We start from the raw sequence: 211,721 nt of genomic DNA on the forward strand, positions 1-211,721 counted from the left end.
TTGTTATAGTGACAAGGACACTACCAGAAAGCCTTGGGGAGTGTTATCGATGTTGATAGTCCTTTACCGGATGGATATACGGTACGTTCCGGTACCAAGCCCGACCATTTCGGGAACGATTTGGTATGACCACATGCGCCCTTCTAGGCCATACTACCCTCCCATTCCCTAGATCCGTGAGGAGTTCGGGGTCGCCAGAGCTTCGACTGTTAATGAAACAGAATTCGCCACGAATAGGTGAGGTGACAATTGGGTTGGAGAAGTTATGTATATATTGCGCTGGCAACCCCTTGAATCTATAATCTATCATCGTTATCGAAAATGAAATTACAACAACGTCTACTTTATAAATTTTATCTTGTGGATATATATAAAAATAAATTTGCTTTGCGTTAGTCTCGCTAAAACTCAAAATCAGCTTGACCAATTCTTACAATTTTGTTGGGTTCGTTCGTTATGGCTAAAGGAAGGTACAATATTTTCTTTTTTTTAATTAGGCGATACCAAGTCTCAAAAAAAATTTTTATTCGCTTTATTTCTTCAATTATTTGAAGAGCGTATCCAATATATATTATAAGGATTCCATTTATGAGTGTGGATGCAGTGGGAGCGGGAGGGGAAGTGAAAGTGAGAGAGTGAGTAGAAGTGAAAACGGGAATGAGAGATGGAATTGAAGTGGGAAAGAAATAAATGGAATAAGGTATGTGCAAGAATAAAAGGGAAATTGAGGATAAAGCAGACGAGAAAGCTATAGAGCAAGAAGAGAGATATTTCTTCTACATATGTATGCCTTGTTCAGGCCAGGACATGCATGGAATGTCTGAACAAGCAGCTCATCGACTGCTGAACAGAGCTTAGATTTAGAGATTTTTTCTTTTTCTTTTTTTGGAATAAATTCGAATAATTTTGAGACTATTTCACGACCATTAAGGGACTACCTTCGGATAATTTTGGGATGGCTTTCGGAATTACTTCGGGACTGTTTCGAAATTTTTTCGAAGCCGTTTGGAGGCTCTCAAATAATGAAATCGGAAGCATTTAATTCAGAACTGCTTTCACGAAATTTCACATCTATCAACGGATAATTTTGAGTTTGTTTGTGGAACTATATTTATAATATTTCGGAAATATTTATACATAACTAAAGATAGATATTGCGACATCCAAAAAACTTTCACATTCAAAATTTAAAATATGTGCTTTTCATCGAGTTTTGTCTGGAAAAATAGGGAGTTTTCTCGAAAGTTACAAAATAATTTCGAAATCATTTTCGGGACTAATTATTTTTTGGACCAAGCCTAGAACATTTCAGCACTTTCCGATTTCTGATTTTTTTTTCAAAGTTTCAAGACCATTTTGCTACAGTTTATCTGGTCATTTTAAAGGATCAATTCTGGGCTGCTGCCTATTATTTTGGGATTATTTTCTGAACAATTTTGGTCTACTTTAATATAACTTTCGAATCTATGGATCATTTTCTGTATATCACCGGATTATCATTTCAAGATCATTTTTGGACTGTTCAAGATTACTTTCTGGCTCTTCGGGAACTGTTTTAAGGGTCATAGCGGGGCTAGCTGATAAAGATTTTATGTTTATAATATTCTGGAAAACACAAAAACCACGATATTTCAGTAAATGAAGTATCCACAATAACCAAAGTGCTCATAAATAAAACAGAGCTAGATTAGCCTTCTATGTGTCATATATTTTATCTTTTTTTCTGTGACCTGAAAATGAGATATAATGATACTCGTAGTGTTTTTTAAAACGTTTGAACACCTGACTGATCTGTGCGTACGAGACAGCATTCGGAGGGAGTTACTGCCGGCATCATACAATGTCTGTTGCAATTGCTGTTCAACGGAGACGGGTATTCAGTCAAGTAAAGCGAATAGAGAGGTTTAAGGGAGATCAATTTTTGTAAAGTTAAACAGAAGATGGTTTTATTATGTTATTATTCTTACATAATTACACACTTCCAACACATGTGAAGTACATCAACCCTTATCTGCAGTTGAATCACGCGATGTCTCAACTCAACCAACAATCTTAATACTCTTAATGACCTCTCATTTGCGCTAATTCAGCTACGAATCACGCTAACCACCATACAAATGAAAACACAATAAAAGCTCTGCCAAGGAAGGCCCAAAAAGGACAAAAATTACTTCGGATTAATTCGTTTAAGTCCTTTGCAGAACTTTTGTTCTTTTGTTGTATAAACATACAAAATAAATCAGGCCCATAAATATTGAGCGAGTGGGTGGAAAATGAATATGAAAATACAGGGGATGTTTAAAAGTTCTTTGAAAGGATAAACGCCTACAACGCCTTGTACGTGAAATATTGTTATGTGAGAATGCCGAATTGATGTAGCCAACGCATTTGACGTTTCGTCAAACCAACTTCCTTCTCAACTACCTTGTTTTTTCGTCAGTTTTTCATAAACCAAAAGGCAACGAAATTGAGATAATTGGCTTTCATACACTCCGAGGAAGAACCAGTTTGATGAGAAAAGCCGCATTGAAATAGTAAGAAAAAACTCTGCTAGGAGGATCATTTTTTGGATCGAATGCAAAAAAAATACCGTTCCGGAAAGTGTTTGAGGTAAGGTGTTTCAGTGCCATGACCACGAGAATTAAAACCCTAAAAATACAGAGGTGTAGTAAGATTCTATCCAAACATGGCCAATTTACCTCAGTTGCGATTAATTGATCGAGTTGCTTTATAGGTTATATTTGGATGTGTTATAGTTATTACGGTAGGGGGAAGCTCGCATGGACAAAATAAAGGCTAGTTGCGATATCACAAAAGAAAGTGTCATATATAGTATGTATCTCATCCTCGGCATCCATAATTGACACAATTTTCGCATAAAAGTAATAGATAGGGCGGCGTCAATTTGCGCCATTTTTCGAGCTACTAATTTTTCGACAACCAATGGTTAGTTACGCGTTGTTCTGACGAAGACGCTGATACATGCACTGTCCGGTGTACTAACACCCAAGTTTGGTAAACCTCACGTTACACTGTACATGCCACCAGACCTAAGCTCCAAACATTGCATGCCGCTTGACTAACACATCACAAAATCTGCGAAATATTCTTGGCAAGAGTCTCCAGCTCATACCGGCCACCATCTTCAGTAGTAAAAAGCAACCGAGGCCTTCTTGTCATATCCTTCACATTTGGTAGCTAGAACAATTTTTTGTCTAAAGTGCTTCCTATACGTATGTATCCACCTACCAGAAAGTATCAGTTACCAGGTACAACTCTACAAAACATCGCACATGGTGTCCAAAAACCAACCACTGACTGGGATTGCCGAACCATCAGCGCAGGTGCGTAGCAGCCACTGCTTTCAAGCTCCTGCTAAGGCTCGTTTACTAACAGAAAAGGGATACAGACGCACGTTTCTCGCACTGTTCGCTTTGTCGTAAAAAATCTTGTAAATGAACATAATGGGAGCCCCCTCGACCTATAAGGCAAAAAGGGATTTTTCCAAAGCCCAAGGCATGACATTTTTAAAATCCCCCTTGATGTCAATCAAATTATTTGTACTCTATGCATCAATCGATTTGTTTCATAATCTAAAAGAGAGCGATTCGCTTAATTTAATCTTAAAACCCCTGACGATTGTTGTTCCGTATGTAAAGATCTATCAGGCATTCCAGATTTGTATCGAAACTTCCAGACGTTGATTGTTCTGAAATCCATAAGTTATTCGTGAGAGCTCTTACTGACCTTGGGAAAAAACTTGTTCAGTTGCAGACTATTCTGATTAATTAATCTAAATATGAATACCTCAGACTCGAGCGTTGCTGTTGTGTGGGTACCCGGTCTGCATCTGCATAGCATCAGTTCGAAGGCATTTTCCGCAAGAAATTTGCATAGATTCAGAATATGGGAAGAAATTTATAGGGAGAGAAACTTTCATGTAAACTGAGTAAAATTTCATTTACGTTATTATTATTTTATACCGAACCGAAATTTTAAAGCTAAAACTCATGTACTAGTCTTCTAGCTTTGAAAATGTGAAAACGCTCAACAAATCCTCGCCTAATAAAAGCGAACGTGTGACCCCAAAATACAATTGCGCATATCACTAATGAGCCACAAAACCAAAATCAGGACACCTCATCACGCTGACACTAGATGCAAGTAAATAACAGAAACCCTTTAATTAAAAAAATATATGTACTAAATTTTAGAAAGTTGCCTTCATAAAGGTAATAAGTAGCACAAGTCAAGTGAATTTACAAATTAAATAAATAAATGAATGCCACACGTGCACAAGAACACAAATGCAATGAAGGGATTGAAGAGATTGAAAGACAGACAAATCGACAGAATTACTATAGGCTTTGCTCAGCAGTGAAAAGTTCAACAGATGGGACTGAACCAACAGAGACTCGTGCTCATTTTGAGGCGACAATGATATTTAAGAGCAAAGATGATTACTATAGTGATAATGAAGTTAACTAATGAAAATTAACAAAAAAACAGACTTAACTCATTCACTCATTTGTATTTCTTTGCGGGCTGCCATGCATTGAAAATGCTACCACACAAAGATAGTTTCGACGAGTGCAGCAGTGCCTTCTTTACTCGCACACTCAAAACCACTCCAAATGTCTTCTCTGCACTCCAATTCGTAGTACTAGACTTCACTGCACTATACCTTGTGGCCACACTAAAAACTCACACATACACATTGTGACTGAGTGACTGATTGAGTGCCAAAACAAAGGGAGAGAGGAAGCAAAAAACTGTTGTTAATACAGTAAAGCACCGAAAAAAACTAAAAGGAGATAAATAATGCAAAACCAAAAAATTAAAAATGTCGACAGACCACACCAACCGACACTTGCTTTGCAACCACCACCGTCGGCACCCTGCTCTGCTCAATGACACGTTGAGTGGAATGAAGCGTATTGGAGTGAAGTATTTCAGACTCGCCGCTAAGTTTGATGAGTGAAAAATTAAAAAAAAACGCTGGAGAGGGTGCGAACCAGAAAGAGGGTGTAATGATGAAAAAAGTACTAAATAGTGAATGCGAATAAGTAAACAAAAATATGTATATCGACCAGCTGACAGACAATAGACTTGATGGATATTAGAATGGCTTGGTTTATAAGAAGCAAATTTTTTTTCCAATATCGCTTCTTCCTGCTTTACTACATACATTGCAAAGAAAAATAGAGAAAAAAGGCATGAATATTTACCATGTATTAGTGAGGTTTGATTATCGGCTTGTTATCGTCGAGTCATTGATTTTAAATCTAAGTATTTCCTAAAAATCCATTCAGTCGTCGTTAATATATCAATAACATGCCGATAACAAATTGATAAAACTTCGATGAAAATGTGTTATATATCGATAGAAAACCGATAAGTCCTTAGTAACAAACCAAAAGGTTTTCGATAAGACATCAGTAACACGTCGATAACAAACTGAAAACACGCGGTAAATTTCCGATAATAGATGAATAGCTTTTTGCATGTCGTCACCTTTTCGATAAATTATCGATAGCTTTTTGTAAACCTTTGTTGTCGCTAGCAAATTTATAACACTTTCATAAGATCTGGATACGAATTTATTACTACGGTACCAAATTCATAGCACTCCGAATACAAATGGATAACTTTTCGATAAAAGGTCTATACATTTTTGATAACACATCGAAAGCTTTTCGATACAAAATCGATGAATTTACGATGGTAAATCTATAAATTTCGTCGACGAGAAATCATCGTTCATTCGCATAACATGGCCTAGCCAGCGCAGCCGCTGCTTTTTAATTCGCTGGACTATGTTGATGTTTTCGTATAGCTCGTACAGCTCATCATTAAATCTTCTTCGGTACTCGCCAGCGCCAACGCGTAGAGGTCCATACATCTTTCGAAGAACTTTTCTCTCGAACACTCCCAAAGCCGCTTCATCTGCTGTTGTCATGTTCCATGCTTCTGCCCTATATAGCAGGACGGGTACGATAAGTGACTTGTAGAGTATGATTTTCTTTCGCCGAGAGAGAACTTTACTTTTCAATTGCCTACCTACTCCAAAGTAGCATTTATTGGCAACATTGATTCTTCGCTGGATTCCAGTGCTGATGTTGTTGCTAGTGTTGATGCTGGTTCCCAAATAAACGAAGTCTTTTACTATTTCGAAATTATGGCTGCCAACAGTAGCGTGGTTGCCAAGGCGCGTATGCGCTGACTCTTTGCTCGATGACAGCAGGTACTTAGTTTTGTCCTCATTCGCCATCAAACCCACCTTTACCGCTTCTTTTTCCAGTTTGGAGTAAGCAGAACTAACAGCGGGGGTGTTTAGGCCGATAATATCAATGTCATCAGCATATGCCAGTAATTGCACACTTTTATAGTATATTGTTCCAGTGCGGTTAAGTTCTGCAGCTATGGATGGCGGTGATGTCAGATTTTGCTTTGACGAGGACATCCACCACCTGGGCATCTGCACCTATCCCATTCAGAGAGCGGAAGTTCCAGGTGCATGCCCTCAATTCATTGTCCTTCAAACGTTTGCCATGGTCGTCATCAATAGAGAGTGTATTTATCCGAGGCTTGTTGTTATATTTCATTGGAGTATGGTTTTACGTGGCGGCTGCCATGCCCAGCGCACAACCCGCTCAGCGGGGGTGAAAATATTACTTGTACGTTTATATAGCAAGCCGCTCGCTCCCAGACAGACGTCCGCTTGCAGCCGCACCTAGGGGTGTACAGACGCTGCCGATGACATCTCCCCCGGCTAGCCCTTAAACCGATTACGTCAGAGTGGCCTAGCCAAGTTGTCGCCTTCTCACATTAGCTCACCGCTAAACGGATGTTTAGCGGCTACCCAGAGGATACTTGGCCGCAAGCGACCGGCAGTAGTGAGCTGCTTGAACCGCATGCAAAAGAATCGCTCTGGCCATTCCCAGGTGAATGGCGGTCAGAAGCTTTCCCCACTTTCATGGACTCCTACACACGGCTCCACCCTCCAACCTTTGTTATCCATATAAAATTTATAATACTTTGATAACAAATTGATAACTTATCTATTCCCCCGTTACGAGATTAAAAAACTTCCGAATAATCTTTGCTTCTGTTACCGGTGCGAATCACTGAACTATCAAATAAATAAACTGCAATATTCCGTATACAAAAATGTTCATTACTCACCATTACAATGGTGTCAAAACTGCACAGTTCAATATATTCGCGCTGCTCTCATTTTTCTACAAATTTGCGGACCTTCATATTTTAATGCCTACTAATACCTAATACTATTGTCATACCCCTCCCGCGGCACATTTAAACAAAAGGTGGTGAATATGGGTGTTATGTTCAACTCTTGGGCAAAGTCACATCTAAAATTTAGAAAAAGTTATTTCAATTAAAAAGCAGTTTTCTAATCGGGGTCGCCCCTTGGAAGTGATTTGGCAAACACTCCGAGTGTATTTCTGCCTTGCACATACCGTTCGAAATCGTCATAAAATATGGGACCTACATGTCAATTTGTAAGAAGAATTAAAAAGAGCACGACGCAGATTGGAAGAGAAGCTCGACCTAGATCTCCTCGCAGGTAAATCGCGCCATATGTTTATTATTTTTTTTTTTTTTACTTATTTATTTGGGTCTTTAAACTTATTTATGTGAATTGCAATGCACCTTCCAAATCGGGCAGGAAATGGAATTGAATATATAGCAGAAATGTTAAGAACAGCATCGCTAAAAGTATCACCCACCCTAATGCATTATATCTAGATAGGTGTTTGTGAGGGTATGCAAAATGACGAACACGCAAAATAATTGTCCAGCGAAAGACCGGCAAGCAAATATCTGTCCATGTTTTACTATCAACTGGTTGTAACACACTTTCAATGTAACCCTGCCTGGGCTAATTTTCAGGCTAATACTTAAATAAGTAGCCACGGCAAGTACGGAATGTTTAAATATTTTTATTCTAGTTTTAATTTAAATAATTGTTTGTCTTAAAAGTACCACCGGATCTTTTGCAAAACATTTAATGGCATACTTGAAATCGTCGATATAAACTGGTTAGCTAAATTGAGCTAGACGGTCAATAGAGCGCAAATATGTACCACACCTTACGGGGTAAATTTACTCCGTCCTCTTGTTAAACACTTGAAGGTTTCTAGATTTATTCCCCTCTCGGGATCTGAAAGCTCTGTCGTTGGAGCCTTTGGCTAGCATACCAAAGGCAGCGCTACCACATGAAGTTGTCTGTTTCGCTGGCCCCGTTACGAACAATTTTGCAGGAAATGCTTCTTCAGCTTCTCATTACGCTCTTTTACAGGGGCACTTCTCTCTCGATATAGAGATGGTGTTCAGACATTTTTAGGAGACTTCTCGCCGCAGTTGATAGCATCTGTTTATTTATAGATTAGCAAAATATACAGACCCTAATCCATCCATTAATTTGGAGCCATAGGCTTGGCGATCACTCACTTTCCAGGTGTAATACGCAGAAAAGAACGCAATGCTGATGTCAATAAAGTTGTCATTGCTTATCTTTTATACCCAGCTGTACTTGTACACAGGGTATTCTAACTTTGACTGGATAACGGTTGGTTGTATAGGTATATTTTAATCTAGATATATATAGACTTATATATATCAAAATTATCAGTATCGAAAAAAAGTTTGATTAAGCCATGTCCTTCCGACCGTCTGTCCGTCGGTTAACACGATAACTTGCGCAAGGGACTGATCTGGAGCCGGAATAGATTGGTGTAGAAAATGAGCGAAATCGAACGAAGCACGCCCACTTTTTCAATATAGAAAATTTAGAAAAATTAAAAAATGGCATAATTCAAAAACGAAGAATACCGCTAAACTAATGAAATGTGGTAAGTGTATTGGTTTTATGACGCAAAACTTAATTCTAAAAAGTTTCGAAATGTGGACGTGGCACCACCCACATTTAGAAGAAGAAAATTTGGAAGTTTAGCAAGCCATAAAATTCAAGCCGTTAAAGCTATTACAGTGAAATTTGGCAGAGACATTAACTTACCAAATAATATAGACTGAGCGAATATAATCAAAATCGACTAAAGACCACGCCCACTTTTCCTAAAGGTCTAACCTCATCTTAGTTAGTTTCCCGTGTACAGCTGGGTATGTAATGTTAGGTTTCACCCGAACTTAGAGTTTCTTACTTGTTATTAATCATAAATACTTGTTTTGGACAGTCCCCGTAAGACAGACACTTAAAAAATATTCGTGGTATTTCACGATTTTCTCTATATTCGTGGCCACCCTATCAACGGCTTGCCTTCCGTGTGAACCTGATGTACGGTTTTGTTCATATTATACCTTATACTCACATCCATAAATCTAGTATAGTCATTTTAGCTCAAATAACGGGGAATTTTTAGATGACTCGAGCCGTTGTGGTTAAGTAAGTTGCAACCCTAAAAGGTTGTTCTAAAAATTCTTTAATATTCCCACCTGCTATTCACAACACAGCAACGAATCTCATCTAAACCTGGCAATGTCAACTTGGTTACAGTTTTTACTGCCCTTACAATTTTGGCATCTTTCAACCATGCTAAAACTACTGAGCTCCGTCTTTGTAGTGTAGATGTACTAGCCGTAAAATATTAAGTAGCACCACAAAGTAAAAAAGGATCTCCCTTAACCTTGCAGTTTCGCTGTAGCATTCTATGTACACTCAGAAATTTCTCCATGAAACTGTCTTCTCTTTGGGTTGTCAGAAGGCTTTTAAAAGCTTTTCCCTTCAGCACCTTTTTAGTGGGTGTATGTCCTGCATATAATGTGTTTCCAAATGACACCAACCATCTTTTTAGTTGCAATGTGGAACAAAAGACTGTAACAATCATATCTCTTCTTAACTTTCCCTAGAATTTCGATAGAGGATATTGATAACAGTTTGTGAGTGATCGCACCTATATGATCACTACTGCAAAAGAAGGTGATAGGCTTATATTTCAACACCAGATTATTTAAAGACTCAGAACTATGCAATTAGAGAAAATGTATTGAGATGCAACTATTGGAATCAATGCAACCACTAGTGCACAGACTAAAGTGTAGTTAATGGTGGCAGCCTACTAAGGCCCAAAACTTTAATTTAGGTCAAATTGGCCTTTGTCTTAGCTCACACTCATACAACTTCAGTTAAATCCAAAGCTCTTAATTTTTAATTGGTTCCATTCTGTCCTTTATGATACTGGTAAAATTTGGATAAGAATATTCTAGTTGTGAACTAGTTGATTTATGAACGCTTAGGTATTCCTCTACAGGTTAATTATCCTGGTCATTTCTGTATATGTCTGCTGTTGTAACTGACCACTGCCGTGCCATTTCAAGAGCGCCAATGAGGTCGAATGGCGAGTGCGAGTTACTATTTGTAGTTTTTGTATTTTATAGTTTTTATTTTGCATATTGCTCTACAAACACATACCGTTTGTATGTATGCATGTACAGCGAGAAGTCAAAAAAAAAAAAGTAAAACAAAATAAGCCGCTACCATTGTATTAAATTTTTCCTACACTTTGATCCATTTTTCGAGTACATTTCATTTTCCCTAGCACTTTTTTTAGCCTTTGCTATTTTAAAGATACTACTATTTTGTCTTGTTTTGTTTTTAATTCTATTTTGACTTTGTTTTTATTTGTTTACTATTGCTATGTAGTATTTATTGACTCAACCACCAACTGGCTGTGGCAGTAATCGTAAAAGGCAGGCAAAAGTAAACACACACAGATATGCACACACACATGGAAGTACGTACTATTGAAAATTTGTTGCACGGCGTGAGTTTCCATCCCAATTGTGGTATGTATGCCTGTAATTGTTTGTGTGTGTGTGTTATGAGTTTGCCTTCATATTGACTCTGAATGAATAAATTCTCTCAATTTGAATGCGGCAGCACCAATGAACGCTACTTTTGCTGCATCAACTTTACTGACCCGAGCTGTTCGAGCGCTTTTTTTTTTTTTGATGTTTTGAGTTCTACTAAAGAGGAAGAACTTCATTATCGTCAGCAAGAATGGCAGACACACACACACACCAAAAAGGCAACAGTAACAGTATTGAAGTGAACTTCATAATTGCTCAATATACACATACAACATCCATCCATACGTGTATTTATATGTTTATGTGTGTAGCAGCACTATTGACAACGGCATCAACATCAACAACTTTACAACAAATTGTGCTCGTCTCTATGAATCATTCTTGGTGTGCACGTTGTGGTGATCGCTCGATGGAAATTTTATTGACGCGCGACTCGTGATATGATACAAAATTTTACGCAAATAAAAACAACAACATATTTGGAACAAAACCTAAACAATGGGTTCAATGAAATTTTGAGTATACACACGGTCTATGCAAATTACATTAAATTGTGTAGTGAGATTTGTGTCTTGTGAATTATAATTCTAGATAACCGTGAAATAAAAAAAAATTGCAAAAATATAGAAATATTTGAATTATATATAAAATATAATAAAGTTATAAAAAAAGTGTGTGTTTTTCATATAAATAATTCCAATCATGAGAAATATGGGACGTCTTTTTCAATACAATCGCTTTGGCGGTAATGATCAAAATAATCAGGATAACAGAAAGGATACACAAAATCACAACTGCTTAAAAACTAAAGAGGTAAACACTATATAAAATATGGATACATTTAATATAATGAGCTATTCCTTACTTATCAATATAACTACATACATATGTACCTGAAAAACTGCTTAAGGTATACTTATGCAAAGTATACTTTCAGGCTGCAGCTTTTAAAAGCAATATATTTATCTGACTTTGCTCGAATCTATTAGCCTTAAACATTTAAGACGCAGAAATGAACTGATACTTTCTTAATATGTAGAACGCTAAATCTGGTGTCAAACTTTTTCAGTTGATTCTGTTTTTCGAGATTTTTGTAACTGCAAGTGTCATAAACAGTTTTCTCTGCTATAATCACGATTTTTCGTCAGAAATTTTTCTTTTTATACTCAGTTGAGCAGAGCTCACAGAGTATATTAAGTTTGATTGGATAACGGTTGGTTGTACATATATAAAGGAATCGAGATAGATATAGACTTCCATATATCAAAATAATCAGGATCGAAAAAAAATTTGATTGAGCCATGTCCGTCCGTCCGTCCGTTAACACGATAACTTGAGTAAATTTTGAGGTATCTTGATGAAATTTGGTATGTAGGTTCCTGAGCACTCATCTCAGATCGCTATTTAAAATGAACGATATCGGACTATAACCACACCCACTTTTTCGATATCGAAAATTTCGAAAAACCGAAAAAGTGCGATAATTCATTACAAAAGACCGATAAAGCGACGAAACTTGGTAGATGAGTTGAAATTATGACGCAAAATAGAAAATTAGTAAAATTTTGGACAATGGGCGTGGCACCGCCCACTTTTAAAAGAAGGTAATTTAAAATTTTGCAAGCTGTAATTTGGCAGTCGTTGAAGATATCATGATGAAATTTGGCAGGAACGTTACTCTTATTACTATATGTACGCTTAATAAAAAGTAGCAAAATCGGAGAAGGACCACGCCCACTTTTAAAAAAAAATTTTTTTATAGTAAAATTTAAAAAAAAAAATTTAATATCTTTACAGTATATAAGTAAATTATGTCAAGATTCAACTCCAGTAATGATATGGTGCAACAAAATACAAAAATAAAAGAAAATTTAAAAATGGGCGTGGATCCGCCCTTTTTCATTTAATTTGTCTAGGGTACTTTTAATGCCATAAGTCGAACAAAAATTAACCAATCCTTTTGAAATTTGGTAGGGGCATAGATTTTATGGCGTTAACTGTTTTCTGTGAAAATGGGCGAAATCGGTTGATGTCACGCCCAGTTTTTATACACAGTCGTCCGTCTGTCCTTCCGTATGGCCGTTAACACGATAACTTGAGCAAAAATCGATATATCTTTACTAAACTCAGTTCACGTACTTATCTGAACTCACTTTATCTTGGTATGAAAAATGAACGAAATCCGACTATGACCACGCCCACTTTTTCGATATCGAAAATTACGAAAAATGAAAAAAATGCCATAATTCTATACCAAATACGAAAAAAGGGATGAAATATGGTAAGGTAATTGGATTGTTTTATTGACGCGAAATATAGATTTAGAAAAAACTTTATAAAATGGTTGTGACACCTACCATATTAAGTAGAAGAAAATGAAAATGTTCTGCAGGACGAAATAAAAAACCCTTAAAATCTTGGCAGGTATTACATATATAAATAAAGTAGCGGTATCCAACAGATGATGTTCTGGGTCACCCTGGTCCACATTTTGGTCGATATCTGGAAAACGCCTTCACATATACAACGACCACCACTCCCTTTTAAAACTCTCATTAATACCTTTAATTTGATACCCATATCGTACAAACTCATTCTAGAGTCACCCCTGGTCCACCTTTATGGCGATGTTTCGAAAAGGCGAACACCTATAGAACGAAGGCCCACTCCCTTTTAAAAATAGTCATTAACACCTTTCATTTGATACCCATATCGTACAAACGCATTCTAGAGTCACACCTGGTCCATCTTTATGGCGATATCTCGAAAAGGCGTCCACCTATAGAACTAAGGCCCACTCCCTCTTAAAATACTCATTAACACCTTTCGTTTGATGCCCATATTGTGCAAACAAATTCTAGGGTCACCCTTGGTCCACCTTTATGGCGATATCTCGAAACGGCGTCCACCTATGGAACTAAGGATTACTCCCTTTTAAAATGCTCATTAACACCTTTCATTTGATACCCATATCGTACAAACGCAATCTAGAGTCAACCCTGATCCACCTTTATGGCTATATCCCTAAATGGCGTCCACCTATAGAACTATGGCCCACTCCCTCATAAAATACTCTTTAATGCCTTTCATTTGATACACATGTCATACAAACACATTCCAGGGTTTCCCTCGGTTCATTTTCCTACATGGTTATTTTCCCTTATGTTGCCACCATAGCTCTCAACTGAGTATGTAATGTTCGGTTACACCCGAACTTAACCTTCCTTACTTGTTTTATTTCGAAACAAAATATGTTACTTAAAAGTGTAATTTATTTTTGGGAATGACGTATAAGTTCTAGACAGGACTCCATAACAACTTAATATATTTCCCTCTAAATATTATTATTTCCATACAAAATTCGCCGTCTACTTTAGGCACTAGGATTGCATATAGGTGGCAATGTCAATATAGGAAACCAAAATTACAATAGTAATCCTCAAGACACATATTCCACAAAGCCAATTGTAGGAATTTTTTGTCTGCTGCAGCCTGTAATGTATAAAGCCCGTCTATGAAAGAAAGACGGTAGCTTTTATACGAAAAGCAGACCGCTTCACTCTAGGTAATCTCCTCGATATAGAGAGAATGTTTAACTATAAATATTCGCTGGGCGATATTGAAATCCTCCTTCGTATGCTATAAACTTTTTTCTAAAAAAAGAAAGATATAAGAAAATTTTGCAGCTTAAAACTGTCCATAATCCATTTAAATCCATTTAAATTTTTTTTTTTTCAAGACCACCTAATCATAACCTTCTAATCTAGGAACGATCTGTTATAGACGTTGTCCTGCCCGAAATTGGTTTGTCTACATGGAGTAAGTGACATCTTCTTCATTTCATCACTCTCTGTTACATTCTCGTCTGGTTTGTTGGTTGGTTGCTGTGCTTTAATTTACCCATCCATTCTTTAGTCCATATATCTCTGCTTCTTTCTCATTATACTTCACAATCCCCTCCCAAGTTCGTTCCCATTCTCACTCTCGTTTTCCCGCCCGAAAATTGGTTCGCCCACATTTATGAATTTGTCTTCCCTTCCCCTTATTACTCTCTATTCCACACTCGATTATTTAATATTTCACTTCTCCTCCTTACTCGTATCCTTTCCTTATTTCCTTCATATCTACCACCTCTCATTCTTCTTCTTCCTCCCACACTAGACCTGCTCCTACTCAAAAGCCCATTTTCACCCCAAATCCCTCATCCACTTCCATCACCTATACCTCACCCATGACAATGATATGTATAATGAGTTTCCATACAGAATATTGGAAATTTCATTCAAATATTTGCAGTGATGTAGCTAATTAAATTTTTTCCTAATAGGTGTCGTGGCCTTTCCAGCTTTTCCAAAATTCTTAACAGATCGTTGTATAGAATATAAATACTAACATGTAAAGAGTTTCAGCCCAACCTACTCGGATTTTTAGCAATATAAAATTAAAATTGTCTTGCTTAAAAGATACAATGTGGTCATATTAAAACATACCGGATCTGTATCCGGAAAGTGACCTTCAATATCGCTTATACTCCCAAGACCTTCAGGGAGTGTCCTTATCGTTACGATATCAAATAGCAGGAGCTAAAAAGCTCTTCGTACTTGAACCATTCCTTGCAATATGATCGCAGGCAGATTCTAAATCAGGAAAGAAGTGAGTAGGCATGTTGGCGCTGGACCAAGGTTCTGCACAATCAAAGCTTTCGCTAGAAAGATATAAATAAAAAAATATTAATAAAATTAAGTAACATAAACCAAAATAAGCTGGTCATAAGTCTAACAAGAATGAGTTAAGAATTTCGAAAGATATCTATACAGAACCCTGCAGATTTAGGCATCTTATCGGGAGGCTTTGTTGTTTTGGTGATATGACGAATCCGACATTATACTTGAATGCGATGCTAGCGCTCGATAGGAAGAGAACATCTTTTCTCTCCTTGGCCAAAGTTAAAGCACACTATCTCTCCTAGCCCAAAGAAGATCCATAATTTTCTGGGGTAACTAGGTCTGTACCAAGTGATGTGAGAAAGGAAGGGCACAAAAAATCTCTTGAAAATTTTGAAAGCGAATACTCGCAGCGTCTCTAAAATGTAGATAAGAACTTTGCTATCATTATTTATTGCTAACATCAAATTTAAATTTTTATTTCTTATTTATTGGTAAAGGAAATTCATATTTTTTTTTCACATACTCAATATTCTAGCACTTTAAAATGCTTGGCGTCTGGTAATAAATTTAATTTGTTAAAGTACAAACATTAGCGTACATCTCTACATACATACATGACTACTTGAACGCATAAATCAAAGTTGAATATTTGTATTTGTTTCTGCATTAAATCAAAATCCATTTTTATGCTCGTTGCTAATGCATCGAAAGCTATGTAAACAACAGTTGCTTGGCTGCTTTCAGTGATAAGGTTTTGTTGATTATTAAACGGTTGAGCTAACAAACAAACGGTAGCATTAACTGTAAGTACACATAAATACATTCACTCATACATAAATACTTACACATTTATAACTATCGCATATGCATGCAATAATCACAGTAAATAAATTTATTTTGAAATGCATGTGTGTGTGTGTATGCCTGCATAGCACCAAGTGGGTAATCAATCATTATCGTTCGACTTGTAATTTAAACTCGGACAAATGTTTGCAATGGGACTTTATATGCACAACCTTCTTTGAGTCGTATGTATGTAGCAATAAAAATAATCAAAATTTCTGCATAATCGAATGGTAAATATTTACTGTTCGTCTTCTGAAAATAAGCACAGCTAATAAAAGTTAAAATGCATAAAGACATAACTACGCATGTGCTTACTTATAACATGTACTAGTATCATGTGAAAGTTAAAAGAGGAAAAAAGTGGAAGAATATGATAGAATTTGCGAAATTTGTGTGAAAATGCAAAATCTGAAAAAATATTTTTGGCTTGAGACCAATTCATTGTCTTATGAATTCATAATGCATTCTGACTATGTTAGAAATGTTGCATATCCAATGGCTCTGAACAGATTTCTTAAAAAAAAATCTGATCTGCCAACAATTTTCTTTGTAAAGTTCGAAAAAAATATATGGGCTAATATTTTCGCCACTTTGCCTTGCTTTTAAGTCCCCCTTTATCTTTTTCATTATATCAAACAATCGTTATTGCCAAAGAAAACAATTTTTGGAAAAAGGTACTACAGGTTGGTGCACTGTACCCTCATCTTTTATTTCCCAATAAAGAAGCTTCCTTTAACACCAAAGCGGGTCACAATTGTTTCCTATCTAGATGACTGTAGGTAGGTAGGTGAAATGGCTGCGACCCTGGTCCCCCAATTAGCTATTTAAAGCCGTTTTGATGTCATGTAACTCGTCTAAAAACCTACGGAATATTACGGTCAATGTATTACAACCAGCCAGAGTTGTTGATAAAATTATGAATATTCGGGATTGCTATCACAGATAAACCTCTGAGGTCTTCCAGAAACGGGGTTCCAAGGAACCGTAGTCGGGCTCTAGCTAGAGCCGGGCATTTACACATAAAGTGTTCTTCTGTCTCCCTGGAATTTGGATCTTTGCAGCTTTTGCAGTAGTCATTATACGGAATGCCCATCTTTTCCGCATGCGTACCTACTGCCCAATGACCGGTGCTGACTGCTATCAGTTTGCGTGTGTTGGCCCTGGATTTGTTCAGAAGACTTCTTGTCCTCTTTCCATCATATTTTGGCCAAATGTATTTTGACATTGCACATGTGGTGATGTTATTCCAATTTGTTTGCGCTTTCTTCAAGTAGAAGCTTTGCATATTCCCCTTGGCTACTGCTAAGGGTATGCCTACTTCGACACTGGATATTTCCTCGTTCATCTCCGATGAGCCCCCGCGTGCCAGCTCGTCGGCCTTCTCGTTACCCGCTATCCCCCTATGACCCGGGACCCAGATAACGCATAGTTCTAGATTGGTGGATAACTGGGAAATGAGTCGCTTACAAGCTCACACTAATTTTGAGATAATATGTGGCGAGGAAAGCGCTTTTATCGCTTCTTGGCTATCCGACAGGATGTATACTTTTTCAAGCTACATTCAAGCCCTCCAGTGATTTGCAGGCTTGCCAAATCGCGAGGATTTCTGCTTGAAACACGCTGCAGTGCGATGGGAGTCTGAATGATGCAGACAAATCTAGGGACTCAGAGTAGACTCCGGCCCCCACTCCCGATTCCATCTTGGAGCCGTCAGTGTAGATTTGGCTGTCGTTGACCCTTATGCCCGGGTTTCTCTTCCACTCGTTCCTGCTTGGAATGCCGGTATTACAACCGTACTCCAACTTCAGTTTGCGAGGGTAGTAATCTGTCTCGGTACTACATGTACCGGAAGTTTCTTTAGGATACTACTATGCTCTTGCTGAGTATCCTTCCAACGCCCAGACTCCCTGAGTTTCAGGGCGGTTTTGACGATGTACAAAGTATATGCAAGTCGATCGGAAGCAGGTGCAAAATGGGGTCTAAAGCAGCTGTGGGGCAAGTGCGTCCGGCCCCTATGGCATGCAGTGCGCTGGACTTTTTGCAGGCTGGTGAGATTGTAGCTCTTACTTAGAGCTTCCCACCAGACTATGGAACTATAGGTAAGCACCGGTCGCACCACCGCCTCGTACATCCAAGGTACCATGCTTGGCTTGAGTCCCCATTTCTTACCAAACATTGATTTGCAGGCATAGAAGGCGATGCAGTCCTTCCGTACCCGCTCTTCGATACATACTTTCCAATTCAACTTGCAGTGTATTGTTAGTCCCAGATACGTGGTACGCGATGACAGGGTTAGTTTCTGGCCGCTTAAGAATGGTAGTCTGAAGGCAGGTGGCTTGTACTTCCTCGTGAAGAGAAGCACGTCCGTCTAGATGACTGTACTCTACTGACAATAAATAAAAGATTATCTCCCTAACTTTTCCTGTTGTTTCGTTTCACGTGATTTGATACTATCACCGCCCGTGCCCACTGAGATCGCATTCACGACGTGAACTGAGTACATAACCTAACTATTGAAATTGATGGCTGGTACATCGATGGCTTTATGTATTGTTACTCTGTACAGAAGTGTTATAGCTTAAATCGGCAAATTGTCGAATAAATTGATTCAAATATTAGGCATAACAAAATGTTAGGGTAGTGTTCTCTTTTGTAGTAGTACTTCACAATCAAATTACTAGCGTACTTCACTTATAGCGTGTTAAAATCAAACTTATTGATTAGTACTCTGCTTGCTCAGTTGCCTTGTTCGCATATTTCTCCCAAAGTCAAGACTTTTCACGAACAGCATTATCGAACAGTTGTTTATTTAGTTCTCATTTCTGTACCTTAGTTGGATATTTATCTATCTTAATATATAAAAATCACGTCTCACAAGTTTGAGGCCAATGGACTCCTAAACTACTGAACCGATTTTGAATTTGTTTTGCACCCCGTGTGTAGTTTGATCTAACTTGGAATATGGGATAGGTTATATCTCAGTTTATAGTCGCAATATTATTTTAGTGGTTCCATTTGCAATTTTTAAGCCGAATTTCAAAAGCAACGAAAATCTGCATTTCGTTTTAATAATATAGTGAAGTGTGAAAAATAAAAATCTATATACATATATAAAAAGAAAGGCTAAAATGTGTGCTAGTTGGTCGCCGGTGTTTGAAGAGATGCGTCGGTCGATTTTGTTCAAACTTTCACACAAGTTGCGCAAACCTCACGCGGTGGTTACTACAGGTAAAGGGTCTCCAGATATAGGCCAAAACGTGGGCCAGTGAATGTCTAGACAGTGTTTATACGATATGGATATCAAATGAAAGCTGTTGATGAGTGCTTTGGTACAGAGTAATATATTATCCAGAGGCGGACTGGGACTGGGATTAGGACTAGGACTGGGACTGAGACTCGGAGTGGGACTGGAACTGAGACTCGGAGTGGGACTGGGACAGGGACTGGAATAAAATACATACCACCCTCTGGGACAGGCAATAAGGGGTGCAGAAGAATGAGAAGGAATTGAGAGAAGAGAAAAGAGAGAAGGAGATTGAGAAAGAGATAGAATGAGACGAAGATGGAGATAGATGAAGCTAAAAATACGGAGGGAGGAGTGAATAACAGGATTAGGAAAAAGTGAAGAGGGGGGGGGGGGGGGGGGGGGGGGCAGAGTCAGACGGAAAAAGCTTATTAAAATGTATGTAGATAGGCAAAATTTAGGGCAGGACAACGTCTTCCGGGTCTTCTAGTATACATGTATAATGTGTTAGTAATGTCATCTTCGCTTTTAGCTGCTGAATACATGTATGTACGTGAAATATTATCTTCGCTTTTTGTCGTTTACATGTTTGTCTCTGTGGCTGCTTGCTTTGCTGTTGTTACTGAAACGTAAATGTTTGCCACAATACCAACTGTGAGATACCCAAATTTATCGGACATGGCGTTCAATAGTATTCTCAGCACACATAATCGCATCCAAAGTAAGAATGCCTCCTTACGACATATTAACGTAGCGGGACAATGTTCAATGGCATAATAACATGACCAACAAGTAACACCTTCTGAACTGGTATTACATGGGGCATCCCAACAGTTGCCGCATGTTCAAGATAGGTAAGGTGCACATACATCCAAACAGAGTCGAATGGGCAAGCTTTTGAATTCTGACATTGTTGTTTTAGCCGCAAAAACACACCCCGGAAGTTAAGAGAAAGTTGCGGATGTGAGCAGTCCTTTGTTGTAGGCGAACCCGTTATTCTCCGGTACAATCATTTCCTGGTACAAGATGTAACAAAACCTCGATTCAGACTTGACCCACGCCAAAACTTAGTTTTTTTTTAATGGTTCCCGACCTGAGCGAAGCTCTTCCTTTTTTGCAATCCATGATATTTCTTGATGAATTACTGTAGGAGATTATTGCCTTCATCGCTACCTGTCTATCAATAATCGTATATATTGACGCAATTGCAGCTTAAGCACGCTTCCTCCAGAATTTTTGCTGTTTTCTTCACTCTAGCTGTCCTGTTGCCTAAAGCCTTGTTGAAGTTGCTAACGCGATGTTTTTGACCATTACGTCTGCAGGCGGGATGTATAGAATTGCGTGCAATGGTGCTGTCGGGATAGTTCTTCTTATCATTTATACTCTGCATACCCCTCAAGTTTTTTGGTATACGCAATTTTTTGTGTGGCTGCCCACCAAACAAGAACCCCATAGTAAGGTATGGGTTTATAAATTGCCTTAAATACCAAATGAGAGAGTTTGATTGATAGGTTCTAAGTGCATACTAGCATCCTATTGCATGCATACAGTGCCGCGGGGCTTTCTTGGCTCTCTCTTCCACACGGAGCGTCCACGACAACTTAGTATCGAGTATAACTCCTAGATACTTTGTGTAGGTTTACCCCTCTGGTGATAGAACCCACCCTGCGGTGTTCCCCTGTTTATAGATTTTGTTGCATTGCGATATGATCATTCTACAGCTTACATGCAGCCGATCCAATTTTTTAAAGCTGGATGAACTTCAATCGAGTTGAGACTGTCCATGATTGCTATTTTCGAGACATTGTTGAGAACTCCGGCTATGTCCAGAAAAACACTTGGGCATATTCCAGGGCTTTCTCTATATTCATAACCACTCTATGTAATTCAGTATCGACTGATTTGCTTGGGTGTAAGCATGTTATGCTGAAGAAAATAATTCTTCTTTCATATTTACTTAGATATACACATCTATTAATATCTCTAGGTTTTGAGCAGGGAAGATGTTTAGCTAATAGTCCTGTAGTCTTTCGGGGGCAGATGACTGAAGGTCGGTATGAAGACTACTTGAGATAGTGTTTGTGTTAACCGGAAAACTTCTTGAATAAGATATATATATCGTCCTTACAAGTAGTTTAAACGAAGCCTAAGTACTAGTTGGCCTCTGACATATTCGCAGGCATATTTATTCCATATGTCAATATGGTGGGATTTCAAGACAACATTTGTCTCCATATAAAATTATACTTCAATTAGGCCATCAATATAAAATCCCTAAATCAAATTTAAATAGAGCCCAAGTAAAAGGAAAACTAAAAACCAAAATTAGGAAAACGTCTTTCAACAAAGGACCACAAGTCATGAGCAACGCTGGAACACATTTAAGATAAACAAAATTAAAACACTTGAACTGCTAAAAAGCATGAGATATGCAGTGACTTTACGTGTGAAGAGTTAAATTGAATTGATAAGTCAACGAGACTAAGCGCAATTGATAAAGTAAACAAGCAATAAGATGAACGAATACAACTTGAAACATTTGACAGGCCCAACGGAGCGTCCTTAGATAAGAGACTAGAATGTCGTAGTATGTGTGTGTTTGATACTAAAAGACCTTATGTCAAATATGAAACGAGCATAGTATTGTTTTAACAATCAAAATTGTCCATATGTAGTTATGTCTATGATGATTACAATCAAACCCCAATTAAGAGAAGATAAACACTCAAAACAAACCAGACGGACCAAGCTGTTGAACGAAGACTTTTAGACAAACAGATGTGGCTAGACGCCGCATCTAAATAAAATAAATAAAATAAAAACTGAAAGCAAGTAAAAGAACAAACTGTTTGAAATAAGCGACACACACGATGATATGCAACAACAACAACAACAACAAAAATTAAAGCACACTTTGCAAACAAAAAGTAGCTGAAACGGTTGAATTATAATATGCACTTCAAAAATGCAGCAGGGTAGACGTAAAGGGGAAGAAATGGATGTTGTTATGGCTGATGATGACGATTTAAGTTGAATTTAATTATAATGAAAATTATGAATATCAAAGAAATATTGTGATGGTAATCTTAAAACAAGCAAGAATAAATGTGGAAGCGTAAATAACGTCTCGTAATGCACAGCATCGCTGGAAGGTGAGGGACCGATTATTTGATTGCGACTATAGTTGGCGGCAAGCCTAATTGAAAGTAATAAATATGCGACAGACGAATAAGTAGTTGTTTTTTTTTTTTTGTATTTTATTGTACCCAGGCGCGCTAGTTATTCGAAAAGTTTACTGGATTTAATAGGTAGTTATTTATGTTTTAAATAATCTATGTACCGATACATGAAAGAAAGTCTGGGACGAACAAATAGTGGATTCCTTTAGTATCCCTAAGTAATATAAGGAGTTAACGTATCTCCCTTCATATAAAAATGTCGTTCAATTTTCATGGCGGTGTCTTAGGTGAAGATTACCTACTGTAGTTCGGAGTACTCCAAGCGAAATGCCCAAAATTCCCGATGTAAAACCAAGATGGCCGCACAGATATACGAAATGAGTCCAAAGTAGTACAGACATCATTAGAAAAAGGTCTCGAATTTGTTACTAAAAAAAAAAACAAGCTATAAAAATTCCAAACCAATCCCAGTATTGTGAAACTCTTCCGAAAGGATCCCCAATTGATCCTGAAGTGTCCACCCATAATTCTAAATAGGTCTTGACTAAATCCCAAAGGAAAGATCCATAAATAATTCTGAACCCCTTTTGAAAATGGTCTTAAACTTTTCCGTCATAGATCAAAAAAAAAGTTCCAAAGTAGTTCCGAAATGCTCATGAAATCACTTCGAAATTTTCTCGAAAACAATCGCGGAAAGGTTTCAAAATAGCCACAATTGGACCCGGATTTATAGTCTCCAAATACAACCAAAGTCGTTTTGAAATATCCCAACATGGCTTCTGTATTGTTTAAAAGTAGCTCTGAAGTTGTCGCATTATTCTCTAATACAGCCGACATAGTCACAAAATGGTCTCGATATAATTCCGAATAGTTTCCGAAGAGATTTCTTGAGTTTGTAGCGCTCATGTCAAATATACCCTACAGGGCTATTCGAGTATCGAATTTTCTTCTACATAAGGTGATATGGCTACAAGAGAAGAAGTATTGTAGGCGTTACATTAAATACCTACATACTTTTTGCATAAGCCATAGCGGGATAATCAGGCGATTTTTGGAGAACAAAGAAAAAAAAAAAAAAATGTTCTTAAAGTACCCGTGGCGCTACATTTTGCAGTCGGTCACTTTAGTTCGGCTTCAAATACTATAGTTTTTTCGTCGGGATTTGATTTAAGGCATTTAATTCTAAATTACATAATTAAATTTTACTTAATTCGTCAATAGTTAAGTCATCAGAAGTTAGTTCGTAAACCGTAATTTGTTAATAGTTATTTGATACCTACTTAATTCGGGAATATTTAATACGAAAAGGCAACAGTCATAAATACCTAGTTCACCACTTACTTAATTCGTTAAAACCCAATTGGCGCATACTTAACTTGTAATCACCAAATTAATTCATATTTATTCCGTATATATACCGAAATAGCTCATTCCTATTGTGGAAATGCTTAATTCATTAATTCGTAATCTATTTAACTATGGCTAATTCGCGCGTACCTAATTCGCTAATACCTAATTCGCAATTACCTAATTCACCCATTCGTAATTCAATTTCTTATAGTTAATTCGCTCATCCCTAATTGGAAAACACCAGAGTTACTTATTAATTATTTATTATTATACCTGATATATCTTTACTTAGTTCAATAATACCTAATACATATGTACTTAATTCATAAATACCGACTTTATACTTAATGAATAAATATCTAATTCATGTTTACCTAATTCGGGAATACTTAATTAACCTTGCGGAAGTCATCTAAACCTTAGTCATACTCACGTAATTCGAGAATACTTAATTCATATTTAATTAGTTCGTGAATGTCTAATTAATGTTTGCGCTAGTAATAAATACCTAATTCATACTTATTTAATTTAGGAATTCATACTTACTTATTTTAGGAATACATATTTCATACTTAATTCCTAAATACCTAATTCACAAAATACCTAATTCGCTAATAATAAACCTTTTTGGCAATGAATACATATAAGTAGTTTTTTTTTGGTAATTAGAGCACAGAAAGCATATTTAAGTAGCGTGATCGGGAAGTCACCTATGCCGACTATTATTTCAAATTCTTCTATGCCTACTAATTGTTTATGGATTAACATTGCACTAAGCTGGAACAATAGCAGTAAATACCGCTAGTCCTAGTTCAACATTAGTTCAAGGTTAGCAAGACTTTTTGGAGCTGAGCTTGATGTTGACTTGAGGAGGAAAAGTCAGTCTTTTGTCGGCAATTGAAATGAAAACGTCTTGGATATCTTGGCGAGAAAATATTTAAAAACGATTTATTAAAGAATAAAAGTTAAAATGTGAAGTATAGTGACTGTTTGCACTAAGTTAGTATAAACTAACAAAAACTTCGAACGATTTTACGTTACACTAAAATAAAATAATAAGTGCATCAGTTAAAACCATAAATATGCAAAATGAAGGTGAAGTGACTTAGAGTGCCAACCTAGGCGAATTTTCTTAAAGGCGTAGACAACTGTAGAGATCCGCGCTTAACGTCGTATTCCCAAAGCCATGTTCCTGAGGCCTACCGTGAAGATCCCGAAATCCATAGTGCCAGTGTTGCAGTGGTGAAACACTTATTTTGATTTCTTTAATTATAAATCGAAAATCTTTGTTGAAATTTAAAATTTTGCAAAATGTTGCTAAGTGCAATTTCTGAAGTCTTGCAATCGGTCAAGGTATTCAGAAAAATAAGCAGTACGAAAGACATGAATCGATTTAGTTAATCGGAGTATAAATTTCTTTCGAATTGTTGAGTACAAAGTTAGAAAGTATAAATTATTTTTCAAAATAAGAATTAAAATATATATATATATATATATATATATATATATATATATATAAAGTACAAAACAACCTCAAGAAGCCCTTAATCCTATTATGTTTTATTGAGTTCTAAATATAATCATGAAGGAAGCAATACGCAGTGCAAGCATAAATGTTAGCTCAATAAAAATAAATAAGTAAATACTGTAATAGAAAAAAATTTAAAATAGAAATGTAGAGACAACTAAATAACTATATCTAGTAAAATATACCTAAAATATAAAAAAAAAACAAAACAAAAAGAATTGTATCGAAGTTTCAAAATGTTTAAATGTTAGAATTTAGAAGGAAAAGAGCAATGTAAAATATTCGCAATATTTCATTGCAAAGTGTTCGAGGCTTATTGCCTTGTGTGCTTTTGGGCATGCCTATGGGTGTGTGTGTTTGAAAAAGGTAACTTGTTGACCGACGTAATTATGAAAAGAAATCAGATATAAGTTGTTTCGATAGTACTAGTCGAACCTGCTCGACTCTGATTACCTTTTTAATGATTCCGAACTAGTTGTTCTTGTGCAACCTAGTTCACTTGTTATTTCTTTGAAGGCATCATCTACAACGTCGTCGTCGCTGGGCCCACCGTCGCATCGATGGAATAGCTGAATGCAAGTAAGTAATCTATCCTAATCTTGCAACTAAGAAAAATTGCCAAAATATGTATTTGGATCGAACATACTGATGTTACGTAAACGTAGTAAGGTTTATGACTTACATACCGAGATAAAATGTTCGATCGACATACATACAGGCTTTCGAAAATAATGTTGCTTGATTCTTTTTAAAATTTGATTTTGATGTAGTTTTTTTTTTGCACAATTAACTAAAATTACTTAGACCTATATTTCCATTTAAAGGAGACATTTTGGTTTACTATCGTTTTTTTTTATAGCGTTGAATTCGGAAAAGAAAAATTGCGAATATTAAATTTTAGGCTAATAGTGGTTTTTTTTGGATACTTGCGAATTGCTGAAATTAAATTCCTAACCATACACAAAGCGGATGCTAATTTTCTAAGTATTCTGATGTAGGCGTAGGACTTAAACTTTAGTTTAGATTTGGATTGAATAAAATGTAAAAACTTGAATATTGAAATAACGACTAATCTTTTCTTGGTCGATGACGAAATGTAGGTATATTATAAGCTGAAATGACGTAAGTATAAATAGGGTTAACCTAAACGAATATCTCTCCCAGGTTAACAGGTTTGGTGGGTATAGACAGGGGGGATTTTTCCACCTTTTTTTTTCTCCCCTAGGCATTTGCTTTCGCAAACTGCTCCATGTACCCAGATTTTATAGACAGTTAATCGCAGGCTGTTTTTGTTATAGATTTTTTTGTTTGTTTGTTTGGCTGCAGTTTGCATTTCGCTGGTTTCGTTTTGGTTTTGATTTTTTTTGATTATCGGCATACAATTTAAATCTTTTTGTACGACTTCGCTGCGCAAGGATGAAGCAAACCCACTCCAATTTTCCCTGAGCTAAGCTGATGCAGAGCTAGGTGTGCCACCCCGCTTCAATCCGAACGCACCTTCGTAGGTTTCCCTAGTTTAAGCAGCAGTGTGAGGAGAAGTTCGTTACAAATTGACCATACATACAAGCCCAAGCCATTACCTTCATCACTAAAAAGAGGTCCCTCATCAGTTTTGGATCGGTAGTAGTTCCAAAAAGATTTCAAAATAATCGCAAACCAATACAAATGTCTTCCAAGAATATCCCCAACTGATCATTTAATTGTCCAGACATAGTTCTGAAAAGATTCTGAAGGCGGCTCCAAAAAAGACTCATAAATAATGGCGTCCCCATCTTGAAAATAGCTGAGAAGCCTAGCTTATCAAAGATAACCGACTCAAGTAACGGAAAAACCAACCTCCCTCCTAGGCAGTGGCTAGGTTCAGCTCTGGTGCATTAAAAGCTTTGTACCATGCAGTGTACTAAGCAGTATGTGAGTAATATACAGTAAGGAGATAACGTCGATAGACAAGATGAGGATTCTAGGATGTAATACGCAAATAATTAAGAGCAGTGCAAAAACTTTACGGTATGGAAATAAGGGCTTTGCCAGACTATAAAAGGCGCCTTACCACAAAGCCATAGCAATTATTTTGTAGTACTTTTGTTGGTGCTAGTAGCACTGATCAAAAAAGTAACAAATTTTTTCAAGGCGACTGAGAAGTTCAACAATTTTGTGCTTTTTTCCGTTTTTTATTTTTGTATTTTTCTTATTCGGCTGTCTCAATATTTGACGAAAAACAACTCTTCACTAGTTGAAAAAATTATGTTTTTAAAACTTTGTTTTGGGTATACAATTTCTGTCGCATGTGAAAGTACTTAACTATTATCAAAACTTGCTAATTCAAGAACTTGCCCCCGTTCTGGTTCTGAAAAATGTTTACTTAAACCATTGGGACTCATGCTATCAAGTCGAGAAAGTAAAATCGGCCAAGTCGCGACATGGCCAGAGTTGATGACACCTTTTACAACACTTTCCGTTACTCTTGCCAGAATTTTGGGCGACAGATTGTCGAACACTCACCTTGTTGGCAGCTTCGAAAAACTCGATAATAAGGCGTCCGCGACCTTTAGAACGGGTCATCTGGCGTGCTAGTGCAAATTATTAAATCTAGAGGTAAGGCGTCTAGATCACATTCTTTTGAGAATATTACGTTTTTCAAAACGAATTTAATTTTTCGTTTGTTTACTTCACAAATGTCAAACCTGAGTCGTTATTTGACAGCATCTGCACAAGTTATACCGTTTTGCAATAACGTGACTATTTTTGACCCATCTTGTATGTTGTTGTTCTTCTTGCAATTGCACTTAAGCAGCCGCTAATGAATAATACATATCATACAACTCCCAGCAATTGAAGTAGAACAAAAAAGCGACGAGGAGAAGTTCTTTCAGTCATGTAGACATTAAAAATGAAAAACTAAAAAAAATTTTACTTAAAAATAAATCGGTATTATAAGTGGCGATAGAGCGCATTTATTCTATAATTAAAGGCTGCAAAAACTAACAAAAAACAAGCACAGGTGTTTAAGTTCGGGTGTAACCGAACATTATATACTCAGCGTGAGCCTCAATTGTGCATTCCATTTCAGACAAATTACATTTCTACATAACACGTGGCACCGTCCGTTTAAAAAAAAATGTCTCCTCATTTCCTCTTACAATAAAACTTGATAAGTGAAATATCATTGATTCACATTATTTTTTGCTAAGTTATAGCTTATTATTCTAGTCTACGACCCTTTTAAACTTGTTTTATATAAAACACGCCCACTTTTATCTTTAATCGATCCCGTCCATTTTTACACGAAATATATTCTGCTATAAGGAAAATATGTATACAAAATTTCATTGCGATATGCTAATTTTTCTTCGAGACATGGCTTCCGAAACATAGAAAATTGCTTAGTCATAAAAGGGGCGGTGTGGCACGCCCATTCTTTAAATATGATTTTTTTCCAATTTATTGTTATAAATCCACTTGGGAAATGAAATACCATTGATATAAAGCTCTTATTTGCAAAGACATAGCTTATTTTATTCGTCCACTACCCTTTTAGAAATCTTTTATATAAGAGTGGGCGTGGTCCTTAACCGATTTCGTTAATTTTTCTTCAAAGCATTCCTTATAGTAAAGGCAACCTCTCTGCCGAATTTTGGTTCGATAGGTTTAACGATTTTTGATTTATGATTAATAATATTTGTAAAATTATTTTAACACAAGTGGGCGGTGCCACGCCCATTTTGAAAAATTTTTCCAAATTTTTATCAAGAGTCTCAAATCAGTCCACACTTCAAATTTCAACATTCTATGTGTATTATTTACTAAATTATCAGGTTTCTTGTGTTTTCCAAAATTATATATATATAAAAAGTGGGCGTGGTTATCATCCGATTTCGCAAATTTTAAATACCAATCTATTGCGTGTCCAGATAAGCTAGTGTACCAAATTTGGTGAAGATATCTCAATATTTAGTCAAGTTATCGTGCTAACGGACGGACGGACATGGCTCAATCAAATTCTTTTTCGATACTGATGATTTTGATATATGGAAGTCTATATCTATCTCGATTCCTTTATACCTGTACAACCAACCGTTGAGTATAAATATTATGAATTTTTAGTTTTTCTAAGCGCTATATTACGAGCCACCACAATTTCCAAAATGCAACCAAACAAAACAAAAAATATTTCGTGAAGCTTGTGGCAATGAAAAAAGAGGCTGGGCAGTTATTAAAACTCAAACATAAAAGGGGAAGACGAAAGCTACACAAGTGGTAGGCGACTACAAAATCTCCAGCAATCACTCCCTCCGAGTTTAAAACATTTGATGCGGCAATAAAAATTCCAGCCACAAAATTTTAATGCACTCTATGCTGCAACAAATGCATAATGCTGACGTCGCAATGATTTTCCTTAAAGAAAAAATAAACAAAACTGCAAGTTTTTATAATGCATACACTCGAAATAAAATTTAAAAAAACCAGACCTGCCGCTATTTCTTCAATTGAAAAAATTTGAGAAAAAAAAACAAATTTCAAGGGCAATGATTAATTGTGTCGGCTGTGGATTGGGCCTTGATACTGCAGGCTGGCTGGCTCGCCGAAGGAAAAACAAAATGCACATCAAACAGCTTGTATGACATGGCAGAAGAACACAATTCTTAGCGAGCTATTTGTGAGTGTTGAGACATAAACTGATCGGGGAAATAACAGGCTGACTACGCGAGAGATACACATCCGTATTTACAAAAGACCCATCACACAAAATAAAAGGAATTATAATTGTTTTTATGTGGGTCGTTTCTTTTTAATTTGACTAAGTTTTACAAAACTTGCTTAATACATATGTATTTCAATATCTCTAGTATATTTGAGACCCCACTTGTTGTCTTCCTTTTGAACTACCGTGCATTAAACTATCTGCATTCAGTTATAAAGATATATACCAAAGATATTCCCAAAGGTGTTTTGAACGCAGTTTTAATGTTAAAGATTACAACAAAAAAACGCGGAATCCAAAAATCATACCAGAGTCCAAATTCACAATAGAGGTGGACGGTTGGCGCAAGGGTGCGCAAATGGCGGACGAGGCGATACATGTGTACACCGATGGTGCCAAATTAGTGGAAGGAGTAGGGTCTGCGGTATACTGCGCTGATCCGGAAATAAGCAGATCTTACAGGCTACCGGATTACTGTAGCGTTTTCCAAGCGGAAATATTAGCCGTAACCAAAGCAGTAGAAACCCTGGAGGAGAATAGCTTAAGCTGCAACCGTGTTAACTTTTATATTGACAGTCAAGCAACAATTAAGGCAATAATCTCGCATAGCACAGCATCCAAATGCGTGTTAGACTGTAAGCAGTCTCTGGAGAGAATCGGGACAGGGAGAAGCATACATCTATATTGGGTCCCAGGGCATATGGGAATAGATGGGAATGAAAAAGCGGACGAACTAGCTAAAAAGGGCGCTTCCCTTGAAGCTTGCTCCGTAGATGTCGCTATTAGATTGGGCGAGATTAAGCAAAGGCGAGAGGTGCACATGATCGACCAAGCGGGAAAGGCGTGGGTTCAAGCGCGGGGCTGTAAAGTGTCGAAGATTATGTGTAGGTCTTACAACCTTAGACTAACACAGTTGCTTCTATCATTAAAAAGAGAGGACTGTAGGCTCATGACGGGTATTCTGACTGGACCCTGCCTTCTGGCGTCACATGCCTTTAAATTAGGCTTGGTCAGTGATAGCAGATGTAGGAAGTGCGGGTTGGAGGAGAAAACGATAGAGCACGTTCTGTGCTCGTGTCCTGCACTTGCCAGGCTAAGACTCCAGCTATTAGGAGTGATACGGTCAGATCTAGAAGCAGCAAGTGGCTTAAGTCCTAGGAAGCTTCTAGTATTGGCCTAGAGGACGGAGTTATTTTATAACATAGGTCCTGGTTTTTGATAGGGTTTGTCAGTTTGGTCGTTTAAACAAACTTCTGGTAACACTACGGACTCAATCAGTCTATGTGAGGTCCTCATGGACCGGCCAGTTCAACCTACCTACCAAATTCTCGAATCACATGGTCGAAAATGAATGTTTCCCAGTGCACACTTAAGAAAACAGTCATGGTCCTTCACATACAAGCAAAATGCCGACGTCTGAATGTACTCGAAGACAAAGGTACAACAAACTAACATACAACAATAAACGCACCAAAGCAGCGAACACACAAAGAACTACTGACGAATAGAATTACTGACTTCTAGCAGCCACTGATGATGTCAAAACGCCGATACCGGTTTGTCTCGAAACCACATTTGACAAGGAATGACGGAAAATCGTTTCAATGAACATCAATTATCCATCTTGTTGGAAAATTAACAAAACAAAATTGATGATATTCCAAAAGAATAAATCCAAAAGGCATTAAGGACAAGGAATGATGTTGGGGAAATATTAAATTACGATTCGAACGTAGAAGACCACTTAAACAAATAGGTTGTATATAAGTTAACTTTCGGATGCCACCGGAGTCACCCGGTAGCTAGATTAGAATCCAATTGTTAGAACACACAAGGAATTTTAGCAAGAAAGCCAGAAACCCACTGGAATCGAATTTTGCCAAGCACATGTTTGAAATCAAATGCAATCCTGTTAAAATCGAAAATTTCAGCAACAAAAAAACCGAAAGAATTAAGGCTAGTAAAATCATCAAATCTGGTTTTCTGTTTTTAATTAACAGACATTCCGTTAAATTACACTAGATTTAACCGAATTTTTTGTTTCAAGAAAAACATTTCTTTATCCATTTCAGCAGAGCAATAACAGCTGAGCCCAAGTCAACAAGATTCCTTAAAAATTACAGATTCCAAATCAATCTAACTGAAATTTCAGCTAAAACAACCGGTTTCATAGGTAATTTTAACAGCAAACAACTGTCAATATTATCCAAATGCATCTGTAGATTTTAATGAAAAACCTTGCGCTCCCGGGGCTTACGACGCTCTAGACAGAAATCTCTGTCATATCAACAGTCAACACTTTTACTCTAATATTGTTGTAAATGTGCTATTTTAACAGTTTGCATTGGCAGTCGTAGGGTGACGGTAATAATTGTTAAGCTAACAGAGCGATGGCTCGCATGTGATAAACTTTGTTTGTTGAGTTGACTGTTAATACAGTCAATTCCGAAACAACAATTTGTGAGAAGTTTATCCAACATGTGTTTGCGATGGATTGAAATTGGCTGACATTTCAGTTGAATTGACCCGTAGTTCGGTTGAGTTTATCAGCTTTTTTTCTTTCAGTGTATATTTCGATGTTCTTACATTGGATTTATTTAACAAACAATGTTGTGGGGGGTCATTATCAGACCCACTAAACCCAAATACAATTTTTTTATTCTTTGTGTCTGTCGGTCCACTGCACAGAATTTGGTTCATCTTTCATCGTTTTACCAACCAAGTCCAACCTACAGTTTATGTTAAATTTAAACTCCTACGTCACATATGAAAGATGGACCTAGGTATAATTCGAATGTGTTTGTACAATATAAAATTATATATGTATAAAAGCACCCGGTGAGGACTTGAACAAGAACCGAATTTTTTTATAACTTCTCAACCCGTATAGGTGATATCTAGGCCAAAATGTGGACCAGGGGCACCCCTAACGTGTTATTACGATACTGATTTCAAAAGATATTGTCAGGCTGTTTAACAAACTATAACTTATATATCAATATCTTTTTTTTTTAAGCGATACCCAGCTAAGTCCAAAGACGCTCTAGCATGAACTTTTACGCTATCAGGATTAGGGTGATTCTTATAATTCAATTAAATGGTAACACAAACGTCAAAAAGCACACAAAAAATTTGGTGAGTCTTTGAGACGATTGAGCAGTTCGAACGGAAGTCAAAGTAAAGATATTTCTAGGGAGATTCAAGAAATTTAAATAAATCGTCGATATCATTTATGAATTTTGGTACCGATTGAAAACATTGAAGTGTTGTAGCAAAGTGGGTATAGCTGTGTTTTACTAGTTTTAGCTTTGAAACGGTATGCCTCACTTTGAACTAGGACCCATTTAAATAGCTATATGTATTTGTTTTTTCAGCTGAAAAAGTCTGGGTCAAAACACTCTCGGCATTTAATATTTTGATGTCCCGTGGATCACCACAGTATCCTTATGACGATTCATGCATTCTTAAATGCGAGCTTTTTTCATGAAATGTTTATCGATGAAAATTTATGGGGCCCATAGAATCTCATAGCGTTTCATGTATTCTTTTTATTTTCCGGACTTTAAGCAAAAAAATTCTAGACTTTTGTTTTTTACAAATTCATTTTGGGCATTAAATACAAGAAATACTAAATTTGATTTTTAGGTCTCCATAGTCTCTTGACTTTTTTCAAAATAAAAAAATCATATCGAAATTTTTCGAATAATAAATTAACACAAATGCGAAAATCTGATTCAAATTTAGTAAGGCTTATTTTATAATTTTATCTATTGAATCAGAAACATAATAGCACAAATATCATATATATGAGTTACGTTTTTTTTTTGATTTTAAGTATAAACCGTCGACCAATTTGCGTTGGAATGACCCATTTGCGTGTATTCTTGCGTCTTTTTCACAAAGCACGCAGAGTATATTAACTTTGATTGGATAACGGTTGGTTGTACAGGTATAAAGGAATCGAGATAGATATAGACTTCCATATATCAAAATCATCAGTATCGAAAAAAAATTTGATTGAGCCATGTCCGTTCGTCCGTCCGTATGTCCATTAACACGATAACTTGAGTAAATATTGAGATATCTTCAATAAATTGGTACACGAGCTTATCTGGGCCCAGAACAAATTGGTATTGAAAATGAGCCAAATCGGATGATAATCACGCCCACTTTTTATATATATAACATTTTGGAAAGCACAAAAAACCAATAACCATTAGTAAATAATACACCTAGAACGTTGAAATTTGACGTGTGGACTGATATTGAGAATCTCGATAAATATCTGAAAAAATTTTTTAAAACGGGCGTGGCACCGCCCACTTGTGATAAAATCAATTTTACAAATTTTATTAATCATAAATCAAAAATCCTAAAACCTATCGTAACAAAATACGACAGACAGGTTGACCTTACTATAAGGAATACTTTGAAGAAAAATTAAAGAAATCGGTTAAGGACCACGCCTACTTTTATATAAAAGATTTTTAAAAGGGTCGTGGACGAATAAAATAAGCTATATCTTTGCAACGAAGAGTTTTATATCAACGGTATTTCATTTTCCAATTGGATTTATAACCATAAATAAGAAAAACTTAAAATGGGCGTGGCACCGCCCCTTTTATGACTAAGCAATTTTCTATTTTTCGGGAGCCATAACTCAAAGAAAAATTAACGGATAAAATTGGGTAAACAAATTTTCCCCATAGCAGAAAATATTTCAAGTAAAAATGGACGGGATCGGTTAAAGACCACGCCCACTTTTATATAAAACAAATTTAAAACGGTCTTAGACTAAAATAATAAGCTATAACTTGGAAAAAAATGGTTTTGAATCAATGATTTCACTTATCAAATTTTATTTTAAGAGGAAATGGGAAGACATTTTTTTTAACGGGCGGTGCCACGTGTTATGTAAAAAAGTAATTTATCTGAAATGAAATGTGCAATTGAAGCTCACGCTGAGTATATAATGTTCGGTTATACCCGAACTTAGACCCCTTTACTTGTTTTTTTTTTTTAATTTTAAATTTTTTTTTTTTTGTTCTTATAAAGTGATTACAGATTTAAAATTTTCTATTTTTTGTTCTATAGCGTATAATTATGTTTTTGTATTTACGCCGCCTTCATATTTACATATTCAAATCGTATGTGCGAGAAAATGCACCTTTGACTGCTTACTTAACACACTGGCGTGCAAACAAAATCTAAAATTGATTAAAATTAATTGCGTTAAGACACTTTGACGATGAGACACATTAATCTTTGAAGCAACTGCATTGTATTAATCACTGGCATTTGTATTTATTTGTGTGTCTTTTGTATCTGCGTAAGCATTTAAATAGGTAGTATCTGGATAAGGCGTATCTTCAAGGCAAACAGTTGTCGAAGGCCCGCGCCTTTTAATTTTAGACAAATGCTACTACAACGCTTCATTGAAGCATAAGCGCATTTAGCGGAAAATTTATTGTCAACAAATGAGAAATGTCTATGCACATGAATCTAGAGAGAACTGAGAGACTATACTGTTTAAATGAATATCTTATGGAGTAAAAATTTGCTTAAATGCTTTATTTTATATAATTATAATACAATACTATGACAATCTTGGGAAAAATCGCAAATTCCAAAATCTGTTCCAAACGAAAATGGACAGAAGATATTCTAATGTATAAATAAATAAACCCAGCTTTAAACACAAGCTCTAACGTCTAAACAAAAAGGTTTTAAAATCCTGAACTTTTCCCCAAAAGAATTTCATTCTCATTGGCTTCAATGCTGACACCAGAACAAAGCTGGCATTTTGTTTTGAAATCACCAGTGTAGACTCAAGATTAAAAAAGTTGCTAACGCCACATCAATATTGGAATTAAAGTAAGTCTAACCCAGAGTTCGAAAGCTATCGGGAGTAGCGACCATAGTTCTTCAACGTTAATTTCTGCACCAGCATTTCATTTTAGCTTTTAACTACATTACAGTTTTGATCCATTTCAAATAGCTAATAAATCAACTTTCTGCAAATTGCTGATTTTGAATTTACTATTTCAACAGTCAAATCAAAAAAAAAAAAAAAAAAAAAAAAAAAAAAAATATGATCATCATACCCAACCCATAGCTCTTTTAACTTAAGAACTACACTGGTAGACACAAGTTCTGTTGCATGGGATTTTGTGCATGATGGTTTAAATGCTTTTTGCACTTATTTTAAATGTAGAAGCCGGTTTTTCCTATCAGCTCTAGTTTTCGAAATATTTGATAATAAGGTAAAAAATATTTTTTTTTAATAAATAGACTTTATCATCTCTATTTAATTAGCGAGACATGCTCATATTGCTTTATACAATTGTTTTTGTTATTGATATTACTGTAAATATCAAAAAAAAAAGAACACGTTACTAAGCTTTAAAAGTTCGCCTAAAACATTCCACAAAATTTGGATTAAATAACATACAGAATTAGTATGTACCTAAATGGTGAATAAAAGGAATAGCAAAAAAAAAGGCAATACTTAGAGACTAATTGCAGGGCGAGCAGCGGGGCATTCATATGGCCGAGTGGTTAAAGGCATATGCCTTTACACCAGTATGAAGTATGAGTATGGGAGATTCGAGTTCAATATCCAGCTCCCGAGAAGCTAGCTGATGAAGAAGTGAAATTCAGAAACATGTCCTAGTAACCATCGCTGTTTGTAAACTTTGCAATTTTTCTCTAAAATCAATAAATATACTTTGTTTTTATCAATTACAGTGAGTTGAAGTTTATTTTAAGAGATTTTCTTTAATGAGTTGATTCAGGGGCACTACTCTGAATGCTCCAGCCGTAATCAGCTAACATATGTACATATGTGCACAGTGTCCTTGATATCGCTCTTTCAGAGTGCGAAGGTCTTTGTGAAAACTTCACTGAGATCGCTTAAATTTTGAGGAAAACGGTCTAGATGGCTATGAATGCATCGAACAGCAGTCAGTAGGTTCATTGATTTCTGCTGTTTATTCCTTTTATGTTTACCACACAGAAATAAGAGTCACTGTGATGGTCCCACGACTCATTCCATACCAAAGGAGTTTAGTAGGTGCCACAAAAAACCCAAACCTATTTGGATTGTTTATAGACTTTATCCCTGATGAACTCACAATAAATAACGCAATGGATTGTACCAGCTAACTACACCTACTATGGTAATATATGAGCTGAGAAGTGTTTTTTTATGATACCCGTATTTCAAAAACTCGAGCTTCAAAAAGAAATTCAAAGACAGATTTGTAATCAAGTGGAGTTATTGTAGTGAAAAACAAAAAAAATCGCCATGCAACAGACAAAAACTGCTATTTTATCCACCAATGTTATTACTGTCAACCTAAGAATACCAATGAATTGAAAATTAAAAACAGATTTCCGCCAACTCTAGAACAACGTGAATATTGTTGATAAATAAAAAAATAAATACAAGTCGCGATAACCTCCGAAGATATTTAGGCCGAGTTACCGAATAACGTTGTTGGGACAGAGATTTCTGAAAAAAGCAGCTCTTTTTAACAGAAAATCAGTTGAATTAATTTCAGAATCTGCTTTTTTACAAAGCATTGTTATTCTTTCATAAGCGCCCTACCTCCGCTGAGAACGTATTGAATTTATGAAATTAAGATAGGCCTTTCTTTGAAATTTCACTGTGCTGCTCTTAATGATACTTCGAAATACTTTAATTTCTAAAATTTTTTTTCACTTTATCTTCGGAGAGGCACGATGGTGTACGTCCTTCAAGATGTTTGTCTTTTGTCAATGTTGTTCCCAGCTTAAAATCCTTGGCTCAGCCTGTAACTGTGCAATATTAAGAGGAAGAATCTCGTAATATTTCCACCAAGCTGCTGAGTATGTCTGCGGTAAAAATTTTTACAAACGAACTTTTCAGGCGAACTCCCCGCAAGAGAAGTTGATTCGTGGGAAACGGTGTATTACTATATTGCCCACTTGTGATGCAGAAGGTAAAAATTACCACTCTTTGCGTCACTAGGAACTATCCTAGTGGTGGGGTTGTATTCACTAGATTAATTACTCTTGAAGGATAACTATTTTTTCCTAAATACTCTAGTTTTCGCAACTGAGTCTGTTCTAAGAATTTCTTGAATATTCAGATTTCAAAATCGTTTGTTATCACTGAACTCTAATAGTTCAAACAATACCCTGAAATAAGCTCGCCAATAATACCGAATTATTTTGAAGTTATCATACACATTTAACTGAAAAATTATCACTAATATGCGAAAATGATTCAATAATAGCCCTGGAATTGTGCCAAACACTATCCCGGACTAGTTCAGAGTTTATCCCGAAAACAGTACCCAAACCTTTCTGAAATTATCCCTAATGGTTCTGAAATTATCTCAAACTTGTCACTATCATCAATAAGTGGCGCTGGACCGCCTAAGTAATTTCGGAGCTCTCGTCACAAGTCACACCGGAGCTCAACCTTACACAAATCTCATTCAATGTTCTCAAGGTGAACGTAGGTACTACCTCAGACCATAAAAGGTGTTTAGTCGTCAAAACTAAATGGTAGCGTATGAGATATGATGTTTTCAAAGTCGAATACCAAGTATAGTATTTCCAAAAAAAAACCTAAAATTTATGTCTGCCAAAATGGTTTTTTACTGAGGTTCACAGGGCTATGTCGTTCGAACAACCGAACTTCAGCGTCAACTGGTGACATTAAAAATTCCGTGTGAGTTGGTGCGCTCGTGCCAAGAAATCAGAGTTAGAAATAAACCTAAGGATTAGTAGTAATTATTGGTGTTGTTCAAAAGTCTCCAGAGAGTCGTGTTCAGGGTGGATATATGATCTGTGAACAAAGAAGTTATTGAGCCGACTATTCTGTTAAAAAAAAGTCAGCGCTACGAGACATTTAAAGCGATTTAGCCATATTTCCTTCGACACAATAAACTTAAAGATCGAATCAGCAAAGCTTACTTACTTAAATGGCGCCAAACAGTTATGGCGTCCAATAAGGTCTCTGCTTTCATGGTGGTGTTTTAAGAATAAAAGAAATCAGAAGTCTTGGGAAATCCATCACAGGTCTTCTACCACTGTTTTGTTAAAAAACAAAATCTTTCAAAAAAAAAACAGGTCTACCACTGTAGTCTTCATACTGTGGCAATCGGTCACTCCAATCGTAAGTCCATGTTAAAGTTGCGAGTCTTTTTCATACAATATAACCAGAGCTGTGATAATCATTTTTTATTTGGTGTTCGGAATGCGTTGCGATCGAATTGTTTCGATCTTATAAAAACTGCAGATCTCATAGGAACTGCCATCATCGGCAACATTTAGGCACCGCTGCTATAATCATTCGGCTATCACAGAGGTTGTTTGTTTATCTTCATTATTTCTACTTCTATCCTGTTTGTATCATAACAATAATAAGATAAAATAATTATTGTTAGGCCTTGAGCTCGATTCGAACCCGTGATATTAAAAATGCACACACAATCGCCATTGAATCTACGTCTAAATCATAAGACACAGAAAATTGGAAAATATACTAACATTATCATATAAGAATAAACACCACATGTATACATATTGTTAAAGAAAACGTGTTTTATTTTTCTCTATTTAGCGGTATATTCTTGTCTATGTAAAATTATTCGAAACATACTGCTGCATTACTTCTACCCATGTTAAATCCTCTTTGCACTACACTCATTGGATTATATTAATATGTCAGCTAGGTTGTTTTGTTAAGTGAAAAATCCAGAGGAAATATTCAAATGTCATCGTCAAAGTTGACAAATGACAGCATGAATGCGATATCAAACCATTGAGCGCTTTTCTTCTGCGACATTGAGACGATTTTTTGCAACTGCTGGAAAATTGTTCGTACGTATGTATGTTTGTAGGACCTAGATATATTTCCATTAAGAATATAGATAAAAGGTGCGATATATCTCTGAAGAGATTTAGGCCGAGCTTCTTTTCCAATCTGCGTCATGCCCTTTTAATTTTTCCTACAAATTGACGGCACTGTACCTGAATGTTTAAGCCGACTCCGAATGCCATCTTCAAAGCAGTTTTTTCTGAGATGGTTTTCATGGCAAAGATACACTTAGAGTGTTTGGAAGTCTTTTTCTAAATTTTTGATATTGATACAAAGGATTTACTTTTAGTTTCTGACTCAAATATATAAATGACTAGCGTAATAAAGACAGACAGAATTTAAAGCCGCAACTTTTACTATCAAACTTCTCAACCAGTATCCTAACGCACTCCATTTCAACTTTTAATTGTTACAGATAGTTCACTACTGCTTCTGCACTCTTGCAGTACGTCTTCATCTGTCTATGCATATGTAATAAATATTGTATGAATTTAGACTTCTGTTGTTCGGTTTTTGTCTGTTGTAGCTTATTTCCGTAGTATTTGCCAGACAATCGTAGCGATATTCTATTGTTGTCTATTCGTATATTGTCTTCTATGGCTTCCGTCGGGATTTTCGTTTGCAAAATTGAATCGCATTGAGCTTACAGAAAGCTATTGACAGGTAACATTTAATATTGTCGTATGTGACATTGCAAGTGCATAATGTTATAGACGCATGTTTTCAGGTATTAGGGCATGCTATTTATACTTTTCATGATAATGAAATGGTATATTAATTTCGTCACGAAACCCAAAATTGTAACTCCTTAAAGGAAAATAGATAGACCCACCATTAAGTATACCGAAATAATCAGGATGAAGAGCTGAGTTGATTTAGCCATGTCCGCCTGTCCGTCTGTCTGTTTGTGTGCAGACTAGTCCCTCAATTTTTTAGACATCTTGATAAAATTTGTAAATGATATTAGAGAAAAATTGTAAGTTTACAAATGGCGATGGTTACTAGGACATGTTTCTGAATTTCACTTCTTCATCAGCTAGCTTTTCGGGAGCTGAGCGTTGAACTCGAATCTCCAACATTCATATCAGTGCAAGCCTTTAGCTGCTAAGCCATATGAAGGAATATAAACAAAAAGGCAACTCTTAGAGACCAATTGTACAGCGAACAACGGGACATTCGATCGACATCCGATCGCGTTTTATATATAGTATATATCTCATACAACCGATTGTTCAGATAAGAAACTTTTCGCAATTTCTACCCCATTCTAACAGCTATAAGCTTCAAATTTCACCGATTGCTTTCGTATATAGTATATATTGTTGTGTCAAAAAATTATAGAGATCGGTGATATATCTATATATAAAAAAGAAGTGTACATTTTGATTGTCACGCCATAACTCGAGAACGGCTCGACAGATTGCCATGAAATTTTTAGGAAAGATACAGGAAGGGAGATGATGGTTAGTTGATTTTGAAATCCCAAATCGGTTTAGCCATATATATATATAAATCAAATTCTGTGTGTGTGTGTGTTCGCTATAGATACGTATTTCCCACACATCGATCATCACCAAATTTTGGTTATGGGCTCCTTCGATCAACGTGAAGGTTTCAGGCTAAAAATAATTTCGATATATAAGGGGGGCGTAGCACCTCCCATACAAATGGAATCTTTGGTACTGCATACCTTTGAAGGTATACATTCCAGAACATTGAAATTCAATGAGGAGTTATATGAGGTCAATCCCTAACACCACCAATAAAATGCGGAATTTGGAGAAAGGGGGCGTGGCACCTCCCATACAAATGGAATCTTTAGTAATGCATAACTTTGAAGGTATACATGCCAGAACATTGAAATTCAGTAAGGAGTTATATGAGGTCAATCCCTAACACCACCAAGAAAAGGCGGAATTGGGAAAAGGGGGCGTGGAACCTCCCATTCAAATGGAATCTTTGGTACTGCATAACTTTGGAGGTATACATGCCAGAACATTGAAATTCAGTAAGGAGTTATTTGAGGTCAATCCTTAACACCACCAAGAAAATATGGAATTGGGAACAAGGGGGCGTGGCATCTCCCATACAAATAGAATATATTATACTGCATATATCTGGATGTCGTAATGGTAGGATAATTAAAATTGGTAAGGAGCTATGTGACGTTAAGTCCTAAAACCTCCATTAAAATGTGGAATGGGGAAGAACTATGGCTGCCGTACAAACTTAAGTTATTTTAACACCTAAAATTTGACTGCATTGTTGAGTTTAGCTGTTATGCCTTTTGCACGTTTAGTAATCTGCCGCTGTTAAAATAATTGTTTAGCTTCAGCCTATCTAAATCTTCTATAAAAATCAAATTTTGTGTGTGTGTTCCCTATGAAAACGTGTTTGCTGTACTCCGATCATCACCAAATTTTGGCTCGAGGTTCCTTCGATCAAGACGAAAGTTTTTCATATTTCATATTTCAGAATTAAGAATTTTAAATTTAAATATTTTTGTTTTTTGTCTATGCGAAAGAACTATCTTAGCTCCCAAAAATGATCATGTTAACAAAATCTATGATCGCTTTCAAAATCAATTTCCTGGTGAAGTGACGAAATATGAATCGATCGACACAGTTAAAGATGAAGATAAAATTGTGAATTATCCAAATAAATTTCTATACTCCTTAGAACCAAAAGGAATGCCTGCGTATCTATCAACCTCAAAAATGGCTCACCAGTCATGCTTCTTCGGAATGTAATCAAAGCAACAATCATCAGCGGTAAAAGCAATACAATATAAATATATAAAATAAGATACAATAAGATACAAGAATAAAATGTTTTAACAGAAAATTTCACCAAATATGCGTACAAAATTCAATTCAATTTACAGAACAATAAATTAAATTATCAACAAACAAAACAGAAAAAATAACGCAACATCCATTCGATCTCGGCCGTTACAAGGTGCGCCTGGTAAAGCTAGTATAATATATATATGATGGTATATAATAGGCCGGGTCGATTTGTGGGGAGGCAAAAAAATCGCGCATTGCTCTGTGAAAATCATATTCTAGGGATCAAAATAAGAAACTTTGCCGAAGGAACCATACCTCTAAAACGAATTCTGATGTCCTCCCTTTGGGTCGTAGGGGCAAATTTTGAAAAATCCCACTTTGAAATGCCTATGTTTTTTCTTTTTGGAGTTAATTTTTCTCTTTAGAAATTTATTTAGTCAGAACATATGTAAATGAAAAAATGAATTTAACTTAGTAATAGAAAAGAAATTAAAAAAAATTATTAGAGATTAGCGTTTTTACAATCCCCTTTTAAAACCAAGGCATCACTGTGATTCATTTGCATGTCGTAAACATAGTTGTGTGGGTTTTTTATTCAACCGTTTTAAAAAATGAAGGTATCAGTGTGACACAATTGCAGATCGTAAAACTGCTTGTGTTGTTTTTTTTTTAAGCCACCACAAGACATAGCAGGTAGAATTGAAATTGGCCCTACCCAAAAGTTCGACCCAAACGGGGGGACATCAGAATTCGTTTTAGAGGTATGGTTCCTTCGGCAAAATTTCTTATTTTGATCCCTAGAATACGATTTTCATAGAGCAATGAGCGATTTTTAAATCGACCCGCCCTAGTAGTATATAGCTGAAAAAATCATAGAGATCGGTGGTATATATATTATATACTTCATATAAACTGTCATTTTTGCCCCTTTTTTACGGCTAGAAGCTTCAAATTTCACCAAATGCTTACGTATATAGCATATATTGTTGTCTGCAAAAATCATTGAGATCGGTGGTATATATAGTATATATCTCATACAACCGATTGTTCAGATAAGAAACTTTGCGCAATTTCTGCCCCATTTTAATAGCTAGAAGCTTCAAATTTCAACAAATGCTTACGTGTATAGCATATATTGTTGTCTGAAAAAATCATTGAGACCGGTGGTATATATAGTATATATCTCATACAACCGATTGTTCAGATAAGAAACTTTGCGCAATTTATTCCCCATTTTAACAGCTAGAAGCTTAAAATTTCACCAAATGCTTACGCGTATAACATGTATTGTTGTCTGTAAAAATCATTGAGATCGGTGGTATATATAGTATATATCTCATACAACCGATTGTTCAGATAAGAAACTTTGCGCAATTTCTGCCCCATTTTAATAGCTAGAAGCTTCAAATTTCAACAAATGCTTACGTGTATAGCATATATTGTTGTCTGAAAAAATCATTGAGACCGGTGGTATATATAGTATATATCTCATACAACCGATTGTTCAGATAAGAAACTTTGCGCAATTTCTGCCCCATTTTAATAGCTAGAAGCTTCAAATTTCAGCAAATGCTTACGTGTATAGCATATATTGTTGTCTGTAAAAATCATTGAGACCGGTGGTATATATAGTATATATCTCATACAACCGATTGTTCAGATAAGAAACTTTGCGCAATTTATTCCCCAGTTTTAACAGCTAGAAGCTTCAAATTTCACCAAATGCTTACGTATATAGCATATATTTTTGTCTGAAAAAATCATAGAGATCGGTGGTATATATATTATATACCCCATATAAACTGTAATTTTTGCCCCTTTTTTACGGCTAGAAGCTTGAAAATTCATCAGATTTCATCATAGTTTTTACACGCAGACCACAAAAAACCTGAAACATTGCATCCTCACACAAAGTACGTACCTGTTTTTTATTTTATATTTATCTTAAAAATTGTTTAGGTATTTAGATCTGTTCACTATATATTTCTTATCTTATACATCCAATTATTTGGAGATTACGAACGGGATAAGATTATTGTTCAGCCCCATTCATGAAAGCTATGATGTCCCGTTCTTACTTGTTTTTTATATAAATTTAAATCAACTTTCGAATTTTTATGGTTGCATGGTTGTCCCTCGAAGAAATGATGACAATTAGAGCCCAGACTAATAAACTATGAATTTTCTCTTAAAATATTCAAAATTCGAAGAAGAATGGCATAAGTTCTCAATCCATGCTTTTTCAGCTCAGTTTATACATGCAGTTCAACGTTGTTTTGACTCAGCTAAGTTCTAAATCATGTTTCCCATCCTAAAATACTATATAATCAAGACAGACTTACGAAACTTAATACAGCCATAAAAGATAACCCTGATGTGCTTACATACACACATACTTAAATTAGCATGCACCTACTAATTAAGCTAGGTTAGTGCACGATGTATCTATTTCTAATATATGTGAGTAATCAGAGTTAGATGTAAACTTTAGTATTAGTAGTAATTATTGGTGTTGTTCAAATGGCTCCAGAGAGCCTCCTGTTCTGTGTGGATATATGTTCAATAAGCACGAAAATTATTCAGTTTAAAAATCTGCTACAAAGGGTCAATGCTTCAAGACATGTGTAGCGATTTGTCTGAGCTTCCTTCGACACAATAAACTTAAGGATCGAATCAGCAATGCTTACCTTTTGACTTATTTATATGGCGCTTAATAATTATGACGTCTAAAAAGGCATCTGCTTCCATGGATGCGTTTGAACAATAATACCGGAGCATCATATTTTATACGCCTCAGATGACCTAGACAGCGTAGTCGCTGTGTTTTAACTTGCGACTACGTTGTCCTATCCATAAAGCTCCTACATCTCATCAGTTCCTTTATAAAGATGAGGGTTGATTTTATCCCTTTTCTGAGATCTTCTTCAACCACTGCTGATATATTCACAAAAAAAAGTTCGCCGCAAAATATTTTCAAACTTCGAACCACCAAAGCGTTTAAAACGATGCATTAAAACACCAGATCCAGCCGATCTTCTTCTTTTTCTTCTTGTAGCATTAAGGAGGCACCTCTAAGCTTTTGGGTGGTGAAAATTAATTGTTCTTTGCCATCCGACACGCTCTGAAAAATAGCACCACCGAGCATATAGTACAGTAATCAATTCCCGCGTTATTATTACTAAGGAAAATAAACAAAAAAGGGATGGGCACCATTCCGTGGCATCAATTTTTAAACATTCTACTCTTGGATGTTTTACTCATGAATTGCAAAAACGATTTTTATACCAAAAACATTGCATTGGAGAAACTTGCCGAGGCTGACAACGCCAAAAGCTTTTGGCAGGACAAATACCACAATTCAAACACTATAACCCTCTGCTGTGGTTTATTCAGCCCGCTATTCATCTCTCATTTGCTTTCTCTATCCGACTGCTTCTGATCTCCCATCCTATTTCTTATCAACTCTCCTCCTCTCTTCTCTATTAACTAATTACTTATTTAATTGGCGCTTAACCGTTTAAACGGTTATGGCCGTCCAACAAGCTCTACCAACTCGCGCCAATTGGTTACACCAATGGGGTTTAAATCGTTTTCTCTTTCCTCTCCCCTTTCATAATTTTAAGCAAAGCAACATATAAAAAATTTTCAAATAGACTTATAATGTTGTAGGCGTTTACATATATAATATTCCATATTTTCAGTCCACTCCGAATTACTATTTTTTAAAACCTTTTAGACGGCAGAGTGAAATACCACCCTATCTCGGCTGCCGTCTCGAAAACGCTCTATCTCAGAAAACATTTGTATAACGCCCTATTTCAGAATCTGTTTGAAGCACAACCTTCCAAGGTTTTGTTTTCAAAAAGCCCTATCTGAGCTCAAATTTAATACATTTTGACATTGGCTTGGGTGTTTATGAAACAAATGTTTCGGGGAGTGTTTACGATGTTGATGGTCCTTTACCGGATATAGATCCGGTACATTATGGTAACAAGCATATTTAAGGCACAAACCCAACCATCTCGAGAAATATTTAATATGACCACATTGAACCTTTTGGGCCACCCGCCACACACGATAGGTTCACCTGCCGTGTATATTCTAAGCCCCCTAACCCGGTAGTACTCTCTTGAAAACTTGTGAATAAAAGAATATGCCTACTAGTGTGTATATGAACGGTGGAAAGTAAAAACGGAATTTATATATATGGTGAATAAAAGTCAAACTTTTAAATATATGCGTCAAAGTGCAGTAAAATCAAAAAGGCACTAAAAACGGCAATCGTGAATAAAATGTGTCTCATTTTTGTTTTTTTTTTTCATAAAGAGTCTCAAAATCATTTCCAAAGTGATCCTGAAATCACCCCGAAAGGGGATCGAAATAGTTTCGAAATGATCTTTAAAATAATCCCCAAGTGTCTTTGAAGTCGTCCCGGAAATGTTCACAAAACAGCCTCGACGTAGTCCCGAAATGTTCCAAGAATAAACGATAGAACTCCATCCGCTTCAAAATTTGTTGCAAAGTTCGTCAAAGCCTGATGGAAGCTCCAATTGAAGTTGTTATGCGTGTACACCCCCACCCCCCTTTTTACTGAAAAAAATGTTGTGTCCGCCTTAAATTGAATGAGCTGGTATGTCTTCTTCTTAAGAAAAGAAAACGATTAGCCGCCAATTTATTGTATGAATCGATGTGTTCTCTCTCATATCTCTCTCAAAAAAAGACAACACCCAGTTTTCAATGCTGATCATGCATAAGGAAAGCAGAATTTTTTCCCGCTATAAAATAGTAGTGTAACTATGTTCTCCTTTCCTAAAACGGTACTAGTCAAGCAAGTTTCTAATCAGCGGACAATAAAAAATTTAATTAAAAATAGAGATTTTTTAATTAAACCTAAAAATATAAAGTGCATACTTTCCAATCATATTTGAACATAATTTATGCAAATTGTTAAAAATTTCTTAATTTTGTAAGTTATTTAATCAGAGCACTTTTAAAAAAGTAATTAAGTAATTAAAAAATTATATAAAAAGAATTAATTTTCTGTATTTTTGTGTTGAAAGAATTTTTTATGAGCTGCTTCGCAATATGTTATGGAGCAGGTAGCTGCGGTTCGATGGAACCAAAAAAGAACAAAAACCCAAAGTAAAGGAAATAAAACTTTAACTAATTGCGATGCACCAAACCATTTTTATGGACAATAAAATTTGACTTGATAAATTAGAATGCATTTTTTTTAACCTAAAGCAGCCGAAATAGTATCGTGAGGAGCAGAAGATAAAAACAAAGCAGCATACATAATTTTCATAAAGAACAAGTAAGGAGGTCTAAGTTCGGGTGAAACCGAACATTACATTATATAAAAGTGGGCGTGGTCCTTAACCAATCTTATCCATATTTACTAGCAATATTTCCTGCTATAAGGAAAATATATGTACCCAATTTTGTTACGATATGTAAATTTTTTTCGAGTTATGGCTGTCGAAACATTGAAAATTGCTTGGACAAAAAAGGGACGGTGCCACACCCGTTTTCAAAAATTTTAGTGTTTTCCAATTTAATGTTATAATTCAATTTAGAAAGTAAAATTATATTGATACATTTCTACATTACATTACATTCTATTGATATATAGAAGTGGGCGTGGTCCTTAACCGATTTCGTTAATTTTTCTTCAAAGCATTCCTTATAGTAAAGGCAACCTCTCAGCCGAATTTTGTTGCGATAGGTTTAACGATTTTTGATTTGTGATTAATAATATATGTAAAATTGATTTTATCACAAGTGGGCGGTGTCACGCCCATTTTAAAAAGTCTTTACAAATTTTTATCTAATGTGTCAATATCAATCTACACGTCAAATTTCGACATTCTAGGTGTATTGTTTACTAAATAATCAGGTTTTTTGTGTTCTCCAAAATGTTATATATATAAAAAGTGGGCGTGGTTATCATCCGATTTCGCTCATTTTCAATACCAATCTATCTGGGTTCAGATAAGCTCGTGTACCAAATTTGGTGAAGATATCTCAATATTTACTCAATTTATAGTGTTAGCGGACAAACGGACGGACGGACGGACGGACATGGCTCAATCAAATTTTTTTTCGATCCTGATGATTTTGATATATGGAAGTCTATATCTATCTCGATTCTTTTATTCCTGTACAACCAACCGTTATCCAATCAAAGTTATTATACCCTGTGTACAAGTACAGCGGGTATAAAAATGTATATATGTACGCATGTTTTACTTATACATATTTATATGTCAAAATGTATGTATATACATACATATACGTAGCTAATGCAAATCTGCTTACAAAAAAACGAAAGAAAGTAGAGTTTTTTGTGATGTGGCTGCTTTTAAATCTTCAATTTAGTGTATAACCACATGGAAAGCATACTAAATCACAACATAAAGAGATTTGATAAATACATGAAAGGAAATGCACGTAGAAAGGCGTGAAAAGTGTATCATAAACTTTTTTACGACACTTGAGAAATGCCGCATATAACACAGTTCGTTTGCTGTTGAGCTATTTAATATTTATATATCGAGAATAGTCTATTCTAAGTAAAAGAACGAGATGAAGACATAAGAAAACCAATACTTTTTTATGACATGCAGTTAGCGCACAAAAACATACACACAAACGCAATGTTAAACAGCATAAACAAAGTTTTTTTATTTTATATTTAAACTCTTTTCTTGATCTCATAAAAGCATGCTGTCCATAAAAGCATAAACATATATGCGCGAGGGAGCTTTCGCTCGCTCATCATTGCATGCATTTGTAGGTATGTGTGTGTGTTTGCACATATGTAACTCATACGCCATGCCGCCTTTGGCATGCAAATGTTGCCAGTACTTTCAACCATCAACTTCAAGTATTTCTGATACATATTCATAAAATATGCATTCCTATACCAATTTTATATAATTTACTTTACAACAAATCTTCATTAAGCTTTTAAGAACATGCTAACATTAGTTATTGCCTACTTTGCGGCATTTTAATATTGAATTATAAGAATAAAGTAAGTTGTAGGGAAGTAAAATATGTCATAAACTTTGATTTTAAATGCTTCATAAAATGCATTCAAAAATAAATACAAAACAAACTATGCCAGCTAAGCGCAAAGGCGTAAGCTAAATAAATAAGCGAGATCATAGAAGTGTGAAATTATAAGGCACACAGCGAGGGAGTACGAAAGCGAGCGACTGTCTCAAGATGTTAATGGACTGTGAAAAAATTATTTCTACTTGAATACTGTGAGCATACAAAAGTGCATACAAATTTTGAAACATACAAATGCATGTGCGCATATTGATAGTTTTATTTGTTTTTATTTCTATAACAAGCTAATTCGGTTCTTCTGAGTAGAATCATAAATGTGTCATCTTAAATGAAATCTAAATATCATTGAGACTTTTATAGCGCATCTGGGTATGTGAATGCTTAAACCTTTTATGCTTTTCATACCAAAATATCTCCTTATGCTTCTAAAGAAAATTTTTTCTGTTTAGAAAGGTAAAATTTCTACCTCCTGGACAATTTAGGGACCTCTACAGTTTAACTTCAGGATTATTTCCAGTGAATTTCGGTATGTTGTTCGGGATTTTTTCAGGTTAAATAGTTTCGGCACTCGTTTTGTGAATATTTCGATATGTATATTTCAGTATGATTGTATGATAACAGAATTCTGTTTGTGCTATGTCTGGCTTAATTCGAAGTTGCGTGCGATATAGTTTTGTGGGGATTCAAGCGGTTGATAAGTACAATACAAAGCTTAAAACCTTCATAGCTTCCGCAACCCAATTTTCAACCTCACGTACGCGAAGGGAATCCTGTTACAAATATGAATAAATTATACACATATTTAGCAAGCGAGGCTCTGGCGACGCCAAGTTCCTCATGAAACTAAGGGGACTGGACGACAGAATGGCCTAGAAGGTTTAGTATGGTCATATTAATCGTCCCCAAGATGGTCCGTCTAGTACTTTAATGGTTTAATTTGTTACTGGAACGTGCGAGATCTATGTTCGGCAAAGGACCATCAATCTTTATCGTTAGTACAGCAACAGCAACCACAGATAGTTTTGTTACTATATTTGGATCAAATATTTATTTGGACCCATAATAGATTGGTATGATAAGCGAAATCGGCCGATGAACGCCCACTTTTTCGATATCGAAAATTTCGAAGCAAAGACGGATAAAGCGATGAAACTTGGTAGGTGCGTTGACCTTATCATACATAATAGAAAATTAGTAAAATTTTGGACAATGGGCGTAGCACCACCCACTTTTAAAAGAACGTATTTTAAAAGTTTTGCAAGCTGTAATTTAGCAGTCGTTGAAGATATCATGATAAAATTTGGCAGGCACGTTATTCCTATTACTATATGTACGCTAAATAAAAATTAGCAAAATCGGATGACGAGCACGCCCACTTTTAAAAAAAAATTTTATTAAAGTCAAATTTTAACAAAAAATTTAATATATTTATAGTATATAAGTAAATAACGTCAAAATTCAAGTCCATAAATGATATGGTGCCACAAAATAAAAAAAATAAAAGAAATTTTCAAAATGGGCGTGGTTCCGCCCTTTTTCATTTAATTCGTCTAGAATACTTTTAATGTCATAAGTCGAACAAAGATATACCAATCCTTGTGAAATTTGGTAGGGGCTTAGACTCTATGACGATAACTGTTTTCTGTGAAAATGGGCGAAATCGGTTGAAGCCACGCCCAGTTTTTATACACAGTCGACCGTTTGTCCTTCCGCTCGGCCGTTAACACGATAACTTGAGCAAAAGTCGATATATCTTTACTAAACTTAGTTCAGTACTTACCTGAACTCACTTTATCTTGGTATAAAAAATCCGACTATGACTACGCCCAATTTTTCGATATCGAAAATTACGAATAATGAAAAAAGTGCCATAATTCTATGCCAAATATAAAAAAGATATGAAACATGGTAATTGGATTGGTTTGTTGAAGCAAAATATAACTTTAGAAAAAACTTTGTAAAATGGGTGTGACAACTACCATATTAAGTAGAAGAATAAATGAAAAAGTTCTGCAGGGCTAAGTCAAATGCCCATGGAATCTTGGCAGGAATACTGCTCGTGGTATTACATATATAAATAAATTAGCGGTACCCGATAGATGATGTTCTGGGTCACCCTGGTCCACATTTTGGTCGATATCTCGAAAACGCCTTCACATATACAACTCCCTTTTAAAACCCTCATTAATACCTTTAATTTGATACCCATATCGTACAAACGCATTCTAGTCACCCCTGGTCCACCTTTATGGCGATATCTCGGAAAGGCGTCCACCTATAGAACTAAGGCCCACTCCCTTTCAAAATACTCATTAAAACCTTTCATTTGATACCCATATCGTACAAACACATTCCAGGGTTACCCTAGGTTCATTTTGCTAAAAGGTGATTTTCCCTTATTTTGTTTCCAAAGCTCTCAGCTGAGTATGTAATGTTCGCTTACACCCGAACTTAGGCTTCCTTACTTGTTTAAATTTGAAGTTTTTCCTATTTATTATTGTAGATCCACTTGGGAATGAAATACCATTCATATAAAGCTCTTTTTTGCAAAGATATAACTTATTTTATTCGTCCACGACCCTTTTAAAAATCGTTTATATAAAAGTGGGAGTGGCCCTTAATCGATTTCTTTAATTTTTCTTCGAAGCATTCCTTATAGTAAAGGCAACCTCTCTGCCGAATTTTGTTACGATAGGTTTAACGATTTTTGATTTATGAATAATAATATTTGTAAAATTGATTTTATAACAAGTGGGCGGTGCCACGCCCATTTTAAAAAATGTTTTCAGATTTTTATCAAAAGTCTCAATATCAGTCCACGTGTCAAATTTCAACATTCTAAGTGTATTATTTACTAAATAATCAAAAAAATTACTTCCCCAATCAAATCCCATAAACACTTAAAAACGGAAAGACTGCTCGGATGGAAGGTCCTCTAATTAATCCCAGGAATGCCATTACTAAACAGCCTCCTTCTCTTCCATACCCATCCATAAAGCGATACACTTATGCATCACCAACCCAACAATACTTACGAGCCTAAGGTTTAAAAATAAGTTCGAATTTACGAACACTTATTTCAAATTCAAATACAAAAATGTTTATTTGGCAATTTTTTGATAACCGATTCCATGTCTAAGTTTTAAATTTTAAAGTTTAACTAATCTAATTTTATTGGTTGGTCACCCTAATTATATAGGAATGAAATCGAAAAAAAAAAGTTTACATATCTATATGTGTAGTGGTCTACTTAGGCCTTCTCAAACTTAACTGCTTAAGTATATATATACATAAGTACTAGAACACCCGGCAGACGTTGTTCTGCCCTAAATTTGGCCCATCTGCATACATTTTAATAAGCTTTTTCCGTCTGACTCTGACCTCCCCCTCTTCACTTTTTCCTAATCCTTTTATTCACTCCTCCCTCCGCCTTTTTCGCTTCATCTATCACCATCGTCGTCTCATTCTATCTCTTTCTCAATCTCCTTCTCTCTTTTCTCTTCTCTCAATTTCTTCTCATTCTTCTGCATCCCTTATTGCCTGTCCCAGAGGGTGATATGTGTTTTATTCCAGTCCGAGTCCCAGTCCCTCTCCGAGTCTCGGTCCCAGTCCGTCTCTGGATAATATATTACTCTGTATTGTATAAACATTATCTAGGCATTCACTGGCCCACGTTTTGGCCTTAATCTCGAGACCCTAGTCACCCAGGGGATGAAAATTACCCTCTACTAAAGCACTCATCAACAGCTTTCATTCGTTATCCATATTCTATAAACACATTCTAGGGGTACCTGCGTCCACGTTTCGGCCTATATCTCGAGACCCTGTACGTTGATCGCAACCAAACCTATGTAGTAACCACCGCGTGAGGTTTGCGCAACTTGTGTGAAAGTTTGAACAAAATCGACCGACGCATCTTTACAAACACCGGCGACCAACTAACACACATTTTAGCCTTTCTTTATATATATATAGATTTTTATTTTTCACACTTCAATTTAATATTAAAAGGAAATGCAGATTTTCGGTGCTTTTGAAATTCGGCTTAAAAATTGCACATGGAACAACTAAAGACTCTCCTGAATTAAAAAAATGTCATAGTACCTCTAAATCGCGGCCCCCCTCAGAAACGCCGGGCCCGGTCTAATCCCCCCACCTTCTCGGCGGGCCTGGTAATGTGCTATACTTGATATCATTCGCTATAATATTTTTATTGATAAGCACGTTGGTTAATTAAACACCAACCAATTACACGGAAGTTTATCCGCACCACCTGAAAATGTGAGTGCCGGTGCGTATACGTAACATTTTATTATTACGTATAAACAAATAGAAAAATTTGCAATAAAATAATATTGCCACTATGAACTGAGATATATCCTATCCTATATTTCAAGTTCGATCGAACTACACACGGGGCGTATAACAAATTCAAAAGCTGTTCAGTAGTTTGGGATTTCATCGGGAACAAACATAGTGACACGTGATTTTTATATATTAAGATGTACACATATTATTAAAATATTTAGATAAATAAAAATTTGAAAAAAATGTTAATATGGGTCTATACAAAACTGTTTATAAATTTTAACTTTGTTCCGCTTAATCTTCATTCTAATGCTTAGCAAAAATTACATAATTTATATTTTCAAACAAAACTTACTAAAAAAAGGTATGAGCAGCGGTTAAGCAAAATGGTTTTATATTGTAATTAGGATTAAGCATTACCTGCGTGCTATTTTGTTTAAACCTTTTTAGAGAAAATAATAACAATAATTGTATACTTATTATGATTAAAAAATTTTAATGGATTTCTAAAATTTATGTGTATGTTTGGTACATGGTTCGTAATCTATGGCGTGAACCACCTTATTAACATGCCTCAATTATCTTTTATAGCATTAACCAAACTTTGCACCTTCAACCAGCAAAGAAGACTGTACTTCTTTGGCAAACAATTTTTTTTAGTGTTTTTTAAGAGGCTTCGACCTTTTTCCCTCCACTGCAGCACCCAGTGCTTCCGAAGTGAATTCCAGATAGAGGTTGTCTACTTCTGCTAGTTTCTTTTCATCCAACAACTTAAATATCGCTTAACCCGCCGGCGTTTCCTACAAAACGAACAATATGTTACAATATTTTTGCTGATTGAGGGAAAAAAAGTTCCTTTAGCTCTAAATTCGGCAATCAGTTTTTATTTTGATCATCAAATCACTTTTAACTGCTCAATTATCAATAAAGTTCCTTATTTTCTTAATACATCAATCACTTGCATAAATTTGCTAATTCAATTTGTAATTACTCTTAACCAGCAAAATTATTTTCAGGCGTATTTTATTTTCTACTCCAACTGATCTGCTTCCACGTCAACTTAAAAAGGATGGCAGCTCTCTCCCCAGCGGAAGTTCGAAGTTGCTCTTTCTCGTGCAGGTGGTTTGACATCTCTCCACTGTCAAGTTGAAAAACTTCACAAATAATGCAGTATCGTTATTAGGGTTACCATCACAAGCATAGAGTGATACTACGTTTTAGAGTGAACTTTTATGGTTTCATAAGTCGCGCTCACTGGATGGACGGTCGAACAATGCTCAATCAATTTTTTTTTCTATACTGGTGATTTTGATATATGGAACTCTATATCTACCTCGATTCCTTTATACCTGTACAACTAACCGTTATCCAATCAAAGTTATAATACCCTGTGTAAAATAACAGCTGGGTATAAAAATTCTGAGATATAGGAGTTCTTCAACCAAATTTTTGTATGAACAAAGGACTAAAACTTCGGGTGTTTTGGAAAATAGTCTAGTCAGCTGTTGGCTTTAGTAATAACTTTGGAAAACTGAGCAGTGCCACACCCGCTCCGCTTGCTTTCAATTTCACTTGAGGAATAGAGGAATAAACCTATATAACTGTCAGCTTATTTGACCTAGAAACATAATATTCCGAAATATAATTTTTTTTGCCGTAGTTGTGGAGCTCAACCGGGACAATTTAGGGGCCTCTTCAAGGTAATTTCTGAACTATTTCCAGTGCATTTCGATATGTCGTTCGGGATTATTTCAGGTTAAATTAAGGAGAGTTTCGGGACTCTTTCGAGAATATTTCGATATAGTTCTCTCGGTCATTTCTGGTATATATTCTGTCTGTGCTATGTCTGGCTTAATTCGAAGTTTGCTGCGATACAGTTTTGTGCGGATTCAAGTGCAAGTGATAAGTGCTATACAAAGCTTAAAAGCTTCATAGTTTCCGCAACCCAATTGTCAACCTCACCCACGCGAAGGGAATCCTGTTACAAATATGAATATATCATACACATATTTAGCCGGCGAGGATCTGGCGACCACAATTTCTTCATGAAGGGTAGGGCGGGATGATCTAGAAGGTCTAATGTGGTCATATTAATTGTTCCCGAGATGGTCGGGCTAGTACCTTAATGGTGTTTTGTCACCGGAACGTACCGGATCTATATCCGACAAAATACCTTCAATCTTTATCGTTAATACAACAACAACAAAAGATTGTTTTGTTGCTATATTCGGATCAAATTTGGACTCATTTCTTTTTTCTCTTATTTTTATACACAGGTAATTGCCGATGTTCGATATCTTATATTATTTTACATTTTCTTTTGCTATTTGCATTCCCATTTCCTACATTTCTGGAATGGAACTTTTGTCCAAATAGCACACTTGATCCTACTTTTCATTCAATTTATTTTCATTAAATTTTAATAGATTCTAATCAAGAGCAAGCGGAGCGTCTGGTTTTCTGCTCTAATTATTTCAGAGTTTTTTTTTTATTAATGTAGCTGAATATTTTAGGTAAATGCTAAGAATTAATTATACTTAATAAATGTACCATATAAAATTTGTTTCAAACATATAATTAGTCAGAAGGATGGGGGAGGATGTGCGTAGGGTCAATCAATAGGCAACACATACACAGATGCATACATACATATGTAGCTAATCGCGCATGTCATACTTTAATGTAGCAGTTCCAGATTAATAAAAAAGAGAAGCGACATAAAAATCACAAAGCAAGAAAAAAATATGTTGAGTTTAAATTTTTTTTTTTTTCTTATTAATACCCCTTAGTAGATGCTCACATGTGTTTTTCATGTCGTTGAAAGCCTCACTAAGGCCCTACAAGTAAATCTCTGTGAGCATATTTCTATTTTAGATACAATTTAAGCCAGCCATTCAACAACAGTGATTGTCACCAAAGAGGGCAAAACTCCGCCGTTGGGTGGTTGGTGCTATTAAAGAAGTTTGTGCAATCTGCGACAGTTGCAGGGATATACTCACGGTGCTGTGGACACACAGCCATACTTACAAACGTTTAGTGCCATATTATCAACAGCATTTGTATGCAATTGATCCCTGGTAATACCATTGGCTATATCAACATTGCAAAATTACAATAGCAATAAAAGGCAAAAATAGAATTAAATGTTGTGAGGTTGTTTTATAGCGATATAAGCAATGACAAGGCTGAGGGTAATAACCCATTTGTTTCTGAGTTGAGGCAAAAAAAAACGAAGGGAGTTTAGTTAAAGAAAAATATATATATTTCAGCTTTAGTATAGTAATGAAAGAAAAGAAACCCTATTATTTAAAGGGATAACTACATTCGTTCATAAAAACCGTTTAAACTATTAAAACACTCATATTTAGATATTGAAGCATAGACGAACCTAGCACATTGCATATAACTCATATCGAGGTTTCATAAAATTAACAAAGATTGAATGCTTACAAGGACTGAAATGAAATTTTTCGGTAGAAGAATAAAGAGCTACTTATAATAATAATAACATACTTAATATAGCGGATCGTATGAGTACGCGTTGCCAATTGCTCACATACATATGCCATTAATCCGATTCACAATTTTAGAGATAATCGGACCTATATATTTGTTTACTAGCAGTTACTGGCAGAAATAAAGGATCTTTACTTTTATTTTTGGGTTGTATTAAACTATTTATATCTTCAACACGGGCAAACTATCAAGAAATTTTCGAATCTAATTACCGGTGGGCAATATATACAATCACGGAAAGCTCCTCACATGAATTTTAAATATAATCTTTGCTTGGGAGTATGGTTATGTCTAGTTTAAAGACATCAAAGCTTATAAGAGCTTTTGCTTCTATGTCCCTTTAAGACTTATACTATTGCGTAAATTACCCTCTCTTTTCCGAAGTAATATAAAATATGCCAGCTGCTTGTTAATTTTTGAGTGTAGGTATAGCTCGCTGACAAATGTTGTTAGGCTTACCAAAAATGGAAGAAATAAGTTGGTGGACCGAAGGAATAATCTTATATTGAATATCTAGTAGAGCTACTAACCAGTTCAGCCCTGACGGATTTTAAACAGAACTTCTTAAAAATTCACACATAATGCACATCTAGAAATTGTGCCCTGCTTATGGTATAAATATGTCGGTACGTCATTTTATAGAAAATTTCAAGTTATATTTTAAGATTTAAATAACCAAAAAATGTGATACCACTAGGATCTTTTATATATTCTCTTATGTTTTGTGATCAAAATACACTTCTGGTCGTTCTTCAAATGATCAGGATTTTGTTGGTGGATACGAAAGCCAAGTAATATCGAAACCGCTTCCGATGTTTTGGGTTTCAAGACATTATAACTCTAAAGGTTCAAAATATAACTTAAAGTTGAATTGAGTAAGCGGATGATGATGTAACAGTAAAGCTGGAACTCAATTCTATGCAGTAGTTTCATAGTGGTGCGAGTGAAAATTAACGTTTTAGAAAAATTAGAGGTAACTTTTAGTCCCAAATTGCGAAAGTCAAATTGCTTATTGGGTCGTTTTCATTCAGCGCCTTTTCTATATCTCCTTCTTCGTGTTTTCTTTAGCATTTTATCTTTGATTCCCTTTTAAATATTTCTACTTCTTGACATACGTATGCATCTTTGTTTTAATGATTTGGCTAATGTTCACTTACTTAGCCTCTCTCTTGTCGCCCATCTGCTTCTTCTTCTTTTTTCTTGTAGCAATAAAAAGAATTCCCGAAGGTTTTTTGAAGTGTTATCGAGCACTAACCTACTAGCACCACCCCTCGGAAACAGCATAATATGACATTGAACCTTCAAGGTCATCTCACCCTCCCACCCATGATTCGTTGAGGAACCTGAGGTCGCCTGAGCATCGTCTGCTAAGTATTTTTATGAAACATTCATATTTGTTACAGGGCTCGTCTCTAGTGGGTGAGGTTGACAATAAGGTTATGGAAGCTGTCAAACGAAATATAGAGCTTTGTACTGCGCTTATCTACACCTTAAACTCTAAAGTTTCAAAGCTTAATTCTAGTGGTGTGTGCTTTTTTGTAAAGTTTAAACTCTGTTTTCCTCTTGATAGATGGCAGCGAGTATAATCAATCCTTTGAGTTTTGTGTGAGCTAAAATGGCTTCCGCAATATCGTCTGCGTACTCGAATGAATCGTCGGGAATTTCAAGATTGAAAATTTCATAGTAACTGACGTTCCACAGGTCAGTACAGAGAATTAAGCCCTATCTAAAGTTGACATAGTCATAACCATATTTTTACTTATCCATATCAAATTGGCATTAGCTATTGGTACCTTAACCTAAAAATCGTGAAAATTTCAAAAAAATGAAGAAAACGCGAAAAATTACAAAAATATACCACAAAAAATTAGTCTCTTAGTCAAAACGTATCCAGAACAGAAATTAAAATCTACAAAAATTTAATAAATTCTCAATATTTTTAGGTTATGGATATGGCGAAAAACCAAAAACCAATTGGTTGGCTATGGTATGGTTATGGCGTTAGCGTTATGGTATGGTACCACTAATCGATTACATTGATTTCCATAAGGTTGGTTCGATCAGCTGTTTTATCTAGTTATGGTTAAGTCACCATTAACTGGCCCTTTAATCCCTGTGCTACTTCGCATGTGACTTGCATGGTCCGCAGATTCTCAGAAGTTTGCTACGTAAAATACGATCATTGAGATACCTTCTGTTGACGCGCTGTGGATACCATGATATTTGGAATCGCAGCTCTAAGGCTGCCAGTATGTGTGAGCATCTCGAGCTGTTAAAAGCGTTTCTGCGTTTAGGATTGCAAGAGGTATAGCTCGCTTGGATTTGGCGTTATCATGCTGTGCAATTTCTACACTTCTATGTACGTCATGTAGCTGATTGATAATCCGCCAGCTTCTTTTACGGCGTCTGCGGTACGTGGTAGGTGCCTTTCAAAACTGTTTTTTCGTCAATTTCGAATATGCATAACGGCTGGTATACTGATGGAGAATTCGGGTCCCCCTAGCCTTTGACAGCTAACATAAGCTGCTGTTTTTTTCAATGATTCAGGAAACAATCCGATCGTTAAGCATTCGCTTCCTTGATTACATTTGTTATTCTAGCTTCTTTTCTTTCACTTTATTTTCGTATCCTCTCTATTCCACTTCTCCATTTCAGTAGTCTGCGTTCTAGTAGGTGTTTTTGCTATTTCGTTTCCTTGATATCATGTGCTCACATAAGCTCACGCATGCAATCTTATAACTAATAGTTATTACGAAATAGCACACAAGGCGGCAGGGGCCATATCGTCACTTGCGATCACGTATCGAAAACTATTTTGGCTTAAGGGATAAATATGAGACCGTCAAACTATTAGGAAAAATAATAATGTATAATGGGTAAGCATTGTCTCCTGGTCATATGAATTATTAATTAAATTAATCACATCGAAGCTATTGTGATTTAAAAACGGCTTTCGATCATTGATCGGCCCGGACTTTGTTTTTCCAAGCCCACTCCACCTCTTTCATTCCAAACTTCACGAATTACAATATTCTAAGATAAATGCTTTTCGAACCTATGGGAAGTGCCACTTCCTATTAATATATTAAAGTTTGTTTAGCCCATGACCATGGAACTTTCTTAACCTTACTATTCAATTAAAAATGTATATATGTACTTAATTAAATTTTTCTAAGCGGGGTCGCCCCTCGGCATTGTTTCGCAAGAAATCCGAGTGTATTGCTGCCATGAAAAGCTTCTCAGTGAAAACTCATATTCCTTCTAGATGCCGTTCGGTATCGGCATTAAACAAGTAGGTCCCATCCCGCCAATTTGTAGGAAAAATTAAAAGGAGTACGACGCAAAATGAAAGAGAAGCTCGGCCTAAAATCTGTTCGGAGGATATTGCGCCTTACATATAGATAGTGCGTCATAAGCTGTAGCTTGTAGTGTCGTATGTTCACTTAAGACATAAAAATCAGTACCCGCACATAAATTATTCGTTTGTGTAAATCTTTTGACTAAGATCTGTTTTGACATTTGCACAAATGTTCACGCAGCATTTTGTCAAACCCTCTGCCCTTTGCATGTTTTTTTTGCATAGCTCACTGCTGTGACAATAAAATTTTGAAACATGTCCTTATTTCTATTTACAAAAGCGTTCGCATGCGGTTTTCCAATTTTTAAGTACTTGCCAACCCCTAATTTTGCACAATTTACAATTGCCTTAATAATTAGCTCTCAATACTTTTTCCAATAGTAACCACAAAAACGCTGAATTAAAAAAGGAGGTGTGTGCAAAACGTTTTAAAATAAAATTCTTGAGGGTTGATTTTATTATTTTGTAAATACGCAGACGGTTTGAAGAGGTTTGCCATTCGAACAGCTGGTGGGTTTTTGAAAATATGAAGTAGAATTCTTTGTGAGGCGAAACAGTTTAATTGTGTTAGAGAGTCTTTGGTAAAATTTGCAAACGTTCAACAAATTTTGGTTTTTTTTTTTGGTTTATTGTTGTTGCGTGAATTGTGCGTGATTGTCTTACATAGTTTCAGAACGGTTTGTCAAAATATAAAGCAGTAGCTGTAACAGTACTTTTCCGCAAGTATTGTTTTATTAATTTCCATGAATTGAGCAAGTATAAACCAAAGCTGTAATATTGTAGATATATTTTCAAATTTTATGTACATACGTAAATAGTGAATTTACATTTTGAGTATTTTAAGGTTCAGAAATATCCAAGGGGCTACCTCGAATATCATATGAGTATAGGCTTTAACTAAAATCGATTTGCGTGATAGCATTTTAATGAAGCATCTTTGGACTTTGTTGCGGCCTTAAATGAAAGCAATGTGCGTCAAACAAGAAATGGGCCCATATGAATCATGCACTTACATATCTACATACAGTTGTTCACAAAAGTATTTTGCATGATATCATGTGTGCACAAATTTCAAATATCTTACAAGCTAGGTAGACAAGAACGAGTAAAACGCAATAAGCCATAATTTCAAAAGTTAGTAAGAAAAACGCCTCTCTTTCGCTAACAAAGGTAAAACCAAGGATTTTGACTACTGGAAAACGTCAGTTTATAGTATTGAGAGCAAATATAATATATTTGGATCAGATGGTCGTCGCATGGTATGGCGGAAGAGAAATGAAAAGCAAAAACTCAATAATATTAAAACAACCATGAAGTATGGTAGAGCTTCAAACAGGAGTAGGGAAACTAGTTTTTTTTTTAAGCCACAATGGACAAACATGTTTACTTATCAAGCTTAAAAGAAAATTTACACTCCAGTGCCGAAAAAATCGGTATGTAAAATATTGGTTTTCTATTTCAAAAAAGAAATCGATCCCAAGAACGTAGCCCATGATGTGAAAATATGGTTACGTTTCATGACCAAACACTTAACAACACCTCCTAAAAGTTCTGACATAAATCTGATAGAACATATTTTTGTTCTTTTCTAGAAGATGACGTGCACAAGCATAAAATGTAATTGAAAAGTGACCTCTATTTAGCTCGAAGAATGGGAAAAAATTCCGAAAAAATTTTTCAGAAGAATGGTGTTTCCAAAAATGATAGCCACCATATAAAGTAATAAATCGCATTTACTTAGATTTTTTTACAAATACTTGTGAAAAGAAAAAACTTATGTATGTGAGCAAAGAAATTTGGATTTTTTATGTAATTTATTAAATATATTTTAAACTACTTATATCACTAGTTTGAATCATTAGTTTTAATATGACTGAAACTTTTTTACTGAATAAATAACAAAATATAAAATTAATAAAATGTTTTTATAATCAGCATCAGAACATAAAATACTTTTTTGAACCATTGTATACACTTTCATTCAAATTTAAATATTTATTCACCCTGAAGCACTTCGTTATTGTTGCCTCTACCAAGAATGAAATTTCTAATTTGTTAAGCAATGTGGTGCATCACAAATAAGTAAATCAATTTCACAGCTTAGATTTTTATAATAACCGAAAAAGGAACATATGGCTTGGTTATTGTAACACACCTTTATATCCTATTGTTGCTTTTTAATTATTTTTCTTTTTTCTCGACTGTTTTTCCTCATTTCAAGGGCGCAAGCAATGAATAGCCAGATTTGTGATGTAACATACGAAGGTAGCCTTTTCAATTGAATTGAAATAAAAAAACACCTTTTTTTTTCAAATAACTCACGCTACAAAATCTTGTTATTGTTACTTCATATTTCTACACTCTCTTCTATTTTTATATGAGTTCTTTTTAAAAATTTTATTTATTCATTAAAAGATATTGGGAAAAATATTCATACATTAAGGATGCTGCAAACAGAAAAAAGGTTTGCACAGTAGGATGGAACAAAATTTTTATTTGTTTTTTTTATAATGTCTAGTAAAGAGTTAAACATACTTCTTGTATAATAAAAATAGTCGTATGTCATAGAGAAATTTGCATACATATATTTTAATGTTTGTGGTTGTGCACTGCTTTTAATTCAAATTCAGTAAAACACAACAAACATAGTCTCTATCTTTAGAGAGTTTTTTGTAGGAACATTAAAAGCTAGGCTGGTATTGACTCCAGAAACTTGTTAGAAAACTACATTAGTAGTGGAGACAGGAATTATATGAGAACTAGAGTTAGAACTACGTAGAAGTTTGCAACAGGGCTCGATTGGAGAACTACCATGTCAATTTCAATTTCAAAGATGTTTTTCGAGTCTTCCTTCATCATTAGAGCTTCGTGAAGGGGTACAGTTATCTAAGCTTCACCTAATCGTTATCTTAATTAAGTGTTTGTTTGGTAGTTGGTATGATAAGGCCGATTCAATGTGATTGTTGTTTTTTTATTTGTTATTTCACATGTTGTGTATCCCTCTGTTACGTTAAGAAAAATTTACACATGTGACCAGTCCTATGTTTTCAATGTATATCGGCTTTAAGGTTTATAATCGCAGATGTAGTTTTCAACGCTTATAAATCTTGTAGATTATTATTAGGGTTATAGACAAATTTTAGGTTTATAAACATGTATATGAACTCTTACGATACATGCTGAATTTCTACGCTCAAAATAATATTGTGTAATATTGTGGTTCAAATAGGTATTTCTTGTTGTTATTTGTATTGCTTATAGGTAAAAATTTTGATGCTTTTACACTATGATGCTGATTACACTATGCGAAAAAATCAACTTTTTTTCTGGGCATTGGACCAACCAACTTTTTTAAGGAGATCGAGGCTTAAGTGTAAAAAGTACTATCTCCGTTTTACGATGCTAGCCTCCAAAAAATAGATATCGGCTTTCGAAGTTCGAAATTCTACATTACGAAATTTTATATTTTTTTTTGTTAACGCGTTCAGCAAATTAAACAAGTAAGGAAGTCCAAGTTCGGAGAAACCGAACATTACATACCCAGCTGTACACTTGAAATGCTGTTGATGTTTGTTTTGTTTGCTTAATAGTGTTACAAGGCTGCGCAATAACACATATACATATTCTCAACTAATTGTTCTTCGAGTTATGGCTCCCGAAACATAGAAAATTGCTTAGTCATAAAAGGGGCGGTGTCACGCCCATTTTAAAAAATGTTTTCAAATTTTTATCAAGAGTCTCAATATCAGTCCACACGTCAAATTTCAACATTCTAGGTGTATTATTTACTAAATAATCAGGTTTTTTGTGCTTTCCAAAATGTTATATATATATAAAAAGTCGGCGTGGTTATCATACGATTTTGCCCATTCTCAATACCAATCTATCCTGGTTCCAGATAAGATCGTGTGACAAATTTGGTGAAGATATTTCAATATTTACTCAAGTTATCGTGTTGACGGACAGACGGACGGACGGACATGGCTCAATCAAACTTTTTTCGATGCTGATGATTTTGATATATGGAAGTCTATATCTATCTCTATTCCTTTATACCTGTACAACCAACCGTTATCCAATCAAAGTTGATATACTCTGTGTGCAAGCCCGCTGAGTATAAACATAGCATCGTATCACTAACTGGAAAACGAAAAATTCACTTGAATGTTCTAAAAGATATCCAATTATTTTTTATACGATAACTTCTTTTTGTGCTAAGAACAACAGCTGTGTTCACGGAATGACCTTATGGTGCGCCCGCGTAAGTTTGTGTATTATCGGTTATTGGATTAAGCTAAATCTTACTTTTTTAAGCTTTATAGAAGAAAGTTTGCTTAACACACAAAGTCATGAAAAGAAATTCCGAAATTTTTCTCCTATCAAGAGATATCAGAAAAACAAAGCAAAAAGGTCACCAAATGACCTTATCGCAATAGAAGGCTTAAAGAACTCTGCCAGCATTTACTTAATTACTTACTTAATTGGCGCTTAACCGTCTAAGCGGTTATGGCCGTCCAACAAGGCGCGCCAGTCGCGCGTTCGCTCCGCCAACCGGCGCCAATTGGTAACACCAAGGGAGTTTAAATCGTTTTCCACTTGGTCCTTCCAATGGAGTGGGGGCCGCCCTCTACCTCTGCTTCCATAGGCGGGTTCCGATAGATACACTTTCTTGGCCGGAGCATCATCTTTCATTCGCATAACATGGCCAAGCCAGCGCAGCCGCTGCGTTTTAATTCGCTGAACTATGTTGATGTCTGCATATAGCTCGTACAGCTCATCATTAAATCTTCTTCGGTACTCGCCATCGCCAACGCGTAGAGGTCCATAAATCTTTCGAAGAACTTTTCTCTCGAACACTCCCAAAGCCGCTTCATCTGCTGTTGTTATGGTCCATGCTTCTGCCCCATATAGCAGGACGGGAACGATAAGTGACTTGTAGAGTATGATTTTCGTTCGCCGAGAGAGGACCTTACTTTTCAATTGCCTACCTAGTCCAAAGTAGCATTTATTGGTAAGATTGATTCTTCGCTGGATTTCAGTGCTGATGTTGTTGCTAGTGTTTATGCTGGTTCCCAAATAAACGAAGTCTTTTACCATTTCGAAATTATGGCTGCCAACCGTAGCGTGGTTGCAAAGGCGCACATGCGCTGACTCTTTGCTCGATGACAGCAGGTACTTCGTTTTGTCCTCACTCACCATCAAACCCATCTTTACCGCTTCTTTTTCCAGTTTGGAGAAAGCAGAGCTAACGGCGCGGGTGTTCAGGCCGATGATATCAATGCCAACATTTACTTGCCCAAATAAATCTACCACTTTGCAGATTTTTTTTACGAAAGTTGGAAAATATAGTCGGTTATTTTCGTAAATTTTTGTTTATTATTTTTTTTTTTTTAACTGTTACTGCTTCATTTTGATATTTCCTTTAGGTCGAGCAGCACACTGCAACTTCAATACCTTATATTCGCTAGGGGTGGCCACTCGCAGAGGAAGAGGGTGACATTTTTCTTGTAATTTCCTTTTTTGCGTTGAATATTTCTGTGAAGAGCTACCCAAATGATTTAGATGGTCACTAATGTTGTTCTCTTGTGTAGAACTCGCCTAATTCTATCGATAAACTTGAAGGCCCCTATATTGTTAGAGACACCACCATGAGCTTTGCCTGACTGTCTCAGTATATGCATACATCACCATCACATACAGGATTCCATTGCAAAACAACACAGGCCCTGCCTATTCTTAGAGTGCGGGTTTCAGCTGTTCGGAGAAGACCCCTGCACCAACATGCTATGTCGGCTAAGAAATCGATTATCGAAGGAAACCTTGTATTTTAATTATTTTCAAAGTTAAAATTGGGCGAAACTTCTCAAGGGGCATCTAGACTCCTCAAGGCTAAAAACTGGGAGGTTAGATTAGTCTGAACTGGCCAGTGCATGAGCACCTCACATAGACTGAATGAGTCCAGAAATTTGTTTTAACGTCCAAACTGAAAACCTCTATCGAAAACCAGGACCTATGTTATCAAATAACTCCGTCCTCTTGGCAAATACTAGAAGCTTCCTAGGACTTAAACACTTGCTGCTTCTAGATCTGACAGCTGTGTCACTCTTAATAGCTGGAGTCTTAGCCTTGCAAGCGCAGGTCACGAGCGCAGAACATGCTCGATCCATTCCTCCTACAACCCGCACTTCCTACATCTGTTATCACTAACCAAACCTAATTGAAAGGCATGTGACGCCAGAAGGAAGTGTTCAGTCAGAATACCCGTCATGAGTCTACAGTCCTCTCTTTTTAATTATAGAAGCAACTTTGTTAGTCTAATGTTGTACACATAATCATGTGCACATCGCGCCTTCGCTTAATCTCGCCCAGTCTAATTGGGACGTCTACGGAGCAAGGGTCAACCATATGCCCTGTGACCCATTACAGATGTATGTTTCTCCCAGTCCTGATTCTCTCCAGAGACTGCTTACACTCTAAAACGCATTTAGATGCTGTGCTATGCGAAATTATTGCCTTAATTGCTGCTTGACTGTCAGACCCTACTCCTTCAACTACATTGGAACCATCTGTGTACACATGTATCGCCTCGTCCGCCATTTGAGCACCCTTGTCCCAACCGTCTACCTTTATTTTATGTAGGGAAATCAGCTGTTTTTCATTCTGCCTCAAAATGGCATACCCTATTATGACGTTGATGTGTTTGTATGTAGAAATGAATATGCATTTCTGAAATCCTTATACAATAGTTTTGTTGTTGTAGAATTAATGAAAAATAAATACCTAAATATTTTCGAATCGATGAACCATGAAAATGCATCTTTTGTTACAATTTTAAGACGCGAAAATGCGAGTAGTGTAAACAAAGAACAATTGAAATATCATATATGTATGTAAAACACCTCGCTTTTTCAAACTGAAATAATAGACGAACAATTAGTTTCGTTGCTTATAATTACCACATGACTATAGTATAGAAATATACGAAGAAACCAATAGATCTTTGTTTATATATGTATATGTATGTATTTCACACGCACCATTTAATATCCTCATAGGAGTCATTCAATTTATTATAGCTCATGCTAGACCAGCTAAGTGGAAATGTTATAATTTTTTTGTCCACTAAACATTTTTGTTATCAACTTTTTCAGTTCTGATATACGGCAGTGCACTAAAATTCTTGCCGAAGTTTCTTTTCAAATTATAAATAAATCTTACAATTTTATAGCTGCTCTTTTCCATATAAATAGGTCTTGAAAAAAAATATGATAAAAGCAGCCGAGAGTCCAAGATTGAATAACAATGCAAAAAGTAGTCAAATATGTGATGTGACAAGAAATGTATAAAAAAGGTGTTTTTAAAACAATTTCAAATTCGTATGAATATATATAACTAACACTTTTGCGGCAAACAACGAGTTCACGCTGCGCATGCGTAACACATTTAGATACAAATAATCAGTAATGTGTTTGAAAGTATTAAAAATTCATTGGATTGCAGGTAAACTATTCACACTTAAATGCATTTATGCATGAGACACCTATTGTTATTATATTTTTGTGTTTTATTGTTCTGACTCATTACATATTCTAAGGATAATAGCATTAACCCTTTTTCGATGTAAGATATTGTGCTAAGAGTGACGGCTGTTATTTATTTTATCTAAAAAAAAAGGTACACCTTTCCTATTGTGTTTGTTGCTCAAGACTGCGTATATCTTGAGTAGTTGCACCCAGTTTTTCTTTTTAAAGCACGCATTCATATGCAAGTAAGTACTTACGCATGCAGCGCAGATAAGTGCGTAGAAAAGTACGCATAATTTCGCTCCACTCCAGAAATCTCGCTTGTTTTGGATTTCTATAAAATCGACAGGAAGCCGAAAAGCGCATAGAATATTCAATATTGTTATATTTTCCACTTCACATTAAATGGGCGTGTAATGCGTGTTTTACACATTTTTATTTCATTAGGGTGCATTAATTAAAGCAGTCTGTAGGTGCTTAAGCATGTGAATTTGTATGCGTAGTCAAGAAAGTCTCTATGAAACATCTTAAGAAAACTCTTAAGTAAATTTTTTGTAAAATCTGTTACATCTGTTACGCACATCCCACTCAGCATTTAGGTGATTCAATTTTGAATTTCCCTACATATAAATACAATTTGATTACTCTTTCTGACTAAATAATGGGTTATCATACAATTGAACAAAAGAAATAATCAAATATGAACTTTGATGATGAAAAACTAAAAAGCATTTTTCGATCACTTTTTGGAATCATTTTTGATGTCCTTTAATGACTAAATTTTAATATTTCATAAAAACCAACAAAAAGAATAATCAAATATGCTTACTTTTGATGACCAAAAACTGAATATAGTTTTTCAATCACATTTTGGAATCATATTTGAATCAAATGTGTTTACTTTAGGTGATCTAAAATTTATAATAATTTTTCATTCAGCTCACTGAATCTTTTATGAATATATTTTTTTTACACACTCATATTTCAATCATGAAGCTAAGAAAAAATATATAAAAATTGTATTATTTATGCAAAAGATATTCTTCAAGATCGCGGGTTCGAATCGAGCTCAAGGCCTAACAATAACTATCTGATCATTATTATTGTTATGATAAACTTTTTCTTAAATGAAAAAATTATTAAATTAGAATAGAAGAAAGAAAAAATTTTAGACAACTGCCAAAGCTCGTTGTATAGATCCATTTCGGAAACTATAACCATTCAGCCATCACAGCGGTTATAGCAGCGGCACCTAAACGTTGCCGATCAAGGAATTTAGCAGTTCCCGAAATGGATCTATTCAACGATATATAACAATTATTGTTAAACCTTGAGCTCGTTTCGAACCCGCGATCTTACAAATCAGTAGGCCGATATAAAAACTAAAAATTGTTGATATTCTTCAAGACAAAATAATGTAATGCTGCTTGTGAACGAATATTTCCCCAACCATTTCTCCCCTTCAGCTTCCCAGAAAATACATAATGATTGGACAATACATAGGTTGTGAGCTATTTGAACCCCATGTAAGTGAAACTATCTTGACATACCTGGATACGGCTTTGACATCCCGTTTCGTATCCGTATTTTAAGATGCAGACGATAATGCTGATGTTGGATGTTGTAGTCGCAGGTGTATATCGGTCAAGTTTGTTTGCGAGTTAGCTTTGTTTCGAATAGCTCACTTTCGCATGCTTTCTTCTCCTTATGAAATAAGATTATTATGTATCTATTTTGAATATTATGTTCCTATTTTGAATGTGATATGAAGAATAAATGCATTACAAAGGCATTCAAAAATGATTCAAAAATCTCAACCAAAACGATTGAAACATATTCACGAATATGATCAGAAAATGATTGTGAAAAGCAATCAAATATTACTCTAAAACTATTAAAGCTCAATTTTACAATGATATCAACTATGAATCAAAAGCGTTTCGAAATAGGAATCATAAATGATTATTCAAGAATAATCACATTTATGGTACATTTTTCTCCCGACGATACGTTAATTTTCGAACAGAAAATGCTTTTAAATTTGAACGTTTTTAATCATCTTGGCGTATGATATTTAAATATTTTTGATCAAAATTTTCAAAAAATTCTGGCTGGGATACTTCAATGAACACAAATTCGTGGAGGGGATATTAAATTAAAAGTAATAAAGTAACTTAAGTAACTATTTGTATGTCGTAAACAAACAGAAAAGTTTATTGAGAACTTGATATGCCTAGTGAGATTCCAGCTATTAGGAACGGCACAATCATTAGATCTTAAAGCAGCAACAAGCATAGGTCCTAGAAAGCTATTAGTCGAGAGGATGAAGTTGTTTTATAACATAGGTCTTGGTCTCTGATAAGGTTTTTTTTTTAATTTGAGCTAACTTCCGTTAACACCATGGATTCATTCAATATATGTGAGGACCTCACTGACCGACCAGCTTAACTATAGCTATACATATTATTAATATAATTTTTAAATTTTGGAGAGGGGTAATACGAGCAGACGGAAATGGGCTGCAACTTTCCATTCATACATTAAGCTCTAAAAAGATAGAACTTGAAATAAAAATAAGCCCATCCAATCCTGAAATATTTAAGAATTAAGCGCCAGATTATGTATAACCGTGACAACTTTCCTCTAAATCACTCACATTCACTATCTAAAATGCTAAAAATTTTACAAAGGCAATCAAAGTTTCTGTCACTCACTGAAGTGAATGAATGCTTTATATCACACGATTTTTTGGGTTCACGCGAGAATACTTTACTCGTTGCGTAAGGTTGTATTATACATAATTTGCCCCTAAATTTTAATATTTCTTACTCTAAGGACAATGCCTAGCGAAGCTCTTTAGGTCATTCTTGACATCCTTCCATTAGATCTAGTTGGTTATCGCGCCGCGTCAACTTCAGCCCTGCGCCTAAGGGGGTTGTCGTGTTGGAATAGCAAGACCACGGGACACTCTAGTATAATAAACAAAGTTTTCTCCCTTCTAGCACGGATCGCTGTGTGACCACAAACATTCCCAGCAGGGATGACTGAACGGAGTGGGATAGGTGTTTGCTATTGACAGCAGCATTTCCATATACCCGGACGACTCCAAGCTAAACGGTAGAGTTGGAGGAGGAGTATACTCAAGGGACCCTGACCTCCAGCTCTCCTTCAGACTACCCGATCACTGCAGTGTATTCTAGGCAGACGTTTCAGCCATCATGGAAGTCGCAGCTAGGGTAGGGACATACAATGTCGGCAAAGAAATTTTTATTTTCAGCGACAGCCAGGCTGCCATAAAATCTCTTCAATTAAATTCTGAACTAGCACTAAACTGTCGCCGATCTCTTCAAGTGATGGCCCAACAGAACCGTTTACACTTCACATGGGTCCCTGGACATAGGGACATCGGGGGAAACTGCATTGCAGAACTCGCTAGGCTGGGTACATCCAGACAAATTCTTCCTGACCTATAACGCTTAGGTATGCCCTGGCCACATGCAAGCTAATGCTAAAAGAACACATCCACCGTCAAGCCGACAAAACATGGCTACAAATACCGGGGGTGTCGAATATCGAAGGAAAGCTGGCCAAAATGGGATCCTAAGAGATCCCGTCACGTGTACAATCTAAGTAGGGATACAATTCCCACACTTGTGGTGATGCTGGTCTTTGCCTTATAGGTAAGCATTCAGAAAGGTTAGAAGCACCTTATTGTCGATGCTGCAGGAGTTGTAAAGAGGATGAGGAGGAGGAAACGGTGATCCACCTCATTTGCAACTGCCCGACACTAAGCGGAGCACGGCGGCGCTTTCTGGGTACTCCATTTCTAGATAATCTGAGCCAGCTTGTGGAGTATATCGTCATGGACCTGATAGCTTTTATCAATGAAGTTAACTGCACCTGTCATTATAATTCTTGTAGCATTACAAAGGTAGAATTTGTTATATCCGGGCAGCAATAGACATCGTGGTTGATAGTCGTGATGACAGTTAGCGTATAATATGTTAGATTCACCGGTCTTATGACTCTCTACAATACCCTTTAATTTTTTGTAGAGGTGAAGACGGATATACCTGATTTACCCAGGGTTAAGAATTTATTTGTGGGTTCTTTGTTTAATAAAGACCAAAGAGAACAACCTCAACTCAATGGATGGTCGTATATAACCTGGTTAAGTTACCTTGAGTTGGCTTTTAAGTATACTCTTAATTATTGGTTCCCTTATAAATCATAAAAGTTTTAAAGACTACTGTGTCGTGGCTTGCTAGGTTTGGTAAGGTTAGTTCGAATATTGGCTACGACGGTACCAAACTTAACCTTCCAGTAAAAGGGGGTTAAATACATTCACCTTAATTGGGCAAGACCTGGATAGACTAATTTAAACTCTTCATCTTCCACAAAGCTGCAGCGGGAAGCGTTTTACATTATACTCAGATGTTTAGCATGGTCTCCCTATGGCCTGATCCATCATGACCGTCATAAAATCAAATATAAACCCAGTTATTTCTTTAAACCGCATGCAAACTACTTGCGTTCAGAAGGATCCCGCTACCCTTCAGGAGCAAGTATCTGCTCATGGTTTGGGAGAAATATGCCTCACACAAATTCTCGAAAAGGCCATCGGTGAATACGTTGACAGCACTTTGAACAACATGCTGTCAGCTATCCCATTCTTGTCGGGTATGTAATGCTCACCGCAAAGCTATCAACAAAAGGCTTACCTGACGTGCAATAGGCAATAAAGATTGGTACTGAAACTGGCGAGAGGACCAAATTCCCCCAGCGGGTTAGGGGGTCAGAATATACCCGTGGTAGGTATGCCTGTCGTAAGAGGCGACTAAAATACCAGATTAAAGGGGCTGTGTAGCGCAACCCTTTCAGGCTGCCAGCGCAATACGTAGCTTTAGCTTATCCAAACCCAATTGTCAACCTCACCTATCGGCGGCGAATCCTGTTTCACTAACAGGTGACGCTCCCCAAGCTCCTCATGGAATATGAGGGTGGCGAGGGAGGGATGGCCTGAAGGTTTAATGTGGCCATATAAATCGTTCCCGAGATGTTCGGGATAGCACCTTATGGTGCTGTGTTACCGGAGCGTGCCGGATCTGTATCCGGCACACATCGATAACACTCCCCAAAGCCTTTGGGGAGAAACCTTATCGCTACAACAACAACAACAAAGAGGACCAAATCTGAAGCATGGCTCCTTATTCCTGTATTCAATAGTCGATTTTTGCATTGTAATCATTTTATTTTAATGCCATGCGAAGAATAGTCAAGACTTATGTTGGGCTAGCGACCAGCGGGGCATTCAAATGGCTGAGTGGGCAAACTTGAGTTCGAATCTCAAGTGAACTGTGGAATAATGGCTAATGACGTATTGCTATAAGTCCAATGTCACTGGTCAAGTTTTGTTGAACGCGCCGTAGGGTATTCCACACAATTTGGGTTTCAAAACATATAGTATTTATAAACCAAAGTACGTACAAAACGAATAGCAACAAAAATGGTAAAAGTTAGAGAGAGATTACAGAGCAAGCAGTGTGGCACTATAATAGCTGAGTGGATAGAGGACATGGTCTTAACACCAGTTTTGTGGTCCGGCTCAAAGCATAGCACCAAAAAGCTAACTAATGAAGCAGTGAAGTTTAGAAACAGTAAATATCAACGTGTGCAAACCTTGTGAATTTTCCCTATTATCAATTTAAAAAAATTGTGCTTTTTTAAGAATAAAAGGAATTGTTATTTTGAAAGCATATGCTTCAAATTTAGGGAGTCTTTGGAAACGTTTTTTGCGAAACAATCTAACATCCACCCCTTCGTGCAAATCGATATGATTTTGCTAGTTTTGCTGTAACTGACAATCTCTGTGTGAGCCATGTTAAAATGTTGACTTTTTTGAGTTCATCAAAATATAATTCACTTATGTCAAATCCAGACATTGACAAACCAAACCACGGGAAGCAAATGCAATTGACAGCAAATACATCTTTTGTTTTAACATTTATAATTCAAAATGTTATGGTCATACATATATCTAGATACATGGAAGTACAAACGGCTTCATGAAATAAATAAATGCACATTTTTACATATATTCACATTAGGGTGCGCTTAATTTCTTAAATATCCTCTTTGGTAAATTTGTTAATTTCCTTGAGAATATTTAGTAGTTTTGAGAAGCTCAGTGAAGAGATATAGCGCTCTTCTTTGCTTCGGATGATTTCAGTTCCAACCCTATAGAGGTCTGCTACTGCTCTGGTTTAATATTGTTCAGCGCAACCGTTTCCACGAAAAACAGTATTGCTCAGATTTCGAAACAGATTCCGACTCAATTTTTTAACCATGTGGAAGAAAAATTACAGATAAGGCGCACCATATCTACTATATTGTAACGAATTTACTTGCAAATCCTCTTATTTGCCCTTTTGCTAGGTTCGTATCGCTAAACTGTTGAATAAATAACTCCAATTTGTAATAATGCAAAATGGCCTTTATTAAAGTACTTCACAATAACACTCAGACTGTGCAACGAATAGCTTGTTTAATAACCACACTGATTGATAGCTCAATGAAACTCTACTATTCAAAATAATACTGCTATTGCTCGCTAGATATCGTCTTACTCGAAACTGCTTGACAACTCAAATCAAATTGAATTACATTTTACTCGCTTGTGCCGCTTTTATAGTTTACGCTGCATACATCTAGGCTCTTCTATTTCCAGAACCTACCAACTATTTCGAGTGTTTATAGTTCTCATATAGTTTCTACTTGTTTACAATTTTCAACTTTTCAGCGTCTCTCAGATGTATGTGAGTTTGTAGTTTACAGTCTCTCGCACACACATAGGCGTATAAGTAAATGCATCTGTGTGTGACATCTCTCGGCTGCCTTATATATGTGTATATATGATTTGATTATTGACGTGAACATCGCTTAGCATCGCCTTAGTGATGGTATAGCTTAGGGATGCTAATATCCGTGACACTGCCCTCCACCTAAGTCTGATCGTCCCGATCAGACAAATCTCTCGATCTAAACGCTGCTAGCATCGCCAAATGTACCACTCTTCTACTCCGTGGTTTCTCAATGCTTTGTATGCGGTAGATGGTATCACTGATCTTCTTCACAACCTTGTACGGGCCTTCCCAACTGCACCGAAATTTGGATGGAACACCTTTCCGCCGGTGAGGGTTGTATAACAGTACCAAATCTCCCGCCAAGAAACCTTTCGAATTATTTTCCTTGTCGTACCTGTGTTTCATCTTACTACTCATTATCCTGGATCGTTCCCTCGCACTCTGTTGCTTGACCAATGAAGAACTACTTCGCAGAGCTTGCGCTGGACGGATTTCCTTTGCATAATCAGTATCGTTCCGACGCTTCACAACAGTAGGCTTGAAACCACCCTTGCATTCTTTCTTCGTTTCAGTACGTCCGTTAGGGCTTTTCAATGCCAATATTTCTCTCACAGGTACCTTCGGTTTTGATTTGTTTGGCCCATTTGTTCCATCAACCTTTACCTTTGAATTTCGTGGCCTTCGTCGAGTCTTCTCCACCAGTACCCGATTACTGCTGAACCCTTTTTCCAAACTAAAGTTAAGTGGCACATCTTGGTTCTCATAACACATCACCCTTCTCTGCATATCGATCTTGATGTCATGGTCAACCAAGAAATCCACTCCCAATATAACTTCATCAACAATCTCTGCCACAACAAATTTGTGTAGAACCATGACCTTCCCAATCAATACTTCACATATCACTTCTCCCTGAACTTGGTTATACTCGCCAGTGACCGTACGGAACTTTGCTCCAGGTAACGGTTTTACTCTCCTGTTGACCAAGTCAGATCGGATCAAGGAATGAGATGCGCCCGTATCTACAGTCAGTATTCGTTCTTTGCCATCCACATTCCCTCTGACGGTAAGACTGCTTGATTTCCTTCCAATTTGCGACACAGATATCACAGGGCATTCAATAGCTGGATCTAGCTCTCTACCTCTTACTTGCTCTTGCTCATCTCCTCCAGCTTTGCGTTTATGGCCACCCACATTGTTGGAACTATTAAGACCAAGATCGCAATGACGTGCTATGTGACCGGACTTCCCGCATTTGAAGCATTTGATAACTTTTTCACTTCGCTTTTGCGATCCTTTCAGTGCCTCCAATATTGCGTCTACCCACTCTGGCCTTTCTACTTCCACACGGCGTGCTTTGAAAACTGGCTTACACAGAAGCGACGCTGTTTCCTGAATCAGAGCTTGTGACACCGTTTCTGCGAATGTTGGCTTTGGGTTTGCGTATGTAGCTCGCTTTGTTTCGACGTCCCGTATGCCATTTATAAAGCTCTGAATCTTTACCCTTTCGGTGTATTCCACGGGTGCGTCCGCATTTGCGAGATGAGCCAACCTTTCAACATCTGAAGCAAACTCCTGCAAAGTCTCATTCGCTCTTTGGTGACGGTTTTGCAACTCAATTTGGAATATCTGTTTCCTATGCTCGCTTCCATAACGTCGTTCTACAGCAGCCATCAATGCTTCATAATTGTTCCGCTCTCCTTCGGGAATCGTCTGTAGGATTTCCGCTGCTGGCCCCTTCAATGCCACGAACAGTGCAGCAACTTTATCTTCCGCATTCCAGTTGTTAGCTGCCGACGTCTTCTCAAATTGTAGCTTAAAGACCTGGAAAGGAACAGAACCGTCAAAGGATGGTGTTTTTACCTTTGGATTACTCGCTGAAACTGCTGGACGATTTAATTGTAACTGCTGAATCCGATCTTTCAAAGCATCCATCTCAGCTTCCATTTTATCTTGTCGTTCACTAAAACCCTCCAACTCCGATGATATGCGATCCTCTTGCGCTTTCAACTGCTGAGCCAACTGAGATATCATATATGTCTTCTGTTCTTCCAGTTGCGATGCCATATATGTCTTCTGTTCTTCCAGTTGAGATGACATTTGCGACGACATTTCTGAAATACGCGTTTCTTGTGATTCCATTTGTGATGACATATACGTTTTCTGTTCTTCTAGTTGAGATGACAGTTGAGATGTTATATCTGTCTTTTGCGATTCCAGTTGAGAAGCCACTGTCGATGTTTGAGCAGATATTGCAGCCAAAATCATGTTCAAGTCTGTGCTGGTAACCGTCTGCGATGTTTCGTTTTTCTCTTCAATTTTTGTTGTCTCCTCGCCATCAAGGTGAAAGACATACTCTTCCACATCAATTCCTTCTGCTTCCATTGCCTCTCGTAGCCGTGCCTGAAGTTCGAGTTTAACGCCGCTTGTATTCAATCCACGGCTCTCCAACTCCTTCTTCAGTTGCTGGATCTTTAATTCACTGAACTTTGCCATATCCTTGTTGTCTTCTGGAATTTATTCAACAATTCCTCTTCTGACACCAATTGTAACGAATTTACTTGCAAATCCTCTTATTTGCCCTTTTGCTAGGTTCGTATCGCTAAACTGTTGAATAAATAACTCCAATTTGTAATAATGCAAAATGGCCTTTATTAAAGTACTTCACAATAACACTCAGACTGTGCAACGAATAGCTTGTTTAATAACCACACTGATTGATAGCTCAATGAAACTCTACTATTCAAAATAATACTGCTATTGCTCGCTAGATATCGTCTTACTCGAAACTGCTTGACAACTCAAATCAAATTGAATTACATTTTACTCGCTTGTGCCGCTTTTATAGTTTACGCTGCATACATCTAGGCTCTTCTATTTCCAGAACCTACCAACTATTTCGAGTGTTTATAGTTCTCATATAGTTTCTACTTGTTTACAATTTTCAACTTTTCAGCGTCTCTCAGATGTATGTGAGTTTGTAGTTTACAGTCTCTCGCACACACATAGGCGTATAAGTAAATGCATCTGTGTGTGACATCTCTCGGCTGCCTTATATATGTGTATATATGATTTGATTATTGACGTGAACATCGCTTAGCATCGCCTTAGTGATGGTATAGCTTAGGGATGCTAATATCCGTGACAATATTAAATATTTTTTTCGCAAATAGCTGCAGTTGTCAGAAAATGCTGTCCGTTTGACTGATTGACTGACAGCCATAAGTATGACATATGTATAGGTCATCAAACTTGTGTCTTCAGGGATGTATGTTTGTACATTAAGGAATTCATAAAATGCATATCTATGTGTGTGCCATGACATGCCAGTTTGCAATAAACCGCCAAGCCATTCCAAAACAGACAACTGAAATCGAATCGAATCTACACGTTCAATGCATCTCGCATACATACATATAAGAAAAAGGTTACACGCCGCAAATATTGATGCCTGAATGGAAAACCATGAAAAGGAAATACCTATTGTGTAGTGCCATATCAGCTGGCATTGTAAAAGTGGAGTATCCTTATTGTACGCTCGTTATTTTGCCATTTTTCAGTCTATACACTCGACTGATCTACTATTTAAATATGTACGTATAAAAGTAGGATCTCCAACCACACATTTTTTATATAAAACATCATATTCGCACTGCGATGTCGGACGTTTTGTTGTCTGCACTATTTGTGAGTTTCAGCTGAAGTATCCTTTTCCCGCTTTTCATTCGCCTAGTTTCAATTCAGAGACTTGTATTTGTTTTTAAAGTGGAAATGTCTGCAGTGAAATATAAAAAAGGCCTTTTGATATGCTTAATGAAAAATTGGTTTTGTGAGAATATTAATTAAAAGTAAATACAAACAACCATACCTACACACATGCAATACTTGTTCATCAAAATTACTTTCTATTTTGAACTTAACGAAACTTTTTTCTGCGCCGTCGACGTTTGATGGCTTTAAGAGAATGCTAGTCATCCCATTTAGGAACTTTTATGTGTTATTAATTATTTCCGAAAATTAATGGCATAACTTCATGAACACTTATATATATTCTAAGGACCTCAGTCCTACCAGAGTCTCGTCCTTCTTTTTGAAATTTATAAAAATTTTACGAGAATTTCGAAATGTTTAACCCAATAAATATTAATATAGAAAAAGTTCAAGTTAGTCATTATTCGCCCTTAAATGCTGCCCAGTTTGTGTGCTAATGCTGATTATCTGTCATTCTTGGACAGTGAAGATACCTTGGGTGGTGTTTTGGAGTGTAAACTTCACTACTAAATACAGGGGCAGGGCCATTTGAATTATAAGCTTATACAACAAAAACGAAAATCGTTCATCCTTGCTTCCAGACTTCAGTCGATTGCAGAAGTACCTCTGGTATTGTCTGACAGTGTTATGTATATATTATTATTAATTTAATTGTCAAGCAAAATGTTTACAAACTTTTTAATTTAAATACATATATATTTACCTTTTAAATACAAGAATTATAGTTAAACTAATAACAGGACTCTAATGATTTGACTCTTAAAAGTAAACTCGTATAACAAAAATCAAATACTCCCTGAAAGTTAAGGTGGTATATTTTACTAATCGAACCATAAAGTGTGTGGATTTTAGTCTCCTCATATGAAAATATTTCCTTTTCCGGAATAAATTCTATGCCCTTTAAACCTCTGGAAAGAAACAATACCCACAATAAAAAAGGAACATATTCATACCCCGGTAAGGCGAGGAAGAATTGAGAAACACATATGCGATAGTGGCCTAATGAACTTCTTCGCAGCTCAAAGTAAGCCAAAAACTCAAGTTACTTGGTTACACCATATAATGGCTTGCAAGTGGAAGTTGCCTTGAGGCGTTGGATGTGATGTTAGGGAATACAGTATTCACTCAGATAGCCAAGCAGCAGTTAACGTTTGCTTTGAACTGAACAATGGTGTGCTCGAAAGTACACTGGAAGTGCTTGACCTCGCTCTAGATAAGCTAAAATAATTTTAGGATAAATAACATCTAGTTTCCTGGATAAAACAATCTTCAAGGTGACTTGTGATGAAGATCTTTTGGTTCAAATGCATACTTGTGAATCGGACGTGGCGGGCTTGAGAGAATTTGCAGTTTCGCTCAGCAGGCATTACCCATTGTCAATGGGTGGGTGATTGCAGCAGGTTTGAAAAACTGTGTCAGCATCCAGATTGCTTTTAAGCCAAAGTTACACGCGACTCCCTGGCATCTCAGCTTTCCTCTTCTGCAAAAATTTGATATTGGACTTTTGGGACAGTGCTCACTGGACGTGACTTGACAACCGAATTTACGGACTGCGTAAAAGATGGTGAGAGCAGGCTATTCTCTTTTCAGATTAAATGGCTGTCGTCCTATTAAGATTTGTGGCAGCTTAGCAGAAACTGCCTGCTTGTGTATTGAACATAAAGAGAAAATACCTTTTTTTGGGAAGAGGAAATCTTTTATTAAGACTTTGATAGTAGGGGCTCAGCTAAATTCATTTATTCCTCGTAATTAGCGTTTTGACAAGGCTTTCTCTAAAGGGAGTAAATGTGTTACGATTCATCATACTAGGCACTCCTCTTGCTTTATCCACATATTGGATAATGAGGTGGAAACTTCAAGTCGCTTTGTCCCTTAACTATGTAGTAGTTGTTTCATAACAGGGCGAAGGTACCTAAAGGCATATAAAAAATAAATGTAAGGCGCGATAACCTCCGAAGAGATCTAAGGCCGAGCTTCTCTTCCAATTTGCGTCGTGCTCCTCTTGATTTTTCCCTACAAATTGGCCGGACGGGACCTACATGTTTTTTATGCCGACTCCGAACGGCATCTGCAAGGCAGATGAGTTTTCACTGAGAGCTTTTCATGGCAGAAATACACCCGGAGTGCTTGCCAAACACTGCCGAGGGGCGACCCCGCTTAGAAAAATTTTCTTCTAATTGAAAAATCTTATTTCTAAAATTTTGATGTTGTTTTGCCCGGGAGTTGAACCCAGGGCATACGGTGTGATAGGCGGAGCACGCTACCATCACACCACGGTGACCTAAAGGCATATACTTCCTTAGATATACGCAATAATTTTCCAAGATCAATGTCTTGTTATCACAAAAGCCGTGTACGATGGGCTTGTCCTAGCCAAAAGCAGTTGCTACTTAACTAACTCCATTAAAAGTATAGCACAAGCTTCAGTGTGAACGAATACGACTACTACGCACTGGGTAGTACCAAATTAAATCCTTTCATCACTTTGAATCATACCCGAATTTGCACATAGAGATACAGTTTCAAAGCAAAATACGTGTGTAAGCCTGTGTGGAGATTAGGCCTTTGCTTTGAAAAAAGTCGAATACAAAAGTCAATAGAAATCCTTATGTTCCCTTATTATATTTTCAAACAAATTTTTTTAGTCATATGATGATGACGCTGACTTATCCTCATTTAAGCTACTCATTTCTGATTTATCTCTTTTATTTTTCATATTGAATTTTGATAATACTCGGAAGTCCTTTCATCACTCATTCATAATGCCTCATCCTTTCATCACTCATTCATAATGCCTCATATTGTCACAGAAATAAGTGTAAATACACACAAAAATCGAATATCGCTCAACACATACTCAAATACAGTTACAGAAATACCTGAAGTCACCATATGTAGGTACTAAACAAATTATTTTCTTTTGAGCTCACCATCATTTTACATAGATTTCAACAAATCCTTTTTGTTATGGCTCTTTTTTTTGTTACTTACCTTGAAAAGTGAACGGTTACTGACACTGCAAAAAAACGTAAAAGAAAATCCTAACTACCAAATAAGTAGTTGAAACCACAGAACAAAGCTAAGAGTACACAGCTGGTTGTATGGGACTTCTGTTGGTATGAGGAGAGTTGTACCCAGGTATTTTTGCTTTTCTATACAAAGCTACATTGAAAGTATGACAAAGATAAGAACTGAATGCGAGAATAGTGAAATAAAATGAAAATAATAAAATAAAAATAAAGTTTAGTAAGCAAAGAAGAATATGTGCAAATATATAAAAGAGCAAATATCGCACACTAAATGGAGTTTGCGTGCAAAAAGGATATTTGAGCTCATTTATTTCTAAACAAAAAGTGTGTGACACTTTTTTTGTCGTTAGATTGAAATTGAGTGCTTTACATGTATGTAAATAAATCAACCTAACAAAAAAACATGTGGCATATGTAAACGTTTTATAACACCAAGTGCACGTGTGACTTAGGTACTACATACAAATGTGATTGTACATATCGCACAAAAGACAATTAAATCCCTTTTAAGAGACTATAATGTGATTAACCTTTTTACTAGCTTTTTTGTGTGTTTTGAAATTTATGGGTTCCATAATCATTTTCATACTCTTATTCTGCTTTAAAAGCACTTTGATAAAGACATGTACATTAGACTGAGTCAATTTATTAACCGATATCGCGCCATCGATTTTTCGATGGGATTTGGGCTCAGGAAAAAAAAGTTCCACTACGCATACCCAAAAACTAATTTTCGAGCCTGCAAAAAAATGGAGAAAGGGTCAATTTTTCGACCAAAACACTCTCCAAAACCCAAAAAATATTTTTTTTCAAAAAACTGTTATCGCCAACGTTTTTATAACGAACAGAAAAATAGCATTAGAAATTTTTATCAATGTCGTCAATCAACCTCTTTTTTATTAATTTAGATATCTTAAGGAAAGTCTATGAATTTCGTAACTAAAATTTTACGAACAAACCTTAAAAACATTTTCGAAAAGATTCGAAAATTCGAGAAAATTTTATGAAATTTTCGAAATTTTTTTTTGGATTTCCCGAGTTCTTTGAGCATGCAGTTTTGTAGCCCAACCCATTTTAGTCTAACAAGATACAAGTTATAAAAAATAAATAAATAAAAGGCGCGATAACTTCCGAAGAGATCTAAGGCCGAGCTTCTCTTCCAATTTGCGTCGTGCTCCTCTTGATTTTCCCTACAAATTGGTCGAACGGGACCTACATGATTTTATGCCGACTCCGAACGGCATCTTCAAGGAAGATGAGTTTTCACTGAGAGCTTTTCATGGCAGAAATACAACCGGAGCGCTTGCCAAACACTGCCGAGGGGCGACCCCGCTTAGAAATTTTTTTTCTAATTGAAAAACCTTATTTCTAAAATTTTTGATGTTGCTTTGCCCGGGGTTTGAACCCAGGGCATCCGGTGTGGTAGGCGGAGCACGCTACCATCACACCACGTTGGTCTCCGATAGTTATAGCCCACACAGCATTTAGATGATAAATTTTTGAACTTTCCTTCATATCAATACAATTTGACTACTCCTTGCGAATAAATACTGAGTTTTCATACAGTTGAACAAAATAAATAATAAAATAAGATTACTTTTAATGATCAAAAACTTGAAAATCATTTTTCGATCACTTTTTGAAATAATTTTCGAATAACTTTGATGAATAAATTTTAAGATTTTATAAAAATGAACATAGAGAATAATAAAACTTGTTTGCTTTTGATGATCAATAACTGAGAACAATTTTTCAATCACAATTTGGAATTTCTTTAACTTCGGTGATCAAAAATTTAAAATCATTTTTCAATCAACTTTCTTAATAGTTGCAGACTACCTTTCATGAATAAATGATAAATTTTTTACTTGTTAAAACTATACTTCTCATTGAAAATTTGATTTTTCTTCATTAGCTCACAATTTTTCAATCATAAAATCCAAAAATATTACAAATATATAACACATATTCAAGACTAAAAGTAATATAAGTGCTGCTGCTAACCTAAGATGTCTTCTAGCATTTCTCTAGATGCGGCTTCCCAGAAAAGACATACTGGATGGAACCGATGTACGGAAGTTGTAAGGTGTTTAACCGCTGGTAAGTTAACTTGATCGACACACCTGGACCCGGCTTCAACATCCTCCATGAGCTATGATTGTCGAAAACATCTAGTTATATTTAAAGAATGATATGAGACATAGTAAAATCGTGATTTTTAAAGTGACGTCGTTACCATGATCTAAGATGATGATCATAGATGATGTTGGATGTTGTAGTCGTGTGTGTGTACAACGGTCAAATTAATTTAACCTGCGGTTCAAAAAGCTTACTTCCGAGCTTCCAGATGCTTTCACCCCCTGATGGAATATGATCTTTATATAGGATTTGGTTATGTATTAAATATGATGGAAAAATGAATCACAATCTTATTCACAAATGATTCCAAACCATCATATAATATGATTGAAAATTGTTCTTAAATGTGATCAAAAAATGACTGTGAAAAGTAATCAAATGTTATTCCAAAAGAAGTAAAGTACAATCTTCCAGTAATATCAAGTATGATAAAAAGATGAATAAAAAGTGTTTCGAAATATGAATCATAAATGATTATTCAAGAATAATCACATTTATGGTACATTTTTCTCCCGACGATACGTTAATTTTTGAACAGAAAATGCTTTTAAATTTGAACGTTTTTAATCATCTTGGGGTGTGATATTTAAATATTTTTGATCAAAATTTTCAAAAAATGCTGGCTGGGAGGTACCTCGAAATTTGCTTCAGATTTTAATGGAGCAGTAAAATCTAAAACCAGTTCGAAAAATTTTCAAAAACTTTGAGAGACCTATAACTTTAATTGTTTAAACGGTTTTATTTAGATTGACTCTGTGTAGCGAGCGGCCGTTGGTTACGAGTTTTGTAATTAAAATTTACGTAACTTTCCGATAAGCTACAAGCTTGAAACTTCTTCCCTTTTCTGCCTTTTACCCCCCTTCATCTCCCTTCCCTTCCCTGAACTTCCCTTCCCTTCTTTTTTGTACCTTACCCTCCCCTTCACTGTATCTATCAGGTATTTTTTCAACAAGGGAAATGACCACCTTAGAAACTCATAAATAATCCTAAAGTAAATTGCCTTTATCATCTCAGAAAACTGTAAGATAATAAGTAGTAACATACTTATGAATTTCCATTTCATGTTGAGTTTCTTTTAGTATGTCACCAAATGTGTAGGTACCTTTTCTATAAACAAACATCATAGTGTTCGTGCTATTTTCCATTGAAGCAGCCGGATTTGTTGTCAAAACTAAACCGTTGTAAGACAATTAATAGGAGTGAATGTATAACTCACGCACAGGAGCACACCAAAGTTGAAAAGGAAGGTTTTTCTTACTTTGATGATTTTGCGACAGTTTTTCGTTTTGTAATTTTCAGCCTCCATTGTGAATACTGAGAATTTTTTGCAATTTGTAATAATTTGTCATTAAAATAAATGAAAGGGAAGGATCTGTTGATGATTTCAAAGAAAATAGTGATAAGGTAACTGCCAGGCAGAAGTGTCAGAATATATATAAATATCCTCAATAAGAAGCTGGAGATGACGGCTGAAAGAAAGGTATAAATATCGAGGCAGACTCCTGCAGGAATGATAAAGACAGCCTAGTAACTGAAGTGTCGCTTGTACTTAATCTGCGTAGGAAGTACTTCTCGTCATTATCTAGCAATGCGAGTGAGATGATAAAACAGGGAACCTTGAAACGGCGGACTTTCCGAGCTTCTAAAACACGGGGACTAAAAGTTGATTAAAAGAATGAACAAACTCCAATACAAAATATGGTCAAATCAGCGCAAGCCTCCAGATTAGAATTTAATTGCCCACTCTGCAGGAAAGACGCATCCGCACACCACGAACTACCGCAAAATCAGTTGGAACAATATCACGTATAAGGTTTTTCTAGCAAATTTTGCGAAAGACTTTACTCAAAGTCAAAGGATTTATTAAATCCTATCAGTAAGACTCCAGAGTAAATCTAATTTCGATCCAAAATACGAGACGCAACATGTCACGATATCATAGCCGATTTCAACAGCCCGAAAAGAAGTTGGATAGCGCGGAGTTCGGAGAATGGTGCCAAAACTGCTGGTATATCAGAGACCGGGGAATCGATGAACTGATGCCTGATTCCAAACCCATCTACTGAGATGGTTTGACGATGCAACGGTTTAGGGAGGTACGAATCTTAGTTGTATTAGCTCTAGGCCCCCTGACATGAACGAAAGGGTATAAATAGATTGTGTGTTATCAAGCAAGTGATATGTTCACACAAGACTTTATGAGTCAGATTTTCCCTACCGAAAACTGAGTTATCGATCCCTTTCATTAAATGCAAATGTTTGTACTTAGGCATAAGTCATGACAAACAATTTGAGAAGTTTATGTACTCGGGGTAAACGAAGGTCACGCCAATGAAATGCTGCATTGTGTCTGTACTTTGTTGATCACTTCTACAGAGGTGCCATTATTCATGATTTTATTGAAGCACTCTAGCAACTAGGGATGCAATTACTAATCTGCTTGTAATGCCAATAAAAGAGGCATAACAATTTGTAACTCCCACTGAAGGTTCAAGTATATATAATCAAATAAATTCTAGAGTATTAGAATTGAATGTAGGCGTATTTCGTGGAGTGGGTTAATCGGGTAAAAAGTTGCTTTAATTCGAAGTTGAGTAAGCAGTCTTAAGGAAACTGAATTCCCCTCAAGTCTACATCTCCCATACGTCTTTAAACTTACGAAAATTTGATGCGCTCAAAATCGTAAAAAATTTCAGAAACTTTAATATGACTTAAAATGAAGTATTAAATACTCCTTTGAAACTTCATTCTCACAGCCCTTGGCAAGCACTCAAAAAATGTCCAACTAATTGCAAATTTTCTTAGCAATTTCCTTGAATTGCTCTTAACTGCAATGAAATGAAACCCATTAAATAAAATGTTTATAACACTAAAAAGTTTGTGACAAACAAGAGAATTTCAACATCACCATTTCTATTCTTTTCTGTTCTTTGCAGCCGCTACAACAGCAATTTGACGCAAATTGTCCACTATCGTACGCCGAATTATATCCGGATTGTGTTTGTCATAGTATTGAAGCCACAGCATCACCGAAAGCCGCCAACACATCAGACGGTGCAGAAACTACAACAACAATGACAAGCCGCAGCATAGATTTGGCCTTGCGCAAATATCAACAATGGAGTAGCAAATTTCTAGCAACAACAACAACAACCAACAGCAACAATACAATGCCAGTGCCAATAACAACAACTGCTACAACACAGCAATTTGCAACAAATTCTGACTGCTGTGTCACTCAATTGTCAACGTCTTCATCACAAAAATCGAACTCTTGCTCCTATTCGACCAACCCTTCATCTACTGCCACTTCAGACTATTACAGTCGACAAACAATGATTGGTGGCAATGTATCAGAGGTGGTGTATAGTGAGGAGCGTGAACAAGGGCAATACTGGAACATTGGTGGAGATCGAGAGTTGCTCGTTAGCGCGAGTAAAAGACCAAAAGTATATAATTGTATGAAGGACTTTTTGCGAAGGAAACTCTTTCAACAGCGACATGCACAACAAGATGAGCAACAAAAGGAACGGCAGCAAATACAGCGGGCACAGCTGGAGGCAACACTTTGTAAAAGTGATACAGAGGAGGATGTGACCAGTGATTATGATGAGGTAAGTAGGCTTACTACGAATACTGGCTATAGTACTATTTTCGGATTTATATACTCAGTTGTGATAGCTTGTATTTTATAAGTACTAAACTTGAATTTTTTTTATATCGAGTATTTCGAGCTTATCGCAAGCTGGTAAAGAGGATTCTTTTTAATCGATGTTTTTTCCATACTTTTCGTGCATACGCCTTTTTATAATCGTTTCCCCAGTGAACCACAAAATGGGGACCTGGGTTGGTTGCTGTGCCGCCCGGACACCAAAGGTCCAAGCCCAAGTAGCTCACGGGGCATCATTTTGATGCACATTTCTCCTGGAAATAATTGCTGCTGATTTAGTATTGCTAGTCGGTACTCCATTCGGACTACTGGGGCAAACTATGAACCTTGTGTTATCTTTTACAGAGCTTTTATCTACTTCCTTAAGTTCCGGCAGTATATAACTGCTCATAGTTAGAAACCTAGTGTGTGCTAGAACGAGGCATTCACATAGGGAGTGTGCGACTCGCCGCAGCTCTTGCAAATTCTACTAAACACGATATCTATTCTCTCAGCGTGCATACCAAGCGGCCAGTGGAACATGATTGTGGCAGTGAGCGTAAAGTGTTCTGGGGGACCTTACTGGTCTCCATTCTTGAAAGCAATTGGATGGATTGAAATTATAAATAGTTACCTATTGGATAATACCCTGATATAGGCATGATATTTAGGGGAAAATCAAATGGTTGGTTGACGACTCAAATTTAAAGTACGTCATTCTGCAGATTTCGTAGTTCACAGGGGAAAACATCGAAAACCTTTACGTCGATGTTATCCTTTGGTAGCGCTTCTGTAAGTTCATGATTAATATCATATTGGGATACTCAGTATTTTTTGGAAATCTACCAAGAATGATGTTCATATTATATACACTTTTTTATTCCGCTGATATAACTGGAATATACAGCGGCCTATATGGTTGGTAAGCCTTCATATCTAATCCGTGACTTCACTGCACCAATTTCATTTAGAAGGCATAGCTTTCTCCTGTGTTGACATCTTCAACGCTGACTAGGGCGGTTTCTGAAAATTTACTGAGAACTGATTCATTGTCTTCCTAAACGCCCTAAACGGGAAACCTAATTCAGCCGTAATTGAGACAAATCCCGTCTTCAAAATACATAAGCGTGAAGTTTGAATTCTTCCTTCATGAAGAGGGTCTCAATTAAATGTAAAACACCTAAGCATAATAAGTGAAAGAGTTCCAACAGAGCCTCACACTTCTTTTCATATGGCTGGTAACAGCATCTTTTTACTGATTTTTAAAAATCGCATACCTTGAGAACCTAGCTCTCTTTCTGCTCCAATCCTTGTAATAATATCACAAGTGGCCACTGACTAATATTTCGCAAACCGGTAAAGCAAAGAAAGTCAAGTTGGTCAATGTCTGGTATCTTTTGAGTACTCAAGGCTATAGAAGTCATATTAAGCTTATAGCATGCCGCAAGTACCATTAACTTCCGCTTAGAAACACACAAACTTCTGGTACAGTTCCTTATCACGCATGTTTAGGATTTTGAAGAATAACATGCCAACTACCTCAGTGATCCTTGGAACTCAGGAATGAATAAGCTTAACTATGAAAAATTAAATATGGAATCCTACAGGATGATATCCTATGATTAAGACTGAATAAAGAAATATGAAATAATTTTATATATTACTAGCAGAACCGACAGAACTTGTTCCGCCCTAACCTTTGTCTATCTGCAAACCTTTTAAGAAGTGTTTGCTTTTTACTCTCCATATACCGCTCTCCCCTTTTCCTTATGCTTTTATTCACTCTCCTCCCCTCTGTCTTGCTATTTCTCTGCGTCTCTTTCTCAGTATTTTCCCTCACTTCTTTTCTCTCAAGCTCCTCCCCCTTCTCCCTCCCCGCTCCGTTACTCAGACTCTTTCTTTTTCCCTCCTTTTACTTCTCTACAGTTCTTCTTATTCCTCTCCATCCCTTTTTCCCAGTTCCGGTCACACTGTGACACGAGAATGTTAAATATTAGCTATATCACCAGTTCCATAGAAGGCTAGCACAATTCGTTATTTGCACCAGGAAAAGGTTTTAATCTTTGACTTGACTTTTGAGTAAAGGTGGCAAATATCAATACTTATGAATTTCAATCCATTTACATATAGCTTATATAGATACTGGGTATATAATAGTTAGTTCCATCCGAATTAAGTAGTTCCTACAATCTTTTCTAAACTTAATTTGAACCCTCATTACCCAACTTTCTTTTTTCTGACTCTCTTCCACACAAAAGGTTGATATGCTGGATTCATCGTACAATGCTGATGAGGAAGATGCAAGCGATTGCAGTAGTCAATGCACGTTTCCATTGGAAAGTGACATTGAGGATGTCGAACAAATGAAACAACAAAACACACACATAGAACAACAACAACAGCACAATAGCAACCACAGCACTGCACCACAAAAATCGATTAGTCCGCAAAAATCTATGCTCTCGTTGAATTGTTGGCAAAACATGACGCACTACACCGACTCCACAACAGAACCGGAAGAGCAGGAGGATCAAGCGCCTAATGAGGCCACGTCAGAACGGCAGGCACAGATATTTGACTACCAAAACGTCAACGATGATTCAGATGCTGGCATCTCAGATTGCTGTCAATTAATAAGCGAAAAATCAAGCCCTTCGAAACTGCGAAAACGACAACAACAAAAGCAAAAATCATGTCAAAAGCAAAAACCAAAACAACAACGAACGCGCTACAACCGCAACGTGCACGATGAAGAAGAACTGCTCGCAAGCAGTTGGTATCAACCGCGCATCACAACCAAAGCCGCGCTTGAATACCTACAACAAGCCGCACCCGGTACATTCCTCCTACGTCGTAAATCCCGCACCTATGAGCTATGCTTGCGTGCCGAAACGAAGGTGAAACATTTCATAGTCGTCGCAGTGGCCGACAACCATTACAAGTTGAAAGGCGCCAAGAAGGAATTTACATCGTTAAAGGCATTGGTCACGCATCATTCCGTTATGGCGGAACAATTGCCGTTGACTTTAACATTGCCGCGCGAATACAACAACAAAAGGACATTCTACGCGCCAACCAGCGGAAAATGCGCCGCCAAGTCACTGGCGTTCGAAGTGAGTGCTAGAGCATTGAGATCCTTGCGTTATGCTGATGACTTCGATACGTATGAATCGTTGAAAATTTTGGGTTTACTGCCGGATTGGCAATGCGAAGCGAATTAAATTTGAAACAGCGAAACAACGAAGTGGAAGTGGAAGTAGGGAGCAAATTTCGCCGAAAGTTTTATGAAAGTTTGGCTAAGAGGAATAAAATAAAATAAATATAATTCAAAGCATTTAAGTAATAAGTAATTGTAGATTGTTATAAGTGTTGTTGTGTTGATGTATCAAAGATGTACAGTAATGATTAGAATTTTCGTATAGATTTAAGGGTTCGTGTTATTTAATTTTTAAGTATTTTAAGAAAATGTTAAAACATTAAGTTTAGAACGTCAGATATTCAATATGAAAATTAATTAGTAAAATGAAAAAAAAATAAAATACGAGTCTATTCAATGAAGACATTGGCAAGTCTGTGATAGACAAGAAACGTAATACAATGGCTACATCGTGATAACTTTAAATCATGTTAGATAGACAAAGACATTTGCGGAAACGTAGTTCGCTTAAATCAGCTAACTGAGACGACATCGTTAATCCTGCTGATAAAGTTCATACCCGTTGGTGAAGCCTTGAAAGTCCGACCAAATTTCCCAGCTGAAGCTGCTACCCTAAAGAGAGAATGTGATTTTATGACACAAGTTAACCCTAAGTGGCCCAAATACTTACTTACTTACGCCCTGATTCTAGTGTGGTAACAACATTCTTCACCACGGTAACGAAATCATGTGGCAACTTTTACACCCTTTTGGTATTCTACGCGCGAAAATAGCCGGATAATTTTTTACCCACAAAAGTAGGTGGTTACATCGAAATAACCACACAACAGCTGTTGTTTAGAAAAAGGCAAAACTGAAAAATAAAGAATTGTAAGCGCAAATAAGTAAAGATAATAGTAAAAAAGTGTTGCCTCTTGCGATACATATTTGTTTACATTATGTACTTTCACAGAATAAATTGCAATATACCTATGTAGAAACTTATCATGCATAATATGCATCATTCGTTAACCTCGTATCTACAAAGACATTTTCGGTAAAGCGAACACGGTAACCACACCATGTTTTCATTTGGGACCAAAATTCATCGAAAAAAAGGACCAAATTTTGTTTTATTTTATTAGTATAAAATACAAAATTTTAGGATGTTTCCATATAAAATTTTACTAAACATAGTAAACTTTTCCTTTAATTCAAGTTGAACAAAGAAATATATGTGCACGCAACCAAAAATGGTACTATATTTTGACATAGGATAAGTCTATGTCTTCCACCAACAAAACGTTGTGAACCTAGTTTTGGTCACAAAGCTCTTGGTTCTAGCATTATGTTGTTGATTGCAATGAAATAAAATGTATAGTGCAGTTAGGTTTTAGCATATATGAATTTGGGAATGCACCTAGCCTTTGGCAGCAATATAGGAGTATTACATATATGGGTTTTAGTAAGAAACGGTTCAAAATTTGTGTTCTGGTGTTGCCGAACTATGTACGTGGAAAACTCAGTAAATCATAAATGAAACTATGCAATTTTGTTAGTGCTATTTTTATAGGTGCTTACTTTTTCCCTTAACGTTTAAACTTCATATCAGAGCTTAGATTCAGTAAGTGCGAGTTTTGATCCTAGGCCTCAGGGGTTCTGCTAGCACCTTCGGGAATAATTTTATACAAAACATATTTTCCGAAATCAAATCTCTTTTGCATTTGCTTCCTTCTGTCTTTGAGTTAAAATATTTCTTGTGCCAAGATACTTAGTTTTTAATTAGCTTGCGTGGCTTAACACCACAATATTCCTGGAATTCCTTGAACTCATTGAGCTGGGTGAGAAAGATTTAAATATCAACGTGCCAAACGAGAAGTAATGCATAGAATTTCTCTGTATAAGGTTTGAACGTGTTAGGCTAACGGCAGAGTGCTCGCTATAAGCTATGCTAGGCGAGAAGCAATTTTTATTTTCATATATTTTACATAGTATTGTATAACCGATCGAAATATCTAGCCGTTATTAATATTATTATAAAACAAGAGGTTTTTTTGATTAGTCGGTTATTTCATCAATAATTAACGACAATGTGTTTGCCAACACTTTTCTTTTTAATGCCCGGCATAAATTATATCCTAGGTGAAATGTTATTGCTCTGGTACGTTTTATTGACTGAGCACTTTTTTATGGTGAGAGTTCCATCAAAATTATATGGCGGCTAACGAAAGTGTGGCGAATTTTTGGGCAATATTGTGAATTTTTACCTGAATGAAAAAGAAAGAAAAGTACCAATCGTGGCTACTGCCTAAAAGGACCAAAATTGAAGAAAAGGGACCAGCGGGCCAAATGGGGTTGGAGGGGACCATTTTTGGCCCAGATGGACCAAAGTGGCAACCGTGAAAGCGAAGAAAACTACCTTTCAAATTTCTCCACAGACACTGGTGGGTTTTTCCCTAATGACAGCGTAACCACTTGGGCCAGAATCGCGGATAAAAGAACTGGTAACGATATTCGGTTACATAATGTTCAGCTTATAAGTATGTACGTGAAACTTGGAAAAATAAGCTACCCGATCCTATCTACATTAAGGAGGTGGTTTCAAACTATTGATGGCTCACCTGGTTTTACAAAACAGGCTTTAGAGAATTTCCTCGAGGACAAAAGACAAACAGCACGTATTGGTGAATGTCGTAATTGATTAAATGGCTGTTAGGGAGCAAAAGACGTATAATTGAGGCGGAATAGATATGGCTATAATTCAAGAAAGTGAAGAAAATGACTTCATTCCCATCGCAAACAGCGCCTTCGTAATAATGGCCGTTTCATTTAACTCCAATTCGAAGATACAAATTGGATATTTTTTAATACGTTCTCTACGTGGCGAGGAGCAGGCTTCTCTAATGATCGAAGCACATTATGCATTGCATAGCTGCGGAGCTCGGGTGTATTCCATTACTTTTGATGGTGCACCAACAAATGAAACCATGTGTACGATGTAGTTCATTAGCCAATTTCAGCTATGGACCAAAAATTTAATCCAACCTTCATAAATCCTGCTATATATTTTTTTATTAAGTATATAATTTTTCGGTCAATTTATTAATAGTATTAACTAGGATTTTTGTTAGGCTATTTTAACCATTTGGCGTTAGATGCAAATAAAACAATTTATTTCATCTTTCAACCCGACGTTTCACTAGTCTTTCTAGCTTTTTTAAGGGTGATCTATAATTGGACTATTTTAATTTTTGTTAAAACCTTAAGTCAAATTTCGGTACCATTTCATAGTGGTATCATTGTCATGTATCAGTTTTTTGTAGATTTAGTATTAACCATACGAAGAATGGGGTTTTTTGAAATTTGGTTGAAATATTCGAAAGAATTGAGTTGTATTTTACTTAAGGCTGATTTAAGAGAAGTAGCTGAGCATTCGTTAAGAAATTTAAGTCAACATATTTCAAAATATTCGTCCAACATCTATGAGAAATGGAACAGCTCTGGAAGACATCGGGAGCGATTTTGTAATAAAAACTCAGAGTGGCTTTCGGGAACAAATTTTAAGTATACAATTACGATGGATTCAACCAGCTTCATCTTCATGTAACCCAGGACCCGGAAGACCACAGAAGCACTTTCTGCTTTCCAGTCAAAAAACCAAACGTCGTCGAGTGAACGACCTACTGCAATCCAGAAGTGCTGATGAGTTAGTTTATGTGGCGGAAGTATCAACGCGGATGTCCGGCAACAGGAATATTGCTAATATTACAAAAAGTTCACAAAAAACCAAACAAAAAACGACGAACAAGGTAACATGTGAGCAAGGTACAAGATGCTTGAGCAGTGTAGAAGCTTTGGCACACTACGTAGACAGCAAGTCGACGACTAATAGGTACAAAACAACTCGGAAGTGGAGTATCAAAGCAGGCCATAAGGTTTATCCATCAATTTATAGTTTAAGAAAAGCTAAGGCAGAATGCTACCCAAATGAGATTGATGTGGGTGAAACAAGTGCTGCAATTAAAGTTCAAGCCGTATTAGATAAAACCCTTGAACGTTTAATTTTAGCAAATTAAGAAATTCAAGAAATTGTAGGTAACAAACCAACACCTACATCTGTGTCATTTACTTTAATCAGCAAGTGGGATTGCGATGGAAGTTCTGGTCATAGTACATATAAGCAAAAATTCACATGCAGTGCTGACACTGATTAGTTTTTGTTTATATTTTCTCTCGTTCCTCTTCAGTTACAGGACGAAAAGGGTAACATTGTTTGGCAGAATCCTCGACCTTCTTCTACGATGTATTGTCGTCCAATTAAATTAATTTTCTCTAAGGAAACAAAAGATTTTATTGGTTCTGAAACGAACAAAGTTTTAGAGGAGCTAAATGCTTTGTTGCCAACAAAGTACTTTCTCGAAAAATGCGAGGTCTCTGTAAATCACAACATGCTCCTAACAATGATTGACGGAAAAGTTTGCAATGCTTTGACTGAAACTTCTTCCGCACAAAAGTGTTATATTTGTGGTGCCACTGCAAAATATATGAATGATGAGACACGGGTTTTTATGCCTAACCGAGATAATCTTGGTTTTGACTTGTCTATTCTCCATGCCTGGATAAGATGTTTTGAATGCTTGCTTCACATAAGTTATTGCCTCAAAGTAAAAAAATGGCAACTTAGGAATGAGGCAGATAAAGAGAGTGTTAAGCAACGTTCCAAAGAAATCCAGAATAAATTTAAAAGTGAACTTGGATTGATAGTAGATAAACGAAAACCAGGTTTCGGCAATACCAATGACGGCAACACTGCTCGTAGTCCTGAGATTACGGAATTGGATGTAACGCTCATCAAAAGATTCGATACTCTCCTTCGCGCCTTAGCATCTGGGTATAATATCAATATCCAAAGGTTTGAGATATTTGCGAGTGAGACGAAAAACTATACACAGATCTCTATCCGTGGTTTTGTATACCTGCTACAGTTCATAAAATCTCAGTGCATAGTACTGATATTATAAAATTAGCACAAGAAGCTCGTAACAAAGATTTGAAACGATTCAGGGATGATGACACACAAAAGCAGTCGCGTTTAGCCACGAATAGAGATCTTATGAATATGTTACATATAACATCGGATCCCTTAGTTAACAGCTTAAGGGAGATACCCAAGAAAAACTTTAAAGCCTGACTTCAGAAGTCTTACATTTACTCTCCTCCGATAGTGTTGAGGAGTCAATAAATAGCCCAGTTGTTTCAAGCTTTCACAGTAATGATGCTCATGACTATTCCACAAGTGACTCATCGAATGACAGTGACGATATTGAATGGTAACATAATTATAATAGAAAACTTACGCTATAACTTTTTCCTTGATCAGTAAGTAGTAAAGTAAAGTAAAAAGAAGTAAAATTTTAGGAAAAAATAAGAAAAAAGGCACATATGGCTGAAAAAATATTATACTTGTAATAAATGACTACATATGAAACTGAAAATATCAGAAAATAATTTTGTCCAGCTAGCTTGTTCTACACGAATCACTGTGCGACGGGTGAATTTGACTATGCATAAGTTGAAACATTGTGGCAACTTTCTCCTTATGTGGACGAGGTCGTACGTTATATAGCCGGTTTTGTATCCTGGAAGTTATACCACAAATTAAAATGCTTAACTTTCAGAGAACAACTTATTGGCCGTGAAATGCCTAGGTTATTGGCTTTAAAAATCAGGACCCATTTATTCCGCCAGCGATGTTATAAGTCTATGTTTACAAAGAGAAAAAGTTATAAGACAAAACGTACAAAAGTTTGATAAAACTAATTAATATTAAATTGTATTTAATGATTCAACCATTTTATGGAAGATAACGTTAAAGTTGAAACCTTTTTCAGCAATGACTTTTTAAATGGTCACCGATGCCAACTTTGCAGGTACGTTATAAATATATATATGGACACACCCCTTTTTTACGAAAGTACAAAGCAAACCGAAGATAAAGCATATATGCAAAAAAAATTAACAAAATTAATTTTAATTGCCCAACAATAATGTAAATACATTTCCGTGTATATGTAAACAATATGCCTTATTATTAATGAAATTGTTATCAAATATAACTAAATAGTTTCATTTAAATGAGATCATTTCAAAGGTAAAAAAACCATCTGTATATGATTTTAGTACTGGTTTGCAACTAATATAATCTGTTCCATAATAGTAAAAACTGATTTTACAGGTTTTCTCTTAAAATCGGAAGAATGAAACAAAATTTCAGCTACAAAGTCACAAGTTTGCATTTCTATTTTATTGTGTTTTTGGGCCCATATGTGCTTGAACCGCTCCTGTAATGGTCTGACTTTTCTAACTGTTTAATACTTTAAAAATATTCATGTATACTATTACAAGCTCAAAAATTTGTATAGGCTATCTCGTTTTGATTTCGAATTCAAAACACATTGCGAGCATATCTATTAGCAATATAGGAGTAATACGTATATGGGAGACAGTGTAGTTTCAAATATACGATTTATAAGATCTTAACTCATGAAACTTGCAATGTATACAAAATTTTAACAACTAATAACAGTCACTAGAACTCGGGAAAATATTTATTTAAGCACAGCTGAAAATTAGACAATGGTATCTTGTACAAATTTGCCTTAAACAAATAATAAAATTTATAAAAGTGTTGTATTTCAATTCTGCGTCAATTTGTTAAGATCTATTATTAAAACTACCTCTAAAGGCTTTTTGTAAATATTTATGGCAGGTTTGAATTTAGCAGACAAATATTATCATAACGTATACATGTACATTTATGCACACAAAAAAATTTAGTGCAGTGTTAACACTTTTCGGAGAAATATCAAAACTTATTTGTATTAGTTATAATGACTAGGCGTAGATGAGAGCAGCAAGTAGCAGTGGTGTGGTGATAGCGTTATATACCTTTCACACCGAGCGTCCTAAGTTCAAATCCCGGCCGAATGAGCTTAAACTTTATTATCATACCTTTCACGAAATTGTATTTTTAATTTGTCACAAATTTCAAGAAGAGATGGGTCCACCAATAAGTATACCGAAATGATCAGGATGACGATCTAAGTTGATTTAGCAATGCCCGTCTGTCTGTTTGAACGCAAACTTGTCCCTCAATTTTTGAGATATCTTTTTGAAATGGGTATGTATTTGTGTCCGATCAGACATTTGACGGAACCGAGCGGATAAGAACACAACAGCATATATAGTCCATATATCCGTATTTTTCAGAAAAGAGGTTTTTTGTAATATCTTCCTGAATTTATCACACAGACTCTCAAAATTTACCAGATGCTTTTATATATGGGACATACCATTTTCTGTAAAAATTGTAGAGACCGGTCGTATATACACTTATGGACAAAACCAAGGCTGTGTGGTGCTCTATCGAAAACAAATTTTGTGTGGTGATATTAATAACTTTAGTTACTTATACTAAATATATGTAAATGATTACAATTCATCCATTTACAAGAAAACTGTATCATAATAAAAAAATTTCCTTGGTCAAAATAATAGGTGTATGAAACTTTTCTTAGAAATCAAAGAATACCATTGAATTATAATTCCTTATTCCACTGTTTTCTTAATCACTGGTATCTCCTCCATGTTTAATATAACTTTGCTCATTCAACTGGACATGACTTAAAATAATTTTTGGCATGTTTCCAATGGAGAGCTATCCCATCCCAAACCTTCGTCTAATGCCAAAATAACCCGGTTTTTGTGAAATGAAAAAGAAGGCAATATTCTCCTAAGGTCACTCTGCAATTTCTGAATCGGGTTGAGGTCAGGATATTGACCTGGCCATAGCATACATGTCGCAATTCCATTTCTGAACCACTCATATACCAACCGAAAAGTATGTTTTGTACCGTTATCTTAGTCATAACTCAATCTGAGTGGGGTGTTTTCCTCCACATAAGGCAGCTTAACATTTCGCAATATATTTATTCACTCCCCTCCCTGCTTCTCTTTCTCCCTCTCCGTCCATTCCATCGCTTTTTTTGTCTCAAGCTCCCCTTCCTTCTCCTTCTCCCTCTCCCGCTCTATCTATACTTATCTTCGTTTGATTCTATTACTTTCACAGCCCTTTCTCCTTCCTTTGTTTTTCTTCTCTATAGTTCTTTTAATTCTTCGCCGTCCCTTATTGCCACTTCCAGTCCCTGTCCCAGAATTTTGTGTATTTTTGAAAACTGTTTCATAAAAAAAAATGTTGTGTATAGAAAAAAAATTGGGGGGACCCCACTTACTATTTTGGGGTATGAAAAATAGATAAGATCCGATTCTCAAACCCACTCAACATGGTCACAAAATTTCATTAGAATCGGCCGTTTCGAAGGGGTTCAACCACAAACACTGTGTCACGAGAATTTCATATATAAGGTAATCTAAATTCTGTTTAAAAAATTGTTTTTTCAGCAGTTTTTGGGGATGAAATTAACACTGTTTTAGAGAAAGCCAGCTTTGAAGTTTTTATAGTGTTTTTCAAATATGAAAAACTTTCATAACGTTTTTTTATGATATCACTGTTTGGATTGCCAACGTTAATATTATAAAGAAAAAAATGGATGCTTGGATATTACAGTGCAAATCAATATATTCTGGAACGGTTAGCATTTACAGATATAATAATAGCAATATTTGGACGTTATGGCAGCATACTACCCTAAAGTGGCCCAATGAAACCAGGCATATCCTAAACATTTTTTTTGGGCGTGTTTGATGGGCAGTGGTTTGCCATCTAAAATTTTTCAGCTACAACAGAAATATCACCAGAGTCCGAGCTCTCGAAAAAAAATGCGATTTTTTCGATAGTCACTATCGACTTAATCGGTGGTAGCGCCTAGCGATTTGTTTTATATCCTACTTATGGCAACCAAGAAAATCGATAGTCTCAACCGAAAAAAAGTTTATGTTGGCATAGTCAGCCTATTTGTCCGTGGGATCATCATCACATGTTTTTTTTTTTTGTATTAACTCTCATTTAAAAAAATCTATTTTAATGAAATTCATCACACTACTTTTTCTGATGACGACTAATACTCCCGTTAAAAAAATACTATTTGAAAATAAAATGTATTTCTGTGACAGTTCAATACTTTACGAGACACTTCCGTTATATATAAGGCTACACTGCTAAAATCTTATATGATCAACTTCATAAGGTTGTCTTAAATACTCTATTTGACTATCGACTACGACTACTGAGGCCATGCGAAAATCTTTGCATCTTCTTCAAAAACGGCTGAAGATATGATATTATTTATAACGATCTTTACTCTTCATAAGACATTTGCCCTAGAAAAAAATCACAAAATCGGTTGCCACGCCTACTTTCTATATAAAAATGAAAAATACACATAGAAATATTTTCATATCCAGCTCAAAGTTTAAACATATAAAAATCCATAAAGCTGCATGGTTGTCACCCGATCGAAAAATACGGCACAGAGTATAGAAAAAAATTTTAAATATTATCCAAAATTCAGCCTAAAACGGAAGGCTTCAAACCCGGATCAAAATTCTGCCAGAACGAAAAGGGCGATCTGGTAACTAATGTTCAGGGAGTGCTCAGATTCTATAGGGAAGTAATCTACGTCTTCTTAAGTAAAGGCAGCGCTATAGCACCTAGCTATGTTGATAATAGTAAACCCGCTCTTCACAATAATTGCTAGCATTCCACGGTTGGTACGGAACAAATCGTACACACTTTTTTCATTTTGAGGTCTTAACTAAAGAAAAACTTTTTCAAAGTATTTATGTGCACTTTTCAAATTTCAATTTTCCCTACAATATATATCGTAGCGTGATCCACCTCATCCAAAAATCCTGGGTTCAAGCCCCAGGCAAAGCAACTTCAAAAATTCAGAAACTAGTTTTCTCAATTACAAAACTTTTTGTAAGCGGAGTCGCCCCTCGGCTGTGATTTCGAGTGTATTTCAACTATAAAAAATGTCTAACTGAAAATGCATCTATCTCGCAAATGTCGTTCGGATTCGGCCTAAAACCACAATAAGGACCATTTCCACCAATATGTAGGAAAAATTAAAAGGAGCACGACGTAAATTAGAAGAGAAACTAGGCCTAAATTCTCTTCTGGAAATTTACCCCAGTTTACTTATATTCACATACATATTCCAGGAACAGGTTTAGTCTACACAGAAATAAAGTGTTCATTTTTTCAGCTTGTTAATATGAAGGTATAATAAAAAGGTGGGTAAGGAGTTATTGAGAACTATTTGATTTTTCAATTAAATTTTCTGTACCATTTTTATACTCAGTTGAGCAGAGCTCACAGAGTATATTAACTTTGATTGGATAACGGTTGGTTGTACAGGTATATCAAAATCATCAGTATCGAAAAAAAATTCGATTGAGCCATGTCCATCCGTCCGTCCGTCCGTTACCACGATAACTTGAGTAATTTTTGAGGTATCTTGATGAAATTTGGTACGTAGGTTCCAGGGCACTCATCTCAGATCGCTATTTAAAATGATATCGGACTATAACCACGCCCACTTTTTCGATATCGAAAATTTCGAAAAATCGAAAAAGTGCGATAATTCATTACCAAATACGGATAAAGCCATGAAACTTGGTAGGTGAATTGAACTTATGTCGCAGAATAGAAAAATAGTAAAGTTTTGGGCAATGGGCGTGGCACCGTTCACTTTTAAAAGAAGGTAATTTAGAAGATTTTATTTTTATTTTTTTTTTTTTTTTAATTTAGAAGTTTTACAAGCTTTAATGTGGCAGTCGTTGAAGATATCATGATGAAATTTGGCAGGAACGTTACTCTTATTACTGTATGTATGCTTAATAAAAATTTGCAAAATCGGAGAACGACCACGCCCACTTTTTAAAAAAAACTTTTTTAAAGTAAAATTTTAAAAGAAAAGTTAATATCTTTACAGTATATAAGTAAATTATGTCAAAATTCAACTACAGTAATGATATGGTGCAACAAAATACGAAAATAAAAGAAATTTTCAAAATGTACGTGACTCCGCCCTTTTTCATTTAATTTTAATGCCATATGTCGAACAAAACATTACCAATCCTTGTGAAATTTGGTAGAGGCTTAGATTCTAGGACGATAACTGTTTTCTGTCAAAAAGGGCGAAATCGGTTGAAGCCACGACCAGTTTTTATACACAGTCCACCGTCTGTCCTTCCGCTCGGCCATTAACACGATAACTTGAGCAAAAATCGATATATCTTTACTAAGCTCAGTTCACGTACTTATCTGAACTCACTTTATATTGGTGTAAAAAATGGTCGAAATCCAACTATGACCACACCCACTTTTTCGATATCGAAAATTACTAAAAATTAAAAAAATGCCATAATAATATACCGAATACGAAAAAAGGGATGAAATATGGTAATTGGATTGCTCTATTGACGCAAAATAAAACTTTAGAAAAAACTTTGTAAAATGGGTGTGACACCTACCATATTAAGTAGAAGAAAATGAAAAAGTTTTGCAGGGCGAAATCAAAAGCACTTGGAATCTTGGAAGGATAACTCTTTGTGGTGTTACATATATAAATAAATTAGCGGTACCCGACAGATGATGTTCTGGGTCACCCTGGTCCACATTTTGGTCGATATCTCGAAAACGCCTTCACATATACAACTACCACCACTCCCTTTTAAAACCCTCATTAATACCTTTAATTTGATACCCATATCGTACAAACAAATTCTAGAGTCAGCTATGGTCCACCTTTATGGCGATATCCCGAAAAGGCGTCCACGCATAGAACTAGGGCCCACTCCGTTTTAAAATACCCATCAGACCCTTTTGTTTGATACCCATATTGTACAAACGCATTCTAGAGTCACCCCTGGTCCACGTTTATGGCGATATCTCGAAAAGGCGTCCACCTATAGATTTAAGGCCCACTCCCTTTTAAAATACTCATTATCACCTTTCATTTGATACCCATATCGTACAAACAAATTCTAGAGTCAGCCCTGGTCCACCTTTATGGCGATATCCCGAAAAGGCGTCCACGCATAGAACTAGGGCCCACTCCGTTTTAAAATACCCATCAGACCCTTTCGTTTGATACCCATATTGTACAAACGCATTCTAAAGTCACCCCTGGTCCACGTTTATGGCGATATCTCGAAAAGGCGTCCACCTATAGATTTAAGGCCCACTCCCTTTTAAAATACTCATTATCACCTTTCATTTGATACCCATATCGTACAAACAAATTCTAGAGTCAGCCCTGGTACCCCATTATGGCGATATCCCTAAATGGCATCCATCTGTAGAACTATGGCCCACTCCCTCTTTAAATACTCTTTAATACCTTCCATTTGATACACATGTCATACAAACACATTCCAGGGTTACCCTAGGTTCATTTTACTACGAAATGATTTTCCCTTATTTTGTCTCCATAGCTCTCAACTGAGTATGTAATGTTCGGTTACACCCGAACTTAGCCTTCCTTAATTGTTTTTTTTAATGTGATTTTTTTCAAGCTGATACTAATTTTAAATTCTTCTACTTAAGTACACATTCAAAATATATTAGCATTGAAAATTAATAAGGAGAACAGGTCGAATATCGTGGAAAATTAACGATTTTCCATGGAATGCCCGTACTATGGACTTTGTCATTGTAATTCTAAGCCAGATTTACATTCTCCACCACTTAGTTGCAACAAAAGATCTTCAGAACATAAATGTGGAACAGAGATTTAGTTACTTGAATACAGTTGAATGCAGGCTAAACGGATTAGTAAGAAATGTTATCTTTAAACTTCATAGCGTAAGGGAAACCCTTTATCCTACGCTTATAGCTTACAATCCATAAAGCGCGTTGCAAATAATTTTCTTTCTCATTTTACAGAAGTAAACTTTATAGCACTTTTTATTAAGTTCAAAATACTTATGACGCAATTCGAACGTAATCCGAATGTAAACCAGTCATCTTATATAATTTGAAGTAACATGACTTTTTGTTATGCAACGACTTTAGTTCTTTAGTGATCCAGACTTGCATTGACTCATCGTATGAACAAATACGTTTGGACACATACTTTTCATAAAAATTACGACTGATACCATTAAAATATAAAACGATCTAATCGACGTCCACATTATGTACTACGTACTTAAATTTCGAGAAAAACGTTACATTTTCGGTTATACCGAGAAGGCAAAGATATATATGCAAGGGTGCTGTGATGGCTCAACCCTGTCAGATTAATTCTTTTTTATAATTTATAATTATAATTAATAATTTTGAGGTCAATACAAGAACTTTCTATTATTTAAAGCCTAAGCCCCGTATTTGCTAGAATCCAATCCAAGTAGGAAGTAACACGAGTATATGCAGCTGGTGCATCACTTTCACATCCTTTGTTTGAATAAATAGATATAATACCAATTTGAAGCTTTGAATATGCCAACACCAATGGGCCACCAGAATCACCACCACAAACTCCAGTACGATTGACAGTGGCAGTACAAATTTTTCCGGAATCGATAATAGATGAACCATATTCTTCAGCACATACTTCGTTCGAGATCACTTTTAAATTGGCAAACTCTAAAACAGGTGAATTCGATGTGGCTGTATCAGAGGTAAGACCCCATCCAGAAGCCTCTACAACTTTATTGACGTAAGTGGGATACCGTGAAGCACGTTTTGGTAGAGACACCGATTGAATGGCAGCTGAATATTTTACAGCTGGAATTTTGATCAAAGCTATATCATTTCTAGCAGTTTCCATTTCGAATTCGCGATGAACTTTAATATTACTTTTGTCAACCTCCAGGCGTACAATGGGATCTAAGCGAGTGATGCTGCCTAAGTATACGGTCACATTCATTGCCCTGAAATTAAAAGGATTGACTAGATCTGATTGCGTATCGACAGTACGTTATTGAGTGATTAAATTAATTGTGTCACACCCTAAAACATAAAGTACAGACATATAATTCAAAACTTACGTTAAAGTACAATGAGCAGCCGTCAGCACCCATTCATTGCTTATTAGAGATCCACCACAAAAGTGAGAAATTTCACCATTAAATAACGACAAACCAGCCTGATAAGGAAACTGATTAGCAGCAGCCGTTTGGCCATTTGTTATACGTGGACTTGCAACTGCCTTTTGCACCATAGACCCTAAGCGTTCACGTTGTGTATTTCTACGTCCTGGAATTTCAAACGCCGAGGCAATGCATAGTAGGAGCGACAAAGATATCAACAATTTCATGTCGCTGCTGTTCAAGCAAATTCAGACTGACTAAAGTATTGGCTATTTTGGTTTATTTATAGTGTTTTTCAATGGCGTACTATGGGATAGTGTTCAATATTTTGTCATAAATGCATATTTTTAGGCAATTCACGGTATATGGGTATTTGACTGAGCAACAAGCGAGATTTTTATTTTCTATCGATTATGGATACTTCGGATAAATTTTAACCTTTCACATTAACTCCAAATTTTCAATTGTCCTAGAAAGAACAGAACAGTGAGAGTAAGAGCAAGAGTTAAGTTACAAAGAAAGGGAAGAGATAAATTGAAAAAAGTTGAAGAAAAAAGGGAAGGGGGAGAATAAGAGCAAGAATTAAGATTCACAAAATATGTAGAGACAAATTGAAGAAAATAGGCAAATGGAAGTATAACTATACTTTACTTGGAAATAAGCTAGTAAAACTAAAAATACATATTAGTTAGTTTATGTATATAATTTCAAGATTTTATTTTCAAGCATTAAGCCCTGTGTTGTCCTTAATCCAATCTATGCATACAGCCTCGAAAGACACTAAAAAAGCTCGATTACAAGCAAAAAAAAATGTCGCTTGCCCCAAAAATAATTTCTTCGACCCTCCTCATAAAAACAAGCAGGAAAAGCGTGCACTGAAAGATGGGCCTCAAAATTTCCAATATCATGTGTAAATCCTATGACGTTAGACTCATATCTCTAATGAGATAGCACTTATGGCTCACGATTGGCATACTAAGCATATAAGTTAGGCCTAGTCAGTAAAAGCAGATGTAGGAAGAGGTTTTTGCGTTTGGTCGTCAAACAAATTCTGGTAACACTATGGACACTTTTAGTCTAAGGGAGGTCTTTATTGACCGGCCAGCTTGAACTAACCTAACCAGCGTCTAAGCCATAAAGTAAGTTGTTGCTGCTGCATTAGTCGCTAGATTGTTTATGTGTCCACCTAGGATTGCTTTTGTTCTTCTTATTTCGAACTTAGAGACTGAATAGGTATCAAATATATGCTAAAGCTAAAGTCGTTATTTAAAATCCAAAAACATTTCGGTATTAAGAATTCAAATGTTTTCAGGTATGGCGAAGGTTTTACCACATTAACATTTTTTAAATGTATATGTGTGCTCATAACTGATCTATCTCGAAAAGTTATAGCCATCAGAAGCTACCATTATGGAGACAAAAATTGTATACTCTGAAAGCTTTTCTCAACTGAGCATAAAAATAATCAATATAGGATATTCAGGAACCTGTAAGCCTGCAGATCTGCCGTTAGGCATGAGAATTCTGATATCCGATATAGCAGGGCAATCCCCGTCTATACGCATTATATGCCCTTTCTACATTGGCCTGTTATTGGAAGTGGCGTCCAGCGACACGTATCAAACTAAAGACCTTGAGAAGTATCACGCCCTTGCGCTTACAACAAGGGCATCCAGCCACACACCACGGACTTTAGGGTACACTTTTTCGCATTGTGCCGCACAGTGCAGATTTTATGGTATACTTTTTCTCAATATCCCCAACATTGCAAACTAAATGCCTTGAGAAAACTCCCCCGAAAGACTTGATAAGTGCCATTGTAAAAAGACCACGAGAAAATGCTTGTCTTACTGGGTATCTTGCCAGTGTTCAAACGACTGAAAAACTTTTTGTATGTCTATTACATTTATAAAAAGTTCAAACTGGTGACGTGGTCTTACTTTATATTTCTTTCTATGTTAGTAAAAAAAGTAAGGACGGGACTGTCTTCGGCTGTGCCATATCTTTAATGAATGGAGCTAAACAACAATGTGTTGAATTTTAAAAGATTCATATAATCTGAACAATCAGTTGTATGAGATATATACTATATATACGACCGATCTTAACAATGTATGCCTTATTGTAAACGTCCTGGGAAACTTCAAGCTTCTAGCTCTTAAAATGAGGAAGGAATTACATTAAACCTCCTATCTGAACAATAGGTTGGATCAGATATATATTATATGTATGTATGACCGATCTAACACATCTTTTAAAAAGAAAATGTATGCTTTATATGTAAGCATTCTGTGAAGCTTCAGCCTTCTAGCAGTTAAAAAGAGAAATAAATGACAAAAACCCTATTATTCGCAAAATCGGTTGTATGGGGGATATATGCTATAGTGGTCCGATCTGGTCAGTTCCGACAAATGATTAATTGGTCACCCAAATATACCAGCTCACCATATTTCATCGAGATATCTCAAAAATTGAGGGACTAGTTTGCGTTCAAACAGACAGACAGACGGACGGACGGGCAGACGTAAATGGCTAAATGAACTCACCGAGCGGATTGGACTACTATAGCATATATCCTCCATAAAACTGATTTTTCAGAAAAGAGGTTTTTTTATCAGACAGAAGCCCAAAATTTACTAAATGCTTTGCTTTCATACCGAACGTCGAGATTTCAGAACCCGGCAGACGTAAATTTAGTCTATCTGCATGACTCTTAAGAAGTTTTACCTCTTAGTCTGCCTCTGGCTGGCGAAAATCCTTGGGCTGAACCCTCCTAAATGGTGCCGGCTGGTAATAGTCACTACAGTAACCCCGCTAGGGGAGTGCTAGCTAAGTTCAGGAATCAGTGCCATCAGTGCCTTAGCTCCTTAATAGCTCTGGCATATGGCAGGGGCTCTTGAACGTGGTCTCAAAGTGGGGGCCGGACCGGTGGTGTTATGCGTTGCCGTGCCGATGTTCAGCCTGGCTGGGGGCCCCCTCAAATAGCCTAGTCGCTAACGGAGCCTTCTGGTAAGCAGGCCAAACCCAGTTTTAATTTTGCCATTACCCCAGGTATAGCGGATCTCTGCCTGGGGTGGACGACCCCATTTTCCGCAAATCGTGTACAGCTGGGTATGTAATGTTCGGTTTCACCAGAAATTAGACTTCCTTACTTGTTAGTTTTAAGTTTAAGACACGGCGGAAGTATACAAGATGGCATCATGATGACATGCGTACAAACATAAATATAAATTGCATGTACTTTGTGTTTGTTCGATGTGCTAATGTCAAGATCGTGCTGCGACGAAAGTTGAAGTTTCAAATCATATTAAAAAAGTAAAAATGAGTTGGTTTCCGGTCACCTGTCCCTGGTTCTGGCATGCTGCAAAGCCGACTTGGGTAGAGCTGGATTTCGATTCGATTTATAATCGATTCAATCGATCTTTTTTGGGAATGAAGAGTCGTACACTTATTCACAGGTATTACAGTTTTAATCGGATAACGTTAGGGTGCAATGCTGAAAAAGGGCCCAGGAATACATAAACTTCCGTATACCAGTATTATAAAGGTTGAAAAATATTTTTATTGAGCCTGGTCCATTCCATGGTATATTCCCGGCCATGCTACAAGTCTCAAGTAGGGCGGTCGTGGAATGGCTTAAAATAATATTCGATGGGTGCATATTTATTTATTTATTTTTTTTATGGGTGCATAAGACTGTATCATGTACCGCACTCTTGGAGAACTGCTCGTGTAGCTTTTCTACCAAAGGCGGGGAAGATCGGTCACGTGTATCCCAAAGACTATAGACCCATTAGCTTAACATCATTTCTGCTCAAAACCTTTGAGAGGCTGATAGATGTGTACATAAAGTCCAACGTGGATAAAAAGTTGCCCTCCACAACACAGCATGCGTACACCAAAGGCAAGTCGGTAGACACCGCATTGCATAGGGTGGTAATAAGCATAGAGAAATCCCTGGAATATAAGGAGTATGCACTAGGAGTCTTCTTGGACATTGCCGGGGCTTTCAATAATGTTGCAAAATGGGCGATTATGGATGGTCTTAATTACATTAAAGTACATCCTGCCTTAATCAGATGGATCGACTGCATGTTAAATTGCAGAAAGATTACATCACAATGGGGATTGTACGAGGCAACGAAATCAGTGGACAGGGGCACGCCGCAGGGAGGGGTGCTATCACCTCTGCTGTGGATGCTGGTCATCAACCAACTGCTCAGGCAATTCGATGAGGGACCCGTAAAACTTACGGCTTACGCAGATGACGTTGCAATTTTCATAAGTGGAAAATGCCTTCCAACGATTAGTTCTTTGATGGATCGGGCGCTTCGGGATATTCATACCGGGGCATCTAATGTCGGGATGAAAGTCAATGCGGAGAAGACAGATATGGTCTTGTTTACAAAGAGGTACAAGGTTCCAAATTGGACCAGGCCTAAGTTAGGAGCGGTGACCTTACAGGAGAAACCTTGCACAAAATATCTAGGAATATCCTAGACAGTAAGCTGTCATGGAAGCTCAACGTGGAGGAGAGGGTCAAGAAGGCCTCAACGGCACTCTATGCATGTAAAAGAATGCTGGGGTGTACGTGGGGCCTATCGCCCTCTCTTTCTTATTGGGTTTTTACAACGATTGTAAGCCCTATTCTATACTATGGAGGTCTTGTTTGGTGGAAAGCCACACAAAAAACAACATACCTCAAAAAATTAGAGGGGGTATGCAGACTATCGATGCTTAGCATTACCGGAGCCCTGAAAACAACCCCGACGGCTGCACTGTATGCCATTTTGCACATCCCACCTGTAGACCTGGTAGCAAAGAACAAAGCGTTAACGAACGCAACCAGGCTCGGTGCTTCGGGGCAGCTTGAGCGCCGACCATATGGCCATAGTAGTATAGCGTCATCAGTCACAAGACGAACAGACTACATGATTCCCTATCTGCGCTTCGAGGGAGATCTTAAGGCCACAATAGAGGTGGACGGTTGGCGCAAGGGTGCGCAAATGGCGGACGAGGCGATACATGTGTACACCGATGGTTCCAAAATAGTGGAAGGAGTAGGGTCGGCGGTATACTGCGCTGATCCGGAAATAAGCAGATCCTACAGGCTGCCGGATTACTGTAGCGTTTTCCAAGCGGAAATATTAGCCGTAACCAAAGCAGTAGAAACCCTGGAAGAGAATAGATTAAGCTGCAACCGTGTTAACTTTTATATTGACAGTCAGGCAGCTATTAAGGAAATAATCTCGCATATCACAGCATCTAAATGCGTGTTAGAGTGTAAGCAGTCTCTGGAGAGAATCGGGACAGGGAGAAGCATACATCTCTATTAGGTCCCAGGGCATATGGGAATAGATGGGAATGAAAAAGCGGACGAATTAGCTAAAAAGCGCGCATCCCTTGAAGTTTGCTCCGTAGACGTCCCAATTAGATTGGGCAAGATTAAGCGAAGGCGAGAGGTGCACATGATCGACCAAGCAGGAAAGGCGTGGGTTCAAGCGCGGGGCTGTAAAGTGTCGAAGATTATGTGTAGGTCTTACAACCTGAGACTAACACAGTTGCTTCTATCATTAAAAAGAGAGGACTGTATACTCATGACGGGTATTCTGCCGGACACTGCCTTCTCGCGTCACATGCCTTTAAATTAGGCTTGGTCAGTGATAGCAGGTGTAGGAAGTGCGGGTTGGAGGAGGAAACGATCGAGCACGTTCTGTGCTCGTGCCCTGCACTAGCCAGGCTAAGACTCCAGCTATTAGGAGTGATACAGCTGCCATATCTAGAAGCAGCAAGTGGCTTAAGTCCTAGGAAGCTTCTAGTATTTGCGAAGAGGACGGAGTTATTTTATAACATATATATATAAAAGTAATTTTTATTCAAATAGCAAAATATCTGTATTAATTTTAAAACTAAATAAAGCTGAGCTTAGAACAAAAAACTGCTTTGATACACAACGGAACTTTTCATCACCTATTGTTATAAGCAAATTTCAATAAAGTTGCCAAAACGGTTTTTTTGCTCTCCTGAAAAAGTGGCTTTGCTGACAGAGTGTATTGAAAATAAGCCGACCATATTTTAAAGATTACTCTTTGTGTCCTCCCCCAGGGAAAGGTGGGAACCCAAAGGGTGAGACTTGGTTCAAAGCCAAGCATGTCAGATATATCAAGTAAATAATGGCATACTTTATAAGATGCTTTACTAAAATCAGTGTATATAACATGGGTGTGAAAATTTTCTCTAAACCAATTTGAAATTGTCGTTAGAAATGTTATCTTTAATACTATGTTCAAACAGAAAAATAAATTGAGGAAATTTCGATTTGAATTGAGTGCTGTTCATACAACTCGATTTAGCTTACACAATAGTAATTTGATAGCTGGTTGGCTCATCTCTACAGCAAGAACATACCTTTGTTCAGACTGTCAAAATGAACACGCACATTATTAGGCGAATGAAATGGAATGAAAACATAAAACTTTGAAATTTTTGTGTGTTGTAAGAAAATGTGTTCAATGTTTTGGTTTCATTTTGAGTTTGCCATCTTCTTTTGACAATCCCTACTCCAGTGAAATGAAAGACATAAAATCAGCTGATGAGATGAGCCAACCACATAGTTCAGCCATGCGTAACTGACGTTAAAATATACTCAATAAACACACTTTACAATGTTGCATTTGCAGTTTGAAACAATTTATTACCCAATTTTTTTTAAATTGGCAATTTATTATTACAATTTATTATATGACAAATTGCGTAATAAATTGCCCAAATAGTATAAATTGCCAATTTGGTGTGTGTTTGAACCTAGTATAAACTTCGTAGCGGAAGGAAAACTATTTACCCTACGTTTAAATCTTACGAAACCATAAAACGTCAACGCTATGCAAATAATTCCCTTTCTCATACGTAAACTTTATAGCACTTTTTTGTTAAGTTCAAAATACTTATGACGCAGAATAGCATAAAGAACGTAATTCGCGTGTAAACCAATCTTATATAATTTTAAGTGACATGACGGTGACTTGTAATAGTGTCAAAGTAACTAGCGTGAATGAAAAATTGCGATTTTAATTCCAAGTTTTCTATTCATAATATGAAACTATTTTAAGATATTTTTTCGATTTAATTTTCAAAGTTTAAAAGAAGCGCTTTTTCCAATATTTTGGAAATTAATGCTAGTAAATATCTCGTGTCATAACAAGAAATGCAAATTTCGAATTAATATCGCGCGATTTTTTATTCCAAATTGTCGCCTGCGGCAATCTTTATGGAGACTAAAGCGAATAAAAAAACAAGTAAGGAAGGTTAAGTTCGGGTGTAACCGAACATTATATACTCAGTTGAGAGCTATGGTGACAACATAATGGAAAATAACCATGTAGGAAAATGAACCGAGGGAAACCCTGGAATGTGTTTGTATGACATGTGTATCAAATGAAAGGTGTTAAAGAGTATTTTATGAGGGAGTGGGCCATAGTTCTATAGGTGGACGCCATTTAGGGATATAGCCATAAAGGTGGATCAGGGTTGACTCTAGAATGCGTTTGTAAGATATGGGTATCAAATGAAAGGTGTTAATGAGTATTTTAAAAGGGAGTAATCCTTAGTTCCATAGGTGGCCGCCGTTTCGAGATATCGCCACAAAGGTGGACCAGGGGTGACCCTAGAATTTGTTTGTACAATATGGGTATCAAAAGAAAGGTGTTAATGAGTATTTTAAAAAGGAGTAATCCTTAGTTCCATAGGTGGACGCCGTTTCGAGATATCGCCATAAAGGTGGACCAGGGGTGACCCTAGAATTTGTTTGTACAATATGGATATCAAAAGAAAGGTGTTAATGAGTATTTTAAAAGGAAGTGATGCTTAGTTCCACAGGTGGACGCCGTTTCGAGATATCGCCATAAAGGTGGACCAGGTGTGACTCTAGAATGCGTTTGTACGATATGGGTATCAAACGAAAGATGTTAGTGAGTATTTTAAAAGGGAGTAATCCTTAGTTCCATAGGTGGACGGCATTTCGAGATATCGCCATAAAGGTGGACCAGGGGTGACCCTAGAATTTGTTTGTACAATATGGGAATCAAAAGAAAAGTGTTAATGAGTATTTTAAAAGGGAGTAATGCTTAGTTCCACAGGTGGACGCCGTTTCGAGATATCGCCATAAAGGTGGACCAGGTGTGACCCTAGAATGCGTTTGTACAATATGGGTATCAAACGAAAGATGTTAGTGAGCATTTTAAAAGGGAGTAATCCTTAGTTCCATAGGTGGACGCCGTTTCGAGATATCGCCATAAAGGTGGGCCAGGGGTGACCCTAGGATATGTTTGTACGATATGGGTATCAAATGAAAGGTGTTAATGAGTATTTTAAAAGGGAGTGGGCCTTAGTTCTATAGGTGGACGCCGTTTCGAGATATCGCCATAAAGGTGGACCAGGGATGACTTTAGAATGTGTTTGTACGATATTGGTATCAAATTAAAGGTATTAATGAGAGTTTTAAAAGGGAGTGGTGGTAGTTGTATATGTGAAGGCGTTTTCCAGATATCGACCAAAATGTGGACCAGGGTGACCCAGAACATCATCTGTTGGATACCGCTAATTTATTTATATATGTAATACCTGCCAAGATTTTAAGGGTTTTTTATTTCGCCCTGCAGAACTTTTTCATTTTCTTCTACTTAATATGGTAGGTGTCACAACCAGTTTATAAAGTTTTTTCTAACGTTATATTTCGCGTCAATAAAACAATCCAATTACCTTACCATATTTCATCCCTTTTTTCGTATTTGGTATAGAATTATGGCATTTCTTTCATTTTTCGTAATTTTCGATAACGAAAAAGTGGGCGTGGTCATGTCGGATTTCGTTCATTTTTCATACCAAGATAAAGTGACTTCAAGTAAGTACGTGAACTAAGTTCATTATAGATATGTCGATTTTTGCTCAAGTTATCGTGTTAACGGCCATGCGGAAGGACAGACGAACGACTTTGTATAAAAACTGGGCGTCGCATCAACCGATTTCGCCCGTTTTCACAGAAAACAGTTAACATTATAAAATATATGCCCCTACCAAATTTCAAAAGGATTGGTTAATTTTTGTTTGACTTATGGCATTAAAAGTATCCTAGACAAATTAAATGAAAAAGGGCGGAGCCACGCCCAGTTTTAAATTTTCTTTTATTTTTGTATTTTGTTGCACCATATCATTACTGGAGTTGAATGTTGATATAATTTACTTATATATTGTAAAGATATTAAATTTTTTGTTAAAATTTTACTTTAAAAAAATTTTTTTTTAAGTGGGCGTGGTCCTTCTCCGATTTTGCTAATTTTTATTAGGCGTACATATAGTAATAGGAGTAACGTCCCTGCCAAATTTCATCATGATATCTTCAACGACTGACAAATTACAGCTTGCAAATTTTTAAATTACCTTCTTTTAAAAGTGGGCGGTGCCACGCCCGTTGTCCAAAATTTTACAAATTTTCTATTCTGCGTCATAAATTCAACTCCTCTACCAAGTTTCGTCGCTTTATCTGTCTTTGGTAATGAATTATCGCACTTTTTCGGTTTTTCGAAATTTTCGATATCGAAAAAGTGGGCGTGGTTATAGTCCGATATCGTTCATTTTAAATAGAGATCTGAGATGAGTGCTCAGGAACCTACATACCAAATTTCATCAAGATACCTCAAAATTTACTCAAGTTATCGTGTTAACCGATGGACGGACGGACGGACATGGCTCAATCAAATTTTTTTTCGATCCTGATTATTTTGATATATGGAAGTCTATATCTATCTCGATTCCTTTATATATGTACAACCAACCGTTATCCAATCAAACTTAATATACTCTGTGAGCTCTGCTCAACTGAGTATACAAAGAGAAATTTGGCCGACTCAACGCCAGAGTTGGATGGTCTAACAACCGCGACACGACTCACAATCTTATTTCTCCTAGCTCCATTTTGCGTGTGCGGTCAATAGTTTTTATTATAGTTATTTTAGAATCTATCGCGCACTAAGCAATTCAAATTTGAGAAAAACGTGACTTTTTCGGTTATGCCTGGAAGCCACGGATATATATTCAAGATTGCCGTCAGATTAATTATTTTGTATAACTTATGCTTATAATTAACAATGCTTATAATTAGAAATGCAATTTATTTAAAGCTGAAGATTCGTATTTGCTCGAATCCAATCCAAGTAGGAAGTGACACGAGTATATGCAGCTGGTGTATCAGCTTCACATCCATTGTCTGAATAAAAAGATAATATACCAATTTGAAGCTTTGAAGATGCCAACACCAATGGGCCACCAGAATCACCACGACAAACTCCAATACGATTGACAGTGGCAGTGCAAATTTTTCCGGTATCGATAAAAGATGAACCATATACTTCAGCACATAATTCGTTCGAGATCACTTTAAAATTGGCAAACTGTAAAACAGGTGAATTCGATGTGGATGTATCAGAAGTACGACCCCATCCAGAAGCCACTACAGCTTTATTAACGTAAGTGGGATACCGTGAAACACGTTTTGGTAGAGACACCGATTGAATGGCAGCTGAATATCTTACAGCTGGAATTTTAATCAAAGCTATATCATTTCTAGCAGTTTCCGTATCGAATTCGGGATGAACTTTAATGTTACATTTGTCTACCCTCAGGCGTGCAGAGGGATCAAAGCATGCAATGCTGCCTAAGTATACGATCACACTCATTGCACTGAAATTGAAAGGATTGACTAGATCTGATTGCGTATTGACAGCACGTTATTGGGTGATTAAATTATTAATTGTCTCACACCCCAAAACATACAGTACAGGCAGATTATTCAAAACTTACGTTAAAGTACAATGAGCAGCCGTCAGCACCCATTCATTGCTTATAAGAGATCCACCACACAACTTAAAATTTTCACCATTGTATACCAACAAACCAGCTTGATAAGAAAATTGATTAGCAGCAGCCGTTTGACCATTTGTTATACGTGAACTTACAACTACCTTTTGCACCATAGACCCTAAGCGTTCACGTTGTGTATTTCTAGGTCCTCGAATTTCAAACGCCGAGGCAATGCATAGTAGGAGCGACAAAGCTAACAACGATTTCATGTCGCTGCTGTTCAAGCAAATTCAGACTTACTAAAACATAAGCTACTTTTATTTATAGTATAGTTCAATAGCGTACTATGGGATAGTTTGCAATATTTTGTCATAAATGCATATATTTCGGCAATTCACAGTATATAGGTATTTGGCTGCGAAACAATCGAGAGATTTATTTATACTTCACCTTAACTCCAAAGTTTCAATCGGTCGGGAAAGAACAGAGCGGTGAGAGTAGGAGAAACAGTTAAATTACAAAGAAAGGCGAGAGATAGATTGGAGGAAGGTCAAGAAAGAAGAGAACGGTGAGAGTAAGAGCAAGAGTTAAGGTACAGAAAAAATGCAGAGACAGGTTTAGGGAAATAGGCGCAGGGAAGTATAACTATACTTTATTTCATAATAATTTTTATATTAGACTTAAACGTAGCGAAGCAACGGACGTTATGCTAGTAAAATTAAGAATACATATTAATTATATTAATGTGTATTATTTGACAATTGATTTAAAATTAATTTTCAAACATTAAGCCCTGTATTGCCCTTAATCGAATCTAAGTGAGGAACACGAATATATTTATTATTTATTTATTATTTAGATGTCGACACCAATGCACCACCAGAGTCACCAGCACAAATAGATACTTTATTTGTGGTAGCAGTACAAACTTTGCCAGCATATACTAAAGATTCACCATAGGCTGCTGTACATGCTTCGTTCGAGATCACTTTAAAATGTGCAATCTGTAAAGTCTGAGAACCAGCGGTTGCGTTAACAACTAACTGTGCGGCCCCATCCAACCATAATAACCTTTTCGCCCTTGTATGTGGGATGAGATGAAGCACGAGGTGGAGGCGCACAGGTTGAATGAAATTTGTATATGTTACTGCAGGAATTCTAATCAAAGCTATATCATGAAAAACAGTTTCAGCGTTGAATTCAGCATTTAAATTAGCTCCTGACCACATCAAAGCTTATGGGGGCATTTGAACGAGTGGTAATTGAGTGAGAATTAAGTTAACACTGAATATACCAAAATTTGAAAACATAAAAAATAAGAAAATAAATTTGGCAAATAAATACAGATTTTAGGGCTGAAGTAGTCTGTTTATATCTTACAATTTGTTGCTAGTTAGCGATCCACTGCACCACCATCGCGTTGGTCCTCCATCATACAACGATAACCCAGCTTGATAAGAAAATTGACAGGCAGCAGCGCTTTGACCATTTAATATACGTCCACTTGGAACTATATTTAGTTCCAAAGACCCCAAGGTATTACCTTGTGTATTTCTAATTTCTCGAATTAGAAACGCCGAGGCGAGGCATAGCAGGAACGACAAAGTTATGATCGATTTTATATTGCTGCCGTTTAAGGGTATGGTTAAATGGCGTACTATCGAGTTATCTACATTATTTTGCCACAAAATCATATATTTCGGTAAGGCACAGTACAGTATTTGTGGATATAAGAACCATTGAAAATGCATGTAATTCAGTACTAATAAGCGGAAAGTGCTTATAAAAACCGGCTTTTAACCTCAGATTGGGCTTATACTGATATCCTCGTTTACTGGCACATCTAACATAACCAGTTTAAAATGACACAAGTGAAATTTTGTTTCTATTTTAAATTTAAAAACCTCTTATTTTCTACGTCTATTTAATGCTTTTCGCCATTTTCGGCTAGGGCTAACCTTCACTTTATCTGACAAAAATCGTCCGTAGATCTGTCAAAAAAATGTAAGCTAGCGTTAACTAAAGGCGGTGAAAACAGCCCCAAGTACGCAAAATTGCACGCGCGCAATAACCATTTGTTTGAACAGAAAAATCAACAGAATGTGTATCCATTCTAGAATACAAGAACTTAAAACAATATTAGCACTTGTGTACACAAAATTTCGATAATATTTTTATACTAATTGCGCATTATTTGTTTTCCTGACAGTATAACCGTTGGGCTCAGAAACACGTTTCCATGAACTGGTAACAATTTTCGGATACATTTACACATTTTCGGGCAAGTTTTTTATACCTCTCATGAAAATGAAATGGTATACTAACTTTGTCACGAATCTCAAATTTGTAAGTGCTTAAGGGAGAACAGATAGACCCACCGATAATCATACTGTATTGATCAGGATGAAGAGCTGAGTTGATTTAGCCATATCCGTCTGTCCGTCTGACTGTTTGTATGCAAACTAGTCCTTCAATTTTTGAGATATATTGATAAAATTTGGTGAGCGGGTATATTTAGGTGTCCGATTAGATATTTATCGGAACCGGTCGAATCGTACCACTATAGCATATATCCCCCATAAAACAAATTTTTCAGAAAAGAGGACTTTTGTCATATCTTCCTTAATTAATCATATTGAAGCTTCAAACTTCACCATATGCTTTCGTATATTGCACATATTTTTGTCTGAAAAAATGTATGAGATAGGTCGTATATATAGCATATATCCCCCACAACCGTTTGTTCAGATAAAAAACTTTTCGCAATTTCTGCCCCATTTTCACAACTTCAAATTTCACCTAATGCTTACGCTTACGTCATATATTATTGAAATAAGTGATTCATGGTCATAGTTTTTACATGCAGACCACAAAAAACGGGAAACTTTGCATACTCACACAAATTACCTACCTACTTTTATACTAAGCTGAGCCGAGCTCACAGGGTATATTAATTTCGTTCGTATAACGGTACCCCGTAACGGCATAAACTAATCTAGATAGATATAGGCCTCTATATACCAAAATGATCTGGGCGAAAAATAAAATTCCATTAGCCTTGTCCGTCCGTCTGTCCGTAAACACGATAACTTGAGTAAATTTTGAGACATCTTAATGAAATTTGGTATGTGAGTTCCTGGGAATTCATCTCAGATCGCTATTCAAACTGAACTAAATCGGATTATAACCACTCCCACATTTTCGATATCGAAAATTTCGAAAAACCGAAAAAATTCGCTAATTCATTTTCAAAGACGGATAAAGCGATGAAATTTTGTAGGCGGGTTGACCCTATGATGCAGAATAGAAAATTATTAAAATCGGGTGACGCACACGCCTCTTTAAAAAAAAGTTTTAAAAGTCAAATTTTTACAAAAAATTTAATATCTTTACAGTATATAAGTAAATTATGTCAACATTCAACTCCAGTAATGATAAGGTGCAACAAAATTCAAAAGTAAAAGAAAATTTCAAAATGGGCGTGGCTCCGCCCTTTTTCGTTTAATTTGTCTAGAATACATTTAATGCTATAAGTCGAACGAAAATTTACCAATCCCTGTGAAATTTGGTGGAGGCATAGACTCTATGACGGTAACTGGTTTATGTGAAAATGGCCAAAATCGGTTGAAGCTACGCCCAGTTTTTATACACAGTCGATCGGTCTGTTCTTCCGCTCGGTCGTCAACACGATAACTTGAGCAAACATGGATATATCTTTACTAAACTTAGTTCACGTATTTATCTGAACTCAGTTTATCTTAGCATAAAAGATCGCCACGCCACTTTTTCGATATCAGAAATTACGAAAATATGAAAAAAGGGATGAAACATGGTAATTGGATTGGTTCATTGACGCAAAATATAACTTTAGAAAAAACTTTGTAAAATGGGAGTGAGAGTCCACCTATTAAGTAGAGGAAATTTAAAAATTCCTGCAGGGTCGAAATCAAAAGCCCTTGGAATCTTGGCAGGATTACTGTTCGTGGTATTACGTATATAAATAAATTTGCGGTACCCGACAGATGATGTTCTGGGCCACCCTGGTCGATACGTCGAAAACGCCTTCACGTATACAACTGAGGGCCACTCCCTATTAAAACCCGCATTAACACCTTTCATTTGATACCCATGTTATACAAACACATTCTGGAGTCACCCATGGTCCACCATTATGTCCATATCTCGAAAAGGCGTCCACCTATAGAACTAAGGCCCACTCCCTTTTAAAACACCCATTAACACCTTTCATTTGATACCCATATCGTACAAACACATTCTAGAGTCACCCCTGATCCACTTTTATGGTGATATCCCGAAACGGCGTCCACCTATAGAACTATGGCCCACTCCCTTTTAAATACTCTTTAATACCTTCCATTTGATATCCATGTTATACAAACACATTCCAGGGTTACCCTAGGTTCATTTTCCTACATGGTGATTTTCCCTTATTTTGTCCCCAAAGCTCTCAGCTGAGTATATAATGCTCGGTTGCACCCGAACTTGGGGTTCCTTACCTGTGGTTTGTTTTCTTTTTTTTGTACAGATTTTCGATTGCCAAGCGTTTTGTACCTTTAGTACGTTACTTAAATTTTACTCCCTTTTTTCTATTCTACAACTTCTACAAGCTACGCATATTTAAACTAATTAAACTACTTAATCCCGGTCCACTCGTTTCCGGCTCCTGCTACTGCTTCCAGATTTTTAGATTTCATTAAAGTTACGGCTTCCGCATTTCAGTTCGTGTCGCAGTACACTACTCCTGAACGGATTTATATGGCTTCTTGAAGGGCTCCATTTCGTTGCAAATTTCACCCTCCTTAAAAAACTTTACTTTCATGATAATTCATGTTTTATGTGATACGTATTTTCTTTTTTCCCCCCACTTAATTCAATCAATTATTGCTTTTTGACCATTTTATTTTGAGTTTGTGCTTTCGTAAATCGAAGCTTAGTTCACTTTCCTTCACAGTTCACAAAACCTTTTATTTAAACATTTTAATGTTTTTTTTTTTAATTGTACAACATTCTTTATAAATATCCCTTTTTTCCCTTTCTAAAAAGTACAAAAAACCCAAAGACCTTTTACGTTTTTTTTCAAAACTTTCCCTATTTTTGTCCTTTTTTCGGAAGACAAAAGCGTTGATTACTAAACTTTGGAAACTTTTCTAAAAATTGTTCAGAACTGCCCGAACGCGACTTCTCGACAAGCAAGTCTTTCGTCATTCGATCTCCACCATTAACTGTCCTCAGCTTGCGCTAAATGTCTCCTAAGCTAAGTTTCAACCGCAGTCCCGCTATTTCCAAAAAAATTGTTTACGAACTATTTTCTACACTATTGTTGTTAGAATTGTATGTCCTATACCAACTTGTTAAATCGAACCCTACTCCAATGCTTCACGCCGCTGTTTTCTCAAAACTATCTATCTCACTTCTTCGGTACAATTTGAGACATTCGCAATCACAGTGGCAGTCCCGCTGTTAAGGTATCTGTTAAAAACTGTTCCCACTTTTTCGAATTCATCTTCGAACAAATCGCTCATTTGCTGCAACGGCGTCATAACTTGGGAATACCAACACTTGCAACCCATACCTGTTTCCTCTGGCGACCGGAGGTGAGTAGTAATGGGACTGACACATAAATCTCCCACCTTACACATCCCTTATTCTCTGTCCCAGTCCGGGTACTAGTCCCAGTCCCAGTTTAAATCTCTGTTTGAAATTTTTATGTGAAGCCGAGAAAAAGTCAATGAAGGAGCAAGTTCCCACCATCATTCGCTGAAAACTGGCTGGTAATAGCAAACAGCTCCTTAAACCTTAAACGTACTCTGAGAACCAAGTTTTTGATTGGTCGGTGTCCTGGTGCATGGTTGAATTCCTGAGGATCTATATTCGGTGGGAGTAAGACTCACCTAGGCCCACTTTCCATAATGGTTCATTATAGATGGAGAAGAATAAAAAGAGCTAGAGAGAAGAAAACCCATGGAAGGAAAAAGATACTGAGAAATAGATAAAGCTAGATGAAGGAATAGATGGAGCGAGGGAAGAAGAGGGACAGGGAGCTAGAAAGAAAAGGAATAAAGAGACGCAGATAGAGGAGTGAATAAAAGGATAAAGAAAAGAGGGCGAGAGGTTAGGTTATGTTGAACTGGCCGGTCCATGAGGACCTCACGTAGACTTAATGAGTCCGTAGTGTTGCCAGAAGTTTATTTTACGACCAAACTGAAAACCTCTATCAAAAGCAGGACATATTTGATACAATATCTTCGTCCTTTTGGCAAATACTAAAAGCTTTCTAGGACTTATGCCACTTGCTGCTTCTAGATCTGACAGCTGAATCACTCCTAATAGTTGGAGTCGTAGCCTGGAAAGCGCTGGGCACGAGCACAAAACGTGTTCGGTCGTTTCGCCCTCCGACCCACACTTCTTACATCTGCTATCACTGACCAAGCCTCATTTGAAGGGATGTGACGCCAGAAGGCAGTGTACAGTCAGAATACCCGTCATGTGTCTGCAGTCCTCTCTTTTTAATGGTAGAAGCAACTTTGTTAGTCTGAGGTTGTAAGACCTACACATAATCATCGACACTTTACAGCCCCGCTGTTGGACCCACGCCTTTCCCGCTTGGTCGATCATGTGCACCTCTCCCCTTCTCTTAATCTCGCCCAATCTAATTCGGACGTCTACAGAGCAAGCTTCAAGGGATGCGCCCTTTTAAGCTAGTTAATCCGCTTTTTCATTTCTATCTATTCCCATATGACCAGGGACCCAATATAGATGTATGCTTTTCGCCGTCTCGATTCTTTCCAGGGATTTCTTACCCTGTTACACACTTTTAGACGCTGTGTTATGCGAGATTACTGCCTTAATTGCTGCTTGGCTTTCAATATGAAAGTTAACACGGCTGCAGTTTAAGCACACATTGTGGTGCGCATTTGCATCCGCCCTATGACAAACCGCCCTTTGGGCCCTTCATCCTGTACTAGCCTCTTGCACTCCATCGGTGGAACCTCCGCAATATGGGCCATGTCGCAGGATGCCATGATAAACGCTTTTTCAGCCTCGTTGGAATTTATGCTCACATCTATCATCTCTCACAAGTTTTGAGCAGAAATGATGTTAAGCTGCAGTCTTGTAGTCTTTGGGATACATGTGACCGATTTTCCCCGCCTTTGGTGAGAAAGCTACACGAGCAATTCTCCAAGAGTGTGGTACATGATTAAGTCTTATGCACCATCGAATATTATTTTAAGCCATTCCACGACCGCTCTACTTGAAATTTGTAGCATGGCCGGGAATATACCATCTGGGTCCGGCGATTTAAACTTAGAGAACTTCGTCACCGCTCATTCGTGTGCTGTTTGCTATCTCTTCTGAAACCTCTCCCGATGTATATCGAAAAGCACCTCCTCCTGGACGGATCCCGAAAAATATCCAAAAATAATGCCAGAAGGATTCCAAAAGGATCTCGGCATTATGTTTAGGTCAAGTTATTTTAGACCCTATCGCGCACTAAGTAATTCAATTTCGAGAAAAATGTGACTTGGTCGGTTATCCCAAGAAGCCAGATATATATTCAAGATTGCCGTGATGACTCAACCCTGTCGGATTAATAATTTTTTATAATTTATACTTATAATTAACAATTTTGAGGTCAATATTTTTAGGAATGCAAGAACTTCCATTTATTTAAAGCTTAAGATTCGTATTTTCTTGAATCCAATCCAAGTAGGAAGTGACACGAGTATATCCATCTGGTGCATCACTTTCACATTTATTGTTTGCAAAAAAAGATATAATACCAATTTGAAGATTTGAAGATGCCAATACTAATGGGCCACCAGAATCACCACGACAAATTCCAATACGATTGACAGTGGCAGTACACATTTTTCGGGAATCGATAATAGATGGACCATATTCTTCAGCACACACTTCGTTCGATATCACTCTAAAATAGGCAAATTGTAACACAGGTGAATTCGATGTGGATATATCAGAGGTAAGACCCCATCCAGCAGCCACTACAACTTTATTAACGTAAGTGTGATAGCATGAATCACGTTTTGGTAGGGACACCGGTTGAATTGCAGCTGTATATGTGACATCTGGAATTTCGATCAACGCTATATCATTTCTACCAGTTTCCGGATCGAATTCGGGATGAACGATAATGTTACTTTTTTCTACCTCCAGGCATTCAATGTAATCTAAGTAAGTGATGCTGCCTAAGTATATTTTCACCTTCACAGCACTGAAATTGAAAGGATTGAATAATGACTTAACATCCATATTTGAATGGGCAAGGAAAAATGACTTATTCATGAACAGTGAGAAATCATACGTGTTGCCTATATCTAAAAAATGAATAAGTTTCTCAAGTATTCCGCCCTTACCCGTTGCCAGTAAATGTCTCAAACTGGTTTCAAAAGTGACTAATTTTGTTTTCGTTATTAACATGACGCTGTCCTGTGATGATCATGTAAATTCGGTGGTTAAGAAAGTATACAATATCTTAAGAAACTTACGAATGTCTGCTATTTATACTCCTGTCAATGTTAGAAGAAAACTTGCAATTCAATTGATTATGCCGATCATTTGCTACTCTGAGCTAGTGTACAGTAAACTGAGCTCCCAGTCTGCTCATAAAATTGATGTAGCCTTTAATCATGTTACACGTTATGTATTCGGCTTAGCTATATTTGATCATATGGAGAGAGCGTCTACTGGGCTGTGAAATCTTCGAATATCTGAAAGGTAGAAACAGCATTTTCCTTTGTCAACTTATCATGTATAAAGAGCCTAGTTACCTATATGATAAGCTAATATTCCCCAGGTCTGCTCGAATCAACGACCTAATAGTACCAACTTATAACTATATAAGATCTGGACGGCTATTCTTTGTCAATGCTATTCGCCTATGGAACTCTATTCCAGTATCCATTCGTAGTAGTCTAAATAAAAGCAACTTTAAAAATGTTCTTTATGCTCATTTTAGTTCAAACCACTATACTTCTTGAGTTTTCGCCATCAATATGTATGAGTGTAAACAATGTTTTGTTATTGAATTTAATTATTTGTTTATTTTAGATACTAGTAAATTAAGATACTTCTCTATGTTTAATATGGTAATTTAACCTACATAACCCTCTGTTATTACTTCTGTTCTTTTTTACATTGCGATTTATCTTTTTGTTGTACTATAAAAGATCCTAGATCTTATTGTACTAATACTATTTTTGCAATAAATGATGACGATGATGATGATGATTGTCTAGATTTGATTGCGTGTCAACAGTATGTTTTTGGGTGATTAACTTATTAATTTTTCTTTTCGCCAATAGTCTCACACCCTAAAACATACAGTATATGTATATAATTCAAAACTTACGTTAAAGTACAATGAGCAGCCGTCAGCACCCATTCAATGCTTATTAGAGATCCACCACAAAATTCGTACTTTTCACCATCATATACAGACAAACCAGCTTGATAAGGAAATTGATTAGGAGCAGCAGTTCGAGCATTTGTTATACGTGAACTTACAACTACCTTTTGCACCATAGACTCCAAGAAGAGTTCACGTTGTGTATCTCTAGGTCTCCGAATTTCAAACGCCCAGGCGGGGCATAGTAGTATCGACAAAGCTATCAACGATTTCATGTTGCTGCGGTTCAAGCAAATTCATACTGACGTAGGCTATTTTGGTTTATTTGTAGTATAGCCATTGAACTAGGCGTACTATGGGATAGTTTGCAATATTTTGTCATACATACATACATACATACATTTCGACAATTCACAGTATATATATTTGGCTACGCAACAAGCGAGATTTTTATTTTCTAGCGATTACGGATGCTTCGAATAGATTTTAACTTTTTACCTTAACTCCAAAGTTTCAATCGGTCAAGAAAAAACTGAACAGTACAAGTAAGAGAAAAAGTTAAGTTACAAAGAAAGGGAAGAGATAGATTGAAAAAAGTTCAAGAAAGAAAATAAAGGTGAGAAAAAAAGCAAGAGTTAAGCTTCACAAAAAATGCAGAGACAGATTGAGAAGAATAGGCAAATAGGTACTTTACTTCCGAATAGTTTTTGTATAAGATAGATTTAAACGTGGCGTAGCGAAGAAACGGACGCTATGCTAGTGAAATTAAAATACATTTTAATTAGTCATTCAAGGTTCGAATCGAGCTCAAGGCCAGAACAATGATTTTTTTCTAATGATAGATAATTATTGTTATTTTTTAATTTTTCTAAATTTGAAAAATTGTATTTTGTTTTTGGAATAGTAAGTAGAAAATTTTTCAGACAACCTGCATAGCTGCGCAGATAGATCCATTTCGAAGGATGCTAAGCCTTCATCATCAGTACGCTTTAGGCATGCTGCGCTAACCTTTTAGCTATACAGCGGTGGTTTGTTTGACTGGCAAATTTGCTACTTCTATTCCTTTTTAAATATAGTTGGTACCGATACGGTTACCGATAATGTCTCCAGCTTTACTCAGTCATGCAGTGAGCAGCCGTCAAAATCCATTCGTTGCTAATTAGCGATCCACCGCACCACCATCGCGTCGAAAGAAAATTACGTGATACGTCAAACGTATAAACAAAATGGGATTATAACATACGATAGCATACGAAACGTAATTTATTTTGAATTCACAATAAATTCTACGATCCACATTAGGTTGGATTGTATTTTTAGCTCACAATGCATTTTACACTGTCAAATTTGTTGTCAAAATATAAAAAATAAAGTAAATAACTGCGATGGATCAAATTTTATTATTTTGTTTGAGCTCCAGTAATAGCAAAGGTGATGAAAAGATAGTTCGAAGGCGGTTAAGAGAGTGCAGTAACCTTTTCGACTTATCGAACAAGCGTAAGCATATCATTTATGTATTATATCTTTGTAACAAATAGTTATTGCAGTTTCTTGAAGAGATTTCGCTTAACTTAAGAAGCTTTTCGTTACTTTCTGGAGAAGTTACATTTGAAGCAAGCCGATACCAAAGGGGTGTCTCGCCAAGGATTCCGCCAATATTTCCTTCTGGCTTGGATTAAGCTTGTATGATTTCGACCTTTGTTAATAATAGGAGTTTGAAACTTGTTATTTATTATACTTATTCGTCTATCTTAACAATTTTCTTACATTTTCAATTACATTTGTGTGTGTATACGATCGCCAGTTTGTGTTCGAAAGAAAGTGGAACGGAACGTGTACGTTCAGTCACTCGTCACGTATGTTGCGATCCAAAATTACGATCGAAATAGTCCGTTCACGTATGTCATAATCTGAAAATCATATTTTTACGTGACGAGTTATACGATCACGGATGTTACGATGGGCCCCAGCTTGATAAGGAAATTGACAGGCAGCAGCACTTTGACCATTTAATATACGTAGACTTGGAACTATATTTGGTTCCACAGATCCCAAGATATTACCTTGTGTATTTCTGATTTCTCGAATTTGAAACGCCGAGGCGAAGCATAGCAGGAGCGACAACGCTATGATCGATTTCATATTGCTACCATTAAAGGAAATTTAGACCAGGCATGCTTAACCAACGAACCGATATCATTTCGTTACGATAATTAACGTTAATAAACGAAACAAAGTCATTTCGTTTCGATTATTAACGTTAAGAACGTCAAATTAACGAAATGATTTTGTTTCGTTTTCTGCCATATCAAAACGAAATCAAATCGTTTATGTTGATTATTAATTTCAAACTATGCTGGCAAAGCTGATTGATGGCGGAGTCATTAAGGTGAAAGCATTATACTGCACACAGAAATTTAATTATCTCATTTCACCTGCTAATGAAATCGTAAATTTTTTGCTTTCACACAGAAGTAACTGCTCGATTAGTATGAAGGATGAGACAGACAATCATGGCGGAACGATGGTGACATACCTACAAATAAAAAAATTCCATGTACTTGTAAATTCGATGGACAAATGTCAAAATCGTACTGCGCCGGTAGTTGATGTATCAAATCAAATAAAAAATGTTATAATCAGCTGTTCGATGCGGCCACCTTGTATCGTTCCACCATGCAGACAATGACATTTGCTTTGACAAATGACATTTTTAAGCACTGAACACACCAAAAACTAAGAAGTGGAAACGGAAGCGGAACGCTGCCAACAGAGTTGCATTGTGCTTTTGACTTCATTAGGCATTCGATTAGCTACTAATGAAATAATAATAGATTCGAATTTTGTAGGGAAGTTTGAGCTCAATAAGCGTTTTAATGTAGAAAACTGCCTTTATTATTCAATAAGCCGTCTGTATGAAAACAGTATTAGCCAAGCTGATTGCAACTTTTCTCATGAATTTTGACAGTACGAACATTTCTCAGAGTATTTTTGACATTAGCACCAACGAATTACACAAACAAATTACATGGAGTTTGTGTATGTATGTCCGCTCGCTGTTACCACCTTACGGCTTCACCATGGCTATAGCATTGCCAGCACAATTCAAACATAAAGTATCACGTTTTTGTTAACGTTTTTAACGTTAACGAAAGCTTTTCGTTTCGGTTAAAAACGAGATACAATTTATCTTGATAATTTCTTTATCAATAATATTTCGAAGTGTTTCAACGGAAATGGTGGAAATTTTTTAATAAACGATTAGCTTAACGTTGAAGTGCATCCCTGATTTAGACTGATAAAAGCATTGGTAATTTTTTGATCATTTGTATTATAGTTAAATGGTGTACTATGGAATTATTTGTATTATTTTGCCACAAAAGCATACATATATTTCGGCAGGGCACAGTACAGTATTTACTGGATATAAGTACCATTGAAAATGCATGTAATTCAGTACTAATAAGCGGAGAGTGCTTATATAAAAACCGGCTTTTAAGCAAAGAATGTGCTTATACTGATATCCTCTTTAACTGGCGCATCTAACAACCAATTTTAAACGAAACAAGTGATTTTTTTTGTGAAAATGGCAAGCAACTATTTGTGTTCGGTTTGGGGATAATATCGTAGCAATATAAGTACTAACGTCTTTAAGGTCGTTTTCACCATCTTCAGCTAAGGCTAACTGGCACTTCATCTATCAGAAAAAATACAAGTTAGCGTTAACTGGAGGCGGTGAAAAACAGCCTTGGCCAACAAGACTGCACGCGCTCAATAACTATTTGGTTGAACAGAAAAACCAACAAAATATGTACCCATTTTAGAATACAAGAACCTGAAAAGAATATTAGCACTTGTTTACACAAAATCTTGTTAACATTTTTATACTCATTTTTTTGTTTTATTGACAGTATAACCGTTAGGCCCAGAAACACGATTCCATGAACTGGTACCGATTTTCGGTTATTATTGTTTTTGTTTTTATTGGCCTATTGATAAATGATTCAAAGTTCGATTCGAGCTCAAGGCCAGGGGGCCTACTCTGTATTGCGATGCGAAAGCAAAAATACGCGAAATCGCAAAATCGGTACTATGTATCTTGACATTCGCATGCATATTTTGACTTTCGCATTCACATTTTGCCCATTCGCAATTTTCTCCCTTTTCGCATTGCCGGCACTCTGTATTGCGAAAGCGAATGTCAAACAGCATTCATTTTCGCATTTTTCTTGCTACAAGTAATAGGCATTCGCATTGTACAAATATGTAAGTATTAATTGATGATTTTATAAATTGATATCTTTATATTCATTGTACATTCCTTTGAAAATATATAGGACAACTCAAAAAACAAAACAAACACAAAAGCAACAATTCAAACTCCTAGTGGACTTCATGGCAATACACCCAGATTTGGCCAAAGGGTTACTTAAAACACCCAACGCGAAAACAACGGCCAATAATTTGGAGTTGTCCCTTATATTCCTCCTATCAATTCTTTCTTCATTTAAATCGTCCCATAATGCTACAGAATCCATTTTTTAATTTGTTCAACAAAAATTAATCGTTAGCCGAAATTGTAATCGCCTTGTTTGTTTTGTTCTCTTTCTTTGACTTTGGTCAGTGATGCATACTCAAGCAAAAAATTAGCGAAAAATAAAAAAGCGACACTGTTAGCAATGCGATAGCGCTACAGAGTTCCAATTACCTTTCGCATCGCACTGCCTTTCGCATCGCAATACAGAGTAGGCCCCCAGAACAATAATTTCCTCTAATGATAATTATTGTTATTTTTTAATTTTTCTATAATTGAAAAATTTTATTTTTTTTTTTTGGAATAGTAAGTAGAAAATTTTTCAGACAACCTGCCATAGCTGCGCAGATAGATCTATTTCGAAGGGTGCTAAGCCTCAGGAAACCAAAAAACCTACATAAAATGACAGTCAGGAAGTGCTTAAAAAAATTGTGTCGGCCTTTTGCAGTACGCAGGTCTAAAGAAATTTCCCCAAATATTCTTCAGTATTCTATGTGTATTGTGCGTCCATGCCTCGTCAAACGTAAAAATTTCCATGCAAAAGAAATAAATCAAAATATTTGTTTGGGTTTTACTTTAAGGCATGACATCACGATGACATGCGTTTTTACGTTAATCGATGGACTAATGTCAAAATCGTACTGCGACAGAACTTGAAGTCAAATCATATTAAATAAGTACAAATGAACTGATTTCCGGCTATCACCTGTTCTTGGTTCCGCCATGCTTCAAAGCTGCGTTGGGTAGAGTTGGATTCAATTCGATTTATAATGGGCTCAATCGATCTTTTTTTCGACAATGATGAACTGATTTTTTTAGACTCCTTCGATTTTTTACACCTTCGAATTTTTGCTCATATTTTAGTGATACCTATATGACACTACTTTATTTTTGCTAGGATTCCAAGCTTAAAAAACTATCGAAACTTTATCGGAAAGTCAAATTGCAAAAACGATTGTCCACAAAATAAAATAATTTAACAACTTTTTGTTTATGTTTTAAATTTTATTTTTTCATTAACATTTTTCACAGCAAAAACAATGCAACTAACTGGGAAAAATTATTTCGCGCTCTGGTTCGTCACTTATTTCACATGAAAGTTCATTTTAGTTGGTTATTTATGCACAAAATTTTCAAACAAAAACCAAAATTTAGATTTGTCAGAAAGAATTAAGAAAAAACAACCAAATGTCAAAAAATCTAACGAAATAATAAGGTGAAGTAAGCTGTCAATTGTTTTGCTCTAAATTCTTCTTTGTTCTGTCATTCGGCTATCTGAAAATTATTCACCGATGTTGTCCCCGAAAAAGTGTTGCTTTTTGCATTTTTCAGGGGTAAAATGTGCCACTTTTAGTACTTTGTTACATAAACTACTAGGTGAGACCTTTCCTGGATTTAATTACAGAGATTCATCATTTGGGTATCTTTGGTGTTGGCTTCCATAAGTAAGGCCTTGCTAAACTAATACGTCCATATTTTTGATGTTTCCATTATAAATGTTTAATTTATTCCGAAAAAATTTGAAACAGGTCTTTGTTGAATCAAGCTATTTGCATTCACGTCATACTCAACCAAGGATCTTCCCCTGTACAGTGCTGAAGAAGACTTTAGAAGAATGTTTTTCTCAGTCGTACAAGAACATCAAAATTGTCGTATTATACCTTATTTATGATAATACTTCGCTAAAGGAATGGTGTTCTAAATATACAAGAAAATTTTACTCACTGTTGCTGTTTGTGAAACGAAACTCTTCGGTTATCCAGCCATCAGCATGACTTTCGTAAAGTGCATATCAATACTACCGTTCTGAACTCCATTAATACTCATTTTTTTCGTTGTCGGACGGTGCTGCTGCAGCTTGTCCTGTTTTGACACAGTCAACCACGACTGACTCGTTCAACTCAGCGTGTTAGGGAGTTAGAATACACTGGCAGTAGCTATGCCTGTCGTAAGAGGCAACTAAAATACCAAATAGATTCAAGGGGTTGCCAGCGTAATTTATAGCTTCTCCAAACCCAATTGTTAACCTCACCTATTCGTGGCGAATACTGTTTCATTAACAGCCGAGGCTCTAGCGACCACGAAGTCCTCATGGATGTAGGGGGTGGGAGGGAGGGATGCCCTAGAAAGTCGCATGTGATCATAACAAATCTTTCCCGAAATGGTCGGGCTTAGTACGGGAACGTACCGGATCTGCATCCGGCAAAGGATCATCAACATCGATAACACTCCCCAAGGCCTTCGGAGTGTGTCCTTATCGCTACAACAACAACTGTTTCGTTCCTTCTCCGTTGGTTTAGTAGATTGACCGCAAAATATTTGTGTGGCCGGCCAAAGTCGTTAATATTTAGGAACGAAACTTTTTTAACTACAAATATATATTGTGAGCTGCAATTGTAATTTTCTGAACTTCAATTTAAAATTCTGAACTTCAAATTTGAACTTTCTTCAGTTGCAGTTTTCTGAGCTTAAGTTGAAAATTCTGAACTTCAGTTGCAACTTTCTCATCTGAAAAAGGTGTAGATATTTAGGTGCATAAGTACGATGTACCATGTACCTTAAAGTTTAATGTTTTGAATAGAATTTTAGTGTATTTACCAAATTTTGAATTATAATTTTTTTTGTTTTTATATATAAGTAATTTTAATTTACATTAGGTCCTAAGTTTATATATTTTGAAGTGATATATATGAAGTAATAGCTACACATAAATACTTTTATAATTTAATTTAATTAATCAAAAAAATCAGTAACCGTTTAAAGGCATTATGATTTCCTCAATTTTTTTTTTTTTTTTCAAGAATATCAAACCAAGCATTATATTTTCCTGAGAACATAAAAAGAGTAGATTGTTTGAGAGTCATATTAGTGTCCGGAAATGAAGTCGTATTGAAATGTCTTGCGATTCACCATATTTCCCCAAATATTCTTGCAAGTTTAAATTCTCTGATTTTTTGTAAATAATTTATGATTGGTATTGTAACGAATTTTGGGGAATTCCGCTTATTTGAAACCTTCTGCCAACGTTCGAATCGCTAAACTGTTGAACAAATCACTCCAATATTCAGTATTGCACACTGGTCTTTATTTAGAATACTTTGGGAGTAGTATTTCACGATTCGTCATTCCTCAGCTTGCGCAGCTTTTATACTATCCGTTGCCTTGTCCGCATATTTCTCCAAAGGTATACACGTTTCACCTTCTAGAATTTCCTGCTTGGTTACAAGCTATATGCGTGTGTATGTGTGAGAACCAACTTCGGCTGATGACTACATGTGTGTGTGAGTTATTCTTCGTCGCCTTTTATGTACGTGTGTAAATGGATTAAATTCATGTGTTCATGTACACAAAAGTGGTAGCTTGCTTTATTGTTGTTGTGCCTTTATTTAGTAGCAGCTTAGTGATGCTAATATTCGTCACAGTATTGTTTCATTGTAAATTGACTTTCCCTATTAAGTAAGGTCTTAGGAAGCATTTATCCAATGGTGCAGGTCTAGACAACTTGTATCAATTTATATTTTCTTTTTTCAAGCTTTTGTTTCAAATGCCGCTCGTTGTTTTATTTGTTATCCATTCCCGACTACGCCTTGTCCAAAAAGCTAATTTATTTTTTCAAAGACATTGTGATACGCACACATGCCATTCCTTTTACGCATGAGGCTATAACCACAAAATTTCATATTTCCATTTCTTTTCTGATATTTCAAATTTCGAATGAGAAAAAAGTTTTCTATTTCTTCACCACCTTCACCTGGCCAACAAACAAAATAGCAAAAGCGAAATATTTTTGAGGTCATTCGCAAAGCGCAAGGTATTTGAAATTGTGCACGGCGGACTTTTTTAGGAACTTGACATTTGCACTTTCTTAGGGTAGAATTGAAAGGGCTATAATAAAACTGCATAAAACTGCATATTTCAAAATTTTTTTCAAATTCCAGAAAAATAATTCGAATGGCGTCAACCGCACCTCACTTTAAAGAAAACTTTTTGCTTATCGAAAATTCGTAATTTGCTATTTTGCATAAAAAAAAAGTACAACTGAGACACGAACCTGGAACACCTGCAACATAAAACAAGTGCCAAACAGGTGCGCCAAACGTACTACATTTTTTTCGTTGTCTTATCTTCTACTTAGCGTATATACCTACGTATTTGCAACGCCGCAAGGCCATTTTCAACCCTCCATTTACCAATGATTAAGCATTTTCTATCTTTTTTAAAATTTCTTAATTATTTTAATTAGTTTCAAATACATGTGGGAATATAGAAATGGACAACTAGACGGACTTATACGATAGTATGAATGGACTATAATATGCCCAGCAGCAAAAGGTAATCACTACGAAAGGAGTTGGTAATAGCAAAAGTGAGGGCAATGCCGCTGAATTCTTTGCTGAAATTTAACACAGCGATGTCCTATGAAATTCATATCTTACCAAATCGCATACCTAAGAATATGAGTTTTTCAATGGTGTACATAACCGACTCGGATATTCAAAGGTGATGGCGGGTCAGGCTCCCGCCTTACCTAAATATATACCCAAGAATATGAACTTATTGTCTGACCTTTATACTTGCTCGCATACCCATTCCTTGTAGTGATCATTTGCACGTATTACGTGCTCAAATACTCATGACTATGGGTTGATCAATTTTACGCAATACCATCCCATATGCCAAAAAATATGAAGAATCAATTATCCTTAAGAATGGCTATTATATCCACTATTTGATGTGATCAGTTGTGCGCGTTGCGAGCTCATGTACCAGAAGATATGAAGCGGTCAGTTATATGTATTACTCGTCTGTACACCCAGTTATAAAGCATAGTAAATGCATGCTTATCTATTTCTTTTAATTTAAGTATAATATATTTAATTTTAATATAGTTAAATATTAATACAATTATCGTCAAAAAGGAAGAAACTAACTTCAATTCATTTTGAATCGTTAAATAAAGTAATATAATAAAATATAATAACATATTTGCGTATTAAATAAAGTTTATCAAAATTATTTTGTTGCTTTTGCAGTTTTTCATTTTTTCAGGGAGTTTGCCTTATGGTATCGATTTTTTGTCATTTTGAATGATCTTCTAAGGTCCCGTTCATTCTCCCGTCTGGTGTACCCTTCAGTATGTGTTGCTTCTGAAAAATAAAACAAAATAAATAATAAAACATATGTATCAAAAATTTCGAATGGGTAAATTTTACCGTATAGGGCATCATTGAGGTTCTCATATTTTTTAAACGGGATTTTGTCTTGCAATCCATCATAATTAATCTGGGCCATGGTTTTGTCGCTGAGAATTTTTTTGATGCCATTTACAATGCTTACTTGCCCAATAATGTTCCTAATATTGGAAACCTGGTTAAAAAATATGCACAATAAATTAATAAAAAAAAAAATTAAAAACCATATTAGCGCAATTTCATACTCACATATACATCTTTATTTTTCGCAACATCGTTTGCAATTTCATCGAGACTCCTCACATCAAGAACTGGAAAGCTTACTTTCTTCTCCACTTTCTCCAGAACCCTTTGCATAAGAAAATTATTTTTTTCCTGGATGTTAATTAAGGCTGCAATTCACAAAAATGGTTTAAAATTATACAAATTAAAAATATGATTTATTTTTATAATAACCACCTAATTTTTCCGTTGCTGCACTTATTTGCCTTTTTATATTGTTCAACTCCATTTGTATATTGTCCGGGCCTGGAGAAATATTTTCGTCATTTAGTGCATCTAAAAACTGGTGTAAATATGCCGTCCGACATCTTTGAGATTTGTGCTTCTGATTCTTAAACTGTATGCAAAATGGGAATAAATAAATATTCCTTATCATTAATTGGAAAGTAAAAAAATGTATAATCGACCTGTTTTACGTTGATCATTTCTTCATTTTCAATAGGTGTATTATCCGAAATAAAAATGCCTAAATCAGTAAGCGAATTTAAAGGCCTCTCAAAAAATGCTTTGCAGTTAGTAAATCTTTTACCTATAACAAAAACTTCGTTTTCTTCCCTTGAAAAGCGAATAATTTTAAGTGGACTACCACCAGCAAAACAAATATTGTCAGGCTGTTTTGTTTTTAAAGTGTAATAGGTCGAAATGTACGATTTAACGTACCCAAATTTATTAATTTTGGGACCAATAAATTTTTTTTTCTAATAGTTTCACAGTCTTGGTCTTTGTTATTTATTTGCTCGAGAATTTGAGTAGGTTTTCTTATACATTTTTTCAATTTTTGTAAATAGTTTTCAAAACTATATGCCGTGAAAGAGTTTACAAATCCTATTTCTTGTACACATTCTGTCAAATGAAGGATAGAATGGACATTAAAAGATAACTGCTCTTCGAGATAAATAACGGCAAAGAGATTAACAAAGTATTGCAGAATATCTTGAGCAACACCGATATTTGCCCGATATTTTGTTTCTGTTAAAAGGAGCCTATATGCAGCGTGTAGCAGGAGAAAATGATTATACACATTTGCGTCAACAGAAACTTTTAGGACAAAAATGCCCGTATCTACAGCCTTCCATCGCTTTATTTCTTCAAAATATCTGGGTTTGCGAGCAAATTCACTGGGAAAGAAATACTTTAAAGAAAGCATTTTACTTGACAAATTCTCCTTTTCTCTTTTATTAAGTTTCGGAAAGTTTGTTTTCCCATTCCATATGCAAAGAATTATTTTCTTGACAACACCCAAGTCAACCATATGCATCACGTCTAGGGGAAACTGTGTCACCATTTTTATACCTAAATCTTCTAGTATAGAGCTTTCATCAGTCAAAGGTTTTTGATAATTTTCGTACGTTCTTAATAAAAAACCTTCGTCAGTCCGTGGTGATGATTTTAATGTGCTATAAACTGTTCTATTATTTTTTCGTTTCCCTACTTGACAACACCGCAGGAGAATCACAAATAAAAGCTCTGAATTTTATTTCAAGGATTTTTCCATTTATATTCAACCCGTTTTTTAGTAAATTTGATAATTCAGACGCAAAATCTTTTAAGAAATTATTTACGCTAGATGGTTTTTTGGTGCCTAAATAAACCCCAAATAACATAACCTCAGTATTTAAGTCAGGGAAAATCTTTCCTAAAATGGGCCACAGCGATTGTCCTGAGCTTTTGTACAAGGGAACGCCGTCAATACCATTGTCCAACACTACTGTCTCTTTGTTTTTAATAACATCACTGATTCTACGCAATTTATTTTCTATCCCTAGGTGTAAATATGTCCCGGGTAAAACATTTCTGATAAGGGTGGCCTGCCTGGTAATCAATGACTCGGAGCAAGTTGGAACATCCAAATGCCACTTATTCAAAACCATCAATAAACCATTAAAAGCTGCACGTGTTATAATGTTACTCACAGCCCCTTGTTGTAAATCAACTGTCAAGCTGCCTTCACGTTCGTTAGAATTTTCTGAACTACAGTTCTCGACATTCAACTCATTAGGTTCGTCATTATTTTGATTTAAATTATCACTTCTAATAATTTTCTTTTTTCTGCGTTTATCAAACGCCTTTCATGACATTTGCTATACATACCTGAATTTTTATTCACTCAACACTTCACAATTAATAAATTAAGTAACTTTTTTAATTCATCTTTTAATAATATTCCAGCTAACTTTCAATTTTTATTTGCTTCCACTTCTAATGCACTCTGAAATCGTACTAAAGAAGAAAACCAAAAATTGAAGCACGCCAACGTTCGGCTCCACAGTTACACGAGCAACGGGCACTAGAAATAAAAACAAACACGTGCCACCGCCTGAAAGTTCGTAGAAAGCTAAAAACTGAATAACTCGCGTAACTGGGGAAATGATTCCATCAGTTGATCCTCCAAGAAGATGTACAACTGAGAAACTCGCTTACCGAGAGGTATGGGTAAATCAGTCGAACGTATTTCTGCGAATATTTTAAATGGAATATGGGTCATTCAGTTGGGATCTGTGCTGTTTCCTTTGAATCGAGCATTAAAATTTCTATAGAAGAACAAGAAAAAAAAATATTTGCCGTTTAATTCGAATTTACCTCGTGCCCTGCCCCGCAACCTATTACAGATTCACTGATATTTTTCAGCAATGAAACTTTTTGCTGGTGGGTGATCGGACAATAGTACAAACAAATACACCTCTGTATATTTGAGGAACAATGAAAATGACACACAAAGACAGACGAGAGATACAAGTGACTGAAGAGAATTACAGTTTACGTGCTACCGCAGGCCACAACGGACGTCTATTTATATTAAATAAAATCAATAAAATGTGTTATAAACTATTGTACTAAATACCATTTAAACTTATTTTAATGGAATAGTGATCTTAGTTTCAACAAAGTGTAAGTACTTGGCTCCGAATCCTACAAGTGGTGACAGAAGTAGGATGAAACTCTAAAAAAAAAGCCTACAAAAATTTTCGAGTGAGAGTTTTTTTTTAAATGAACATTTAATGTACGAAAGTTTGTGCGAAAATACGTGTGGTCTGCGAAACAGAATTTTTCTCGTTTTTGGCCGAGTACAGTCATTAAACTGTGTAGCCTCAGTGAGCCGTTAGCACCGGTAAATTCACCTCATCCGATGATTGGAGTATCCGGCTAGTTTCAGCCCCAAGTTAAACGGTTAAGTCTCGGTTGCTAAGAGACGTGAGCGCAGTAACGCTCGTTTGTAGCAGCGCGCGGTTGGCTGCTGTGTGAAGCAGCAACGCGCACAGTCGTTCCTGAAGTTGTGCGCAGCGCCAATTGAGTTGAGCTTCTGTGTGAAGCAGCGACGCGCACAGTCGTCAAACACCGAATTAGTAAGCGCGGTTGGCTTCTGTATGAAGCAGCGACACGCATAGTCGTTTTAAAGTTGTGCGCACCACCAAGACAGTTGAGCTTATGTGTGAAGCAGCGACGCGCACAGTTATCAAACATCGAATTTGTACATGCATAGCAGCAGGCGCGGTTGGCTTCTGTGTGAAGCAGCAACGCGCACAGTCGTTTTACAGTCGAGCGCAGCTTCAAGCGCACAGGTATAGAAAGTGGCGATACGATTGTTCGAACAAGAAGAGCTTCTGGGTGAAGCGAAAATCATCAACAGTTTAAATTGGTACGCGGAGCAGGTGCGCTCACCTCTATGTGAAGCAGCACGTATAAGTCTAAATTTCAAACGCAGCGTCATTAAGCGCAGCGTCAACCTCAGTCGCGGAAGTTACGACCCGTTATCGACAAAACAGCACAAATTGGTACGTAGCAGCAGGTGCGTTTATCTTCTGTGTGAAGCAGTGAAAAGCCAAGTTTCAAACTCAGCGTCAGCAGCACAGCATTACCAAACATTAAATTGAACGCAGGGCATTTAGAAATTGAAATTACGGCCCGTTACTGTACAGGCAAATGTGTAGCAGAAAACAGCAACAACAATTAAATACAGACGCAATCGTATGCATTTCATAGCGACCAAAGGCAAAATCGCAAAATTTTTGAAAACATAGCCCATCGAGTGGACAACAACAACAGACAGCGGTATCGTAAAAAGAGAATTTTTTTATAGTTTGCAGTAATAAGGTATGAGTTTTTGATTTGCTTGATTTGTTATTTGATTTTTATTCTCTCAGAGAGAAATTAGAACGAAATAGAATTGATATATTGCACTAATAAAAGAGTTTGCAATTGGAATAGCATTGAAACAAAATTTGTCGTAAAGTAGAAAAATAATAACAGAGTAAATACAATTCCAATAAGAATTTAAAATAAGCATAGAAGAGAACTAATAATAACAAAGAAAACAAAATCCAATAAAAATTAAATGTAGGCAACTAGAAGTAAACAAAGAAAAGAAGACTGCTTATGAATTTGTTCGCATAAGTTACGAAGCATTTAAAATTTCAAAATTTGCTGATATAAAAATTAAATCTGATTCAATTTATGTTTTATGTATACTTGTTAATTTGATTATTATTGTAAGTTTTAACGTTTGTATTGACCATGGACCGTGAACAAATTTTTAGATTAACAGTGAACGAACTTAAAGATACATTAAGTGGAAAAGTTAGGGGAAGATGAAGGCCCAAAACGAACCACCACCGTCGCCGAATATATGAAAAGGTGGCAGCCCACGTTTGAAGCCAAACGTTACATCAGGATGGCCGAATGTGGGAATATAGAAATGGACAACTAGACGGACTTATACGATAGTATGAACGGACTATAGTATGATCGGACAATAGTACAAACAAATACACCTCTGTATATTTGAGGAACAATGAAAATGACACACAAAGACAGACGAGAGATACAAGTGACTGAAGAGAATTACACTTTACGTGCTACCGCAGGCCACAACGGACGTCTATTTACATTTAATTAAAATCAATAAAATGTGTTATAAACTATTGTACTAAATACCATTTAAACTTATTTTAATGGAACAGTGATCTTATTTTCAACAAAGTGTAAGTACTTCGCTCCGAATCCTACATACATATTAAAACACAAAACATGCAAAAATTTTGCTACAAATAATAAAATTTAAATATAATTAATCCTACTAAATACCTAAATTCCCACAAAGAAATTATCTTAAGAGAAAATCAGAGAATGTTAACACCAGTTGAAACAGTTAACTGGTTAACATTTAACATTGAAATTGGCAGGTGTGTGGTGAATCGATCGCAAGACGTGGTGGAATCAACAAAAATTCTCTGCTATTAACATGTGTCATTCTATATATGTGCGCCAAGAAGTATGCAACTTTTTCTGTCATTAACTTCTCCAATGCAACTGGCATTAATAATTAAAAGAGATTTTGGTCGAAAATTAATTGCAACTACAGTTGTATTTTTTGCTTACCTTCAGGAACATACTATCAAAATTTGTACCATGATAGACTTACATTTTTTGTCCAAAATTAGTATCTGTCATATGAAAGGTGACCTCCTCCGTTTTGATGAGAAAACATTTCACTATTTGTACCGATGCGATTATAAAAAAATGACATGCATAGTGTTGTAAACAGAAGGAATAAGTATGATAATTCCACCTGTTACAATATGGGCATCAGACGACATATGATCACCAGGGCCTTGATTTCGGCTTATGTTCTGCTTTTAACCCTTGTCGGTTCCGGAGCTATCGATCGATATATTAACCATCAAACGTTTTTTTTTGATAGAGCATGGCTATCGAATAAGAGGTGATATGCGGAATGCAGATGTGACAACCCACGACATAACAAAAGGAAGCTACTCAAAGCATACTTATCTCCCTTGACCAGATTTGTGGCTGTTGTTATAAATAATAATGTGTACGTTCATACCCTGCTGAAAAAATATGAGACAATCACGCTAAGCGACAATTTTGCACTAATAAATTGGAATTGGTGCTCATGGGATGCACAGCGGCATAGTTGCAAGCCACACTTTTAGTGCTAATAGCGTTGAAGTTTGAGCTATATGTATTTAAAAAAAATCAGCCAAAGGCAGCGACTATCTCAGAACCACATACAGACGATGGAAGCAGTTAATAACGCGCTCAAAAGTCTTCGAAGGGGGCGATTGCTATTTCGAAGGACATCACTTTAAAGCACTGCTAGTGGATACAATCCCTGCACTCAAAAGCCAAAGTAGTCAGCAAACATTCTAGTTCATTGACTAGAATTTTGTGGGTTTATTCATACTAGTCAGCTTTTGAATAGTTCATTGACTATAATTGTGTGGTGTTATTCATACTAGTTAGCATTTAAATAATTCATTTGACGAGAATTTCGTCTGTCGGCTCGAGGAAATGCGCGAGTGCTTTCTGTAGCCAATTTGCAATGCATACTTCAGTTGACAATGCTAGATATCGTCCAAATCAACGGGCACATAAACACAAGCATGACGAGTCAACCCTCACCGTTACCTCAACAGAGGTTAAAGAAGTTATTGAAAAGTCCAAGCCTTCCATATCAATAGTCCCAGACGGAAGATCTATACCGATGCCAAAACACCTTGGCCATGAGGGCATCAGTAGCCTAGGACATTTTTTCTACTTGTCGTTAAAAGCCTATGCCTTTCCAGAATAACAGAGAAAGACCGGAAACCCAGCCAGTATCTACCGACATTATCCCTTTAGTCAGTAACGAAAACGTTTAAAGCCGTTACGATTCCCTCAATTAAATGAAATTGTACGGATATCCAGCTTTAAGCATGACTTCCGTAAAGTCCATATCACTACCACCATTCTGAACTCCATTAACACTCATAACAGGACGGCGCTAGTGCAGCTTGTACTGTTTTTACACAGTCAACAACTACTTGTTCGTTCCTTCTCCGTTAGATAGATAGATAATTTATTGAGGATTGCACTGCGACCTTTGGTCAGCACCTTCCATAAACTTAGCCCTGCGTCTTGAGATTGTGTCACATTCGTGTGTTATTCCGTTACTTTTTAGTTTTCATATATATGTACGTATTTTTATTAAAATTTATTCCAAAGTATAATGTATTGAAGTGATAAATTTTAAAGTTATATACATATGTATATATATACATACCTTTTATATATATGAAATATAATGAATAACATAAATTTGAGCTAATTTATCAATTTTCAAGTAATTTTTCAACCCAACTGAGAAGTATATTCAATAGTAGGATGCTGATGCAAATATCGACTACTTAGCATGTCAACTGTTATTACATTGATGCATAAACTGAGTAGTATGCCAACTGGTATGTTGATGTTGAATACCCAGTCGCTAAATTACGTTACGGTGAACTTCACCGATTTGTTATTTCCACATGATTACTTTTTACATTGCACCGTTTTTGACAACATACTACACGGCTATGCAACGGCCGCTATATAGCGGCACCGCTTTCGAAGAAACCAAGCTTTTAGCGAGCAGACAAATTTTGAAGCTGCAGAAAAAACCCTCAATTATAATATTCAAATAATTTTTTAAATTTGTAATATGGACGCAACGCAGTCAACACCCATGTGACCCATTTGAATATTACTAAACACACTGCATATAAATTACTTTATTGAGTAAATACTTAAAAGTTTATTTTCCGTCCAACTAAGTTGATACAAATATTTAAGTGTATTTGTTCATCAGTTGGTCAGAGGGTCATTATAAGCAGTTAGGTCATAGAAAACTGTACACTTTTTACTATGATAAAAAAAGCGTGTTTAGTTTTCTATTCATTTCACAATAGCCACTTATTTGTATTCAAATAAAACTTTTCTTTAACTTTCTTGAATTTCTTTTTTTATTCATAAAAATTTGTATTCAAATGTTCATCATAGGCCGACATTTGAGCGATAAGAGGGCGATTTTGTTTAACTTTTTAATAACCGTTAAATGTATGTGTACATTTATAGTAGAGATTGCTTAGCCAACAAGATAGCGCAAACTTTATTGAATAAATTGAAAACTTTTTAGCTTCCTTTGCATATCTACAATTTTTTTTGTTATAGCAGTTTTATTTGCGTCCCCTCTAGAAAGTTTTAAGTTTTTATTTGTTTGCTTCATACTGAATACTGAATTACTCCTACCACTTGGACAGTGGCCTTTTTGCTTTTCATTTTTCTATTCACGTTGATGTAGAAAACTATGTAAGAATGTTTTTCCATTTCTCTACTTCAACTATCTTTCACGCATTGTTTGATGTTTTTTTATTTCTCTTTTTTTATTCATTGCTCTGTCTTTTTTTTTTTGCTCACACAAAGTTTCTATTTACTAAGTTAAATGTGCTGATTTCAATAAGAAAATGAGGCTAACAACTCAGCAACTTTACGCATCAACTAGAAAATTGCATAGAAAAAGTGACAAAAGTATGCTGCCAAATGTTGTTGTTGTAGTAGTAAAGAAGACTTCAATATGTTACGTATACGCAATGACACTCCTTCCATAAGTTAATGATGAGATAAAGTTAACAAATATTTATAAATAAGTTTGTATAATGGTGAAGATAAGTTTGCATCAGTGTGACTGTGTGACGTATTGTAATAAATTTACAACAAACATAAGGCGCGTAAATTTGATGGCTAAAAATGTTTGCTTACAGTATTAGGAGTCCTGCGAGTTGGTTATGGTATCAGTTGCAGTGGTGTTATGGTAATGGTAAAGTTATCATTTAAGGTTACGGTTAAAGTCACAATTACGGTTACTGAGCTGCTTCTAAAATATCAAGTTTCGGTTATGGTTGCCGTTATGATTATGGTCATGGATACGACTTGTTAACAGATGTGGTTACTTTTAAGGTTAAGGTCCATTTACCTAGCTAATGGAGCCCTAACGCGAATATTGCCCATCATCGGCGGCCCTGCCAAGCTACCCGTCAGCTATTATCCAACGTAACCAGCTCGATATTATTATTTGCAGCACCAGTATGGCACTGATCTAAAACGGCCCACCAAAAAGATATACGAGCAGGCTACCTTATTACTGCTATACGAATAGCATGTTCTTATCGGACGGTGTCCGACGACGCGATCCATGTTTTATACAGGAAAATCCCAGTAGATATACTCTCAAGTGAAATGGCCGAACTGTATGGCATTGGAATCATCCGACTATCTGAATATGCTAAGAAAAGCGCAAAGTAACGAACAATAGTTAGTTGGCAAGAACGGTGGGAAGATTTGAGAAAAGGTCGCTGGACCTTCATGCTAGTTTTGAATCTAGCGGAACGGTACGTGCGAAGTCGCGGCGAACTAAACTACCAACTCATACAGAGCGGGCAATGTTTCACTCCCTCGTTTTCACGGCGAAAGACTCTCTGTACACAGAGTTTTTGGAGAAGAGCCTTCCATTAAGAACTTAGTTCCCCGAATGTGCAAACAAATAGATTGTTGGACTGCTGTGAGTAAGGTGGCCTTTCTAGTTATGGCGCAATAGATGCATGCTGCAAGGGTGCGCAGAGAAATGCGCTTGCGAAGTAGTGGCGACTAAATCGCTTTTCTCCCCGTGACATTATGCCTAAAGGCGGTCTCACGGCATGCGGACACATAAACAAGATTAGCCTGGTTCCATTAGGATACTTGAGAGTAGTTTGCTACATCAACGCCCAATGAAAAAAGGTGCATTTACCTTCAACAAAAAAAAAAAACTATTATTTGAGAGCATCCCCAATACTTCCTATTGAATGCTCCATCATAAAACTACAGCTAGACTATGAATCATTAGGAGTAAGTTGTTTCCCATCCTTTCGCGGCCAAAGCAGCTGCATCCTCTAATCATTAATCTCTATTTTTTTTCTAACACCGAAGAAGATAATTCAAAAGGCCAGCAACTCTAAGAAAAGTCGAGGGCGTCACAAACGAGATATTTTGTGTCCCGTCTTCCACCTCGTTTGCCTGCATATAGCTAACACTGCAGCCATCCAAGGTATGAAATCACACCCCATTGACTCCCACTGGGCTGACTATCTGATTCAATATGAAAATTCCTAAGAAGTGATATGGAGGATCATCCCATCTGCCGCATTCTCAATAGCGGAGAGCTCCCCTGAAAGACGCTTGAGTGATCGAATTGATATTTGTTGCTTTTTTTATAGCAACCTTAATACAGTTACATAGGACAAACAGGACGTCAAATAAGAACGAGGTTCCGAGAACACATTAGAGATTACAACAAAAAACACAGAATCCAAACATTATAACATAGTCTAACTTCGCGAATCACATGGTCGAAAATGAATGTTCCCCAGCAGAAATCAATAAAACAGTTAGGGTCCTTCACATGCAAGCAAATGGCCATCGTCTGAACATACTCGAAAACATCGAAATCGACAAACAGAAAACATTCGACGGTAGAATAATAAACACAATTTCTGTCACAGTATTTGAGCCTTTAAAACTTGTTTACAAGAAACAAAGTAATCACACAGAATAAAACACAGAACAACAAATATACATAAAACATTAAACGCACCAAAGCAGCACAAGAAAGGTCAAACGACTAGCATTACTGACTTTTACCTGACTCAGTCAGCCACATAAATCAATCAGTAACAAGTAAGGAAGGTTAAGTTCGGGTGTAACCGAACATTACATACTCAGTTGAGAGCTATGGAGACAAGATAAGGAAAATCACCATGTAGGAAAATGAACCTAGGGTAACCCTGGAATGCGGTTGTATGACATGTGTATAAAATGGAAGGTATTAAAGAGTATTTTAAGAGAGAGTAGGCCATAGTTCTATGGATGGACGCCATTTAGGGATATCGCCATAAAGGTGGACCAGGGCTGACTCTAGAATGTGTTTGTACGATATGGGTATCAAATGAAAGGTGATAATGAGTACTTTAAAAGGGAATGGGCTTTAGTTCTATAGGTGAACGCCTTTTCGAGAAATCGCCATAAAGGTGGACCAGGGGTGACTCTAGAATATGTTTGTACGATATGGGTATCAAATGAAAGCTGTTAATGAATATTTTGAAAAGCAGTGATCCTTAGTTCCATAGGTGGACGCCGTTTCGAGATATCGCCATAAAGGTGGACCAGGGGTGTCTCTAGTTGTACGATATGGGAATCAAATGAAAGGTGTTACTGAGCATTTTAAGAGGGAGTGGGCATTAGGTCTATAGGTGCACGCCTTTTCGAAATGTCGCCATTAGGGTGGGCCAGGGGTGACTCTGGAATGTGTTTGTATGATATGGGTATCAAATGAAAGATGGTAATGAGTATTTTAAAAGGGAGTAATCCTTAGTTCTATAGGTGGACGCCTTTTTGAGATATCGCCATAAAGGTGGACCAATGGTGACTCTAGAATGTTTGTACGATATGGGTATCAAACGAAAGGTGCTACTGAGCATTTTAAGAGGAAGTGGGCATGAGGTCTATAGGTGGACGCCTTTTCGAGGTATCGTCATTAGGGTGGGCCAGGGGTGACTCTAGAATGTGTTTGTACGATATGGGTATCAAACGAAAGGTGTTACTGATCATTTTAAGATGGAGTGGGCATTAGGTCTATAGGTGGACGCCTTTTCGAGATATCGCCATTAGGGTGAGCCAGGGGTGACTCTAGAATGTTTGTACGATATGGGTATCAAACGAAAGGTGTTACTGAGCATTTTAAGAGGGAGTGGGCATTAGGTCTATAGGTGGACGCCTTTTCGAGATATCGCCATTAGGGTGGGAAAGGGGTGACTCTAGAATGTTTTTGTACGATATGGGTATCAAATGAAAGGTGGTAATGAGTATTTTAAAAGGGAGTAATCCTTAGTTCTATAGGTGGACGCCTTTTCGAGATATCGCCATAAACGTGGACCAAGGGTGACTCTAGAATGTTTGTACGATATGGATATCAAACGAAAGGTGTTACTGAGCATTTTAAGAGGGAGTGGGCATTAGGTCTATAGGTGGACGCCTTTTCGAGATATCGCCATTAGGGTGGGCCAGGGGTGACTCTAGAATGTTTGTACGATATGGGTATCAAACGAAAGGTGTTACTGAGCATTTTAAGAGGGAGTGGGCATTAGGTCTATAGGTGGACGCCTTTTCGAGATATCGCCATTAGGGTGGGCCAGGGTGACTCTAGAATGTGTTTGTACGATATGGGTATCAAATGAAAGGTGTTAATGAGTATTTTAAAAGGGAGTACTCCTTAGTTCTATAGGTGGACGCCTTTTCGAGATATCGCCATAAAGGTGGACCAAGGGTGACTCTACAATGTTTGTACGATATGGGTATCAAACGAAAGGTGTTACTGAGCATTTTAAGAGGGAGTGGGCATTAGGTCTATATGTGGAAGCCTTTTCGAGATATCGCCATTAGGGTGGGCCAGGGGTGACTGTAGAATGTTTGTACGATATGGGTATCAAACGAAAGGTGTTACTGAGCATTTTAAGAGGGAGTGGGCATTAGGTCTATAGGTGGACGCCTTTTCGAGATATCGCCATTAGGGTGGGCCAGGGGTGACTCTAGAATGTTTGTACGATATGGGTATCAAACGAAAGGTGTTACTGAGCATTTTAAGAGGGAGTGGACATTAGGTATATAGGTGGTCGCCTTTTCGAGATATCGCCATTAGGGTGGGCCAGGGGTGACTCTAGAATGTTTGTACGATATGGGTATCAAACGAAAGGTATTACTGAGCATTTTAAGAGGGAGTGGGCATTAGGTCTATAGGTGGACGCCTTTTCGAGATATCGCCATTAGGGTGGGCCAGGGTGATTCTAGAATGTGTTTGTACGATATGGATATCAAATTAAAAGTATTAATGAGGGTTTTAAAAGCGAGTGGCCCTTAGATGTATATGTGAAGGCGTTCTCGCGATATCGACCAAAATGTGGACCAGGTGATCCAGAAAATCATCTGTAGGGTACTGCTAATTTATTTATATATGCAATACCACTAACAGTATTCCTGCCAAGATTCCAAGGGCTGTTGATTTCGCCTTGTAGAACTTTTTCATTTTCTTCTACTTAATATGGTAGGTGTCACACCCATTTTACAAAGTTTTTTCCAAAGTTATATTTTGCGTCAATAAACCAATCCAGTTACCATGTTTCATCCCTTTTTTCGTAGTTGGTATAGAATTATGGCATTTTTTTCATTTTTCGTAATTTTCGATATCGATAAAGTGGGCGTGGTTATGGTCGGATTTCGGCCATTTTTTATACCAAGATAAAGTGAGTTCAGATAAGTACGTGGGCTAAGTTTAGTAAAGATATATCGGTTTTTGCTCAAGTTATTGTGTTAACGGCCGAGCGGAAGGACAGACGGTGGACTGTGTATAAAAACTGGGCGTGGCTTCGACCGATTTCGCCCATTTTCACAGAGAACAGTTACCGTCACAGAATCTATGCTCGTACCAAATTTGAGAAGGATTGGTAAATTTTTGTTCGACTTATGGCATTAAAAGTATTCTAGACAAACTAAATGAAAATGGGCGGAGCCACGCCCATTTTGAAATTTTCTTTTATTTTTGGATTTTGTTGCATCATATCATTACTGGAGTTGAATTTTGACTTAATTTACTTATATACAGTAAAGATATTAACTTTTATGTTAAAATTTGAATTTAAAAAAAATTTTTTTTAAAAAGTGGGCGTGTTCTTTATCCAATTTTGCAAATTTTTATTTAGCACATATACAGTAATAGTAGTAACGTTCCTGCCAAATTTCATCATGATATCTTCAACGACTGCCAAATTACAGCTTGCAAAACTTTTAAATTACCTTCTTGTAAAAGTGGGCGGTGCCACGCCCATTGTCCAAAATCTTACTAGTTTTCTATTCTGCGTCATAACTTCAACCCATCTACCAAGTTTCATCGCTTTAACCGCCTTTGGCAATGAATTATCGCATTTTTTCGGTTTTTCGAAATTTTCGATATCGAAAAAGTGGGCGTGGTTATAGTCCGATATCGTTCATTTTAAATAGCGATCTGAGATGAGTGCTCAGGAACCTACATACCAAATTTCATCAAGATACCTCAAAATTTACTCAAGTTATCGTGTTAACGGACGGACGGACGGACGGACGGACGGACGGACGGACGGACGGACGGACGGACATGGCTCAATCAAATTTTTTTTCGATCCTGATTATTTTGATATATGGAAGTCTATATCTATCTCGATTCCTTTATATATGTACAACCAACCGTTATCCAATCAAACTTAATATACTCTGTGAGCTCTGCTCAACTGAGTATAAAAACCACCCTCCGTTCTGAAAGAACGCACAGCACATACACATAAATATACACAAGCATCAATTTTGACAATAACTGCTCATTTACCTACGAACTGTAAGTACAAGACAAACGACAACAACAGATCAGAATGAAAATTGACACTGATGATGGCACAATTTCCAAATTTGAAAAGGGATGACAGAAAATCTTTCCAATATACATCATTTATCCACCCTGTCGGAAAATTAACAAAACAAACGGGAGAAGTCATGCATGATCAAGCCATGATTAACGTCCCAGAATTTTAACAGGCATTTTCAAAGCCACTGCAGACAAAAAATCTAATTGCACAAACTAGGTATGTAGTCCAAAACCTCTATTTTTCTGCGACAGCGAGAATGGGACAGCAGAAAACATCATTCCCTAATGCTTGGATCGGTAAAATTAGAGATTAAGCACATATACTCTCGAGGTGCTGTGAAGAGAATGACTGCAAAATAGATCTATAAGTCATAGTGCATAGCTTCACAACAATCTATCTATCTAATAATGTTGAGAACTGGGTAAATATGCTCGTCACTTTGTTGGCATATGCGCAATAGAATATACCTCCGATGCGATTTGTGTCGTGGCACCTCTGCTATGGTAGACTACAACACTATCTCTTTACCATTTTGGTAGATGAGTTAAGTATTAATGGATTTAAAGGAGTATTTCTCAAAAAGTAGAAACTTCTGTTTTCTCATGCAGATCTCAATACAGTTGATAAAACGAATTCGTGCCCCAAAGCCGTGCCGTCTTTCAATTGTCCATTGAAAAGTGTTTGAGCCGTCATAACAAAACTACTTGGCAAAATAAAATAGTTTAACACATTTAAAAAAAGTCTCCTTTTCAATATTCACTATGTAGTAAAAAATTCGAAAATAAAACTGTTCAAGCACACATTCACATACTCGTTTAATTCATTCGTACTAATGAAGCGCTTTTCATGCGCATATTCATAAGTATCTATGTACGTAACGTACGAATGACTACAATGTTTCTCTTATTTGCTTGCAGTTAAAAAGAAATCTCACATATTTTTATTCTGCCTTAATTTAACTTTTCACTTACTGCTTAAACCCTCAGCCTTCTAGTTGACTTACTTGCATATGCATATATATATGCATATGTGCTTATTCTACAAGGACGACATGTACTTTGTTTTTTTGAATTCCATTTTCATTTACATCTTTCCATTGCTTATGCTCTAATTAGTGCTGCAAATCGTCTGACTGACTGACTGAGTGCCCGACTAATGACGTCCCTTGGTAACTGCTTCAGATTTGCTGATTTTGCAGCATTTGCCTCAAACGTTTTGAGATTTGCTTGATGAGTGCACATTCAAGTTCAACAAGTTGGCATGCATGGACTGCATTTTGTAATTGTTGTGTGCGTCCTCTAGTCTCAGCAATGAAGAGAATATAAACTTGCATGTTCTAAAGTAGTTTAGATATTTATATGTATATAGTTACATATAATGCCTCATATATATTTATACTCAGTTGAACAGAGCTCACAGAGTATATTAAGTTTGATTGGATAACGGTTGGTTGTACATATATAAAGGAATCGAGATGGATATAGACTTCCATATATCAAAATAATCAGGATCGAAAAAAAATTTGACTGAGCCATGTCCGTCCGTCCGTCCGTCCGTCCGTTAACACGATAACTTGAGTAAATTTTGAGGTATCTTGATGAAATTTGGTATGTAGGTTCCTGAGCATTCATCTCAGATCGCTGTTTAAAATTAACGATATCGGACTATAACCACGCCCACTTTTTCGATATCGAAAATTTCGAAAAACCGAAAAAGTGCGATAATTCATTACAAAAGACAGATAAAGCGACGAAACTTGGTAGATGAGTTGAACTTATGACGCAGAATAGAAAATTAGTAAAGTTTTGGACAATGGGCGTGGCACCGCCCACTTTTAAAAGAAGGTAATTTAAAATTTTTGCAAGCTGTAATTTGACAGTCGTTGAAGATATCATGATGAAATTTGGCAAGAACGTTACTCCTATTACTATATGTACGGTTAATAAAAATTAGCAAAATCGGAGAAGGACCACGCCCACTTTTAACAAAAAATTTTTTAAAGTAAAATTTTAATAAAAAATTTAATATCTTTACAGTATATATGTAAATTATGTCGACATTCAACTCCAGTAATGATGTGGTGCAACAAAATACAAAAATAAAAGAAAATTTCAAAATGGGCGTGGCTCCGCCCTTTTTCATTTAATTTGTCTAGGATACTTTTAACGCCATAAGTCGAACAAAAATTAACCAATAATTTTGAAATTTGGTAGGGGCATAGATTTTATGACGTTAACTGTTTTCTGTGAAAATGGGCGGAATCGGTTGATGCCACGCCCAGTTTTTATACACAGTCGTCCGTCTGCCTTCCGCACGGCCGCTAACACGTTAACTTGAGCAAAAATCGACATATCTTTAATGAACTTAGTTCACGTGCTTACTTGAACTCACTTTATCTTGGTATGAAAAATGAACGAAATCCGACTATGACCACGCCCACTTTTTCAATATCGAAAATTACGAAAAATTATGAAAAAGTTCTGCAGGGCGAAATAAAAAACCCTTGAAATCTTGGCAGGTATTACATATATAAATAAATTAGCGGTGTCCAACAGATAATGTTCTGGGTCACCCTGGTCCACATTTTGGTCGATATCTGGAAAACGCCTTCACATATACAACTACCACCACTCCCTTTTAAAACTCTCATTAGTGCCTTTAATTTGATACCCATATCGTACAAACTCATTCTAGAGTCACCCTGGTCCACCTTTATGGCGATATCACGAAAAGGCGTCCACCTATAGAACTAAGCCTCACGCCCTTTTAAAATACTCATTAACACCTTTCTTTTGATACCCATATTGTACAAACAAATTCTAGGGTCACCCCTGCTCCACCTTTATGGCGATATCTCGAAACGGCGTCCACCTATGGAACTAAGTATTACTCCCTTTTAAAAAACTCATTAACACCTTTCTTTTGATACCCATATTGTACAAACAAATTCTAGGGTCACCCCTGCTCCACCTTTATGGCGATATCTCGAAACGGCGTCCACCTATGGAACTAAGGATTACTCCCTTTTAAAATACTCATTAGCACCTTTCTTTTGATACCCATATTGTACAAACAAATTCTAGGGCACCCCTGGTCCACCTTTATGGCGATATTTCGAAAATGCGACCACCTATACAACAACCGCCACTCCCTTTTAAAACCCTCATTAATACCTTTCGTTTGATGCCCATATTGTACAAACATATTCTAGGGTCACCCCTGGTCCACCTTTATGGAGATATCTCGAAACGGCGTCCACCTATGGAACTAAGGATTACTCCCTTTTAAAATACTCATTAACACCTTTCATTTGATACCCATATCGTACAAACGCATTCTAGAGTCACCCCTGGTCCACCTTTATGGCGATATCTCGAAAAGGCGACCACCTATACAACAACCACCACTCCCTTTTAAAACCCTCATTAATACCTTTAATTTGATACCCATATCGTACAAACACATTCTAGAGTCACCCCTGGTCCACTTTTATGGCGATATTTCAAAACGGCATCCACCTATAGAACTAAGGCCCACTCCCTTTTAAAATACTCATTAACACCATTCGTTTGATGCCCATATTGTACACACACATTCCAGGGTTTCCCTCGGTTCATTTTCCTACATGGTTATTTTCCCTTATGTTGTCACCATAGCTCTCAACTGAGTATGTAATGTTCGGTTACACCCGAACTTAACCTTCCTTACTTGTTAGACTCAGTTGAGCAGAGCTCACAGAGTATATTAACTTTGATTGGATAACGGTTGGTTGTACAGGTATAAAGGAATCGAGATAGATATAGACTTCCATATATCAAAATCATCAGTATCGAAAAAAATTCGATTGAGCCATGTCCGTCCGTCCGTCCGTCCGTCCGTCCGTCTGTCCCTTAACAAGATAACTTGAGTAAATTTTGAGGTTTCTTGATGAAATTTGGTATGTTCCTGGGCACTAATCTCAGATCGCTGTTTAAAATGAACGATATCGGACAATAACCACGCCCACTTTTTCGATATCGAAAATTTCGAAAAATCGAAAAAGTGCGATAATACCTTACCAAATACGGATAAAGCGATGAAACTTGGTAGGTGAGTTGAACTTATGACGCAGAATAGAAAACTAGTAAAATTTTGGACAATGGGCGTGGCACCGCCCATTTTTAAAAGAAGGTAGTTTTGGAGTTTTGCAAGCTGTAATTTGGCAGTCGTTGAAGATATCATGATGAAATTTGGCAGGAACGTTACACTTATTACTACATGCCTGCTTAATAAAAATTAGCAAAATCGGAGAACGACCACGCCCACTTTTTAAAAAAAAATTTTTTTTAATTCAAATTTTAAAAGAAAAGTTAATATACTGTAAAGATGTATATAAGTAAATTAAGTCAACATTCAACTCCAGTAATGATATGGTGCAACAAAATACAAAAATAGAAGAAAATTTCAAAATGGGCGTGGCTCCGCCCTTTTTCATTTAATTTGTCTAGGATACTTTTAATGCCATAAGTCGAACAAAAATTTACCAATCCTTGTGAAATTCGGTAGAGGCTTAGATTCTTGGACGATAACTGTTTTCTGTGAAAAAGGGCGAAATCAGTTGAAGCCACGCCCAGTTTTTATACACAGTCCACCGTCTGCCCTTCCGCTCGGCCGTTAACACGATAACTTGAGCAAAAATCGATATATCTTTACTAAACTCAGTTGACGTACTTATCTGAACTCACTTTGTATTGGTGTAAAAAATGGCCGAAATCCGACTATGACCACGCCCACTTTTTCGATATCGAAAATTACGAAAAATGAAAAAAATGCCATAATTATATACCAAATACGAAAAAAGGGATGAAACATGGTAATTGTATTGGTCTATTGACGCAAAATATAACTTAGGAAAAAAACTTGGTAAAATGGGTGTGACACCTACCAAATTAAGTAGAAGAAAATGAAAAAGCTTTGCAGGGCGAAATCAAAAGCCCTTGGAATCTTGGAAGGAATACTGTTCGTGGTATTACATATATAAATAAATTAGCGGTACCCGACAGATGATGTTCTGGATCACCCTGGTCCACATTTTGGTCGATATCTCGAAAACTCCTTCACATATACAACTAAGGGCCACTCCCTTTTAAAACCCGCATTAATAACTTTAATTTGATACCCATATCGCACAAACACATTCTAGAGTCACCCTGGTCCACCTTTATGGCGATATCTCGAAAAGGCGTCCACATATAGAACTAAGGCCCACTCCTTTTTAAAATACTCATTAACACCTTTCATTTGATACCCGTATCGTACAAACAAATTCTAGAGTCGCCCCTGGTCCACCTTTATGGCGATATTTCGAAAAGGCGTCCACCTTAAGAACTAAGGCCCACGCCCTTTTAAAATACTCATTAACACCTTTCATTTGATACCCATATCGTACAAACAAATTCTAGAGTTACCCCTGGTCCACGTTTATGGCGATATCTCGAAAAGGCATCCACCTATAGAACTAAGGCCCACGCTCTTTTAAAATACTCATTAACACCTTTCATTAGATACCCATATAGTACAAACAAATTCTAGAGTCACCCCTGGTCCACGTTTATGGCGATATCTCGAAAGGCATCCACCTATAGAACTAAGGCCCACGCCCTTTTAAAATACTCATTAACACCTTTCATTAGATACCCATATAGTACAAACAAATTCTAGGGTCACCCCTGGTCCACGTTTATGGCGATATCTCGAAAAGGCATCCACCTATAGAACTAAGGCCCACGCCCTTTTAAAATACTCATTAACATCTTTCATTAGATACCCATATAGTACAAACAAATTCTAGAGTCACCCCTGGTCCACGTTTATGGCGATATCTCGAAAAGGCGTCCACATATAGAACTAAGGCCCACTCCTTTTTAAAATACTCATTAACACCTTTCATTTGATACCCGTCTCGTACAAACAAATGCTAGAGTCACCCCTGGTACACCTTTATGGCGATATTTCGAAAAGGCGTCCACCTATAGAACTAAGGCCCACGCCCTTTTAAAATACTCATTAACACCTTTCATTTGATACCCATATCGTACAAACAAATTCTAGAGTCACCCCTGGTCCACGTTTATGGCGATATCTCGAAAAGGCATCCACCTATAGAACTAAGGCCCACGCCCTTTTAAAATACTCATTAACACCTTTCATTAGATACCCATATAGTACAAACAAATTCTAGAGTCACCCCTGGTCCACGTTTATGGCGATATCTCGAAAAGGCATCCACCTATAGAACTAAGGCCCACGCCCTTTTAAAATACTCATTAACACCTTTCATTAGATACCCATATAGTACAAACAAATTCTAGGGTCACCCCTGGTCCACGTTTATGGCGATATCTCGAAAAGGCATCCACCTATAGAACTAAGGCCCACGCCCTTTTAAAATACTCATTAACACCTTTCATTAGATACCCATATAGTACAAACAAATTCTAGAGTCACCCCTTGGTCCACGTTTATGGCGATATCTCGAAAAGGCGTCCACATATAGAACTAAGGCCCACTCCTTTTTAAAATACTCATTAACACCTTTCATTTGATACCCGTCTCGTACAAACAAATGCTAGAGTCACCCCTGGTCCACCTTTATGGCGATATTTCGAAAAGGCGTCCACCTATAGAACTAAGGCGCACGCCCTTTTAAAATACTCATTAACACCTTTCGTTTGATACCCATATCGTACAAACAAATTCTAGAGTCACCCCTGGTCCACCTTTATGGCGATATCTCGAAAAGGCACCCACCTATAGAACTAAGGCCCACGCCCTTTTAAAATACTCATTAACACCTTTCATTTGATACCCATATTATACAAACGCATTCTAGAGTCACCCCTGGTCCACTTTTATAACGATATTCCGAAAAGGCTTGCACCTATAGAACTAAGGCCCACTCCCTTTTAAAACACTTATTAACACCTTTCGTTTGATACCCATATTGTACAAACGCATTCTAGAGCCAACCCTGGTCCACTTTTATAACCATATTCCGAAAAGGCGTCCACCTATAGAACTAAGGCCCACTCCGTTTTAAAACACTTATTAACACCTTTCCTTTGATACCCATATAGTACAAACAAATTCTAGAGTCACCCCTGTTCCACCTTTATGGCGATATCTCGAAAAGGCGTCCACATATAGAACTAAGGTCCATGCCCTCTTAAAATACTCATTAACACCTTTCATTTGATAGTCATATCGTACAAACAAATTCTAGAGCTACCCCTGATCCATCTTTATGGCGATATCTCGAAACGGCGTCCATCTATAGAACTTAGGCCCACGCCCTTTTAAAATACTCATTAATACCTTTCATTTGATACCCATATCGTACAAAATAAATTCTAGAGTCACCCCTGGCCCACCTTTATGTCGATATCTCGAAACGGCGTCCATCTATAGAACTTAGGCCCACGCCCTTTGAAAATACTCATTAATACCTTTCATTTGATACCCATATCGTACAAAATAAATTCTAGAGTCACCCCTGGTCCACCTTTATGGCGATATCTCGAAAAGGCTTCCACCTATAGAACTTAGGCCCACTCCCTTTTAAAATTATAATTAACATATTTCATTTGATACCCATATCGTACAAACAAATTCTAGAGTCAGGCCTGGTCCACCTTTATGGCGATATCCCTAAATGGCGTCCATCTATAGAACTATGGTCCACTTCCTCTTAAAATACTCTTTAATACCTTCCATTTGATACACATGTAATACAAACACATGCCAGGGTTACCCTAGGTTCTTTTTACAATATGGTGATTTTCCCTTACTTTGTCTCCACAGCTCTCAACTGAGTATGTAATGTTCGGTTACACCCGAACTTAGCCTTCCTTACTTGTTTTTTATTAACATTGTTTTAAATATCTGTGACCCGGCATATTAAAAGGTGGCGTATGACTCTAAAAAGAAATTGCGATAAACAGCTGTTCACAGCTGTTTTTTACGAGAAACAGCTGTTAACAGCTTTTTTTTTTTAGTCATAAGCCACCTTTTCATAGGCCGGACCACATCTACTTTCGAATATACATACAGTGAATATCTGTTTTAACGAACAATGACCATATAGTGGGATTCAAAGAGTTGATGAGCGCAACACAAAAATCTATAGCTTTAGAGCTTCCGCAACCCAATTGTCAACCTCACCTACGCGAGGGGAATCCTGATACAAGTATGAATGTGTCATACACATATTTAGCAGGCAAGGCTCTGGCGACCCCAACTTCCTCATGGGAACTAGGGGGTGGGGGCGGTATGGCCTAGAAGGATTACTTAGTGTGGTCATCTTAATCGTTCCCGAGATGGTCGGGCTACTAAACTAATGGTGCTTGTTATCGATAAGTACCAGATCTATTCCCGGCAAGGAACATCAACAACGATCACACTGCCCAAAACCTTGGGGGAGTGTCTTTGTCGTTAATAAAACAACAGCAACGACCACCATAGTGAAAACCCACAGTCATTGTGAAAAAAATTTGGTACTAGGGATATGAGAAAACTTCATTAATGATGACCTTGATAAGGTAAAAGGGCTTATGTATCAAATTGTAGTCACTGAGAAGATTCTAACGTGAAGCAAATCAACAGGACCGTCCTATTTTTCTCGCAGACCCAGTAGGCATGTGTGGATTGCCGGATATACACACTAGTTATACCAAGATGTATCGGGAGGTTAGCTGTCTATGAATGGATAGCCAGCCATGAATGAGCTCCTTCTACGGCCGTACTAAGTCGCTTTTATTAGTGCCTTGCTTTTCTGTGGTGTACCAACAATTTTCAGGTTACTCGTGGTACTTACATATGAAGTAGGGGTCAGTATTGAAGGTTCTACTCGCCATAGCAGCGCCGTCATACCCTTTTAAGTAACTAAGTGGTGCTACGGTGAGCGCTTAGAGCACACGTTCTTCCAAAAACTTCAAGCAATCATCACTGCATATATTCATTACTACCATATTCCGACCAATTCTCATAGCTTTCAAGATATATTCATAAGGGTTTCACCTTTCTACAGCACAAAGAGTTTATCTGAAGGGAAGAATGAAACATTTATTCTCCCTGGGTTTTCTGAGGTGGAAAGCGCTTTCAACGATAAGGCTTTTTAAGCTAACGCAATGAGAAAGCTATTTTGAAGTTTGTTCAGAACGATACTTAAGAAAATCGCGAATTAATATCGAAACGATCCCCAAAACACTTTCAAAGCTATCCTTTAATAGGCCAAACTAATCTAAAAATAGTTTTCCTATAGTCTAAAAATTATCCTAACAACAATCTCAAAATAATACAAAGATTATCCTTGAAATGATTTTGAAGTGGTCCCGTAGTAGCCCCTAAATGATTTTATATCTAAATAACTAATTGTTCCATATACTATCAGGAAATGATCCCAAATAGTCACAGAAACATTATCGAAATATTACCTAAAATTTCCGGGATATTGAATCTATTCCGGAATTTACCCCACTGCCCACTTTTTCAAAAAATGCTTAGATAACAAATAAATATTATTCGCCTCGCTGAAGACAAGATCAGTAAAAAAATGGGTTGTATGACTTTTTTCAATCCCGATATTCTAGCTGATCTGCGAAAGGCAAAAGTTAGTCAACAGATATTTAAAAGTACACCACAAAGTGGGGTGCTTCGTTTCTGTTGTGGCTCATCACTTTCATGATATGCTTACAAAGCCCAATACACGTGGTGCGAACACCATGTGAAGATGTAGAAAAACCAAACTTGTGGGCTCAGGATCAGTGGTAATACCAAATATTTGAGACTAACTATCGATTGAACCTGTTACCAATCGGCATGCTGGGAGTCTGAGTGTTGAAAGGTTTATCAGCCAGGTGAAAGAGTGAACTAAATCTACTTCTGGCTGGCACAAATAGTTTCGAAATAGATTGTAGTCTCCAAAAAATTAACTTTAATTAATTTTAATACTATCCCCCCAAGTAACAATGATTGGAAGAGTTGCGCGATCGCATTTGACAACAGATTACAAATGGGCAAATATGGCTCCTTGACTTGAAACTGTGGAGGAAGGACATATTCTACTATAATTTTTTCACCTGCACTGGACTCTGTGGAAAAACATGGGCACTATCTTTCAAAGCGGTATACTGCACATTTAATTTCACTTAACATATATGCTTCCTTAGTTTGGTGGCCAAATACCACGCAGAGAACACCAATAACAGTAAAAAAAACTGTATCGATTAGTTTGTATTGACATTGCGGGTGCTATAGGACTGTGAAATTTCTGAGCCGAACGGCCCCAGGCTAAGAATCTCACGGAATTCTAATATGTTCATTGTAAAACATCATGACCGTGTTTCCTCTTTCATTCATATTTATGTATGTATAACTATATATTCACGTTTTGGCAATACATATTTTTACTTATCCATATATAGGACTGCTAGTCGTCTAATTCGAACAAGCTAACAGAAGCGTGTACTACGCAGAAGGACGTCACCGTTATACCACACACCCGGACTTGGCATGGCGTAGCCCAGGGTTATTTTTTATTAGCGCGGCCAAAGGCCGCCTATGCAGAAATTTGGTATGGATTATTAGCCTTTTTTGGTCGCAGCGATTTTAAACCTAATTTGAATTTATTTCACACATAAAATGGGGATTTTTTGTTGGGGATTATGATTTTGGGGATTTTGATTTTGGGGATTTTGATTTTGGGGATTTTGATTTGGGGATTTTGTTTTGGGGATAACGTGGTATACCCATAGCAACATTCAATGGCCAAGAGCGCTTCCGTGAACTGGAAAAGGTACGCACTAGGGGAACTATAAGTAACTGGGAACTAGAGCAATTCAGATTAACTGCCCAAGTCAAAGACAGGCCAAATTGCTTATACTCTCAGTAACGAGAGTATTATCCAAACTCATTATTCTAAGCAGAGAGGAACTCGAAATTGTACAACGCGATACACTGTAATCTACGATATCACTTAAGTAAGTTGAATCTATCTGATATACAAATATGTCGCTTTCGTGGGCTAAAGGACGAAACGCCCATTCTCTACGTATGCATCGCTCTGGCAAGGCCGGGTCTGTTCCATCTTGGTTGTGTGAATCTTAATCACCTCGCGATATGGAGTAAAGAGCCTGAAAATCTACACTGAAAGCCTCCACATACAGTAATTGACAGAAAGGTCAAGCACAAGAGATCTAAATAAAGCTCGTGGTGCATCGAGGTCTAGTAATAATAATATTAATAAGAAATCAATAAAGCTAGGGGAAGTACAGCTTAACATATTCCATGTAAATGTTCTTCTTTAGCTAGGAAATATTTCAGATGCTTCGATTACCCCTTTTTGGAAAATTTTGGAAGACTATTTTTGATTTGATAGATAAATATGGTTAGTTTTAGCGTATAGCAGACCTAACTTTCAGTAGGCTTATACAAAGCTTATAGCATCTGATATGACCCTCTAGCTAATTGGGGCACCTCGGTCGCAGCCAATATACCTCCCTTTCGTCGCTTATGAGCATATCCATGAAAATGAGAGCAAATGAATTACAGTCACGCTTGATAAACGGTTATACTTTTGAAATTGTATTGTGTTCTTGCGTGCTTTTTGAACATAAAAGTATGAAATTATTTATAAATATGTAACGATATGTATTCGTTATAAAGGTGTATTTGAGAATTACATCTTTCGGTGCATAATTGTTTAACATTGCTGCAATATATTTTGACGAATATTAGCAACACTAAGGGATACTATCTAAGCCAACACTAGGCAGTGACTTGTATGCACATCAATAAATCAATCATACATATGCCCATACAAGCAGCGGAGAGCAACGCACAAACACATGTATATATCTGAGATACTCCCAAAAGTAGGAAATAATTTTTGCAAGCATCACTCACATATACACGCGCATATGAGAAGCTATAAATGTAGTTGTAGCTGATAACTAACTAGTAAATTCTAGAAATAGAAGCGCCTAGAAATATGGCAACGAGGAAATCGAAGATTATAAAAGAGCGCAATCTGAGCAATCAGCAATTAGTTTAATTTAAGCTTTAATTAAACTTTAATAAAGACCATTTTTGCATTATTCAATATTGGAGTTATTTACTCAACAGTTTAGTGATTCCTAGGTGCTAGTCATCATAATCCACACTAATCTAGGGCGTTGATCAGACAATTAAATAAAAGCGTTGGGCGCGTGAAATTTCTAAAAATGTGAGGCGTCGCATAACCTGATTAAGGTTCAATTGGTCTTACATATGACTATCAATAGAAATTTGACGCGTCCAACGCTTTTATTTAATTGTCTGATCAACGCCCTAGATTGATGAGGATTATGATGACTAGTGCCTAGGCCCTACCTAATTATTTTCTAGCTTTTAATATTATTACTACTTCATGTAAGTATTGTTTTCAATAAAACCGTTTAACTAAGAAATTTGTTTTTAATTATTTTATTTTCAAGTTTTTATTTAATTGCCTATTATTTCTCATTCTACTTAGTTCATTTAGTGACTCATTATTACAAGGATTCTTTCTTGATAATTTGTTACAATTTAAGTCCTCAATACATAATCCTTCCAAAGACTTTACTCGACTCTACGCCACGTATGCTTGTCTTTCCTCGAACTCCAAAATATTTTGATGTCACTTCTACCGGACTGTATGTAATATTTGTTCCAAATATTAGCGAAATCGCACCACAAAATATGAGCCAAATCGGACCACGAATACGATTTTTTTTTAATATCTCTATCATTTCGCCACCTGGCGGCGATTTTTATACTCAGCGTGCTTTGCGCACAGAGTATATTAACTTTGATTGGACAACGGTTGGTTGTACAGGTATAAGGGAATCGAGATATATATAGACTTCCATATATCAAAATCATCAGTATCAAAAAAAATTTGATTGAGCCATGTCCGTCCGTCCATCCGTCTGTCCGTCTGTCCGTTAACAATATAAATTGAGTAATTATTGAGATATATTCACCAAATTTGGTACACGAGCTTATCTGGACCCAGAATAGATTGGTATTGAAAATGAGAGAAATCAGATCATAACCACACCCACTTTTTATATACATATATAACATTTTGTAAAACACAAAAAACCTGATTATTTTGTAAATAATACACCTAGAATGTTGAAATTTGACATGTGGACTGATATTGAGACTCTTGATAAAAATTTGAAAAACATCTTAAAATGAGAGTGGCACCGCCCACTTGTGATAAAATCAATTTTACAAATATTATTAATCATAAATCAAAAATCGTTAAACCTATCGTAACAAAATTCGGCAGAGGGGAATGCTTTTAAAGAAAATTAACGAAATCGGTTAAGGACCACGCCACTTTTTTTAAAAGGGCCACAGATTTTTAAAAGGGCCACAGATTTTTAAAAGGGCCACAGATTTTTAAAAGGGCCACAGATTTTTAAAAGGGCCGTGGACGAATAAGATAAGCTATATCTTTGCAAAAAAGAGCTTTATATCATTGGTATTTCATTTCCCAAGTGGATTTAAAATAATAAATAGGAAAAACTTCAAATTTAAAAAATGGGCGTGGCACCGCCATAACTCGAAGAAAAATTAACATATCGTAATGGAACTGGGTACACAAATTTTCCCTATAGTAGAAAATAGTTCTAGTAAAAATAAATGGGATCCGTTAAATGGCAACTTTTATATAAAAGATTTTTAGAAGGGTCGTAGATTAGAATAATAAGCAATAACTTAGCAATAGTTTTGAATCAATGATATTTCACTTATCAAGTTTTATTGTAAGAGGAAATGGGGAGACATTTTTTTTAAACGGGTTATGTAGATAAGTAATTTGTCTGAAATGAAATGTGCAATTGAAGTTCACGCTGAGTATATAATGTTCGGTTACACCCGAACTAAGACACCTTTACTTGTTTTTCATAGTTCGCTTTCTATTTATGTATGTATTATGTGTTCCAAATAAGAAACCCAATCGGACCACAAATACGGTTTTTTTAAATATTTCAATCCATGCGCCACCTATCGGAGTTCTTTTTCTTATTATTGCCTTGTCATCGGGTTCTGAACTATATTCAAAGTTTCAAGCTTGTAGGTTATCGGGAAGTTACTTAAATTTTAATTACAAAATTCGATCACAACGGCCGTTCGGCCGGCCGGCCTCTCAAGTCAAGCTAAATAAAACCGTTTAATAAAAATAGATTATTTTTATAAACCTCTTATCATTTGAAATTTTTGTGGTAATGACATTTTTAAAAGTTTTAAAAAATTTAATATTTATTATGAATAAGAGGTTACTTTTTTCTTTTAATGCTAATGAAAAAGGTCTGTTATCATTAGAGATATTATTGCCGAGCCATCAGCTTCTCATTTGTTTCTTATAGGCTTTTTATCGACGGCTTACATATGTATTATATATTTTATATTGTAGTTTTATTATTATTAGTTTCATAACAGACAGATGAGTCATCAATAACACGCCGATATCGAATTCTTCCCACTAAAGTACTTATCGGCAAGGTTTCGATAGAAAATCGATAAATTTTCGGTAAAAAATTTATATATTTTCCACAATAACCCAATAGCTCGTCGGTAAGAAATCAATAAGACACCTAAAAAAATATAGTAGCATTTGGATACCAAATCGATAGCTTTTTCAAATCGGTATTAAATCGATATCTTTTCGATGAAAAACTGCTAACTCCTCTGAATGAGTTCGATAGCACACTTTTGTACAATTGATTTTCAGCAGTCTTGTAATAAACCTACATCTTTTCGACAACTTTTTGATAACATAACGATTATAATTGATTATCGATAACTTTTCGTCAACAAGAAATTGATAGCTTTTCGATTACAAATTAAAGACAATTCGATAACGTGCTTATAACGAATAACTCTTCGATAAAAATATCGAGAGCTTATCGATAACCTTCGTTATAGCTAACAAATTTAAAACACCTTGCGAGCCAAGATGTTTACACTTCAATTTCATTGTTACAGCAGTGTTAAAAATCAGTCTTCTTTTCATTTACACTTAAATTCTTACTTGAATTAAATTTGAACAAAAAAAAGTAAGGAAGGCTAAGTTCGGGTGTAACCGAACATTACATACTCAGCTGAGAGCTTTGGAGACAAAATAAAGGAAAATCCCCACTTAGCAAAATGAACATAGGGTAACCCTGGAATGTGTTTGTATGATATGTGTATCAAATGAAAGATGTTAATGATTATTTAAAACGTAGTGGGCCTTAGTTCTATAGGTGGACGCCTTTTCGAGATGTCGCAATAAGGGTGGACCAGGGGTGACTCTAGAATGTATTTGTACGATATGGGTATCAAATTAAAGGAATTAATGAGGGTTTTAAAAGGGAGTAGCCCTTAGTTGTATATGTGAAGGCGTTTTTGAGATATCGACCAAAATGTGGACAAGGGTGACCCAGAACATCTTCTGTCGGGTAACGCTAATTTATTTATATATGTCATACCATGAACAGTATTCCTGCCAAGATTCCAAGGGCTTTTGATTTCACCCTGCAGAACTTTTTCATTTTCTTCTATTTAATATGGTAGGTGTCACACCCATTTTACAAAGTGTTTTCCAAAGTTATATTTCGCGTCAACAAACCAATCCAATTACCATGTTTCATCCCTTTTTTCGTATTTGGTATAGAATTATGGCATTTTTTTAATTTTTCGTAATTTTCTATATCGGAAAAGTGGGCGTGGTCATAGTCGGATTTCGGCCATATTTTATACCAAGATAAAGGGACTTCCGATAAGTACGTGAACTGGGTTTAGTAAAGATATATCGATTTTTGCTCAAGTTATCGTGTTAAGGGCCGAGCGGAAGGACAGAAGGTCGGCTGTGTATAAAAACTGGGCGTGGCTTCAACCGATTTCGCCATTTTCACAGAAAACAGTTACCGTCATAGAGTCTATGTCCCTACCAAATTTCACATGGATTGGTAAATCTTTGTTCGACTTATGGCATTAAAAGTATTCTAGACGAATTAAATGAAAACGGCGGAGTTACGACCATTTTGAAATTTTCTTTTATCTTTGTATTTTGTTGCACCATATCATTACTGGAGTCGAATGTTGACATAACTTACTTTTATAATATAAAGATATTAAATTTTTTTTTATAATTTGACTTAAACAAATTTTTTTTAAAGTGGGCGTGTTCGTCATCCGATTTCTCTAATTTTTATTTAGCACACATATAGTAATAGGAGTAACGTGCCTACCAAATTTCATCATGATATCTTCAATGACTGCCAAATTATAACTTGCAAAATTTTTCTAATTTTCTATTTTCCGTCATAAGGTCAACGCACCGACCAAGTTTCATCGCTTTATCCGTCTTTGGTAATGAATTATCGCACTTTTTCTGTTTTTCGAAATTTTTGATATCGAAAAAGGGGGCGTGGTTATAGTCCGATTTCGTTTATTTTAAATAGGGATCTGGAATGAATTCCCAGGAACTTACATACCAAATTTTATCAAGATATCTCAAAATTTACTCAAGTTATCGTGTTAACGAACAGACGGATGGACGGACGGACGGACGGACGGACATGGCTAAATGAATTTCTTTTTTCACCCAAAACATTTTGATATATATAAGTCTATATCTATCTCGATTAGTTTATGCCGGTACCGATTACCGTTATGCGAACAAAATTAATATACTCTGTGAGCTCTGCTCAGCTGAGTATAATAAATCTCTATGTGTATATGTATATACACCATACACTACACCCTATGTGCATTACTAGTACCTTGAAAAGTCAAAGTCATATCCAAAGGACAAATATGTAAGTACTCCGATTCATAGATATATATTTCTCTTTGAGATTTCATCTTTACGTCCTCGCAAGTTTAGTTGAAAAGTCATTGCATGGCACGTTCTGTATGCGCCTTCAGGCATTCGATTGCGTGTAAATGTGTATGACGTTTGGCAATAACGTTGCTGACAGCACCTGAGAATTAAATAAGTATTTATCATTATGTAGGAATTTGATAAACAAGGAATCAATGATGGAAGTTATATTAAATCTAAATACATAGCCGCAATGGAAAATTTCAGATATCACAAGATTGTTTTAAACTGACATTTTGCTTATAATTAAAATTTAATATGTTGAAAGGCTGTATAACATAATCCTGTAATAGAAAATCCCCAAACACATAACCCCACATGACCAAATCCCGACAGTCCATAATCCGGGAGTAGTATGTAAATACCAGTTCTAACTCAAATGGTGCAAGGAAAAGTATATACACACCGACACACATATATAAATCAAAACAATTCCGCTAGGTGGCGCATACGTTTTTTCGGTTTGTGTTCTGGCTGATCCTCCGCTAGGTGGAGCATCCGTTCTTCGAGTTTGTGTTCTGGCTGATCTTCCGCTAGGTGGCGCATCCATGTGTGTGTGTGAACTTTGTGAACCCAGCAAAAAATCGAGCGACTGATACTGATCAGCCCCATCCTTTGCCAATGTGAAGCGCTGGTATAACGAATTGCATCGTGGCCGCCGTTCGCTCAGGAACGAAAGTCGTGAAGGTCGTCCATAGTCAGTTGTTGTGCAACAAAACATTGACGCTGTGCGCGAACTTATATTGCAAGATCGTCACGCGACTTATCGCGAGATTGAGACATCCATGGGCATTAGTATGACGAGCATCAATAAGATATTGCATGGACATTCAGCTGTGAAAAAAATTGTTCGCATTGGATCCCGCATAATTTAACAAAAGCTGGAAAAGATGCTCGTGTAAATTTGTGCAAAGAAATGCTCAAGAAATGCAATCGCGGTACATCAAAAGCTGTATATAACATCTACACAGGTGACGAATATTGGATCTATGTGTATGAGCCCGAAACGAAACAGCAATCCACTGTATGGGTCTTCCAAGGTGTGCCATATCCGACAAAAGTGATTCATGAGCGAAGCACTTCGAAGCAAATGATCGCCTGTTTCTTCAGAATAACTGGATATGTGGTTACCGTGCCATTAAAGCAACGAAGAACGGTGAATTCCAAATGGTACACAACCATTTGTTTGCCATTAGTGCTTGGTGAAATACGGAAGAAGAAGCGGCAACGAAGGAACATTCTTTATCATGACAATACCAACTCTCACACATCGGCTGAAACAACCGTCTATTTGACTGGCCAAAACGTCGAATTAATGAATCACCCTCCGTACAGCCCTGACTTGGCGCCAAATGATTTCGGCAAATCAAGAATAAATTGCGTTGCCACCGTACTTCTTTTTTTCAGCGCCTGAAGAAGCCGTTGATGCATTCAAAAGCCATGTTTTGGAGATACCTCAATCGGAGTGGAAAAAGTGCTGCGAAAATTGGTTTGAACGAATAATGATAATATTTCGAAAAACAATAAAGGCATTTTATATAATAAATTACTGTCTTTTCATTATTAGGCTCAAGATATAAATAGCAACCAAAATTTGGAAGTTTTTATTAATTTTTGCACGCACGTTGGGGGCCCTCGTGGTTTGGGGCCCTATTGGTTTGGAGGCCCAGTATAATTGATACAGCTGATAAGGCGGTAGCTACGCCCATGCTCACAGCTCCAGAACTTCCATAAGTGCTTGGGGATTTTTTTGTGGTTACAAAACAACAAGATACAAACGCAACTAGCCTCTTCCGCACAGTGTCGTTATGTTGGCTGCTGCGACTGTATATCCTGAAACAGTCTAGCCTTCTACTTCATAATATAGGACTCATCTTGGTATAAGCTACATGAGCCAGTGATTTGGTGAAACTGCGTGACTTACAAATGCTTTGAAGCTGCCCAAACTCAGATCCTTTTCTCATTTTAGAGCCAGGCTTATAGTAAAGCCGACATTAGTTCGCCAGCCTACGAAAATACCACCCCCAAAATTGCATCGGTTTTAAAGATTTTGAACTAATCTTCATTATCGTTCATATGCTACTGAGATAAAATATCATAAACAAGCCTTCAGTTTTAAATATTATTAAATTCTCCAATATCTTAATACATTTCAATTCCTTATCCTTACTAACCTAAAAAATTTCTTGGCCTAAATTACAACACACAAAGGAGCTAAGATACTACGAAGCAGTCAACAGCAAAATCAGTCCTAATCAAAGAGCGGCATGGGCAAAATAAAGAAAAAGGCATCGGCTACCTTCTCAGCTACAAAAACACAAACATTGCAGTTTAAATTGTTCCAGATCAGCATTGGAACACACCCAGAGTCCTTAGCGGAAGCATTTTATTCAATTTTCGCAAATTAAATAAATTACTGGAGCAAAAGCGCAAAATTCAATCAACTCGCCTCAAGAGCTTTATGCCCAACCTAAAGCTAGTACACAAACAGCACCAACAACAAATTGAGTAGCTCTGAGACGTGAGCCAAACATTAAAGAAAAATTATGTTCCACAACGTTGGTCACTGAAAAATTGTAGAGCGGAAAATATACCAACAACAACAAAATACAAGTAACGGATGAATAACTGAACAAAATGATGCACAGAACACAAGAAAATGAAGGAATATGAAGCGGCAACAACATCATCAATAGCACCAGGAGCATCAGCTGATGTACAATCCAGTCATTTGATACGATAGTGCAACAGGAATTGAGCAGCTGCGCTAAAGGCAAAGGGAAAATGCACGAGAAGCAAGCTTTATAATAATGAAAAGAGCCACTTTATAGTCAAAGAAATGAGGACGAGCATTTTTTCTCGAATGGCATGGCGCTGAAAGGCGAGTAGCTGATGGAAAGTATGTCAATGGTGTCGTCGACTGGCGGCGCACGTGCCAATGCCACTGACCGCTGTTGTTGTTGCAATGGCCACAGTTGGTACCGCAAACAATTGAACAACATTGTTTGGTGACTAACAACAATAAAATTGTTGATTAAGTATGTCCATACACTTTTTGGCATGGATGTATGTGTTTTATATGTAAATGCCTTTGCATTGACTGAGTGTTCTATATAAAAGACACGTTCAATAGTTCACCGCCCTACTACAGTCTACAACTTATATATAATTGATATACGACAGGATTTACACTGACTAATTACGCATTACTCAATTATCTTGATAAATTCCAAAGATGATTTTTAAAACAATCCCGAAAAAGTGTTGAAGTTATGTCTTAAGTAATTTCGAAATTATCGCTAAATACCCTTTGCGAAAAATGTCTGAATATTATCTTTAAAACAGTTACACAACGGTTCGGGTAGTCTCGAAACAGCAATTAAAGCAATTAGAAATAGTTCCGATATGATCTCAAATACAATCCCAAAACAGTTCATAATGAATCGCCAATAATCCCGCAAACAAATTCGAAATATTTCATGAATAAACCCTAAAATAATCTTTAAACTGTAATGGTGCCGAAAAAGTCAAAGAATGACCCCGAACACAATGTCGAAATTGTTCCGAAATAGTATCGATAATAAAAGACAGCTTATTATTCCTAATTTGACCAAAGCTCGGCCTATATGGGTGTGGGTCAAATAAGCTCAGACCTATTCCATGGTCAGGCAATGCCTCGGCACATCATTCTTCTTCTGGGAGAAAGTTGAAATAACAGCGGTACCTTCTAATTACTTCCAAACTGCACACAGTGTAAGCCCAAGAGGCTATCTCTATGCTTTTCCCTCAATACACAGTTCGCCCCACGAAGTTTATATACACAGATATCAGCGTGTAAGCCAGCACTAACTTGAATCCTGGCAGTTTACCGTGTCTGCCGTCGACGACCACCCCACCATATCCATCATCAGCGCCATCACCTCGGCCCTACTACTGATGGGCGCTTCATCTCATCACTACCGCTCCTTCCTTTTTTCCTAACTGAAAAAAACTTTTTTTTCGGTGTGGTAGACATAACAACTAGCCACCGGTTTATCCTGCGGAGTTTACTAGTGATACACTGTGCGCTGTCCAACTCACCAAATGCAATATTGACAGACCAAATTGTTGGGCGTCGCGATTTCTACAAACGTGCCTGTGCATAAAACACTTGCTGTCTTTGCTGACGTATCCTTTAGTTCGTTTTCTCATTTCTTTGCAAATTATTATCTAATTTCAATATACAACCGAATAAAAAGCGAGCAATTTGCAGCTGCTGTTGCCTTTGTTGTGAAGCACCGTGATGTTATTTCAGATCTATTTTTCAAAGGAAAAATTGCTCATATTTCTAGGAATTGCTGTTCAATTTACAGTTGTTATTGTTGTTTTTTTTTTTTGCTTGTTTATTATAAATTTTAATTAACCCAGAAGCATTGAAAAGGTAACAAAGCATGTCGTTAGAAACTTTTTTTTGGCGCCGACAGCTGTGAGTATTCAGCTTTTTTGGACATTTTTTAGCTGTTTTTAGCTTTTTTCAAAATTTTAGAAAATATAGATAAACAGTCGATAGAGTGCTTAACAGTAGTGGAGCCAGTGTCGTTTATCATATTAGGGCCGCAGAGATCTATTTATTTTAATTTTAGCTGCGCATGCTCTTCTAGATGCTTGGGTGGTTATCCACAGAGATAATTTCTCACCTGCCTAGGGTCACCGCTGACTCCCTCACTACACGCTCGGTCTCAGCTTGCGAGAAGTAGATGAGATGTATTCCCAAGATACATTAACTCGTGCAAGCTTACTTTCATTGTGACGCGGTAAAGAAACACAATATTCATTTGGTGGTTGTAAACTTATAAATGCCAATCTCTTCTTTTCCGCTGTTGCCCACCGGAACTAAGATAGCTATGAAAGTATAGTTTTTAGGGTGGGGCGATTTGTATGGACGAAAGTTAACCGATATTGCGCCATCAATTTTTCGATAGGATTTGGGCTCAGGAAAAAAAGTTCCATTACGCATATCCAAAAAAATAATTTTCGACCCTGCAAAATTTAATTTTTTTGACTTTTTTTCGACTTTGATTTTTAAGATTTTTTTTTAACGGACATTTTTGGGTCGGACAGGGTATACATGAAAATTTTACAATCAAATGAAAATTTGTTTAGTAGGTCATGAAAAAAACCCAGTCTAGTAGTTTTAGCAGCAATTAAAGTTTCAATCTTGGTTTTTGAGGTGCTAAGTTACAAACTTTTACAAGAATTTTAAGGTGAGATTTGCCTCGACCTGCTTAGATTGGTTTTTTTCTGGGAATGTGCAGCGCTGTCGAATATAAGTTATTGAACTTAATGCAGTTTTGTGCTGCCCGACCTGAGGACCATATGAAAACGGTCCACAAAGAAAGGCATTTGTTGGCATATTTTACGATAGCTTAATAGATAATAGGTTTCAGTAGAAAGCATTCAGCGGCTTGGCCGCTAATTGGAGTCTTTTTATTCAGCCGAGAAGCTTATTAACTAAACGTTCCCAGCCTCTTATTTATATGTGAAGCCAAATTTCATCAAACATTAACTTAGCTGACATACAAGAAAATATTGCTTCCTCCAAGACTCAGCCATTAACTGGACGATACGGTCTTTTGAAGCTGCTGCGATGTATCGATTATATTCTTGCAGTATACAACTTTTGGCAGCCATAGAGGTGCGCTCGATAAATTTATTAACGCAATACGTCATCATTTGCGCCAACAAATAAACAAAGCGTAGTCGCAGCAAAAAAAAAAACAACCACAAACCCACACTATTCACACATTCGGGAGAGAGAGCATTTCAAAATCATATAATTATTTCAGTTGGTCACAAGCCACTCGACGCCAAATACACATTAATTATGATAATAAATTTAATAGAATTGAAAATAAATAATAAATTTTAATGTTGCGCAATGCTGGCGCACTTCGTTTGTCTCGTTTAGTTCGTTAGATAAATTTTTTGTTGGACAATAATATTGCAGTCGTGGATATGATCAAATAAAGGCTCAAAAGCCATCGCAAATAACTACGAAATGTTTATGTGTGTTTGTTCTTTTAAGTACGTAGGGTGGAAAGCCATTTCAACGTGTCGGAGGTTACGCTTCAAAACCACAAACGAAAAAGTTACATAAAACTCGTGCCAATGCCAGCTAATTTTCGTCCTGCTTTCAATTGGCGCCTATATGTATGCTATCAAATTTATTGTTTTTACGAATTGCCCTATAATCGTAAACAATAAAATGGCTGGCGGTTTAAAACAATGGAGTACGTAGGTATTCTGCTGCCATGGCGTGAGCAATTGCCACTTTATTGGCACTGAAATAACGATCAAATGAAGCGTTGCATGCCAAATTTAAATTTACGGAAATGGCAGACAGTTTCAAACTGCGGTGGACAAAATATTCATACATAATCACATGAATAAACAGATAGTTAATAAAGCATGCATGAATTATCCAATTTTGACAGCGCTTTAATTAACAACAGCGCATAACAAGATGGACAGCAATAACAGCAACGTAAATATGTACATAGATCGATAGACCTGACAGTATTGATTATGTTCAATACGGCTTAAAATGAAGTGAGATTGTCAATTGGTACCATATTGGCTTTACTTAACGATTGCTGCTGTTGTTATTGCGCGTTATTTGCAGTTGTTGTTGTCGTCTCAGCATGCAAGGCCTTCTCTGGCTATTCATTTTAATTAAACGCTTTAATTGAAACGTTCGCCGTTTTACCGTTTATGAGCTCGTTTCTTATTTTATTGTTTTCCTGTTGTTTTTCCTGCGGCCAATACGTGGCAGGCATTGAATAATTTATTAATTGTCCATTTTCTTCATTTATTGCTATTATCTAGGACGTCTCATCAATTCATGTGTACCGTTGTACTTATTGTTTACCCTGCAGGTAAACATTGGAAAAATAAATAAAATTTTCATATTCATATTCATATTTATATTCATTTTTATGCCTTTCATGAAAATGATATTTTATATTAAGTTTGTCTGCAGTCACAAAATTGCTAGTCCTTAAAGGAGAAGAGATAGACCCACCGTTAAGCATACTGAATTGATTAGATTGACAATCTGCTTTGATTAAGCCATGTCCGTCTGTCCGTTTGAACGCAAGCTAAACCCTAAATTTTTTATATATCTTGACGAAATTTAGTCAGCGGGTATCTTTTCTTGTAGGATTAGAAATTTGTCGGATATATCCCCCATATAACCGATTTTTTCAGAAAAGATAATGTAATTTTGTAATGTCTTCCTCAATATATCAGTTAAAAGCTTCAAATTTCCCCAAACGTCTACGTATATGGTATGTACTGTTTTCTGAAATAATCGTAGAGATCGGTAGTATATATAGATAATATATAACACATACAAACCGATTGTTCAGATAAGGAGCTTTTCGTAATTTCTACCCCACTTTAGTAGCTAGAAGCTTAAAAATTTACCAAGTGTTTTTGTATATTTCCTTAATTGTTGTCTGAATAAATCGTAGATATCGGCCATTTATAAAGCATATAGCCCATACAACCCATTGTTCAGATAAGACACATTTCATAATTTCAACCCAATTTTAACAGCTAGAAGCTTCAAATTCCAGCAAATACTAGAGCTTACGATTTCTTCTCGAACACAAGCGAGACTTTCGAGACCCGAGAAATCAAGAACTCGACTTCTCGTGTCTCTAAGTACTCGTAAAACTCGCGAGCTGCTCGACATAAACTGAATCGCTGTATGGACAGTATTTATACACTTGGTTCTTTTTACTTGTTACTTTTTTGTTGATTATATTGCTTTCCAATGACACTTCACTCAAAACATTCTTATTATACACATAATTTTGTTCACAATATTTTATTTTTTAACGAGACATCGAGAACACGGCTTCTCGCGAGATTCTCGAATATCGAATTACCATAATACTCGCGAGCCTCTCGACTTTCAATTTAGTCGCTGCACTGGCAGAAATCATAAAGCTCTATACAAAACAGCCAATGAACCGATTAAATTGAATGTCGAGAAGCTCGCGAGCCTTTCGAGTAATACGATGTTCGAGAAGGCGAGGCTCGCGAGAAAACTCTTCTCAAACAAGTTCGAGAAATCGTAAGCTCTATCAAATATGTATATACGTTTATGTGATATATTGTACAAAAAAAAGTTATCCATGGTCATGGCTATCTCACGCAAACCACAAGAAAGGTGAAACTTTGTATCCTAACACAAAGCACCGATATATTTTTTATTTATCGAAAATCTCGCTTTTTTGCATACGTCCTCTTTATATTCTCTTTACATTTCATAAAAAGGCGTGCAATTACTGGCATATGCTGATGACATTGATATCATCGGCCTAAACACCCGCGCTGTTAGCTCTGCTTACTCCAAACTGGAAAAAGAAGCGGTAAAGATGGGTTTGATGGTGAATGAGGACAAAACGAAGTACCTGCTGTCATCGAGCAAAGACATATGCATATGCGCTTTGGCAACCACGCTACTGTTGGCAGCTATAATTTCGAAATAGTAAAAGACTTCGTTTATTTAGGAACCAGCATCAATACTAGCAACAACATCAGCACTGAAATCCAGTGAAGAATCAATCTTGCGAATAAATGCTACTTTGGACTAGGTAGGCAATTGAAAAGTAAAGTCCTCTCTCGACGAACGAAAATCATACTCTACAAGTCACTTATCGTACCCGTCCTGCTATATGGGGGAGAAGCATGGACCACGACAACAGCAGATGAAGCGGCTTTGGGAGTGTTCGAGAGAAAAGTTCTTCGAAAGATTTATGGACCTCTACGCGTTGGCGATGGCGAGTACCGAAGAAGATTTGATGATGAGCTGTACGAGCTATACGCAGACATCAACATAGTCCAGCGAATTAAAACGCAGCGGCTGCGCTGGCTAGGCCATGTTATGCGAATGAAAGATGATGCTCCGGCCAAGAAAGTGTTTCTATCGGAACCCGCCTATGGAAGCAGAGGTAGAGGGCGGCCCCACTCCGTTGGATGGACCAGGTGGAAAACGATTTAAACTCCCTTGTTGTGACCAATTGGCGCCGGTTGGCGGAGCGAAGGAGCGACTGGCGCGCCTTGTTGGACGGCCATAAACGTTTAGATGGTTAAGCGCCAATTAAGTAAGTAAAGTAAGTAACTAAGTTATATTTCATACCTTATACATCCGATTATTCGGATATAACGATAAGATAATTACAATATTATTGCTCAGCTCCATTCATGAAAGGTATGAAGTCTTCGGCACAGTTCCTTCCTTACTTGTCATATTTATATTCATATTCTTATTGACTTTGATATTCTTGATCATATACATTTTCATATTCATATTCATATTCAAATTCATAATCACATTCATATTCATATTCATATTCATATTCATATTCAAATTCATACTCACATTCATATTCATATTCATTTTCATATCCATATTCATATTAATTTTCACATTCATAATCATATTTATACGCCTATTCATATTCGCATTTATACTCCTATTCCTTTAGCTAGTAACCTTATCTTCCCTTTCGTCCTCCTCTTCCTCTGTCTTTAGACCTTTCTTCTCTTTTTCCGCTCCTCCTGTTCTATGGACTCATTCATTCCGTGCGGGGCTCTCACGGACCAGCCATTTCAATCTTATCCTCCCTGTCCGCACCTTGCTAATTCTCCCTCAAATATAAAATCTCTACACCAATAATTAGATAGTATCTAGGCGAGCGAGCTGCCAAAAATATGTATTTAAATATATTTTGCTAGAATTTGCCACGGTGCCTTGATATTGCATCTCAATTTTATTAGCGTGTGTGAAATTGAGAAAATTAAGTCGAATCATGTGTAAGATTTTTTTACGAAGATTTTTAACTTTAATGTTCTCCGTTAAAGCTTTAATAGAATATGAGTAAGTAGAGTACTATTTCGTCCAACTACCCCAACCCTAAATGGCAACCCTATTCAAAAATGTCCCTATTGTAATGCGGAGTGAAATACCTTTCTTTTGATACCCATATCGGCATATCTCATGCAATTTTTTTTTAATGTCGAATAGGTGGCAACCTTGTGAAACATTCTGAGTGGCAGCACCTAGACAGAAAGTCTTAGAAGGTGATACGTTATTTCTGTACCAAATTTCATTTAAATCGGTTTGAGCCGTTCCCGAGATCGTTCGGCTATACAAACATACAAATATACGAATACTATTTCGTCTAACTACCCCAACCCTAAATGGCAACCCTACTCAAAAATGTCCCTATTTTAATGCGGAGTGAAATACCTTACGTTTGATGCCCATATCGGTATATATCATGCAATTTTTTTTTAATTTCTAGTAGGTGGCAACCTTGTGAAATATTCTGAGTGGCAACACCTTGGTAGAAAGTCTTACAGGGTGATACATTATTTCCGTGCCAAATGTCATTTAAATCGGTTGAGCCGTTCCCGAGATCGTTTGCCTATACAAACATACAAATATACCAATATACAAATATACCAATATACAAATATACAAGTACTGCTCGTTTAAAGTTATAAGATTGCGTTTAAATATTTACGGAAATATAGCGAAGTCGGTTAACTCCTAGGCAGAGGTTGGCCCCCTTCTCTAAATCTGATGAAGGTTAATACAGAAATATATTAAAATAACATAAATTTGTTTGAAATATATTTGTATTTTTTCACCTTTCCGTGAATCAGTTTATTTATTATTTTTACGAAGGGCCACGAACATATATAAAATCGTTGTTACACTTAGTGAATTTGCACTGATAGTAAATCAAAACATTAAAAAACAGATAGTAGAAATTGTGGAATTCCTTTTGATGGATCTGTAACGTCAGTAAGGATTGAACAAACATTTACTTCTCGAACCTTAAATGTATAACAAAAACCAAAACTGGAATTACATCGGAGGAAAACCAAAAACGTATCAATTAAAGAGCGCATCCCAAGTCTGTATGAAATATTACATAAGGACAGGTAAAATGGATATTTTCTCACAGGGTAATTGATTATTTTTGTGAAGCTATCAATACCGCATGCCTTATAGCCAATAAAAAATATTTGTGCGATAAATGATGTTTATTGCTTTTCCAATTGCTGAAAAATATTTATTACACTGAGCATAAATAGAACAATATTGGTAGGATATGTAGCTACACAACATACATTCGTGTTTGCTATAATAAGAAAAATTAGGAAAAAAGATAGTGAAGGAAGTGCAAATATAAGAAAATTACTCGTTTAAAGGTATACAAAATATGACCTCTACCTACTGTTCCGTTTTCCCGAAGTCATAAATTATTCACATTTGTTCACACTTTGTGCATTGCCCGCTTTTCTAATACTGCTCGAGATATAGATCATGAATTAGTTCCGAAATCATCTTGAACATCGTGTCGCAAGTACTCCAAGGTAATCCAAAAATTATGCCGAAATGGTGAAGAAATGATCTAACAATAACCCCGAACTGACAATAACCCCCAGTGGGTTAGGGGGTCAGAATATACCCGCGGTAGGTATGCCTGTCGTACGAGGCGACTAAAATACCAGATTCAAGGGGCTGTGTAGCGCAACCCTTCAGGTTGCCAGCGCAATATATAGCTTCTCCAAACCCAATTGTCAACCTCACCTATCCACGGCGAATCCTGTTTCACTAAGAGACGAGGTTCTGGCGACCCTAAGCTCCTCATGGAACTTGGGGTTGGGGAGGGAGGGGATGGCCTGAAGGCTTAATATGGCCACATAAATCGTTCCCGAGATGGTCGGGCTAGCACCTTAATGGTGCTGTGGTACCGGAGCGTACCGGATCTGTATCCGGCAAAGGACCATCGCATCGATAACACTCCCAAAAGCCTTCGGGGAGCAACTTATCGGTACAACAACAACAACAACAACTGACTCAGGGATACTCCTAAAACGACGAATAAAAAATCCGGAAGCGTTCCTGAAAAAAATCCAAAATGTACGAAGATAGTTCCAAAAGTATTACAAAATATTTATAAAGGATTTAGAAATAGCCAATCATTAAAAAAGTATTGTAGTTAAAGGGAGAATAATTTCTAAATTAATTCGAAACAGAGCTGAAAGTTTGAATAACAATCTCTCCATGATCCGTAAATAGTCCCGAAATTATTTCTTAAAGATTCCGAAATAACCTCGTAAGGATATGAAAAACTATCCGAAATCATCCTAAAGTAGTCCTGAATCCGGCCCAAATACGAATGCGAAATGGTGTCTAAACATTTTGGGCATGATCCTTCAAACTTTCCACAAACGATTCCGAAATAATTCAGAAGAGACTCCGATATTGTGTGAAGCAAGAAGATTTGTTAACATTTCCATAGTTCTTTCTCATCCATATCAAATATCATCGATCTGGGTGAAAAAGACTCAGATAAGGTCACTCTTCGACAGTCACATAATCGATATTGAATGTCCTTTTCGGTTTTTGATTGGAACGATCCGGAAACCCCCCACCATACCATGATCGATTTCATAAGGTCAATCCGGATCGTTTAGGTCATCACTTCTTAATTAATTGGTTGCGATCAACATATATTTTATGGGAATACACTTTTATTCGGAGGGTATGCGTATAGTTAATCTTGTTCAAAATAGCTATTAACTCGAAAAATTGCAATGTTCAGTCAGTAAATACGCCAATGAAATTTTTATTTTTTACAAAGTCTTTTCTCCGTGATTGGTGCAGGTATTAGTGAATCGAGTATACAGTCCGGCTTGTATTGTATGGGAAAGAATGGAAGTACTTATAACTTCAAAATTTTATATTTTTGAGTTAGACCCTATTGATCTAGATGTGCGATACCATAGCGACCGTATAGCATACGTACATTTACTTTAAACCTACTAGGACACCACAACCAATATCCATTCATCTAACTGAAAATAGTTCAACAGCACAGCACATAACTAACTTAAGAATACCTAAGAGTTCTCTAAAACTTAACACAAATAATTAATTGAAGCTCAAAGCTGTACAATCCATTTACTGTGCAGGTACATTCAAGGATGCGTACATATGTACTAGTTTGTTATGAAAATTTCTATTCGAGTATGAATGTATGTGTTTATATGAATGCATATGCTGTGAGATGTGGCTAAATGAGATTAAAAGCAACTTAAAACAAATTCTAATGGAAGGCGGACAATGAAATGTGAACTTTTACGAAGATAATTAACCCTGAAGGAACTAAATATGATATGAGTCCGGCAATCAAATAATTATAGTCCAGCAAAGGTGAATGAGGCCCCCCGTTGTTGTTGTTGTAGCGATAACGACACTCCCCGAAGGATTAAGGGGAGTGTTATCGATGTTGATGGTCCTTTGTCGCCAGCCCGACCATTTCGGGAAATATTCAGTATGACCATAGGAAACCTTATAGGTCCTCCCGCCCTCCCACCTCCTACATCTCTGAAGAACTTAGGGTAGCTAGCGCCTCGGTTTCTTAAGAAACAGTATTCGCCACGTATATGTGAGGTCGACAATTGGGCTGGAGAAGCTATATATTGCGCTGGCAACCCTTTGAAAGGGGTTTGCGCTGCACAACTTACTTACTTACTTAATTGGCGCTTAACCGTCTAAACGGTTATGGCCGTTTAACAAGGCGCGCTAGTCGCTCCTTCGCTCCGCCAACCGGCGCCAATTGGTTACACCAAGGGAGTTTAAATCGTTTTCCACCTGGTCCTTCCAACGGAGTGGGGCCGCCCTTTAACTCTGCTTCCATAGGCGGGTTCCGATAGAAACACTTTCTTGGCCGGAGCATCATCATTCATTCGCATAAAATCGCCTAGCCGCTGCGTTTTAATTCGCTTGACTATGTTGATGTCTGCGTATAGCTCGTACAGCTCATCATTAAATATTCTTCGGGACTCGCCATCGCCAACGCGTAGAGGTCCATAAATCTTTCGAAGAACTTTTCTCTCGAACACTCCCAAAGCCGCTTCATCTGCTGTTGTCATGGTCCATCCTTCTGCCCCATATAGCAGGACGTGTACGATACGTGACTTGTAGAGTATGATTTTCGTTCGCCGAGAGAGGGCTTTACTTTTCAATTGCCTACCTAGTCCAAAGTAGCATTTATTGGCAAGATTGATTCTTCGCTGGATTTCAATGCTGATGTTGTTGCTAGTATTGATGCTGGTTCCCAACTTTTTTCAAAAAAATACACAGATAGAATTGAAATCCAGAATTTTGTTTTATTATTCCAAAAATAACAGTTGCAAACGGACTTTTATTTTTTAAGGACAGAATAAAAGTCCAGCCCCATAACTAAGGAACGGTTCATCCAAATGAATTTTTTTACCAGTCGATTCTCCTAGATATCTGAATTTGAAACCTGTAGGAATACTTAAAAACTTTTGTTACTAATAATAGAAATTTGTAATCCAAAAATCGTAATCAACTCTCATAGTACAATACTTATACTTTTCCATAGTAGACATTCAATTTTTGTTTGCAATAAAGTTTGATCCAATTGAGATATTGCCTTGAAGTTTGATACACCGCTTTCTGCGGAGACAAAAAGGATTCTGTATGAAAAAAATCGTATCATTTTAATGAGCCATTCTATAATTATATGGCCAGACTTTTGTTCTGTCCGTAAAAACTAAAAGTCTGGCTTTAACTTTTATTTTCGGGCTTATAAAATAAAAGTCCGGATTTGATATTTTCTTTCGGACTAAAAAATTAAAAGTCTGGAAAAAAAATTTTCTGAAGGACTTTTATTATAAAAGATATAACAGTTTGGGTCCTGATTTTTCAGTGCCCTCCTGTTGTTGTTGTTTTGGCGATAAGGTTACTCCCCGAAGGCTTTGGGGAGTGTTATCGATGTGATGGTCTTTTGTCGGATACAGATCCGTCACGCTCCGGTAACACAGCACCATTATGGTGCTAGCCCAAACATCTCGGGAACGATTTATATGGCCACATTAAACCTTCAGGACATAACTCCCTCCCCACCCCCAAGTTCCATGAGGAGCTTGGAGTCGCCAGAGCCCCGTCTGTTAGTGAAACAGCATTTGCCGCGAATAGGTGAGGTTGACAATTGGGTTTGGAGAAGCTATATATTGCGATGGCAACCTGAAGGGTTGCGCTACACAGCCCCTTGAATCTGGTATTTTAGTCGCCTCTTACGATAGGCATACCTACCGCGGGTGTATTCTGACCCCCTAAGCCGCTGGGGTATCAGCGACTTCCTCTAACAAAAGCTTAATTTCTATGGTAGGATTCTTACAACTTCTTTTCGATGCGGTCTAATGTACATGCATACAAATGTATTTATATATATAATATTTATAATATATTCTACATAGTCATGTAAAGAAACCTTAAAACAAATTAAGACAAATAATCTAGCAACCAATCAAACAGCGTACAAAATACGATAAGTAAACGAAGCCCTTACAAAATCGTTATCTTAATTACTTCTAATGCTTCAATCTTTGTTTAAAAAATCAACAAAAGCAGCATAAAACTATAATAACAACAGTAAAACGAAAAAACTTTGTACAACAATATAAAGTAAATGCATATTTCTTCTTCTTCAAATCAACATTTACTCTTTGCTGCTTAGCCAGAAGATTGAAAAATGAGTGCAAAGACTAAGAAATGATTTACAACGATAAAGTAAGGCAGGAAGCTGCCACAGGGCATTTCAGCGAATGAATGAACAACAACAAAAAAGAATGGTTCGTAAATTTAAAGCAAGAAAAGGCAGAAGATTTACAACAAATACTCACACAAAAATAAACATTAATAAAATGTAAAAGTGGCTCAAGTGTATAACAACTAAGGCAGGGCAGTAAAAACTCTTAAGGCACAAAAGCATAATGAAAGGATATACCAAAGGAGTTAGTGTGAGCTTTTATAGAAAGTGGAAGAGAGTGTGGAAAAACGGACGTTTGTTAAATAAACGATAACATCTTAGCCTAAATTTCTTACAAGTTCTACTCAGTCAGTTTTAGGTAGATACTTATATACATACATACCTACACACACCTGTATATGGTGTTAGGGTACACATTCCTTGCAATCGTAGAAGATTTACACCCCACGCTTAAATTCTTTTACCCATTCATATGATATAACACACTTAGTCGTTGGTATTAACCAACCTTTAATATATTGAAGTTTGTGTTGAAAGTATGTGCAAAAGTAAACCTTCTAGGAAATATAATGAATGTAGAAATTTAGCACCAAAGGGCATATGTGATCTTTATAAGTTCGCATTTTTTATGAATGTTTATATAAGAAAACGTATTTAAAGTTAAGCCATAAGAACCGTAGCGTATTTTACAATTTCTTTAAATGCTTCTTTTTCAGTAGCAACACTTTTGTTCCAGTTTTCTATGTGTTCACGCTTATCTGTGTCATTATCCATCTAAAGGGAGCTTAAGTATATTTACATAGGACGACTAGGGCCAAACAGGCATGGAAGTGCTTGTGTTTTAGAGATGTCAATCACAGGTTATCGGGATCACGGGGTTCCGGGATGCCGGTTCTTTTTAAGATCGGAATTATTGGGAAGTAATGATGGGATTTGTAACGCCTTGCAAAATAAATGCAGCAATAATATTTTTATATTTTATGCTATAGAACGAATTATAATTTAAGGCAAATGTTGCTTTAAAATATTTTATGAAAAACACCATCGTTCACCGTGGAATTTTATTTTTATACTCAGTTGAGCAGAGCTAACAGAGTATATTAACTTTGATTGGATAACGGTTGGTTGTACAGGTATAAAGGAATTGAGATAGATATAGACTTCCACATATCAAAATCCTCAGTATCGAAAAAAAATTCGATTGAGCCATGTCCGTCCGTCCGTCTGTCCGTTAACACGATAACTTGAGTAACTTTTGAGGTGTCTTGATGAAATTTGGTATGTAGGTTCCTGGGCACTCATCTCAGATCGCTATTTAAAATTAACGATATCGGACATTAACCACGCCCACTTTTTCGACGGGCGTGGCACCGCCCACTTTTAAAAGAAGGTGATTTAGAAGTTTTCCAAGCTGTAATTTCGCAGTCGTTGAAGATATCATGATGACATTTGGCGGGAACGTTACTCTTATTACTATATGTCTGCTTAATAAAAATAAGCAAAATCGGAGAACGACCACGCCCACTTTTTAAAAAAAAAAATTTTTTAATTCGAATTTTAAAAGAAAACTTAATATCTTTACAGTATATAAGTAAATAATGTCACCATTCAAATCCAGTAATGATATGGTGCATCAAAATGCAAAAATAAAAGAAAATTTCAAAATGGGCGTGGCTCCGCCCTTTTTCATTTAATTTGTCTTGTATACTTTTAATGCCATAAGTCGAACAAAAATTTACCACTCCTTGTGAAATTTGGTAGAGGCTTAGCTTCTAGGACGATAACTGTTTTCTGTGAAAAAGGGCGAAATCGGTTGAAGCCACGCCCAGTTTTTATACACAGTCGACCGTCTGTCCTTCCGCTCGGCCGTTAACACGATAACTTGAGCAAAAACTAAACTCAGTTCACGTACTTATCCGAACTCACTTTATCTTGGTATAAAAAACGGCCGAAATCCGACTATGACCACGCCCAATTTTTCGATATCGAAAATTACGAAAAATGAAAAAAATGCCATAATTATATACCAAATACGAAAAAAGGGATGAAACATGGTAATTGTATTGGTCTATTGACGCAAAATATAACTTTAGAAAAAAACTTGGTAAAATGGGTGTGACACCTACCATATTAAGTAGAAGGAAATGAAAAATTTTGCAGGGCGAAATCAAAAGCCCTTGTAATCTTGGAAGGAATACTGTTCGTGGTATTACATATATAAATAAATTAGCGGTACCCGACAGATGATGTCCTGGATCACCCTGGTCCACATTTTGGTCGATCCCTTCAAAAATCGCGAGTACTCCATGCATGCATGTATGGAGTACTCGCTATGGACCAACTGAGTGCTCCAAAATTAACCACAATTCATATAAAAAATATGGTCCAATTAACATTGCGATGTCCTAGGACTGGACCATATACTCCAGCTCCGCATTACATCAGAGTAATCCATGGAGTACCCACAGACCAATAAACATCGTGTAGTGATTGCAATCGCTAAAAACGAGCAATGATCGGCTTACAATATGTTCATGTATAAACATGAGTTGGTCCATTGCTGCATTACAGTGGACTACAATGGTAAGTACTCCAGTGGACCACATGATCCAACGATTTTTGCAGGGATATCTCGAAAACGCCTTCACATATACAACTAAGGGCCACTCCCTTTTAAAACCCTCATTAATACCTTTCATTTGATAGCCATATCGTATAAACACATTCTAGAGTCACCCCTGGTCCACGTTTATGGCGATATCTCGAAAAGGCGTCCACATATAGAACTAAGGTCCACTCCTTTTTAAAATACTCATTAATACCTTTCATTTGATACCCATATCGTACAAACAAATTCTAGAGTCACCCCTGGTCCACGTTTATGGCGATATCTCGAAACAGCGTCCACCTATGGAACTAAGGATTACTCAATTTTAAAATACTCATTAACACATTTCATTTGATACCCATATCGTACAAACAAATTCTAGAGTCAGGCCTAGTCCACCTTTATGGCGATATCCCTAAATGGCGTCCATCTATAGAACTATGGCCCACTTCCTCTTAAAATACTCTTTAATACCTTCCATTTGATACTCATGTCATACAAACACATTCCAGGGTTCCCCTAGGTTCTTTTTACAACATGGTGATTTTCCCTTACTTTTTCTCCACAGTTCTCAACTGAATATGTAATGTTCGGTTACGCCCGAACTTAGCCTTCCTTTCTTGTTTTTTTTTATTTTTTTAACTGTGTTGTTAACTGTGTTGCTTAAAGTAACTTTAGCTACTTTGCTGAATGGCGGAATAACTAGCTGAAATAAACGGTCAATTGTCTTGCTCTAAATTCTTTTTGGAAAACGATTTAAACTCTCTTGGTGTGACCAATTGGCGCCTGTTGGCAGAAAGAAGGAGCGACTGGCGCGCCTTGTTGGACGGCTATAACCATTTAAACGGTTAAGCGCCAATTAAATAAGCAAGTAAGTAAATTCTTTTTGTTCAGTCATTGGGCTATCTGAAATTTTTGCACTAATATTGTCTCCGAAAAAGTGTTTTTTTGCATTTTTAAGGAATAAAATATACTACTTTTAGTATATATTTTCACATAACCTATTAGGTGAATATCGATAGATTCATCACATGGGAATCTTTGGTATTGGCTTCCATAAGTAAGGCCGTGCCAAACTATTACGCTCATATTAGCGGTGTTTTTTCTTTTATATGTACATACACCTACATTGAAACAAAACTAATGCTCTTGCAGAATGACAGATAGTAGTATGAGAGATACAAACATTTTAGGGCATAGTGTATCACGCATACCAAAATTGAAAGTGGGGACACACACCTTTTAGTACTAAAAAAGCGTAAAAGCGCAAAAATTCCATAAGTGTAGATAAAGTTGTACACTTAGCAGTACATATAAAGTTTAAATGCACATGTATATACATGTAAAAAAAACACAACTATTGTTGACGTTTACATTATAAGTGCTTAATTTGTTCCCAAAAAATATTTGAAGCAGGTCTTTGTAAAAACAAACTATTAGCACTTACGTCATACTTCAGCAAGAGTTTTCCCCTGTGCAGCGCAACAGAAAACGTTCGAGGAATGTTTCTGCCATTCCTACAACAAGAACACCAAAACTGTCGTATTACTCTTTAATTATGAAAGCCCTTCGCTAAAACAATGATATTTTAAATACACCAAAAATTTTAACTCACTGTTGCTGTTTTGTCCTTGAAATCAGCGCCCTAAAATTATTCAATAAGCTTTAACGTGAGTACCTGTCAATGGAAGACTAAACCTCATGGTGTTAAGTACGGATTTGATTGCAAGATCAGTGGCCCAACTATCGGCTACATGTTGCCTACCTCAACACTTCGTAGCCGAATCATTGGTACAAAATTATCTTGTAATAGGGCGCTTCAATCACAAGTTCTTACCTTGGTCTGATACGGAGTCTATCCAAGCTCCTGCCATTTTAATGATAATGGCATCTGGTTGCAAGGCAACTGCACCTTGGATTCCATTACCATTCCATACCAAGCACAAATATCTCGCTGTAACATGTTCTAATGATTTGGCTCATCAGACACATCATTCATAAAAAAAAAACAACACATCATTCATTCCCCCTAAAATTAGGAAAAATGTTGCAGTTATGGAGTGTCATTTACAAAATTTAATTTTTCTCTCTTCAGATTATGTTCTTTTTCGTATTTGTCAAAGGATGACGGACATCGTTCCAATATACATTGATCAATTATCCACGAAGTCGGGAAGTCAAGAGAAAAAAATTAATATTGTCGTTTGCATTTTTTATCGAGCTTACTTTGAAACAGGATCCATATATTCCATTATTAAATATGTGAAAATTTCTAAACCGCATTGGTTTTTTATTTATTAATTTTTTTTTTTTTTTGTTACCACAGAATTAATTTTATTTTTAAGTGAATAGAAATATTTTACTTTTTGTTTATTATTTATTGTGCAGTTGGGGAATTTCACAAGTAGTATTGGCTCACCTTTTCAAGTTATAAATAAATAAATAATATAAATGTAAGAAGAGAAAAACTCCGAAGAGATTTTAGACCGAGCTTTCCTTCCAAATTGCATCATGCTCCTGTTAACTTCTCCTAAAAATTGGCGGGAGGGGACCTAAATGTTTTATGCCGACTCCGACCGGCATCTGTAAAGCAGACTAGTTTTTATTGAGAGACTTTTCATGGCAGAAATACACGCAGAGTATTTGCTCTCGCCGAGGGGCGAACCCCCTTAGAAAATCTTATTTGTAGTTGAAAAAATTTGCTTCTTAAATTTTTATGTTGCTTTTCCCGGGGCGTGCATCCAGAAATATTGTAATCCCGAAATCCCAAAAATCACGGGAGTATAAAAATTTAAAAAAAAAAATCGCATTCCTAATGTCTATAGAGTATTATAAAGTAAAATTTTATTCATTAAGACTTATCTTGGCCGTAATTAGTTTTATCGACCGATAGCAGTTTAATTGGGTTGAATACATTTAGGTAACTATATTTAGATACTTTTGTAATTAAGTATGCTCTATCAAAGTTCTCTTACATTGGCTTTATTTTAAACATACGTACGAAATTTGTTTGGTCTGAAAATGTTGATAGAACTGGTTCCAGCTTCCATCTTAGGGTGTAACGTCGTAGAAGAGCAGAGCTAAAATCAATGAATTTTCTACCCCTCCATACAACAGGATTTTAGTCGAGCACTTTTGTGAAGACTTAGAGCAATAGAGGAACAAATTATTTTTGGAATACAAAGGTTATCCGCCATATGGTTTGAAATTTTCAGTGAAGCGTCCTGGGCCCTACTCTATATATATGTATGTAAGTCGGGTGAGGAGGCACTGTGACAGCACGCATATACCAACACATATGGCAGCGCAAATGTAAAACACTCAAGGCGAATAACGAGCGCACAGCCTGAGTAAATTACCTCGGAGAAAATCTAATAGCGAGCGGACAAGTGAGTCGTAATCAGCCGTCGACCAAAGCAGCCGTCGTTACTATAATTATTCGCTGTACCAACCTACTTTAATTGTAACCCACTTTAAACCATAACTTTAATTGTACTTATTTTTAATACTCAACTTTGAATTGAATAATAAACGTTATTAATTGCATAACTTTACATTTGGGGGCTCAACCTGCCGAACCTTAATACAAATTGAATTAAACTTATGTAAGTTGCAGCCGAATTGAAGAACAATAGGCAAGCAGTGCAATAAAGTGAAGTTGGCAAAAAAGTACTTCTACAGTTGCAGTTCAGTCGCAAAAAAAAAAAAAAAAAAAAAAAAGGGTCGTTGATCGGTCAAAAAAAAATTCCGTTCAACGCATATGACTCGTGCTAGTCGCCAAAGCGCAGGCGATTCAAAAAACACCACCAAAGTCAAAAAGCAGACAAAGCAGGTAGAGGAAGTGAGACGGCGTTACAACACACGCTCAACAAAGCAGGCAACGAGGTGGAGAGAATACGCTCAGACAGCTTCCAAGAAAGTCATGGCCGAAGCAGAGCAGCAGAAAGCAGTAAAAGAAGCAGCGGCAATGGCAGAACAAAACAAAACAGTGGAATGTAAGAATAATGAATTGCTACAACAGCTGGTGCAATTGCTTACATTGAAAATCCAAGCAGACGAAACAAAGCAGGCCGAAACCAAAATTACGGCAGAAAGTTTTGGCAAAATTATACCCGAATTTGATGGAGGAAATATGCCAGTGAAACACTGGTTTACTAACTTTGAATTAAACGCAGCTGCATACGGTTTGAACAATGTACAGAAGTACGTGCAAGCAAGGGCGAAAATGACGAAAACTGCGAAACTTTTTCTTGAATCGGTAGCTGTTTACGAATATGGTGCAATGCGCACAATGTTGGAAGACGAATTTGACAAGTCAAAAATGTGTAGTGCTGATGTTCACGCAGAGCTACGAGAACGGAAAAAACAAAAGAATGAGAGTTTCCACGAATATGTGCTGCAGATGAAGAAATTGGCTACACGTAGTAATATAGACACGCAGTCGGTGATTCGTTATATAGTTGGTGGACTGCAATTAAAAGACGAATTTAAATACAACCTTTGGAGCTGTAAGTCATATAAGGAATTGCAAGATCAATACGAAGTTTACGAGAAAATAGTTTTGCGGGAAAAAAGCAACAAAGGGCATAAAGGGCAAGTACACGTAAACGAGAAGCGTTCGCACATTTCAAGCGAAAAGAAAACACATTGCTTTAACTGTGGCGCTACGGATCATATGCGGAAAAATTGCCAAGCAGAAACAAAGTGTTTTCGTTGCAATAAAAGTGGGCATATGTCGAAAGACTGTCCAACTGTAGCTGCTGCTGTAAACCTGGTTCATAATTCGAAACGCTGTAAAAACATAAAGATTAACAACGTCGAAGTAAGCGGGTTAGTAGACACGGGCGCAGATATAACTATTATGAAAAAAAGTACATTCGAAAAAGTTGGTGGAGGTGTGCTGCAAACATATATGCAACAGCTTCGCGGCCTCGGTACTAAATCTACAAAACCAATTGGGTGTTTCGTTGCTGAAGTAGGTGTTGACGACTTACTGACGCAGCAAAAATTCATTGTAGTATCTGACAAAGACGTTATGTATGGTGCGCTACTGGGTTACGATTTTATTTCGAAGTTCAACTTGGCGGCGACGGCAGATGGATATAAGTTTTCTCCACTAAACGTGGGGGAAACTTATGAGGATCTTAATCAGATAAGTATTTATAATGTAACCGACACAAATTCTCATGTTGATGTTCCTCCGCAGTACGAAGCCGAAATTCGCTCCTTGATTGCCAACTACAAGCCAATCGATTATGTTGAGGAATGTCCAGTTGTATTGAAGATCATTCCGGAGGGTAACGTTGTCCCGTTCAGGCACGCTCCAAGTCGCATACCATTCCACGAAGTTGAAGCAGTCAACAAGCAAATTGATGAGTGGCTTAAAGCTGGAATCATAAGACAGTCTACGTCCAACTTCGCCAGCCGTATGGTTATCGTGAAGAAAAAGGACAGTACGTGCCGCATTTGTGTGGATTTTCGAAAACTTAACTCGGCTGTACTAAAAGATTGTTTTCCGGTCCCTATAATTGAGGACGTACTCGAAAAGTTGCAGAAGTCGAAATTTTTTACGGTTTTGGATTTGGAAAATGGGTTTTTCCACGTCCCCATTGAAGAGAGTAGCAAAAAATACACCGCTTTCACAACAACAAGGGGGCTTTACGAATTTAATAGGGCTCCGTTTGGCTTCTGCAACTCTCCCGCCGTTTTTATACGTTTCGTTAACTACGTCTTCCAGAATCTAATAAATAATAACGTATTAGACTTATATATGGACGATATTATCATTCACGCAGAAACAGCTGATGATTGTCTTCGTAAGACAAAGCTGGTTTTTGCAACGGCAGCAGAACACGGTTTGAAAATCAAATGGCCAAAATGCCATTTTATGCAGGCATCTGTAAGTTTCCTGGGTCACTTGGTTAAAGATGGATGCGTGTGGCCAGGCAAAGAGAAAACGGATGCGGTTAATAAGTTTGAAATCCCAAAAAATGTTAAGGCCGTGCAGTCGTTTTTAGGCCTAACGGGATTTTTTCGAAAGTTCATTAAAGGATACTCACACATCGCCAGACCATTAACAAATCTACTACGTAAAGACTCTGTGTTTGCTATCGGTCCAGCTGAAGTCGAAGCTGTACAAACGCTGAAAAATTGTTTGACTAAAGAGCCAGTACTAAGGTTGTACAACAGAAATGCAAAGACTGAGGTACATACAGATGCGTCGAAGGATGGTTTCGGTGCAACACTATTGCAATGGTATAGCGGCCAGCTATACCCAGTGTACTTCTGGAGCAAAAAGTCGACGGGGGCAGAAGCGCGACAGCACAGTTATGTTTTGGAAGCGAAGGCGGTATACCTCGCTTTTAAAAAGTTTCGTCACTACCTGTTGGGTATTCATTTTAAGCTAGTGACTGATTGCGCGGCGTTCAAACAAACGTTAAGTAAAAAGGATGTACCCCGAGAAGTTGCCTCGTGGGTGGTTTATTTGCAAGACTTCGACTTTAGTGTAGAACACCGAGCAGGCGAAAGGTTAAAGCACGTTGATTGCCTCAGTCGATACCCACAGCAGGTTATGATAGTAGCGTCGGAGTTGGCGGCTCGTATTAAAAAAGCACAGCAAGAGGATACAATGACTAAAGCAATCGCAGATCTACTGGATAGCCGACCATACGGAGCTTTTAAAATAAAAGGTGGGCTGTTATATAAAAATATTGAGGGTAACGATCTTTTGGTGGTTCCAAAGCAGATGGAAAAAGAAATTATTGTCGATGCTCATAATGTTGGTCACTTTGCAGTGCAGAAAACTATGCATGCTATACAACAAAATTATTGGATACCACACCTGGAACAAAAAGTTACGCAGGTAATCAACAATTGTGTGAAATGTATCATTTATAATAAGAAGTTGGGTAAAAAAGAGGGTTATCTGCACGTAATTGATAAAGGTGACCAACCATTGCATACGTTGCATATTGACCATCTGGGACCAATGGACGCTACCTCAAAGCAGTATAAATATATCTTGGCAATCGTCGACGCGTTTACCAAATTTGTGTGGCTGTACCCCACAAAGAGCACAGGTTGCGAAGAAGCGGTTCAGAAGCTGGAGTCATGGTCTGCGGTTTTTGGAAACCCCGCACGCATAGTTACCGATAGAGGTGCCGCGTTCACGGCACATATGTTTTCCGAGCACGTAAAGGAGAGGGGTATTGATCACATCTGGAGCACTACCGGGGTCCCACGTGGAAACGGACAGATCGAAAGAGTGAATCGAACGGTTATGTCGATTATTGCAAAGCTCTCGGCAGAAGAACCTGCAAAATGGTTCAAGTTAGTTCCAAAAGTACAGCAAGCTATTAATTCACATACTCATGCGTCTACAAAGCGGCCGCCGTTTGAACTTATGTTTGGTGTCAAAATGAACCACACATGCAGTGATCAGATACAACTTTTACTCGAGCAGGAGCTATATGATGCATACGACGAAGGGCGGCACAATTTGCGGCAAGAGGCGAGGCACGAAATCGAGCGCGCTCAGAATCAATACAAAAAGCAGTTTGATAGCAAACGAAAGAAGGAATACGGGTACAAGATCGGCGATTTAGTAGCAATACGACGCACGCAGTTTGTAGCCGGACGAAAGCTGGCTAGCGAATATCTCGGCCCGTACGAAATCACACAAGTTAAACGAAATGGCCGGTTCAACGTTAGAAAGGCGGCAGATGTAGAGGGGCCCTGTAATACGTCCACGAGTTGCGATAATATGAAACTTTGGAAGTATACAGTCAACAACGAAGAGCTTTTGTCATCTGAGGCAGATGACTAATCAGGGTGGCCGAATGTAAGTCGGGTGAGGAGGCACTGTGACAGCACGCATATACCAACACATATGGCAGCGCAAATGTAAAACACTCAAGGCGAATAACGAGCGCACAGCCTGAGTAAATTAGCTCGGAGAAAATCTAATAGCGAGCGGACAAGTGAGTCGTAATCAGCCGTCGACCAAAGCAGCCGTCGTTACTATAATTATTCGCTGTACCAACCTACTTTAATTGTAACCCACTTTAAACCATAACTTTAATTGTACTTATTTTTGAATACTCAACTTTGAATTGAATAATAAACGTTATTAATTGCATAACTTTACATGTATATGTAAGTGGCAGGAACAATTTGTTGAGGAGAGAGATTTTTTCATTTCATCATAAACAATGTGCAAGTTTTCTCTTATAGAAAGTTGCCCAACAGGAAATGGAGTTAATTTGTAATACGTAAACCAGGACAAGGCGAAGTACTAACTGGCATTCAAGAAAGAATCGGCGCATTTGCGCCTTGACAGTCACGTCACTGTTGACAGATATAATTTCGAGAATGTGAGGAATTTCGTATATTTGGGAACGGAGAATAACTCTCGCCAACAAATGCTACTTTGAGTAGGCAATTGAAAAGTCGACTCTTTCCCGAGGACGAAAAATGCGCTCTAAAAGTCGCTCAATATACCTGTCCTGATATATGGCTCGTAAGTTCTGCTTAACCCAAACTGGAAAAAGAAGCGGTAAAGATGGTTTTGATGATGAATAAGGACAAAACGAAGTAAGAATTAGCGCATATGCGCCTCAGCAACCACGCTGCTGTTAGCAGCCATAAATTTGAAATAGTAAACGGCTTCGGTTATTTGGGAACCAGCATTAACACAAACAAAAACATCAGCGCTGAAATCTAATGAAAAATCACTTTTGCCAATAAATGCTACTTTTGACAAGGTAGGTAATTGATAAGTAAAGTCCTCTCTCGGCAAACGAAAATCATACTCTACAAGTCACTTATCGTACCCGTCCTGCTATATGGGGCAGAAGCATGGACCATGAAGCGGCTTTGGGAGTGTACAAGAGAAAAGTTATCTAAAAGATTTATGGACCTCTACACGTTGGCGATGGCAAGTACCGTAGAAGATTTAATGAAGAGCTGTACGAGCTTTACGCAGACATCAACACAGTCCTGCGAATTAAACCGCAGCATTTTCTAGGTCATGTTATGAGAATGAACGCTCCGGCTAAGAAAATATTTTTATCGGAACCCGTCTATGGAAGCAAAGAAAGAGGGCGGCCCTCACTCCGCTGGAAGGACCAGGTCGAAAACGATTTGAACAACCTTGGTATGACCAATCGGTGTCAGCTGGCAGAGCGACTGGTGCGTCTTGTCGGACGGTAAACGTTTAAACTCAGTTGGGATAGGCAGGAGGAGGACGATTTAACCTCCCTTGGAGTTCCCAATTGGCTGACGTGACTTTATTACAAAACGACAAAAATTGCTTAGGCGGTTAAGCGCCAATTAATGATGTTGATTATTAACAAAATTCAGCTAAGACTCCATGAGATCTACAAAAATTTTTAGTGAAATTTCAATTACTTTTTGAACAGGCAGTACAATTGCGCTAATTACTTAGTAGATTTAAACGTATAAGAGCTTTAATCAATATTATCATTGTGATATAAAATTAATATCTTTAAATTACATATTTTTAACTTTAAATGCACCGACCTTCAAGTGAAAACCAAACAGAAGAAGAAAAGAAAAAAATCAAAGTGCTTTCATGCAACAAAATTTGGTGGCATCGTAGTTCCTTACCAGCCCCTAAACGGCAAGGGCAACCTTATTGCTTGACGAACTTCTAACGAGTTTTTACTTAACTTTTCTGAAGCATTTACCAAGCAACGCTTCACTTTTGCACATCGAGTTAAAGTTCAAGTGAAGTTGGCCATAAAGTTTTTGCTCTTGTTGAAGCTGTTCGAGTTCGAGTTTGAAGTTGCAATTGCTGTTGGTGTTGATGCAATTTATGTATTTTGTAGCAAATGCTTGTTATTGTTGTTCATGCAATTTACTAATGTGGAAACTATTAAAATGTGTTTATGCAAAATATTTTTGTTTTTTTTAAGTTACAACAAATTTTGTAAGATTTTTTTTTAACGATTTTTGGATTTCAAAATTCTCCATACAGTTTATTTGCTACATCACTTTGTTAACATAATTTAATATGTTTTTCTTTACATTTTTTCTCCTTCTTTGCCGCCAGTGCATCCACGTATCTAACTTTTGACTTCCGTGTGTGTGTGTGTGTGTGTGACACCGAAATATTCAATATCATTAAATTTAATTGGCAAACAAGCGCCGTAAAAATATTCAAGTGGTACTTCGACATCGTCTCGCAAATACAAAAATCAAGGACGAAACAAAAAATTTACGAACACGCTAAAGCATTCAGAAAAATGGATGCTGTTTGTTTGTGCTCGTTTATATTATTGCCATAGCCTGAGGATCTCAATCAGGCAGGTACTCAGATTTGGAGTCAAAAATAATAATAAATACAAATTCAAAACACCCAAATTGTGAGTTGCTCACTTCGAGTGCTACTCGCATAAAAAAAGAGTTGTCGAATTGGAAGGAAGAGAATTTAGGGAACAATTTTTGTTTACAAACTAGAGGCTGAGTTTTTAAATTTTGAATTTACTTCATGCTATAAATATTTTCACATTTGAATGCATTTCAAATTCTTTTAACAATAAAATTTCAATGGCAGATTGAAATAAAAACTAAAGAATTGAAAAATATTATTGCTCCAGATATATTAGCGTATTTGCCAAACATTCCCATCGAATTTAAAGAAATCCAACTGAATGTGTTTCTGCTCCTATCTTTTGGCAAAGGCATACTAAGGCATATAACTGACGGGAAGGCCACATTATCACGGCTTCTGGCTCGACAACATTCTGCAATGCATTTTAAGTTCGTCTGATCTTGAAACTCTATTATATTTTAGAAGGCCCATCTTAGCAAAAATTAAATAAATGTTCTGCTGAAAGATGTTCTGCCGTACAGAATTTTTCAAAGATGTGAAGATTCGTAACGTCAAAGCAAATCGGGATGCATTCCCGACAAATCACGTGACTTTGAATAAACCCGCAGTAAGGCATGTAGCTAGGTTGTCAGCAGCTTATTAAAAAAATAGGTATCACGCCTAAAATGAGATTGGAGGGTACTTTTTCTGTTAGCATGTGCCTGTCGGATAAGGCGCTGATGGCCAGTTGGCAGATTTTCCTTTTGAGGCAAAAGCGTACATCGCCGTTGTTCATGGTGTACGATGGGCGATGCAAGGCAGAGCGACGATAGGGCCTTGTAAGGCGTATACAATATTGGCCGTGGCCATTTATGTGATGGGTACCGTCAAAGGCTGAGGTTGCACTCAGTCAATGTAGGCTCAAGTTGAGGTCTCACAATTACCCACCGAAAAATAACACAACATCTAGGTGCTAAGCTCGAGTTTTCATACACACTTACAAGGCCTCTGGTGTGAGGGGGGCAGCAGCATTCCACGATGTAAGAAAAGTGAGAACGTGGTCGCTTGTAAATCGCATCGAAGACTACGTCTACGGTTGGAAGACCGGCAGCAATTAGGTAGACGATTATGGGTAGAGCTAAAAAACGGCGGGAAATATCGTAAAGACAACAAATGGGCAGCGTTATTATAGCTGGTGGCTGCAACTGAATTGAGAGGTGGCAGCTGGACGACGAAAATTAGCGGATGGCTCCGCGCCAGTAGCGGAGCTAGATCGACGAGGGTTTATCAAATGTGGTAGGGATGCTGAATATTTACATCGACGGGCCATACACAAAATATCACTTTCAAAATTTTTCACAAAGGTATTCAATGAAAAATAAAATTGAAGGTGCCAGTTTTCATATGGTACGTCGACTTTTTTGTCGGTTAGTAAGTCACAATGGGAGCTTAGTCGCCTAGAAAGCTACAATACGGTTCGTATAAAGGCGAGGTTCTACGAAAGTTTCTTCATCCTGGTCGATTTGCTAGTATATGATGCGACTCACGGGGTACACACTTTTTTTTGATAAATTATAAGAAAAATGACGACTGCATCTGTTATGACAATAAAATCACACTTGGTCATACAAACTACAGGGGCTGAAAAAAAGGTTTTTATGACACATTGAGTTTTCGCAATATAACATTTTCGAACGGACTTAAGTTGGTTCGCCTCAAGGCGGCCAACTCAATCCCAGGTTTGAGCTTAAAAATAAACACAGTGCTACTTGGCGGTATCCTGCATGCCCTATATGAGCAGACTTTACGAGATCCAAACTCGGACTCGGGCCATTACTTTATGGCAGTCACAGAATCGAATTGCAAAAAAGAAAGTTAGATAGCTACTAAGAAAAACAAAACTGGTTGGCATTAGTGAAAGAAGCTTCAGCTACTGTCTGATAATAAAAGTAATGCCCGAAAGTACTACCGGAAAACACGGCAGCTGATGGAAGTATTCAAGGCAGGTGGCAAATTCATGAAGTAACTAGGTTTTTGCAATACCATAAACCCTGTTGAAGACTCACAATTGGAATTTAAGTACTTGGTTGCATTCTGCTATATCTTAATTTGAGTTCCCTGCAAAGCTTTTGCGGATTTTCCAAATAAAGTTGAGTAGCACCATCACCTGCTCAAGTACTGTAAAGGACCTCTCTATGTGACTTGCTACGAAATGGCAAAAATGCTAAGGATGACTTTGCTGAAAAATGGTAAAAATATACTCGGAAAGCTTTCCGAACGACTACGGAGAGCGCAAAAATGTTCCTAGTATTTTTTAATAAGTTGTCCCGTCAGTTAATTCGGGGACCATTACTTAGTTAGGCCACCTCACTATGGCATAATCGAATGCTATATTATTCTTCTGTTGTCAGATATTAATACTACTATCCACCACTTCTTGTGGTTTCTTTGTATACATAATGTAATTATAAGTGGTCAGTAGTTCAAACTTCACAAATGACTCATAACTGTTATGATTTGCAATCAAAATCAGTCATTTAAATTTCACTCACTAAATTGCAAAAACAAGAAAAGAAAATGATATGTCATTAAAATAACTGTATACATTAAAGTTTAAAGCAGGCATGCTTAACCAACGAACCGATATCATTTCGTTAGGATAATTAACGTTAATAAACGAAACAAAGTCATTTCGTTTTGTTTATTAACGTTAAGAACGTCAAATTAACGATATGATTTCGTTTCGTTTTCTGCCATATCAAAACGAAATCAAATCGTTTATGTTGATTATTAATTTCAAACTTTGCTGGCAAAGGTTATTCATGGCGGAGTCATTAAAGGTGAAAGTATTAGCCAAGCTGATTGCAACTTTTCTCATGAATTTTGACAGTACGAACATTTCTCAGAGTATTTTTGACATTACCACCAACGAATTACACAAACAAATTACATGGAGTTTGTGTGTATGTCCGCTCGCTGTTACCACCTTACGGCTTCACCACGGCTATAGCATTGCCAGCACAATTCAAACATAAAGTATCACGTTTTTGTTAACGTTTTTAACGTTAACGAAAGCTTTTCGTTTCGGCTAAAAACGAGATACAATTTATCTTGATAATTTCTTTATCGATAATATTTCGAAGTGTTTCAACGGAAACGGTGGAAATTTTTTGATAAACGATTAGCTTAACGTTAAGGTGCATCCCTGGTTTAAAGCCGCAAGTAACTAACCACATCAAATACATACACATTTAGTACACCCGGGCGTATGAGCAACATTCTCAAATCTATGCTAATTTATTCAGTGCGACAGCTAATAATGCGACAATTTCGTAGCATAATGATATTACAACAAATATCATACAACAACGATTTTATAAAGCTACTACTACTATCAAATCAAAATAAAGATACAAATACATATACATATATGTACGTATGTGTACATATGTGCGTTGACTTCCGCCACTGGCGCTGGACGTCTAGACAATACGCTCATAAATAATTCGACAAACAGCACGACTACAAAAGAAGCTTACACTCAAACTTATAATAAGTACAAGCGCAGATATTTGTTCGATGTGGTAAAGGAAAATTGGTTAAGTAATTTTGAAAAATTGCTATTTGCTTCCGGTTATGTGACCTGAGAATGCAGCATGTGGTATGAATATGAACTTTTGCAAGACATGCAGGCGGACCGGCAAATTTATATTGTGTTTTTGGCGGTGATTGGAGGTGCGTGAGTTGGAAATTTGTTTTTAAAAATTATAAAACTATTAATCAATGTGGTTTCTACTGAATATTATAAAAACTTAAATGAGAACTAATAGATATGGTAATTTAGTTATCATAAATTTTTGTGGCACTGAAGCATTCATTCAATAATTGGCGCTTAACCGCCTAGAGTGGCTTTCCTACTTATATAGCAAGTCACGCTAGCTATACCTACCTTGCTTTAATTCACGTCAGTTGGGAGTACCAATAGAGACCAAGTCCTCCTCCACGTGTCTCGGCCAACTCAGTGAAGGTCTTCCCCTTTCTTCTGTGTTAATCGTTGCACAAACTTCATATCTAAGTAGAGTTCATATCGTATACTATTATACATCCTTCGGTGCTCACCTTAGTCATAACGGACAGGACCATAAGTCTTCCGACAACCTGTTTCTTGAATACTCTTAGAGCCATAAAATCTTCTTCGGAACCGTTCATGATTACGAATCATACATGAGGACTAATATATGACTGATATAGTGAGCGTGATTGTCTGTCCAAATAGGACTTGTTATCAAGAGTGACTTTTCGTTGTTATCTTGACTGATATGGTTTTCATCCTGATTTGTAGACAGACGAAGTCATTCACTGTTTGGAATTAATATCTACCAAATGTGACATGACTGCCGCGGCGCGAATTCCACGATTCTTTCTTTGATAACAACAGACTATGGGTTGGTTGATGGCTGTGCTGCACAGAAACTATAGACTCGAGCTCAACTAGCGCATGGGGCGTCTTTTTGATGCAGTGTCCGGCGATTGTGGTAGTGATCCTAAAGGTTTTTTTCTAAACAAATTAAACAGGCCCACGGTTCTCCAACCATCGTAAGTCGGACGAGTTTTTGCTTGAATATCTGGCAACTTACACCTTCAGTTGCTCAGGGGGAAAAAACAAGCTCCATCGCGGCAGTCCAATCGGGACCAGTCGATGTAAACCGAAATTGCGTCCTTCGACTTCAGTCTCCTCACGGATGAAAGCAACCTGTCAAAATTTAGCCGTGGCGTGTGTCGGGGCCAATGTCTATGTCAACGCCCAAACATTTCATTCTTCTGGAAAGTATGAGGGCAGTACCGTTTAGAAAGGACAGTGGAAGCTATGATATTTTGTTTCGTTTACAACAATTATCAGCTACGTCTTACTAGCGCTAACGTTGAGGCACTGACGTAAGCTTTCCAAGTGCCTCCTCTAGAAATTCATTTCAAATCTAGGGGAAAAGACCTGATACAGTGGTTTAGACATCGTTTATGTTTACGACAAGCTTCACTCGGTTTTAATTAAATTCAGGTAGAACTTCGTTATGCGCGACGACCAATGGAAGTAGATATAAAAGCTGGCTGCTGTTTTTTTATCAGTGATGTCTCTGAAGCTATGAAAATGTCCTCTAAGAAACTAACTCCTGGTGAGCATGAGTAGCTTAGCTACCACAAATTCATAGTTCGAGCTCATATTTGGGCATCGTAGAGTGCGGACATCAAACACTCTGGTGCCGTGTCTGCCATGGACCACGTCGTGCTGAATTTAGCTAATTCTGTTTTTTTTAGCATCCTTGTATTCCTCTACGGCCTAAGGCACGTAGATGGGGACATGCGTTGTGCTGGAGAAGCTATCATCGACACGGAAGCTCACCGAGACCCTCGTTGAAAAACATTACTTGGCATTGAGGACCCTTAATTTGTAAAGCAGCGATAGCTCTGTTAAATGAACCGACTATTTGATGTGTATGTTCTCAAATTATTTCCTAAACTATTAAGAGTTTTTTTTAACGGTTTTAACAATTTTTGTTGTTATATCAGCCTACTAATTTGTAAAGTCGCGGGTTTTGGATCGAGCTCAAGGCCTAACAAGAATTATTTTATCATTATTATTGTTATGATAAGTTTTTTTATTGAAAAATTAGAATAGAAGAAAGAAAAAATGTTAGACGACTGCCAAAGCTCGTTGTATAGATCCATTTGGGGACTATCTATTGGTAGTCATATATAAGACCAACTGAACCTTAATCAGCTTATGCTATGCCTCACATTTTTAGAAACTTCATGCGCCTAACGGTTTTATTTAATTGTCTGATCAACGCCCTAGATTTATGAGGAGTGTGACGACTAGTACCTAGTACATAATTAATTATTTTCTAGCTTTTAGTATTATTATTACTTCATGTAAGTATTGTTTTTAATAAAACCGTTTAACTTAAAATTTTTTAAAATTTTTTTTTATGTAGAACATATCAACTTACTCGTATGTACATATGTCGCCATATAAAATATTTATACATAATAAATTTTTATACAATTTGACGAATGTACAACTTTTATCTTATTTGTCATTTATATGACATTCATTTTACAATGTTAACATTTATTTAATTTTAATACTCGTATTTGCATTTCAAATGCCTACATATAAATTTATTATTTCGCTCCTTATGATGCACACAAACTCAATTCAAATAAGCTTGTCAAAATACTATCTTTGTTGGTGTTAATATTATTAAACATTCATTATGTTACTGTATAATAATCATTTTACTCATCCATACATTTGACGTTTACATGACATGATGGCATGTTTTTACATGAACTTGTTATATTACGCAATTTCAAACCCAGTTAGCCAAATTTTCCTCAGGCGTTTAGAGGCAAACTGCTTTGACAATAATTTATAACAACATTTCCCTGTACGTTTTTCATTTTTCATCGGTAAACATCTTTACTGACGGTTTGTAGGAATTCAGAATGTCATCTTATGGAAGTGGTCTGCTATATGGAGGAATATGGAATGTATATATGGGCGTAGTCATCATGGGGGACAATGTTTAGGAGAGCTGATATGAGCGCAATCAAGTAGCAAATTAAGGAAGGTATTAAGTAAGACATAAGAAATGAAAGGTTTTGTTATAAGTGTGTTATCGACGAGATATATACGAGTTATCGATTTTTTATATAACTGTTATACATTTTGTACCGAACACAACAGTTATCGATTTTTATCGACGTGCAGTTTATATGTTATGAAAAACATCGACTTATTATCGGGAAAAGTTATCGATATTCTATCGAAAAAATTACGATTTCTTTACAGACTGCTTGGCGTGTTATCGATTTTTTATCAAAAAGATTTAGATTCGTTAACAAAATACATATATAAAAAAATAAAAATAAATGTAAGGCACGATATACTCCGAAGAGATTTTAGGCTGAGCTTCCCTTTCAATTTGCGTCGTGCTCCTTTCTAATTTTTCCTACAAATTGGCTGGACGGGACCTACTTGTTTTATGCCGACTCCGAACGGCATCTGCAAGGCAGATGAGTTTTCACTGAGAGCTTTTCATGGCAGAAATACATTCGGAGTGCTTGCCAAACACTGCCGAGCGGCGACTCCGCTTAGGAAAATTTCCTTCTAATGGAAAAACCTTATTTCTAAAATTTTGATGTTGCTTTGCCCGGGGCGTGAACCCAGGATCTTCGGTGTGGTAGGCGGAGCATGCTAATGTTACACCAGGGTGTGTGTTATTAAAAACGTATCGATTTGTTAACGAAATCATCGCTCTATAGTCGAAAAGCCCTCTGTTCTTAAACACTTATAAATTCGTTGTGGAAAAACTACCTAATTGTTTTAGGACTGTTAGCAGCTGGTTATCGGCACTCCTCGAATGTTTTGGGGAATGTTATCTATGTTGATGGCTCTATTAAAATTATATATCCGGTACGTTTTGATAACAAGCACCATTAAGGTACCAGCCCGAACATCTCGGGAACGATTTAATATGACAACATTTGACCTGCTAGGCCATCCGGCCACCCACACCTAATTCCATGAGGAACATGGGATCGCCAAAGCCTCACCTCATAAATATGTGTATGATATGTTCATATTTGTATTAGGATGTACCTCGCGTAGGTGAGGTTAACCATTGGATCGTGGAAGCAATGAAGTAACCCTTAAGCCCTAGCATTATCGGTGTGTTATTGGTTTGCCTAATGCCCAATTAAAATATATCGATTTATTATGGAAAGTTAATCGATTTGGTATCGAAAATTTATTAATATCTTATTTATATGATACCAGTTTGTTTTTGGCGTGTTGTTGGGATGTTTATGACAGCTTATCGGTTTGTCATTTGACAAATTTCGTTAAAATACAATCTGTTCAAACACAATTTTGGTCAATTGTCCCTGACTCTTTAAGATGTCATTTGTGGCATCTCGGTGATCAAGTCGTCAGTGCAAATGGATGTGGATGGGTTCTGTTCTTTTTTGTTTAAAAATATTGCAGGAGTTGCGTATCCAATCTTATTAATTTTTAATAAATCTCTCAGGAATGGAGACTTCATAAACGCTTGGAAGGTAACGTCTATTACCCCGATATTCAAGAGTGGTAATAAAAGCAATGTTGCCAACTACCGTCCTATTTCTAAACTTTCCACTGTCTCGAAATTGTTTGAAATTGTAGTTAAGGATAAAATATTCTTCGCAGTAAAGACCTTGATTTCACCTAATCAGCATAGATTCATGCCTGGCAGATCAACTGTAACTAATCTAGCAGTATTTTCTGAATACTGTATTTCTTCATTTAATAGGAGAGCACAAGTTGATATTATCTATACCGATTTTTCGAAGGCTTTTGACAAAGTCAACCATTCATTACTAATATATAAACTTGCTGGCTTGGGCTTCCATTCTAGTATGCTATCTTGGGTGAGATATTACTTGGCAGATCGTAGCTGTATTGTTGTGGTAGATGGTATTTGTTCGCGGTCGTTTACTGCCACTTCTGGTGTACCCCAAGGGAGTGTGTTGGGTCCCTTATTATTTGTTTTCTTTATTATTGACATACGTCATTGTTTCAGTTATGCTGAATTATTATTGTTTGCTGATGACTTGAAAATTTTTGCATCAATCACGACTCAATCTGAGTCCACTATGCTCCAAGCTGATCTTGATGACGTAATGGACTGGTGTAGATGGAATCGTCTGATTTTAAATATAAGTAAATGTTTTAGTATTACATTTGCTAAAACTCGAAATGTTTTTCCTATTTCTTATCATATTGGGGACTCTACGCTGAGGGTTGTTGATGAAATATCAGATCTTGGTGTAGTCTTTGATGCGAAGTTTCTATTTCACAGTCAGATTAATTATGTCATTGCGAAGTGTTATTCCACACTCGCGTTCATTCGCCGTTTCAGTATGGATTTTAGTGATCCTTATACTTTAAAACTTTTATTTACAACCCTAGTGCGGTCTAAACTAGAATATGCTGTTTTTATTTGGAGGCCGTACCATGCCTACCATATAGACCGACTTGAGCGTATTCAAAAAATATTTTTGCGATTTGCCCTCCGGTCTTTGCGTTTTCACGACCCTGCTCCAACATACAGTTCTAGGTGTCTTTTAATTAACCTTAAATCTTTAGTGAGTAGAAGATCAATGCTTTCATTGACATTTTTATATGATATCATAAATGGGACGGTTGACTCGCCCTATCTTTTAGAACGTATACGGTTTAATGTACCATCGCGAACCCTTCGATGTCACGATTTTTTCTGGTTAGATAGATTTAGAACGACTTATGCTTCCAACTCTCCAATTGCTAGGGCAATGAAGGAGTTTAATTTGCTGTATTCTATAGATATTGATTTTGCATTAAATAAATTTAGGTTTAAGCTGCTATTGAATGAAATAATTTGAATATTATATATTTATTAGTTAAGATATATTATTTAATAGTATGTAAGGAGGTTCTGATTGTCCTAGATTATAATATGAATAAATAAATAAATAAATAAATAAAATACAATCTAAAATCGATTACAAATCTGTAACAAGCCGCTTTGGATAACAAGCCGATGAAGCTCTTCTCATAAAGACTGAAGTTATTGGTTTTTGGTACAGTTACTTATGTTGTGGTTTAACTTAAACCCTTTGGCCAGCCCTGGTTTATTAAAAACATTAGTTTTCTTGACGTACATCTGTTTTTTTGCTTATCGGTTTTCGTTGTTTGCTTAGCGATATTCACGGGTACTGGGTACGCACGCCCTTTTTTGTTTTTTTTTTTGTGTTTTCCTCTTCAAGAGTACTTGGTACTTCGGCCTTTTTTTTATATTTTGCTACGTCATTAATTGCCGCTAGATGGCGCATGTGTCGGTGAGTTTCAAGGCGCCATCACTCTCATTCCACTAACTTGAAGTTAGCAGTACATATTGTGACGAAATTAAAGTTTCCCCGATTGATTGTGATGGGTAAGTTCCACTGATTTATCAAATCACTACACAATTAACAAGAGTACTTAATCCAGCTTCAAAGTATTTTGCAATTTAACTTACAACGAGTTGAAATCAATTTAACTCAAATATTCAGTATAGCAAAATGTTCTTTATTTAAAACTCTACAGTAGTAATAGTATTTCACAATTACAATACTCGTGTACTTCACTTGCAGCATATTTAAATCACTCATTATTTCATAGCTTACGCTGCTTTTATGCTCTTAGTTGCCTCGTTCGCATATGTTCCCTAGGGTCTAGATTTTTTGCGAACAGCCTTACCGAGCAGCTGCTTATTTATTTATCATTTATGTATATGGTATTCACATTTGTGCATGTGTGAGTAATAACTTCTGCTCTTAGGTGATGACCTCTTGTGGGTATGTCAAATAATCTCTTCGCTCCAAGCTTCGCTGTTTGCATGTATGTGTGGCTGCTTGCCTTGATGTTGTTCTGCATTTATTTACTACCAGCATAGTGATGTATAGAACTGCTAAGTGTACAAGTTTATTGTGGTAAACGTTTCGAAATATCTGAGCCCAATTTTTCAATGTCATCTTAAATTTTTTCATAAATATTTTTCTACAATTTAATGTTTTCTGGGCATTCATTTAATCATTACATTAACTGTACAATTATAATTTTCATATTTGAAAATCCTTACATATAAAATAATGTTGTTACGTGCAGCCACATATTCTGAAATTCAATCAGAAAATATATGTATGTGATAATTTAAATTTTCGTTATCAATTCAAATGTAAATATTTTATTTGGAAATATAGCTTCATTAAAAATCAATAATATAACACCAACTCAACCAATTATCAAATGACAAGCATTCTGAATTCAATTATACATTGACGGCCACCGTGGTGTGATGGTAGCGTGCTCCGCCTCTGGGTTCACACCCAGGGCAAAGCAACATCAAAATTTTAGAGATAAGGTTTTTCAATTAGAAGAAAATTTTTATAAGCGGGGTCGCCCCTCGGCAGTGTTTGGCAAGCACTCCGAGTGTATTTCAGCCATGAAAAGCTCTCAGTAAAAACTTATCTGCCTCACAGATGCCGTTCGTAGTCGACATAAAAAAAGTAGGTCCCGTCCGGCCAATTTGTAGGAAAAATTAAAAAGGAGCACGACGCAAATTGGAAGAGAAGCTCGGCCTAAAATCTCTTCGGAGGTTATCGCGCCTTACATTTATTTATTTATTTATGCATTGAACTGTAGCAAACAGTGTTGTCAATGTTAGTCCTCTCTTACACAAGTACTTACATAGCCACTCACCAATATAAATATATCCATGCAATATAGCTCTTATATTAATATGAAAGCCCGTGCATTAAAATGTTATTTTATTACATTCATTGGCGTGAAAATTCAAATGAAAATGCAATTATTGTAAGCTCGTATATGCGTAACTCTTATTTCCAATTAAAAGTGGTATTTCAAAATACCATAAATGTGTAAATTTTTTTTTCATACGTTAATTTCGATTATATGTTATCGTAAACTTTTCGTCCCATTGCCGTTAAATCAAATTCGCGATATTTTTGATCCATCACTTTTTTCAATGTTCCGAATTGAGCTCTAAAAACGATTCTTCGAATAAAGATCTACGTAACTAAGCCAGTAAGCTGTCATGGAAGCTCAATGTGGAGGAGGGGGTGAAGAAGGCCTCAACGGCACTCTATGCATGTAAAATAATGCTGGGGTGTACGTGGGGCGTATCGTATGCAATTGGGTTTTTACAGTGATTGTAAGCCCTCTTCTATACTATGGAGTTCTTGTTTGGTGGAAAGCCACACAAAAAATAACATACCTCAAAACATTAGAGGGGTTATGCTGACTATCGATACTTTCTGCACATTCCACCTGTATACCTGGTAGCAAACAACATAGCATTAACAACTGGAACCAGGCTTGGTGCCTCGGGGCAGCTTGAGCGCCGACCATATGGCCATAGTAGTATAGCGTCATCAATCACAAGACGAACAGACTAACCGATTCCCTATCTGCGCTTCGAGGGAGATCTTAAGGCCACAATAGAGGTGGACGGTTGGCGCAAGGGTGCGCAAATGGTGCACGAGGCGATACATGTTTACACAGATGGTTCCAAAATAGTGGAAGGAGTAGGGTCTGCGGTATACTGTGCTGATCCGGAAATAAGCAGATCCTACAGGCTGCCGGATTACTGTAGCGTTTTCCAAGCGGAAATATTAGCCGTAACCAAAGCAGTAGAAACCCTGGAAGAGAATAGCTTAAGCTGCAACCGTGTTAACTTTTATATTGACAGTAAAGCAGCAATTAAGGCAATAACCGCGCATAGCACAGCATCTAAATACGTGTTAGAGTGTAAGCAGTCTCTGGAAAGAATCTGGAGAGGGTCCCAGGGCATATGGGAATAGATGGGAATGACGAAGCGGATGAACTATATAAAAAGGCGCATCCTTTGAAGCTTGCTCCGTAGACGTCTCAATTAGATGGGGCGAGATTAAAAGAAAACTAAAGATGCATATGATCGACCAAGCGGTAAAGGCGAGGGCTCACGCGCGGGGCCGTAAAGTGCCGAAGATTATGTGTAGGTATTACAACCTTAGACTAACAAAGTTGCTTCTATCATTAAAAAGAGAGGACTGTAGACCCATCAGGGGTATTCTGGCGCCACATGCCTTTAAATTAGGCTTGGTCAGCGATAGCAGATGTAGGAAGTGCCGGTTGGAGGAGGAAATGATCGAGCACGTTCTGTGCTCGTGCCCTGCACTTGCCAGGCTAATACTCCAGCCATTAGGAGTGATACAGCTGTCATATCTAGAAGCAGCAAGTGGCTTAAGTCTTAGGAAGCTTCTAGTATTTGCCAAGATTGCATTGTTGTAAAGCATATGACGGTCGAGCTGAATGCAGTTTCCTTCAATTATCACAAGTCTCCTCGTCTTTTTCTCCATTTTGTGCTAGTAAAGAAAGGTATGACCTTGACAGAAATCTCGCAGAAGCTTCTTATGTCAAAAATGCTAAATAATAGTTACTTTGATGACTAGTTAGTCTATTGTCTGTACTAGTTGTTACCTACAATTTTGTTGGACTGTAAAGTAAGTACATCCGCTAAAGCAGCAAAAACTTGTACATTAAAACATAAATACCAACTTACGTACGTTTGCTTGTAAACATTTCTTTCATTTTACAGATTTTTAGCTTTCTTATAAGTTATTACTAAGAATGTAAAAATGTATGCACCTTTTCTATACACACGTACATATATACATGTATCCACAAAATTTATGCAGCCATCTACACATTTCTTGCAATTTTTTTCACTCAACTGATTTAGCGTCTTCTTTGTTGTTCGCTGATATTTACTATTAGCTATTTCTGGGCAACTCATAGGTAGACTTACATAAATAAAATAACTTATTGCGAGTTTCTGCCAGCCCAGTCATGTGCGACGTTTTGACTTCATTGCAGTTGCGTCGTTAGTCGATTTCTTTGTTGCTGACGAGTTTGCTGTGTTACTCGTTGCTGCACTACATTCATAAGATTCCGTACATTTCAGTCAGTACTTGGAAAATGTGCATTCTACCGGAACTCCGGTGGCGGTGTTGTTGCTCATTTACATATATGGGCATGTTTTGCTTTCTGTCTTTTAGACATTAAATTTTTAAACTTTGTTGTTAGGCTGGCTTTATGTCAACTTTCGTAAAAATAAAACACAAGTGTTTTTCTTTTCTAACCAATATATTTCGGTTACTCCACGGTAACCGTCCTCAGGGTAAAACTGTTGATGAACATAAATAAAACACAAATTAACAAACTTCAAACGTAAGAAAATAATAAAAACTTAATTAATTAAAAAATAATAATAAAAATACATTATTTTTCACATACATTAATTTTCACGTCTGCCCTGTGTGACGCGGAGTTTGGTACTGTTTATTAGTTAATAAGTGCTTATATATGCGCGCAGTCGGAGCTATCACTCTTAAAGTTAAGTCGTATATTCGACGGTGTGTTTACTATATGTAACATCTCCAATGTAAATCTCTTATTGTAATTTCGTTCTTGTTGGAGAATTTTCGCGTCGTCGAAATTAGGCGAATGCCCACTAGATGAACAGTGGGCCATTAGTGCTGTTTTTGGGTTATCAGTTGTATGACAATATTTGAAATCCGATTTATGTTGTGAAAGTCTGGATTTTAATTTCAATTTTGTTGTGCCCACATAGAACTCTTGCACGGCTCTCCGCCACTTCCTTTACACGGAATTTGGTACACAACATTGCTTTTTTCGTTTTGTGGTATTTTTGATTTTGTATTATTAAATAAATATTTTAAAGTATTAGTCGGTCTATGGGCAATTTTTATTTTTTCCTTATTGTAACAATCCGATTTTGCAAGGCGCTCGGAGAGTTGAGGTACGTACGTGAGAGATTTGAAAATGACTGACTTTTGTGGTTTTTGTTGACTATTAGCATGGTTTACTCTACTTAATAATTTTTTAATTGTGTATGTTGGAAAATCGTTGTTCTTTAAAGTTGTAAATATTTCTTTCTTTATTTCATTGTGGTAAATTTGGTCCGAAGTCTGTAACATCCGCTTTATACAGCCCATTGTTGTATTTAATATCATTGATTTTGGATGCTTTGAATTATAATTAATAATTCTCCCCGATGATGTTGGTTTTCTATACCACTTTAACTTTAATTTATTGTTTAATCTATTTACTATTGCATCTAAATAAGCCAATTTTCCGTCCTTTTCGAGTTCCACTGTAAATTTTATATTTTTGTCGAAAGAGTTCAATGTGTTAAGTACATTTTCAACTTCATTTTTTTCTACGATAGCAAATAAATCATCAACATACTTCGTAAGTAATCTTGGTTTGTGCTCCAATTTATCCGTCGTTTTTTCCAATAATTTTTCCATGACTATATCCGCTATTACTGGGGAGGTAGGTGATCCCATTGGCAGTCCTTTTAACTGCGTATATACATTGTCATTAAACTTAAAATATCTGTTATCTTTAATACAAAATTGAACAATTTCCATAAATAATTGTTTGGGTGTCTTCGTAAATTCTTTTATCGTTGTCCATTTTTCTTGTATTACGTCAAGTGCGAGTTGTATCGGTATACTGGGAAATAATGAAACCACGTCAAAGGAAATTAACTTTTCATTGTCAGATATGCTTGTATCGTTTACTCGTTCTTTAAACTCTAATGTGTTTTTTACGTTATATACTGAAGCCGCCGTTGTGTTTTTCAATATTTCTGCAATATATTCGCATAATCTATACGCAGGTGATCCGACAGCAGAACAAATTGGTCTCAGTGGTGTTCCTTCCTTATGTATCTTAGGGAGACCATATATTCTAGGGGGCAATGCCGTGTTTGTGCTAAGTTTCTTTTTCTCCGCTTTTGTGATAATTTCCGTTTTAAAGAGTTTTTCGACTAAAGTGTTGTTTTTGGTTTGTAATCGCGATGTCGGATCTTGTCTTTGGATTCTGTATGTTGTCAAGTAATTTAAAATACATTTCATTTTATTGTTATAATCTTCTGCTTCCATTGCGACCGTTTTATTACCTTTATCTGATGTCAAAATTCTAATGTTTTTATTTTTTTGCAAAAACTTTCTTGTTTGTGCCACTGTATCAGATATTGCACTATCTATTGCACTTTTTTTGTTTCTTGTTGAGTGGCTTTTAATAAGTAGAGAGAGGTTTGTCCGCGCCTCTTCTATTTGCTCTTTGTTTTCAAGTGTCTGAACCAAATCCTCTCCATCAGCTATATATTGAAAAAGAGGAAACGTTTTGTTTTCCACAGGTACTCCGAATTTCGGTCCCTTCGCCAACAATTCTTTCACTTCTTTCGGGAACTGGACATTTGTATTGTTTATAAACCAATCTTCTTGTTTATTGTTGTGAGTGAAGATCATATTTCGTTTGGTTCGCAATCTCTCAAATTTTGTAGTTTGTTTCTTCTTTAGCTTTGTTGTTAGTTTGTTAGCCACATTATTCTCGTTCTGCATAAATTGCTTTAAATCTTCGTCGCCCAATTGTTCCTTAAATGTTGTTGTTGCTTCTTCCATTTGTTTATTTGCTCGTCTTAATATATTGTGTTTGTGTTTAATGAGTAAATTACCACAATGAAATAAAGAAAGAAATATTTACA

General features: G+C 36.7%; 4 protein-coding genes and 1 long non-coding RNA gene across 5 annotated transcripts; 1 reads left to right on the forward strand and 4 right to left on the reverse strand.

Moving 5' to 3' along the window:
- The first annotated feature begins 11,260 nt into the window (after positions 1-11,260).
- LOC137252805 (uncharacterized) lies at positions 11,261-91,740 on the forward strand. The gene is made up of 3 exons (XM_067788884.1): positions 11,261-11,664; positions 87,548-88,225; positions 90,519-91,740. The coding sequence occupies exons 1-3, from the start codon at positions 11,554-11,556 to the stop codon at positions 91,479-91,481; spliced, it is 1,752 nt and encodes a 583-aa protein (XP_067644985.1). The 5' UTR covers positions 11,261-11,553; the 3' UTR covers positions 91,482-91,740.
- Positions 91,741-104,309: 12,569 nt separating this feature from the next.
- LOC137252806 (collagenase-like) lies at positions 104,310-105,810 on the reverse strand. Its single transcript, XM_067788886.1, has 2 exons — positions 105,413-105,810; positions 104,310-105,295 (listed from the first exon to the last, which is right to left on the reverse strand). Exons 1-2 carry the CDS (start codon positions 105,679-105,681, stop codon positions 104,731-104,733), a joined length of 834 nt encoding a protein of 277 aa, XP_067644987.1. The 5' UTR covers positions 105,682-105,810; the 3' UTR covers positions 104,310-104,730.
- A 9,606-nt stretch (positions 105,811-115,416) lies between these two features.
- Positions 115,417-116,582, reverse strand: LOC137252807 (collagenase-like). The gene is made up of 2 exons (XM_067788887.1): positions 116,309-116,582; positions 115,417-116,188 (listed from the first exon to the last, which is right to left on the reverse strand). The coding sequence occupies exons 1-2, from the start codon at positions 116,575-116,577 to the stop codon at positions 115,624-115,626; spliced, it is 834 nt and encodes a 277-aa protein (XP_067644988.1). The 5' UTR covers positions 116,578-116,582; the 3' UTR covers positions 115,417-115,623.
- Positions 116,583-123,931: 7,349 nt separating this feature from the next.
- Positions 123,932-126,194, reverse strand: LOC137252808 (collagenase-like). Its single transcript, XM_067788888.1, has 2 exons — positions 125,700-126,194; positions 123,932-124,562 (listed from the first exon to the last, which is right to left on the reverse strand). Exons 1-2 carry the CDS (start codon positions 125,969-125,971, stop codon positions 123,998-124,000), a joined length of 837 nt encoding a protein of 278 aa, XP_067644989.1. The 5' UTR covers positions 125,972-126,194; the 3' UTR covers positions 123,932-123,997.
- A 9,045-nt stretch (positions 126,195-135,239) lies between these two features.
- On the reverse strand, positions 135,240-137,891 carry LOC137252143 (uncharacterized). The gene is made up of 5 exons (XR_010953456.1): positions 137,796-137,891; positions 135,882-136,041; positions 135,672-135,814; positions 135,444-135,597; positions 135,240-135,377 (listed from the first exon to the last, which is right to left on the reverse strand). It is a non-coding gene; the product is annotated as an uncharacterized lncRNA (long non-coding RNA).
- Between the last annotated feature and the right edge of the window lie 73,830 nt (positions 137,892-211,721).

The sequence above is a fragment of the Eurosta solidaginis genome, chromosome 5 (genome assembly GCF_040869045.1).
Source record: "Eurosta solidaginis isolate ZX-2024a chromosome 5, ASM4086904v1, whole genome shotgun sequence".
Taxonomy (NCBI): Eukaryota; Metazoa; Arthropoda; class Insecta; order Diptera; family Tephritidae; genus Eurosta; species Eurosta solidaginis.

What these genes read in the sequence shown, in the direction of transcription:
- LOC137252806 (XM_067788886.1), bottom strand. Translation starts at nt 105,681, where the DNA reads ATGAAATTGTTGATATCTTTGTCGCTCCTACTATGCATTGCCTCGGCG. An exon ending in GCTGCTCATTGTACTTTAAC is followed by an intron (nt 105,296 to 105,412) that starts GTAAGTTTTGAA and finishes TTTTAATTTCAG; the next exon opens with GGCAATGAATGTGACCGTAT.
- LOC137252807 (XM_067788887.1), bottom strand. Translation starts at nt 116,577, where the DNA reads ATGAAATCGTTGTTAGCTTTGTCGCTCCTACTATGCATTGCCTCGGCG. An exon ending in GCTGCTCATTGTACTTTAAC is followed by an intron (nt 116,189 to 116,308) that starts GTAAGTTTTGAA and finishes TTTCAATTTCAG; the next exon opens with TGCAATGAGTGTGATCGTAT.
- LOC137252808 (XM_067788888.1), bottom strand. Translation starts at nt 125,971, where the DNA reads ATGAAATCGTTGATAGCTTTGTCGATACTACTATGCCCCGCCTGGGCG. An exon ending in GCTGCTCATTGTACTTTAAC is followed by an intron (nt 124,563 to 125,699) that starts GTAAGTTTTGAA and finishes TTTCAATTTCAG; the next exon opens with TGCTGTGAAGGTGAAAATAT.
- LOC137252805 (XM_067788884.1), top strand. Translation starts at nt 11,554, where the DNA reads ATGAGAAATATGGGACGTCTTTTTCAATACAATCGCTTTGGCGGTAAT. An exon ending in ACTGCTTAAAAACTAAAGAG is followed by an intron (nt 11,665 to 87,547) that starts GTAAACACTATA and finishes TGTTCTTTGCAG; the next exon opens with CCGCTACAACAGCAATTTGA. An exon ending in TGACCAGTGATTATGATGAG is followed by an intron (nt 88,226 to 90,518) that starts GTAAGTAGGCTT and finishes TCCACACAAAAG; the next exon opens with GTTGATATGCTGGATTCATC.